Source organism: Anguilla rostrata, chromosome 7, assembly GCF_018555375.3.
Source record: "Anguilla rostrata isolate EN2019 chromosome 7, ASM1855537v3, whole genome shotgun sequence".
Taxonomy (NCBI): Eukaryota; Metazoa; Chordata; class Actinopteri; order Anguilliformes; family Anguillidae; genus Anguilla; species Anguilla rostrata.
In genome coordinates this window covers 50859988-51138962 of record NC_057939.1, presented here as the reverse complement: position 1 = coordinate 51138962, position 278975 = coordinate 50859988, and the positions used below count along the sequence as shown (strand labels likewise).

Here is a 278975-nt window from a genome sequence, read left to right as displayed (position 1 = left end):
GAGATGACTTCTAACACGATTGATTACTGAACCGCTGTAAAAAACAGACATGTTACAGACTAGAGCAGGGTAAGTAATTAAGGCCAGAAGCTGCCATGAAAACCAGAAACAGACAGCCCTCATTGCCCACTTCTGGACTAGAGCATTTTCTTAGAGGAAATACTGTATGTCTTGTAAATATACATATACATGTACATGTATGCAAGTGTTTGAGTGCTGCAACCCAGAATGTGTGTTTATTTCGCTGGTGGAGACTGTTGTTGGGAGCAGCGGTAACCTTAGAAACCCTGGCCAATTTAAACCCACCCAACCCATGATGAAATGCCTCCCACTGTGTCCTGTGCAGGCTCCCAGACATAGTAAACTTATGACATAGCCCAGGCTCTAACGAGTGATGTCAAGGGTATGACCCCAGTCTTTACTGGCTGGTGACTAAGTGCTGACCTTAAGAGACTTAAGGGGAAAAAAACCACCCAGTTTCATTTTACTGGCAGAAAACAAGTACTGAACATGCATATTTCATTAAATTTGAAACCACAAAGATAATGAGAAAATGCCTGGAGCATGAATGCTGATGTACATATACTTTTCATATTTACCAGGAGTTCCTTCCCATTGAAATCAGCAACCTGAGTCATGGAGAGCCACAAGCTCTGCTGCCTTTTTCCTCCAATTCAGACCCAAGCAGCCAGGTGAAGTGAGTTAACTGTGTAATAAGCTGCTCTAATTGATTAATTAGTGCAGAGTAACAACAAGTACCAACAGAGCCGGTGGCTTTCCAGGACCAAGGACTCATTTTTATTAAGAGGGCTAGCTCATACAGCTGGGCATTACTCATATTGGCCTCTGAATGGTCACATTATCTTCAGATTATAAAAATAAATACAGGTTTTTAAAAAAAAAATTCCTTTAAACTCAATCTTCACTTGCTCTTCTTTTAGCAATCAGTCATGGTAAAGGACCGATGAACACATAATGCGACGTTCTGTCATACTGACACAATGAACACGTTAAAGGACGAGAAGCTGGCTACAGTTCTCAGATCCACAGCATAAATGCCCCTTGTCTCCAATTGCAGGAGGGGACAGCCATGCTCCAAGCATCAATTAGCCAGTGAGGTCCGGGTTTGGGTGGTTCCTGCATTTCAACGGGGTGATGAACTTCTAATGCCTGATAACGTCTCAGCGGTCTCTGCCAAGAGAAACAGGGGTTGGGGAAAAACAGACATTATATTTGGTGTAGTGGATACTCCCCCATATCCCCCATAATCCCACAGTGCCCCTAAAAACATGCAGGTTCAGCACAATGCTGGGATCCTCCCCTGATCTTCAGACAATAGACTGTAATGTACAAGATTCACGTGTGTGTGCGTGTGTGTGTGTGCGTGTTTGTGCTGAAGAGTATTCTACATTGCAACTAACTGTAATCCCCAGTTTTAGGAAACCTTGTGATATATTTATTTTTATGGAGTATATTTTCACGAATGACGGCAACACCAGACTTCCTGTTTCCCAGCACACTACTTCTATACTTCTGACTGTTCTGTGAACCTGTGTGTGTGTGTCTTGTCCTGTAATAATCCTGTCTGCATGTTCCTTATATGCACATGGTGATGTTTTCTTTGTTGCGGATGGTTTCTATTTGTTTTAAGTGCTGTAAATGAGTTTCACGTGAAATCAGGAAGTTTTATTTTTATTTTTTTCCCAGAGCATTAGGAATGTGCGGAGAAGCTTGCGAGGTCATGAAGCAGAGGCAGATGCTCTCGGGGTGTCCAGGTTTGGGCTTTATGTAGTCCAGGATGCTCTCTTAAGTTGGTAGGGAAACGGCCAGCTGATCCGGGCTGAGTGGTCTGTTCTTCTCGTCATGAATCCTTACGTCTTCTCCCGGGTATAAGGAGAGATCATCTGTTCTGTGTGAACTGCCCAAATAAATCTAGTGGGGCCCCCTCTCTCTGCAGTTTGCTTTCTTAACAGGTCAGTGGAAAGGTCAGACAGTTCCCTGTTGCATGCTTACAAACTGTTACCCTCATTCCTGCATGAAAGCCTTCTGGTCATCCACCGTGGGTCCTGGTAAGCGTTTCCCTTGACATTTATTATAATGATTATATATTATTAACATTATTTGAGTTCTGTTATTTTCAGCTTTGGGGTATTGCTCAAATATCAATATCAATATACACACGTAAACATGACACATTTTGTTTATTGCATATGTTTTATTTGTACAAATCAATCTCAGGGACGGTCCAGATATGATTTGCTGTTAGGAAACTGGGTTAATTTTTTTTGTTCACTGTTGATCACTCAAAGCTGTATAGAGGAAGAAAAAACCTGCACAAATGAAAACAGCAACAAGATTGCAGCGGTAAGATAGGAAACAGTCATTCCGCACTCATCCACTGACTTCACACAAGAGTTTTTACACAAGGGTTCACCTGACCGGCAGCCATTTTATTTTCACACAGGAGTAAACATATTCGGTTTCCGGAACCAACGTCAACGTAATTATAATTTCGTTTTTGTTTTCTTCTTTTTTTAAAAACTATAATCTACAGGGTTATTTTATCCACTGACGTAATAGATTCACATGGCATTATTATATTTAATAAAGGCGATAAAAGTACGTGCTTCACCCATTCACTGCAGCTGCATGCCACTTCTGATATCTACAGTTAATATTCGCAAGTATTGATCCATTTGGAGTAAACAATGCCTCGCCAAATAACTCTGGGGAACTAAATTCATTCACACTTGATAAGAGCTGCTGAATCTTGGTGGGCAGACCCACATACTGGCCGTATACACCCCGTGTTTGGGGGGGGGGAGAAGCCGGATGGGGGGGGTTGTAGTCAACAGCAGCCGGCCCAGAGGGAAAAAAAAAAACACAGTACAGTTTCTTTTTTTTCTTCATGTTTAAAAATCAGGTTCACAGTTCCACGTGTGGCGAGGCCGCCCCTCCCCCTGCTCTGCGTCCCTCTCACTGCATGATGATGTCGGGCTCGATGTTGAACAGCAGGTCGTCGTTGCCGCGGCGCACCTCCAGCAGCAGGGACGTCTCCTCCAGCAGCGCCTCCTGCAGGTCGCTGGTGGTCATCAGCGCGCGGCCGTTCAGCTTCACGATGATGTCACCGTCCCTGATGCCGCCTCTGCTCGGAAAGAAAAACCCTTCAGCCGCAGTAAGGGGAACATTTAAACTCGTCTCTGCTCCAGTTCAGTTAGACTTAATAGCCGTCTGCACATGTCTACACAGAGCTCAGAATTCAGCGGTTTCCACAGACGCTGGCTCTGGTTTTCAATTCTAAATAATTCAGATGAATACTGAGAAATGAATCTGGACGGTAAAAGACTCCCTGTCATATGGCCTTTGCCTTCAATCCATTCAACATTGCTTACTGCTTATTACATGCCACACACTAAGATTTAATATTCTATTAAAATGTGTGAAGAGGGTCAATAAAATTAAACAACCCTGTATTTTGAGAGCTTTTTTCAAGGCAACGTCTGATAAATGGTGAGATAAGCCTCAGAAATAATATTTCAGTGGCGCTGCAGTCGGTTTGGAGTGCACCCACTTCTGCGCTGGGGAGTTGGCCACCACCTCGTGGACGTAGATCCCGCTGCTGACCTCGGGGAAGTCCGGGTTCTGCTGCTTCAGTTCTTCCACCAGCCTGCGTCACACAGAAGGGTGCACATCACATGATCCTTAAACAGCCATGATTCAGTCAGTCCCAGACCACTAACACCAATCCGGGGGGAATGTGATGTCATTACTCTCATTATGACATCACATTCCAGAGAAACATTCCGGGAGCCGTAGTGGTCAGATTTCTCAGTTAAGGGGAGTATGCCTGCATGCATGTTTTAGGTGAATGTTCACCTTTAACTTTTGTTCAAACACTTAAATGTTAAATGTGTACAAGCCACCAAGAATGACAACTTCTTAAGTGTACCCTTTTTAATTCTTCTATTTCAGTAAATCTCACTTACGCTGGTGTGATTGTAAGCATCCGGATTCCAATAAAGCGTTTCTTCACTGACCTCACTTCTGAAAAAACAAACAAACATGCAAAACCAGCAGTTACAAATTATGGCAATAGCTTATTTATGGCAATGAACCAGGAACTGATAAAAACAAAACAATGCTAATTCCTCTCCATATAGGGTGTTTTAAGTCAGGGCCAGCTGAGGACAGTCATATCTCTTATCCGGAGACCTACTGTTTGAATGCTAAATCTGGTAATAGAAAACACACAGAAACATATGGAATAAAACACGTGCAATAAAACAATTACATTCCTGCAATATAGATTTAAGCTTCTGTGTGGCAAAAGCCCAAACTCATAAAATCTGAACCATAATTCTTGGTTAATATCATAAATTCTGAGTAGTTAAAAAAATGACAAGACTGGCCCCTTACCTTTGGCCTGTTTGTCTAGAGATTCATTGAGGAAGCGGGTTATTCTGTCTGAGGGAATGGCAAAGGATATCCCAGCAGCCACTTTCAGGGTATTGATTCCAATCACCTCGCCATCCTAAGATAAACAAGTGTGGTTTCATTAGATTTACACCTTATTCATAACTTTCAAATCAAATAGGAAAAAATACTATAATGCTAAAGTTATCTTACCAGATTTACCAGGGGTCCTCCAGAGTTCCCATACTGCACAATAACAAAAACAAAACAGTCGTATTACAAAATGTAAACTGTTTAAAATGTTTGTGTGCCATTCAGGGTGTGGGCCTTTACATTACAGCAGATGTGGCCAACTTCATTACTGCAGCCTATGCATGTTTTTGTTTCCACCAATTAGCCTGGCTTATTTAGCTAATTTTGCTGTAGAAACTGAAGCCATATCACTAGTAGTTTTGATCACAATAAAATATATCACATAGTGGCACAGGAACAGATTCTGTGATCTTACCATGATCTTATCACAAAATTAGATACTACATTAGTACACGTAAATGATTGGGATAATTCACACTGAAAGCAGAAGCTGGGATGAAATCCAGAAATAGATGAGGCCCTTAATGCACGCCCTTGCACTACAGAACGTACACAAAGCTTTCTATGGGTCGAGACTTTAAGAGGAACGATACACGTCTTCCATTTTAAAACAGAACCGTGTCCGGTGAACACTGCGCTGCGCTGGAACAGTGGACTGCGGCCTGTCCCTTAAAGCCGCAGCAGGCGGGAAACCCTTCCTCGCGCTCTTTAGCGGCACGCGCGCGGGCACGGGCGGACGCGTCGCCGGGGCTCACGTTGATGATGGCGTCGGTCTGGACGTAGTCCATGTCCGAGTCGCGGAGGCCCAGCTCCTTGCCGTCGCGCTGCGCCGTGCTGACGATGCCCGTCGTCACGGTGTTCTGCAGGGCGAAGGGGCTGCCGATGGCAACCACGAACTCCCCGGGCCGGAGGTCGGCGGAGTGGCCCAGCAGCAGCACCTGCAGCTTTTTCTGAGGGGGGGGGGCAGCAGGGGGGTTGATACATTAGTGGACACACTGGTAGAGAGGGGGAGAACTCCGCACACAGGGCACACTATTTCAGTCATGTGACCTGCCATGGCCTCTCCCTCATAGGGGTACATTCTGCTGGCCCAGCAGAAGCACCTGAAGCTTTTTCTGGGGGGGGGGGGCAGTCAGGGGCAGCGGACAGGGGGTAGACACATCAGTGGAGATGCTGGCAGGGAGGGAGAGAACTCCTCACGCAGCACACACATTCAGTCATGTGACCTGCCACGGCCTCTCCCTCATAGGGGTGCATTCTGCTATTCTGAGTGACACATCTTGGTCTTCTTCTGACCCAGGCCTTACAGTAACAGCAGTCTGTTCTGTGTCAGCTGTAAACTCTTTTTTGGATCTCTCTCTAGACTCCCGAGAGAGTCTTTAGATGTCACAACAAAAACAAAAATATTTTTTGAAATATTGTCAACTTTTGCCCTTTACTGATTCAATGTTAAAGTACTCTTTCCACAATTGTAAGTAGGTCAGTGTGTTACAGTTGATGACCAGAACAAAAAAAAAAAAAAACATCAGCGCTGTGCATTCCAGCTTTTAGACAAAAACTGGGGCGCAGTCCAGACACAGCAGGAAACAGCAGGCAACAATTAACACAAGAGCCAAGTCTAAACACGCAGGGGGAAACAGCATCTTACAACACATCGATTCTTTATTTTACAGCAAGGAATATAAACTATATTATGTACTAAAGCCTGGGTTTTCAACAGGGGGTCTGCAGACTCCCTGGGGGTCCTTGAAGGTACTGTAGGAGGTCCCTGGCCAGGCTTGATATTTCAGAAAATATTTAAAAATAAAAAATATAACCCTTTTTAACATATTGGGGTCCCCTGGATGGACTTGAGCATGGGTGGAGGTCCCTAGATTGTTAATGGTTGAAAACCCCTGTGATGTAGGCTCTGTCACTGTGCATAAAACTAAAATCTTATGCACAGGAAACAGAGCGGATGATATCTGCCATGTTCACTTTGACTCAGTGCATTGTGGGAAGGAGGAGGTCACAGCTGCCTGCCACACGTGCCATCGGGTTCACTCTGCAGCCCACGCGCTCACCTGCGGATTGATTTTGATGGTGGCGATGTCAGACTTCTTGTCGATGTCTTTAATGGTGGCCTCGTAGACGTCCCCGTTGTGCATCTGCACTTTGAGCTGCTGTTGCCCGGAGACCGGCGTCGTGCTGGACACCACGTGGGCGTTGGTCACGATGAGGCCTGTCTCGGACATGATGAAGCCAGAGCCGCTGGACAGCTGAACGTTTCGGCCAAAGAGAGGGTGCCTAACAGCAACAACGCAATGAAGAACAAAACAAATCTCTCATTATACCCCTCTCCCAGTCAAAACAGCCAAGTACTGAATAATATGACTCATTTTTCTCTGTCACGTGATTCACTTCAACAAGCTGCCTACAAAATCCTCAAAGAGAAGTTCCAGACATAAGGATTACTGTATTTCTGAATCCAGGATTACTACTTTCAAATCAATGCCATTCTGTAGGGTAAATTCAAACTCCCAGTCTAACATGGGAATCAAGCACATAGTGATATACAGTAAATATTCCTGAATGTACAATATACCGTGTAAAAGATTAGGATTAGATCTTGTACAAAGCAGGTGTGGAAAGTCTCCAGGATGTAAACACCTACCTGAGGAAGAGTTCTATGTGCACTACCGCGGGGGCGATCTTCTCCACAACATCAGCGATGAAGTTAAACTTGTACCTGGGACTGATGGGGTTTGAAGGACCTATACTAGCAGAAAGAATTACACATGTTAATAAACTCACAACTGTTGCCGTTAGAAACTCACTGATTGTACACGTTGGACAGACTTATACAGACAGCCTGGAGAAAATGGCATCATTCCCAAAGAACATTTTTGTGGTGAAAAGTCGGTGAAATGCCAGGCAGGCTACATCCGGGGAAAAACTGAGCTATATTGGGGTTAAGCTAGTCAGTTTATGTCAAAACATCTTTCAACCTAAATTTCCACCCCTATAGATGTCTAAATTCTATCTTTTGCTCACTGTGGGTGGACCAGCATTGCAGTAATGAGTCCTATGGGACACATTGCCTAGATTAGGCTCTCAGAGACTTATAAAAGTGTTTTTATGGCCAGGATGAAAATGTTTTTCATGCTAATTTCACTCCCATTAAACATTTACAGTCGCAAGAATATTGCTGAGTTTGAGTCCACACATACCCACAATTGCTGTCCCATGTGTTTGGTAGAAAGCAGTGTCTTTAATTTTAAGCCTTTTATAAATTGTCCCAAAGTTATTTTATCTAAAAATACCCGCTTGGATAATAACTGTTTTTCCTCGCCTTCTCAGGAAATGGCAGTTGGCTACACACACCTAAAAAGGTGAATGTGCTCTTATATCCAGCCCAGGGTCACAGAGTGCACAGATCTCTGTCAAGGGCTGCACAAACCGTTGCTTGCAAAGATGGCGCCGGCACTTACCAAGTTACGGCCACAGACCCTAATATGATGGCGTAACCCCTTAAATGTGGCGATTGTTGAATTGGGCGGTGTAATAACCTTTTCACAAAGGAGCATAGTCATAATTTGGCGCAGGCCATTTAGCGAACAGGGGGCACTTAGATCATTGTTCAGGGCTGAACTCGTTACAGTGTTTTTGCCGGACGATGTGTGGGCTGACCCGCTACACGGCCCACTTTGTGTGACGGCACTTTTTTAAATTTCCGTGTGACTCAATGGTCAGTAAGCTAAACCTGCCCGCCCAAAACCATCTGGCCTTGCCGAGTCAAAACACACACTAACGGTCGCAACGTCGCACAAGCGGTCCATTCAAGGGGCTGCTTCGTTGGTCTGCGACATTAGGACACTGAGGAAATGAGCTGCTAACTACTTTAGCCTGCTCATACCATACGAACGCCACGCCTTTGTTTACATCTACAGTCCAGGAGGCACAGCCACTCTTTTGTTATCATGATGGCAACAGGCTCTGGGAATGTGGGGAAATATCTGAGGAATCTGATCTCTTGATATTACCTGAAATCCTTAGTTAACATAAACCTTCTGTGGAATGACTTTGAAGGTGAGTTTGATAGCATCACTTTGGATTCAATTTACAGATGTCCACAAACTAAATCTGCAGCAGTTTTTTTTTTTTTAAATGGCAGAACTCCCCTTAAGTTCTACAGTGAGCTTTTGCAGCCAGGAAAATGTATTATCAATCCAGAAATAGAGTAATGACACCCTTTGCATGCAGGCCCCTGCAAATTACTTTCTGTTCCAGCACGTAAAAAAATGTGCTATGATAACATACTTTTAAAAAATGTTTACATAGCAATTAACATAAATACATGTGCCCAGCGGAAATGCATTCCATGTGGTCTGTCTCAATTTAGAAACGTGCTTATCCACTTTAAGACAGCAGGAAATTTCATGTTGTTCAAGTGAAAGATTAACAGACCTTTAAATCATGGAATCGGACAGTTTTGAAACTGGCTATTTATAAAGATAAGTTGCATAAATAATTGTTGTGTGTGTTCTTCTACACTGCACAGCACAGTTTAAAATGACCCTATTTCTACATTGGAAGGTTCACCAACCAGTCACAATCTTGGCGGGAGAGATGGAAAACAAGCTGACTCCTTGTGAAAAAAGAGTGGGAAACAATAAGGATACATTTGCCAAGAGAGTAAAAAGTGGGTGTCAGACAGCCAAATTCAGAGAAAAAGTGACTTTGGAGCCATCCAGGTATCTGGGGCATACCCAGATGACCTGCCGCAAATATCCCAGTCACGTGACCGACTTTTAGCCAATACTCGGGGGACATCAAATCCTTTTCTCTTCCTGGTCACAAAAGGATGTACGCGGTTCTTTTGATTCGATGTTTCCTCTCATGTTTCCTCAAGGGCACACCGATCTCTAGGACGTTTCCCTTCCCTAACTTCCTCCCTCGCTCTCTTACACCCCACATCTCTGTTTACATCTGAAATGCTACAGGCGTATCCGCCGTTTCCCTCTCTTGCTTGCAGCTAGAGAGGAGAGTCTATCTGAGGAGCATTTCACCAAAGTGTATGGGGACCTAGTACTATCATGCCATTTTAATCATTTAAATAAAATAATAGAAGGTAAAACAAACAAACAAACAAACAACAACAACAACAACAACAAAAAGCAGGTGAATTATTGACCTCAATGTGCAAGTTCCCAAAGATTGTTAACATACTACTCTGCTAAGACTGCTGTTGCATTTGATGAGATCAGAATTACAGCAAATTATCGAAAATTGTAGCCTGCCAGGGGTTAACCGCAACACTGCAGGCCTGTGTGCGGGCCCCACACACACATACCACATCTCTGGAGTCAAGTGCTCCACATTCTGAAGGTGTTACTTCAGAGAACACGTGTTTTCGTTTTGTTAACCCCATGACTGGCGGCAAGCAGCCTACACGCTGGTCCACAAAAACACCTGCATTTAACATAGGTTACATTTCTGCACGGTCAACTGTATTAATGACTGCATTTATAAACTCACGGTGCCTATATTAATCCCACGAGTGCACTTATATTCATTAAAATGTCTTAATTTGGCACAAGTGCTGTCGGTGAGATGTCATTGGTGTTCATACACAATATTCACAGGATAGGAACTAGATATGCATCTTTCATAATGCATCATGTGATAACTAAAGGGTAAATATTTACTGACGGGTCTATTATGGGTAAAGGTCTTAAGGCTGTGAAACAGAAAGGACTTACCTGTGGTGGGTTCACACGGTCCTTTCTGCACCAGGGTGATAGCGGCCAGACCTTGCTGTAGAGCCTTCCGGCTCACCGCCTTCAGCTGGCAGACGTTGCCGTATGTGTTCCCGTCACTGCCGCAGACTTTATAACCCATCTTGCACTGGCAGAAGCCCTTCGAAAGCCGCTTGCCGGCGGGATGCTTGCACTCGAGACCGTCGCCGCACGGCAAGTCATCCTTGCGCCCGCAGGCGTCTCCCTCGCCGTTAGCGCAAACCAAGCAGCAGTTACAGCGGTCAGGGACATAGCCGCTGGGGCAGCTGGGGCTCGGGCACGTGCTCACATCGCAACGGTCCGGGCATTTGGTTCTGGGTTCGGCTCCGATGAAATCATGAACAGAAAGCAAAACAGCAGCCGCCAAAAATACCTGCATCGTGTACCCTTGATTTGCAGAAACGAATATGTATTTAAAAACCAGTTTCTAAACTTCACAAAAAATGCATGCGAGGTATATCTTTAAATATGAAGCATATTGCTTCTTCTTCGTTCGTTTTGCAGATGGAGCGACGTTACTGTACAGGGCGCTGTATGCATCACGTTTCCACAATATGAGAAAAAAAAAGTTATTGCAGAGGCAACTGTAAATTCCTACATGGGTAACAGAAAACAAAATTATTCTAAACCTTCCCCTGACGAAGAAAATAAAAAAGACACAACTGCGAACTGTTGCATTTTGGAGATAAAACAAAAAACAAAAAAGATGACCGGTATCCGTTCCAGTGCATATGATGTAGGCGAATAGTGCGAAGAACGCGAGTTGTCTTTAAAGACTGGAGGCGAACAAGAATCTGTAACGATTCAGCTTCGTCCTCTCCTCTGAGCCATCTAAAGTTCATTGGTAGATCAGAGTCTGGATCTGCCTCCTCCGTTGTCATCAGATGCTGCTGCCGAGGTAGAAAGCGCTCAACACTTTCTTCAGTGTAGGATTCAGCCCCTGTGTATGAAGTCAACTGCGGTTTGTTTATCGGAAAACGCATAGCCTACTATAATTATTTGCTGTGAGCGAGTTCCTTTTTTGTCAATATGATTGTTATATTTGAACATTTTTTTGGCATAAAAGAGCACACGAAGACAACTTTAATTTGCCGATACAAACATCTTCGTGTATGTTAAAAAAAGAACAATCATAGTTCCTTTTGCTTTCTATATGTCAAGTCAGGCAGATGTTATGGCAGCCTGTATAAACAGAAACATTCCCCCTGACTTTGGGGAAACGGTAACATCTTGAGTCGTGAAAGTGTATTTGCTTTGCCAGTGAAGTGGGGTTTCGGCCAAGTAATATGTATTTCAGTGACCAGAAAGAAATGTTTATTTGAAAGAATGTCAATCACCACCTCTACCACTCTCAGGTGGATTCATAGTAACCAAGAGTTTGTCATTTGAAAGGCTTTTTCAGGCTATGCAAAGTCTAAGCTTGATTTTAAGCGGCAGACATCCATTAGGGGAACAAGGGAATTCACAGAAAAATGTATTTGCCTAATGTAGCCCTACTTGATTTCATTATCTGCATTTTAGCCCTCAGAGACAGCCCAGATATGTCCATAGCTGCTTATCGAGGGTAACACCGATCTTCTGTTTTATTCCAAATATGTTGTCCACAAATGTATAACTTACAAACATAGGGGCCCTACAGTGAAGAATGCCATCAGGTCAATGTTACTGGGACAGTCTTAGAGTGTAAATGACGATAGCATATCTGTGTGTGCGCGTTAGCCTTACTGGGTACGGCAGTTATATGGAGGGATGATATAAAATCTGGCACACACACACCCCCCGGTTTCTGACCTAAAATCTCTTGTCAGCACCACTCAAAATACATATTCGAACGCATAATGCATTTTTTTAAGGGCATTTCGCTAATGACCTCATTTCTTTTAACACCTTAAATTGTGTCCGCTGGAAATAATTTTGTGGCATCACCGCACTGTTTCAAAATATTTATTGATTTGGACGTGTAATTCAAAAAAAAAAAAAAAAAGGAATGCTTCATTGTTGACATTGGCCTATAAGACTTTGTACTTGAATGCAGACTGGTATTACAGAGTGATGGCGCCCTCTGCTGGATACTTGGCCCTGCCAGGTATGCGCGTAAACATTTCTCTCCACAGTTAACACGTTTCACAGAGTCTTGCGTGCAGTTACGTCCGCTGATCATATCACTGTCCTACGGTATGCAGTAGGCTTGCCTCGTTTTAATTTCTAAGGTTTAAAAATGTTTCATCAGATTATAGCTCCCCCTGCTTAGGGCTCCAGTGTATTAACAAAGCCTACACAAACCATACTATTAAAACCAGATGTTGCGATACACAGGGAATGTTAAAACAAACTATGGCAGAACATTTTATTACCTTTGGACCCTGTGGCACGCCAAGCGTGACACCCCAGGAAAGGAGATGCGACAATACCGTTGTCTGTCGCATGGAGAGAGAGAGAGCACACACACAAATGAAATAAAATGACTCTGGTTCCGGGCAAAAACAATAAACTAAAACAAGCTAAAATAACAAAGACAAAAAAAAGTCAAACAGAGCAGCTGCTTTTCAGTTTTCTGCTCTGTAGGTGATCCGCCTTCCTGGTCGGGTCCAGCTCCTCCAGCATCCCAGCTGAGGATTGCTTTCTTTTTCTTTAATGCAAAAATAAAACAAAACTCTCGGTGTTAGCGCCCGGTCTCGGCCCCGAATTGTGGAGAGCAGCACACACCTTTAAGCACCTGGGCTGATTGGCTAACGCAGCCCAGGTGCGTGTGCTCTCTCCACCAGCCGGCGCAGCTGAGACCAATCCGCCTCTCCGGCGGACCGACTGCTACAGACCCATTTAAAAATGTATTGAGCTGAATAAACACTGAAGAGTTTACTGGTAAATGATGGGTTCTTTCTAAAAGCAATAATCTGAAATGAAGATTCCGTTTCTCTTCGAGATAATTTAAAAAACGTAAAATGTAAAAACATGCAGATGATTTAAGGCCTAAGCATGTACTGTTAATTACTCTCCTCTCTGTCACATTTCTCTGCATTAGTATGCTAATGCTGATTAGGGAAGCAGCCAAACAGGGCTTTTAAAATGTAAATCCAGAGCAAAATTACACATACATCTCTATTGGCACTTACTCACCATTTCCCTACAGGTAAAAACTTTACCCAGAGCAATGAGTACTAATTTGTAATATGCAAATATTTCATTAAAAAACTAAGTCCAATGAAGTCAAAGGAATGACTTAAACTGTTCTTTAAAAAAGGTTACAAAACAAAATTTCAAGATTTTCTCAGTGCTGCTGTCAATTTGTTAGTCCTTCTGAATCAACAGATCCCTCCGTGGGCAGAGAAAAACAGAAAAATGACCGTGGTCCCTTAAATGTAACATTTCTAGTGCATAGTTTTGATCACCTGCCGTCAGTAAAATGCAAACAAAACACATCTGCAGCACATCATTCGCAAATACAAAAAAATAAAAAAAATTTCACAGCAACATGTAATTTGTTTTTTCGGCTCGGTCCGGAAATGCTTGGCTTCAATTCAGCCATCTTGAAATTAAGTGATTTGATTTTTCGGCAAGTAATCACAGAATTTCACAGGAACGGCCCGCCAGCGGCGTCCGAACTGCACCTCGCCGGCAGCCCCAGGGCGGCGTACGGTGAGCGGTGCCGTTGCCGTGGCTACGGGGCGGCGGTGGCGGCGGTCTTGTAGTGGGACGTGCTGTGGAAGTTCTGGTCGGGCGACAGGTTGATCCGTCGCACGTTGAGCTCGGTGGCGAAGGCCCGGGCCTTCTGGTAGAAGAACAGGGACAGCTCCCGGTCCAGCAGGAAGTTGTGGTAGATGGTGGCCAGCCGCGTGCACAGCTTCAGCTGCGACCGCTTGTTGCCCAGGTCCATGGCGGCCGCCAGCGCCAGGTGGTAGTACCCCGCCGCGTCGTGCGGGTCCTGTGCGGAGACCGGGGAGGGAGTGAGTGACCCAACACCAGGGGTACACAACAAGGGCCGATCCGTTTCAGGACTTTGTGCCAAACTTCAGCTCGTCAGTTTTTAATTACCTCAATCATATATTGATCCGACATTGGTTTAATCACCAGCTACAGCAGCAGACTGTTAATGTATCCTAAAGATTTTACGGTGCTTAAGTGAAGGAGTGAGCCAGCGTAGTTTATAGAGCTGTCAGAAAACTAAAACTAAGGTTTTTGTTTTTAAGGTTATGGCCAGGAAGAGAGTTAATGAATTGACACGCAGTAGCACAGAAGTTAAACATCACAGTTACAGGAATGTAAAAATCAGGAGAATATTTGGTGATAGAGTGCCTGCCAGACATTCATCCACTAAAATACATTCATGTGACACTATAATTACACTAACATGACCTGGGCTGGACTGAAACTTTGGTTCACCTTAAGGTCGTAGAAGATGATGTCACCGAGCGTCTGGTAGACTCTGACGTAGTAGAGCGTCTCCTCGTCGAACTGAAGGGGGGAGGGGCAGAGGGACAAGGCCTTCAGGAAGTAGTGTTCGGCCAGCTCGTACTGGCCCAGGCAGTGGTACACTGTAGCCAGTCTGTGGAAGGCTACCCGCTCGTTCAGACGGTCTCCTGGACACCAGGACCGAACACAGAAAGCCCATTACCTTCTGGCGTATTAAAACCAATTAATACCCGCTTTCAACAGTAAATACAGCTGGCCTTCAGCTAATATGCTTGTCCTTAGATAACCACACCAGATATGTGGATGGAGAACCCCCATCAAGTTGTCATCATGCAGTAATTGTGTGAACAGTGACACCTGCTGGCCGTTTATGGAACACGTACTATTTTATTTGCGTGATCTTTGAGGGACCAACGTACAGCAATCTAGTGAGTGGTGACACCTAGTGGTTGATAATGGAATGTTATTTTTTATTTTTTATTTTTTGCTCTGATCTTTATAAGATGGATGGCAGGCAGTTGTGTTCGTACCCAAGCTGGCACTGATGTCCAGGGCAGCCTGGGCAAACTCCAGCGCCTCCCCGTACAGCTTGAGCTGCATCAGAAGCTCTGCCAGCTTGTTGGAGAGCCTCAGCTGGGACCTGGAGTTGCTGGTCTTCACAGCGATGGGGAAGGCCCGGTCCTGAGACACAGAACAGCACAGGTGAACAGTGAACTCTACCACTTAATGGCCCCTAAAAACCCTTAATGGCCCCCCAAAAACCCATCCATTCTCAAGGAGGTGTCTGCAACACATGCAGTCATCCAGACCCAACACCTGAATGTGCTTCAGGGAACCTTATTTGGCTTAAAATGGATCACTTCGGCATGCCCGCACAGGTAAGCGGTGGAAGGACTTTCCAGGAAATGCCTACTGAAGTTCTGTGTATTTGTGCATGGTCATTCGTTCATTCATGTGTGAATCATTACATAACTGTTTTATGCTGGGTGATTACAGTATGACATACCCCGGGCTCCTTGAGTCTGACCACAGGTGGAACATGTGCGGTGCTGCTGCATGCCACCTACCCTGTAGAAGGACACGGCCTTCTCCCTTTCCCTGAAGCCGTTGAAGAAGACGTCCCCTGCCACCTCCAGCAGCTCCAGGATGAAGTGGCTGTTCCCGGTGCTCAGGCCCGAATCCTGGGCTACCTGAGGACAGACAGGCCAGTACAGGGTCTCTGTGGATCTCACTCACGGGAGTGTGAGGAAACGTTCACGCTTCTCAAGCACGGTTCTCATGGCGCACACCCTTCTGCCCTCAGCTGCGATTTTCACATTGGTGCTTTTCGCACTGAATTACCTGGAGAGACCAGATCTTGGCCAAACACAGATGTATATGTAATGCAATATTAAGATTTTTAAAACCTGCTGATCCATGGGCATTTTCAGTGGAACATGTTTCTAACCCAAACATACACATCGTGACTTAAGAATTTTGCAATAGGCATTACTATACTGGAGGCAATAGGCATTCATTTCAAAGTAGTCAAGAATCCACAGGAAATTAAAATTAAACAGAAGGGTTAATGTTTCATTCTACTTGATTTGCTAGAAACACTCTAAAGGCATAAAGAAGTGATGCTTCTGAGGGGTGACCTGTATATAGAGATCCACCAGCTCGTTCTGCCTCAGGATGTGGTAGATCTTTCCGGCCTGGAGCCAGGCGTACGCCTCCTTCTCCTTCTTCCTCAGGTCGATAAAGATGCCCAAACTGCGCTTGGTGTAGTCCAGCGCCGACTTGTAGGCCCTGCGGGGAAAGAGATGTACGCTTGTCACAAAGTTCAAAGGTGAAGTGTGACTCACACGGACACACCCGTCTTTACCTGTTAATGCAGGGGTTCCTTAGAACCCACAGCAACAAGCAGTAATAATATTGCATGGCATGTCCTACATCTCTTTCAGATTGCATGCCAAATTCAAAGCTGCTTTCTCTTTCATTTACCTCTACACATCCAGGTAGCTGGACCGACAACTCAATTTGCAATCAGTTTTGGGTAGGGAATGCAAGGAACTGCACAACCAATCAGATGTACGCAGGTGATCAGGTGACCAGATGTAGAGCACCAGTTTTTCATTGGAGTTTGAACAGGACACTGGGGCTAACAGCTGCACTAATTCAAAAAGGGCCACAGGATATTTAACTACAAGAAAAGTCTCAAAGGCGGGACTAAATCGGAGAGGCTGTGAGTGACAGGGACCCGGGACTCCGCCCACCTCTCGGTTCCTAAACTCAGGTACAGCTGGCTGATGGCCTGCAGGATGTCCCCCTCCTGGCTCTTGTCTCCGGTCCTGCGCACCAGGGTGAGCTGGTGCTCGTTGTAGATGATGCACTGGGCTTCGTCAGGGCAAATCGCCTGGTAAAGTTGGCACAGCCGACGGGTAGCCCGCAGCTGGCCTGAGGGACAAACAAAACACGTTAATAACAAAACACAGGATCTGTAAAAACAACCCTAACCCTAACACACAACCCCAAAACACATCAATAACAAAACAGAGGACCTAAAACATTTTATATGAATTAATCTGTAAAAACCAACCCAAACACACAGCCTCAAGACTCATAACTAACCAAACTGAGGCTCTAAAACATCTTATATTAATTCATCTGTCAAGCAGTCATCTCCTCTTTTAAAAACCTATAACTTATTGTGCAGACTTGGACATAAAAATTCAGTGCTCCCAATGGTGAACCCAATCCAAATTCATAGGCTTTTAAAAGACGGTTTTTTTTCTTTCCAAAATGAACATTTTTTTCCAAGAGGATCCCATTCCAAGAGCCAGCATACAAAAAAAGAAATAAATACAGGGCAAGGGGGAAAAAGCGTCTACGTCTACAACAACAACCAACCGCTGCCAGCGAGAAGATCAGGTGACTTCCCTCCCAGCTGTAGGACTGCATATATGAGAATATTGTTTCAGCTGAAGATCCTGCTGAGCCAGTGTTTTCAGTGCTTTACACACAATACAGTACAGTACTGTAGAGCACGGTACGGTACGGTACAGTGCAGCACGGCCTCTCTGCTACACACACAACGGCCGCTGTGCTCGGCTGGTGGAAGTGAATGAGAGGGGGAGGACAAAGCCACTCAGAGAGAACAGTAAAGAGGATGTGAGCACAGTTTCCTTATTTTGCTATCAAGGTAACGGCAACTCAAACAGAGAGGGCAGAGGAACACGATCTCATGCTGATTTTGATGGTACAAGGATGGTGTAACAGCAAAGGCGTGGACGCAAATATCCTATACATTGCCTTTATATTGTAGACCCAAAACAGAGTCAGATATATTTTAATCACTGTTTAATTCTCAGTCATTTTACTAACCCCTATTCCAGCTCTCAACAATATTTTTTTCAAAACTCCATCCATTAAGGCAATTCAGCAAATTAAATGGAAATGAAAATTTGAATTTGCATAAAAGTCTCGCTAACCAAAGCGAAGCTACTATCTGACGGACTCACACTCGGAGTGGTTTGACTTGATGGCGATGAGCAGGGCCCACTCGTAGTAGATCTTCCCCTTCTCCGGCTGACCCTGCTGGACGCAGAACTGGCCCAGCTCCAGGAGCACGGCGATGAAGTTCACCTCGTGGCCCTCGTCCGCCAGCTCGGAGAAGAACTCCAGGGACTGGACCAGGCTGCTCTCGCCCAGGGTCCTGGCTCCGGCCTGCAGGCAGAGGAGCCCGAAGTTGGCCAGCGCGATGGCCCAGTTGTGCCGGGAGTCGAACTCGGCGCAGATGTCGATGGCCTCCTGGTAGCTGAGCGAGGCCTGCCGGACGTCGCCCGAGTGCCGCAGGGCGATGGCGCGGAGGTTGTAGACGACGCCCTCCTGCGGGGTGGTGCAGTTTTCGGGCGTGGAGGCCAGCAGGGAGTCCAGAACGCCCAGGGCCTGCCGGTGCTCCCCGTTGCAGACGTGCAGCCAGGCCAGGTAGACCAGCGCGTCGGTGGCGTCGGCTCGGCTCGCGCCGGGGCCCAGGTCAATCAGCGCATGGACGTGCTGGATGGCCTTTCCCAGCATGCCCTGCTTCTGGAACAGCTGGGACAGGCAGAGGGAGAGGGCGTGGCAGAGGACGCGGTCCTTGTCGGCGGACGCGAAGACCAGCGCGCGGCTCAGGTAGGGGGCCGTCTGGGCCGGGACGGGGACGCCCTGCTTCCCCACGCCGTACAGCCGGGGGGCGTTCTCCAGGACCAGGCCGATCCCGCCCAGGTTTTGGGCGAGGCCGGCGGAGGGCTGGAGGGTGGCCCGTCGCACCGCGCTCAGGGCCAGGTGGGGGAGGTACTTCTCCCCGTAGAGCCGCCCCAGAGCCAGGTAGCAGCGGCTGAGCGCGGGGCCGCCGGCCCCCGGGAGCCCCTCGCCGAGGATCTGCAGCCGCTCCAGGAAGGGCACGGCGTTCTGAGCGCGCTCCAGCCTCCAGTACACCCTCGACAGCAGGAAGCAGGCCCTGGCCTCGGCGGCCATGTTGTGGGCCAGGATGGCCTTCTTCAGGATGTACTTGAACACCTCCGGCTCCTTCTCCGTACTGCAGACGTAGTCTGGGATCGCCATCAGCAAGGCGGCCGCTCGCTCGGAGACGGCAAAGTACTTCTCCGTGTTCTTCTGCATGAGATAGATCACGGCCAGGTTGGTGTAGACGGAGATGAGCAGCAGGGTGTCGGTGAAGAGGTCCCGGACCACGCTCAACGTCTCCTCAAAGTACACCCGGGCCTGGGAGAACTTGGACTTCCTGGCACACATCTTGCCCAGGAGGAAGCAGATCCTGCTTTGGGCCCAGAACATCCTCTTCTTCCGGGCCGTCTCCCTGGCGACCCCCAGATAGGACACCAGCTCGTCGTCGTCGGCGTGGCCGGAGAACAGCGAGTCGCGAAACGGCAGGGCGTGGTCGTAGAGGGCGGAGAACTCTGCCCTGTAGTCACCGCAGTTGAGGAACATGAGCAGAGGCAGGAACCCATCAGAGCTAGGATTATCCCCTTCCAAGTGGACGATGAAGCACGGCGCGTCATCGCCCCCTGCTGGCTCGGGGGTATCATCGTCCAGACACGGCTCTGCCACTTCGGCTGGTAATGAGCTGGTTCCTTTCAGTTCACTCAGAATCAGGTCTATTTTGCTTCTTAGTTCTTCTTGTTTTGAAGCATTTACATTATACAGCCCATCTGTAAGGATAATCATGACAAAACTTTATGGCAGAAGAAATTGGAAATTTACATCCACAAAATATTTTTCAAAAGTATATTTTCTCGATAAATGGTGTTTTTAGAGTTTTTTTATTCATTTTTTAACAGGGGTTTTTCAACTTGACGAAAATAAGATCTTAAGCTATTTTGATGACTGAGAGACATACTTTGATTTGTTCCTCCTGGACAATCCTGAGGTTCTATAAAATCTGTAAAACATAAAATGTATTCCACTTAGCACACACCTGACTGCAATTAAACAAGGTCCACAGATGTACTCATTAACTCCTAAAACACATACACTATTTAGTATATGGTAGGTTATCCTTGTATTATGAACCTATACATGCTATACTAAACTAACAGAAGTCACAGAAACTTAAATTAATATCCAGTTATCTAGATAAATGGAAATCGACACTCGCAGACAAATAAATGAAAATTGTGTGAATTCTTCATCTCAGTTGCACAGGCACAATAGGTTTAATCATTTCCACTGATATTGAACAGTTGAATAAACAGTTTAATGAATGAATAGTTTCCTTACCTAGTTTGTAGACAGTGCCAACATCACTTTTGGATGTTTTATTCAACAAAGCGATCATCTCTGCTCTACTATGCTTGTCATTCATGTTAAATAGCAGCCTGTCCTCTTTGTCTAAAAAAGCTTCTGTCGACCTACAAACATGGGATGGACAAAAGGTACCAGAAATTCATATTTGTCTTTAACAAAAAAAGGAAATTTACATTGAGAAGTGAAGCAAGATTGATTGTACGTGTATTACTGGGTGACAGCTCTGACTGACAGCTCTGTAGTGAGTTCTTGAATGTGAATAAATGATTTATGCATTATATTAATGTAATCATAAAAATATAAAATCTTGTGATGAGCTGAAGCACAAATGTGGGAGGGACACTTACTCACAAAGCGAGTCGGTAGGTTTGACCAGACAGGTCTTCACTAGTCCTACATCTCCCGAGCTCTCGTGTTTCCCCAGAAACCACTCGAAACAGGACGCCAGCGGGCCCACGGTCTGGATGACATCACCGCAGTCGAAGCTCAGCTCGTCCGGCCCACAAGCATCGTATTCTACGGTGGCCACGCAGGACCCTACGGCTGAGGGACAGACAAGAGACAGATAATTAGTTCATTACCACCGGTGGAAAGTCCAGGGGTCACTAAGTAAAACTCCTGCCGTGTGTTTCTTGCACCCATGAACTCAGCCAGCCAATATTGGAGAGGACTTTTACTTCCTGAACCTGGATTTTCCACCTCTGTTAATTACTCAGTTAAACTTTACTGCACACCGAGAGAGAGCGAGTGTTTCAGTTTTGTTTTGGAGTTTTTTGCGTTTCGTTTTTCTGCACACTAAAGACAGAAAAAAACTGGACAACTGAAAAGCTGACCAGCAACGAGCGGCGCACTGAAAAGTGGTCGCTCTGCTTTACTTTCATTTATTTTTGTTATTTTAGTTTGTTGTTTTAGTTCATTGTTTTTGTCCGGAACACATGAGGGGGTGAAGGTGTCTGTTTACATTTTTTTGTTTGTGTGGGTATGTTCTCTCTCTCTCCATGTGGCGACCAACAGTGTTTCCCGGATCTGCCGCATCTCCCTCCCAGGGGTGTCACGCTGGCGTGCAACAATATCATTAAAAATCTGGTTTGAAAAATAATTATGCTCGACAGCTGAACAAACATTTTGCATGACACTGGTCTCTACACAAGATTACAGGATTGTCAGAAGTTCATCATCGGCTTCTCGATCTAACCCTTTTCAAAAACCTTTTGAAAACAGGTGGAAAATGTTACAGGTTGTCTTTTCTTGAACTGACCGTGTGACAAAACAGGTGCTTCCATGTCCGAGCCAGTCGAGCTAATGTGTGAGACTTATTCTGAGCAGGATTTGTTGTCGTGTGTCGAGATGAAATGAGCTGCGCTCACCAAACTGGAAAGGGAAGTCATACGCCAGCTTGCCACTTCCGACCAGGATGTTCTCGGGGCATGCTTTCAGGAACCATCTGGAGAAATACATTTTAGGAAAACATCTGAGTTTTCCACCATTACGTCACTATTCATATTAGGGGGGAGGGAGCACGTGAACACTAAAGCTTTTACTTAAGCTTTCGATGGTTGTTAAAATAACCAATGAGTGTTAGTTAGAGACAGTCCTCAAATTATAACCTTACCCTTTCAAAGCAGGAATGTCAATGGTATCAACATTGTAAACTTTACTGCATTACTGAAACGAACAAAGGATACAGTCTCTGCTATGCAAGCATGCAACACTCTCCCCCAGGGCTATGAGCCTCTTAGGCTAAATCAGAACCATCTGTCTCGTCTCAGTTCGGAGCAGGACAAACGGTTCCACTCACTGGTGGAACGGGTCGACGGGCTCCAGCGCTGGTTTGGGTTTGGTGCCTCTCGCCCCGTCCACCAGCGACAGCACGGTCCACCCCGAGCCCAGGAAAGGGGGCTCGAACATGGCGATGTCGCCCTGCTCCAGGTACAGGTCGCTGCCGGAGGTGGAGCTGTCGAACATCTGATTGGTTGTACAGCTCCCGAAAAAAGACCCTATGGATTGCGCACATATCTGCAGTGTTCAGACTCAAATACAGGTAGTGGGAAAAAAACATGTTCCAATACTGAACATTGTGGGGGTTCTTCAATTGTGCAGGGAGTATTTTCCCAGGACCCATAGAAAGAAAAGTCATTGTCAGTTGTTACTGAATGGTACTTGAGTGATCATCTTCACCACATGTAAAAACATTTATTTCCTGCAGAGAGGGGTGTCTTTAAAAATGACAATGCCTCTGTTTACAGGCCTGCATGATTTGGAAGCACTGCACTGAGACTGTCACGGCCTTCTCGGTCATTGGATCTGAAACCAGTCGAGCATTTATGGGATATTGTGGAATGAAAACAACATTTCTGTCTTCCCACAACTAAGAATAAACTGGTTGAGTCTCTTGCTGAAGAGTGTCATATTTCTCCTATACGATTACACTGGTAGACAATCTGGCCATACAGAACAAACATCGAGGCCACACACTCTAATTAAGTGACACTGCATGGGTGTTTTTGCTCACTGCCTGCATTTACCTGCTTGGTAACTTGAATTTTATGAAAAAGAAGTGAAATTCAACCGCATGAGTTACCTTCTTGCATTAAGATCCCTTTGTACATGAGGCTCAGTGTTTCTTCTTCAACTGAGACTTCTATTCCGGGATCATCCTGCTCCAGTGAGTTCAGCCAGAACTCTTGGTCCATGAGCAGATTCTCCATGCACTGTCCAAGGAAGCCTAGCATCAATTTCAACAAAAGTCAACAACCACTGCACCACAAAAATCACCCCAGAAAAATCATATGTTCCTGTCTTACAGGGCCAGGATGTGCCAGCATCAAATAATCTGCTCCATAATTTCAAAGTTATTTTGTTTTTTTTTAGAGGTAAACGTAGAACATACCCAATGTGTAATATGTGCTGAATTTCCATATCTCCTCAAATGTTTTAAATGTAACGAATATGACATCTTCTTCACTGTTGATCGAGAGTAACCGAGCAGAGAGTTCCTTAAAGACATGATAAAAAAAAAACATGTTTATTAGGTTAATAAAACCTTGATTTCACATGCAGATATTTATCAAATTACGAATAAAATATTCCATTTGAATATAATAATAAAATAATGAAAATATTACTTGAACAAAAGAGAATACTACACTAAATGTATTATTCTAAACTGGAATCCATCACAATAATGATCTTGCAGTATTCATGTTTAATACCATTGAATGGATATGTTTCAATCAAGTCTATGTCAAACATGTAATTCGTTTTCAGACTGCTCTGATCGTTGGTTATAGAGGAGTCAATAATATAGTGCAAGGTGAAAAAAGGGGCAAAACTACAGGATACAAATCCTACAAAATGTGATAACAAGGCATTTCCCTTTTAGGTTCCTGGAGTTCCTCTGGCATCATCACGGCAGTTACAAGAAAGTTCGCAGAGACCTCAGCATACAGGGTCTCCCCTCTCACGTCCAGTAAATGAAGCCAAAGCCCAAGTATCACTGAACTGAGTTTTTTTTTTTTGTGTGTGGTGATCTTGCAGACTCCACTTTTTACTTTTCAAACTCAAACCGCCCAAAATGCAGATAACGAGCCTGATTGGCCGGCACGTTTCGGGAGCCTTACGGAGAAGAGGGCTGTGACCTCGCCGCTGTCCGCCTCCAGCACTCTCAGCTTCCCCCTCAGCACTTCCTGCAGCCCCTCGTCAGGAAGTCTGTCCGGCCCCCGCACCACGGACAGCCGCATGGACAAGGCTGCGGAGGAAGTCGTGCTCGGTCAGTGCCCACCGCTGCCCCAGGAGCCCGTCTTCCCACATTGTGATTCTGGTTAATGTTTGCTTAAGGGCATGGGACCAGAGTTTCCTTTTACTTCAGCATTAGCTCTGCTCTGAGGCCTCCATGGCACTACAGCACTCTTTAAAATGAATCATTAAATGAAGATTATAATAAAAGTTTCACATTTCAGATCTGCACACAACTACTACTGAATCCAGTGCATTAACTCAACCAGTACTAGACAAGGAACTATGTACAGTGTTGTATACTATTCACAGCTTCACAATGGGATCTTCTCTTAAGTATTAAATTATAAAAATATTCTCAATAAAATATTATGTATGGACTGATATTCTGAAATCTGTCAGTTTGATATGGTCACATATGAACAAACCATGATCATCTTTTAAGTTACTGCATGTCTATAGACCACTTTAACAGTTCATAAATACAACAGATATTTTAAGACCCACTTCGCTTCAACAGCGTAACAATGTTAGACTGACCAATCGGATTAATAAGTGACTTCAGTGGAAGAGTTTAGGGTCCAAGGTTGACACTAGTTAAAAGACAATACTGTATGAAGTTTGACAAAGTTGATCTAATTCTGACAGAAATTGTGCTATTTGGACACGGAGCGTTCCCATGCCGAGCTATGCCTCAGTTATTTCCACTTCAGCTTCAAGCAGTTTTTGAAGTTCGGCACAGGAAACAATCAGATAAACATTTCCAAGGCAATCAAAATAAACTACAAACACAATTATGTACTCCTGCACCTGCACCATTTGAAATGTTTATATTCACAACACCATGGGCAGACCGAGATATCTTATGGGGGTCAAAACAAACAAATCTTTCCCCCCAATGTAGTGGCACAGTGCCCGTCACCATGACCAGGGTTTAACCACAACTTGGCTTCAACTGCCAGCCCCCGAAGTCCTGGATTCCTAACGTTATCCTCAAATCAGGTGCAGACGTGGGAGTCTGGTTTGAATTTCCTTGACATTCTAGTAACTATGCCCCACCCCCCGCCCCCGCACCCCCCTTGTGCTGAAGCTCTTTGGGTAACAAAAAAGAACTAGAATTTTCTGAAGAGTTAGCCTACCTGTTGGAAAGGAGTCTTCACAGGCAGTTGAAAGTGCCTTTACAGTACCTGCCACCTTGGGAGAATCCAAGCCTAAAAGAAAAAAGTTACACACTAGCTACATGGACAGCATCAAACAATGCTGCCAGTCACAACATTTGATACAATTGATACAAAATTGAAAATAAATATGCTAGTTGGATGCTGTTTATGTTTGTCAGTTCCTATGAGGTCTACACAAGGTTTCCAGTGTCAGAGCCCAAAGGTTAAGTAAATAATTAGCTAAATATGTCAATGCTGTACATCACGTAGCATCTGTCTTCTGAAGAGGCTATAGGCCTACCTGTCACAGAGAAAACAGGTGAAATCTGGTATTGACTTTGTCGATACACACTTAAGTTTGGTAGGAACACGGCTCAAATGTGTCGATTTCAGTTTTGTTTTGTTCTTTTCTAAATTTGATAGATCCACAGCATCGCGTCGTTATCCACTTTGTAGCCTACATTTAAATACAATTACAGTGAGTTTTCCTCTGGTTTCAACATCTACATTAATTCAACTTGCATTTACATCCACTTCTTCATATATGATTTTACACTTTAAAAAAATACAAAGTGGTCACGTTGTGGGTTTGTAATGTCTAATCATGAAATTCCAAGTAGATACATTCTCTTACCCCCTTCTCCGCTTTCACTGTTTCCACCCTTATTCATATTGTGGTCATGATGACAGGACTCTTCCGCCGACATCTCTTTCTGTGTTGATCGATAATCCCGAAAATCAGATTCAAGTCCATTCCCCACCTGGATGGTCTCAGGGTGCGCGCTGGTTGTCATCTTAACCGGGTTTAACTTTTGCTCTTTCGGGTGCTGTAAAGCAGCGTCGCTGCATCACGCGCTCTCCACATTATTCACCGAAAATGCAATAAAACGTATCACATCCGCAGCAGGAGATCCTCACTTGAGGTCAATGGCGCCCAGGGTGCGTTTTGAGAAATGCTAACACGTAACATCGTAGCCTTAATCAAACTTTAAGCAATACCGCTGACACACAAACACATGAAAGGAATACTTTCACCAGGGTGCTCTAATGACAACAGTTCCAACAGAAATCACACTCCTGCGAAACAATTTCCGTAACCGCAGGTCCCCCAGCTATAGCTGTCCTGCAGGGTTGGTAATGTGACCGTAACTTGTGGAACACGCCCTCTGAATTCTTTCGTGAAGTTTTACCCGAGTGTCTTCAAAAAGTTCATATTCACTCGCTGAACAAATACATACATATTTTTTGACGCAGTAGAATTTGGCGTGGCGCGTGATCTTCCCGTTAAAAGCCCAGTCCTGATCCAGATTTCAGATGCTGACAGAACAGAAAGGTACGGTCATTTTTAAAGCTGGTAATGGCAGCGATTAACTTGCAAAAAAAAAAAAAACACGATACGGGGCTATTAGTTAGCATAAAATCTGGAAACCGTTTGAACACTATCCACAGCCTACACCTTCAGACACGTTTTTCTATTCGCGTTGCTTAATGTGTTGAGCTGTGTGCAAGTGCACGAGGTTAATTACATCACCAAACTGGCTCTGGTATGTACAGGCTGTTTACCTAATCCCTGAATCAACAAGTTCTTTATTTGCAATTTGCAGTTTGACTTCAGGTGCACCTTTTCAAGGTCAGAACATGAATATGAACATGAACCCATTGACATTTTGTAAATTTTGGGTATTGTATGAAATGCATGTATACGTTTTTATAGAAGGAGACAAAAATATTGACATAGGACATTTGACACCAGTTAAAGGTTGAGTTATATGAAGAATACAATGCACTCCTAAAAGACACATTGTTTCGTAAAGATCTGGGCCCTGTTTCACAAAGCAGAATTACTGAGTAAGGAGGATAACTGCACTGTGCAAAACCCGGAAACCTCCCAAATCAGAAACACGGACTGAAGTAAAAAGAGCTGTTCCGGGTTTTACTCATTGCAGTTATCCGGCTAACTCTATGTAACCCAGCTGTGCAAAATACCACCCTGGACCAGTAAAGGTACTTCAGTTAAGGTTTCTTGTAAAACATTTCACACTGTTTTTCTTATTTTCAGACAACCTACTATAATCGGCGCATTCCCAAATGGGAAAGACACATAAGATGAGTGTCCTCCACTCAGAAGCTCATCACGCCTCTTAGCTGCTTGAAGAAACACAAATGAGGGACTTCCTGTGCATTTCTTTTCCGAGACGGTGAATGAAGAAGAGCAGGATCGCGTTAAACTGCCACCTAGGCTCAGCCATATCCTAGGAAGAGTGTCAGCACTTCCGTTTCCACTGCTCAAGTCAGCCCTGCAGCGCTGCTGCTCTCCTTCTCTTCACCTCCCGGCACCCTGTTCTGGGAGAGGAGGAAGAACGACGTTCCTGCCATGTCACAGGATTGCCGAGACAAGATGGCAGCATCCTTAACCTTCCAGACAGCGTTTCATCAGTGCGAAACACGGCCCAAAGATTCACTAACCGAATACTACCACACGGCTATAAACGTCCAAAACTATCACAATCGTTATGCAGAACTTAATACCGCACTTAGCTACTTTGATACAGTACACATTGCTGGCTCATATACACAAGCTTGCTGGCAAAGTCCTGGGTTTATATGAACTGGATTTTGAAACACACAGACACACACACATACAAACACTCATTCACTCACACACACTTTATTTGCAGGTGGTGAAAAGCATGTTACTACTCTCATGACATACTGTAGTATCTAAAGTAATTTCAGATTTATTTCAAATACATTTTTGTGCTTCATTGTGAAAAATGAAAACAATCCCTTGCATGTTTTCATAATTTTCAATAATGCTGCAAACTTAAAGGTTTATTCTGTCCTGACCATATAAAAAACAGGCTGAATTGGTTTTCAATGAATCACCATAAGAGGGCACATGTTCTGCAAGGCACTTTAAATACTGAATGAAATTCAAGTTAACATTCAGAAAAGATCATTACAAAACTAGCAATTAATCAAGATCATTACAAAACTAGCAATTAATCAGTGTAAATGTGCTATCATGAGGCCGAAATTGTGTAGTAATGTGAAAAATATTACTATTTGCATGATGAAATACTATTAGGATATAAACACTGGATACGTATATAATTTCATGGAACTATACATATATGGCAGATGTGGTTCTGGTCTCAACATAAAAAGATGATCACAATCACAAAAATTAAATAAAACAGTATAAATTATTATAGTTCACATTTTTTCCCCAGTTCATATATCATATTTCAAAGGTATAAACAATCCGCTGAGACCAGCCTCAAGTTTGCAACAGTTTTAATGACTGCGCCATACTCCTATCTCTGAAAGACACAACAGCGCCCCAATATGGCAGAAAATATATTGCAGCCAGTAACTAATTACAAATATGTACATACAAAATATACATTCAAGATAGAAAAATAATTTTACACTGAAGTGCCCAAAAAAAACAACTATATTACTTTCAAGCTACATGCCTTCCAATACAAATGCTTTCCATTTTTTGTTTCTTTTTTGCATTTAATGCAAACAAAACCCGCTTTGGCAGTAGAACACTGGCAGTGTCTGCTAATCACATGGCCTCCTGCGGCTTCAGTCTTGCTCTGTGGCAGTCCGGGGAACGAGAGCGAGCGAGAAGGCCCGAGAAGCCAGGCGCTCGCCTGAAATCCAGCCCCACTACCAGGAGGAGAAGAAGGGCATCTTATAGTGGAAGGTCTGGGTGAAGGTGCTGCCCAGCTGCACTACCCGGCCCTGGCTGCCCCCGTGGCTGCGCTCCACCACCACGCGGGGCATCTGCACCAGCTGAATAGGGCTCCTCCCGTCCTTCAGGGCCTGGGTGAGGTTCAAAATCTGCAGGGGAACAACCAACCAGCACAAGCTTTAGAGGGGATGACACCCAATACCCGGAGACACTCTGAAATAGGCCGCTTGAAATCCGAGCGCAGTCTTTATGCCTCAGACGCACAACAATGGCCCCTGATCTTATTTTAATAAGCATTTGAGATTTTTTTTTTTTTTTTTTGAAGCCTTAAAACTTTGAATGTAGCACGAAGCAATTTGAATCAAGGTAATGAAATTAGTCAAAAAGCATAACAAAAACCAAATTACTTTTTTTGTTGGGAGGGGTGTTGAAAATATGACTGGTATCTTCCAAAAAAAATTTGATATAAAAACTTACCTGTCCTCTCATAACAGACATCTGCTGTTCAAAGGTGCCTTTGTCAAACCCTTTATCTTCCTGGAAAGCAACAAGAGTAGTTTCAGACATTTAGATCTTACTTCACTTTAAATGTATTCTTGCAATTTGACAAGATACTACACCATACCAAATATTGTGCATTGTCCACCTTACAATTAAATATTGGATACACATTTACATCAGTCATAGAAAAGAAACAAATCCGTTGCTTAGTCAAGATCACTTTAGATTTCCATGGAAGTATTATGGCTGGAATGCACCAGTAAAATCAATTATCATACAATTAACATCAGCATATTTTCTGTGTAAGTGCTTTGTAGAACTTTGTTTTCACTACGTTCAGCATTTCACAGTGCAGAATCGATTAAACCACACCACTATAACTGCAAGACACAATGAAACAGTCTACAGCCCATTCTGTGAACATATCCAAGATTTATGAGTGTGATATTCTATTATTAACAACAAATTTGATATGTAAATTAGATACGCAATTTTGATACGGCTGTTCTTCATAATCAATGCGTGAAGAGAACAAGATTCTTATGCTTGTGATACGTCGAGGAGGTTTTGTCACAGGAAATTGTAAACCCGTGCATTCCACGGTGAATTCACAGAGAACAACTGTGGGCAGAGCAGGGAGGGAGAGCAGGACCTTGAACATCTCGTACAGGTCCTCGCACAGGTCCTGCACGAAGTTCATGTCGGCGACTCTGGGCAGCACCAGGTCCCGCGTCTCCTGAGAGAACGGCAGCTTGGCCTGAGGGAGCCACGCCCAATGAAACGGATCTGTGGGAACAGGACACGCCCACGCTTAGAGAACTCTGGAGAACAACCGAGGAAAGGAATACAATCTGTGCGTCCACCCACACGCACACACACTCTCTCTCTCACACACACACACGTGCACACACACACAGGTCAAATCCAGACAAACTGAAAAACGAATCTAAGAATATAACATAGACATACAAATATGGCTAACTGACATTATACCAATAAACCAATTTCCGTGCCTTTTTCTCTCTCATTTATAACTTTTTTGTTTCATAAATGGTTCAAAATCAGATCTATGTCAGATAAGGTGTACTCCCAGTCTAAATGTTGCCTTGGTGTACACCAAGTCAGAACGTTGCCTAGGTGTCCACCTCTCAAACACACAGAGACAGCAAGGAAGCGAAGTGCAGACTGGCTCTTACACGCTCTCCATTCGTCCGGATGCTTGAAAGGAAACGCCAGCCCGTTGTCGATGGCGGCTATTCTCACAGCCGGCTCCTCCTCCCCGCCCCATTCCACGTCCTGGAGGAGCAAACCTCCACGTTACTTTGGGCGCCGTGTCACTGAGGGATAGCCTCACGCAAGTCAGCTGGAGAATAGCTATGAATTCCACATCCCGTTTATAAGCTTTAACGCAATCAGAGACCGGAACTGAAGATACACCTGAGGGCTGATCTCCTCCTTTGATGTGCTCTTCAGGTACGGACAGTGAGCACCCACCCAGTTAGCAGCGACTGAGTCACAGCTAGTCAACAGCCGCTGCTTGTGAAAGGGTGACTAAGGAATGAGCGATTCTCACTGTAAGCACTCGTGAGCCAGCTGTGTTTTAATGAATTTTAATTAATGAGCTGGCGCATGAAGGGTCTCTCACCATGACAGCCTAAAATAATCCGTTAAAATCCTCAGAATGACATTCCCGTCTAACTTCACGCCACACCACGCCAAAACAACGTCCGCCCACTGGATTAAACGGCCATGTTCACGCACACACATTAAATACTCACCTTCCTGAAGCCTTCACATTTGTCGCATTTCTCGTTTTTGATCAACCAGTTGTCATTTCCTCTGTCTAGACACAGGTAAAAAAAAAAAAAAAAAACTATTAAAAACTAAGAAAGAATAGCCAATGCCTCTCATTGCTAAATCAGATTCATTTTTCTTAAAACAAGACACTAATATTGACGAAGATCAAAACCAACTGGAAACTAGCTACTGCGGCCAGTAATGCGTTAGAAGGTAAGTACCGGTGTTCCTGATGATGTAGTCCAGGACTGCCAGTCTCTCAAACTGAGACTGCAGCTGCTTCCTGATGTTTTCTGGCGGGGGGTCCGTCTCAAATTTCCTCAGCCAGAAGTCTGCTTCACGGTATCCTTCCACAAACAGCTGGAAAGAGCCCATCTGGAGGAAGGTAAGGAAGGTGGGACACAAAATCAATACTGTATTAAGTGCTGAACACAAGCGCTGATCCACCAGAAACCAGCACAGACGAGTGGCCCCATTACTTTCAGTTAAGGGACCCATGATCTTCACCGATAGGGTTGGAAATGTCAAAAATAATTCATTCAGGCAGAACAGAAAGACAAGGATTGCTAACAAAGAGAAAAGGGAAAAACTAAATATGTTAATCTGAGCAAACATGCACGAGAACAAAGTTTGATATCCGGCAATCGCCATGGCAGCAAAGAACAACCTTACCTTAGGGGGTAGGCCGATTCGATGGAACCTTCGGCCAACTTGGGGAACCTTTTCCAAAGCGTACTTCTTTCCCCTTGACTTGGCACGATCGATTGCAGTGTAGTGAAATGTTTCACTGACCAAGAACACCACCTGCAAGGCACAGTTTTACCTACGTTATGCGTGTACGTTGCATCTGAAGGGCCATTTGACGAGGCTTGCGTTTGTCAAATGGCCCTTCTGTTTTTAAAACAGAGTAGTTACAAGTAACACTTGTTCCTCCACAAAGGCATACCAAAAGTCAGATTTACATGTAAAAAACTTCACAGGGACTGACCCAAAACAAGGAACACTGGAGCACACTTTGCTCAGGGCAAAAGATACCATCTTAATGAACAGGGTAGGACTGACATTTTGATGTCTACGACGTCTTCCTTAGTGTCAAAAAAACACACAAAATTTACACGTCCCGGCCCACACCAGACAGCACCGTGTCCTCACCTTGGTTTTGGGCACTACGTCCAGCCCCAGTTTTTGGTCGACGAGCGAGGCGGCGGCCTCGGAGAGGTACCCCTGGTTCGGCACGAGGCAGCCCCTCCCGAAGCAGCAGGGGCAGCACACCTTGTGGAAGTACTTGGTCCATTTGGGGTTCAGGTGTCCGTACGGCTCCTCGGACTTCGGCTTGAACACGGCAATTATTTTCTAAGAGCAGATGGAAGGCGGGAGTAAAGTCACACGTTCATGTAAAAATGTCAGAAAGCTAAGCTGCTGGAAAACATATCACCCCGATTTGCTCTCGGATAGTCAAAACATAACAATCCCCAAATCAAAACGCACAGGTGTCAGGTTGATGTTGATGAGAGCTGTCATGCAAATCTTGTTTGCAGCACAGCTGTGCTGTGTCCTTGGGGAGAAAGTGATTCTGGGTAAATGGGCATGACACATTGTGTTTGGGCGGAGTGTTCTTTCCCCCCCCACAATTCAGTGGTCCTGGATGGCTGAAACTGTTATGCTAATGTTAGCACATACAAGCAGACTGCGACAAGGTAAAATGAATACCTCTGACTTATCCACCAGAGTCAAAATGGAAACCAATGCGTTGGAGTTCCAATGCGTCACTATTCACACATGGATTGTACCCACACAGGAGGAGCAGTCAGACAAGAATTCAGCCAAAAACAGTGCCCCCAGGGAGAACCTGAGGCACCTGTATTCATAAATCATCTTAGAACAAGAGGGCTGATCTAGGATAGGTAGTGCCCTGGGCCCAGGACCCCACTGGGACAATGCTGATGTAGAGTCCCACCCCCCCCTTTCCATTCCTCACCCCTTTAGGGTCCTTCACAAAGTAACTCCCGCTGGACCCCTGGGAAATCCTTTCAGGAAAGATTCCGTTCTCGATGGCCTGCTCGGCTTTCCGGACCACTTCGGCAAATTCCGGATCCTCCGGGAAATAGTTCAGCTCCGCAGTGCCGCTGCCTGCAGTCAACAACACAAAAGAAAGAAAAAAAAAAGTGCAAAAACACTACTTTACCGCACTTTGGAAGCTAGAACCCAAATGGTATCTATTTATTTAGTATATATAGATAGAGGATGCTACCTCATCATATTTATCTTGTTTATTTAGTTTATTTATCTTCTTTTCTATTGCTGCTGGCCTCTGAGAGGTGCCAAACATAATTTGGTTGCATGCCTACAATGACAAATAAAGTGTCTTTATCTTGTAGCTATCTGGTGCCATAAAAGGACCCAGAATGACTTCTTCCTCCCTTTTTAAAAAATTTAAAAACCCTGAATGGATATAGCAATGTGTCAGAGCGGCCCGCTTCACAACGGATGAAAGGGCCCATCATTGAGTGCTGTGTGGCGCTACTTGATCCAATAACAGCCGAGGAAGGAAACGGAGCACGCGGTCAGGCGTCCCTCGTTAGCGGCTAATGCACGCGCGGCCGGTGAGAATGGGAGATAATGGGCTTTATTAATCCAGAGGCCTTTCAGCATCCGCAGCACCACAAACAGGACAACAGCCAGATACTCACTCACTTCATACATGCCCCAGGCGAGCCTCCATCTCATGACAAATCGCTGGAAAACCTCCAACTGATAATAGGGCATTGGTCTCATGCTTAAGCGCTCATAAATAGCCACATTCAACACACACTCAATAAAGGTCCTCATGACAATACAAGTCTTAAATGAACAACAAGCAACATTTTTTTACAGCAAAAATGGCAGGAGCAACCGATTTGATTTTCCAAATAGACAGAGGGTAACGACCAGCAGGAGAGTATTTTGCTCTAAATGGAACTTTAACTGGTCACAGCTATTTCAGTATAGCAATATCTTGTCCAACACAAAGGGATGGCTTATTATTTATTGAGTTGGCAATGCACATCCACCCATCCATCCATGATCTACACCCACTTATTCCTGGTCAGGGTCGCGGGAGGTGCTGGAGCCTATCCCAGCATGCACTGGGCAAGAGGCAGAAACACACCGGGGACGGTTCCCCAGTCTGTCGTAGGGCACCTTCACAAAGTCCCCCAAGTACAGTTTTCCTACAAAATCCTGAGAAATTCCAGCATCAGTTTTTTTCTTTTTTTTATAGCCGACTTGCCATGGAATGACCCGTACACATAAAATAAGCCTTCGGGCTATAAAACGCCAGCACTCGGTACAAACAGGATGTTCACATCACAGCCCAAGAAGGCCCACTGCATTCTGTGCTGCCCGACTGCCCTCAGCCGCAGAGTCTGAAAACAAGAGCAGCCGAAGCACTGTTATCGTGCGTTAGAGAGATGATTCACAAGGACAAACTCCATCACTGATTGCCACAGTCATGCCACAGAATGCACTCCTTTCTTTAAAGAAGGTATTTCTGAATAAGAAACCTCAGGACTGAATTTTAGGCTATTATCCTCCAGAATCTGTCTTATTCTCCACCATGACTGCTTTAAAAGAATCCACCATTCAAATTCACTTTGACATTCTAATGATAAGGCAGTTGACATAGCCTGTAGGCCTCTTTGCAGGGGAAGTTCTAGGCATAGACGACAAGGGTGTTTGCCTGGGCCTCCATTTGTCTGGTGGGGGGTGCCAAACTAATGGGGGAAAAGAAAATAAAAATTCAAACATTGCGTCTATGAGAGTCGTCGGCATGAGTTGGTGGACGGCCCACTTCCAGGACTTGAGTTCTTGATACATGAATAAAGGTCTTAATCAGACTCGTCCTGGAGCAAGGAGACAGTCTAGGACCACACAGACATTTTAAATGTGCATTTTTGCAGGTGGTCAGGTAAATTGCGGTTTTTTAAAATAGCCACAACCCCGCACCTATCTTGTGGGAAACTTTATAAAGTTTCACAGCTGTGAGTGAACAGCTTACCAGATGGTAACAAGAACATTTGTTTCAATCCACTGTTTACTTACTCTGAATTCAGTTTTTACATTATTATTCATAAGTACAGTCGCTCGATTTCTATACAGGCAAATGGGCTCGAATTTTGAAACAAAGACAAAGCAATTTATAATGCACGGAACTAGTCAAGCGTCCCGAGATTAATGCAGCTGGTCTCACCTGAAGACGCAACATTTTCGCTGTCCGCGGATGTCAAACGTTTATTTCGTCTCGTCCGCTTTATCCTACAACCTCCGGAAGATATGGACCCAGTGCGTCGTGGTAGCAACAGGTCTAATTCCTCGGAACCATCTGTTTCTACCTCCGGGACAAGACTTTCGCTCGACTCCGAGACCCGTACCGCCCCTCCAGGGTTCACTCTCAGTGTTTCTCCCGTCCGGTCAAAAAATACAGACGGAAACTGCTCCGGTGCAAAGTCCGTCTTTTCAAAATCTGAAATGTCCACGAGCACATTCTCGGCAGAGACACATTCTGCCATACTTATCTCTTTGGTAGTTAGCGAGTTTGCTAATTTTTCTATTTCACATGGCCATGAGAGCAAGTTCCTGCGCTTTCGCAGCAACTCGTCACTTGCTTCCTCTTTCTACTGAGCCTGCGTACACAAATCTTTGTAACGTATTCTAGTTCGTTCTTCTCAGTTTTAAAGAAACAGGAGACATATTAAGATTTGAGCGGATATGACATTGGTGTCAGCTGTTAGCAGCTGAACAGGTTTCATTCCCCTGTCTGTCTGGCACATCGTCGTATCTTTTTAAAGCAAGAAATTTCGTTTTCTTTTAGTAGCACTCATGTTAGTCAGCACGCCAACACGTAATGGGGGCTAGTGTCCACAACAAACAGCCTATGTGAAATTCAATCTGCAAATTGCAGGTTTTCCTAGTCTTAGAGGGCCGTTTAAATTTGTCCCGGATATTTTTCTCCCCATATGTAATTCAAATATCTTCTATAATTAAAGTGTTTTCATAATACATTTAGTGAGAATTTTTAATATATGAAAAATTAAACTTTTATAATTCCCACTCCTTTTGAATGCATGTAAAAGCACACTATGCTAACTACTTAATAGGCTTTTATATATTTGCTTTGGGTCAGATTATTGTGTGTGTGTGTGTGTGTGTGTGTGTGTGTGATATTTTTTTTTATACATGGTCACTGAGAGTTCACTTTCATCAGGATGGACCATCACCTCTTTATTCAACAAAGCTGCTAATATTTAGCTCATTTTTTAAGGTTTATTCAGGCCCTAAACAAAAATGCTGCTTATATAATTTCATTCAAAATTGTAAGAGCGGACAAACTACAAACAAACAAGAAAAAAAAAAAAAAAAAAACAGACAGTCAGGAAACCAGCGATCAAAGGAAAAATATTTACACATCCAGTTTTAATCAGATCTACATAGTTTTAAGGCAAGTTGAAGAGAACAGTGTGCAGTAATTGTGAATACAATTAATAAAGAGTTTGGGTTGATCACATTTTTTTCTTCTTTAAGGAGATCATCAGGGTACAGCTGTTGTTCACCAAGCGAAAAGGTACAGACATGTGTACACAGCTATAAGGGTGCCACTGTAAGCATTGCAGTCTAGCGAGCATGTTGATAATAACAAAAGATTTCATAGAAAAGATTTTCGATATGCATTTTTTCCGACTTATCGGCTGCCGAGGCGCTAATCTTCTGAGCCATCTATTTAAATATAACTGTCACTGGACGTGTCAGTTGAAATGATTTGGACACGTGTCATTTTGACACCCACCTTGATTAAATCAGATGTGTGAGAACTGTTTTGCAGTAGCAGTGACCTGGAATGAGATGCAGCGACTATGCTGGGCGTAAGGAATTATTTGGGGACAGTGTGATCACAAGGAATCTGAAAGGGACAAAACTGTAGATTTGGTTGAAGATGGAGGTCAATGTAGGGGCGTGTGGACGGCAGGTACTCTGAAGCCCCGACCATCAATAAAGCGTCCAGCAAATATAAACATCCCCAAGAGCAGGTCAGCGCCTCCCCCTCAGTTCCCTCACCAGCCAATGAGCTCCCTGCTCTGGGGGGAAAGAGGGCGGAGCTACACCACCTCCGCGGGCTGCTTGCTCACGCTCTCCGCGGCGGCCTGGAGCAGCCCCGGCTCCTCCTCCTCCTCCCGCCGTTGCCGGACCGACGTGTCCTTGGCGCAGCAGCCGCAGTCCAGCAGCTCGTACAGGAAGGCCAGGGCCACCAGCGACAGCACCGCCAGGCCGAAGAGCAGGAGGATGACGAAGCAGGCGATGTTCCACCCGTCGTGGAAGGGGAACGCCTCCTGCGCCTGCAGGATCACTCCTGACAGGGGCGCTGCTCGATGGCTCCACGGCTGGCTGCTGTTCCGCCCGGCCATTGTCTTTTGGACACTTCTGAGGCTCTTCCGGGTACGTCACTGGAAGAAGAGATAGACACACTAAACCAGGGGTGCACTGCTCCGGTCCTGGAGGGCCAGGTGTGCATGCTGGATTTTGGTCCAACCGATAACCATAGTTGTAGGTTTCTGACAGCTCTACAAAACTACACTAGATCACTCCTGTACTTGAGCACAGTCATTTCTGTTAGGGCGCTGTGATTCTTAAGAATTTAAAGAAAGTGTATTGCAGGTGAACCTGTCTGACATTCATTGTATCCCAACCTCAGGATGTGGCAAAGGTTTTATAGCTAGTTCTACTGTGGTGCCTGCACATCACTGATATCTTTATGAAAGGCTTTAAACCCCTCATCATAACTCCAGAACACACAATCACCAACTGTTCCCATCAGACCACATGGTTTTTTCTTTCTGTTTGTTATGTCTGTGCAGGGGTGTAGCACAAAATTCTGGGCCCTATACATAAGCAGTCTCTGTGGGCCCCCTTGCTCTCTTGATTCATGTCTCTCACACATTATTCCAGGCTTTTCGAGGGCCCTCCCCCAATTCGGGCCCTGGGTAGTCAGTCCCACTTTCCCCTCCACTACGACGCCCCTGTGTCTGTGTTATGCAGGAAGTGTTTGTTGATGTATAAAATAGAGCATTATGTCTTTTCCACGGCTGAATAAATCCCTCTTGTTCTGTATCTGTGTAGCGTGTGTTTCTGTTCACTACTCACTTCTGTTTTCTCTCTCCCTTTATCTATGGCTGCTCAGTTTACCCTCATATTAGGGGAAAATCTATTCTGATAACACACAAATTAGTTATGGAAGGTGTACCCTTAACAAACGGAATCCCAGAAATGGCCCCTTACTATTTAAGATTTGTGTGTGCAAGCGGGCATGGGTGTGTGTTTGTGTGTGTGTGTGTGTGTGTGTGTAGGTGTGCGTACATGTGCGCGTGAATGTGTGTGTGTGCCTGTGTGTGTGTGTGAGAGAGAGTGGAATAAACAATACATTGTATGAAATTTAAAAAAGATTTTTGCGTTATAAATGATTATATTATTGTGTTATGTGCTATTAATTTATGCTCTGTCATAGACATTGCTAGCTTGTTACTGTACAACATGTTTTGGCACGTGAGGCTATGATTTTTCAATCTTTCAAGAGGAATTTGTATATGTTGTTCTAACATATTTCTGTAAATTTCTCATTAAGTTTGCTTCCATTCCTTTGGATAATTCCAGTATCACCTGAAATGTATGACATGTGATTGATGAATTATCCTGTGGTTTGTTTTTAAGCTATAACCAAAAGCAGTTTGGTTTATTGCTGACTAAAATGTTTTGAAAATCTCTGAGATATAAGCATTAGGATGCTCCTTTGGACTTATGGTGTGAAGAAAAAACAAAAACAAAGTAAAGTGGTAAATTTGGAGGACAGCTCTCCCTGTGCTCACCAGCGCTAGGCAGACCACATCTTCCAAAGCGTTATTCAGTTGGACAGACTTTCCGCTTGACTCACTAATGCAATTATATTATAAAATGGCATCCAGCATGGTCAGACGCCGTATATCACAAGAAATACGGGCAAATGATTTCAGGTCTAGAGTTTCAGCTTAGCATTGCTTCTGAAATGTGCAGTGTGCCTTGAAAAAAACTCCATGGCACACAACAAATAACGCCACAGATCCCAGTTTTTTTTTTTTTTTTTGCCAGACACAGAAATGGATCCACTTCCTATTTAATTGCTGTCATGCTCAGCAGGGTTCTCGTCAGGAACGAATTTTCATAGAGCCGATGAAACCTCTACGATATAGCTAGAATCAACAGTGGCGTATACGCAGCTCATTCAGTAGACATAATTAGTGAATTAAACTGTGCCATAAGTTAAAAACAGTTAAATAATAGCTAAATCCATGCAGACTGGACTGGCAAGTGCATATACAGAGCTCGTAGACTGCAAGCTATAAAATTTAATTAGATGTATATTTTACAGTATTCGTTGTTGCCAAATACAATGCGGACAGATCAGGCACACTGAGTTGCTGCCTCGGCTGTAGAAAGGAACATGCAATAGCAGACGTACCTGTGCGCCTGTTGGCTGGGATGCTGGAGAGAAAGCGAGATCCTCCTCTAACCCCCCTCCCTCCCGTCGCATGTGGCCCGGGCGGCGCTGGAAGCCCACGCAGTTCCGAAATAGTACAGCGCCACTATTGGCCAGGGGCCGCGCGCACAAGGGGAGCAGCCGTCGTCCCCGGTGCATTCGCTCAGGCGCGCGCTCTCCGGGACGGATTCATTCCGGACCGCGACTAACTGGCTCGTCCCGCTCCTGGGGGAGGGTCGCAGCTGCTCGGTTTCCGTGGAGATTCTGCTAGCTCGTCTGTTCCTGGGTGGGGTCCTGCCGCAAAAAAAGGAAGCATCATCCTGCAGACCTGACGTTGAGCATCACGGAGAATACCGTGTACGTGGGACTGGAGTGGGTTTTTACCAGAGCAATGAAAAGCACTTTACCACACATCCTTTACCTCCCGAGTTAAATATGGCAAAAAGGCATGTCGCAATTAGTCTTCGAAGCTGCTATATGTTCTGCAGTAATGGGCTAACAGAAGGTAGAGCACAACCCAGGGGATCCTAATACTGAATAATGAGGTGAGCAGTGCTGTGCGACATCCTGCAGACAGACAGGACGCCAGACACTGCCAGTTTGGGCAACACTGCAGACCGTCATTGACTGCGAAATCCCGACCCCCCTCCGGGCCTTGGTGCCGACTACTGCCTGGTCCCTGGAGCTTCCTCCTCCTACTCTCTCCCCCAGATTAACTGAAGATGCCAAATTTAAGTATTCACAGAAGCCTTAATTACAGTCTGCACGCATATGTATGAGCAGATAGATGGATTACAATATCACCAATCGTTATGAAAGTTAAGAAAATGTGCCTCCGGTTCTCTTCAAATTGAGACATACTGTAAATCACAGCAGTGTGGTTAATTAAAATTGTTGACCGCGCAGTTTTATAGCACGTCTGGTTTGAGCATGGCAGCACTGCACTCACAGACTGATTAGCCACAATGAAATGTGCCGGAGTAACTATAAAATATGATGGTTTTGAAAGCAATAAAATAATTGATTGTTTAAACCTTGCAAATCTGTGGACAGGCAAATATGGCTTCCAGCCATGTACTAAATACTACAATTGCACTGATTTATGTGAAGCACGCTCTTGAAATAACAAAAATAAAATAGCAACAGAAATTACTTAAATGAGTCAACTGCGGAAACAGGGTAAAACAAAAGAAGAAAAGCTATTGCAGAAAACAGAAAACCTGCTGACAGTCACACGTAATCATATGATGAGGTTAATCTTCTTTCTGTAAGGCACCCATTATGATATTTAAGATGGCAAGCCTCTCCCGTAATTATCAAAGCTTTTTAAATGCGCAAATAATTTGTGGCCACTTGAGGGAGCCAAACGCTCGCAGAATTGTTCTTATGCGTTCATCTATTATCAGTGCTTCTATAGCCATTCGCTAAAGCGTGTATCGAGTATTTATTACAAAACAAAACAAAACAAAGCAAAAAAAAAAAAAAAAAAAAGGGCAAGGACACAAGGTAGTCTGGGCACTTTATTGAAAATTTGTTGACCATTTGGATAGTACTCTGGAAAACCATATGAACCGTGCATCAATTAACATGTCTATTCAGAATTAAAGTAAAAAAATAAAAAAAAAAAAGAAATCCCAATAAAAACTAATTAGTGTTCATTGGTTAATGTCTATATATTCAGTGACATAACATAGATTATGAACATTGCCATCAAAAGCTTTTGTGTCACTGGCATAAGAAATGAATAGCATGCTTTTGTTTCCATGATTAATTTCACTATGAGAGTATTTCAGAACACACAACTGCTATTTGGGTGGGGTCCTAAAAGATAAATCTGAAGAGTGTAATTAGTGATCATGCAGTACTTCCACAGACCAGCAGAGGAAGCTATTCTCTCAGGACAAGGAGGCCCTGGGAAGGTGAAATAGCTTTACCCCAGAACCGGTGTGGACCTAGATAGTATTGCCAACAAAAAGTACTTTGGTACTTATTGCATCAGGAAAGCCTAGAAACAGAAAACATCCTTAGAAACATTAACACACATGTTTATGCATAAATATCCCTTACTGTATGAATTACATCATGGGATATTATAAGACTTGAAAAATAATGTAGCACTTGTCTTTCACCTCTTCCACATATATTGTTTGCAAATTATATTCTGAATGAAAGGTGCGATAATGATAAAAAATAAAATGATTTTTCTACTTTGCAGAGTTAAATATTTTACCACGACCGTGGAAATGGTTGCAGCTTGAAATAGACACACAAAGCCATTGAAAGGAACCACTACTTTCTCCCATTCTCCATTATTTAGAAGACTCTCCAAAGCCCGGGGTAAAAATAGCCAGGGCGTGAATCTGACATGAATTGCGCTCCGCACATTGGCTCTGTTATTCTTGTGACATCACTCTGACCCCCTCAGTATCTGTGATCACTGTGGGGCGGTGAGGTGGAGGCCTGTTTCTCCTAATGGAGTCCAGGGTCATTACGCACCCCTGCTCTGTTTACAATCCATCTGGCTCTCCGCTTTTACATGTAAGGCTGGTAAAGCGCATGCTAAGGGGTGGTGACAGGGGCTTAGGGATGGAACAGATCTCTCTCTCTCCTTTTTCTCTCTCTCTTTCCCTCTCCCCCTCTCATTTTTTTGCTGTCTGACTGTCTGTCTGTCTGTCTCTGTCTCTCTCTCTCTCGCTGTCTCTCTCTGTGTCTGTGTCTCTGTCAGCATATGCCGTCTAGAAAGTCTGTACATGGCCATGGTGATGTCATTGAAGCAGGGCAATATTGGAAAGGGCGAGAGAGTCTGACACTATCTCTGTCTCTGTCTCTGTCTCTGTCTCTGTCTCTCTCTCTCTCTCTCTCTCCCTCTCTCCCTCTCTCTCTCCCTCGGTGGCGAGCCGGGCCTGTTTCTGTCACTCGGTGTGAAGTGTGGGCAGATGGCGTCTGCGTTCGGAGAGAGAGGCCGAGGCCGTCTCAGGAGCTGAAGGGCTCTGGCATACCTGCCGGTGACAGGGACCGGGGCTGTGCCACCGACACCTGATTACGTCCAGGCTCGTGCCTGTCGGCTCAAGGAGGGGGAATTCCTCGGTGGCGGTTGCTATGCGATGGCGGGCACAGGGCCCTCCCACCGGGACAGGGCGGGCTGAGGGGGGCTGAAGGGAGGGGGGGGGGTGTTTGATGAAAGACAGCATGGTCACGGTGACAGAACATCATTCCGCTCGGGGGAACTGTTCTCTTTTTTCGTTCGGGTTCGATCACACTGGACGACGTGTGTTCAGATAATGGTCAGGAGAGCCGGTGTGTGCGCTGTCAGCCTGCAATGCGCTGTTACTTCGGCGCCGCTCTCGGGAGCTGGTGTCTGTCTGGTGATAACTATTCATGCACTCCGGCGACAACACAGAGGTGTGGGGACATGTTTTCAGGCAGACAAGAGAGGTGGATAAAAACAACGTTGTCTGCTAGCTTGTTCCTTGCTCCTTGACTACAGTCCAGCCCAATACGGCAGATCGCCATTTATAACCATAAATAAAATCTGTATAGATTAATACATTTTAAACTTATTTATAATGAAACATTTCAACGGCAATAACTTGTCCTGCTGCTATACAATTACTATGCCCAACCTCCAAGTACTTTGCTCAGTCCTGGTTCAGTGTAAATGGAGAGATAAGCAGACGCAAGTCTATGGAGAGATCCTGCACTTTTCCCATTTAAGGTCAGTGTGCATATCATTATCGGCGTCGGGAGAAGGAATCATTCCCTCTGCCGTCTGCAAAGGGTCAACTGCACGTTGCTACTGAGGGGTGACTAAGGGATGACTAAGAAAACCATGGTGGCAGAGATAGAATGTTCTGGTACTGAGATATGATATTTGCATCATCCTTCATTGCGACATGTTGGGCTGCCTAACATCGAAGAACCAACGACAGGCACGCAACAGAGAGAAGGAAATCAAAGCATTAGCACTAATGTTTTTGTAATGAGGTAATATGTTCAGCGGCACTATATGATTTATAATCCAATTTCGCCTTCGTAAAAACACACTGAAATTCTTGAGAAGCCCGGTAATGTTTAGGAAACCCCAAAAAAAGACCCTATAAATGGAGTGAAGTTATAACAAAGGACTTATCGCAATCTAGCAAAGAGAGGGTATCTTTGGAGTCCGATGTTATTGTGCCAACAAGGTAACGTGACTCAGAGCAGGTAAACTGAAGTACAAACGCCCCACCCCAAACCCCCCAATGGACTACTGTAGAGAAAAAAAAAACCCACAATCCCCTCTGGTCCCAGTGAAGGGGATGACGTCATCACATTCGCAGGGGTTCCAGTGGAGCGAGGACTGTGGCTGCTAGGGTATGCCCAAGGGTAAGGCCCACATCCCTGCTACACGCAGGTCCTGGGAGGGACTCGGCTGTTACAGAGCGCAGACAGACAGAACAAGGAGGGGCCCCCAGGGGCCCATCGCCTTGGACATCCGTTAAATCCCTGCTACGGGTGGGCTCCCTCCGTCAGGAGCAATTAGGTCCGGGGTGGGATGGGGGTGGCATCCAATAGGGCACACCCAAGTTTAAAAATAGCCGAAAAAGCAGAGAAACCTGGACATGGGCGATAGATTTGATGCCCCTGAGACCAGGAGGAGGCGGCAGGTCACAGGGCCTTGCCTGGGGAAAAGGCTTCAAATGTTACCCATCACACGTCTTCAGACACCGATCTTTCAAATCTTACCTGTCACACGTCTTCAGACACTGACTTTATCAGAATCTCCTCCTTCTCCATCGTCTCACATTCTACTCTTTCTCACATTCTATCTCTCCCAGTACTGTTTGATGATGATGATAATAATAATAATTGATTGCAATGATGCTTTATACTCCACAAATCACAATAGTAGGGAAAGGAAACAACCAATCAGCACTAAGAGAACGACAGGCTGAGTGAGTGCTTTTGTGCCTTATTCATTCATAAAATCCACAAGGTCTGCAACCAGATATCAATGGCTTATGCAAGTTATCTTTATTTGGCTCTTCAATTTTGATAAAAATGTTTATTTTTTTGCACAATCTTTTTTTTTTTTGCAAAATTCCCTAATATGACCACAATTGTTCATTGAAATACTATAATTTCTCCTTATAGTGGACACATCTGTACATGCCTATATATTTTTTTCAGAAAACAAATGGGCAAACATTAAATAAACATGCACCTTCCACTCAGTCAGTAAATTGCAGGCAGACATATTATCCATCTTTTCAGTTTTCAGCAGTGTAATATTTCGGTGAAGTTGTGCTTTTCAGGACTGGGAAACAGGACTCAAAACATTAAATTTAACTTCCTAGGTACACATTTAGTTTACATCCCATGTACATACACTCATCTCACTGTTTTAATGATCCCTATTATTGCTTTGGTAAACATTAAAAGGACAACAGCCTTTGCCTTGCGAAAGCAAAAAATGATTGGGTAATATTCTTTTGCAGCTTCTAAATACTCTTCTACTCTATAGCAGTTGCCATTTGACTCCATTTTGACTCCATTTGACTCCAAACACAGTGGCTCCAAGGCAAGCCCAGGAGCCAATTAATGAATAGATACATTTTCTTAAAACCTCCCCCTGACTAAAACGCAGCCAAACAATCATATATGCTCCAACAAACAAACAATTAAAAAAAAATAATAATAACGTCAAAACAACTGCACATATACTGCAACTAGGTCATGTAGTAGGTTCAAGTCGATTTGGCTGGTATGACTTACAGTACATTTGTGTTTTATTTTGGCCCAGCATTGGGTCTTGATCCACAGTACGGGAACATCTGCTGTAAACTTTAGTCTTTAAATGTCGCCCATTACAGGTTTTGTGACGTGCTTGTAGGTGTGAGTGAAAGGGTGTCATGTCTGAACATCACACAGCATCTCACTGAGACCTAGAGAACAGAATCAGCCATTGCATCATCAAATATTAATTCAAACATCAAAAAAATAATTATTTTCCTATACTTAGCTGTCATTATTTCTATGGCAAATGAATAGGTCAACTTAATAGGTCAACTATTTGTACATTAGTATAAAAAAACTAATTTCATTTGCATGTGTGCCAAATTGGTTTCATAGGATGGTAAAGAAGACCGACTTGCTTTCAAAATTCAGAAACAGATAGAGGCTAGTGATGTTATAATGAGTTCAATTTGTCAGCTGAAAACTAAGGGGCAGACTTTTCTCAACAATTTAATATTCAAAATCAACATGAAATAACATCTGAGGCTAAATCGTCATCCATGTTCACTAACTCTTATTACTTATTAAATCCTTTTTTAGACAAAGTCCAAAAATCTATTATAATAACAATTTAATGACAGACAGAACGTGTTGAGAGACACCTGAAAAAATGACAACACAAAGGCACACTTTACAAATAAAAATTCAAGATATTATTGTTTCAAAAGACAGAGAAACTGTAAATTTTCCATTAGCTCTGTTGTTTTTTGCTGTGTTATACCAGCATGGTTTTGGTTTGTCAATGCCGGCCTCCCACGGAATCATGTGGCCTAGTGTCCTCCAATGGGAGTGCAGGGCTTCAAATGGTCCATTTCTTATATGTCTCCAAAGTAATACATTTTGTTGTTGTTGTTGTTGTTGTTTGTGCACTCAGGTTAAAGTTGGCTGACAGCCTTTCGCATACTCAGAATGTGTTGGAGACAGTCTTGCGCCATCTTGGTGAACTGCTGCACATAAGGCTGGAGGTCTCAGTCTGAGTCTGATGTGGCGGATGCTCCCCGATTTCAGAAGCCTTGGGCGAACCCAGAGCGAAAATCGAACCGTAGTCATATATGTGACAGATCTTGTATTTTTCAGTCAGAGATTCTTTGCTCCAGTCAGAAGTCTGACTTCTCAAGCTGAACCAAGGTTGAATCTGAAGAAGGAGCATCAACAGTAAGGCACATTTATGAAACCGCTCCAGTACACTTTTGTCTGTGGCAAATTCCTAAAATGTGCCTTTTCCCTTGTGTTGTTGTCTGTTTCGCAAATAGCAATAATAAAAACACAAAAGGAAAAAGAGCTGAAGAAATCAGAATAATAAGAGAAACACAACATTACTAAATAATCTTGGATCTGGCAGTTTGAGATACTGATTCTCGCTTACAGGGCAGAGCACCACAGTGACTCACTGACTGCAGTGCCAGGTGCGGAAACTAATTTTTTAACATGGATCCTCACATACTTAAATCAACAGAACAGCACAAAACGCAATGATTTTTAACATTTGCTTTATACAAAAATACTTGTATTTTTTACTCAAAATATCTAAAAATTTACAGCATTCTTTTGGCAAGTCATGCTTCAACTCGTATTATAGTAATCAATGATCATAATAATAAACAACAACAACAATAATAACAATAATAAGAAGAGAGATAATAAGAAGAAATCTTTAGTATGTAACAGTAAAAAAGAAAGAAGAGGAAAGGGAAAGAGAGATGCTGTGATGGGGAGATGTGTGATCGAAGCAGAGGTCTTGAAGTTCCTTGGGCCCAGAGAGGTGTTGTCGCCTGGAAGAATCACAGAAAGGCGTTACCATGGTTGCAACACTCTACACCAATCAAAGCCCAGGGGGCAGGGAGCACGGGGGTCCACAGCTGGTTACCACATTGGGAGTGACACAGGCCTTTTCACTTTGTACAACACATCTAAGGCACACCTTACTTTGGCAATACACCTGAATGCACAGTCTAAATGTGAAGATGAATAAACAGAAGGGTTTTCATTTTTCGACAAGACATCTTCTGAAATAATCATGAGGTAGGTGCAACAAAAAGCTTAAGAGCAATTGTGACAGTTATTTTTTTATATGCTCGTTCCTTTAAAGCATCGGCCAGATTAGATGTCACGGCAAATAAAATATAATATTTGAATGCGTGAGGATCGATGCCTGCGAGCATCGTTTGATCAAAACAAGGCATGGAGATTCTCGGAGGGACGAGTGCTCACCAACGGTCCACAGTTCAGGTAACGAGGCTGGGATTCCTCCGGGTTGGACTTCAGGACAGATCAACTATCAAGACCATCTGTGGCCGCCATCACACATCAGATACCTGAGAAGACAGAAATAGGGCTGTCTCAAAAAAAGAAAAAAAAAGCACTCCAGCTACCGTTTAGCAATCATGTGGTCAACATCGATCATAATTTAATATCTTTTAGTTGACTCAGAAATCAGACTACCTTCATTTTTCATACATAATAGAACAATAACAGCCTACAGGATTGGGAAATAAGTGTATTTCAAAAGACAGAACAATTATCCACTCTACTTCATGTAAGAAAATATCCTCTGTTTAATAACACACTTGCCTCAAATACAGTATGTATGAAATCCCATTGAAGTGACATTGGGAGACTGCCGCTCGAGGTCCTCAGATGCTTGGTTAAAAATAGCCGTCACTTGGCAATGGGGCGATTCATTAATTAGGGGCGATTCATGGGGCAGTTCGTGAAAAATAGGGGCGAAATATGACAGGGCTTTGGTTTTGATGTTCCTCATATTAGCATACGTGCTAACATGGCTAACATGAGAAATGCACAGTTGTGAAAGAGAAAATTAACGCACAGTGTAGCAAAAGTGAACTTTACCAGACGTATTTTATATTCTCAAGAGCCATTTTTCATTCTCATTGGAGCTGGTCTGAACCCAATTCACAGCCATCGCTGTTGCCCAGTCGCACCACGATAAGACAGTTTCCATCTAGCACGTTCTTTCCTGTCATTGACCCACATGTCAGAGCCGTGCTTCTGCTACTTTCAACATGAAAGGGCCGCGCGCGGTGAGCCGCTAATCCACAGGAAAGCCGCCGGGGGTCGAACCGTGGTCCCTGCGCGCCGACGCACGGTGGAAAACTCCCGACTGCGCTTCCGCAGCGCGAGGAATCTACACGGCTTTGGAATTAACTTGGCTGGCGCTCTGCGTCCGGCATCTCAACAAGCCACTAAACCGGGGTCCGTGGCGCGAACCCCCCGCTTCCCTAATGAACGGAACCTCACCAGCATTCGAATGGTAGCCTCTCGTAATTTAAACACGGACTTCAGTTGGCTTAGTCAGGGCCATCGAGCAACGTGCCCCCAGATTAGCAGTTTGTATGCAGAGATCTCAGCTCGTTGGGACAGTGAAGCTTTATCCCTTATTGTTGTATGTTCTGTTAACATTACGAGCTTGTTAATTACATTCCAGCATTCAGGGGATGCTCTTGTCCAGAGTACCTTGCTCAAGAGTGCAATGACAGTGTCCCAGTTGGGAATTTAACCCCCCAATGCCTAACCATTGCACTACCCCACTACCATAAATAAGGTTCTCATCAAACCACTTTAAAAATGGGATGGAGTGTGGAGACATGCTGGCTATTCTTATAAAAGTGTGTAAACCTACTTTTAAAGGATTCTGCCAGACAAAATTCATTAGAACCAATTCTAAATGTCCCTTCTGTTAAATCTTTGGGTTTTGGACTGTGAAAGAGACTCAGGACAGGGTGAGACTCTGGGCCTGGTGATTAGCAAAGCTCATTAAGGCAGCATTTGGACCCCGCCCCTGCTTCGCACGAAGCCGCGAGCCTGTCTGTGAAATATCAGATTTCTGTGTTTACTGCGCGGCTCTGCAGTCTCCTAGGACTGTATTTCCTGAGCCCTCGGGCCCAGAGGATGTGCTGCCATGGCCAGTGGGTGAGGATACTGCAGGACTGTGAGGCATCATGGGTAATTGCTCCTCCATTTTGTACAGGTTTTTAACAGCTTCTGCTCATGGTGGCTGTGGATTCCATTTTTGCTAACATTCAGTGTCTTACTTCAATTTTAATTAAATAATACATAATTATCAAAATAATATACAAATAATCCAAATAAACTTTGGTAATAAGTAGTAAGTAATTTTCAGCTACAGCTATTTAACATGACTGAAAATGATGTATTAAGCACATTCATAAATCACAAGATTTAGACTGTAGTCTCTGCAACTATTGTGCATATATGATAGTACAGTACTAGTCAACTTACCACATTAGTAAAGTTGGCTATTAATTGATGGTAAAAAAAAGACATACATGTGTCTACATACATACAGAACATATTGAGTACAACATGCTGATACTTTGGCTATAGATTAAATATTTTATTTCTGTATAATAGATATATGTAACTTGTATGGATATATGGGCAAGATGATTCATGCACAAAAAAATTAAATCACTTTTGCACAAATACTGTATATGACAGACTGCATTACATTAAATTTTACAAAAAAACAAATGGAAATTTATCATAGTCGGCATGAAAAGGTCAGGGACAGTGCGCGTTCAATGCAAATCTACGTCCACATTATGACAGGAAGGTCAAGGATAAAACCTTCGAATAACTTTGCGAGGATTTTTTCATTTGAAGTCAAGATCATGGGAGCATGAAAGGGGACACGGGCTGGGGGGGGGGACAAAGCAGGCCTTGTTCGTCGCCATGGAGACCGACCGAAATGAAACGGTTCTGGAAACCGCAGCGTTCGACGCGGTAGCTTCCTCTGGCGCTGCTAAAGTGCGTTGGCGTAAGAGTTGGCACACGTGACTCCACTGTGCTTACGCTAATCCGCCATCGTGAATAATCATTTTGCCGGGCGCGAGTATCCTATCCTGAGTTTGGTGCCATTTTTAAATAATGGGATGAAGAGCTGACAAAAACCGCATGGGGGGGTGGAGAAGAGGCGAAATGAAGTGGGCCCCCCAGGGACTGTCATACCAACTGATTTTGTTGAATAAAATACCAGCCACTGAAGGGGGCTGACCACAGGAATCACGGTGACCTTTCCTGAAAGAAATGTAATTATTCGGGTGCGCTTGTGCTTCGCAGCCCTCTCCTCAGGGACCCGTGCCTCCCCCACCCCCGGGAGGATTTTCGGGAGGGAAGATAAGGCCCGGCTCCTTGTTTACCCTCAATTTTCGTTTTCCGCCTCTGCGCCCCGCTGAGAGCGGCCCACGCCCCGAGCCGCTGGCGCTGGCGGATCGCACCAATCAACACGCAGCTCCCAGAGGTCCCCCCCGCGCCCCGTCCCGTCCACCCGGGGGAGGCCCGGGAGCGTGTCTCTTCCTGCCCCCGCAGAGCCAGCCTGGCGGGACCCGGGGAAAGGCCCGAAAAAAAGCCTCCGTACCACGGCTCCGGATTAAATCTGCGCCCCACTGCACAGAACGCTGCTCCCTTCCGTTTATCTGGGATCACAAACTCCGGAAGGCTCCGGAAGGCCATGGTGCCTGACAGTTTTTTTTTTTGTTTTTTTTTTGGTGCGTTCCAGGATTTATGCAGTTAATGCTAGTCGCCGATTGGCCTGAAGAGTCCACACACCTTTGTCTCCGAGGTGCAAAACGGGTGCTGATTGGACGAAAAGCACAAACACAGTGCGTGACACGGCAGCCTCTGGAGCCGCAGTTCCAGCTCCCTGCAAACAAAAGCAGCTTGGAAAAGCCAGGCTTGTGTGTGACAAACGGCCCTGTGATGGACAGCTTCATTCAGGGCTCAGGTTAGCTAACGGGATGTACGCCTGTGTACGGTCACGCACTATGGACTGTGGGTGGTGCCGGCTTTAGGGAGTCATTCTGTGCAGTACAGTTCAGCCGCAGTTCATATCTAAGATCTCCACGCCATGATTCATAGCCTCAGAGTTAGCTTACAATTCCGTTTGATGCACTTCCTTTGATGCCCCATGTCAAATAAAACACATGACACAAAATCAGTAAAACTGCAGTGTAACAAAAAAGAAAAACTGCTGCACTTCTCACTAAATGAACCAGCCCCTGATACTGCAGCGCTGTGACAGCACTATGCTTTTATTAATTATTTTTTTGCTCAACTGTTCAACAATTCAAAGACCAATAATTCCATCAATAGTCTCTATTATTACAATATCCAACACCAGTGAGGTTTGTACCTGTAGCAGTGCAATTGGATTGTTATAATGGCATTGTGCTCCATTGTATGTTTCATGAAAGCCTGGTTTCAGTGCTATAAGCCTGGTTTCAGTGCTATAAGCCTGGTCTCAGTGCTATAAGCCTGGTCTCAGTGCTATAAGCCTGGTCTCAGTGCTATAAGCCTGGTCTCAGTGCTATAAGCCTGGTTTCAGTGCTATAAGCCTGGTTCATTGTCTGTAGTGTTAAGCTGGTTTCAGTGCTATAGCCTGGTTCAGTACATAGGCTAGTTTCAGTGCTATAAGCTGGTTCAGTACTATTGCCTGGTGTCAGTGCTAAAGCCTGGTTCAGGCTATAAGCCTGGTTTCAGTCTATGAGCCTGGTCTCAGGCTAGAGCTGGTCTCAGTGTATAAGCCTGGGTCAGTACATAAGCTGGCCATGAGAGACGGCAGATGTTGCTATCGGAGGAGACAGGCAGCAGCGACAGGAAGCTGCACCTGGCGCAGGCGCTGGCGTTACTCACAGAAATTTCAGCAGAACTGCCTGGACTTCCATCCCTGGGGACCGCCGTCGGCGGGAGGGATCCAGCGAATCTGCGGCCAGGACAAACAAGAAGAGCGGCTGATTCACCCTGTCTGGGGACAGACTGTGCCACCGCCCCCCGCCCCGCCCACGGGACAGGGTCCGGCTGTGTCCCGAAGCCTCTCCGCATGGGCCCACTCACTCAACACAAACCCCCAGGATTCGCTGGGGTCGCACACCCCCCCTCGCCCAACAGCCCCGCCCCCGGTCACACCAAAAGCCCCTCCCCCGCAGACAGTCATCACCTGACTCCCCGAACACAGAAGAACAATGTGACATTCACCTCACCTCCGCCAACAAGCCAGACCCAACCCCCCCTCGCCCCCCTCCACAACCCCTGCTGTTCATTTATTGGAAGGACACACTGCACTGCGTGTACCGCAGATGGAAAGATAAGAGAGGAATCAGTCCAAGATGCACATGGACAGCAAAATGGACGAGGAGCACATGCTTGTGTGTACGAGGTATCGATGCCCAGATCTAAAGAAATGAACAACAAAATGTACAGAGAAAGAACACTCTGGATCTGAGGTTGAGGGTGCAGCTGAACGCCTGCCAGGTAGGCCCCACACAGTGACACGTTCAGTGTTAAATAAACACGGACCACTCGGTGCAGAAATTAACGAGAGCTGTTCAAACAGCGATCGCCCCCAAACTCAAAGAAACAGGGCGAGATTAACGGTCTTTTTTGACCCTCCGCTGCCAGATAAAATGGCCGAGGGGCGGTGCACGGCGCTAATCGATGGACAGCAGGACGCTGACTGAACCCACAGTCTGCAGTACTGCATCTGGGAAAACAGGGGACTGATAGGCTAGGTTCAGTGGCAATGCTGCTGAGTACCCCTGATAAAGGTGTAAAAAACCAGGTGTCAGTCCCAAAACAGTGTGGGGTTACAGAGGCAGGGCCCACTGTGGGATGAGAGGAAGCTTAACCCTTTGAAGAGAAGTTTTTTTGTAATATTTATTTATTTTTTAATTCCAATTCACTGTTCTAGACCTCCATTGCTTTCCGTTACCAGTAGCGATTGTTACATCAGCATTAGAATGTTCAGTTAAGAGCATTCTTATCACATATTTGTGATCTCACCCCTTAAAGGGTTAAAGATTTCTCTTATAGTGTGAGAGAACTGACCGACGATGCAGCAGTAATTAACCTGAGGGACTTGGAGAGATATTCACGTGAGAATTAAGGTGGAAAGAAAAAAACTTGACCTTGACGACCATGTGAAATATTTATATATAGGGGTTAAAAATCTGGCCTGTATAATAAGCGAAAGTTAGCTACAGCATCTCCCCTGTCTGTGCTGGGGCGCATCAGCAATGCAAAGAGTGAGCTCCGATGCAGTGAGGGTGTGGGGGCGTGGCCCTGGTGGGCGTCTCGGGAGGGTGCGGTGAGTGGGGAAGAGCGGTCGCCACGGAAACGATGCAGACGGGCAGCTGCGGAGGTGGGGTTAGCGGACTAAGGAGGAGGCGTGTGCCGCAGGTGTGTGGGTGGGTGGGTGGCTGCGTGGCAGGTGGGAGTGGAGCTCAGGGAGTTTACCTGAGCGTGCAGCGAGGAGGGGTAGGTGAAAGCGGGAGGTAGAGCAGGGGACAGCTCCGCGGGGTACAGAGGAAATGGAGCCCAGACGTCAGGGCTACTGGGGTACAGAGCTGGGACTGTGAGCTCATCTGTGGAAAAAAAACAAGAGAAGGAAGCGGAGTGAGTGTGCCGAGGAAGAGAACACACACGTGCGCGCACACACACGTGCACACGCACACACACACACACACACACACACACACACACAGGCGCACACACACACACAGGCGCACACACACACACAGCGAGGACACAGGGTGACCTTCCACACAGACTGACAGAGGGAGAGAGAAAGAAGCACAGGACCAAAAACACAACGTCCCATCGTCACAAAGCGGAGTTGCTTTTGAGGACAGACAGGGCTAGCGCTAACCGATTTGCATTCAGCATGCCTCGCACCGACACGGGGCCGTCTTTTAACAGGCAGTAAGGACTCATGATCTCCCCAAAAGGCACATGAATCCAGTCATAATCATCGAAGACAAGAGCCCTTCTGTGCTTGGAGCCACCGAACGCAGAGAGGCGGCCGCAGGCCCAAAGGCTTTCCCGTCGCGGAGAGCAGAGAATTCCGCTTAATTATCACCCGAACACATAAAAGCCCACACGGAGGCGTCCAAATTAATGGCATTCCTGTTGAAGTCAAAGGTGAATGCTGTTCCACTCAGGAGCGCAACACTACCCAAGGCTTTGTGTAGTGCGTTATCTTCCATAAGGAACAGGCAAGCCCAGACACACCACAACGCTGCCAATTCAAATATTGCTTATTCCCTAAATACACCCGTGAATTACTGCCGTGAACTGTAGATTCCTGTTTTGAAGGGGCTGCAGCTTGTTTTAGCGCTGCTCAGTCTGGACGGGTTTAGACAAGGGGTCCTTAAAGCAATGGTGTGTAAAAATAAAGGTATCCACGGTCTTCGTCGTCCAGGGCTACTGAGAGCCAAGAGCTATGGTACAGAGAGCAGAGATGTCATGATACAGGGACCCGCCAAGCCAAGAGTCATGGTAGAGCAGGAAACGGAGCCAAGGGTCATGGTACAGAGGGACAAAGAGCCGAACAGAAACACAAACACAAGCCAAACACAGCCATGTAGCTCCAGAAGCCTCCAGCCCATATGCTTGAACACCGCCTTAAATATCTCATTACACCCTCTATACTAAACATCGTGTTCAGCTGGTTAAACTGTCGTCATCTGTTCGGAATGTAAATCGTTCTCATCAGATAAGTTGGTGCTGAACGGGAAAAAAATAAGGCGCTATAAGCATATCTCGGCTGGTCCGCACGATCGGTTGACCGTTACGTCATCGTTTCAGTTAATCGTTTCCTTCCATATTTCTGCTGAAGGACCCCAGGGTATTCTCCCTGACTTCATGCGATATTCGCCAGGCCAGTCATTCTGAAGGAATGCAACGCTGCCAGCCTATGCGCAGCTGTCAGTGTCAGCGTCGCAACGTTTGCTCGACGCGCAGCTAAGTATTTATCTGGAAGGTAAACGCTGCAGACAAATCCGACTGGATTTACATATCATAAATGATAAGAATACAAAGGGATTTATGGCATGAATACTGTGCTGAACTTAAGTGGAGGCTACTGCCGTAGTATAAGTGATATACAAATAAATTGCTGCGCTCAACATTTGCAAATATAAATGTGGGTGTGTGTGTGTGTGTGCACGCGCGGGAGGACATATTGTGTGCTTTATCTGTCATTTGCATGCATGTGTGTATCCTAACAGACTATAAATCGTACATTTAAATCAATTTCCTGCAGTTGCTGAACATTGAGGCAAACTGAAGTTAGTGTGTGTGTGAGAGTGTGTGTGTGTGTGTGTGTGTGAGGTTATAAATTTGTCAGCAGTTACCCACGTGGAAAACCACAGACAGGAACTCTGAATAATTCAGCCTACACTGAATCAGCCTTTGTAATCTGGAATTGGCAGTTGCATGAGGGAAACCACAGAAGCTTATGGCTGGGGGAGATCATTCGTTTTGAAAGGGCACATCAATATTTTAAGATTCTGACCCCCATTTTAGGGGGGAAAAAAAGAAGTCCAACATTTTAACTGAAACATTTTCAAAGGCATATTCCTAAATAATTTTATATATTTATATTCGCATCTATTTGGTCACAGGAGCATATCTGTACGGCCATACACTTAAGCATTTAATGGAGTAAATGCTGCTGATTGTTCTTTGCTTTGGTGGAGATCTCATTGTTATCGATTGTTCCTCCTGGAAGAGAAGGGCCCTTTCAGAAGAAAAGGGGGGTCGGGAGGGTGGAGGGGGGGAAGGGGGGTCCCACTGCAGCGACAGGCGTAACTCACATGGGTCTCTGCTGATGAACTGGGGTCCGGGGCTCTGCTGGGACGGAGGGGGGTTGGGAGTGCCCACCAGCTTGTTCTTGGCCATCTTGGTGTTGGCTTTGGCGAACTCCAGCCGCAGGGTCTGGGGAATCTCCGGGTCGAAGCGGACCCCCTGGAGAGTCCGAGGAGAGACACATGCTGAGACAAACCCCGACGGCAACGGGAGGCCATCTGTCTGCTTTCCGCGCCGCCCAACTTTCATCATTTCCAATCGTAAAACAGAGCACTTCGACTGGAGTGTCTATATGAAAACTAGCTCTTTTGCCCCCAGTCACCTGTTTTTGTCTAATTTTGGGATGTCTAGTAGTGTGTTTGTGCTGCATTGCCTCCCTGTGCACTCCTCTAAAACACGGGACGTTTTTTGTTTTTGTCACACAGCGGCCCCCCCAGGTGAAATCTCACACAATCAGAGGAGGACACTTCATGCACAGCTTGTGCAGGCAAAATGCGGGCACTCTATTGTCCAAGGGGTTTGTTGGTGCACAGTTGGAAAAGGTTGTATCAAAGGAAAATGGAGGACAGGCTGTGTGTCATTGTGTCATGAGAGTTCGATATGGTAAGGGCACCAACATGAGGTTTAAACAAATTCTCAATGTTTACTGGAACACCTACGCACCATTGGTTGGTTTACATTTGTTGACTAAGTAGTCATTCTAACTGGTGCAAAAATAACACGAACATAACTGTGCACACAATTGTGTTTAGTCAACAGCGTACTTTTGGCAGATAGAGGTTGTGTGCAGCTTATCTGCAGCAAGTAAATACTAAATTTGCTTTATTTTATTACTACTTTTATTATATTTTTATGATCTTGTTTTTTCTTCTGTTACTCTGTTTTATTGCTGAACTATGAGCAGCATTATTGTATGAAAGGCGCTGTATAAATAAACATTACATTATTATGAAACAATAGTTGAACACCTATATTTGTTATGACAGACCATGACAGTTATAATATCTCCACAGAAAATAGACTTCTATCCCATAGAAAATAATTGTAATGTGGTTCACTCATCCAGATGAGGTTTTAGTAAACTTGATGACCCAGTTTTCTATACTAATAGCGCTAGTCCTTGGTTTCTAAATGAATTCTATGTTCTGTGTTTTCTGCAAACATGTTTTCCACTTAGTGTTGGTGCCTTATGAATTCTTTATTTTCAAATAATTCTTCAGAGACAGTCTCCAGTCATTTTCAGGATGGCTGCCGAAAACGTGACCACCATTTGAACAATTTCCATAACGATTTCTACGATTTTAACGAAAGTCACGTTGAACACGTTGAACAATGCATTTTGTTTATCCTCAGTTGGTGAGGAAATGATATCACAAAAACAGGAAAAAGTGGATGTCAAAACCATTTTCTTTCATTTAAAAAAAAAAAAATTCTGGAAGAGTTTATGAAACATGATGAAACTTAATTCTGAATGGAAGGAAGTATAATGAGTTTAGCATGAACCACGAAGTGGAACAAAAGGGTCCGAAAGTCATCCTGTGTCCTGTTATGACATCATCGACTGTGGTTTCGTGTCCTGCTATGACATCACCGACTGTGGTTTAGACAGCTGCAGCTTTGTCACAGTTTTCCTTCGGCTTTCGGGGGGCTTTCCAGGTACACAGGGCGGAGGGTGCAGTGAGGTGACTGTCCGGCGGGAGGTCTTCCTCACGAACTCTGGGTCTAATCGTACACGGTGGCCCCAAACAGCTCGGAGCACAAGAACTGGCTGAAAGAGTCCCACTCAGCCCCGTGAATTCTCCAGATTCTTACAGAAATAGTGTGGCTGGATCAAGGAATTCTGGCGCAAGTCAGCTAAATTTATGCGATCGATGTGAAAGCCAGCAACACTTTTCACTTCGATACATTTTCACATTCGGTTAGGCTCGAGGTTCTCTTCATCTGGAACAAAGGAAACGTCTGTTTGCTGATCTGAAAATCAACACAGACGCCACCGGCTACTCGACCCTCTATCAACCCCCAAAAAGAGTGCCTTTATTGTCTTCAGAAATGCAAAGAGCGGGAAATCGTGAAGAACCATCGCTGCTTTTCAACCTGAACGCAAAGGTGTCCCTGTGGAACGTTGCCTGCCGTGCTAACAGCTGAAGCACAAGTTCCCCTGAAGCTAACATGGATACAGGGGGACGGGGAACACCTGTGCAGTCACGCGTTTAAACTACCTCCGCAAAACGACAACAACGGGTCTCACCGATTTCAGACCCTCCTCATCTCTCCATTTGCGATGAAGAGGAAGAAAGAAGAAAGGGAAGTATAAGGTGACGAAGAAGAAGATGAGCATAAAGATGAGGTAGAAGAAAAAGAAGAGGAAGAGGATGATGAAGAAAATGAATTGGTGGAAAAATAAGATGAAGAAGAAACGGTCTTACACTTTCATTACAAGACTGGTATATTATACTGCATGTGTCTGCAATGTGTTGGCAAATGCAGGTGAGAAATGAAAGTTAGAAATGAAATGAAAGTTAATGTTGGCAATAATTTATTGTGTTAATATTAAACTTGTCCAGTCCTCTAAAGAGCAGCATTTGCTTTCTACACACATCCTAGCATTGGCAATGGAACTCAAAAGTAAGATTAAATGCCTTTCTCCTAACAGCTGAGACAAAATATTCCACATAAATTTCAGATTCTCAGACTTTCACCTCTGGAACATTCTCTGCTCTCAGCTGTGGTCCCAGGGAGGATAGCCACACAGAAAAAAGCACCATTTTCAATTTGCAGCTCCAATAAGTGTTTTATTTGAGACATTTCCTTCTAAGCAAACCAAAGAAAGTAGAATGTCAAGCCTTTCAACTATTTTCTATATTACTCATTTGGACCCTGCGAGAAATGACTACCAAAGCTAGGAGCAGTGAATCCTTGCCTTTCACACACAGAAATGTAATAAAGTGTATAAAAAGCTGATACTGACTTTATCACAAAAATAATGTAGGAAAGACACTAAATCAAATTTTAGAGAGAAAAGCAGAAAGAATAACATTTATACTTTATCCATTTTATTAAATATGAGATCATACCTGCTTCTCAAGGTTTTCATGGCTTCAGCTCTACAAAATGCATTACATATATATCCTTAACATCAACACAACTGAAAATTGTAATAAGAAGGGGTGGGAAATTGATTGTGCAGAGAGAGAGACGATGGTAGAAGCAGAAGTATTACAATTTAGCGAGCGATACGGTAACAAAACCATGCTCAAATCTCCCATACATGCACCAGGACGTGCTTGAGTTTGAATTAACTGAGATTAAAGAAGATCCCAGATTACTAGTCTTTGATTTCTGCCTTAAGAATGCTTCTTGTAGTCTCAGCCTTTCTGATATAACTGACCTTGTGAGCTCCGGAGAGACAGCGGGCCTTGCCTATCATGTGAGAATTTCAAGTCAGTAGGTTTTCCCAGAAACCCCTGCTTGTCCATCACAAGCAACTCTTTCAATTAGGGGCACCTCAAATCCAGTGGATGAATTTTATTATTTTATTTATTTAAGAAGCGTGAAGACAGTTCATCTGTTGTCTTTTTCAGTTCTTTCCACGTTATTCAGACAGGAAGAAAAACGGGGAGGGTAACAGATAGAGATGGGATCACAGCAAAGAGAGTGGCATGGCTGGGATTCGAACCCCTGGCCACATGGGGGGGGGGTGGGGGGTCCCCAAAGTCTCCCCAACATCCTGTTTATTTGATGTATACTGCGCAATTCTAATTAAAAAGGAAACTGCATTTCATAAAGGCTCATCTATAATAGGACCTTCCTGGACACCAACCCCTAGACAAATCCCAACCAGCCTTGTGAATGGCCCCTTTAACAAACCCAATAGGAGGTGCTTATGCATAACTGGCTTTTATAGTGCCTCCATAGTGTGAAGGGACAAGAATATATGATTACAGGTCTTAACCAAACAGGGAAGAAAATGTATTCTTCCCATTCAATTTATAGTTTCTCTATGTGCTTAGGAAAAGTGTGTGGAAACACCAGACACTGCAGTATCAAGTTTGCTTCACAGGAAACACATTATGGACCACATAATGTATTACAAATAATAAAACCCTTCATGGAGAATCCAACAATGTCAAAGGAGAAATCCCTCCAGTACAGTATGCTGAGAATAGCATTCTGTCTGTCCTATGCTACATGCTGTGAGTGATATGGAACAGAGTACAGATTTAGCCCTGATGACAAACAGAGCATTTAGCGAGCACGCTGTCGAGAGTGTCCTGCGAGGGAAGGTGGGCAGGTGAGAATGGGGCTTTGCGATTAGGAGTCTGCGGGTTCAATTCTCGAACGGGGCACAGCGCTGTGCTCTCCCAGTGAGGCATTTAAAACCTGAACTGCTTCAGTGAATATCAGGGCTGTATGAACAGGGGCTGTATGTGTACACAGTGAGGGCTGTGTGAGGTGCTCTTGTTAAGACCTGCTGAAATGCGATGCATTGTCATTGCTGAATGTGTGACGGCCCCTCCCTGGGCACACGGACGCGTGTGAGAGCGGGACAGCTGGGGAGGTGGAGAGGCACCGGCGGGGGGACAGCTGGGGCCCCCGGTACTTACATTCAGAGCGTTCTTCGCCGCTTCCGCCTCTGACCGGCTGTCGAAGCTGACGAAGCCGACCGGCTGGAGGAGGCACGGGAGGAAAAAAGAGAGGAGACGGAGAATTAGGGCTCCCGAAATGCACAGGGGCTTTTGCTGGCCGTGAGGCCCGAGGCCGAACCCTCAGATCATAAGAGCTAGAGGAGACGGCGCAGACTTCAGCTAGCGCTGCCTTATATGAGCCGAAACACCTCTCGTACCGGGCGAACGGGGGAGTGGGGAGTGTGTGACGGGCAGGTGGGCGGGGTTAGTGGGCGGGGGAACACGCTTCCTGAGTGTTGCGGGGAAGATTTCGACAGGCTGGAAGCCCTCCGGGAGAGAGGAGGCGCGGTCGCCGTGGGAACGGGATGGACCGCTGCCCGCCGTCGCCCCAAATAAAGGCAGCGCGCGGGAGGAGAGCTCTCCCGGGAAAGCACCCGGCAGCGGAAAATGCTGCCCTGCCTGGACGGCAGGCAGTACGCTTTCTGAGGGATTCCGAAACAGCGAGGCTGACCCGGACCCCCAAGCAGCGGCCTCCTCTCCTCCAGACACCGCGGCCCGGGTTCTGGGGCGGGCGGGGGGGGGGGCTTCTGAGTGAACTGGGAGTCTCAAGCAGGCAACCAAAAAAAATAAGTAAATAAATAAATAAATAAATAAATAAATAAATAAAAGGAGAGAGAGAGACAAAAAGAAAAAGGGAAAAAGCAGGACGCGCGCCAGGAGTATAAATAGAAGGCTGGCAATCCGCTGCTATATATGGAGATGGCTGCGCTGCTGCCCCAGAGGAGCCGGGATCGATTGTTTATCATCGTTCCCTCGCTGTGCATTAGTCAAGATTAATGCCCCGGACCGGGCCGATATCATCGGAATGCGGCGATGTTGTGGGAGTGTGGAAGTCAAACGACTGACTCCAGAATCCCCCCCCCGCCCCACTCCACCCCCCCGCCCCGCCCGACGTTCTTTTTACTTTTCTTTTTTTTTTTATGCCACCGGTCGTAAATCACGGTGGACTCTGCTCGTCCCCAACAAGCTCTAAATCACAACGTCTGAGTGAAGATGCTCTCTCTCTCTCTCTCTCTTTCTCACTCTCTCTTTCCCTCCCTCTGCCCCCCCCCCCCCACTCTTCTTTCATTTTTACCGAGTTGCGTTTTTAATCACATCTTTACTGGAAGATTTTCAGCAGGAATTCTTCCAGATCTCTGTGAGACAAAGTCTGCGGAACCACCTCTAGCTTTCAAGCAAATCTCATTACCCCTGACTAACCCCATTCAAGCGCTGAAGGGGGACTTCACTTCTTAATCCCCTCTGACAGCCCCTGTTAATTTGAAAGTATAAATTTCCTCTTAGTGCAAAAAAAAAAAAAAAAACCTCAAACCTACGGCTGCTACACATCTTCGACAGAGATATAGATCTCTTCCACTTCATCAATACCTTTCTATTAAAATTCATTTGTTATAAAACTGACACATTTCCCAGGGAAAAACGCAACCAATAAAATTACTCAGCGAAAATGTCTGCCAGAGGCCATTTTAATACCAATGATAGATTTAACGACTTCCCACGTGGTACGTGTGTGATGCATTTAAAATGCGATGATCACAAAATCACAGTTTGGTCTGGCTACATGCCTCATAATCGCTATGTGGGCGATTTTACGTACAGTGGGGCTTTTATGGGGAGTGCAGAACACAGCTTGTGGCTGCTCTAATTGGTTGCCCACGGACACACTCCACACCAAGGTTCACACCCATTGGACGCAGGTGCTGAGCTTGTACTGGGGAGCTCCTGACATTCTAACAGGAAGTACCCCCCACAGAGCTGAATGTGAACACTGCTTTAACGCTGCCAAAATAACAGCCAGAACACGCTGCAAATTATGTGGAGCGTGTGCACGGTTGATTTTGAAGTGGTCCGTATTGCTATAATCAAACATTGCTTCAGCAAAAACAGGCACCATATTCAGGGCAGTGGTCCAGAGGCAACACAGATTGAAATTGAGGGCCAAACACAAGCTCGGTTGCCACTCCGGTATCCATTAGGATGCCTTGGTATGAGTTTGAATGTAGCTTAACGGCTAATATTAGATAGACTGGCAGCCAAGCCTGCATTCAGGCCACGATTTCAACCCAAGAGTTGCCACCAGTAAATTCTAAACAAAAACAACAAAAAACCTGTGATTAACATGAAGCAAATGGCACCAGGTGTCTTAGTGACATAAGCTGGATCCCTCTCTTGAGAGCAGTGGTCAAGGAGAACACATATATACCATACATGCAATTACTTATAAGGTACAGTTAGGCTACAGCATATCCAAAACCACACTTTATCACCTCTCCCTGAGCTGTGTTTCCACGGAGATCTCCGTGACAACTCGTATTACTTTCCAACACCCTTCCAGGAGATGTCGAGCACCCCCCCCCCCCTTTTTTTTTTGCACTACTGTGCAGTCCGAATAACAACAGCCCATTTTGCGCAGCTATTCTTCCTCCCCACACGCATAGATATTTATTTTCTTTAATCCTACGGAACAACCCGCGCAACTTCCCCCCGTCAGGTAGCATGAAAAGCCGGGATGTCAAAGACAACAAAGGCTGCCTGACAGCAGAAAGAGGTGCGAAGGAAAGCGACACACTGCTAATCCCCCTGAAACGGTGTGTGGGGCCCCCTTAAGGTTTGGGGTGGCAGGCCACGCCCTCATTTAACATGGCGCAGTGTTACCAAACACCACACCGTGCTTACCTGTTTGGAGGTGAGCTTTATTAGAGAGCCTTCATAACCCTGAAAAAAAAGCAAAACAATTATCACAGTTAAGAGGTGCTATATTAAAACCAATATTCATAAATATTGTAATAAATATCTTACTGAATAAAGAAAAGAAATGCAAAGGATGGTAATATTTCAGTTCCTGTAACCTGTTTTGTTGGGGTTTCTTTAACTCATTACAAGGATTCGGTTATTTACTGCATTGATTTTTAATGCATTTATTTGACCAAACAGGTACTCATCCAAAAAATAAACTAACTACTACATGATTTTTTTTTTTTTTTTTAGACATTCAGTATTTGAAGTAATGTGAGATGGACTATTTTCCAGATGAGGCATGATTGTACATGAAATGAGATCTCTGGAGTTCAGCCACTTGAGACAAAGTGGAGTGTTTGTTCTCCAAATCAGACCTTCTTGAGACCAACACAGACAGAGAAGTAACCGAACCATCAACAGCCATTCCTGTAAAAACACTCAAACGTAAACCGAACGGGAACTCGGTGAGTGCCGATTACCGCAACGCATCCACAGGCTAATTAACGAATGAGAAACTTACACCACAAAATACGGCGGTGGGTCGAACAAAGGGAACACAGCAGCGAAGGGTTCTAACGGTCAAGGGTTCTGGTGCCACAGCTCAAATACCCTTTGCATGACTTGATGACCCTTGATTCACTCCCTCTTGGGAGTGGTGTCGTATTCCTTCTAGAGAATTCCAGACACTGGTAGACCCTGTACTACACTGTACGCAGGCTTGTAATGGTCACGCATTGGTGGCTCAATGCCTTATTAAGTGGCTGTGTATTCGGTGTTTATGTTATTCGCTCGCCACCTGTACATGTCAATTATGAACAATGTTTTTTTTGTTTTTTTTTTAACGGGCTTTTCAGCTTTATTGGACAGGATAGTTTAGAGAGACAGGAAGAACGGGGAAGAAAGAGGGAGACACATGCGACAAGGGTCGCGCGGTCAAACTCGAACCGTCGACATCACGGCTCATAATGAGCATGCGGACAGTGCTCTACAGACTGTGCCGCAAGACACTGCATTACCAACAATGTTTTGAGTGAAAGTTTCTAAGATATTATGCTAAGCCAGGACATACGCAGCTTACCTTAAATGGTCTGAACAAGAGATAAAGCTCCCGGGGTTTGATATCGAGTGGCAAACCACTGACGAACAGAGTCCGAACCTAAAGGGAGGGAGAGGCAAGAAGGTTAATGAAGTTTCTTAAGCGGCCTCTGATTATAGAGGTCTCCAGAGAAACAATTTAATATCTCTGCCAAGTTCAGCGATAATTACGTTTGTTCCATATGAAATACAGAATATAGAGACAGCACAGAATAATAGTGTTGAATATATATAGACATAAATATACAGGGACAAGTGTGTTAAATATGGACATATAGGAAAAGTTTTGTTAAACCAGCTAAATCCCAATAAACTTTGAGTCAAACACATTTAGGCTATGCAATGCAATAAAGGTCTAAGTAAGTTCTATTTTAATTGGGATTTTATTGAGATACATCTGTGTTGGTGATGTGTCTTGACTGGTGTGATGTGTGTTGGTAAGAGCACCGTTTTTCAGGTTTCACGCACCAGACAGGAAGTTCTCCCCTTTCATTATTTACAAATAATACCTATAACATTACGAATCCTCAGTAGGGGAGAAGGCCATGGCATTTAACCAGAAAGCTGAGGGTTCTGACGTAAGAAGGTTTTGTGAATGTAGGTGCTCTTTGGAAAAACCATAGGAGGCAAACCTGAGGCAACAGATGCAGACAAAAATTCCCAGGCGCTCTCCACGTTAAAGTCTTTAACTTAGCGCTAGTTCATGCTGAATGTTAAAAACACTGACATCATCATCAGGGAGCCTTCGGGCAGAAACATGTTGGTGTTTTTTTAATGTGCAGCATGAGCTAGGCCTAAATTAAAGGCTTTTTAATATATGAAGAATTTCCTGAGCATTTCTGTCCATATCGGTTCTAATAACATCTTTCTCTCGCAGAGCAAGAGCCAGAGTTTTCATCGGTGAGCAGGCTTACAGCTGGCGCAGAGCAGATTCACAAATATTTACGTCATGTGGGCGGACATGTGTTCATTATCAGAGAAATATAGGCTACCCATTTGTATAGCAGCGCAAACATTCGACAGATCTTTGTTTATTCTCATTTTGTTTTAGCAAACATCTCTAGTTGCGGTGAGGTTTTCTTGCCTTGACCATGTGGTCTCTTCTGTGCATCTCCACAGAAAAAGTTGCGAGTAAACACAGGAAATTAGCAAAGGTGATCACGCTGTGCACGTCTTTTAAGTTTTTTTACACAAAGTTCACGGCAAACTGAAGGCCAGCAGGACTGACCAACGTGTGAACTGTACTGGTGCTAACAAGGGGTTGAGATGACACAGATGCACAAAGAGGCCATTCAGCCCCAATCATACTGGAGCTGAAAAGCCATCCATAACCTTCTCACCCCGAGTCTTATCTTATCACCCCGGACAGACAGATAGAGACCGCAGCCGCCTCTCGCAAACAGAGCGAGGGGGGGGGGGGGGGTGAACAAAGCTCTGGTCTCTTTCACACACACATTTTTGGGAGCGGGACAGCCCTTGTGAACAAAAGGCCTTCTGAATCACGCTGGGCACAGCCAGAGCACACTCATTACCTGCCCGTGAGAAGGAGAAAAAAAACGAAAGAAAAAAGAACAGGCTTTTGTCTGTCGTCCTTTTGTTTTAGGATTCAAACTGGCGCAGACTGCTCACCTGATTGGGTCACCTGTTAATTAGCGATACCACTGTATTCACAAAAGACAGACTTTTTTTATGAATGAGTCAAAACAAAGCCATACTGTGATTAATGCATTGCACTTGCACAACAATTGGATGGTCTGATACAACCGTACGTACCTGGAAACCTAACATAACCTTACATCACTCAACTAGTGTAATCGGTCCAACCAAGAGATCATTTGTGTGTAGTGGGACATTGTGAATATGGGGTGTGTGTGTGTGTGTGAGGATTGAGTGATCTACTATGCTAATTTCAAGTGCTGATGTAATTATGCCATGCATATTAGTATAGCCACAAGCTTTAAATACAGTAGTTCCCGTAACTATCAACTCACCAAAATGTGAATTAAAGATATTGACGTTACCATAGAAAATGTTTATTTTTGGCCTGCATACTCCAGTGTGCAGATATAACAAGATATAACAACATGTCTTTCACATTAGACTTTAAAATTCTAAAAAAGCCATTTAAATGATATGTATTAAAAGGTCAAAATATTTTATAAAAATAATTTTAAGGAAGGGTTCTTGAAACTACTGATGTCAGAGCGGTCTTAAACTTTAAACTGCCATTCGTTTCATCTGACCTTTCAAACACGCAGGGTAAGTCTGATGCGTAACTGCTCCTCAGCACTGCGAAATGACTTTTAGTGCGCATGAATCATTTACCTTATAAGGAGCTGTGTTCTTGCTCGCTGACAGAGTGAGCGCTCGGAACAAAAACAGGAGGCCCACCACCAGCCAGCCCCAGACTTCTAGGAGCACAGTGCGGTTACCTGGCAACAGTTTGGGAAAACTCACTGCCCTGAGCTAGGAAACATCAGATCCTATTAAGGAGAACGACTCTGTGTGCCCCTTCGGTTGCACATAGTTTTAATTGTCTATATGTGTGATGCCATTGCAAGCGAATGTGGCTATTACCTTGTTAGCAACCTCCCTCCCTCCCTCTCGCTGTGGTACAGCGCACTCCCCGTTTTCAAAGGCAACTGTATAAATTATCTGGTGCATCGGTGAGTTTGATAGAGATATATATATTTATACATAGATCAATGCAACGCAAGTCATAGTCATAGAACAGTGGGGACAACCGGTCTCTCAGAGTAGAATTGTTTACATACAGGTATAGCACCACCTCACTGTAGAGGACTGAGAGTGACAAAATGCACAATACTAAAGGAAAACCCAGTCAGTGGCACTCAGTGGAGGGTTATACTCAGAGGGCCCCACACACACCAGGCATGTTCGCACAGCGAGTTTCGCTCTCACAGGCTGCAATCATTCACTCATTCGAGCCACAGCCGTCAAGTCCTTCCCACCCCCCACCCCCCCATCAAAAAAGCAGCGCCGGGGCTGACTGAGGCAGCTCGGGGAGAAGGGAGAGATTCAGTGGAGGAGGCAGGGCAGGGAGACAGAGACCTGTCACTCGGTGCCTGTCCCCGGATAGAGGGAGGGGGGAGTGAGTGGTGGGGGGGGGGGGTCACGGACGGGGTCCCGATTCTCCACTGCAGAGGAAACGTGGGCCTCATTCGGTGAGGAACATCGGTCTGTCAGCCAGCAGCCCCCCCCCGGACCGTCCGTCATCAGTCAGGCCCCCGAGCAGCACAAGCGTAGCCCTGAGTCTTTCACTGACAGAGACGCACAGACACGCGCACCTCCCCAGCACAATGGGAGGAGGCCAAGCATGGCTGACCAGGGCGCGGCCGAGACAACCGCTTCTCCTAACGTCAGACTTTCAAAAGCACCAGGAGCTAGCAGCTCAACGGCAGGGCGTTAGTTTGTTTGGTATAAACCTCGCATCTGTTCTACGTGCGCCCTACTTTTACGCCCGTTCTTTATCGCGTGTTTATTGTCCCCTCCCTGCTAATCTTTTCACAAGCTCCAGAGCGCCCAGGGGTGGTGAGAGGAATAGCTTCCCCTGGGCAACGGATCGGATTCAAACGGCAGACGACGGAATTCGAATTTAAGGGGATTTTTAAGTTAATTACAGGGGTCGGGTCAAGCTAAAGGTCAGTCTCAAGTTTGGGGTCAGGTCCGGGGTTGAGAGTCAAGAGTGAGGGATTATGGGAGGGGTCCAGCCTTAGCAGAATTCATGCATCACTAAGAAAGCAGGGCAGATGTTTACCACAGATTTCTCTCACAGTCAGTATTTTCATGTGAGCGAATGATTTAGACTGGCAATTATTAGCCCAAAAGGCTTTCTGTCAATGATCACCGCGCCGAGGACGGCTATTGAAAACATGCGGTATGAAAACAAATGACCTCAGAGCAAATAAGGATCAATTTTAGGTTAGTGCTCCGGCTCCCCCACCAAGATAAACAGAAACTCATTAATGTCCTCAGGGCGGTTTTGTTTTTTTTTCTTCTCCTGCCTAAAAGATGTCTCAACTCCACGCTGTCGAGAAGCCTCGCCATTTGAAAAAAGGCTATTAAAAAAAAAAGTTGCTAGTGCTCTTTCTCCACTGAAAGCACGCGTACACAAACAAAGACTACAGGCTCACAAAGTTTGCAGTCCGTCGCTGGAAGAAACCGGAGCGGTTTCGTCCGCTTCAAAACACCATAAATAAATCCCTGACTGCACAACAAGGAGGCCGTTAACACAGGATATGGCCCCGGCTTGTCTTTCTTCTTTCCTCGCGACTTTCTTATCTCTCTCTCTCCGCTGGCCTCCCACTGTTACTGATTGCCAGCTGAGAGGGCCCAGAGTGTGACAGGGTGTGCTGGAATAAGTGACAGATTTGGGGGCCGATCATGCTCACTACCCCCCCCACCCCGGATTAGGCCACAGGCTGGACTCTATCTCCCTCACCGAAGCTTTTCACACTCCTGTCTGGCCATGTCCCTCCGCCATATTGCTTTTCACACACGTACTCCTACATGTCAAATTGGCATCAAAGTCACTCTAACAGGCTTTTTAAAATTTTTCTTTTTTGGCTCCCAAAATAGTTCACTGTTTGCGCTCGCCGTCACTTCACACCCGGGTTAAGCAGCTCCTACTCACTGCGGTATCTAACATTCTTGTTTTAAAAGGAGCCATGCCTGTGCCTTCACTGAGCGTGTATGGCACCGCAGCGCTGGGCCAAGATGCAATGCCGTGCAAAGATCTGTAATGAAATGATGACCGTCGTGCACTGCGGGCCCACGGGGGGATGCACAAAGCAGTAGGAGGGATGCGTGAGGGAGCAGTTCACACCCCGCCACCAGAAAACGGTTGTAGACAATGGCATCAATTTGCAGCTTGAGATTGGGCCAACGATACGGCTGTGGGGAGGTTACGTTAACCTGAAAATTGTCACGTTCAGCTTTTTCTGTGATGAATAGAAACTCAGGAAAGAGCATTTGATAGTAAGAGCATATCCACAGAGCTGTTTGTGTTTATATTGTGTTTATTACATTTTTGTTCTCTTTGGTATGACTGTGTTTATCTGTCAAAGCACCTTGAGCTACATACTCTGTATGAAAGATGCTATATAAATAAAGTTATTATTATTATTATTATTATTATAGGTAGAGCTGAATGGGAAGGAGAGAGAGAGAGGAGAGAGATAGAGGCCTTGGTTGGTTAAAGGTGGTGAGATTCACTAGTATCATGCATGTATTCAAAAAAGCAGAAAGGATTAGAGCCAACAATCAAATGAGCCTGATTAACCTAACATGTTCTACAGCCCTGCATACATCAAATACAGAGTTACAGTTTATCCACACACAATGTGAGATTCAAGGCTAAAAATGATATGATGGGAGATGGATAGAATACATTTGTTTTGACAACAAGATCATAAATGTTAGCAATGCCAAGTCCAGGGGAGACTAATTGACAAAGAGGATATCTTTTCATAAGCTGATCATTCTCTCCGTGGCTCAATTATTATTTCTTTTTTTAGCACTAATTATGTACACTTTTATAGACGTCAATATTCAACAGCTCTTGTTGAGCCTTGCCGTTTTTCCGAAAGGCCCCTTGTCTTAAAGCCAACAAATGTCCGAGATAAGATGACAATTCCCCCAGCAGTTTTATAAATAAACTCAACCATGGAGGGGGTTGAGGGGAGAGGGGTGGGTGGGTGGGTTGGGGGGGGGGGGGGTAGGGTGCTCAATCATGGTCACATCATGACTGCAACTACATTTCCTCCACTTCCTGCCTGGGCTGCCATTCTAAGAAAAACCCCCCTCTCATTGGCCGACTGTCATTCCTAGTTAATGTATCTGCATACCCCAGCCATGGTGTGGTGGACAAACAGCAACTGCAGCTATACCCCTAGTGGTTGCATTCAAATCCGTCTTCATCTTCTTGTCTTCGGCTAACTAACCCTTTTCAAAAACACCATTTAAAAGGTCAACATGGCCATGTGACTTTCTGTTGGAAGGGACAGATGCCAAAATAGGCCTACCATTCACAATACGATTCACCCTGCCACACAAAGCTAAAGCAATACTTGTGTAACACGCTCTTTTAACTGTAAAATCTCAACACTGTCTAGTAATTTCTCCATCTCGATTGTTTCCATGCGTTTTAATTAAATTTTGACTGTAGTCGAGAGACACAGCTTGCTGTAAGGACAGGCTAAAAGGCTTCGGATGTTGTCCCCAGTCTGTGTGTGTGTATGTGCGTTTGCATGTGTTCAGTTTCTCTTCAGATCAGTTCAAAATATTCTGCCTGCATGAACACGCGACAGTTTGAGATGAGTGCATTTTTGAGTATCTCAGAGAATATTTAATCCAGCCGCAAAACATCCTAAAACCAAGCAAATGAGAGTTGTTGCAAATGCCTAAGATAAATATCTGAAAGATCCAAGGCACAAGTTTTCAGCTTTCACTCCAAAAACTTGGGAATCTTTACTCAGCCTGGTTATCCCAAGCCTCATTGCCACAACCATTAACTTCACATGTGTAACTAAGATAGTGCAGTCGGGGTAATCCCTCACCTCAGCCGTCAGTAAATATTGGACCTGCAAGACAACAGCCAGATAAAAGCATCTGTCTGCTTTCCCCCTCCCTGCAGTGCATTCAGACTGAACCAGGAATGCTTAAACACTGTTGACTGATTTAATCTCTGCTTCCATGAAGACCACCTAACCCTAACCCCCCAGCGCCCCACCCCCCCCCCCCCCCACAAAACCACCATCCGCAGTTGCAGTTTTAATCACAAACTGCAATGTCATATAACTTAGAATTCCTAACTGTAGAATGGCGAATCATAAACATATTTATGCCACACTCATAATAATATAGTGCAGATGGTAGGTAAGCATATTGATACAAATGTCTTTTCACAAAATGAAGCCATTGTTTAAATAAATGCTATGACTGTCTGTCTGCATATCTCGCACGTTAGCAACAGCAGCAACAACAATATTAGCTAAACATCTCAGAGTAGTCAGATGTTTGACGGTTTGGCCTACGTCAAAAAAAAAATGCCTCGACATAAATCCAACATAAATAAGTGAAATGTTATCTGATGTGCATTCCTCCCTCCCCTGCAGTACATCACTTGGCTTCCAGGAACGAATAAAGAGACCATTTATTATCACAAAGTTTGATACTGCTGCGCCAAACTAGAAGACTTCAAGTGAATGACACAGCCTCTAACGAATTTATTTATCAGAGGAAATTAGACACCCAGTTGTGCAATTTAACCAGCAGAATTTGGCAAGAAAACAAACTGGCGTCATATTGACACTCTAATTTAAGTCCTGATGAATGCAGATTTATTACCTGTTGAAAGCATCAATACCATTCTGAAATAAGAAAAAAAATGCGATAATATATGACTTTCAGCGCCCCCACACAACCGTGGCTTTGTTTATAGAAACAGATTCTCTTTGCGAGGGCGACACTTGAACTACAGATGCTCCCTGTTTGCTCGCTTTCGGCCAATAGAATGCTTCGTCCTTGGAATTCTCGTTCCTCACTGCCAAAACGCGATGCTTATAACCTAGAACGGAGGTTAAACATACAAACTATTTTATTAAAATAAATAAATGAATGAATGAATAAATAAAATGCTGCAATCAGTTACTTAACTGAAATCGATGGACGTTTTACCACTATTAACTCTCAGGCCTGTGATCTTAATTGGTTCAGCAGGAGTTTGTGTCTATTTATAATGATGAAAGAAGTTAACATCACTCAAAACGGAATAACTGATCGATGTGATTGTTTAAAAATACATATTTTTACTAGACAAATGAAGAACTCAAAAGTAGCCTTTGGGGCAAACTGACCATTACTTTAAAATAAATAAATAAACAAATAAAAACAAACTCGAGTACTCTGACAAATCGATGGGGTAATTCATATAACATTCGTACGGTACTCTCAGATCAGCCGTTTAACTCGCTTGAATCATCCTTAAATGGGAAAGCTACGGATTGCGAATACTGCGCGTGCAAATCTGTTGATCCCGAAGTTGACTTTTGTATGCGAGGGTTAATAATTATAGCATTTAGAAAGCAAATCTGAAGAAGACGAATCAGCATCACTAAAATACAGTTGCACAAAATACAAGTATGGTGAAAAGTTACCTTCTCGAAGCAGGTTAGGGGACAGACAAGTCCACTGTAGCGCACTTAGAAATGGAAAACTGCCGAGCCCTTTTAATTAACAAGTTATTTAATCACATATTTACTCTGCATGAAGCTAGATGTTAGCTTGAGTACCTAAACTCGTTAAGTGATTCAGATTGACACATACATACCTCTTCTTCGTGGTTGGTGTAGTCATTTGATTCGTTCTCTTTTTCAGGTTTACTGTTATTCATTTTAATAAAGTGTTCGCTTTTAGCGTCGCCCTTATCTGTACAGCTTTTTATATATCCAGCTGTTCTGAGAGTCGATAGCAACCAGGAAGCTGGTGATCCAAGCACAGCGCACTGTTAGTTTCCTCAGTTTGTCAACATTAATTAACTGGCATTTACAAGACAGCGAAGATTAAATCAAACGTAAAGTGCACAACAACTGCCTCCGATCCACCCTGTTATTTTGTTTAAGTTTCATGCAATATTATTCCCGAGGTCGAGCACGGACTGCTTTTCCAGGCTCTTCCAACTGCTCCACTTTGAGTGTCGAGGAAAGAACTGTTATCATTTCTCATTAGCTGCTACATTCACGTCAGCCGGACCCTGAAGAACTAAGCTCTCCCGTCCCTCTTATTGGGGGGCTGGATATGGGGCGGGGGTCGGAGGAACCACTGCGCTTCAGTCGTTTCAGTGTTATTTTAAGGCGCATAACATTGCCAGTGCGACTGATAAAATAACTTGCAAATTGAGGGGGACGTCGGGGGCGTCTTCTGAAGTCTGAAGCGGCGTTTTAGGCACATTTCAGCAGGCAACAGACTACACGCAATGGGTCCAGCATTAACTTAATTACAGGGATAGACAGATTTACCCATGTGGACGAATGTTTATTGTCTGTATGTTTTTCTCCCAATACTGCTCCTATTACTGCTACTACTACTACCACTACTACTACTACTACTAATAATAATAACAACAATGATTACAACTACAACAACAACATTATTATTATTATTATTAACCTCAGTTTTGCTGATACACAAAATAAACGCAATTTATATACGTTTTGTGGTTTCTAGATAACCAATTTTTCAAGAATTAAATTTCGCAGTAAGCCTAAAGCCAGTTTTCTCCTTTAAGGACTGTGGTAGGTAACCTTAGTTCCTGTCCTGGCAGGTAGCTGTCATATCACTCTTGTTTTTCCGGAAAGAAATTCTGTACTTGAAGCACAGTGCTCCTATACATTTGTCTTGAACTCAAATTCTTCACCTCAAATTCAATCTGTCAACAGCGAGCTCAAACTCTTATCCTGGTTTCCTGGTTACTTAATTTCAGTCATTGACTGGCTAAAGAATTCAAGCACCTTAAGTGCTTAATTGAATGTATGAATCAATTAATTAATTAATTCTAATTAAGTGTAGATATCTAAATACAAAAAAAAAAAAAAAAAACATGTAGCCAATGCGGACACTGCAGCCTGCAGATTGACACCCCTAGGCTAGACTCCCGAAGGGGAAGTTCCAGTTTGTGAGACTAGTATACTTTAATCTGATTGGTTATAGCAAGTTTAAACCAGCATTAGGTTAAACGTGCATGGTTGAGCTGGCTTGAATGGCCATCTCCGTTCGGAGCCCTACGTACATAAGATCACATTTCACCAAAAGAAGAATCTGATTTCATGGTCTATTTACAAAGCACATCCCAGGAAACGGAGTGGCCCGGTCTTGCATCAGAACATCCAGCTGGTCAGGATGATTCTACAGGTTTTGGGCCTGAAAAGTGCAACAACCTGTAGGCTAACATTTATCTCATTCTCTGGCAATGGCAATATAAACAGACACGAATTGAAATAGAGGATTCTGTCTCTTTTTGAATATATGCTGCTGTTATGCTAAAAAAACCTTTTGCAAGAGTGAAGTTTGGTGAACTATCCGGATTTGGTTTGTTTCCCAAAGAAACAGCTGTAAGTGTCCAGCTGTATAAATTGATTGCACAGGGAAAGAAAATGTTATCTGTGCAAGGCACTTTTGAATAAGAGCTTGTACTAAATGCTGAAATGTAAAGCACTGTATTGCGTTATTGTCTTCTGTGACACAACCTCAATAAGGGCCTTACTGTATGGTTTTTCCATTTGTCCATTTCATTTTCCTGTTTTTAATAAAGACCACACAGAAGCCATATAGCTGTATATAAATGTTTTTAAACATAACTTCTCTCAAAAAAGATTAAGTTTGAGACAATAAAAGGCAAATGGGTTGTACTGCAACTGATGACTGTGGTTTAAGTCATTGGATTAGATATTTTTATGCTGACAGTCATTGTGACTCAGCTGCTGTTGAAATACAGTTCTTCGCAGGAAATTACATCGTGCAATCCATTTCAAAAGTCTGCATCTGCGCTACTGTAAGACAAAACTGTTCTCATGTTGAAATGCGAACATGCAGTGGCATTTCCCTTCATATTTAGGATTAAATCCAAACCACCCCAAAGATTGTGAGTGAGCCTCAGGCAGAGGGTTTTTAAAAAAAACATTATTTATTTATTTTTATGTAAGCAGGGCTCGTTGGGCCCCTTCCGCATTTTTCTTGATTTATTTTATTTATTTATTTATTTTTTTTAACCACGAATTCAGGTTTAATCACATGATCACCTCTGCCCTATCACGTCTGACCAATGAAGCAATGCAGAGCACACAGAGCAGCGACAGACACTCAGGCATCATCAGTCATGAATGATCAACATGGTGGTCAGGCTCCCAGAGAGTTTAAACCACATTCAAAACTAAAGCTCTTTATTTTTTTTTAAATAACAACTTTATATAACCAATATGTAAGCAAAACTGTAAAAAAGCAAAACATTTACAGAGTGATATACATACAGTATTTGACATTTGGTATTACAAACAAATTTTATTGTGTAGAATACCAGGGGAAATTCTTCAGCAGCTCCGCTCAAATTATTGTATTTCGTTTATTCATGGTTCCTGTTCGTCATCCATTTTGGAATTGAGCTGTGCAGAACTACTGTATTTTAAATGCAGCAAGCTACAGCTCCACAATGCTTAACTGCTCCTCGGGAGAATTCATATCTATGAAAATGATAATGTTGTAAAAGAATAACTTTAATTAAAATTTGATATTTCTTGCTCTGTATTCCTTATGTGTCTGATATTTATCTGTTGGTGCTAATTAATCTGGAAAACACAGTTCTACATCAATATATGGGATAAATACAACCGATATTTGCAAATATGATTTTTTAAAATGATTATTAATGATGATATTGTTTTTATTATTTAGAATTAAGTAATGCATTGAAGAAGACATGTATATATCGAAGAGTAACCAGTTACACAAAATACATATTAAATAAATAGGAAATTTTCTGAAAGCAAATAAGAAATAAGGCATTTCATGGCTACATGTGACAGCATGCAGCATTAAGTGTGACTGTAGGAACTTTGGCCACTGTCAGTTATATATTTGAGAACATGTTTTTATCTCAACACACTGTAATCCCTCAGCTGATCCACAAACTTGCATAAACAAAAATGTGAGAAAGGGGTCCTATCTGTACTTTGAACATGAAAGTGCAAAAACGAACTTTGTTTTCATAAAACATCTTGTGTCAGACTTGAATTTAAAACTTCCTGCATCATGACAAAAACACGTGAATGAACTGTTGGCATGTCGCCCAGAATTCCATTTCAAAGTGCAGAAGAATTGTCCCCTGTCAATCATAATAGGATTACAAGACAACCAATCTTAATGACAAGCCCTTGACTCTCTATACTCACAGTCATATTTGTCAAAGAACCTCTTAATCTTAACTGATTCACATTATATTTTTTTATCTTAATTTTCGTTTTCTTGTAAATCACTCCCAAATGTTTATTTTTCGGGGGGAGGTAAGACTGCCACTTGAGATGCTGCACTGTACTGTATTGCAATTTTGCAAATACTCTCTCAGTCATGTTGTGAAGATGACTCCATTGAAAAGAAAATGCGAAGATTTGCTGGTTCATCAGAGTCAGTAAAGCTCATAAAGGCGTAAGTGTGCTGTCTTTTGTCCCACTAAGGACTGACAGTCTTTTTTTCCCGATTTTTCCCCCCTTTCACTTCAGCTTATGTCTGTGTCACCGGAACAGCTGGAGACGTGGCGGGATTCATCAATATTTAATGGAGCGTTTGCAGGGAGGAAGCCGGCATGGAGCGCGCTCAGTAGGGCCTCTGCTGAGCACGGCTTTGTCCCAGCTAGCAGGGGTGGAAGAGTCACACCAAACACTCAAGGAGAGAGAAAGAGAGAGAGAGAGAGAGAGAGAGAGAGAGGCTGAGGGGTGGCTGGGGGGTAGTTTACTATTGTGGACCGGGGTGAGGCGAATAATAATTTTTGCAGAGGGCATATGCTTCAGCGTATATTGGCGTCTACATGTGCATGTGCCTAACCTACATGAATCCATCGAAAGCACCATGCTACTTCAGTACCAAGCACTGTCTGTAGTAGGCAGTATATGAACGTATCTGCTTTCAGAATTAAAAAATTATTTGTAAGCCCTTCAACTATGACATGTAGCCATTGAAAAATGGTGATTCTAATGGAAAATCATCTTCTATGCCAAGGCTGAGGGGGACCAAATAGCATTGTAACTGTTTACAATCAACGCTGTTAATTGGGAACCGTGGAGTTTCGTCCTGCGGGTTGCAGTTTACCCGCTTCCTTGCTTCCAGTACCCTTTTAAGCTGGCAGAGTCCTGGTTGCATGGCAACGCAGCACAATACCCAGTCGGCTATATATAGCGGCGGGCCACATGCCGCCCATTCCTGGCACCGCGGGTACCAGCGTGGCTGAGCCGTGCCACTTCCTCACGCGCACGTTACGGCCTCACCTGGTCCTCGCGGCGGGCTGGAGCACAGCTGTCCCGCCAAATTCATCGAGGCTTATCAGATGAGTGACCTCACGGCGCATCTGCCACGGCACTCAGTTCGAACACATGGGGTCTCTTCCCCCCAACCCCCCAAACCCCCCCCCCCCACTTAATTTGCGATGCCCAATTTGCGTGCGACCATGTCCGTCACCGCCACCTCCTCTGTCGACTCGGACACTATCCCTCCCGCGTCGCGTTGAGGCTTGTTTTCACTCCGCGGTCCACCGGTCGAGCATGTGGGGACGTCGAGCTGGAGGAGGAGGGCAAGTCCTCGGTAATTTGTGCAGGGAGACTTCGGGCGTCTGACTCACAAGATCGAAGGAATTTCTACTCTTTTTCCATGGTTCATTGTTACAGTTTATTCACAGACATACAGCCATTTACATATTAAAAGAAGGACAAAAAAAAGGAAGAATGTTCTTAGTACATTGAATGTAGAGTCTCGTAAGAAACAAATAGGCTACTCAGGTTTCGCGAGGGCGAGCTGGGGCAGTAGCGATATGACATCACCGAACGTGACTGACTCAGAGCATAACTTTGCGCTGAAGCGATCTCTTTATGTCAGTTTTCACAATCTCCTCTCACCAGGTTTCCGTATTGCTCCCGGCTTAATGCTGATCTCTTCTCCGTGGGAGCTGGGTGGAGAGGCTGAGACAGGCATCTGAGCTCGGTTCACAGAATTTCATTACCTCTCAAACCCCTCCCGAACCCCTGCAATATGGCTAAAATGGCACTGGGTTCGCCGTGCACAGGCCCTCATATGGAGATAAAAATGGAGTCAGCCTGTTTGGCGCTCTTGTGTGATCCCTAAGCCCTTATCAGAGCCACTCTTCCAGGAGCTGTCTCAGGAAAGGGGCGGAGCTGAATGGAGATGTCACAGCTGCTCTTGACAGCAACAGAAACCGAGCTACACTCTCTGCTCCACAAAAAACTGAACCTTTTGTCAAAGAGCCGTGTTGGACACTGCATTTATGATAATAGCATAAAAAAGACAATTTTTCCCCCATAATGTAGTATACAAGTACCAGAGACCAGAATACAGTAGTGAAACAAGTAAGTACAGTAGTCAAAAAATCATATATGTATGATCCCACAGGTTATGTATATATACAGTTGCTCACTGAATCACGTGTTAGCATTTTTATTGGACTATACACTGACATTGAGCATCATATATTCGACTATGCAAAAATTACATATTGTACAGGCATATGGAATTTATTATATAGAGCATACACACACACACACACACACACACACACACACACACAGTGTTTCCGTATTGCCTGTGACATTTCCCCTGCACGCCAATGTTGTGTTTCTCCCACTCTGTATCTGTTCACAGTGTTTCTGGTTGACATTTTATTGGACTTCTCTCCCCCAGGATAATGCGATGTTCCCCGGTCATCCACACAAATATTTGCAAAATGTAAACACAACTTCAGAGCCACCTGTGGCAGTTTTACAGTCAACGCACTGGCCCACCGAGCGATTTTGTGTGAGTGTGTCTTTCATGGCTCAAGGCCAAACCATTCCATTCCTCTCGATGCAATACTCCACATTCCCCCCATGTCCCACAGATTGGTACAGAATGTTACTTCTTTGATATGCCTCGGCGATTGCTGATCGTCAACACGGAAAATCCGCTGGCCTGCTGACCATTTCTGGAAGCCCCCCCCCCTTCCAGCTCCCCTTACCCCACGGCTGCACTAGCGCAGTTACAATATCTGGCAGAAAAGACGATTGGTGGGCCCTCTCTCGTGATTACGTTGGGTGCATTTCTGAACAATGAGGTAGAACGTGAGTTTACCCTTTGAGGAAAGACAGGGCCGTCTCGGTAGATGTGTTTTAAAATACTGATGCGAGGACAAGACCGAAGCAATCAGGACAATAAAGTAACTTAAATAAATATGACCTGTCCGAGTTTTCAAAACATCTGTCAGGAAACCTGTAACTCTAACTCTTAAACTGTAATTTGTAAGAAGATAAAATCTAAGGGCCAGTATTAGACCCCATTCCCCCAAACCTCTGTGTTATGAAATTAAATGCTGGTTCAGCAGGGAGAGAAAGGGTTAAAGAGAGAAGGGAACCAACCTAACTTTTTTTTTTTTTACTGTGAGTTCCAAACTGTTGACATGTGTTTCTATATAATGGGGTGTAATTCCCACTTGGAATGCTTTTCAGAACTCTTTACAAGTCAGAAAGGCAACAAGGAAGGTAGGTGAATGAACTGAAGAAAAGAAGATGATCGTGTTATGTATTTCCTTAAAACAAATGATCAGGTTTTCTCTGTCTACATCAAAGACCTCATCATGTTTGTTGTAGGGCATCTTTCACCATTACCAGGTTTTTGGTTTAGCTGTTTAAACTGCTCTGACACACAATCTACAACAGGGAGACTTAGCACCTTCTCAATGGTAAAAAAAGACAAAGGAGTTAGCATAGAAAACAGGGAACCACCCCCATATCTTCAAAGATGAGATTTTTTAGCATGAGCTGTGTCGCACTGATGACCGATGCCTCTTTCATCTGTAGAATTCGTAAGAAACTCTCTTGTGTACAGCTCTTCTTGAGCTATTGTTTTGTGGGCCTTCCCCGTGGGACCAGTAGACAGCTGGTGGTTTCATTTTGGAGGCTGTACAGGGACGGTTTACATGATTGGAGATGCCGACAGCTGGTTTGCAGACTGATCAATGCATACACAAATAGAGTAGCAAGACTGCAACATATATCATACTATACTTTTCCTACTATGTTTCTATCGTGTATTTTGTAAAATATGTGTGTGTGTATATACACACAAATATATTCGTATATTTTACATATGACAAACATCTAGCCGATATATAAAAGGAAAAAAGATGACACTTCAGATTTGAGAAGAAAAAGGCTATTGTACAGCCGATGATATCTTTCATCAATCCCTTGTATAACATGAATGAATGTTCATTGGCCCTATCAGTCACATGACCTGAGAAGGCTCCAGTCCAGCAGGGTTCTGCTCCAGCACTGGACACTGAACACCTGATCCCACTAATCTGTCTCAGCTGGGACAATTTGAAGCAATCGTCCCAGCTGAAAGGGCTTACAGTAGCTATTCAGTGAGAACTGGTAAATATGCTGGACTTCAGCCCTGCAAAACCAGCATGGAGAAAATAAATACGGCCTAAGTGTAATGGGCAAATCGAAATAGAATAGAATAGAACAAGAATAGAACAAGAGTAAGGTTCTTTCTGATATGAACTGGTAGAATGGATAGTATAAACAACAGAATTGTTAGCTGCTGAAAAAGCCAGCCAACTTTCTTTTCAATCAAAAAAAAAAGAAAAAAAAGATATATGTTTGGTTAATTTTTACGGTCCACTGCACAACGGTCAATCGGGGGACGCGTGTGTTCCTAAAGACCTTTACTTTGACCTCACGCAGCGACGAAATAAAATATTCCGGCTGAAATGCAGTAGGTGCCACGGTATCCTATAGGTCAGATTTCATAAAGGAATCGGGGGGCAGGACTAGACGAAAGGTCACCTGCCAGATTGGGTTTATTTTGTCAGAGATACCCGGTGGCCTTTGAAATGTGACGTGCGGTCATTTGGCTTGGGAAGCAGGAGATATGGCAGCGCAGCAGAGGACAGACAAGCCATATGCTTCTGAGACATACGGGTTCACGCAGCATTGTTTTTTTCCTACAAAGAACAGTAAAGATTGTATTACATTTTATTTGCCATCTTTTCCAGAATACACATCAATTCATGTCAAAAGGCCCAAACGCTTCTCTCTCTTTTTGCAGGTTCTTGGGACCGTCTCCATAGTTGTCCTGGCTGGTGTGTAGCTTCAGTGAGGTCAAGTGGTGGTTTTCTAGTCGTGTTAAATGCACACACTATGAGTTGCTTTGATTAAAAGTGCCAGCTAGGTGCCTAAAATGTGATTGTGAATTGCATTTGCCATCTTTCTCATGATCAACATCCAAATATGAAGCTCTTGGTTATAGACCACCAAATTAACCATGGGACATTCTAAAGAAAAGGGAATGTAATAAAAACAAGATGTGCATGTATTATATTAACATCTGTTTGACCTGTCAATATTAGTCTTGCAAACTTAATACACTGTGCCCTGTTTTTCAGGACAACCCAGTACATTTCACTCCATGTACTGTTATTTTTGATGACGCAATTCTATTATGCTTTTTATTCACCAATAAATTTAAGCTTATTGTAGAGCAAGACTGAGAGCATATCTTTCCAGTGCGATCATGTTTTTCAAAGGGTTGAATACATGCGTATGTAGAGGACCTGAGAAGCATCATGTTTTAGTGCAAATATAAGTATCCAAATGCATTGGCGAATTGCACGACTAAAAAGAACAGGCCTGTTTTTTTCTTCTTAATAGGCTGCTCCATTGGGCATCCGTCCTGTAAGTCACCTTTACCGATGATTCGGTTTTATACCAAAATACGTTTTTAAAAAAGCAGAGATCAAATCACTGGTCCCTCCTCCTAGCCACCACTAAAATAATTAGCCCGTCGTCTTGTTTCCTGGCTCCCAGCCTCCTTCGGGGACTTTGTTGTTATGCATCTAAATGGATATCTGCTGTTCCCAAGCAGCAGCTGAGCCGTAATAATGGACATGTGTGAATTTGGTGCTCCTAAAACCCCATGTTGAGTGCTTTGCCTCATCTGTTCACATTTTTCTATGGTGTAACCATATTTTGTTAACAGTGAAGGGGTACAAATACATCGAAAACATTACCTCAAACAAACATTTAACTCCGCAGCCTAGTCTTTCTGATTTAGAAATTACACAAGGTCTTCCCCCTCTGGGCCTTAATTTCCTTTTGAGATTTTAATCTGTGCATAACTTCCTAGTCAGGATGATTATCTACAGTAGCAATTACATCTCACCAAAAAAAAAACAAAACAAAAAAACCAAAACAAAAACACGCACACGAGAGAAATGACTCTTTCGCTTAACAAAGAGCGCTGCACTCAGTGCACTTCGGGAGGAAGCTTTGTGAAAAAGCTGACTTTCGATGGGCTCCTTATTTAAATTGGCCAGGCAGAAGCTCTCGCTGACTGTGATATCAGGTGCACCCCTTGGCTTGTTGTCATGGTCCTTCAGGCAACAAAGACACACACACACACACACACCAATGGAAAGACCCCTGCTGAGACGGCAGCGGACGCAGGACAGGGTCCCTGAAGTGGGGGGGCACACAATACTCCCTCCCCCCCCCACGCCTGGCACAGGGCAGGGCAGCTGGAACAGCAGAGGGGGGTCTGCATACCCGTGTGTCCTCAATAGAAGCATCGAGGGGAGTCGGTGTGGGGGGGCTTCAGCCCCTAGGTCTCTGCACCCCGCCCCCCAACTCCCCCCGCCCCCCCAAGTCCCGGCCCCGCCGTGATCCAGGAAGCAGTCGCGGCGTGGGTCACCCCGGAGGGGACGTGTCATGTGTGGCCGCCCGCCGGGCTGGCTCTATAACAGACTCACACACACAGGCCTTCCCTTGGGCTTTTGGGATGAGCTTTGTCTACTGTACAGCCCTGTCTGCTGGCTGTGCTTTCACTGATTGGCTGATGATGATGTCACTGTGTTACATACAGCAGATGTGAACCGGCGACCTGAATTTGTAGTGCACATAAACTAGTAATAATTTGGCCACTTCTGTAATGAAATTTAAAAAACACAAATTGGGTACCTCCTCATTTATGGAAAACAGAAAAGGCCAATGGATAAGTTTAAAATTTATGAGACCAGCCACGAAGTAGGACACTGAATCATCAAAGTGCTTTTTTGGAAGAGTATTTCACTTTGCTCAGTTTTCCCACACATTTGTTGGCACAGAACACAGAAATAAAAAGGAATTTTAAAAAAGGGAAAGAAATAAAAGATTATTTCAATCAGACCTTATGGATTGCACTGTATTTTCACTTTTTAACAACCTGATCATTAAAAAAAGACATGAAACCAAGTGTAAAACATCAGGCTGTTAGATCCTAATATTAAACTCAAGTTTAATCGGCAAGGAGAAATCAATACTTAATCGACCATGGAAGGACCCTTGGAAGTCTCATTAATGCTCAAACGTAACACTGCTCAATACCACCACAGTGTGGAGTACACATAAACTACAGAAAATCTCTGGGAAAAAAATGGATTTTCAGTGTTTAAGAGCATCAATTATATTTTGTATTACCAGTGTTTTCACAATGTCCAAAAAGATAAAACACCAAGTCTACCTTAATGACTATACTTTACCATGCATCATTGATTTTGTATAAAACTGCAAATAAATAAAAAAATAAAAAAAACAACCAATTATTTTAGCCTTTTATTGACTATTTTAACAACCGACATAATTACAGCAAAGCATTTTTGCACAATGATAAATTAACATTCGCCACAGATGAGCAGACTTATGGTTTAAAAATTAATGACAGACATTTTTTTACAGGAACCGTTCTGAAGCCGGGCCAAACTTGTTCCTCTCCATCCAGCTGGCAGAGTGCTTTTTGCTTACGTGGTCTGAGTGTTTCAGGTTAAGTTTATAGAAATTAATCAGTCGAATGCAGTCAGTTTTTGGCAGGTGTGGAGCTTCCTTTGATAGTCTTCTTTAGATGATGGTAATTGGGCAGAATCTTCATTAGGAAATCTAGCTGGAGTGTCTGTGGCTGCAAAGGGACACAGATTGTGGACACAGACGGTGCACCAAGTGCGTGCGTTAGTCAAGCACAAGCCTATCGAAGGCAGAACAGAGCAAAATGGTATCTGCCTGCAAGCCAGCCAATCAATGCTAATGTAACAAACAGATCCACTATGACAGTCAGCATGCCAGGCCAATCAGAATGCATCAATGCTTTATTCCAATCACCAAAATCTATGGGAAAATAGTTCATGCAAATGAACACAAAAGGCAACTCCTTTAGCCTCTCCCACTTTTACTTGTAAAAATGCAAAAGCAGCTTCGTAAAAAAATGTCATGGAAGTGGACCGCTCATGCTGTGAAATTGAGATGTGTGTGTGTGTGTACATCTCGTGCAGTGCTGCCGCCCTGCTGGTTGGACAGCGAACGTGCATCCGTTTCCGCATACCTGCGGCCTCTCCGTCTGGACCCGGCGCATGCACCCCGAACCGTAGATGACCGTGTTCTCGGGGATGACCTCACACGTGTTCACCTGGCAACAGGCTCCGATGATGCAGCCGCTGGTGAGAATGACGTTGCGGCCTAGGTCAGCTGTGGGCAGAAGGGTTGTTAAAATTATGGAGATACTGATTCAAGAAAACAAATTCCAGTGGGAGAGCGATTCATTATTTCATTGGCTCATACAAGATGTAGGGCGTTGCTTTTCTGGCACATCAAATAGGGAAAAAGATTTTCAAGCATGTGATCGGAAAACTTTTATAAATCAATAGTGGATCTTACCTTTGGATTCAATGACGTTGTTATCCCCAATTTTCAAGGCCTGGGACACTAGTAATATTTAGTCAAGGGATCTGTTCTGTCCATTTCAGCTAAGTCCAATTGTAATAAATATTAGCAGCAGAAAATTCGGATAATACATACCCCCAGTTACATTAATTGATAGGGCAGTCTCAAACCATAGGCGACGAAAATAATGATTTCAGACAAAAACAATCAAGAAGCAATCAAGAAGTCTCCGTCAATGTTACACAACATAAGGATACCGCACCCAACTTCAAAAACATTATTGGTTCCGATTGTCATGGTCTTGGGCTCTACTCCTTCTGTGTCAGGTAGGATGTTTTCAGGGTGACTGAAGAAAGATTAAAACATGATCAAACAAGACGCACACATTGCAGTTTATCTATACAAACTTATGTCACGGTGGCTTTCCTTCGTGTTACCTGTTGAAGATAAGGGCCTGCTCCTCGATGAGGTTGCCCTCTCCGATCACAATGGGCCCCGCCTCGGCTATAATCCGAGCCTTCGGATGGACCACTGTTCGTGGACCTACCGGACGTACATAAACGATAACAATGCAAGAAAGAAAATGTAACCAGTACTGCAACAGGTTTGTACTTCCATCCAGTAACTTACGAACACAATTTCATAACATTCAACACTAACATTATTTAATCTAGCTAGCTCGCAAACATTGGGCCCCATTCTGTTTACAAATAGATACTCAGCTGCGAACGAGCAAACAAAAAAAAGTATGTTAACCCGGCTACCAATTGTTAGACTAATTCCACCTATTCATTTAAATTCAAATGAAGAGTCAAAGCCTCACCTATGGTAACGTCTCCCCGTATTTCACTTTCAACACACACCACTGCTCCGGCTGCAATTTTTGCACTAATTGGAAGTAAAGACAAATGATCAAAATTACAAATGTATTACATGATGAGAATGACCTGCCAAGCCCTCCTTCTGTACACTAGCTACAGAGTCTGTGTGGCTTACCAGCAACCAGTGTACATTATTAATGTGAAGACTAGACACCTAACTCACTCTGTGTCATTTCCAAAATAGTCTGTGAACTGGGTAACTGTAATTTAGACACTACAGCAATTATATTAGACAAAGAGATAACGGGATGAGAAACTTAGCAGACACATCTGCAAAACTATCTAATGGTAGTTTCTCCCACATTTTACGTTACTTGTTACAGTTAGCCAACAAGCTACCTAGCTAATATTGCTAATCCAGTTGGTGTCTGGCGCTGTCATCTTACTTGCTTACACTAGCTATACAACTGCATACGTAAACATTCACTCGCCCCGCGTAGTTTTGAAATGATAATGAACAGGAAAAATCAATTGTCGCTCACACTTTACCTTTTTTGAGACATTTGTTTAGTACCGACATCTGCCATCTTGAAAACAATCCATCGATCGATGATTGATTAAAATCCTTTCCATTGTTTTGTAAATACAGCGATATTCGATTTCACATGTCTGGAGAAAAACCTATAAACTTTGTTGTGCTGCCACCTACTGTATGGTATAACCATTGCGTACCTTTTTCATGGCAACCTATGTTGTTGACAGCAAATGTTGGGTTGGTTACACATAGACCTAATGTGATTAAATACTAACACGAAACAATGAAAACATATGAACCCTTTGATTGTTATTTTTATTCCACTCTTTACAATGTATCTTCATACTGATAAAACATTCAATATGGTTATGAGATTATTATACAAACTTGAATAATAAATAAATAAACAAACAAATAAAAAAAAAAAAATGATAGCAGCTTTGTCCTCACAAACCTTTTCCAAATACATATTTATTTATTTACTTTAATTTCATGGTGAAGTTAAACCCAGTGTAAACGGACAGTCTTCCTCACTTTCTCTGAGGTTCTCAGTAATAATTATGTAAAAATATTTATAGCAAATACCCCATCATCCACAACCAAGATAGTTTTAGAAACCCTTATTCAGTGGAGTTTTAGCCTCTCTGTCTCTCTCACTCACACACGCACAGGCGCGCACGCACGCACGCACACTACTGTGGAGGGCTTCGTGTCATCCACACGTTCATCACTTTCAGTGTTTGTAGACACTATTATATGTTTTGGAATCTTTCTACCGATGTGACGTTACTGTACCTGTAAGTCTGGCAGGCTACGTGGCTATTGGAACCCAATGAAGGGAGACGAGGTTGGTCCGTGTCTCTAAATCACGCTAATTGATGGTTCTGCATTTAGCCTGAATGAGTGAGACAAATATTAGAGCGCAATTACTCCGACTTGGTGACAACAGCTGTCAGCTTGTAACGCAGGTTATCATTCTGACGCAATCCGCGCCGAGCATCTATCACAATCAAGTCATGCTGTGTTTTCTTTGCAACATCTGCCTCCGTGTTTCAGAATATTATCTAGTTACGGCAGCCTCTCACTAACTCAGTGGGGTCATATTTTGCTACACAGAAAGCAACGCGGGAGAGCACGGAGGAGTGCATTATTACCGGGATGAAAATTCTGAACATTGCCTGTGAACAAAGAGGAGGACAGTGAAGATTCTGAGGAATTGCTTTGAAAAAGAAAATTTCCTCGCTGAATGAGCCTGTCCTTGAGTGCAGATTTATTATGGAAGAGAAATGAATTACCTTCAGGGGAAAAAAATGTAAATGCTGCTCTATGGCTGGTCTGAGGGTGTGTTCAATCTAAATCAAGTACTTGGACACCTCAGTAAAATTAATGATGAAGGCGGTATGTAAGATGTAATATCTCCTGTTTTAGGCCTTTATTTACACTGAAATTCCTGTGCAGTGTAGTGACTTCTCTGTATTCAGAGTGGTCATAATTCAAGACTGCCTCTTGATCTCTATGTTGGAAAGATCATAAATCTTACACAGTTATGTTTTTGCTCATTTCCTCCCACTGTCCAAACAGTCCCGTCTGCTTCCTGAAGTGACTCATTCACACACTGAATTTCTTTTGAGTTCAGAGAGACAATATGATCTGAAAAAAATAAACTTTGTACTCTTTTCCTTATTTCTGGTGAGGCTGCAGTGAGAAAATCAAACATGAATCTCAGGGACCAAAGCCTTTTGACCGATGCCTACTTTGTATATGAATGTATAAATCCAGTGTAACCTGGGACACAGAATTATGATCTTATTATTAGCAGCTGATGTTTTATGTTCATGTTAATGCTTTTCGCGACTTGTGAAAAGTAGGTTTGAGAAAAATATTGGCTACTGCCGTTTAATCAACATAACATTTCGTACTGTTTCTGTGCTATGGAAACGACCAAATCCCTTATGGAAGACGAGGAGACTCAAAGCACATGCAAACACCAATAGCATTTTCAGTGTGATGATCACTTTAAGTAGCACTACTGGCTTGGAGTGAAAATGGCTCAGAACAGCAGCGAGTTGTACCGTTTTCCTGTGTGAGGCAGAGATTAGCAACAGACAGCTGTGTTCAGACCTGTCTGCAGTTTCCCCCATTCTGCACTGGCTCAAGCCCTGTTTCTCCCTTCCCCTAGCCAGCCAAGACAAATACTGAGTCCAGTAATTGCACACCGTGTTTTGTTCTATTGTATGGGAATGGCAGGACATTGGCTGGGCATTCCGGCTGAGCATGGTCCTGGCTTTCAAAATGGCAACCTGAACGTAAAACGCACACATATCCTCTGGCTCCAGTGATTTGTGCCTTTGAAATGAACCCACGTGGTGTGCTTCTCCTACTCTGTAGTCCACACTCACACACACCATTGAAATCCTGAGTGTTTCTCATGTAATTGCTGCTCAGCCTCTATTGTTTCAAACTAACCAGTTTTGATCTTTATGGATAGCTCCCGTCCTCTGATCAATAGGGCCAGTGAATGGATATTACTGGTTCCAATGCTTTATGCATTGCTTTAGAAGATTTATGTGGCATTGCAAAACACAAAGGCAGGCTGCACTGAAGACACACAGATGCATGTTTATAAGAAGATGGAGTCTCAAGGTTTAAATTCTTTCAGATCCTCGCCTTTTAAAAGGTGTATAAAAATATCTGTTTTTTTTGTGTGCAAATCTCTGTATGGTCCATGAACCTTATGACACTTGCTTAATGGTACCATTTAAATGGGTTGGCCTTATCTGGCACCAACAGCGGTGCTTGCAAAGACTGCACTCTTCCTTATTTTCCTTCTAGAAAACGCAGAACAGTGGTGACCTACATATTAAACATTAAACAAACTAAAAAGCAGTTTTCGTGAAACATTCACATTTTTGAATACAGAAATCTCTGAACTATCTTCCACAAAGTAGATTTTTTTTAGACAAGTTATGAATAGCCTCTAATGGCGAACAACTTCATAGTGAATTATTAATGGTCGCAGTTTGTTTTCCAGAATTTTATCTTGCTTTAAAATCCTGCATGCCTCAAACAGACAGCGCTGACTTTTAGACTGTAAAATTATAATATATAAGAAGCTGTCAGCCTACAGAACATCTAGGGAGAGGGGAGGATAATCAGCTGCATGGCTATGAGTTACAAAACATAGAGAAAAAAACATGATTTTGAAGAGTAATATCATGAAATTGATAGTGTTTCTTCTAACATTGTGGCTAAAAATCATGACCAGGTCTTTTCTGATGGTTCCTGCGGTTGGCTTGATGCCAACGGCTTAGTCTTTAAACCCAAATGGATCCTGTCAATACCTGCACTCTTAAGTCAGTGATTGATAGCATCCAGCCCTTCCCACATCGATAACACGGGGACTCTCTCCCTTGTCCCAACCTGGGGGTAAAGCCTTACCCAAAGTACAAGACAAGATTAGCAGACACCCAGCCACCCACGAGTGGGATGAAATTCCGACCTCTCAAAAGAAAACAAAGCATTCTGTCACCCGTGTTAAATATAGCCGCTGATTAGATAGTGGTTGTTCCTGGTCTAAGAGTATGCTCATAATATGGCATGCAGCTTCCCTTCCCTGAAAGCGTTTGGCCCAGCGAGGCTATTTAAGAGATTGCCTCTTCTCTTTTTTGGCTGCAGGGCAGGGGGGTGGGGGGGTGGGGGTGGGTGAGGGGTGGGGGGCGAGCAGTTACCACGGAGATACATAATCAGAGAAAGTAGCCGAGGGATCTCTTTTTAGTTTATGGGACAGAGGCGCGAGATGTCACCAGCCAAGCGCGATCCTCCGCGGACTTTCCTCAGCTTCTCCCAGCTCCTGCTGAACAGCGGCAGCTTGGGCCCGCCGCTCCCCCGGCCCAAGGTCAGCTACCTGGAGGTGGAGATCCTGGACCAGAGGACCGGAACGCCCGTCTCCATAATAGACAAGGTACAGCGAAACCGCTTCGGCTGAAATACCACTTGTTACGGCAAGGCAAGTGAGGGCAACTTCTTCCACTGTGTATCTTTTTATATCTGTATATTTTTACATATATATATATAATTATAATTTCTTTTGAGCCTGCAGCAATAACGCACTTAGTTGGATCCACTGTATTTGCTTGAGATGGAAATGCGGCAGTGAGCACCAAAGAAAGAAACTGCTTTGTCTGCTGATGGAACAACCCTTGCCAAAAACAGCCGCGCTCTCTCTCATTCTCGCTGTCTCTCTCTGTCTCTCTGTCTCTCTCTCTCTCTGCCTGCTCTTGCCTCTGCATCCAGCCAGGCAGTGCTGGTGCCAGTCTAGAACAGAACAGTTCTGTACATAATGTACAGCAGGCACACTGTGAGCTGCTCAAAGTCTTTTATTGCAGTGGACGTGGCTGCAGAAATATCACCAGGTTTAGCTTCCCAAAAAAAAGAAAAAAAAACTGCGTGATGAAGTGCAGATCTATTTTTCTTAGGGATTATTTCTATAGGCAAGTGTCACTGTCATTAACTCACATTAGCAGCCCTCTGAACTGGATCAAACTGGTTTTCCATGGTCGCCATGTCTGTTGTCGCACGGTTTCCTCACTAATGATTCTCTGCTTTGCGTGATTTTTCCGCTGCCTCATATTTCATACTGTGCCATTGTGTTTCACAGATTCGGCTTCTGAATATGTCCTTTAATACCCTATGACAGGTGGGTGTGAGGAGCTCACACTACCTCCATGCCCAAATTTTGCTGCAGATCTTTTACGTCATTATCACCATCTTTGCCTAAAATAAGTCACAAACTGTTTTTTTTTCGTAGGCAACAGGTCAGGGTCACACTTCAGAGAGGATTTGTGAGCCCCGTTTTGGCTGTTCTCTTTAAGCTATAATGAGGCTATGAGGAAGCCCTTAGCATGCTCCGCTCCGCCTCCCTGCTCCGTGGGATAAGGCTGCTATTGATAGCTAATTACAGGGACTTGAGAAGGCCTACTGAGATCTGTGAAGGAAAGCGGCTTTTCAGACGGCTGGTTAATGATCTGATTGGTCCCAGTGTGTCGGGGCATCCTGGAGCCGAGAGCCCTTTTATGGGACGGGGGAGAGCTCTTGACCCTATCGATCTGAGCAGGGGTGTCCAACCGAAAAGGGCCGGTGTGGGTGCAGGTGTTTGTTTTATCCCAGCACTACAACACCTGATTTAACTATTTGACTGATCTTAAATCAAAACCTTTATGTAGAACCAGGTGGTCTTAGTGCTGGGCTAAAATAAAAAATTGGACCCACACCGGCCCTTTTTGGGTAAGATTGGACACCCCTGAGTTTGAGCTCAGTGTAACAGTGACAGCAGTGACATTTATTATATTTAATCTCAAAGCTACAGCGAATGCGATTGGAATCTAAACAGATGCTTCCGTCAGCGAATGTGATTTTCCACAGTGAATGAGTAGTGCTGTGGATTAGGTTAAGGTCCCTCCCTAAGGTAGTTGTGACCTGGAGTGGGATGACATCATTATGAGGGGTCTGAATGTGTGCTATTGGCTGGCTGTTCTTTGTACTTAAATGAGACCCCCTGTTTTTGGGGTGTGTCACATAATTTGTCCCACCCTGCCCTGGCGTGACACTGATCATACCACTGCTGGTTCATCCAGGGGTTAAAACATAAATGCTAAGCTGGCTCCTTAATTAGCCGGTAATTCTCCTTGGTAACGTGGCAGGCATAGCAATGGCACCAAAGCTGACACTTTGCATACTCATGATGTCTTTGTTCTTGAACCTTGGTTGGGATCGTAAGCTGCAGATGCTAGGCACCTTTGATTTCCTCATAGCTAAAAAAAATGAAAAGATAATAACCATCCACGTTTGGGGAGAAAATTTGCGAGAGACCAGGAGCATCAGTAAAGAGGGAAGCTTGCCACAGTGAAATCAGAACTGCCCATAATAAACGCTCATTGTTATCCATGATAAAGCCCCATATGTATTTTAAATTGATTATTATTTTTAGTACCACTTCCTATCAATGTTTATATATTAACTCTGTAAGTAATTTCAGGGTGTAGAAAAGCTAAACAACACAGTGATAAAACAAAATGCTATAATTTTATCATTCCAAGGCCTTGAATCACTGTAAAATCAAACAAACTACTGAAAATAAAACGATTTAATTAAGTGGTAGGACGTTGCCTCTCAAGATGCCTGCATGATAAATGCACTGCATGCATTCCATGGGGGTTTAATGGTGTGCACCATGTGTTCAGAAAGCTGCAGTCCCCAAAACAATATAGCTGTCAGAGTGAAACTGTCAGATTTTGACAAATACTGACAATGTGCATCACATACAGATACAAGTGCAGATTCTTTTAACTTTGGGGGATGCTTCTTGCCTCTTGAAATGAACATAAATGGTAGGAAAGACGGGTATAGAAATTCAGATCAGCGTCAAGGTGAATCTTAAGTTCTACAAATTTCAGATTTATATTCAGACCAAGAAAGTTTTTTTTTTTTTTTTTTTTTAACAAGACATCATCGAATGACGCTTTGAGCTAGCGTCCCGTGGCCTTAGTACCACTGCTTCAGAACTGTGCTTTCCAAAGGGCTGTTTGATGGAAAAAAAAAAAAAAGCGTAATAAGAGCACTTTGCTTTTCATATTGGGGCCAACGCTGTGGTTTGATCTTCACACACATACCTTTCAGACTTCAGTTGCAGTGCTGTACAGCTTTTTATACACATTCAGAGCTCAGGATTAGAGGCAAAATTAACTTTGAGTCTTTTATCAACGTGAATTATTTAGCATGCCAACAAAAGGAAATGCTTCAGTTTGGATGAATGATTGAAAATGTTCCATCATCACATTTTTGATGAATAAATAATGAGTGGTACTATGCAGAGTGCATTTTTAAGCTTTAAAGTTTATGAATGAGACGTTAGGTGATATGGAGAGATCTATTTGAATGATTGACATTGGCAAAGAAGTTTAGCATCTCGATATTTTGTGCATTCAGCAGACATTATTTCCTCACTTTCATGAAATATAAGTATGAATAAAAAAGAAATTGTACTCTTTACTCTGAATTTTAGTCCAAAGAATATTACAGTACTGAAATATCCATACTCGCTACAGTATATCATGCAATGTGATGCTGATTCGTTGCACACGTTTGTCTGGTGTAATTTGTACATGTGCTAGGTGTGTTCTGTGTGTACCAGTATTACAAGAGCTTGCGCTGATATTTTAAGAATTCATATCTGAGGACTGCCTTGAAAATGGTCTCTTTTATAAAGTATTTACTCAGATCTGTGACTAATCTGCAGGTTGTTTCTCTACTTTTTCAAATCTGACTTACTTCGCAGTATGCTCCCAAAAATGAAAATCCTAGCTTAGCTTGGAATGCAATCAATTTCATCTTTCTGAAATAGCTGATAAAAAATTTTTATTTTATGAGCAAGAGAAAGAATTTTATGAGCAAGAGTAAGAGAATGCCACTGGCAGATTGGAGCATTCTGGAGTGTGGCTCTGCTATGCAGTTATTTTTGCTTCACTAACGGTTTCTGTGCTAGACAGAATGGACAGGAATGCACTGTCATCTCCGAATTAGTCAAGGCCAAGATTCCACATGGCTAAAATGCCATTAAGCAAAGCAGCACGAGAGGGGGGAGGAGATAAATAAATAAATCCAGCCACTGCTGCATAATAATGATTTATTATCCGGCTCTGCGGAGTCAAACCAATGTGCCACCAGGTTTATTTTGGACCCTTATTACATTTTTGTTGACAAAACCTCAGCAGAAAAGAAAGGCAGCGGCAGAATGAAATGCAGACTTGCCGTGCGGGTTTTCGAGAAAAGCTTTCATCCCTCTTTATAGCCTGAATTCTCTTCGGCGTGCATGCACAACATTACTCCGCTGGGGAAGAATTTTATTTAGTCTTTCCTCCTGAGGATTTTAAATGAGAGAGTTCTTTCCCCCTCCCCAACAGGATTCATCCGTTGAGTTTTCCACGCCTTGCATGAGCTATGCGTGATGGTGTAAAGCTATTTTTGCTGCTTGTATATTTTATAAGTTAAGCAAAGTGGTGCCGGTCTCTTTAATGACGCACTGCTGTTCTCGCTGTCATCGTGTGCTTTGTTCTCAGCCAATCCCGTACCGAGCTGTATGTGTAAAGACTGTTCGACAAACAACCGCGACATGAAGGCTAGCTCTTCCTTGGTAGGACGTACAGCCTTAGAGCTCCCATTGCTTTGTTGTGAGATGGAACTCAAGCGTATATTAGGAAAAAAGAACTGACAAACAACAGTGTCACAGCAGTTGAGCAGAAGATGCAAACTCCTGTATAGAAAGTACGAGAGAAAAAGGCAGATAGCTTCGAAACTTTGAGTCCCCCCCCCCCTCCCACATTCAGCTCCACTAGGTTTCTAGGTTTGACTGGCGCCTAGAGCCACTCCAAAGGGCATTGGTCTAGCTCCAAAGGGGAGTGGCCTCGCCCTAAACAGGCGCAGTTTTGTGTAAACCTAACCCTGACCATAACCCTCCTCTTTGGACGTAGGCCACACCCCTTTGGAGCTAGGACCCTCCCATTTGGAGCAGCTCCAGGCCGCAGAAACACGCGCTTGGGCTTCTTTGGTTCTGAGAAGCGTTACACGGCAGTCACGAGATGATACAGATCCGGAGTATACTTTGGGATTTAGATATCTTCTACTGGACTGAATAATTTAAATCAGTGGTGGAGGAGGGCCAAAGGTCCCTCTTCTCCTGGGGGCAGGGTTTGCTCAACCCGGGTTCCCCGTGTGAAGTATCTTCCACAGTATGCGCCCATGCACAGCTCACTCCACAAAAGGAGGGAAAAACAATATCTTGCGGGCGGCTCGCGGTCTCCATAGCTGACTGAGCCTTCAACCTGTTCTCTCGCTCTACACTTTCTGCTTTTCAGCTTTAGCTCCCCACGCGGATCCGCAGGTTCAAATAATCACTGCGCTATATTACAGGCAAATGTTTTACTTATGCTTTTTAGAAATCAGTCTGTCAGTCTCACAGTCTCATTGTCATTATAGCTGAAGAAACCGGGTTGTCTTGCCCTGCCCGTGTGGGGTGCTCATTATTACTGAGTTGTGTTATTCAATCTAATGACTCCAGCTAAGACAGCAAAGTCGCGCTCCAAATAGCTCTGAACAGCAGAAAATGAAGAATCCAATGCGTCAGATCAAGTTTTGGTTATTACAGATCACGCCTTAGTGAACTTTGGAATAACAGCCTTTTCTTTCCTTTTCTATCGAGATGAGCTGATTTTTACTTTTAGTTGTGGATGTTAAGTCCTGTTTGAATGTTTATCCTAGAATACAGTTTTGTCTGCGGAATTGTAAATTCGCCAGTGCAAATGCTACTGCTTTGCATTGATGTATATTTTATATGGCTACAGGCAACATGATCCAACGCATCTTCCCTAAATTCTGTAAGCTCGGAGCAAGCAAGAGCTCTGTCTGCTCTCTTTCACTGGCTCTCCGTAATGCATACCTGTGTGTGTGTGCATGTTAAATGAAAGGAAAACATGAAAGAAATGGTACAAAAATATTCTTTCATTACACTGAAATAACAAATCTATTCAATAGACGATAGCAACACAAGTGGGAGGAGAAGGACGTTTTCTCAAGGATCAAAAGTTTTATTGTTTGCCTCTTAGCCCACGGGGTTTGTTCACCAGAACTGCCGCCTGCCTGTCCGTAGATGGCACTGTTTAATAAATGAAAGCAGAGACAAGGCCGGCTTTTCCTGAGAGCAGTATCAGCACAGAAGAACCAGGGTGCTTTGTGCGAAGCCTTGTGTTGTGCCTGAGATGGATCTCTGTCCTGGTCATATGCCACCTTAAAGAGCATTCTGAGCGCGCTCAAAGGCCAGGTTGATAAATAAGTCGCAAAACACGCTTGAAATCCTCGCCATTCTGGAAATAGCAACGGCGCTGATCTAATAAATGAGGAAAATCTTCTCATCTACGTGCGTTTGGATTTCCTGAGACCTGTCTGTCTTTGACCGTGCACGGCCGTTGGTTTTCTCAGGCTCCTGACGGAACACTATGCCAGGCTGAATTGCTGCTGTATGCTGTATGTACACCAGCAGCCATACCATACTTCATTTCTCCACCAAGCATTGTTGTGACAATTTCTCTGCAAAAAGCGCTGAGCAAAATAAATTGATTTGAATTGAATTGAATTGAATTGAATTGAATTGAATTGAATTGAATTGAATTGAATTGAATTGAATTGAATTGAATTGAATTGAATTGAATTGAATTGAATTGAATTGTGATGTTCTCCTGTCTGACGGCTGAAGTTAAGCAGTGCTGGGGCATCGTTCGTACCTGGATGGGAGATACTGGAGATCAGAGAAAGCAAGGTTTCTAGTGGAAGTGGTGTTGGCAGGCTTTGAGTGGGTTGTCTTCCCTCTGGACCAAGTAGAAAATTTAGTCCCATGACCAAATTTTTAACCAAGTCTGGACATTGAAATCCATTCCATGTCTACCGTTCCTAATATTTGTTGGTCAATTTTTTTAATATAGCGTTTTCAGTGTGAATGATCATGAAGGATCTGCAGAGAGAACATATTGTCATTCAATTAACACAGCGGGAGAGGTAGCCTACGCATTCACAACCTGCTCAGAACCAGTTTGGCACAAAATATCGACGCGCGTCGTGAATACAGCGCAGTTCTGGAAATCGCTATGCTACCGGCTCCGCGCTGGCCTGCACCTCGTTCTGTAAGCAAAAGAAAATGCCGCTATCTTGCGCATTCGCGAGAATAGTCCACAAACCGTTTATTAACTTATTTATTTTTTTCCGGCACCTCCCCCCGTCTTCTCTTGAGCACCTCAAACAGGTGCGGTCCCCCAGGCGCAGGCCTGCTCCCCCCTGGTGCCTGATGGCTTTTTGAATGCGGACTGAACGAGGGCGGCTATACGGGGGAAAATGGCTGGGCCAGTACAGAATGATCTGACTCCAGATTATTGCCGTCCTTCCAAGGGGGAAAGGCGCTCTGTAAACAGCGGAGAACACAATGCAGTTCAAATCACTCCCAGGAGCGAAATAATTGCTCTGATCCGTGACCCGAGAAGCTTTGAGGCGTCTCGCGTTGAATCCTAAATGTTTCTCTCCGAAGCTCGTGTTTAGGAAAGAATCCACCCCCCCCCCCCCAGTTGGGCACTGGAGTGGGATCAGAGCAATAGGATCAGGGCACTAGAGGGAAGGAAGAAAGAGAGGAAGTAAACATCCTCCATAAATTCCACCCGGCTCACTTCAGGGGGCGAAAGAGCGAGCTCTTTATTTGCATGGAGACTGATCAAACTGCACCGCTGGGATTCAGCGCGCACTGAAAAGCAAAGTCGTTCGAAAAAAAAAAAGAAAAATGAAAACATGAAAACAAACGTGCAGGTGCATGGGATATAATAACGCCGGAGCAGACGCGGTTCCTGCGGCCGGTATCGCGCGGAAGCGTGCGGTGTCTTCAGTGTGCGGACCCCTACGTGCTCATCACGGAATCAGAAAGCGGCTGGAGACGGGAGGGGCCTACGTCTCGCTGGCACCCCGCCGGGTGCGGACTAACAAATTTTAAAACGGAAGGGTCCTCGTCAGACGAACAGAAACACAAAGACGTAGCCAAAGGGTTTCGCGCGCGGCCCGTCCATCGGAGTACAGAGCAGCGTCCCCCCAGCCTTTCGGTAAACGGCGTTGACGCAGCGACGCTGCCGTGACGGTCGCCTTGCTAACGGTGTTTTGTGATGAAGGGTTCGGCTGCCGGGAGGGAGGGAGGGAGCGAGCTCGGCGTAATCGCGCCGCCGTCGTCCTCAGGTGCGGCGCCGCGGGGCGACTGCCGCCGGAGTCGCGGGAAGGCGGGAGCCTTTGGCGTCACACCCGTCAGAAATGACACCTCCGGCCAATTGGGCAGCTTGCGGACGGCTCAGCCTTTTGACTCCGCAGTCACTGGTATTGATTGAACGACGTGACCTCTGGCTCTGCGGTCTAAGCTGCTTGGCAGCGACAGCTCATTATTACGTCCAAGGGTTCGAAAGAACCATCTGTCTGGAGGCAAGAGATCAGAGAATACCTACCGTGTCCAGTCCTCCTCTTTCACCCCAGGAGTAAGCCCAACTTTCCCTCCAAAACAGACGGTGGACAGTAGACCTATCAGATTAAACTCATATCGTGTTTTTAAAAAAATATGTATTTCTGACTGTAGCTAAAAATAAGGAACGTGGAGGGGGAGCTTGTAAGGGAAAAGGGTTTTGATCATGAGAGAAAATATCAAAAGGACGATTCCTTTGGAAGAGTTTCTAGGCGGCGTTGGTGCTCAATAGAGATCTGTGAGTCAGCCGAATGACAGGCTTCGATTCCGCCGTTTGACAGCTGGGAGAGGAGCTGAGGAGAAGCAGCCTAAAGCGGGAGCAGAGCTGGAATGAAATTAGGACAAGCTTGACAGTCATAAATCACTTCCACCTTATTTCACAGGAATAATTGAAGGTCGCCACTTAATCATGCTTTGTTTCGTTCCGCAGGTGCATCCTTCGTCAACAGTGCTTGACTTGAAAAATCGCTTCCATAAAGCATGTAAGTATTGTCTTTCGACGAACGTGCCACCCACCCAGCCCCCCCATCCACACACACACACACACACACGCGCGCAATCACCCACCCACCCATAAATAGTTCCTATTGCAGCATCAGAAGGAATAAGCTATCAGCCTCTAAACGTTACAGAGCACAAAAGAGGTAATTGGTCAGAGGGATTCCTTCTTGGCGTGTCTGCGAAACGATGTGCCACACTTTAAAAGGGCTTTAAGCTCACAGGAAGTGCACTGTGCAGTACACGTCAGAAAAGGACGTTGGTGTACTGTAATTTGGTCATTTTGTTTTTACGGGGAGGAGAGTTTCAAAACAATGCATCAGCTGTTTTTTTTGTTCCTGTTAAGGCTCAATTTAGCAAAATGCCTACCCACACAATTTCCACAGGAAAAAGGTGGCAACTTAGTCACACACTGAGGGTTTCATCTCTACGCAGAAATAAAGAAAATTTCCACTGTTTTGTGGAAAACACTTCGACTGAAAAACTCTCCTTCATCGCATTCACAACGTATTGGTTCAGGATGAAGATTCAATGTGTGATCTTCACAATCCATTTTAGGTACAGGTAACTGAAGTTATTTATTTTAGATTTTAGTGAATTCCTCTATTTGAATTTGAACTGAGCGTCATAACACTGCAAAGATTATCCACACATTTCCATCAATGTTCTGTGGTTCACATCCACTACATGAATTTTTATTAGCACAAGATGCGAACATGAAAGACGTTTGAGGTGTGACGATCTCATCATCCACCAGGGGACAGTAAAACACTATACAGAAATCACTAGCCAGGACAGGATTTTCAGGTCTTAGAGATTGATAATCGGACCATAAAACTTTCACTTTTTTAAAAAATCTCACCTAAATTTGTTAAGTTTAATCATAGAGAGAGAGAGCAAAGTTTAATCATAGACAGAGAGATAGAGATAGAGCAGTGTTAATTGTTAATCAGTCAATTTCTTTGTTGAATGCCACATTACGGATATCAGCGAGGACTGGGTAGGGGAACAAATTGAGGCTTTGGATGTTGAAGTCGCCTGGGCATATTTAGAACATCAGCGATGGCGTACGTGTGCTAGTTACCACAAACCGCTATTTTAACCCGTGCCAATGTGTGCTCGGAGTGACCGCTCAAAGGATGATTCCATTGAATAATAAATAAGTGTTTGGCATGGCGAATATCAGTCAGTTATAGGAGTCTCTTTCCCCAAAACAAAGTGTGAGAAGACGTTGAGCCTCGAAGGAAAAGCCTTGGGGCTGTGGAGGACTTGCGGCACAAATGATGTCACTACCCGCAATCGTAGATTGAGTGCCAACAATACTATTTTTTCCAAGATAAGAGGATAGCAAAAGTCGACGTCAAATGTTTCTATGGAGACTCAAAGCTTGTGTAGCCTCTGATACAGGCTAATTTCCCAGGGGACTGTCCACGAAGTTAGAGTAAGAGTCCCGGACTGATGAGACTACAGTCTCCTGTTTGTACCGCGGTCTAATTGTCTCCCTGACTGTATCGCTGAGCGAGGAGTACGGCTCTAAAGGCAGTTCTCCGTCTCTGATACTGTATTGTGCGTACCCGCGCTATTAGCATGCTGCTGCTGGGTGCGAGGGCCTCGCGGTGATTCACAGAGATTATTTAAATGCGACGACGACTGTCGAGGCACGGCTTAGAGGAGGGAGCCGCGGACGCCGAAACGGCGGCGGCCGTGTCTCCCGCTAAAACGAAGCTAATGAAACACGTTGGCGCACCGGAGACGTCCGCCGTCCCGCGAACCGCGGAATAAAACAGCCTTGAAGCTCAATCACGGGCGAGATAAACACCAGAGGCCACCGCCGGCAGACTTCTGAAGGCTAACGGAAATAAGAACCCGTTCGAAATGCGTTCCAGGAAGTGGCGAGAGGCTCCTTTGTGTTGACGGGAAAGTCATTTTCACCGGGGTTTAGCGGCTGCTAGCCTCGTGTTTGCGCGTCCTTTCACTCCGCTGTGCAGCTTAGCATGGCCACAAAACGCAGAATAATGAGATCCCGGCTAGGCCTCGGTGAAGAGCCGTGTTGTTGTTGTTGACGTAGAGAAACAGCGGGGGGGACCGCTTAATCCGGGTTGAACATGCAAAGCCCACCATTGACTAGCTGTCTAGGAGGCCATTCTCTCTCCTGGAAATCCCAGGTTTTAGACACCGACCGCTGCGTCATCGCCCTTTGGAAATGTCACTGAGTGGATGCTTCCCAAGGTGAATTACACTTGATAACCTACAAGGCCTGCTGGCCTTCAATGAACCCTGAAATAGGCAGTTCTCACTCCGGAGCCCGGGTAAGGTATTCTTGTTTTTATTAATGTATTTATTTTGGACACCCTGCTAAAACAGTCATTAATCACTGTCAAGGTACTGCACAAGCAAGCTCCAGCACAAGAGTTTCATGGGCAATAATATGGGTCGTGTATTCCAGTGGCCATCTGTGTGTGTGTGTGTATGTAATATAATAGCGTCCGTATACAGAATATACACACACACCATGGTTACAGACTGTGGTCAGCTGGCTAGATAGAGATGTATTGGGTTTGCTGCCGGTGAGAGAGGAACGGGGCACAGTGGCACACGTTTAGTTGTTTTGGCTCTGCACATTGGATTTAAAATAAAACAATGAAAATGAGGTTAATGTGCAGAGACTCAGGTTTAATTTGAGGGTATTTACAGCCATATTGGGTGATCTGGGTAGGAATTACAGCCCTTTTTGTACATAAACCCCCAACCGCCCAATTTAGGGGTGCAATAGTAATCACACAATTGGCTACTCAGCTGTTTCTTGGCCACCTGTGTGTCTGTGCATCATCTGGAGTTGATTCTAGGTGTGGAATTTGCATTTGGAGTTTGTTGCTGTTGTCTCTCTACACGAGGACCAAGTAAGTGCCAATGCCAGTTAAGCAGGCTATAATGAGGCTGAAAAATAAATCGATCAGAGACATCGCCAAAACAACTAATGGTGAGCTCAGCAATAGCAATCGATCTGGTAGACCATGAAAGACCACTGTAGTGGATGACTGAAGAATACTTTCACTTTGTGAAGAAAAAACCCTTTTTTATGCCGTCAGATAGATCAAGAACACTCTCCAGGATGAGATGAGAGAAGACTAGTCGAGTGTTAACCTGTACCAAAGCAATGGAAAGAGGAAAGTGTGGAGGAAGAAAGGAACTGATCATGACCTGAAGCCCACCCCCCCCCCCCATTGTGGAGGTCATGTTATGGCTTGGGCTATGTTATCGCCTCCTCCAGCACGGCGACTGTGCGGCTCGGCTGGTGAACTGAAGAGTGGAAAGGAAGTGGTCGGCGATCATTGGAACGAGGAGATCATTGTCCTAATTTTATGGTTTTATGACTTTTTAAAATATAAAAGCAAACAGCAACAACAAAAACAAAAACATTATGAGGTACTATGTCTGTCTCAGGGACAGGCAAACATGTTGCAGTGTGGAGCCAAGCAATATAAATATTCTGGTAATGGCATAATCATGGACCCTCTTATCAAAGGGCAAAATAAACAAAATTAACTGATAGTTTACAAGAATTAAAGTGGGAGCTATAATTCCTATCGATTTGGCTCAGTAGAGCTTCGCTGATTACAAATAGTTAGACTCCACAACTGATCAATTGAAAATAACATTTGTAATTATTCACAGCATGTGCGCGGAGATACTTCAGCAATGCATAGGGAAACCCAAAACGGTCAAACTAATTAACTATGAATTAAACTGCGTTCAGTGTAGATGCCATAGGACATTTTTCCACTGCTCATGATATTGATTTTTGTACTGCTTATCTCTATGATTCCAATTTATTGGAAATAGCTCTGTTTCTAAGTATACCAGTTAAACCCAGGTAAAATTATATTTATTTTCCTCTGTGTTGTTGGTAGAAGAGATTATAAGGCCTGTCACATGGCAATGTAACACCCCTGGGAAGGAGATGCGGCAGTGCCGGGGAACACCGTTGTCTGTCGCATGGAGAGATACACCCACACAAACATGAAATAAAATAAACGGACATCTTCACCCTCCCCCCTCACGGGTTCCCGGCAAAAACAATAAACTAAAACAACAAGCTAAAATAACAAAGACAAAATGAAGTAGAACGGTGCGACCACTTTCCCGTGCGCCGCCCGTAGCTGACCCGCCGTCCCGGCCAGGTCCAGCTCCTCCAGCATCCCAGCTGAGGATTGCTCTCTTTTTCTTTCGTGCTCAAACAAAAACAAAAACAAAACGAAACTCATAACTGCACTCTCGGCGTTAGCTCCCGGTCTCGGCCCCGAACTGTGGAGAGCAGCACACCTTTAAGCACCTGGGCTGATTAGCTAACGCAGCCCAGGTGCGTGTGCTCTCTCCACCAGCCAGCATAGCCGAGACCAATTCGCCTCTCAGGCAGACCGACTGCTACAAGGTCATATAATTTTATTTATAAATTACAGCTTGATTTTTGTGTTATTTAGTAAACTTAGCAGCAAGGTACTGCTTTTTCAAAATCTGAAAATAGCAGTAAATGTTTGTATGTTTTATTGTCTTTTAGAAATATAATCCAATTTACAATATGTGCCTGTCTTAAGTGAATTAAATAATTCTAAACATTATGATTGCATGAATTTATAACATTCTCTGTGTTTTTAATCCGAAAATCCAGAGTGAAACCAAACAATGCCAGCTCAGTCAAAACTAAAATAGAATTAATTTTAGTTAAACTGTCCATTAGGGGAACAGTTCCGGATTTTTCTTCAGTACAGAGAGAGGGAGGCCTGTTATGAGCTGCGATTGCTATTTTGTCATGCCTGCAGACACACACACACAAAAAAAAAAAACGACTTGGTAAAATTCAATTGTTCCATTTAATGAATTCTCTTCATAAACTCCCTAAAATTAAAGCTTTATATTCACTTATTAATAACCATCCATTTTACAACTCAGTCGGTCTTTATTAAATTATCTGAACAAGGCTACGGAACATGCTGCACATTAATCATTCAGATGACTCAGACGTTGTTTCCCACCAAACCTGTCTTTTTCGCAAGTCGCGATGTGTTTATAATGTGGATGTGTGACCGTAGAACACGCACGTCAACAGGATATCAGAGGTCCTGTAGCTAATGGAAAGGAGGGACGCGGTTGTGTTTTATGTTCTGTTTGGTTTTATTTTGGTGTCGCGCAGGTCCTGGTTGGTGTCCGTCGCGCACGGGACTCAAGACTGACCCCAGTAAGTAAACACAGACAGCGGAAATGGGTGGCAGCAGTGTAGTGTAATGGATAAGGAGCTGGTCTCATAATCTAAAGGTCACAGGTTCGATTCCCAGGTAGGACACTGCCTTTGAGCCAGGTACTTAACCTGCATTGCTTCAGTATATATCCAGCTCTCTAACTGGATGGAATGTAAATGCTATGTAAAGCTTGTGCAAGTTGCTCTGGATAAGAGCGTCTGCTAAATGCCTGTAATATAATGTCATGGAAATGACTCAAGGCCTAAGAGTGGCTCAGGGCTGTAGCTGAGTCGATGAGCAAAGCCACACCAGCTCTCCTGCGATCAGGAACACACTTCCGTATGTCATCAACCAGAAGGAAACAGCTGAAGTGTTTCCTCCCGAGTGATAACATGTCATAACACAGCCTTTTTTTTTTGTTGAGGAAAAAAAAAAACCTGGAGATTTTTACTGCGGCTTAAAGTGTCTGTTTTGTGCAGTGAAATAACACAGCCACCTGCATGTGACAGACAATAAAGTTTATATGCAGAGAAGCAATAAAAGCGTTGTCTCATGGGAAATTGCTTAAAGGTTCCGCGGAACGATAAAATCTATTTAAAAAAAATTTAAAATCAAAACCGCGAGAGCAGACAAAGAACTCTTCAGAAAACCCATGAGTGTTTCCGTGAAAAGGCTACGCAGTCCATTTCAAAACGACGACTGACAAATGATGAACTGTTTCCTGTTCTGCTGTGAGCACACACAAGCAGCTTTATGCATCTTTGGGAAGTCACCTGTATGGGCTGTTCCTTCATAGCTAGCTATAATTGGAGAGCAAAGATTCCTGCGCATTTACAGAATTTGGTCTTCTTTTCTTCTCTGAACTATTGCTCATTGTCATTTTTTCCCCCACATTCTCATTAATCGGTAGCCATTCTAAAACTCAGACGGCCATACTGAGCAAATTCCGAAAAGGTTCTGAAAACATCCCGATGGCTGATTCATTTTTCAATCAGAACTGGCCTTAAGGTTTTCAGATTTGGATCCATGCTGGGCCCTGTGGTAGCTGTGCTATCTGCTGATATATACTATGTATAGCATGCCTTTTATTCTGTTATGGAATTGTGCAGTCTGAGAATGACATTTATGTTCCGTAACATAAACAAGCGCGTATGAAACATATGTAATTTCACAGTATGCCACGATTTATACATGCTGTGATTTCACGCTTCAGGCAAGTCTTAAATTATTTTGGGATGGATGAAGAAATGCATTTTCTAATCATCTTCTCTGCCACTGCTGTGTTTGTGAGAAATCGTGCTGCTTTCACCGTGGACAGGCTGACTCAGTACACTGTCAGTTGTATAATCTAGTTTATTATCAGATAAGAGTAGGATGCCCACTTCTCAGAGTTAGTTTCTGCATGTGGTTAAATATCTGGCGTGAGAATTGTCATTTTTGTCAGTTTTCATTTTGAAAGGAAAACTGCTAAATGTTCAGCCCATCATTAAAAAAAAAAAGAAAAACAGGTTTTCAGGTTGCATACGACTTGACATAATGACAGGACGGTGCGCATTTAGTGAATTGAAAATGAACTAACCTCTTCCTGGAAATCTTCCAACCTCCTAGAAAATACAGAAAATATGATCCGTGACCGGTATGTGATTGTATGGTGGGAGGACCAATGATGAGCCACCAAGACAGAATTCAGGAATAATTTCACATCTTTTGAAAGTATGTTTTACACATCAATTATGCCTTCTGCGAAATGTCAGACCCAAGTCTTCAAAAGGCTGAAATGGGTTCTCTTTATGCAGGCCAACGGTAAAGATATCCCGGCGCGGAGCAGAGCAGAGCATGCTGGGAAGTTTTTTTAAAATTTCCATTCAGGCGTTTTCCTCAGGAACACTCAGACAGAGAGGGTCGCGCGGGGTCAAGTGTTTGATAGCGTTCGTCGGCGATGCCGCCGCCGGCTGCCTCCGTCTCAGTGCCTGGGCCGGCGACTCTGTCATTTCCATCCCCGTAAACAGCGCCTCGTCGTCCGCCTGTCTCCTGTCAATCACTCCGGCTCCTCGTTGCCCCTCATTAAAACCCCCCCCCCCCCTTCCCGCCTGTATGGCGAGGGCGGCGAAAAACCGGCCCCTCTCTGGAGAAAGGTGGACGCAGCGCCTCGAAACCTCGCCGCGCTAACGCGGGTATGGGAGATTCAGCCGGCGGGCCGGGGGGCATTTATAATGCGGCTATCGCAGATGTTTCACCCGTTCCCCCCAGCTGTCCCCCCTGTCTGACAATCAGGCCTGTTGATGAACAGAATCTTCCTGGATCTGTGCCCTGCAGGGAAAAGAGTTCAGACGGGAGGGATGTGCGTCTCGATCGTATTCATAGCGTCTGTGATATGAGTCAGTTTCGCCTGTGAGGGTTGCGTTTAGGATTAATGAGGGTTGTATTTAAGATTATTGGCTGCCCCTACTAAGATGGCAAGGTCAAATGTGAGAAGTCAGTTACACAATTTTTTATCAGCTAGGCTCATTTTGTGTGAGCTGGGTCCAGTTTTACCAGTGCAGTATCGATCTTGAAATGAAAGATGCTTTGTTGAAAAAAGAAAACAGCATTAGCATTTTGGACTGTTATTTATGTTATTTATTTATTTACACGGTGTGTATAAGAAGAACCACCGGTACCATAAAACAAGGGAGTGTTAATGTAAAGAAGTAACAAAATGAAATGGAAATCGAATTTGAAAAACATGTCAGGAAACATTTTAACTTTAGATTGATTATATCCCATTAGGCAGATCAGGAACTGTGCTAGGGCCCCGCCTTCTCGCCCAGAGCCCTAACTTCTTACCTTTGGTAGCAGAAGAACCAGAAGCTGGCAATGTTTTGATGGGGCCCCAAACAGTATAGGGATGGTTCTGTCATGATGTGGATAACAGTCACAAAAATATGCCAAGTACTGGGTTAAACTGGAAAAGTTTTAAGTTCTGTTTTGTTCAAATAAGGACAAAACTTTGCTGCACACTCCAGACTGCGAAAACAGGTTTGACATTATCATATAATGTGTGGATATTATATAAGCAAAAACCTGAGTTTTATACAGCAAAAAGACCGTTTTCTTTTCCTAGAAAAGTAAAACTAATATTGTTAAAATAATGGCTGGGCTTTATCAGAGTACTCAATCTGAATGTATTATAAATGAAAGCCATTTGAAACTGGATGAGTGCTTCTCTTGCAGAATGCAATATGCCAGCCCATTCTTTTGCCCTGGGGTTTGACCTTTTGAAAGAGAGGAAAAATCCATCCATTTCGATGCTACATCTATTTGCTACTTCAGTAGATGGCCACAAGCTGGCTGATGCATCTCTGTCCACATTCACACTGTTTGCCAGGCACTTTAGCCTCGTTTAGCACTCCTATAAATAAAATTGATTTTTGACATAAATGTTGCATTGACTGTCATTTCCCGATCTTGCCTCGGCTTACCACAGGGACGGCGTAAGTGCGCAAGGTCTGTTCTTATTCGCTGTCTCTCCTGCCCGACAACTGAAGGTCTCTTTGCGTAGTATCAGAGGAGTGCTGTAGGCTGGCTCTGGGTTTCCTTCACGTTTCGCCGCGTGCGAGAGAGAGGAGGATGCTGGGAGCCTGACAGCAGACAGATGGTGTCATTGTCCTTGACCTCGCAGATGGGCCGTTCCTGCCAGACACCTGCGTCATGGAGACCATCGCCACCTCGTCCCTGGTCTCCGTCTACCCCACGGACCTGGGTCGGCAGGTCGGGTGGACGGCGGTAAGTGCGTCGGTCGCTTGAGCGGGTCTGCTCGGGAGCCTGCCTAATCGATCTCGCTCACACGGAGGATTTAAGAGACCGCCCTCAATAACTTCCCATATCAGCAGAGATGGGACTCCCCAGCCCTCTCACCACGGTACATTGGTCTAATCCCATAGTCCTGCACGACATTTGTAATGACACTGCTTAGAGCTGTGAGCCCATTACTCTTCCCTCTCATGACTACAAAACCAGACAGGTGTTGAAGCTGGAGGGCATTTCATCATAATCTATGTCACTGAGGCGCCTCCTTCCTTTCCTTTTGCCTTTCGCAGGTGTTCCTGAGCCAGTATTTCGGACCTCTGCTGATATACCTGGTGTTTTATTTACGCTTGTCAAACGTGTACGCCGACGCCATAAAAAGCCGGCGGCCGCTAGTAGTGCAGTAAGTATCAGCAAATTGGCTTCATGTCTGATCTTACATTCATCTTCCAGGAAGTAGTAAAGAGCAAAATGTCTGATCCTGCACTTACATTTTAATCTGAAAGCCCCATTGTGAGGATTTGTTGAAAGATTACTTTTCTCCACCCCCCTTACATTTCTGCAAATTGCGTTAAAGCCCGGCACCTCGGGATTTTTGGAATTTGAAAGCATTTTGTTTCCCGTCACGGAGTGCGAACTCAGTGTCTGTAGGACCGGCTGTTTTAACCCGGCAGACTGGCGCATTATTCGATGCACCGCCGTGTTTTTTCCCCTTGGCCGTTAAAACGCCCGCTTTACTGGCCGCACAGGGGCCCACAAGGCTGTCAAGACCGAGCTCATCGTGGCGTTCGCCGCGCTCCGAGTCGACCGCTCACGTCTAACATCAGTGTGTTTTTTGTGGTGAACGTGTGTGTGTGTGTTTGTGCTTCTCTTCCTTTCAAAAGCTTGGCCTGTTTCTGCCACTCTCTGCACTACATCAAACATCTTCTGGAGACTCTGTTTGTTCACAAGCTGTGCGATGGATGCACCCCGCTACGAAACCTGCTGAAGGTACCGTGGGAAGAGTTCAGTTTGCATGCAGAACGGCCCGCTGTCTGTGTAGCACGTGTTCTGTTTGGCCAGGAGATGCTAAATCCATTCATTCTGACTGACAAGTCGTATTGACTATATGCTAGGAGGGTACTAGTATATACAAAATTTTTGACTTGTCCAAAATCAAAAAAGAACCAATGTCCCAACCTTTCTTTAACCTGCTGAACACAGCCGTGAACTTGCCGCGACCCTCAGACTTATCGTTTTCATAACCCTAACCCTAAGTTGAGCCCTAAAACGTAATTGAAGCCATAGGAACTTTTGAAATCATGTGATTACTCATTTAAAATTGTGGAAAAACTAAGTCAAGACTGTGAATTCCATAGTACAAATGCTAAAAAATATATTTGAGGCCTTAAAAAAAAAAGTTTTCCCTGAAAAAATATGTATATATTCTATATCTTGATATGGTCATAGGTACCTATACTAGTATATACAAAATTTTTGACTTGTCCAAAATCAAAAAAGAACCAATGTCCCAACCTTTCTTTAACCTGCTGAACACAGCCGTGAACTTGCCGCGACCCTCAGACTTATCGTTTTCATAACCTAACCCTAAGTTGAGCCCTAAAACGTAATTGAAGCCATAAAACTTTGAAATCATGTGATTACTCATTTAAAATTGTGGAAAAACTAAGTCAAGACTGTGAATTCCATAGTACAAATGCTAAAAAATATATTTGAAGCCTTAAAAAAAAAGTTTTCCCTGAAAAAATATGTATATATTCTATATCTTGATATGGTCATAGGTACCTATACTAGTATATACAAAATTTTTGACTTGTCCAAAATCAAAAAAGAACCAATGTCCCAACCTTTCTTTAACCTGCTGAACACAGCCGTGAACTTGCCGCGACCCTCAGACTTATCGTTTTCATAACCCTAACCCTAAGTTGAGCCCTAAAACGTAATTGAAGCCATAGGAACTTTTGAAATCATGTGATTACTCATTTAAAATTGTGGAAAAACTAAGTCAAGACTGTGAATTCCATAGTACAAATGCAAAAAAATATATTTGAGGCCTTAAAAAAAAAAGTTTTCCCTGAAAAAATATGTATGTATTCCATATCTTAATATGGTCATAGGTACCTATACTAGTATATACAAAATTTTTGACTTGTCCAAAATCAAAAAAGAACCAATGTCCCAACCTTTCTTTAACCTGCTGAACACAGCCGTGAACTTGCCGCGACCCTCAGACTTATCGTTTTCATAACCCTAACCCTAAGTTGAGCCCTAAAACGTAATTGAAGCCATAGGAAACTTTGAAATCATGTGATTACTCATTTAAAATTGTGGAAAAACTAAGTCAAGACTGTGATTCCATAGTACAAATGCTAAAAAATATATTTGAGGCCTTAAAAAAAAAAGTTTTCCCTGAAAAAATATGTATATATTCCATATCTTGATATGGTCATAGGTACCTATACTAGTATATACAAATTTTTGACTTGTCCAAAATCAAAAAAGAACCAATGTCCCAACCTTTCTTTAACCTGCTGAACACAGCCGTGAACTTGCCGCGACCCTCAGACTTATCGTTTTCATAACCCTAACCCTAAGTTGAGCCCTAAAACGTAATTGAAGCCATAGGAACTTTTGAAATCATGTGATTACTCATTTAAAATTGTGGAAAAACTAAGTCAAGACTGTGAATTCCATAGTACAAATGCTAAAAAATATATTTGAGGCCTTAAAAAAAAAAGTTTTCCCTGAAAAAATATGTATATATTCTATATCTTGATATGGTCATAGGTACCTATACTAGTATATACAAAATTTTTGACTTGTCCAAAATCAAAAAAGAACCAATGTCCAACCTTTCTTTAACCTGCTGAACACAGCCGTGAACTTGCCGCGACCCTCAGACTTATCGTTTTCATAACCCTAACCCTAAGTTGAGCCCTAAAACGTAATTGAAGCCATACGGAACTTTGAAATCATGTGATTACTCATTTAAAATTGTGGAAAAACTAAGTCAAGACTGTGAATTCCATAGTACAAATGCTAAAAAATATTTGAGGCCTTAAAAAAAAATTGTTCCCTGAAAAAAATATGTATATATTCCATATCTTGATTATGGTCATAGGTACCTATACTAGTATATACAAAATTTTTGGACTTGTCCAAAATCAAAAAGAACCAATGTCCCAACCTTTCTTTAACCTGCTGAACACAGCCGTGAACTTGCCGCGACCCTCAGACTTATCGTTTTCATAACCCTAACCCTAAGTTGAGCCCTAAAACGTAATTGAAGCCATAGGAACTTTTGAAATCATGTGATTACTCATTTAAAATTGTGGAAAAACTAAGTCAAGACTGTGAATTCATAGTACAAATGCTAAAAAATATATTTGAGGCCTTAAAAAAAAAGTTTTCCCTGAAAAATATGTATATATTCCATATCTTGTATGGTCATAGGTACCTATACTAGTATATACAAAATTTTGACTTGTCCAAAATCAAAAAAGAACCAATGTCCCAACCTTTCTTTAACCTGCTGAACACAGCCGTGAACTTGCCGCGACCCTCAGACTTATCGTTTTCATAACCCTAACCCTAAGTTGAGCCCTAAAACGTAATTGAAGCCATAGGAACTTTGAAATCATGTGATTACTCATTTAAAATTGTGGAAAAACTAAGTCAAGACTGTGAAATTTCCCTAGTACAAATGCTAAAAATATATTTGAGGCCTTAAAAAAAAAAAGTTTTCCCTGAAAAAATATGTATATATTCCATATCTTGATATGGTCATAGGTACCTATACTAGTATATACAATATTTGTGACTTGTCCAAAATCAAAAAAGAACGAATGTCCTAACCTTTCTTTAACCTGCTGAACACAGCCGTGAACTTGCCGCGACCCTCAGACTTATCGTTTTCATAACCCTAACCCTAAGTTGAGCCCTAAAACGTAATTGAAGCCATAGGAACTTTGAAATCATGTGATTACTCATTTAAAATTGTGGAAAAACTAAGTCAAGACTGTGAATTCCATAGTACAAATGCTAAAAAATATATTTGAGGCCTTAAAAAAAAAAGTTTTCCCTGAAAAAATATGTATATATTCCATATCTTATATGGTCATAGGTACCTATACTAGTATATACAAAATTTTTGACTTGTCCAAAATCAAAAAAGAACCAATGTCCCAACCTTTCTTTAACCTGCTGAACACAGCCGTGAACTTGCCCGACCCTCAGACTTATCGTTTTCATAACCCTAACCCTAAGTTGAGCCCTAAAACGTAATTGAAGCCATAGGAACTTTGAAATCATGTGATTACTCATTTAAAATTGTGGAAAAACTAAGTCAAGACTGTGAATTCCATAGTACAAATGCTAAAAATATATTTGAGGCATTAAAAAAAAAGTTTTCCCTGAAAAAATGTATATATTCCATATCTTGTATGGTCATAGGTACTATACTAGTATATACAAAATTTTTGACTTGTCCAAATCAAAAAAGAACCAATGTCCCAACCTTTCTTTAACCTGCTGAACACAGCCGTGAACTTGCCGCGACCCTCAGACTTATCGTTTTCATAACCCTAACCCTAAGTTGAGCCCTAAAACGTAATTGAAGCCATAGGAACTTTTGAAATCATGTGATTACTCATTTAAAATTGTGGAAAAACTAAGTCAAGACTGTGAATTCCATAGTACAAATGCTAAAAAATATATTTGAGGCCTTAAAAAAAAAAGTTTTCCCTGAAAAAATATGTATATATTCCATATCTTGATATGGTCATAGGTACCTATACTAGTATATACAAAATTTTTGACTTGTCCAAAATCAAAAAAGAACCAATGTCCCAACCTTTCTTTAACCTGCTGAACACAGCCGTGAACTTGCCGCGACCCTCAGACTTATCGTTTTCATAACCCTAACCCTAAGTTGAGCCCTAAAACGTAATTGAAGCCATAGGAACTTTTGAAATCATGTGATTACTCATTTAAAATTGTGGAAAAACTAAGTCAAGACTGTGAATTCCATAGTACAAATGCTAAAAAATATATTTGAGGCATTAAAAAAAAAAGTTTTCCCTGAAAAAATATGTATATATTCCATATCTTGATATGGTCATAGGTACCTATACTAGTATATACAAAATTTTTGACTTGTCCAAAATCAAAAAAGAACCAATGTCCCAACCTTTCTTTAACCTGCTGAACACAGCCGTGAACTTGCCGCGACCCTCAGACTTATCGTTTTCATAACCCTAACCCTAAGTTGAGCCCTAAAACGTAATTGAAGCCATGGGAACTTTTGAAATCATGTGATTACTCATTTAAAATTGTGGAAAAACTAAGTCAAGACTGTGAATTCCATAGTACAAATGCTAAAAAATATATTTGAGGCCTTAAAAAAAAAAGTTTTCCCTGAAAAAATATGTATATATTCTATATCTTGATATGGTCATAGGTACCTATACTAGTATATACAAAATTTTTGACTTGTCCAAAATCAAAAAAGAACCAATGTCCCAACCTTTCTTTAACCTGCTGAACACAGCCGTGAACTTGCCGCGACCCTCAGACTTATCGTTTTCATAACCCTAACCCTAAGTTGAGCCCTAAAACGTAATTGAAGCCATAGGAACTTTTGAAATCATGTGATTACTCATTTAAAATTGTGGAAAAACTAAGTCAAGACTGTGTATTACATAGTACAAATGCTAAAAAATATATTTGAGGCATTAAAAAAAAAAAGTTTTCCCTGAAAAAATATGTATATATTCCATATCTTAATATGGTCATAGGTACCTATACTAGTATATACAAAATTTTTGACTTGTCCAAAATCAAAAAAGAACCAATGTCCCAACCTTTCTTTAACCTGCTGAACACAGCCGTGAACTTGCCGCGACCCTCAGACTTATCGTTTTCATAACCCTAACCCTAAGTTGAGCCCTAAAACGTAATTGAAGCCATGGGAACTTTTGAAATCATGTGATTACTCATTTAAAATTGTGGAAAAACTAAGTCAAGACTGTGTATTACATAGTACAAATGCTAAAAAATATATTTGAGGCATTAAAAAAAAAAAGTTTTCCCTGAAAAAATATGTATATATTCCATATCTTAATATGGTCATAGGTACCTATACTAGTATATACAAAATTTTTGACTTGTCCAAAATCAAAAAAGAACCAATGTCCCAACCTTCTTTACCTGCTGACACAGCCGTGAACTTCCGCACCCTCAACTTATCGTTTTCAAACCCTAACCTAGTTGACCCTAAACGTAATTGAAGCCATGGAACTTTTGAAATATGTGATTATCATTTAAATTGTGGAAAAACTAATCAAGACTGTGTATACATGTCAATGCTAAAAATATATTTGAGCTTAAAAAAAAAAGTTTTCCCTGAAAAAATATGTATATATTCCATATCTTATAGGTCTAGTACCTATACTAGTATATACAAATTTTGACTTTCCAATAAAAAAGACCAGTCCAACCTTTCTTTAACCTGCTGAACACAGCCGTGAACTTGCCGCGACCCTCAGACTTACGTTTTCATAACCCTAACCCTAAGTTGAGCCCTAAAACGTAATTGAAGCCATAGGAACTTTTGAATCATGTGATTACTCATTTAAATTGTGGAAAAACTAAGTCAAGACTGTGTATTCATAGTACAAATGCTAAAAAATATTTGAGGCTAAAAAAAAAAGTTTTCCCTGAAAAAATGTATATATTCCATATCTTATATGGTCATAGGTACCTATACTAGTATATACAAAATTTTTGACTTGTCCAAAATCAAAAAAGAACCAATGTCCCAACTTCTTTAACTTGCTGAACACAGCCGTGAACTTGCCGCGACCCTCAGACTTCGTTTTCATAACCCTAACCTAAGTTGAGCCCTAAAACGTAATTGAGCCATGGGAACTTTTGAAATCATGTGATTACTCATTTAAAATTGTGGAAAAACTAAGTCAAGACTGTGTATTACATAGTACAAATGCTAAAAAATATATTTGAGGCATTAAAAAAAAAAAGTTTTCCTGAAAAAATATGTATATATTCCATATCTTATTGGTCATAGTACCTATACTAGTATATACAAAATTTTTGACTTGTCCAAAATCAAAAAAGAACCAATGTCCCAACCTTTCTTTAACCTGCTGAACACAGCCGTGAACTTGCCGCGACCCTCAGACTTATCGTTTTCATAACCCTAACCCTAAGTTGAGCCCTAAAACGTAATTGAAGCCATGGGAACTTTTGAAATCATGTGATTACTCATTTAAAATTGTGGAAAAACTAAGTCAAGACTGTGTATTACATAGTACAAATGCTAAAAAATATATTTGAGGCCTTAAAAAAAAAAGTTTTCCCTGAAAAAATATGTATATATTCCATATCTTGTTATGGTCATAGGTACCTATACTAGTATATACAAAATTTTTGACTTGTCCAAAATCAAAAAAGAACCAATGTCCCAACCTTTCTTTAACTGCTGATACAAGCCGTGAACTTGCCGACCCTCAGACTATCGTTTGCATACCTAACCCTAAGTTTGAGCCTAAAACGGTAATTGAAGCAGATGACGGAACATAAATTTGAATAAGCAAATCTGATTACTTCATTGTAAAATTGAGAAAACATAAGTCATTAACTTGTTTGACCCCATAGTATCCATAGGTACCTGCTAAGTAAAAATTTGATTGTTAAAAAAAAACAATGTCATTTCCCTGAAATACCCCAACTATGTCATATCTCTTGCCACGTATCTGAACAATAATGGATCAGAATTGAGGAAAAACTAACAACATTTCATTGTATGCTGACAAAATTTTTTGAGCTTGTTCCAAACATATTTGAACGAAAACGACAAATACTCCAAAATAAACAAAACCAATTCTTTACTGCTGAACACAGCCGTGACTTGCCGCGCTCAGTTCGTGTAAACCTAAACCCTAAGTGAGCCTAAAACAATTGAAGCCATGGGAACTTTGAAATCATGTGATTTCTCATTTAAATTGGAAAAACTAGTCAAAGTTTACATGGAATTACATAGTGCAAAGAGTGACTAATAACATTAATTTGAGCCAACAAAAAAAAGTTATCGAAAAAAATTATAAGTCATACTGTGAGTCATAACCATATACAAGTAAATAGCTGAATTGAGCCACTTATTCAAGCGCAGAATCAGCACTTTTACCTGTGAGCCTCTAAAACGTGTGAAGAGGATACTTTTCAGTCTCTTTTTTCTGTGAAGAGAGTAGGCGCTATACAAGTACTGACAGCTACAAACCACATGAGGCACTTTAGCAACAGCCAATAACTTGTTTCAGTATCTTGAAACAAGACAATAGTATAATACGAATACTTATTAGCCACAAGAACCAATGTCCCAACCTTTCTTTAATCAGTTCCAATCCCTGTACTTCATTTCCTGTCTCTGTATGAAAAGCAGCAGGTTGCCAGTCCGCCACTAGCTTTGCAGGGAAGAAAAGGTTCAGGCTGCTTATGAGCAAGATGGACGGACACACCAGGAGGCACTTTGCATAAGCCAAAATCTGATTCTTCATTTGTGAAACGAAGACGCACGTAATGGCATCTGTCTGACAGAGCAACCCAACAAGTATTCTCACCTTTTGCTAATGTCAAAAGGGCACATTTGCATTTTAAAGCAACATGGGAAATATCAAATTCATCCATATTAAGTACCCAGCCACACTGATGCATATCTCTGTGCCTGTACGAACATATGCCGAAGAATGAAGGAAAAAAAAATCCAGTGTTCAATTTGCTTCGCAAACTTGATTTGGCTGGGGATTATAACATATTGGAACCGAAAGAAGCGACAAATACTCCAAAATATAAACATAAAATCCAGGCAATGCTCACTACAACATGATTGGATGTTCAGTGAAAACAAATGAAACAAGACAAGGAATGTGCTAAATGGATGTAGTAAAGGACAAATCACTGTCATTGATATTTATACCACAGGAAAGGGTTTACTGGGCAGAAAGAGTGACATTCTTAACTTTTGACCAATCCAGCCGCCACAAAATAGGTATATGGAAAAAAATCTTAAAGTCAGGAGTCATAAATCCAATATAAACAAGAGACAATAGGGGCTGAAATTCAGAGCACTTAATTCAAGCAGCATGAATGCAGGCCACACCTTTTAACCTTGAAGGGATCCTACTGTAAATACAGTGATGAGACTATACTTTTCACCTTTTTTTCCTGTTGCCTAGGTGGTAGGCGCTAAAGTACTGACAGCTAGCCAAACGCTCGACATGCGCATACGATTTGCACGCACAGCAAATTAACCTTGTGCAGTGGACTGAAAACCTAAAAGAAGTATAATACTGAATAACTATAATTAGCCCACAGTAGGCTTGGCCAGTGCTAGATGTTGTCAAGTTATGAGTGATTGTGTGAACATGTATATGTCAGTACCGTCTCATAGAAAGTAGCTGAAGACAAAGATGGCAACTCTTACCTTTAAACTAATCTTTACACTCAACTTTTTCCCTTTTTTTTTGCTTGATTAGCAAGCAACTGCCTGAATGGTCAGTTTTCCATTGGTAGGTAATTGTTTGTTTTTTTTTCTCTACTTGTGTCACATGGGAACAATCCCACATCAGAGATTAATTTAATAAAATCTGTGTAATAACTAGAAAATAACCCTCTTTGATAGGTGAATCATCCCAATGACCGCACAAGCTTTTAGCTTGAAGCGCATTAATCCGTGTGAATAAAATCATCAGCATTTAAATTGAAGAATCCATGCAAATGAAGTGATCTTTGGTGCAAGCGTTGTAATGTAATGGTTTGGGGATCTGAGTTTGTAACTCAGATGCTGGGGGTTCAGATCGCAGCTGGCATGCTGCGACTGGACCCTTGAGCAAGATATTTAACCTGAAGTGCTTCAGTAAATATCCAGCTGTATAAATGGATTGCGTGTAAAATCGGGATCTGTGTAAATAGCTCTGCAGTGCAATCTTTACATCCTCAACGTGGCTTGGTTTGCAGTCGGGAGAAGAAAGTCGTTTAATTAATCTGTGGATAGGGAGAGACACTGCAGTTTTCTATTGCAAAGAAAAATAATATTCAAGATGCAGTTATGAGTTAAAACAAGAATTAGTTATTTTGATTGCCATGGATTATTTAGCCAATTCTTGGGTTCCTACTTAATCAAACAACACACACCTCACTCCATAATTATTGGTACTTGTAATTAATATGAACAAAACATTCTAGCTAAAATGAACTTTAAAAAATTAAATATTTTCTATGCACACATTTAAAAATTGTATAATCTAAAAAATTGTGCGTGCGTGTGTGTGTGTGTGCGTGCGTGTGTGCGCATAAGTGTGCGTGAACATTTTTGTGTTGGTAAATGGCAGGCTGAATTGCCTGTTCTCATTATTGTGTATTCTTATGGAGTGTGTGTGTGTCTTATGTTGTATTCTTGTGAGTGTGTGTGTGTCTGTTCAGAATACATAATATATATTCCCACACTTTTAAAGGTCAAGCAGTTTTGCATGTCACATTCATTTTGTATGATGCAGCAAACTAGATAAATAAGTACAGAGGGACCTTTTTCTGCTGTACTGAAAAATAAATGTAAAAAAAAACTACTTATCAGCAAGGGTGCAGAATGCTGATATTGGTGGCTTCGTTTGGCAACAGACCAGAGGTGACAGAAATAAAAATAAAAAAAGGTTTAAAATTGCCTTTGCTGTGTATGGAATCCAGGATCCAGATGAAACAATAATTCAGCGCTTTAAGCCTCAAGGACAAAAGCACAAGGCCCCCTCTCCTTCATTTAGAACAACTGGACCTGGGAGGGACGGAGTGTGTTCATTATCAGACCTGTATCGCTCAATCAGAAATAAGCTCCTGGGTCTAATTCTGTGCTCAGTCGCAGCTTACGGGCGAGCGTACTGTAAGCTAGCTACGCTCAGATGCATATTAATCTCCTTTCATTTGCCAGGCAAAAGAGAAAAACGGTTGAAATGAAGAAAAGAAATGATGTGGCTGCTGTCTTTTTTGCAGGGTTGCGCCTTCTACTGGGGATTTACTGCCTGGCTGGGATATTATGTCAACCACCCCCTCTACACCCCCCCATGTGAGTACTCCCCCCCCCCCCCCCTCCGGCCTCCTGATGAATGTTGGGGTGCGGCCCCACCCGCCCCCTCTCGGCGGAAGAGCATACGTTCTTTCTCGCGTCGTCACGGCGACAGTGGGCGGTGGCCACGCCCCCACACCTGCTGCCGTCCCGCGAGCCGGGCGGCCTCATCAAAGTGAAAAATGAGGTGGAATCTGTGGGGGGGGGGATGAGCGCGGCTGAGATGGGACCTGTCAGCAGAGCCGGAAGGCGGAGCGCAAGAGGCCCCCCGTAAAAAAGCCACCTTTTTAAAATGTGTGGAATCAGTGGGCATTCTGACAGGTTTCATCAGCGATCCGTCCATCCGGGACCCCACCTGGCGGCGAAAAAACGAGGGCCAGAGCGGCCGGCTGTCTCCTCAAACAGATTGGGACACGCCGGGACGGCGGGGGGGGGGAGGGCAGTGCGGGAAGGGGGGTGCAGAGCAGGAAGTGGAGGGGAGCTGGGCGAGTTCTGAGCACTCCTTCGGTGGCTGTCGCTCTTCTCAATCACGCCCTCAGCTTTGTTCAGATGCCTGTTACCGAGGCGATTCGTACTTCAGCGCGACGCATTCTAGCTCGTAATTCCCCGCGCGTTTGTCACCGACATCGCCAGAAATATTCTACCGTTCGCGCATGATGAAGAGGTGCGGACAGGGCTGAATATTTATCAATGGTTCTGCTGCGAGGACTGTGAATTGTAGCATCCAGTGTAAACTAATGATGGCAGATTTATCTCTCCTCATCGCTCCTGGTCTTCTGTAGGGCTTTTTCAAACTTTAATTCTGTTGCTTCCATATATAATGTGCAACGGCAGTTGTGTCCTCAGATTTACAGTTCGGAAAAATGACACGGGGTTTCTGCATAAACAGTTTCTTAAGAAGCGCGGTTCCGATGTCGAGATGTCCCAGATTTTCTGTAATGTTTCACTTCAAACAAGTCTCAGATTAACTGAGCAACTTGCTTGAAAAAAGGACGAATAAATTTCGTTCCTTATTTCTTAATTCATGGGACTCTTCTGAGAAAGAAGTTCCATAAAATCACAGTGTGTTCAAGTGATTGTCCTATTTAACATACTGTGCACCAAAGAGAATCTTTTCTTGCTACAAATACATTCTGTTATTTCTGTATTGGACCTGTACTACTGTAATCTACCTGGTGTACAGACCATTTTAATGAGTGTATATGGGTTGCTTCCTCTCAGTACTGACTTCTGTCATCTTGGACATTTCCCTGAAAAAGGGCCTGGTTGTTCCTTTTACATTTTTAGGCATTTAGTAGACAGCCTCATCCAGCTTTCATAAACCACACCTCTTACATAAATCATTAATAGCATGATCCTAATTACTAAGTGCATATGAAGGGAAAAGAACACCAGACTTGTATACTGAACAAAACTTACAATTGCTTACAAAAACTTAAAAAAGAAAAGTTAAATGCATACTTGCATAAGAAGTCTGTTAAGATCACAGACCTCTGGTGCTGACATGATTTTTATGTTCTTTTTATTTTTATATCCAGGCCTAATGCTTTAGTCCCTGCGATCCACATACATACCAATCTGTTACATTTGAGCCCTATTTATAACTGGCTCAGAAAATAAAATTTTTTGTACCAGTGGAACAAAATGTTCTGGTGGTGCAACAGCATGCAATATCTGTTTGCTTTCATATAATTCATCATAACCACCAGTGTGACTGCAAACTTGCCGGAGTTCAAAGCTGTTAAAAGCTAACGTGGAATAAAACGAGTACAGTAATCACAGTACCCTTCCTGGCACGAGAGGAATCTTTTCAGTGAGAAGCAATCGCTTGAACAGGTTTGTATATTTAACATAAAATAATGAGAAAATTCCCAGAGCGCTCATGTAATGTTAACGCGGGTTAGTTACAGTCTGTTTTTTTTAGGAATGGTTGCTAACACAGTGTTTCTTTTTTTTTTGTTTTGTTTTGTTTTAGACTACGCAAACAAACAGATTATTCCATCGCTTGTCTGGTTTTTGGTAAGTTGGCACCAATGTCCCCATTGTCATCATGATACGCCCATTCACCGCCATCTTTATTACCATATATTTTATACCGGGGTGGCCAATCTTACCCGAAAAGGGCCAGTGTGGGCACAGGTTTTTGTTTTAGCCCAGAACTAATAGATCTGATTCAACCAATTAACTAATCACGGTCTTCAATCAAGACCTTGATAAATAGAATCAAGTGTGCTAGTGCTAGGCTAAGACAAAAACCGGCACCCACACCGGCTAAGATGGATAAGATGGACACCCGTTTCATACTGTTAATATTTGTGAACACAGACAGTAATAATCTGTCGCCATTTAAGTGTAACTTCCTTTTTCTGCGCAGAACAATGTGATAGAGATACCTTTTCTAAATGCATCTCTTTCACTGACTGAAAATCTAACAGCTGCTTGATCCATGAACTATTCTAGTATCTATTTTTAAAAGCCTTTCCTTACTTGACGTTTATATTTTTCTTTTGTGAAGGCTGAGGTTGGCAGGAAAGGTCACTTGAACTTTCTCAAAATCTTTACAATTTCAAAAACATCCTCATAAATTCTGCTTTTTTCCAAGATACAAAAAGAAAAATTAGATGGTGTTGGATGGGTTGAAATGTCTGAAAAATAATCTCAAGCCAACACAGGCCGAGATAAAGATTTTGGGAACGTACATCAGTAAAGTAGGCATGATTCTGCAAAAAGAGATATCACACTCATCCTCTGGCAAAGCTACTTAATAACAGTGCTTTTCCATCAATGTTAAAATAATTCATCTTTTACATTTCTCATTAAAAATATGAATATTTTCTGAAATGTTCTGAAAAGACAATTATCTTTTGTGCAAGTCAAGTAAGCGCACAAAAGGGAATTTGGAAGAACTAATTGAAGTGCAACTGGTAAGGTGACTTAAGCATTTTAAATTATTAAAACGTGGATAATCACTCGCCATGCCCGCAGATCACGTTATGGAGCTAAACTGGTAAGGAACACCCGCGTCCTTCAATAAAGAGAAACAGCATGGCTTCTTCATGACTTCATCGCTGCCGAAAGGCGAGAAAAGAAGTCCCCGCGACAGACTTTTTCACCAAGGCAACCGGTTCCCTGCAGGAGATTCTAAATGAACACAAATCAAAGAAAATGGCCGACAACAAGGCAAACTTTAAAACCGGCGTCAACACTCCACTTGAAACAGGCCGACAGGGCCAAATGGCCAGGAGACTTTTAAACTCTTCTCTTCTCATTATAAAGTTGGCACAGTGTAAACTTCAGTCATCGTAGTCATTTCTCTGTTTGTGCCGTTCACCAAGAGCCTGTAATTAGAATGGGGGAAGTATCAAATTAGAACATTCTACTGGAGCTCAGAGATTACTGTGGGCTACATGGTATAATACATACATACATAAATACATACAGAATGATATTCATTAATATAATATATATATAATGTAATATAAGAATATAATAATTGCCTCGGTTATAATAGTTCTAGTGCTCAAAGTGTATGAGCGAAAAACACGTGAAATGATTTTACATTGCAGGAAGTCTTAGGAAGTAATAGCATATGTCCTTCTATCTGTTGTGCTATTTGCAGGTAATGTCAAATCTTCAATATATACCAGCAATGGACAAATATAGGTCTGATATTTTTAATAACTGCAGATTCTCACAAAGTATTTTGTAGCACGCTCCAGCACGTTTCAGTACATCGTCTGTACAGCAGAGAAGGCAGAATTGGAGTCGAAGCACATAAGGCAGACATTAGAATAGTTTTATCATCTGAATCTTACAGTTGCCATAGACACCTGCAACCAGAGCCTTACTGTTACCGGGTAGATTATAAATAACACGAGACTAGCAAAATGCTAATCTAAAATTTAAAGCATTAGTGGAAACACATTTTATTATTTTTAGTCTTACATGGTCAACTGATGATGGACACTGAAATTAATTTGTGACAAATATATATTTATAACAAAATCATTCATAAATGTTGAAAATTAAACATGCCATTGTTTTAATACATGCCATTGCGTGGTATGAAAAATTTTAGGAAACAAAAATCTAAATGAAAAATTTAGATCTATAAAAATTCTTAATGATATATTGTTGTAAATGTACTGGCTACAATACTAAACAAACGGTATTTCAAACTGAATTGTGTACATCCATATGTGTACATCTATCCAATGATATTCATCTGATGCATTGCCTGCAAATGTCTTGTTTTTTTAACAGTTTTGTGAAGCTGGAAATTTCTATGTCAACATTGCGTTAGCCCGGCACAATCAGAGGGGTAAGTTATAACAGGTGCAGTTATACTATCACTAAGATGGACACTGAATGCTGTTTTGTTGGAAACTTCAAATTTACATACAAGATTGCTTTATATGCCCATTTCTTGTAATATTTTTCAAAAATAATTGATTAATTAAATAGCCCTAATATTTAACATATATGTTAACTGTGTACATGGTAAATGTACCAGTGTCATATCAACTCTTAATAAAGCTAATAAGTCCAAGAGGGTCCAGTGAGTCCAAATGCAGTGTCTCAGAATAAATTGTTCTGATCATTTACTGATAAACTGACATTAGTGTTAGTAATTCAGAGTTGACTTAACATTTAACATTTTAATGTGAACAGTCATTTAGCCACTTGGCACAATGGTGGTCGTACTGCATGTTGTGATTGTACTTCGATGTGTTTAAGACCATACAGTAGGTCAAAGTCTTTGTTCCGACACAAATATCCTTTAAGCTTTTCAAATGTTCATGGTTATGAAATGACTTGCTTGCTGTGTGTTGAGACACGCTTCTTCATGTGATCCACTGGCCATAGTACATGTGGGTGTTGGGATTGAAGTCGAGACAATCCAGCCTTCGAGATCTCACTTCTGCACGGTACAGGTGCACTGGGAGATGCTCGTCCGCTGCAGAACCAACATGCTGTGAAGAGGCAGCCTCTCCAGCCACAGGTTATAACGTAGTTGTGATGTGTCAGCACTCCATGCCTTTCCTCGGGGAGGAAGGCATTCCATTCCTCTTGCTGGGGTCGCGACCCTTAAAATGCAGCAGATTGAGTCTCAGCCTTGGCAGATCATAACTGTAGATAAGACGTTGTCCTACGCTTGGAGTCTTGGGACTGACTCATGACGCGGCTGCGGCTTTGGCTGGTGGCCGCATGCAGTATTGGCAGCCTCAAAGGCAGTGCCTTGTGCACCCAGATATTTTCTGAAGACCAATTTAGGATAATCATGAAGAATTAGTGAGACACTAGGAAAAAGTCAACTGCTAGGAGAATTAGCTGTTAAGTAATAAAAAACTGATTATTTTAAGTTTCTTGTTTGTTTTATTATCAAAAAAGGTCAATTTCTTGGGTGAATGACAAAGCTGTTTACATTACAATGAATAGATTAAACTAGTCTCATGTTTGTATATAAAAACACCAAACCCAGTATGCTTTGCAGTAGGCACATATTAGCATAGTACTTACAGCTAATTATTTATGTCTGATGACTTGAAACTGTAGTCATGGGTAACTTTGCCCAATTTTTAGAATGGAGGCGAATGCATCACAGGCAGTACAGCTTCATCAGTCACCAGTTATATTTAACGCATGAAGGTATTGCTGTTGAGGAAAAAGAAAATAAATCTGAGAGCTTTAGATTAGCCTTCTGGTATGTTTGGATAGCTGAACAGCACTGCATACTGGATTTTTTTTTTCTTAAATTGGTTTAAAAAACTGAAAAACAGCCTGTACACCACAGAGAAATTCTGCAAAGGAATGTTGTTTGAAGTTAGGTATTCAAGTGTATCTGCGCTGGTAAAAGATCATTTTGAAACCTTTAAACTGGTGGCGGGTGGGCAGCCGCCAATTTAGCGGATGTGAACTGTGAAGTTCGGGGTGTTACGGAACACCTTTCTTAATTTTGTCAAAAGATTTCACTGGGGGCTTTTGAGACACCAATGAAATTGTGCCCTGTCAGAGCAGCATTTGCATATTCATGAGTGATGAATATTCATACCGGCGCTTCATTGGACACTTTGAAATGAGCATGTCACCCATGAAAAGAGGACCTCTTGCAGCCCCGGTATCTTTGCCTGTGAAAGGGCGTATGGCATACATGTGGGAAAAAGATAAAACTCGCTCCATTTAAGTGAAACAAAAATGTTAAAACGGATTTAACGCTTACGTTTAACAACGGGTCAGTTGTTCCATGATGATACACGCTGCTATGTGCACGTGCTAGATAGAGTCATGCGAATTCCAGTTAGGGGCTACAGATTTGGCCAAGCCCAAATGGATGTTTCAGAGCTCAGTCTAAATTTTTTGTATTCCTGAGAGCAACACTGATATCCTCCGCCGTTGTACGTCGCTCTGGATAAGAGCATCTGCCTAGTGATTGTAATTTAATGAAACTCGCCATTGGGTACTCTTAAGATACTCTTAAGATTCAGGCCTAATGGAGGATTCAGAAAAGCCGCACTTTAGTGGTCAATTATTCCTTGTTTCAGCCACTCAAGAGAGCAGCACGATGTTGTCTCACAGAACAGCCGGCTCTTTTAAAACATGCTCTGTATTGATAAGTGGCGATGTGGCTTTTTGGGAGACTGGTCCCCAAACCGTGCCCGTACCGACCGGGTTAAATGTGCTTTAAACGTGTTTTTCCCCCATTCCTGAGCCGATGAAATATTCATGTTATTTAATAAACACACATCCACTGCTGCTCGTCACGCCCATCCCTCGGTAACGCTGCCGCAAATTTGCCATCGCCCCCGTGGGGGCCGTTCCTTCGCACCCGGCCCCGGCAAGGTCAAGATGTGATCCTGGCCGTCGGGCGAATCGCTACGCCGAGAATGTGCCTCGGCGGGACGTGTCACCTCCAGAGTCTCAGCCATTTATCACTTTTAAAACCCCGGGACTTTCGGGGTCACGAAACATAGACGTTTTAAAAACATTTCTGACTCCTCTGGGGCCGCGTCGCGAACGTCGAACGATTTTCACAAAATGAGTCGAGGGTGAACGTTAAAGCAAGTGTGCCTCAAAGTCCTAAAAATAGAGTTCCGTTCCGAGAGCTCTGCTACTCAAATTCTCATTTGCATGTCCTTATTTTCACATTTCAAATGACAAATACATAAAATAAATAAATAAATCTGAGATTTTAAATTAAGATCAATTTGCACCTTTCAAATTGAGTAGTTCTCTGGTTGTTTTTTTTAGAGAATGTTTTCATCAATTCTCCACGTCTCCGCTTTCGCCAAAAATCTTCAGTACTCTTGACTGTACCTTCAGAGCTCATTAAACAGGTGTAATGACTTTCATTTCTTCCCATCACCTTATATATATATATATATATATATGGCTATCCGGAGTGCTTTAATGAAATTGTCTCTTAACACAAAGCGTGAAGATCTCCACATTCCGTACCACTTAATCCAGGTGGCTGTAAATGAATACTAGACAGATATGTGTGTGTGATGTGCCTGGATCTGGACTTTCGTCCCAGAAGGAGACCCATTGTTCCCTTATTTAATTATCTTGTCTTTTTTTTCTAATTAAATCTGAAGGTTTGCACCCTGGGCCCACCTGTAACCCCTTCTCCTGGCTCTTTAAGCTGGTTCACTGTCCGCAGTACACCTACGAGGTAAGGCCTGTGCTTGCAAAGCCTTATTTGTGCAGTGCTAATCACAAAAATCATTTGTCAAAAGTTTTGTCAAAAGGAAAACATACTTCCATGTCTCAACACAAAGGACATGTATCTTGGAGAGTCAGAAATGCCTCAACAAATGATTATGTCATTAGGATAAATAGATAAATTAAATAAATAGCTTGCACCTCAGTTATTCCAATTTGGCTGCGAACCAAAATTTTTATAATTTCAACTATTAACATAGCGTCTGTTTTATCGTTATAATCGATGATTACATTAACAGTGACTAAGAGGGTGTCTCTATCTCCAGAATAAACTAGCTACAGGCTTGTTTAAATACTTGCCGCTTTGATCATCTACAGCTTCCTGTCATAAGCAGTCACGAAGTATAACAGTTTGCAACAGCAACAGCTTTGAAATCTGCACTGTAAAACTGAAGCATGTATTATGAAAGTGATATGATGCTTGTCGTGAGTCGCAGTACGCTGTAATGGCCTATCACGGCAGGTCTTATGTCTTGATTATGGCTGTGTATATGAGTTACACACAGGCTTTATGGGGTGTAGTTCAAATAAAGTGCTATCCATGTTCCTAACAACCTCTTGATAGAAGAATATTACTGCAGTTGTGATTTCTGGCACAAAACTTTAATGTGAGCGCAAGGACGATTACATGAGGCACATTAGAAAAAATATTGTGAATTCCATTTTTAAGGACCTAATTATAAATTTGTGAATACCCCTTATTTGGGTCTAATTGCTCATAAATGTTGTAAGATAAGATTTGAATCAGTGATTGTGTGTCTGTTTCTGTTTCTCTGATGTTCAGATTGGAGCCTGGATAAGTTTTGCCATCATGACTCAAACCGTCCCTGGTAAGTTGCACCGAGCATGTCGACAATTTTCTCTGTCTGCTTTAGAAAAGCGATAAACGTGTCTTTTCTGTGCTCGAAGGTCTGCAGGATGCTAGCTAAAAAAGTTTTTTGAACAAAAACCCCTGCTGCTTCCCTGTTCATTAGTGGCGGTCTTCGCGGCGCTGGTGTCGACCCAGATGCTGCTGAGGGCGAGGAAGAGGCGCCATAAGTACCTGAGGCGGAGGAACGGAGGGGGCGGGGCCTACCGGAGAGCCGCCGTCATCCCTTTCGTACTGTAGGAAGCGGCGGGGGGGCCGGAGCACCGCCCGCGGGATTGGGAAATAATGCCGCCCTGGCAACAGAGGCCAGGCAAGAGACGCGCCGCTACGGTAACCGAATCCTAATGATGCTCTTTAATGGAGAAGAAAGGCAGGGGGGTGGTGGGGTGGGGGGGAGAAGCGTGGTGTGAGGCCTGGGTTCGATGCCCGGAGCTACCCTGGCAGGGGGGGCAGCCGAGGAGGAGGAGGAGGAGGAGGGGGGGTTGGGGGCGGTGTTCCAGTCTTCAGCTCTGAAGAGGTGGAGGAAACGGGGTCAAACCAGAGAGGTGAACTTTCAGCACCAGCGGGCGAGAGAGAGAGAGGGAGAATGTTTTTCTCACCGATCGCTGTGAGGAAGAAGTCAAGATAACTGTTTTCATTTTGGGTTTCAGTTAAGCTGGACGTGACATTTGTTCACCTGTTTTCCTCTTTTTATGACACTGAGGCCGCAGAATGGCACTATTGTAATACTGCAGCCCTGGCTTTCACTAGGAAAATGTACTTTGTTACCTGTCTGTTTTAAAATGAATGTCCAAACCAACTTATACACAATGCATACATGCTTGTACACATATTATTATTATTATTATTATTATTATTATGCAGAAATATGTGTGTACAGACATTTATTTATGGAAGACTTTCTGTACATAGAGAAAAGTGTTTTAACTGTGACCACTTAGCGCAACTCAAGTGCAGCTGCATCAGCTTCAGATTGTTGGAGTTGCTGTCTTTAAACAGCCCAGGTGAATCAGAACACAAACAGAGGACAGGATTTTCAAAATTAAACTCAAATTCCTATTACAGCGTGTGCAAATGTTTAATCATCTGTTGTGGCATGAAGCAATATTCAGTACAAATATGATTCATAATTCCTCCTCGCAAACAAGTTTGTAAAGCAGAAATATTGGACGGCATATCAATTACACTGGAATCACAAAATAATCCATAATATTTAAGCTGCATACACAAAATGAAGCACTGTTTGCATCTGAGAAAGTGCCTAGTGCAAGACATTGCTTACCAAGCAAATGAGTTCTGTGTGAGGTTTAGTGGCTCCTTCTAGAAGGAGGTAAATCCAATGTAAACATAAAATCCACGTATGGTTACTACTTTTCTCTTTCCTCCCTGACAGAAACACAGAACACATTTAACATGATATTTATAACTGAAAATGCGCAAAGCTAATGGCAAAAAAACCATTTTTATTTGTGCATAAAGCCCTGAGTAAAGCGTAATTTTTTGGACGAAAAACCTTTTCCAGACAGGAAGAGTAAATATCCTCACCTCTTCCTGTGTTGCAGCGCGTACAGTATTGTCGAGTAAAAGTTGTCAAAGTTTCAAATTTGAGTTGTGATCGGTTGACATTTTTAACTTCCGACATAAATCCTTCTGCCAGAGATGTATGCTGTTTGTCCCAATTTGAACCACAGACATTAGTGTTGTTCGAGAGAGAGGAGAGGATGGAAACGAGCATAACTGAACACAAAGCTGACATAGGTGTAGTGATAGCCTTAAGCTCTACGTTCACACATCTTCTCTTGAGCTTCTTCCTAAGAGTATGCTTCTCTATCCTATTCAATCAATCTTTTAATGAGTTTTCTAAAGTCAATTAGTCTGCATATTTGAAAGAAAGGGCTACAAAGAATAAAATCTCACTAAACATATTAACGCATTTTAATGTTCTTTAAATGGAAGTGCTATTTTGGGCTGTTTTGGTCAAATCTCTGTCAGCATCAAAGTAAAAGGGTTTCTGTGGTTCTACAAATTTGGCATACTTTATCTTTAGTCTCTTTTTTTAAAAAAAGGTTGCATGCTTAAAACTCTTAATTCAGTTGATAAATATAACAACATATTAAAATTTCAGGCAAAGACTGATAAAAAGATCTTATTAAAATCAATTTTTTTCATAACTTCAAGGTAGATAATTAATGTAAAAATAATTATAATAATAACAAAAAATATTACTTCCAAAAAAATAATCTCTAACTGGCCCCTGTGCTGGCCCAGCCTATAAAGCTGTTCTTTAGTAGCAGAGGAGGACGTGTGTCCTTCTCCAGCCTTAAACCTTCTCCGTGAGACTCAGGTCCTTCAGGGGCTTCATGGGCACCTCGTCGGCCAGCACGTCCACCGGATTCACCTTTCCCTTGGAGTCTTCCTCATCGTGCTGGTGTCTGGCGAAACTGACGAAGACCTGCAAACGCAGGGAGGAACTATTATCGCAAACACACACCAGATGTGGGGGGTGCACTGAACTTTATTCGCAAAAAAATAAAAAATAAAAAGGCGGTCCACATACTAATCGTAATATTCCTCTGTCCAAATGTTAGGAGTTCAAGTCAATATTAAGGAGGAAACCCATGAGAGCAAATTTCATTTCTTAACCCTGGTTTTATTTATTTATTTATTTATTTGTTTATTAAATGTCCTTCAACGGTCAAATTATTTTTCTCGCAATTTCTGAAGTTCTATGAACTTTTGAACCCCCTGTAAACTTCCGCTCATATTTAAAATATTTCTCTCAATTTTGAATACCCAAAGGACATTTGTAAGCCCGTCCCTTCAGTCTAATATCCTTCCTTCAATTTGGAAGCATATCCACTGAAATAGGTATAGCCAATCACAGCTTCTCGTCACCATGCAGTTCATCATCTGTGCAGAAACTCTCCCTGGGGACTCAACGACTTCTGCATCTAGAGCAGGTAGACTGTAGTTACCCGTCTGACCAGAGAGGTCACTGTTGTGCAGTGGCATAGCGGGGCTGCCCAATCCCGTTCCTGGAGGCCTACCCTCCTGTACGGATTTCACTCCGATGCTAACAAAGCACACCTCATCCAACACCTCATTCAACAAAGCACATCTCATTCAGAGATCTTGTTGGGCTGCTAATGAGTAGAACCAGGTGTGCCAATTTAGGGTTGATAATGAAAACCTACAGGATGGTAGAACGGAGTTGGGAAGCTGTGGTGTAGAGGGAAACCTACCAGCTAAATTCCGTTTTTGACAGCCAGGAAACAAGTAAACTGCTCCCTCTCTGTGATGAACATTGAGGCCAATTCTGTATATATATATATATATATGCGAGGAAGGATTGGTGAACCGTGAACAGTGCTGCGTTTCAGTGACCGTCCCGCTGGCCAGTGTGATTTACAATAAACTTTTACTTTCTTCAGTAAAGTGTTTGTTGTCTTGGTGAGTTCCTGCATCATTCTGACTTTGACTCCACGGAAAGAAGCTGGGTCAAATGTGACTTATGTGATTAAAACCATTATATATCACTAATGCGGAAGGAGTTCAAAGAGCCAGATCATTTATTTTCTTTTTTATTTTTCATAAGTGCGTAGGTTTATGTTTCAGTGCCAATTTTTGCTTGTTTCAGTCAGCTCAAAAAAAGAAGAAAAGAAATTTGAGATAAAATATAATTTTCTGGGCTGTAATTCTATTTTTATTTTTTTTAGATGAACATCAGGGAGAATAATAACTGCCTCAGCGGCTTAACATACTCTTTATTCGCCTTCCTCCCACACAGGCACCGTTGTCTTTAGACCCATGCTCAGAAAAAAAAGTACTCTAAATGAATGCTGGAGATTACGTTTTTTTTTTCTTTTTCATGTGTGTTACTTCGTTTTAGAAGAAAGGAAATGGTTCTGCCAATTGGCAGACCCATCCAGGTTTCAGGTAATAATTTTTTTTCACCGCGTTAATAAAAAAAAAAAAAAAAACCCAACAAAAAAAAACAAAGGAAAAGAAACATCAGAGACAGAGCAATACACTCTGAAAGGACCCAGGTGTCAGATCCATCTCGCGACTTCACAGAGGAATAAAAACAGCACTGTTCGGAACTGCGTGCGAATTTCGCACTGTTACAACCTGGGCCGGCTGCATCAAACAGTCCTGCATGAAAGTATTCACACTTTCCTTCACGACTGAAAATATTCTCAGTTATTGTGTCTGAATAATACGGGGTATTCATATGGTCCTTTAAAATTATACATGAGGTTCTATTGTCTTCAAGTTCATACAAGCTCTTTTAATTAAAAGATGGGGTGACATAGCTCAGGAGGTAAGACGGATTGTCTGGCAGTCGGAGGGTTGCCGGTTCAAACCCCGCCCTGGGCGTGTCGAAGTGTCCTTGAGCAAGACACCTTACCCCTAACCCCTAACTGCTCTGGCGAATGAGAGGCATCAATTGTAACGTGATTTGGATAAAAGCGCTATATAAATGCAGTCCATTTACCATTTACCAAAAGAAAGCCAGTGTATGAGAAAGCCAGATTATTCCGAACACAAGATAACAATTATTGTAGTCTGTCAATCATACAATATATTACAGCATTTATATAGAAAGCACCTTTACTTGGTAATTATCCAAATCCAATGCTGAATGCGAATTCTTCAGATTATCAAATCTTGTACGTGTTTTATATGTTTTTTTATTTAAAGTTGTGATTATCTATAGTGAATTACTGTATATGCATGTGATAAAATAGATCTAGAGTACACCTCAACCAGAAGGAAGCATATACACTACATGGCAAAAGGTATGTGGACACCTGACATTCAACATCTCATCCAAAGTTATAGGTATTAATATGGAGTTGGTCCACTCTTTTCTGCTGTAACAACCTCCACTCTTCTGGGAAGGATTTATACTAGATGTTGGAGCATTGCTGCAAAGATTTGCCTCTATTCAGCCAGAAGAGCATTAGTGAGGTCGGGCACTGATTGGGCGATTAGGCCTGCCTCGCAGTTGGCTTTCCAATGAATCCCAAAGGTGTTGGATGTGGTTCAGGTCAGGGCTCTGTGTAGGCCAGTCAAGTTCCTCCACACCGTTTTCGACAAAACCATTTCTATATGGACCTCGCTTTGTGCCCGGGGGCATTGCCATGCTGGAGTGTAAATGTAAGTAGGAAATATAGTGGGACTAAATATAGTGGGAGCATAGAAACCTGTCAGATACCTACAGTCAAAAACTAGAGCAGAATTACAGTGGAAACTCAGTATTTCTCAAAAGCAAATCAAGTTTCAACCTTTCATCAATTCAGCGCAAACACATTTTTATTTGCAGATTATGTTTTGAGGTGTTCAGCAAGAGGACACAGTGCATAAATAATTCACTTAGTTCATCCTTTAAGCAGGTTTTCTGTCAGTTAGAAATGGGAAGCATGTTTTACTACGGAACAGAGGATCCCACCGCCATGTAATGATGTGAAAAGTTCTTGGGTTGGTGGTTTTCAAAAGAGTGCGCAGTTTCGTGGATGGGTGACCTTTCTGGCTTCTGTAAGAGGAACACTGAGCAGTAGACTCCTTCACTCTCTGGGTAATTGTAAGCTGTGTGGCTCCAGAGGTCAGGGGTCTGTGGAGCTCGGCATGCTGACGATTATGTGCGCGGTGAAAGAGATTTCCGGAAATGTCTATGCACTGTGTAGTCTGCTTCTAGGCACTCTGAGAACCCTTCAGATTTGTACTGTATATCCAACCAGAAACTGTTAGCATTGTACGCTCAACAAGTTTCATGGAAGAGGGTATTGTGTATGTCGGTATATAACGTTCAGAGACCTTAGCATGTGAGCATCCATTATCAAATTTGACAATAGTGAGGTTATTTCACTTGGCTGGGGACCTTGGTCTTTAGCTAAGTGGGCTGATCATACCCTCATCATGGTATGGCTAGCCATGGTTCTATACTCACTAGAGACCTACCCTTGTTACATATGTACACACACTGCTTATTTACAAGATGTAGATCATCGTATAGACGTGGGGTGAAGATCGTGAGATTTCTTTTGTGAGACAGAGTGATTATCGGTACCTGATCCAGAGTGGTCTGAGACACAGAGTAATCCTCAATGGCCAATCTCTCCTGGTGGGTTGTGAACTGGCTGAAGATGCTGGCGAGGGCGCCCTCAGTGGCCGGCAGCTGGTACTGCAGGGTGTTGTGGTGCTTCTCCTTCAGCACACACCCCGGGAACATCTCCGTCATGAAGGTTTCCACGGGAACCAGGGCTGGAGGGGACCCGCCCACTCTCACGATCACCGTGTACCCCTCCCCAAACCTGTCAACACAGAAATGAGGTACTACATCAGGGAGATATGCCCATGACGGGTGCACTATTGGGCACGGCAGCAATGATATCAAATAACAATTATAAATTGTCATCTGTCAAAGTCAATTACATTGCACGGACACTTTGGTAATTGTTGAAATGTGAACCTCATGTAATATTAATAGACAATTAGTCTTGTTATTTATTTATTTAATAATTTTTTTTAAATAACAGCCAAACATGTTATTACTGAGTAGCTCAAATGTAGGTAACATGAAACAACAGCAGTATTCTTAATTCTTAAAATATTATATCTACACTAATAGGCCATATCTTTGTGACACATAACAAAGAAGCCCTGCCTGTTAATTTTACAATGCATCATTTCAACTTAGCAGGAGAGATGTAACAGGCCTGGGCTGGTTTCACATGTGTAATTACAAATACCGCTCGCTGTTATTCACTACTACCAATGTAAGAGTTACTCAGTAATAACCTCTTGTTACCAAATTAGGTACAATTTAACTACACGGGCAGAGCTGCAACTTAATGTAAAGTGCTACTGACTGATGTTCAAAACCCCTCTACCAGCCCAGAGCTGATAAGGGCATCCTGTGCTTCTTGCATACAGCGCACTTGTTCATTCAGTGCAGATGCTCAAAAACACTTAATTCTTATTCCCTAATTAGCATAAGCCATCAACCCCCAACTGATATGTTAAGTAAATTTGGGGGAGGAAGGCATGCCTGTGTTCTTCTGGAGATTACTGCGGGTCTGGTTGCAGAAGGTATAGCAGATTGTCAGGCAGTGTGTGACATGATTAAAAAGTATTTAGCTCTGGTGAGATACAAAGCAGCAACATCAATTATCATTAGGAGAACCACCAGTCAAACATGTCCTTTGTTTATGGTCATATCAATAACAAGAGCAAAAAAAGTCGTAAAGTACTTAGACTTACATGCTTAATTACTGCATTTTGAAAAACCAGGCAACCAAGAGCACGCACGCAGGCAACAGTTTATTTGCATATTATTACCATAATATTTAAAATGCATGTTTTTTGTACCTCACACTTGTGGTACATGAGCTATGAAACTCAAAGAGGGAATATACTGGTACTGTGTTCATTATTCAACATAAACATATAAACAAACAATATTTCCCCAAGCCTGCTTATGCAAAAGAAAATATCCATTTTAAATATAAAAACTTTGGTGTAGGCAAGATAATAACAGACTTGCATTTGAAGAATATTGTTCATTGCAAATATGTATTTCAGTGAACTACATAAAATACTGTTTCATGTTTCATTCATACTGTATTGAGATTACTATTACAATATTGAAACTGATTGTTTTTATTACTCTGGTGATAATGACAGTATCTTTCAATAATATGACGTCCATTATTTTATCTAATGAGTTTACATATTTGAATTGGTTCTGAAAATAACAAGAAGTTGTTTGCACAAAGGACATAACAATTAAACAATGCAACCTGACACACTGACTACAATCAATTAATGTCACTGCAATCTTCTTTAACCAACACCAGAGTTTTCATTCCTAATTCAGACTGGCATGTTCAAAGTATTTCCATTTAAAAAAAAAAAAACTTTCACTTACCAAATAAACCAGTACTCACAAAGAAAGACACACACACGCACCCACCCCCACCCAAAGTTCACACAAACCACCCAGAATCTTACTTTCAGTGCTCAAGACTTCCTCAAGGCTAAAATGTTCTTTAATTTAAGCATGCGGAAATTCGATTTTAACCGAACTGATGTGAACTCAGCCCAGCGTACGGAGAAACAAGACACCATTTTGTGGTTAGCGGCGCCCTCACCATAACGCATTGTTTTATGCTAAATGAAACAAGCGCTTAATGTTTATATTTTACGCGCATTGCGGCCGATAAGTGCCACGCGTCAGGATGGACGGGGACCGTAGAGGTAATTAAATGTGCGGTAAATCCTGCGCCCCCTCGGCTGCGCAGAGGCCACGGGAGCTTCGAGGGGGCCCTCCTCTGCGAAAGGTTAGAAATCTCTGGGGCCCGGATAATCCTCATTACTGCCCTTGCCTTTTACTCTCGGCCACCACGGCGACTATTCTTATCTCGCCCTTCCCGTGGCCAGCTAGCGGTAATTACGGCCACTAAAGTGTCAGCCGGAGCAGTTTTGCGCGAAAGCATGAAAGAACGACGCACGCCGTGGCGATCCGCTCCCCTGCGCAATTTAATGCCTGACTAAAGCGCTTCCGTCCATCCCCGTGTGTGTTGAGGAGTAGATTTCAGTAGAGATGGCCTCAGTGAAACTGAATTGTACAGTACCCCAGAGGCCGGAGCAAAATCTGTTTTAGTGTCATCGTTAAAAAATATAAAATAAAATAAAAATAAAAAAATAAAAAAAAGTTTTATGGCCAGATCTGTGGTAGTGTGGATACATATGTTAAATGCATATGCATGAGTAGCAGAACTGACCCTTCAAGTCAAAGCAGCAATACTGGAAGCTGAGGTGAATATTCAAGAACTAAATAAATGAATATTTATCTTCTGACATGTGCACCAGCAGTGCCATCCAAAAACAAAAAAACTTTGAAAGTACAGTATTTACAGTACAGAATGGAGATAGAGAGAGAGAGAGAGGAGCACAGTCAACTGCAGGTGGTAGCAAAAATAAACTATAAATATGTTTTTAATTGAAAAAAATGTTGTTAAAGGAAGTAGGGTGCTTGAACTTGCAATGCTATGAATGTGATTTTAATGTCTTCTGCTTGAACCTCATGGTTGCTTTCTCAGCTGAATTAAAGGCAATGCAAGAAGTATTATATTTGACTCTATCAAAGCATTAATAATCTAAAATAATTTAATTTGAAATCATTTACAGATCATAACTTTCATTGGATACTTTTTTATGTTCTTAATACGGTATGTAATGACATTACTTGTGTACTTTTCAACACTTAACTTGTAAATACAGAACATAAAAAACCTTCAACAATGTAATATAATGTTCTGACTATGTACTGAAATTATATGTACGCAAATAGGAGCAGTCATTTCAGTACTGAAGAAATGCAATTCATGTAAAAAAAAAAATAGCCAAGTACAAGGTTTCAGTTGAGCTTCGGTCGCTGCAATTACACGTTCCTGAATCAGCCCTTTGACAACTCGTATTTGTACGAAACGCAGCGGAAGGTGCAGGCAGCCTTGACTGAGGCACTGCACATCCCACCATTTTAAAGTTCACTCATTAGGCACAATTCAGGGAAGAAACGGTGACACCTCGTTATCTGGGAGAACAGAAGATGGCGGGGACGTTTTTTTTCTTTTTTGGCACAGGCAAAGGCTGCGCTTACGCACGGTTCAGCAGAAAAGTCCCGTCGTCGGCGGGGATGAGAATTTCAGACGGCTTCTGGGGCGTACGCGTGTAATCACACACCCTTGTCCGACCGAGAACACGACTCCGATCAATTAGCCGCCATCTTTGGGACGCCATGAATAAACGCAGCCGAGCTCACGCCACGGCTGAAGAGAATGAAAGCAGATTGCACTTCAGGTGTCTGCAACCGGGCAATTACGCCATTTCACGGGGCTATGTTCTTAAAGCACTTTTTTTTAAAAGCCGCAAGTTGTGGAAAACGAGGGAGAATTCTGCCTCTTACTTACGGGGCCACGCTCTTGCGAGCACTTTCGGAAGGCCCCACGTGCAATTTAAAAACAAACAGACAAAGCCGAGCTTTGACAAAGAAGTGACACGCGAGGACCTGCAGGTATGGACCTTTCAGGCTAGACTGGGAAACGTTCAAACAGAACCACCTGTTTGTCTCCGAGAGAGGGTGGGGGACAGAGGGGATGGAGGCGGGGGGGTGGGGGGGGGGTAAGAGTACATGCCAGTGTTGAATCCTTTTCAGGCTAGCCCTCAGTCATGGTTGCCCTTCTTAGATCAGACAAGAGGAGGGCTTCCAGATCACACAGATTCTTATTGCCACTTGGTATCCAACTCACACAGATTCAGACCATAGGAAATTGATTGGTCAGATGATGTCCATATAAGTTTACTGACTCTTCATAGTGGGGTTGTGCATCTGCCCACTTCTCAGTTCCAAGGGACCGATGCTAATTGGAGCATCTATGGCACTGCATGGGTACTCATTTTGGGCCATATGAACATGTTGCATCGTTTAAACTTGATGGGATTGTCAAAGGAAACTGAACTTTCTATTCCATTTTTGAATGTTAATAGGTTACCACAGCTGCAGTGCTGTAAGCATCTGTGATGTGCAAGTAGGCAGCATGATTTATTAAAGTTTTCCACGCTCACTTACAGCGTGTGATTCAAAGTTAAAACGCGCTCATAAAGCGATCTTTTGCATTGCGTTAGATTAATGCGCTATGACATTTTACTGTCTTCATTTCATCTCTTAAACAGAGAATTCTGGGCTCAGGCAAGTGTCTTCACTTTACAAACCGCCATCTCCTTACACTTGAATGATGTCATTCAGCATAATCCAATATATTTCCTGACAGACTTATGGGAGTTTGAGCTTTATCGCCCACCTCTTCATTTTAGTTTACTTAACACCTGGGAGCCGGCCGCTTCAGCCTCGCGTTGTAAAATGCGATTTATCGTGACGCCCTTCTGCCGAGTTCAATAAATAAACTAGATAACTGAGTCAGAACTTAGTGAAAAGGAACGTCTGTCCTCTTATTGAAAAACAAGAAGGATCCTAATAATCAAAAACTTTTATGTGCCACGTTCAATTTTCCAGCTTTATTAAGATGTCCCCGCGCGCTCGAAGCTACTCGGTTCTCGTTATGCAGACTGATCTATGGCTCTCTAATGAAGATCATGAGCATCACCGCACAAAGACAGCCGACTGCTGTTCTGCAGATGACAGCACAAACACAGCACTGGCGTGCGAGACTGAGAACTAAAAGGAGGAACAAAGAATGAATACAAGGATGTAAAAAAAAAGTGAAAATCTGACTACTGACTATGCATAGACAATGGGTTTATTTTGCTTGGATTAGACCTGGCATTTTCAACCTTTTCTGGTCCAAGGGGCCCCCACCCAGGCTCAAAGGCATCCAGGGGATCCCCCATCATGAGTCAAAAAGGGGTAAAATGTTTTATATCTAGAAATCTTCTCCAAATCTATGTATAGTCTGGCCAGGGACCCCCTACAGTATCTCCACGGACCCCCTAATGAAAACCCAGGGATTAGACAAGCACCTAATGTGTCAGAGTCGACCTGTGGCCACTCTGTGAGATTACGGTTGGTCTGAGTGAAAGAGAAGGAGACCGATTTCGCACAGCTGCATTATGGGTCAGAACCTTGCCGCGCCCCTTTTCCGTACCGCCCGCGTGCTCCAAAGCCGTCCGCGGATTTGCCGTGTCATTTCCCGGACCTTGAGCCGCGACGCCAAGCTCGGCAAACACTCCCTTGTCTTTCCTGTGTGTCATCAGAACCCTCATTTGCATAATTGAGGATTTGAATCAAATCCTTGTTTCTCGGCAAATATGGACAGACTGAATTTAAATAATTCAAGGTAATTACGGTGAACGGCGCAGTGCGCTGGTCAGAATCCCAGTGCCGCCATCGGCTTTATGAACTCGGTTAAGGGAGGGAAGGAAAGAAGCATGGCTGCTTCATTTCCACTGCATTTTTATTGATTAAAAATACTCGTAATTCACGATATATTAAATGCAAACGCGCTAAATTATGAATTATTATCAGTGACATTAGTAAAGTGAGGGTGCTTCAGTGGTATGCTTCTGTGACCGATGTTTATTCATTTTGTGAAGAGGCCTTTAATTTCACATTTTGATGCATCTCCTGGTCCGGCATCAAACCCTGACCATGCCTCGTCCTGACAGGTGGGAGCAGAATAGGCCGTAGCATCGTCCCGCTAGGAACAATTTTGATTCAGTTCAGTCATTGGGATCATCCTCGTTTCTGGTCAACTGTCTCCCTGCAGCCTGACTGCACCAGCCGTGTACAAAGTACACTCCTCTGGAGAAATGCCTGCACAGCTTAGCTGGTGCCCCATACCTTGAAAATAAGCAGTAGGCAAGTGTGACATCGAGCCTTCTAATTTTGGAGAAAAAAAAATATAATAGTGGATATTACGAAAACAAAATGTTACAAAGAAAAATGAGGCCTCTGGCTGAGAGTCACTGGTACTCTGAAGGGTTAATAGCAAAGTATTCCTAGCATGTACACCGTACAGTACAGTACCTCCCATTAATTATTCATGGAGGATGTCGCTCTCAAAGACGAAGTGTAATTGACACATGAAATAAGCGGATTTATCAAACGGCTGTAAGGGACAGGTTAACGCATCGCGTCTGTCACGTCTTTGATTTAATAGCCCGGCGATTACGTGACATCGGAGCCCCCCGATGTGAAACAACCTTCACGTCTTTGTTCCGCCTCGTCACATTCGAACGTCAGCCCGCCCACGTCTTCGGAGGCGCACCTGGGAGGAGGTTGTTCATTGGAACGCGAGCGCGTTGGTCTCGTGGCGCTCGATTAGATCCTAAATAACGCGTGCTGTTCACACAGCGCCCCTTTAATAAGTCGGCCCTCAGTGAAGGGATGGTCAGCACTCTAGAGTAGTGTTAGGTTATGTGGCTACGTGTTCTCCAAAATGTCATATGCATTTTGCTAGCAGAAATTACTGGTCATGTAAGATAGACAGAAGAAAGACTTAATTTATGAGCACTCAGGAGCACTCATTTACACAGTTAAAGTGACAACTAGTAGGTGAACCAAGACGCCGTGTGCGCTGCTGCTGCTGGTATTACTACTACTAATAATATTGGATTATGAAATATAATCCCGTAACAGATATAAGTACCGTGAGCCTTAAAATTAGAAAACATAAGAAAACAAAAAACGAATTGGTTTGAGGGTGAGAGAAAGAGAAAGACAGAAGAGAGAAAGAGAGATAGACTGGGGAGAGAGAGAGAGAGAGAGAGATGAGCCTTCATGTCTTGAAATGGCTGTCAAGTAGGTTTTCCAGGGCAGAGATGATGTTCTCTACTCGTGAGAGATGTAACCAGGACACAGAAAATGGGAACGAGATCCTGGAAAGTGTCAGCCACGGTGGTAAAATGAAGATTCATTTTAGATATGGCTACTTTTTCAAGCTCTTGCACAAATGAGGAGAGATTAGATGTGATACCCAGACTAGGAAATGTAGAAAAATGTCCCTCCCCCCCCCCCTTCTATGTAGCTGAACCAGCCTCCCGTCTTTGTAAGGAATTTGGCATGCGTCTTTTATATCCCTCAGAAAGGCGACACCACGCACATGGGCCTCCACATGGCTTCGTACGAGTCGTGGGCTTAAAGTCACGTCAGCTGCCTTATCTCCTGCTCCATCACCATTCCCAGCAGCCCATCAGAAGGACGTATTACACTGGTGATGATGGATTTACAATGGATCATGGGCTGATTCAGTCGTGTTTCTGAGTTGGTGCTAGGTGGGTGGTTTACAAATCTTTTTTTTTTTTTTTTTCACTTTCAGCGTCTCTGCTCGGCATTCTGGGAAATGCAAATGCGTCTGAACACCTTTCAGCGAGTTTGTAAGCTGCCACAATTCCCGCCAGAAAAGTGTTACTCAGTGAGCTCGCTCTCCACTCGCGCTGTCACTGTGTCTAACCTGCCATAATACCAGACACAAGACAAACTCCTGGGGAAACAAAGTGGCAAGACTGCTTGCTTTTAATTTATTACATTTTCTACAAGTAAAAAAAAAAATGTTTTGCGATTTGTAAACAAGAGGTTTTATTGATGGTGAAATGACACATAGTGCTGGCTGTAAATGCTTTCTCTGTCATTCTGTGAGCTGAGAAATGGAAAAGATTTCACAGTAAACCCTGATGGTTTATTATGCCATAGACTGCTGGCAAAACAAGCTAATTTCTGCCATTTTCAACAGATGTTGCCTGGAGATACATTCTGATCCAATATTCATTTTTGGGTTCCCTTAAATATCTTAATTTCATGGGAGGAAACATAAGCTCATAACTGGAAAACTCACAAGACCTCCTTCACATTTAAATTATTATTATTATTATTATTATTATTATTATTATACTGCATTAACATTATATTTCGTATTTATCTGTTTTGTATTCATATATAATCAGCTGCTTCATCTAATTCACATTCAGTAAAGGGTCTTCAGAAAACCTCTCATTGTCAGTCATATTGTCCTGTATCCACACTGACGAGGAACATGACAGATCATGCAAAAAAAAAAAAAATGATTTAGGCTATTATTTTCATATTTTGTCTTTCACTGCAGTCAAAAAAAATTGCTGTACAAAATACATTGTGAGTTTGATTGCTGACATCAACCCGTCAACTTTTGGAGACGAACCTGAATTGGGCTGCGCGAATGCATTATGTACACCAGCTCAACAGTTCGCCTGTCACTCAGCTCCGTACTTCCTCTGCTTCCCACTCCATTAATACTGTTCGGCTTCCCGGATCCTCCTTGACTGCTATAGGCTGAGTAACTTATCCCGGGGGGAAAAAAAGGAGGAAGCCATTTGTGAAAGGCCTCTGCTAAGCTGATTAGCGGAAGAGAACAGGAAGCACTTTCTTTCCAGAAATTGAATAGGACAGTCAAAGAGCCCCACGCCTTTCATTTCATGTCTGATGCCCTGAGATTATTCCATTTAAACAGTTTTGAGGCTCAGGAATAAAATAAAATAGAATCGACAGAGAGTTTCCATAAACACCTACTGTTCAATTTCCATTGCTTTTTTTTATTAAAACTGTGTTTATCTTTCATTTTTTTTCTTCTGGATTTTGTATACTTTTCTTCTGAAATATTTCCCATCCTGTCCTTTTTTTCCTGCAGCTTTATTGTATAACTTTTATGTATGCTAGAGCTTGTGTGTAAATACTCCAGGCTGACAATGACTGACAGATTGCGAGTTGGATTGAATTTCAGTCAGGCACTTAAACACCCTACTCTACTTTATCATCTTGATGCAACTAGCATGGCCTTCCTCACAGACACTGAGAGCATTGCCAGTCACTAATTTCCCATGACTGTGTTGAAAATAATGGCAATTCAGGCAATGGGTTATAGCAAGGCGGAAATTTTGTTTTGATGAAATAATTTGTTTTTTGTTTTTTTTACTGTGTTGTTTGCGGCATTGCCAGAAGCTATTTCCTGAATAGTGTTTTTAGGAACGATCTTAGAATATGCAACAGAAGCATGAGAGGTGGGAAAAACACTAAGCAGCTTTAAGTGGAAAGCTTGTTATAGCTTTGGACTGAAACCGCAATACACAGTATATTTCATACTCATACAACTGTAATTAAGAAATGGTAATCAAATATCAATACATGTTTATAAGTGTCTTACTGTATTTAACATCACATTTCATGGCTAATTTTTTTTTTTCAAATAATCTTTTTTTTGGCTGAAGCATGAGAACATGCTAGTGTATTATTGGTGTACAAATCCCATGAAGGAGATATAGAAAAAAAGTGATTTTGTACAATTTCATTGTTAATGAATGCAGCCAAACCAAATGAAGAACACAATAAACATAATAATCCTTTGTGTTCAGCCCTTCTTCTCTCCACATGTGCAAAAACTCTCTAATGCTTCTCAATTGCTGAAGGCAAAAGAATGATTTAACAAGCAATCCAAGCAGACAGAAACCGTGCATGCAACGGATTACTCTACTGTACATGAATTTCATCAGACCTAACTCTGACAGGCTGCTGGAAATGGGATTTAATTACTGAGAAAAATTGCCTATGAAAGGAAGTTTATCTGAGGACAAGGTTTCAGGTCCCCTGGTGAATTGTCTGTAATTTAAATGAGGAATTACAAATGTAACATAATTTCCTAATCATACTTGACTGAGGACCTGTGGAGGAGCAGTCAGCCCTTTGCATCAGGGATATAAACCCATAAAATCGTGGAGAAGGTAACAGATGGTGTTTTTCTCAACCGGGTGGGGGCGGTGGGGGTGGGGGGGGGGGTGGGGGGGGTTGGTGATGGTGCTGCTGTTGGATACTTCTGCACACACATGGCAATGAAATATAAGAACTAATTACATTAATCAATTATCAAATGCTTTGAGAGTTTTTACGTCTGAGCGTGACCAATGCCTGGGGTCAAATGCTTTAAATTCACACACCATATGTGATATTTCATGTCTAACTTTATTTTTAATTAGCGGTGAAACTGGTGACTTGTACTGCACTTTAAGCATGCTTTTCTAGTTTCAAATGAACAATCTTTTCTTTCCTATCTCGGAGAGTAGTTGCTTTGCTACCGTAAATAACTAGATATCCTTCCATGTGCTTTTTTAGTTTGAATATTAACATATTAACAACTTGTTTTTGTTGCTTACTTTTCCCCGATGTGCCTGACGCATGCTAGATTTGTCATCATAGACGTTTACACCCAACACAGCCAAAAACAGAACATATCCACATAAACAAGTAAATAAATAAATAAATAAATACATAAATAAATATCCCGATGCCAAATAAGGACAAACACAAAAAAGGAACACATTTGATGTAGCGTAAGCTGGACCACAGCTGGATCTTACCTGCTCTTCAGATGCTGAATGCTGCCCAGGCACTTGAACTGCCCGTTGACCATGATGGCCATCCGCGTGCACAAGGCCTCGCACTCCTCCATGCTGCGGAGAAGGAGGGAAAAAAAAGACGAGAGGTTTCACCAGACGTTGAAACACAGCAGGGCGGTCTCAGGGCTGGAGTCGTTACTACTCCCCGGAAGGTTCTTTACTGCTGCCTAGGGGGGCGCAAAACAAAATGTTGTACTGCTTGTTGCCAATTCTGTAATTCTGTGCCAAACAGCCGCCCATCCCCCCCGCATCTCGGCTCCATGTTCACTTCTGTTATTGCTGCAATGCATTGTGGGCCTGTTCCCATTTGACAGGGATGTAGTAGGAAATCCTGGTGAAAAAAAAGGACCCTACATTCGTTCCATGAAGCAAGACAGGATTGCAAGACAGGATCACGAACAGGTGCAGCTGAAATGCGTGGGGTGGATGAAGGAGTGTGGTGACACCTGCCAGCAAATTCCGTGAGGCAGTGTAGAACCAATCTCCAGGGATTGCATGTGGCCAGAATTACCCAGGTTGTGGGGACTTTTTCACACTACACAGAAAAGAGTGCAGGCTGTAACTGGCTATAATTAACGCATAAATTGGTACTGATATTCATTTAAAAAAGGTGCAATAACCTCATGAAGCAAGTTTTGTGCATTGTCCATCAATCAGTGGACTGGATTCAATCAATTTGTCCTTAATTGTTTCTGTTTGTCTTTACAAACATGGGCTGGGATTTAATCGACATTTGCCTTTAACATTGACTTACAAAAATATGAATGTTTTTTCCTTTTAAAAACATATCTTAGTGAGTTCAGTAGTCATTAAAACAAACTTGCCAAGCTGCAGTCTATGACCCCATGATTTTGGGCTGTGGACTACAGGGCTATGCAGATTCAATGCAGAGTAGGACAACGATGAATAAAGACGAGCAGACATACTTAATGTTACTCAAGTAATGCATAGCAGTCTCTGGAAACATACTAATATCACCTCTAACTCAGATAACCCACAAAAATAAAGAAAACAATGACAATGATTTCACCACTGACAAATTAGGGCTGGATTTAATCAGTGCCTGCTCCCATACAGCTGTAATTAGATATTCACAGCATATGGCAATATTAATTAGAAGAATGTTTGTTTGAACTTTGAGTAAACCCATCAATCTCTCTAAAAATCTGCATTCATGAAAACACAGGTGGGAATTTGCTAGATTGATTTGCTACACAGAGTACTGCATATCTCCTGAAAGACTGTATGTGCTCTTCTTCTGAGGTTAGTGAGGGTTCACTAAAATGAATCCTGTGAAGAGTAGGTTGTTTTGGAATGTTTTTTTTTTCTTCTAATGCTGTGCTGCTGTGCAAATCTGGTAAAATGAGGCTAACCAGGCAAAGGGTAATGATCCTCAGGTGCAATTTGTGTGGGTGAAGCACTTTGTTATGGAGCAAAAAAAGGAAGTGACAATAAGACAAACAGCCATCATCCACCACTAAAAAAACCATCACTGCGTATTTCTTTAGTCATTAGTCCAGACTCATGAGAACTATTATACTACTGAAGGGGCTGGATGTCACCGACACTGATATGCATACGAAGAGCGTTTAAAATCTCCCCCAAAAAAAACTGCCCTTCAGTCCTGTCAACCTAAGAGAGAGGTGCAACGGGGCAATTAGAAAACGGTGCTAGTAACTCAGAGAGTGCAGGTTCAATTCCCGGGAGAGGCACAGCCATTTTTCCCCGTGAGCAGAGTACTTGAGCTGAATTGCTTTTGTAAATATCCAGCTGCACAAATGGATCGCATGCAAAAGGAAGCAGGGGTGGAAGGAGTCCCTCTAGATGAAAACACCTGCCAAATTCCTAAAAAAGGTGGATGAGTAATCACACTACTGAGAACAGCCAAGTAGACATCTGTTATGTGACTGTCATACCCAAAAAAAACCCCCTACATTTCTTCTGTGGGAGCACCTGTAAGCTTTTCTGTGGTGTAATTTTGCACAGACTCGGTTCTACATTTGACAAGTTGACCTCTTCATACCTTTTGATATTATAAAGCAGCGATCTTCATTCTAGCTGCCGGCGGGCCGCAGGGTCTGCTGGTTTTTGTTTCCGCCTTAAAATCAGCAGCCAATTCAGACTCAAGAATCCAGGTGTGGTGAGTTCACTGTGTAATCAACTGCCTTAATTGGTCAATTAAGTGCCGAGTAACCACAGAAACCAGCAGCCCCTGTGGCCCGCCAGGACCAGGAAGAAAGATCAGTGTTCTAAACTACGCAGGTACCACACACTGTATTTCATTTTAGTTCATCGTGTGGTTCATTGGTTGACACAGCGGTGCAGTGAAAAGTACTGTCGCCTCACAGCAGGAAGATGGAAACCCAGCTGAGGACCTTCCTGTGTGGAGTTTCAGGTCTCCCCGTGTTTATGTGGATTTCTGTCGGGTACTCCGGTTTCCTCCCACAGTCCAAAGACATGCAGGTTAGGCAAACTGAAGACCCTGAATTGTCCATCGGTATGAGTATGAGTGGGTGTGCCCTGTGATGGACTGGCGACCTGTCTTGGGGGTATTCCTACCTCTTGCCCAAAGCATGCTGGGATAGCCCCCACCAGCTCTGACCAGGACTAAGCAGTTTAAGAAACTGCATGGATGGATGTTGTTCAGCATTGTAGTTGAAGGGAATTGTGAAGTACTCTGATAATGAGACACTTGACTTCATGAAGTCTGTTTAAAATGGGAACTGTCCTTAAATCTAATTTACAACAGCAATTATAAATATCAATCTTCTTTTAACATAACTTAATTAAAAGGTAATAGGATTATTTTAAACAACAAGAAAAAAAAAGTAAATGTATGACGATCAGTTCATAATTAAACAAAGGTATTCTGCTCAATTATACTCAATTATACCACTGATTACCTGTCAGCTTACTGCAAATGTATACCATCCAGGCTAAACTTGAGTAAGTAACACAAAACACAGGGAATGAGATAAATGCTAAAATGCTTTGAAGATAATATTCAACCTGGAAAAAGGGAGTGACGTCAGTCACACGCTGCTTTAAAGAGAGGAATAGAAGCCCACCTGTGAGACGTTAGTATGACGGACCGCCCCTCCTTGAGCACGCTCAGTATGCAGTCCCAGAGGAACCGGCGAGCTTTGGGGTCCATCCCAGTTGTGGGCTCGTCCTGCAGGGAAAACCTTTCATCAACTCTGCTGAGCATAGCTGGATATATACTGTAATGCTTCAGTCGGTTATTCAGAGGGGAACATTTACATTGTCTGACAGGGTCCACAAATTGGACCTGTGCAAACGATTAAAAAACCAACATTCTAGTTAAAAACAAAGCATCTGCCAATCCTACAGTAGATGAATAATTTAGAGCGGTAAAACTGGACCAGTGAGCCTACAAATTAATGAAAACATGTACATATTCTCAGTTGTCATTAGCAGCCAGACTAAACAGTCAGTAACTTAAAAGCACTCCATAATTCTTTCATGCTAATGCTTAACAAAAGCAAGGCAGCCTATTAATTTTGTAAATATTGTTTGGTCAGGGTGAGAGTTAGCCTTTATCACATTTTAATTTCACTCTAAATCTGCTAAATCTGCAACCCACTTTACAGTTAAACTGTAAACCACCTAAATAGTGTGGCCTTTAAACCTCATTTCTGGTGGCTGAAATTCTGCACTAGTTTTACAGAAAAATGAAGAGGCGTAAACAACTTTATGCTGTAGGTCTATGCATTTACTACATCTCAGCAAGTTTATGAACAAATACCTAAATACCTATGATGCTGCAGGTTGTGACCTTAAACTTGGCATTAGCTCTTTGTTGGCTAATCCTGTACTTATGTAAGTTGCTCTGGATAAAAGAGGGTCTGGATACTGCGATAGGAAAAAGGTGAATGAACAGGACCAGTAAGACTGGCAAGTGAATTGTGTGGGTTCTTACCAAGAAGACCACCGGAGGACAGCCTATCAGGGCCATGGCGGTGGAGAGCTTGCGCTTGTTTCCGCCGCTGTACGTGCCGGCTGACTTGTTGGCGTACTTCACCAAACCCAGCTTCTGAATGCCCCACTCCGCCACCTGGGAAGAAAAAGCCCCCCCCCTCGGCTTCACACGGGCGAAAGGCCTGGCACATGACCCTTCGCTCCTCAACGAGTCTAGACATCGTCGCTGTCCGGCGAGAAGCCACAATGCGAAACCCTCGAGGTGCTTCTTTTTGTGGCCGTGATGACGGACGGAGAGCCTTCACTGAGCAGGGAGAAGAACAACCAAAGGGCCTACTCTGCTGCTGGATTGTATCAGATGCTAACTCACACACTGAGACAGAGGCTATAAGGCTGGAAGCCATAGGTTCTCCTCCTTTGATCTTACTGCTCCAGAAGGAAGGTGAAGGAAACAGACAGCCCAGCTGGCTGGATACACCGAATGACATAAACAGACCTCAGAGAGGCAGCCGCTCACCAAGGTAACTCTTAATGAGCCTCGAGAAAAAAAAACCCATCACCACAGCAGTTTTTTTTAAGAAATTTTTTTTTTCTTTGTCGGTTTTACCTTGGATTTCTGAAAATAATTTGCCCGCAGTAATGTTTGGCCAGCGAGGGAGCAGGGTCAGAGCTTCCAGGAATTGAGGCCTACCTGACCCGTTAAGCGCTTTGGAAGGACAGAAATTTATTTCACCTTAAAACTGTGAGAAGCCTGCAGTGTGCAGCGCTGTTCCGTTTAACATTGTAAATTAAACGTCTCAACCGTTTACCTACACAGTGGCTTAATGGCACTATTGTATTCCTGGAAATGAAGTAACAATGTTTCCATGGATTTTAAAAGTATCAATGAAACAAGTTCATTAATCCTGAAGCAGTCACAATACTGTATGGTAAATGTTGTTTTTTTTGTATAATTCTTCTCAATTTCTGGCTTTGCTTCACATAGAAACATAAATCATGAAGGAATGTAAATTCCTGTTCTTTGGAGTGTTTTCAATCGATTTGATCGCCTTTGATTCTCACAGCTGGGCCCTGTCTCACTTACATCATCAAAATAATCCAGGATAATTTGACAATATGATGATCTTTTTAGTCTAAATTAAGGCCAAACATGAAAGAGAGAATTTAAATTTATAAAATCCCTATACAACTGGATACAGTGCAGGTTGATGACTAACTACAAGGGAACTCATTGCAAGTATTTGCATTGTTTCTGGCAGAGGGTCAAACACGTTTGATGGGCTAAATGTAAAGGCAGTAGACCTGTATCTGTAACGTAACGTGCCCCCGGGCTGTTCCAGGTGGATAGCATCAGCATCCTGGGACTTTCTCAGAAACACCTGCAGTTTAAATCTTGACTCACCATCTTCACTTCTTTCTCGGGCACCCCTCGAAGGCGGGCGTACAGTTCGAGGTGCTCCCGCCCCGTCAGCAGGTCGTCGATGGCGTCGAACTGGGGACAGTACCCCATGTTCTGATGGACGTCCCTCATTTGCGTACGAATGCTGTCCGCGACATTGAAGATGCGCAAATTAGGGTGGATGTTACAGCTAAAGTGCATTAAACCACAACATTGCATGTATAATATGCTTAATTGTTAAAGTTACAGCTATGCAGAAGATAGGCACAGGCAACTACAGTAACAACAATGCCAGCACGATGAAAACAGCTGCTGGTTTATAAGTACCCAGCTTTGTGTAGTTTTTTTATTATAGTCACTGATATTTCACATAAAGAAAGGAACAAGACTGCATATTATAATAGATGAGGTATGAGGATACAAAACCCCCAGGATACAGACCTTATTCCGTGTGTGTGTGTGTGTGTGTGTGTGTGTGTGTGTGTGTGTGTGTGTGCGCAAGTGCCTGTGTACATGCGTGCATGTGTGTGTTTGTGCGCGCGCATGTGTGTGTGGGGTCAGGCTGCACATGAGAGATTTAGTTCAGTCAATGTAGGGTAATGGCTCACGTGAGAGGGAATCTGGTGTGCTTAATTAAGATGAGTGTGCTCTCCTGTTACCAGACTGAGCCACTCACCTGTATCCGTTTAGGAACGCCTCCCCACCGGAGACTGCAATGTCCCCGGTAAGCATCTTGAAGGTTGTGGTTTTTCCAGCTCCATTTATTCCCAGCAGACCAAAACACTGTTGAAAAAAGTTACACACTTACTGTATATAGACAGTACAGGCAAAACACAAAATTCACACAAGTGGGTCAAATAGACAAGATTTTTCTAGTCACTGACATAATGGGTTTATAGTGTATGAAACTTTTCCCCACCTCTCCACTGACAGTATTGCTAGACACTTTATATTTAATTTCTATTTTTCTTTCATCTTTATTTGAACCAAGGGAAACCTCGCAAAGCCCCATACATTCTACGCACAGTCTTAGTCTTTCGTAATAATGTTCATAATTGGTAGTGTGATCTCTCAGAGTGCTTGAAGCTATCATTTTAGCTCCTTATGAGTCTCCTCTCCTCACAAACGAAAAAAAAAAAAACCTGCAAAAGAACTAAAAGTTAAAAGCATGTCATTCAGCATTTTAAGTGAAGGGAATCCATCTGGAGGGAGGGGGTTGGTCTCTTCCACTTCAATCTTTCATAAATACAACAGAAAGGTTATGTACATATATATATATTAAAAATAAGAATTCCAAGCCATTTTCTCTGAGTCTTTAACAGTTCTTATCTTGTCCACCCATCTCAAGCCACTTCCTCTTCCTCCATCTTGCCCTTAGGGGGCAGAGGATTTCTGGTTTTTTGCTTTTTCTCTGAAGACAAAGCAGTGGGCTCTGCAGGTTCTGGGGGTCCCCAGCTGTGTAGCCCGCCAGCCTCATTACACCACGGCCCCCACCTGCAACCCCCCCGCAGTCACCCCCCCCCCCCCACCCCGTCTGCTCTCAAAGATTCAATGCCCCCGGCTTCAGACGTCTCACAGACCAAACACATGCCCTCTGGACCCCCTCCCCTCTCTCAGGCAATCTCTCTTTGCTTTCCTTCATCTTTCCCCCTCTTTAATATCTGCTTTTCCTCAGGCTGTTTTCCTGCTAGCTTGAAACAGATGTGTATCATGTCTTTTCTTCCTCTTCTCTATAATTCTTTTTCTTCTTCTTCTTCTTCAAATGACTCTAATTCTTATTATTATTCTTCATCAAATTCTTGTTCTTCAAATTGCTCTTTCTCTTCTTCAAAAATACTGACTTTCAAACATACTTCTGGTTGTTCCAAACCTGTCACCCCTTCTGTCTTTTTGCTTTCCCCTCAAAACACTAGATCATGCAGGACATGCACAAATTAATTATTAATTTCCGCAAAACAGACCCCTGAACCACATGTGGTCTGAATTCATGGTTGCAGATGTTCAAAATCAGAACCTGGATAGTCTTTGATGTCCTTGTGTCCTTGTTTAGCAGTCATACGCAATGTCTGCAACTGTATAGTCTCCTTATGCTCAAACCACATGGTCTCATGGAGTAAGGCTATCCTCACTTATTGCAGTTTCTCACTAACAGTCCCCCATGGTCCAATACTTGGCCCCTCCATGATTTCCCAAATCAGCCACTCAGATTATTACTTTTGCCTAGTTCCACAGTTTCCCCTTCAACAATCCTCTTGTCAATCCATCATTCGTGCTTGTAGCCCTGCTTATATACTATACCTCTCTGCTCAGTAAGTTCTGTTCGTCAGTATTCATTTGATAATGATTCTGTATTGAAGTGGTTTGGACTTGCAAATGGATCAGCTGTCAACTAGTATTATTATTATGAAATGTCAACTCAATATCTGTCCGATCATGTTTTATTCTGGTTCCGGTAGCCTAGAATACCAGGATGTACTCTACACTGAGCTCCCAGTGCCCAATCACTTAGACCTTGAATGAAGTCTGATACAGGGCAGTGTTGCTTTCACTCAATTTATGGTTCACTTCAGCTCTCTGGCTCTTGAAGCCCACGGGGATTCCACCTACACATTAAACGAATTTTCTCACTGGTGGTGGAATTGAACCGAAACACCGTCATTCATATCTAGCTTTGGAGGAGAAAAAAAACATCACCCTTTCAGCACAACGGTGGATGGAAACATTCTATACGCTGAGGGTACTTGTCAGTGTTAGACTGAGAACACCATGCCACTCCAACTAAGCAATGGGAATTTTAAGCTCTGTTGAACTTTGAGATATGCATTAAAAATGCTCAGACCCATTATGCCATGAAAGTAGCAACTTGGAAATGTCTTGTATCTGTTTAGCTTATTTTCAATTTTTTGTAAGTGATGATTAAATAAAACATTGTATGCAAGAAGCAGCACTATGTATTGTACATCGTAACTGTGTGAATTGTTTATGAAAAGACACGAATAAGCAAAACTGTTTAGAATACATATTTAAATACAAAGACATAAGCTAGATCAATATATTCACTTAGATTAAGCCTTCCTGGATTTTCATGATAGCATTCACCAAATAACATATCACAAAATAAACAAACTGTAAGATGCGCACTCCACAAGCGAGAAAAATGACAAATTGAAGAAGCATTATTATTAAACTTGTGCACCAATACATGATAATATTTTTGCCATTAAATCAGATTCAGTACTTTTCCTCATGGAAAACAATGAGAAGCAGCAGGAACACAATAAATATTTGATTAATTTTCTCTCATTGATCCATTCTTGTTTGTTTATTTATTTAAGATGCTGTTTGTGTTAATGTTCCCTCAAAGGCTGATGAATCTGAGCCAGGAGCTTTAGCGGGGTCGCTAAATAATTCATGAAACATGGCGAGGGGCGAATAGTATGACATTATTCCACTGACATTTATATCACGTTGGGGTTAAGAGGACCGAGAAAAACACAAAGATGAGGCCAGCGATAACACTGCTCATGGAGATATAAATCAAACGTCTCTATTTGCATAAAAAAAGATTCATACATAAGAATAATAATTTTTAAAAAATGGAATAAAAATGTATCCATTGCCAGTGTCACCAACAATCAGCAACTACATTTATCAACATTTAAATATGCAAAAATGATATCTAGCTGGAAAAGACATTGCCAATCTACGTTCTGTCAGGGCAAATGCAGACCCAACCCCAATACAATGGTGGATTCAAGGGAGGGAAATTCAAGGCTGAAATAAGCTCACTAACCACAAGCAAAATGCATAGGTAAGCTATAAGCTGTACACCCATTGGATAGTAATTTGGGTGAATGAAGAAAAGCTGTGAGAACTCAGGAGAGGATTTCCTGATTGAATTCTGCTTGATATTTATCATCCTTCATTCTTCAGCCGGGGCTGAGGTGTCTGTGCGTCTCATTCTTTGAATTACCACCAACTGAGAAATATTTTTATACCATGAATGTAATGACAGGGTGGCTGTGTGTGTGTGTGTGTGTGTGTGAGATTCTTATAAAAAACAACCATAAAAAACTTCTGACAGACAGAACTGGCAATAGATTCCAGTTTGGCTGTTGATTTGCAGAGTTTCCATCCATCCAACATTGCTGAAACTACTGTGCGTGTATGTGCGTGTATGTGCCTGTATGTGCGTGTGTGTGTGTGTAACTGCTACCCTGCAAACAAACACACACACACACACACACAAACACACAGTTAACAGATTAACATGAACGCAAACAGGTGCAAATTGATGGACGTAAACATCATCGTCACTGCATTCACACCAGCATAAAGCTATAGTTCTACTGCGCTTGCTCATCAGACGACTTCAGCGAAAAGCATAGACTGAATAAAATATAAATGCCCCGCCGCCTTAATTAAACATAAAGACGCACGGCTAGGAGCGTTGAATAATAGACGAGGGGGTCCCGGCGCCCCCCCCCCCCGTTAGCCCGGGCCGCTCCGACTCACCTCCGCAGCCGGGATTCCCACGCAGACTCCATCCACGGCTGGCTTCTTCTTCCCGCGGTACACCTGCACACAGCAAGCACAACGAGAGCCGGCATCATCCATCAGCACACGCGAACGGGACGGGAGCCATTTTGCATGCGTAACGTCTGAAATATGCATCGGCGGGGCCTGTGCCGCGCAAGCTCCTGTTTTTTTTCCTCTCCTGCCTCCTAGCACACCGCGTATTTATTGCTGTGGCGCGTGTTATTTCGCTCATGCTATTTATGTTGTGTTCTGTCGTTCGTTTTGTTACGCTGTGCAGCGCTTTGAGTGTGGAAAAAGCACTTCACAAATGCTTGTCATTGGGGTGGAACCCTTTACTGTATGCACATAAAACTGTACCCACAGCCAGAAATTCATAATTAATTTGTACTTCTCATTTGCTTGGAAAAGGTACCTATTAGTACCCAATCAAGACTTTGTTGTACATCCTGGATATTCGTCCCCTGAAGAACAAAAAAAATGTACCTCCATCGTACCCTTATTTCTGAGAGTGTACAGGTTTTTTTAATTGTGCCTAACCTATCGTTTTGGCCACATTTTTTAGCAACAGTGGTAGCAGCAAAGAAAGAAGCCCAGGACTCTGGCTTTAAAAAAAGCCAGCGTCTATTTCCTCCATTTCCTCCCCTCTAGTCAAATGCTTACGGATGCGCGGTGTCGGTTTGCATCTGTATTCCCGGCGAGGACGGACGCGCCAGTGCCCCGAAGGCTGCCGCGCGATATGGATTTTGTGACACCGCGGCAAAAAAACTTAAGACGGAGGGGAAATTTAAATACGGCTTCCTGTTTTCCGGACGTGCGCGCGGAGGTGCGCGCCGACATGCAAAACCGCCGCGGCTCACCCTCGCTGAGTGACGGGAGAGGGGAACTGGAGAGACGACTCGGTATTCCGCCGCACTTCAGCCTCCTGCTGAGAGTTTGTTTAATGTAACAGATAAGAACGCGGCTTGGATTTCGCCGCCGGTCCGACACGACTATCTCCTCGTCGTGGACAAAAAAACCGCCATTTCAAACCACTTTCGTTGCTTAGAGGCCCTTGTGAAAAAATTGCTGGCGCGCGTTGCATTTCGACGCTCTCACAACAAAGTCTCCCCACCCCCCCTCCCCTCCCCCGCTTTTTTAAAGAGCCGTCCTCTCTAAATATGAACAGCATGAAGAGGTAAGTAAACAAATCACCCTCCGAGGAGCTGCCTCTCGCGTCTGACTTTTTCAAGGCGATTTAAGGGAGCGCAATCAGGGCTGAGCTTCGAGTGCCATTCCAGGAACGAGCAAGGCGCTAAAAAAAAAAGCAATAAAAACCCAGCAATATGAAATGCATCACTCCGCTCGACGAGAAGATGCAGAACTACTTGAAATTGGGTATTTAAATCACGCCACGCTCATCTAACTGAAGGAAATGAACGTATCTAGTTAATTGCAAACATAGCACAAGCCATGTTCTTTCCGGAAATATTTTTCCGGAAAGAACAAAGAACAAAAAAAAAATAAATAAATAGAACAAAATCTTAAAAACTTAAATTATAGCACAGGAATTACACTCCTTCAGACAAATTTTTAGCATTGGACTGGGAATGAAAAGACATAGATGACACTGTCGTTCATCTATTCCTGAAGAACACTTCTCCCGCTGGAGCGTCACGCCATTACGAAAATGGATCTGTGTCCGGTGTTCGGGTTTCACAGCACAGATGTGGAAAGGGCGAACGAGGCGTGTTGCCGCTGCTCGTCTCTGACGCGTGAAGAAGCGCGTCTTACTGCTGCGTGAGCACGACACCGGCGTCCAAATTCATGTTGCCTTGCATGCCCCCCCCCCCGCCCTGGACACAATAGAGCAGATTAGCGTGCCATTTGGGGGGTCAGCACACCAACCACCCCCCCCCCCCCCCCCGCCGCGATCAAGCGCAAAAATGGGTCGTCGTCGTCAACATTCTCGCCTTTTCTGAAAGGCAATTAAAAAGACAGTTCCTTCACGACCCGAGCGCGTTTAACAGCTGTCGAGCCAAGGGGTGGCGGTTAATTGAACGAGACGGCTGAGAAAAACGCGGCGAAGGCTCGGGAGTCGACTCGCGGACCGCGTGGAGCTGGGAGATCACGGTGCGGGGGACACATCTGCATTCAGAGAGCCAGATCTGAGCTGAACTGAGGGGGAACTCTGTCAAACAGGAAGCGAAGCCTCTCGTTTAGAAAGCCTCAAAATGCCCGATAGACTACGACGCGACCATACTCCTGATTTCTCTTTATTCACAGAGGAATATTTGCAATATGGATGACACATATTGTATGCACTACACAAGGATAAAAAAAACTACAAAAAATGTTCTTTATGTTTTAATTATCTTCAGTAGAATTAGATCTATTAAACAAACAACGAATACCTTTTTTGAAAATTATTAAGGCGGCTATTATTCCCGGTCTGTTGTGATAGGCTTGTTGATCTACCAATCATTCGCATTTGTGTATAGGGGTCCACTGGGTGCGGTTAGAGCAGAGGTGAGTCTGCCTGAGGAGGGTGTTGCAGGAAAACTCAATCTTTCCGACTGACAATTACCTCTGCTGACTGTGACGCTGCAGAAAATGAAATAATGTACACTTCATAAAAACACGCGGAGCGCCTGAGATCCGACAACAATCCCTCCGACGATGAAGAATAAACAACGTGGGATTGCACCGCTCGCCCACCGTGTACACGAGTAAATAAAAATGAAAGACACTACCTGCCTTTTTCTTCCGTGGTTTGTCTCGGCAAAAGTGCAGTGTTATTGATGCCCCTCTCGCCAAGCCCATAGCAACACATAACGGAAGAGCGAAACGGGGAAAAGTTGAGCGAAGTTAGTGCAGATGTACGTGACGGTGGTTATGACGGTTTCCTGCTGTCAGCCACCCCGGGGCACGACATCTGCTCTCTGCTGGTTGTTAATCTCTGGGGATGATTAGCATCCCTCACATGCTGCTAGCTTAGCTTCAGCCCTGCTGAAGGCCTGCTAATCGCACTGAGGCGTTTGCATGGAACATCTATGGCAGGGATCTCAAACTCCAGTCCTGGAAGACTGCAGTGTGTTGGGGTCTTTGCTCAGAACATCTACTGTAGAGATCTCAAACCAGTCCTGGAAGACTGCAGTGCGTTGGGGTCTTTGCTCGACTTACTGTAGAGATCTAACTTCTGACGATGTGTCGATCATGGCACAGATTCTGCCATCAGAGATCAAACTTTAGTCCTGGTGGGCTGCAATGTGCTAGACATCTCCTGCAGGGACCTCAAACTCCAGTCCTGGAGGACTGCAATGTCTGACTGGATCTGAGGCATTCTGCTCGACACTTAACCCTTTAAGGAGTGAGATCACAAATATGTGATTAGAATCTTCCTAACTGAGAATTCTAATGCTGATGTCACAATTGCTGCTGGTAATTGAAAGCAACTGAATTCCAGAACACTGACTTAGAATAGAACCCCTTCAAAAAAACCTACTCTTCAAAGGGTTAAAGGCCTGATTTAGGTCATTGGTTGGGGTCAGCAGGGGTCCCCACCCCTAACCCTGGAGGCCCACAACGTATGCCGGTTTCCATTGATACAGTTAGGTACGGCAGTCAGGTAACTCGCCTCACCTTGTTTCTTTGATCAGTGCTAGCGTTTGAGGCCTAGCAGCTGGAGTCCAGGGGGCAGAACATATAAAAAAACATCTTTCTCTGCTCAATAAAATGCATGGGTCACACTGGCAGCAAGCCTGCGTCACATACAAAGGGATTTTTGCTTTTTTTTCTCTAGTGTGTCATCAGTTCCACTGCCAAGTTTGCATATAATAATCCAACAGCGTCTGTTTCTTCTGTTTCTGTCTGATTCCGAGACTAAAGAGCTGAATAGATTTCCGTGACTGGTGGCTGCCTTTTGAGTGGAGATCAGAGCATTTCGCACATCCTTTTTATAAAAACAATGCTTGTATATGTCTAGTAAGATGATGGTGAAAGACGTTATGCCATTGATAAAAACGAATTACCTTGTGTACGTTGTGTAACAATGCTTAATGACAAGTAATCACTGCTGTAGAACGTGGTAGTTATTAGTGCTACATGGACATTAAATTATTTGTGATAAACAATGCAATAAGTCTAATATCAACAATAACATAGTCACAGAAACCACCCAGAAAATTGACTACAGCTTTTCTGATGTACAAACATATATACACCATGATGTTATTTCCCTGAGAGCATTCTGTTAACTAGATGACAGGAAAATGAGTGTGTGTGTGTGTTTGTGTGCATGTACCTTTGTCAGGTCGCAGATTCTCAGGAGGTCATGTTGTGCTCCTCCCTGCTGCACGCGGACACGCTCACGAGCCACATCTTCATCTTCCTCATCCTTCGACTGCGAAACCCCGCTCACGGATCTGGAAGAGGACAGGGATTACAAATCACGGGAAAGCTTGGAAAACATTCAAAATGAAAAAAGAGCCCATCATAGTTCAAAAAACCCTAAACTCTCAGCATTTATTCTTGGCTGACTGCCTCTAGTTTCGCCGAATTTAACAAGACAACCTAAAAGCCATTTGCCACTTAAAGCACTACATCCTCTATCTGCCTCTTACACCTAGTATGGCACTTAATCTCATGTTGTTGGGCTATATTTACTGACTACTAATATAAACTGTGACATTGCTAACATCGTCTCTGCTCTCTCCCGATCCTTCGTGAGCACTTTGGACCATTTGTCTGGATAAGTGCTTCTGTGAAACACCTAAGCGCAAATTTAAACCACTGGGTACATTCGGAACGAAACCGTGCATGCTAACTACGGCACACAGTTAAATGTCCAGTGTTAATTTAACACTAAAACTGTTATTTAAAATCTTTACAGATAGCATTTGGTCCCACTCTTGAATGCGGGACCAAATATCATTTGTTATGAGTTGAATTAGTGCGGTTAGAGTTGGATTGACATTGTACATCTTACAGGGCAAGCACGACAATCTTAAAGACTGCCTTTAAACTGTAGACGAACTGAGAATATCGTTAGAATACAAAGTAGATGAATCTTTCAGTCGTGGATCCAGCTGAGAGACGTGAGGAGGCTCTTGCCTGGGTTTGAAGAAGAACTTGTACTGAATGAGCAGTGTTAATGAGAACATCACAGCGCCCTGAATGGACATGGCGCAGAGGTTCTTCCCCACCATGTCCCAGCCGAGGGGATCCTTGAAGCGGTCCTCACCTATGGGCAATAAATCAGTCTTCATTCAGAATTATTCAAAATTATTAATAATTCTTAGGCTTGAATTCATAAGTCGAACAGCTTTCCACTGTCACAAAAAATAACAATATACTAGAATGGCCTTATATTGCTTTTCTATATGTGGAAATACATATATTTTTAAAGGGAACCAAAACCATTACAGTAGAGTTTAAGTAAATAACCAAAATAGATGAACATCTTTTTTTTAATAAGGGACCTGAATGATGAAAATAAGTGTAAAGTGTTATGTTGTAGACGGATATGTGCTGTAAATTTCACATTAAAATAGAAATGCATCATCAATAGGGTGTACCCTATTTCTCTGTCTACTTTGACAGTGAATTAAGCCAAAAGATGAAACTGCTACCCTGTCCATAGACAGAAAAAGCTGGTGTCATATGAAAAAAAGATTTTAGCAATCTAAAAATAATATACCCTTCTCTGAGCATTGAAACCCATATTCTTCTCGGATTAAATAGCCTTCTTGCTCACAGTCAGGAAAAAAAAAAAGCTAAAGCCATTTCTATTCTCATTCTCTGGTAAATAGGCCCCTTCCAGATCAGCTTTTTAAGCTGTGATTGCTTCTTAGAAATGGAAAGATTTCCTGAAATGACACTTTCCTACTGCATAATATTGCTACACATTTGCTTCCATTTTTATCTACTTATCCATATCTTGTTGTCAGTACTGAGTAATACTGAGTATGGATGGAAATATCAGGAGGAAGTGAGAATTAGTTTTGCGTGTTCAGTCATATGGGCAGGTATGCACGGTCACAACGACAGCTCAGATGAAACTCACCAAAGCCGCTGAACAGTGTGGCCATGGCTTGATTTTTGGCCATATCAATGAGCCCTCTTCCCAGACAGAAATGGGGGAAGATCAACAAAACCTGCTTCACGATGTCGTTGATGCGGGTGACCTTCTGCAAAGCAAAGGGAACACCGCTGTTGCTGCACGAAGATGCTAGGTATAGCGTTAGCGGTAGCATATCTTGCTTAATGCTAAAACCCTCTCAATCCCTACCTCAACTCAGGAGCGTGCCCTACTGCAGCGTTTCCCAACCTTTTTCCTTCCGCGGCACACTTTCCAAAATTACAGAATCTCGTGGCACACCACTCTCAAAAGCATAAAAAATAAACACCCTGCAGCCCCCCTCCACACTACTGTGCCAACAGTAGGCCTAAATGTTCTTTTGGGGTTTTAATTAAGCGATACGCATTTTAATGACATTTATTTAGGCTTTTGTGAATGGGATTTGTTCATTTAAGTTTTTTTTTAATTAATTTGAACATTAAAAATTTTTTTAAGGATTTTTCACACGGCACGCCTGACCTCGCCTGACGGCACTCCAGAGTGCCGGGGCACACCGGTTGGGAAACGCTGCCCTACTGTTATGCAAATTTCCCAGCAGCCCCAGATAAGCCATGGAATGAGCAAAACACTGATTATATTCCCCATGTTGCTCTGATACAAGCCTGATAATTAAAAAAAAGACACATCTCTTCATCACCGCTGCCGTTGCGTGACAGAGCGAGGTTAAAATTGTTATTTACTATCTAAATAACAATGCTTCTTTTCTGACCGATAACGTTAAGTCCAGGCCGTCTAACCTCTTTCATTAAAACGATCGGGTGCAGAGACTCGTTTCTGTGAACAAAAAAAAACCCTCAGAAGAAATGTATCTTCCTGCCCCCAGCCAACCCCCCCCCACCCCCACCCCCCTTGTTTAAGCTCAATTAATTACCAGGTTAGCGTGGCTGTCTAAGTGTTCTGCGGGCTGTGGCTATGATCACGGAACATTCCGGAAACTATTTCTACCCCGTAGCTGCAAATGACTGATGCTGTGTTCTAGAACACACCCACCGTAATTAATTAAATGAAGTGGAAATTTTAAAAAAAGAATCTTGTGTCTCTGAGCGATGTGGTGTTTTTTCAAAGTTACTTTCATTGTAAAGAATACTGTCACTTATTCTGCCGAAAAAAGGTCATGTATTATGCAAATGCTTCAGTTTCTGGACGGTGTTCAAAAGACTTCCTGAACAACTTCAGAAGCCATAAATCTGTGGGTTCTTCCGTTATGGTTTTGGGTCAAGAGTTAAATGCATTGTTTCAACTCCCCTCCATACCCAGTGTTTTTCAGTTTCTAGTATAGAATGAATCTCACAAAATGACAATTTAAACTTCCAAGTGGGCGTCAAAAGGTACAAGAGAAGAAAAACTTGCAGATAACTCTTGGTAATGTATGAGAACTCTGAATGAAAGAAAACCATACCAACACTACACTCAGTGTTAATTTAACTCTAACAGTTTATATGAGGGATCCAGGGTATTCTACCATAGAAAAATGTACTATTTATCAGACCTGATTCATAAGACCTGATGGAATCTTTTTTTTTTTTAGAAGAGAATAGATTAGATGTCAGATCAGATATATCAATTCAAACAGTATTTTTCTGAGCTTCTCTTTCAAAGTGATATAAGATCCCCTATCTATATACTACAGATACACTACATGCCAAATAAGGGCATTAATATGGAGTTAGTCCACCCTTTGCTGCTCTAACAACGTCCACTCTTCTGGAAGGCTTTATACGAGATGTTGGAGCATTGCTGCAGGGATTTGCTTCCATTCAGCCAGAAGAGCATTAGTGAGGTCGGGCACTGATTGGGCGATTAGGCCTGGCTCGCAGTTGGCTTTCCAATTGATCCTAAAGGTGCTGGATGGGGTTGAGGTCAGGGCTCTGCGCAGGCCAGTCAAGTTCTTCCACACCGTTCCTGACAAAACCATTTCTGTATGGACCTCGCTGGGTGCCCGTGGGCATTGTCATACTGAAACGGAAAATGGTCTTCCCCAAACTACTTGGGAAGTACAGAATCATCTAGAATGAGTCTGTATGCTGTAGCATTAAGGTTTTCCTTCACTGAAACTAAGGGGCCGAGTCAAAATCAAAATAAAAAACAATAAAAAACAACCCAAGACCAAACGGTGTCCAGATACTTTTGCTCATATAATGTATATTGCAATTTAATTGGATTTATGGCATACAAGCCAATACACTGTATGTATAATCCTATTAATTGTATCCATAAATACAGTGTACCCAGTTGTGTGATATATATATGTTATATTTGCCATTTTCTGCTCAGTACAGAGAACACAGGGAGAAAGCCAGCGGACAGCAGCCAGTGGAACGTGTTGCAATAAAGCAAGCATCTTGCATAATGTGCATTTTCATCACGAACTGACTTTTCTGTTAAAATAATTCTTCCAAATGACCGACACAACCAAACAAAAGAGCTTCTAAGACTTAATGCGAAGCCTCTGACAGACCGTCACACACGAACCGACAGTATTTACAATGCCTTTCACTGTTATACCGTAATTATATATGACTCACACCGCTGTGAATAAATAATAAATGCGTGAATAGAAAATCTTTGAAAATATTTTTTGAAGGGAAAGTTTTTTTTTTTTTTTTAGACCGGAGTGCATCAATAAAATGAAGAATTCATCAGCGCAAGTGTGCGAACATGTGAGCTGTGCCTGAGGTGAAAATCAGTGCTGATGAAATCTTCAGTACAGTATGTTCCTGTGTCTCTTGCACAGATATTACAGGACTGGCAGAGCAAGCGTTGCTAAGCAAAGCTTCACCTTATGTTTCTGCAGTCCCTAAATGTATAAGGGGGATTATAGGGAACCTTAAAATAATAATAATAATAATAATCTTCATCATAATAATAATACTAGTAGTAGTTGTCCTCATAGCAGTAGTGGTGGTGGTAGTAGTAGGACTTTTAATGATACATTTACCAAGTACTGTCACCACTTATGACTTATTTTTTAAAACTCAAGACTGTTAAACTCAGATGTATGATATTATAATCAACTGAAAGTAAATTCAAGCAGTTCTAGTTTCCGTTACGGTACATAACGATAATGCATATGATGGATGCACACCTGCAGTTCTCTGTGCGGATATAAATCTCCTTCCATAGAAGAGGCACCGTCAATGATAAATGGTACATTAACTGCCGGCTAGTGTAAAGGAGTGTCCTGAGATTTGAATATGGTCACGTGACGGGCCGGACGGGCGGCTCTCTCTCTTTTTAATCCGCCCCCTCTCCCTCTCTATCGACGGAATACAAACTAGCCGCCGGTGGCCTCTGACCTCATCGTCGAAAAGCTCCATGACGAAGGTGGCCACGCTGCCGTTTATGCCGATGAAGAGGTTGATGCAGGTCAGCACCACATAGGCCGTGCTGGGCACGCTGAATATGAAGGAGGCCGGGTACATCATCGGGGTGATTGACCAGCTGGAAAAAAGCAGACAGGAAGAAAAAAGAAGAAGAAGAAAAAAAAAAGAATTAATATACAGAGATGTTTGGACCCAGCCTGTCACAATAGGTGTCTTCTTCTATTAAGTCCTATCACAAAACCAAAAAGTTCAAATCTCAACCACTTATAAAAAAATCTACTAAGGTAGGATTAAAAGCGCCCTTTAAATCGTAACAAATAACTGTAGGGCTTATATACAGAATTCTCATCAAGTAAGCACATGTACGCATTCACACATGCATGCACGCACACATGCATTGCTGGAAAATTCTTATTTTTTAAATATAAAATATACCACTCTATGTGTATTTTTAAATATTATCAGTAATTGTCTGCATGTACAGGAACTGTAAGGTTGGCACTCACCCATAAAGCACTAAGAGAAGGATCAACGCCGGTAAGTTAGGTGGGGAGACGTAGGCTTTTTGTTGGAAACACAGGAAGATGACTATCACTATCACACACGGGACAATGTAGTTGCACTGGAACAAAGCACAAAAACACACACAGACACACGTTTCACTTCACGTTTCACAATGGAGACCTTGCACTGTTATGGTTTCTGTTCATGCATCTGCGTGCATCTGATAAGCCTGAAAAGTTCACTCACAGGGCACAAAAAATATGTTACTTTACAATAATACATGAAATCGCCAAATGGATCACAGAGATATATTAATGGATATTTAATTAGATAGCTAATGTAATTTCTTTGAATTTCCCATTCATCACACATGCTTTTTACACAAGTTCATTTCTGGAGATGGTGGCTCTCTGTCAGTGCAAGCACAAAAAAAATCACGCATTAATTAGCTGATGATAATTTAAGATAATTTACTTGTCAGAGCTGTATGGGTTACACACTGATTGATTCACAATGTCCTATTATTAAATGTAATCAGTTTAACATGTTTTGGAAATATCGCTTTCGAAAATTCAAAGAGTTTAAATAAAGGAGGAAACAACAGCGACACAGGGGACCGCAGGAGAATGACAGAAAATTATGAACAAAAAGTGTAAGGTTTCTCTGAAGAAATACCTTTAGCTCCAATCAAAACATAACCAAAGACATGTTTCTCACACTTGAGCAAAAAAATACCGTGAAACCAGTAAGTGGCCTTGCAATAAGAGATGATTATCAGGCTTCATCTCGATAGTCGTTCCTTGTCTCCTCATTTTTTCATTACCTAAAAGGCTACCTCTACCCTCCTCCTAGTCCTAACTTCTCCTAGTCCATTGCAGGAAATGTCAGAAGGAGACAAACAGAAGAGTAAAGCGGTACAGGGAGAGGAGAGACCGCTGGGACGGAGTCTCTGTGTTTACCGGCATGTCTGTGTGCCGCAGCGACTGCACATTCGACGGGTTTGAATTCCACAATGGCCGCTACGCTATGCAGTGCATTTCCCTGCTCTGAAAGGAGAGGTTTATTTGAGGAGGGAGGTGACATTTGAGCTCCTACCATGTCCCAGGCGAAGTTGGCGACCCAGTAGACTGCCGGGTTTACACCGCTGACGAACTGCAGGTGCTTGGCTTTGCTGACCCTCTCCTGGATCAGGAAGAGCACGAAACTGGCGGGTATGAAGGACATGGCGAATATCACGCAGATCGACACCACGACGTCCGTGGAGGTGGTGGCCCTGTCAGAGGAAACGACATTGAAAGCGGCGTTAAAGCCGAACCACTATTGGCACTGGATCCTGTCAGAGGGAGAAAAAAAACTAAACTAAAACTAAAACAGACATCCCATCGCGTATTTGTTTGTTCGTTTGTTCATTTGTTTGTTCGTTTATTCCTCTGTTTGTTTGTTCATTTGTTCAATCGTTGCTAGTTTGATGCCTGAGGTGAGATTTGGCAGGATACCTTATTTACAACACAGTTTGAAAGCCACCTCAGGACAGTAGGGGGAGTTACTCTGAACGAATCCTGCATGAGATTTTTCTCATCAAGTCAGGGTCATCAGTCATTTATATCATTCAGGCAATCAATCCCCGTAGATTTGTTATAATTTTCCAAGGGACACTTTTAAAAGGTGAGATCAATAAGAGGCCAGAACCACTGAGCAAGGGGGGGAAATGTCAACACAAGTTTAATCAATATGAAATTATTCAGCATATGTAATGCTCCAAATTCAATACTAATGGACATTAAGCCAAGTTTCGAAGGGGTTTATTATGGTATGGGTCCCAAGGGTACTTACAGTACAGAGGAACAGAGATGCATGGTCAGGCTAAGAACGAAAATGAGCCTGATCATGGGTTAAATTGAATGCCGAATAATACTCCAATCATATATCTGCTTCATATGTTAACTGAGGAATATCTCTCTCTCTCTGTCTCTCTCTCTCTCTCACACTCACACACACACACACACACACACACACTCACTTTCTCACATACACACACATGCACACACACACATTAGTAGTTTCAGCAATGGTGGACGGATTCAAACTTTTAAACTGTAGATCAACAGCCAAACTGGAATCTATTGTCAGTTCTGTCAGTTCTGAAATTATTTATGGTCTGTTTTGAGAAAAAAAACAAAAAACACTTTTTTCTCTCGTGTCCAACACAGCTGAGTTCCGGAAGATTTCCAAAGAACATAGATACATCTGAAAGCTCACAGTAAGGGATTCTGGGATACCGCAACACAACACTGCTTATTGATTTGATCTTTTCAGTGTTGTCATTGATACTTCACTGGATTCAGCTCATTGTACTACAGTACATAACAAGCACAATCCTCTTCTTGCAATTGTCTTTTTTTTTGGCTGTATCTAAGCTCGAAAATCAAGAATAGCGGAACATTGCTTTTCTCATAAATCTGCGAAACGGTTTCCCTGGGCAGAAGCTATATTTTAGAGAAACAACCGAGGGGACCCCTGAGATAATGCTCTTCACCATTATATCCTGGAGAGGCTCCACACAGTGTCAATGTCTGGAGAGGTCCTGTCACACAGGATTTACTGCAAGTATTTAGACAGCTGTAAATGTGATTTTTAGCCTGACGGCTCTTCCTAATTCGTTCGGTTCGTGGAGGGAACTCGCGAGCAGAGGCCAAAAATCAGCTCCACCGTTTCCCGCAAAAAGCATTTAATCGTTCAATTTGTTTATCTTTTATGTCTGAAAATCAGCTCGAATGTCAGACGATCCAAGGTGATCTTAAACAAGTTGCCAGGAAAAGTCCTTGATTAAGTGCTGAGGGCCCTTAATCAGCCGCAAATAAATGGGCTCGGCGCTCCTGTGGTTCAGATACCCCTCTACCCTGTTCTCCTTTACCTGCCGAGTAATTAACATATTTTAAAAAAAGATGCCAATGTGGGCATGGAGGTACGTTTATCAGCGCAAGCTGGAAGCAATTAGGACACATAAATATTAAATCACTTACGCAGTGTGCGGCTCCAGATTCCAACAGACTTATTTAAACTACCTCGCCAGCGTGAACGCATATTTGAGGCGACTAAATTACCAATAGATCACCCCGAACACGGGAAATCAGAGAATCTCTGGAGGTGAGGCAGATCCCCGCCAGCTCGGTAATAAGAACCACGGCGAACAATAAACACACAAAAAAATGCATAATGCATGCGTTAATTCAGAGTGCTTCACCTGGTGGGCAGGAGAAGCGCACCTCTATTACGTTCTCCATGTTGTTTTTCGTTAAGGCAAGACTGGGTAGGTCACAAGTGGTCAATTAAATAAGGCTGTCCCTGTTTTTTAAAAATATTTTTTTTAAAATGGCCGCCCCCATTTTCTGTCACCCTGGAGAGTCTCGGCCAGACTGGGCAGGTTTAAGTAGCATGTCAGTTTCCCACACCCAGGGTACCTGAGGAACAGATTAAGGAAATCGAAAGCCACGCTTCATTTAAGAACAGCGAGGCACGACGGAAAAGCGTTTATGAAATCCTCTGAAGGCGATGGCAGCGTTTACACACTGGACTCAGCCTGACAGCTGTATCATAGCTGCAAGTCAATGTTACTTACTCTCTCTCTCTCTCATTCTCCTCTCTCTCTCTCCCCCTCTCTCTCACTCGACTCTCTCTCCCTCATTCCCTCTCTCTCTCTCCCTGTCTCTCACTCTCCACTCTCTCTCCCCTCCCTCTTGCTCTCCCTCTCTCCTCCTCTCTCTCACTCTCCACTCTCTCTCCCCCTCCCTCTTGGTCTCCCTCTTTCCCCCTGTCTCTTGCTCTCCTCGCTCTCCCCCCTCTCCCTCTCTCTCTCTCCTCTCCTCCCAGTTCTATTCTCCTGTAAAAATGCCAGACTCAGAGGTGAAGCAGGTGGGCATATCCCCTGTGGATCTCCACCGTGGGCAGCCCAGGCATGTTAAAACCACACACACACGTCCAGTGATGATGACAGCCATAAGATAAGATGAAAATATACGAGATTCAGAGACAAACCAACCGAGACACTCCGTTTTTTCTTCTTTTCTTTTTCTTCTTCTTTTTAACAGCTGACATTAATTTTGCGAGGCAGAAGTATTGCGAGTTAATCCTTAGATCATGGTTAATAAATCGTCCGGAGCCTGCAGGACGGGGGGGGGGGGGGAGGGAAAGGGCTTAGTCTGAATATATGGAACGAGCAGTGCATTAATTATCCTCAGGATGGCCTGCTTTGCCTTCCCTCTGAATCCAGCGCTGTCATTCTCCCTAAATCACTACATAAATACCTTACTTATGCAGGACTCGCTCGCACTGCAATCTGCTTCAAATGGCGCATCCCAAGCAGGGATATCGGGCTGTAATGCATCGAGACTATGAAATGAGTCTCGGCTTTCATGCTTTGGGGCCTGATGATGGTTCAATCGCTAAAAAATAAATGAACGGATTATAAAGTAGCCGGTTAGAAAATAAAGATAAAGGACGGAGATATATATAGGACTAATCCTTATCTTGCACAGGCCTGAACTCAAAATCTGTCCTTCATTTGGACTCACTGCCAAATGCAAGAATTTTATTCAGTGAAAAAACAAATAAATGATTGAATATCAAATATTGATCCTCAGATTTCTTAAGACAGTGAGGCACATGCATTCTTCCCCGTCTCAGCCAATCAACACAAACCCTCCCGATGGGGCCAATGTTGTTTCCGAAGCGAAAGAGCGCGAGTGTTGGGTGCTTTTCGCAGGTCTGTTAGCGAGCGTCGGCAGCCAACTCTCCACCCCCCACCCCAACCCCTCCCCCCTACCCCCCCACCCTCCTTTCCGGCGTCATTTCCCTCCTCCCCGGCGCGAGGGGGTTCACTCACAGAGCGGCGAACGACAGCTGCTCCTTGGTGAGATTGAGGGGGTGGTTGGCGGTGGAGATTCCGTACTCTCTCAGCCTGTGCCCGGCGGGCAGGTTGCCCCGCAGGATGGCGTTGCTCGCCACGCCGATGAAAGACACCATCGCGTGCCACCCCATGTTGTAGAACCACACCTGGAGGCAAAAGCAGTGCAGAGCAGCATCGGACTTCTGCTTGTTTTTTTTTTTTGTTTACGCCTCGAGAATGGGGAAAGTGAACACTCGAAAATTCTCATGGGCGGAAGACGAGAATTTTCCAGAATGAACAACCCCCACGCTGTCACAGCAGCGCTCATTAGAATCAGAACTAATTTCGGCATTTGTTCCAAACATTTGCACTGGCGCTGTGCAGAATTACCCCCCAAAGATATTTGTGTTTGTCTTAAAAATTATGAACATAAACAACTACAAAATGGAACTGCACCATTAAAACCCCACTGTTTCAATTTGTTTAGGTGTAATTTCTTTTGCAAACTCAAATGTATTCATTTTAGAGTCTGATTTTAGCATTGTTTTTAAATTAACCCTGGAATACCCTCCACCAATAAGCAATACATTAACAGAACCAACGAAAGAAAGAAAAAAGACAAAGAAAGAAAGAAAGAAAGAAAGAAACTACAATCCAGAGTAAATCAATCATGATTCATAATCAAGCTGTGCATGTCAAAGTAACTGCTCATATGTCACAGAGACAACATTTTGAAATCAGAGGCACCGTGATCCTAGAGCTGAGAAAACTGTGTGCAGAAAACTCTAAACGTATTTCAGTTGTCACAGGCAGAACATGTGATGAATCGGCCATCGATTATAAAACCAATATTCTATTACTCAGCCTAGTACTGAAGGGCAAGTTATTAACTAAAGACGAATACATCAATGGGGTTGCACACGTCTAAAAACACATCTAGACTTGCAACGTTCACACAAAAAGGCGAGCATTGAACCACTCCAAAAAAAATGAGTAAACATCTACGATTCTCTCACCTGTAAGCCAGTGGTTTTTTAAAACATATCATGCAGGCTACATGCTGCTTTAACAAAGCTAGGGATGACTGCAGGAAGAGCGTGTCTCTCCCTTTCTGTAAATTAGCTGCAAATTTAAAACAGCTTAATAACATGACAGTTACCAAATGTGCAATGAAACTAAAGCGTTGTGGTGACAACCATTGTTTGGGTTGTGCTTTAATTCACAGCATATTCATCGCTCTTCCCACTTCTTCCTTGCTGGCCTTCACAAACACTTGCCATGTTTTGAAAAGCTGAGGAGGAGTTATCCGTCATTAGACTTATGGCTGAACCGCAAGCCCCAATTTAAAACAGGCAGGTGCCCACACCGCCCCTTCTGGTCAAACCCAGACACTGCATGACATTATTTGTAACTAAAAAATTCTGGGGTCTGTGAGGCTTTTTGGTTGTTTTCCCAGCATGCAGTAGGAAGAAGGGAGAGACAGACCTGTTAACAGGTGGGAGATCAATAAGCAGAAAGGAGGCAAATCAACAAGCCAGCTGAGCAGGTGCAAAGCCCGTGTAAGTCATTAGCGACAAAGCAAATCCTTTTTCCGGAACTTTCCTGGGGTACTGAGGTGAATCCGAACAGCGCACGGGGCGTATAATTGTTTCATACCTTGACATTATCCCTCGTTCCAAGCTCTTTCATTAACGTCTCTGCATTCTGCCAAATCTGATCGGTTTCGCCATCCTGGAAGGAGAGAAGAAAGAAAGAAAGAAAGAAAGAAAGAAAAAAAGAAAAAAAACTGCCTTTTAATTGGTCACACTCAAGAAAAACCCTTGAAAAATATCTCTCAGCTATCTCTTGGTTGCTAATCATCTGTTTTCTTTTTATTTCAGAGATGTGTTCCCTGTTATCTTTGCCCCCACAGTACCCCCAACACATTTATTTGTTCTCAGGAATGACTCGTTAAGGTGTGAATATAGGCAGCAGTATCGCTGAACGCTGTGGAAGGCTTGGCCGCCTCGGACCAGATTAATAGATCTGAGCAGAATCCACAAGGTGCAATTAAGACGGATTTGTTTTATTATTTATTAATTTTTTTTTTTTTTAGCTGGGGTGCTTTGGAGTTCCACAGGAAATGGATCTCTGACCAGTGTCACTTCCTGTGTCATCGAAAACATGTAGTTTCCTAACACCCCGTTATGATGGGCATGTTGGAATGGATATGATGGAACGTCATATGAAAATTCTGACGCATTGTACAGTAGGTCAGGAAGAACGACCGAGAAGGAGGCCTCTGTGTACAGTAAACCATGGGGCAGGGGCAGGGTGAAATATTATCAGTGGACTAAAACCACTACACTCTACCTGGTGTATTAAACCAAGCAATTTAAAAAATGTTTGTACTCCAAAAAAAAAAAGAAAAAAATACAGGTTAGTTGCTTTCTTCATCGATTTATTTAATTTAATTTAGTATAGAGATAGATTTTTAGGAACTATGCTTTTGCACAATACGCTGTATAGGCAGTGCATGCTTCTTTGTGTATGTGAGCAGCTTGGTTTTATGTTGAGAATGACGCAAGTATCTCCAATGAACAGCGCTGGAGAGCGGGCTGCTTGACACTGACATAAAATACACATCTGTTAAATAATGGCGTCGTAGTCATCTTTATTATTCTCAATATTTGTTAGGAAAGCTCAGCAATCAACCCATGTCCATTATTGCCACCAGGTGCATTTAAAAAAAAAAGTAATTTTCAATTGGTTCAGTTTCACAATTTCAAACAGGTGTGCCGTGTGTTGGGTGTTTGTGTCAACTGTTCTATTTAAGGCAGGGGGGGAAAAAACGAAGCCGATTTAGCATGGCACTGAAGCTGTGTCCCTGGCAGGCGGTTCTACTTCAGGATTAACAGTAGAACTGGGTTTGTTTCTAAGCGAAATATGCTGTTTTTTTTTTTTTTTTTTTTTAAATAACGAGAGCGGTTACACAAGCTCATCCATTCCCCAGAGTATACCATCCCTGTAAAGACAATGGCGCTCCCTCAGATGACCAGTGAAAGGGCAAGCTGGAAAAGCTCAGAGGGCCTGAATAACAGTGAGGCCTCGTGTTCAGACTTCACAGCTCGTCAAAATGAGGATTTACATTAAACAACAAACACCGCCGGTCCGCGCCACAAATCTGACAAACCACACACACACAGTAGGCAAGGAAGGCTTGCCGTTTCAATTTTTGCAATTAAATTCACTCTGTTCAGTCTCACTGCAGCCGGAGTTTCTGAACAGCGAGAAAAAGGAAGATTTAAAGAAACGTTAAGACTTTTTTCGGATCTCACACGGAACTCTTTCATCATTATTCTCAGCTACCACTGAACTTATGGTGTGATTAAACGATAGGGAAAATACAGTAAAAAAAAAAAAGTGACTTGTTCCTGTTAGCTACAATAAAATTAAGCATTATTAATTTAAAGCGCAGCAGGATTGGTTTGATGCATATTTTAGCATATGGAATTGGTACCACTATTAAATATAAAGTCCACGATGAAATTGTTGCTTTTCCCTGAAATAGAAGACATTGTATTACCAATGCCATATTTAAGTTCAAACCGTAGTGTTATTTCGACGCAGAAATGTCATTTTTCTGTGTAGGAGTCCTAGCTCTGAACAGTGAAAACCGCTAACTAACTGGGATAATTGATACAAAGTTCCATCTGACACTCAGATGCAGCCTGCAGTTTAACAGATATACTGTACTGTAAGCGAAGAGATGCCACTTGTTTTTTTATTTTTCATTAATAAATTTAGTTTAATTAAAAAAAAAAAATTGTATTATTGTTATTTTTTGTAGTCATCAAGTTACATCTAGTTTCCATGGACACCCAAAACATGGGGTTTGAGCTGTATTTAAAAAAATTCCATTCCAAGACTCTCTGAACATTCCGTGCTCTCCCTATAGTACATACAGCTGCTTTTTTTCCCCCCCATAAGTGTCCCCCATTCAGATGTCAAGGCCTGTCATGGTGGCCAATCACGGCCATTTCAGGTCATCAGGCGTCTGTTCAGCGGCATACCTGGGTGGAATTGAAGAGGCTTTTCAGCTCCCGTAGAAAGTCGGAAATTTCAGTTTCGTTCATTTTGACTTGCGAGTTCACTCCTCCGACAGAAATTCCCCCGAACCTGAGAGCGTGTGAGAAAGCAGTTCAGCTCTGCGTGAGCTCTTCAGTGAATCAATATTTCTTTTTTTTTAAATTAACATGTCGGAAAACAGTGGAACAGCACCTTATGTGTATATATATATATATATAGATAGATAGATAGATAGAGAGAGAGACAGAGATAATTACTGTATATACAATACAAGAAGCAAGAATGATAGTACAAATAAAACAAGCTGCAATGATAATGTAATGTCTTTACTAATAGCGTACATAGCACTTGTGAAATTTGGACATTTGGAGATCTAGTAAGTACCTGATTTTGCCTGACCGCTCGTAGGTCTTCAATAGAAAGTCAGTCATGTTCCTGCCAGTCAGATTGTGGAGGGTATCTGTTGTGTTCTGTATTCTCTGTAGAAAAGATAAAATACACATTAGATAAGCACAAACAAGTTACCCAGTGACTCATACTGCCATTGAAGGGAACAGATATGCAATGGACAGTCATACTGACACCGAGTTAGATACTAATGCACACATTAAAATCTAATTTCCTCCAGGCTTAGGACTTTACCACAGTGTTTCATTATTCATAAGCTAATACAGCAATTTAGAAATTCTCTTTCTTGGTTCAAAGAGCGGCAAAAACAGGCTCATCGTTCCAGCACCTCACACTATCCGATCCTTATGCAGTGGATCGTGGAAAGGAATGCTATTATGAATGGAGACGTGGAAATAATGATACACTTTGAGAAAACAAATCCCTTTACTTGTGTAAGTTTTCCCTAAAGCAAGTGACGCTCAGGACTCAGCCAATAGCCTCTACAATCAGCATCTGACATTTACTAGAACACATCAGATTAATATCTCGTCTCTTGGTGTAATTGTCTGTTTCAATTCTGAATCTCCAGGCAGATCAAAAAGATTCCAAAACGTGTTCAAACAATAAATTTTTAATGTATTTATTTATTTGGTATTTTAAAGATGTCGGTGCAGGCAGTACAATGATGGGTCAGATTTTCCCACAGAATGAGGAGGTACAAGGTGTGATTACACCCTCCAACACCGACTCTTTCTACATTCCCCTTATGTGCATTACTTTGTTGATACAGTGCATGCTCTGCAATCACAACTCTCGCAGACCGCTGTCAGATTTTAACTGCAAGTCATCAAATCAAATCAAGATCAAATCAGTTTTATTTGTATTGTGCTTTTTCAGAAAACTGTCACAAAGACGCTCGACAGAGTAGCAGAAAACAGAGCAAAAATAGCAAAATCCTGGCCTGAACCCCCAAAAAGCAAGCGCATGAGGTAAAAAAAAAAAAAAAAACACTCCCAGTGGGGAGAAAAACCCTCAAATACGGACGAAAAAAAACTCCCTGATGGGAAGAAATCTCAAAAGTGTACGTAAGCTTGAGTGTACACTATTACACACCCACGTGTCAGGTGACTTACAATGTTATAGTATTCCTGGCACCGGTCTATTTTCGCACTTAGGCCTGCATTCAGATGCACTGCTTGTTCAGGTCTCTTAAATCAGCTAAAACAACACTATGCCGAGTGTTATAGTTATTCCAAAACCCCCAAATGGCCACTCCACTCACCCCACTAAAGTGATACTTTTTTCATGAGAAAGATGAAAAACCAATCTCAGAGCAAAGTGGCTTACACCTCTTGAAAATACGAATCTTTGCTGGCGTATTTCTAGCGCTATGCTTCTTACGCCCTTTATGTCAATATTTTTATGCTGCCTCCTGAATGGGCGTGTAAAGGTATGTGTAGTGGCAAGATTTGAATAAAAATGGGTCCTACAGTGTCAGAGCCTTTTATTTAGTGATGTTTGTATCACTGTTCGTACATATTCAGTCATCTAATTTGGACATACAGCCATGTTGGTGAAGGCCAGATAATAAAGCAACTTCCCAATCTGGCCCAAACTGCGAACACATTAAGACGATTAAAATTAATTTCCACTAGTCTAATGAAAAGTGTTTACTAGAGACCATTCTTAACTGCCAGGACTACTGAAATAACGGAACATAAATTCCACCTTGTTTAAGCATATTTGCAAACATGTCTGTTTGTCTTTACCTTCATGGCATACACATTCACATCAAGACCATGCCAATTAATTTCATTTCTAGGCAGAATAATCTATATCAGGGCTGCCCAACTCTGTTCCTAGATATCTACTATCCTGTTGGTTTTCACCCCAAACCCTAACACAGAACACCAACCATCAACAAGCTAGAGACCTCCTTGAGCTAATAGTTAGGAGAATCAGGTGTACCAAATTAGGGTAGAAATGAAAACCTAGAGGACAGCAGATCTCCAGGAACAGGGTTGGGCAACCCTGAGCTACAGTATATGATCGTTTGTGTCCAAATACATTAAGGGAAATACGCTTACCGCACGGTGCTAATTAATGTTGTTTTCTCAACTTTGACTAGTCTGAAGGTTATTCTATAAATAGAAATCCCCCCACAAGTGTGGCTTTGACAAGCAACGTGGTGCTGACACGCCTTCTGGGAGAGAGCAAGCACCGCGGATGCATCTGCAATCTGTTTGTGATTTATGGTGCTCAAGCATCCCTGATGGATCATTGCCTCTTCCTATGCATGATTAGTTTGTGTTCTAAAATACCAAGTCTGTATGTGTTTAATTATTGGCTCCTTTCCATTTTTCCCCCCCCTCGTTTAATTGCACGCAGTTATGATGGTGTAAAATTTCAAAGCGTGCAAACGACAAATAGTGTGACTTTCTCAAAGCTATCGTTGTTTTCACAGCACTAGAAGTTATGCTAATTTTTTATTGGCAATACACAGCAATGAAAAATGCCGCAGAATGTAACTACTGGTGGGTTGTGTCAGAATGTGATAGATTTAAGCTTATTATTCTGTAGGCATACCTTGCTTTTATCTAATTTGGAGAGTGTATTCATTTTTGAAAAGAAAGGAGGGCTTTGTTTTTTCGGCCCAGTGACTCCCACTTTACCTTCTAATTTCAAAGGTTTCCGACGGCGTTTGCTCTCATAATGTAACGTGCTAATGCGTCTCACGCAGAAAGAGACATGGTTTATTTGGCTAGGTAAAAAGTGTAATTCACCTTTAGCGTCGGCAATATGTTTTTCTGCCCTGCTCACGGACAGCATACTGCAAAAAAATTACCATCATGACCCCGGCTCAAGCCAAGGGAAGGATTCATTATATTCATCCCTGGGTGAGACATATTGGTATGCAGAATGCTTTCATGCGGCATTTATTCCATGTAATTACTTCAGGGCAGAGGGCAACAGAGTAAAAGTGCTCTGAAATCCTTGATTTACCGTGAAGCTGAAAGGGTTTGACCTAAGTTTCATCCCACAAACACACACACACACACACACACACACACATGTACGCATGCACGTATGCATGCACACACACATACACACACGCACACACACAAACTTGTATACATGCAAGCGCGCATGCACACCCACCCACCCACACACACACACACACACACACACACACACATATGCAAGAAAGCATGCGCGCACACACACACACACACACACACACTTTTCCACACATATGCACACACGCACATGCAAATGCTACACTCATACACATCTGTAACACAAAAATGCATTAAAAATGATACATTTGGTTTGATTTGCATGCATGTATCATATACGCATCCCTGCTTAAAACACTTGTTGAATGGTAAATGGGCTGCATTTATATAGTGCTTTTATCCAAAGCACTTTACAATTGATGCCTCTCATTCACCCATTCACACTCACACTCACACTCACACACCAACGGTGAAAGGCTGCCATGCAAGGTACCAATCAGCTTGTTGGGAGCAATTAGGGGTTAGGTGTCTTGCTCAGGGACACTTTGACACGCCCAGGACGGGGGATCGAACCGGCAACCCTCCGACTGCCAGACAAACGCTCTTACCTCCTGAGCTATGTGGCCCCCCAGTTGAAGCTGTAAGCTGGAGTACTATGCAAATATAGAAATATTAAATGACTGCAGCCCACATAAACCCTGCAAAGGCTCTGAAGCTAATTTAATATTCTGTTCGTCCGGTATTCATCTAAAAAAAAAACATTTGGGCTGTTGATATTTAATGATATTTATAATATTTTTATTATATTTAAACACTCGTAATATACTAGTAATATGTTTTGCTACATTATTATCAAATTCACAATATGTTTCCCACTAACTCTCATCATTATTTTCCCCTTATAAAACATTTATCGATGCAGGCCGTCCAATGCCTTGTCAACGAGAACTTTTTGCATCTCAAAAATAATGTTAAACAGATAAATATAATTATTTGAAAAGTATATTTTATTACCCAGTTTTTGCAGTGGCATAGCTATAAAACTTATGGTTTATGGTGTGTATATATATCGCAAACAAATTTATTGCCTTATCAGTGGCTTTTACTGTCATATCCATTATCACATAAATGTGTGTGTACATATTATGCAGTTTATATATATATATATATATATATACACACACACACACACACACACACACACACACACACATTTTATGTGATAATGGATATGGAGCCGAAAGCCATTGATAAGGCAAAGAGTAAAATAAATTTGTTTGCAGGTTTCCCATTAATATATTATTGGTAAGAGTATTCCCGGCAGATGCATTTTTATTAATACTGCAGGAAATTTATGAGGGCACTGTACGCTGGAATGTTTGACGCTTGTTAAAGAGCAGAGAATATCAGCAGATACCATGTACTTGCTCGCATATAAAACAGGCCATCTAATTTAACCACAAGAAAACTGTTACCATACTTAATGCTACAGTTAACTGTCCAGTATTAATTCAACTCAACTCAGGACCAGAGCAGGACCAATTGTTATTTGTTCGAGTTCAACGCCGTTGGAGTTGAATTAATACTGAACATTTTACTGTGTACTTAATTAATAGTACAGCATTGGTAGAATACTGAATCAAGACAATTTTTTTCTTCTGTCAACCAAATAGCCCTGAAATACACTTAATGAAGCTACGTTGCAGCAATTCAGCCTTCCCACAAAGCAACCAAATTCCATCGAGTCAAGTACATATTTAAAGATGTTTTTATATGTTGCGGGAGGACGTGGAGATGTTGAATTCTCGTGATTTTGGTTGAAAAAGGTTTTCCTTTGGAAGAAAGTATAAAGTTCATATTAAGCATTAAAGTATACATCTGACCTATTTACAACAGCTGGTGGAATGTTGTGGTTTTGGGAGTAGTGAACGGAAAAAAGTATAAACACATTACTGGGAAATATTTTTAAAAAATCCTTGCTTAAACCCGAACATTTGCCAAAAACTCACACGTCATTAATGTAATGATGTAAAAGGTTGTAATTAGCATTTTTTTTGCAACTTGAACTTCCCTTGCTCCCACGGGTCCATGAAGTCCAGCATTTTGTTTATAACATTGCTTGCTGGCTGGTAAAAAAATTAATCTGACTTTAGCAATTTGCAATGAAGCTCAGGCAAATTAAATCACTTAAAAATTAATGATGGATTATCATCTTTCCACAGTGTTAGTTAGTTTCACTCTTTAAATATTTTCTTGAATTATAGTACTGTGAATACTACTGAAAAGAAAATAAGAGGAGGATGAAGCCACTGACATGAACACTCCTTTGTGGATAATTGTGCAAATTGTTCACACATATTAAATATTAAACGCCTAATTTGGATGATGGCTAATGATTTCTCATCTCAACAGTTTTGGAACTTATTTTAGTGATTGAATCTAACCTTTGAGTTGCAAGTCAAATTTAAGGACAAATGCTATGTCTCAGCCTGTATAATTAATTTCTAGTGTATACTTGTCAAAACAAACATGAGACAGTTCACATCTGGTCCTTTCTCACAATACCAGAGTACACATCACTCAATGTCCACAATCGGTTCAGTAAGCAGTTATCAATATTTTCAAGGCTTGCCACAGCATCCTTACTTTTACCACATGAATTTCTCTCACTTCTCCTTCTCAATATTTCATTCTTTCCTTCCTTTTATTCCTTCATTCCTTCCTTCCTTCAGTCCAGCCGAAAAACAACAGCGGGACGACCACCTTCTCCTGACACCTGACAAGGCCTTAAATCCAATTTCTGTTCAGCGTCAATCAACAATTAATCAGCTAATTTTGGAACCCAGGTGCGGAAGGAAAAGCGGTAGAACAAGACTTCAGATTTAGCGGCGCGTCAACATGCGTGTAGAGGGAAGTGAAGGCAATCAGACACAAGCAGCACAAATGAAGTTGACACAGTTGGCCTTCATACTTGTTGGCTGGTTCGTCAAGGTGACAGTCACAGCGTTTAGAGACTTGGACAAACTTTCCTTTTCGAGTGTCGAGGGCACAGTGGTGTCAAAACACAACGTCAAGCTTGATTGTGAGGAAATTAGTTATGAACTCGTCCCCAGCTGCTCAGGTTGTTGCACCGGATTAGAAACACAGGGCTAATTTCACCGCGGTCAAACATGTATTTTTTTAATTAAAAAAAGAAATAATCTAAATAATTCTCATCACCACTGAAATACATAGCATAGAACAGGCCATTTCACACTTGAACTGATTGTGGGGTAGAAGCCAATAAAGGTCAGCTCAACAGTCCAAGAGTAGAAGTGTGTCATTTCTTGTTAGTATCTGTTGCTGGCAGGAGTCCCTGCTGCCTTCATGAGTTCTGACAGCATAATCTCTCATATTTATGTTATAATAGGGTCAAGCACGCAGATGGAATTCATCCAACTCGATTTCCCTATACCGAATATGTCAGCGCATTCTTATCAACCCTCTGTATAAGAACATTGGTGCTTTTGCTTTTTTTTTTGCATAGATATGGAAGCTAATGGTAATGTTCACAGAAGAAAGTAAAACACATAGTTGAACTGTTGGAAAAGTTTGGTTGAGCAAGTCCAACCCACGACATTGGATCATTCAAAGGTCACGCCCTTATTTCCTGATCATTGATTATTACTTAATAATATATTATGTAATATAAATTTGCATTTCATTAGTCTTCGCTCATGTTCACTATTATTGATTCTACTGTTAAATAAAAATGTAGACCACACAGAGAAAAGGTAAAAATAAGAAAAGATAAACAAAACAAACTGGCAAGCAGTAAGTAACCAGAGACCTCCGGAGCAACACAACACCTTCCCATAATTCATCTGCAGCTGCTGTCCTGTCACTGACACTATGACACGTGAGAATAAGCAACTGAAAAACGCATCAGGCAGTCAGTTTCTTCGAAAATGAGGCAAGGATAACACCACCTTACACCACCGAGGGTTCTCAGCTCCACTTCCTAAATCCCGAGAAAGCGTAACGGTGAAAAATAGTAACGGGTGTCAGTTCCTTGGCACTCTCCACAGCGTTCACGCATTCAAATATTTCATTTTAAAATTTAATCCGAGGGATTTTCACGACAACTTCTTTTCCCCTCAAATCAAACTAATGGCCTTTTAAGGAAATGAATGATAAAAGAGGTTTCGGGATGATTTTGTCAACAAGAAAAAGGAGATATTTCTACCTGAAAATGCAAAAAAAAAAAAAAAATTATTCAGTTTGACTTAGAAATACAGAACGTGTCCCCAACAAATATAGCTACTTTAGGTAGTGATGCATTAACTATAAGTGTATTGTATAAGTACAATATATGACTTTTATTACAGTTTCTAATCCGTTATGTTTGTTGGGGCAGGAGGTACAAGGGGGTAAAGGGGTTAAATGTGTGTGTGTGTATGTGGTTGTGTGGGTCGGTGGGTGTTTTGGCGGGGGGGGGGGGGTATTTTTGTTATCTTTCATTTTAAAGACAGCAAACAGCCTCAAATGTTATGGGTTGTGTCCTTCTGACAAAACACCTACAGCACTGTTCCATACAAGGCTTCCCATCAAATATACTTTCATTTGATTAGCATATTATACAGTTAAGTGATATTGTAATTTAATCACCAGAAAACAGAACCCCGAGACAAAAGCTCATGATTTCTTATGTCATAATCACACTTATGCATCTGAAGCCACAGTGCGTACATTGCTGCTGTAAGCAATGCATTCTGCACACACCACGCTGCGTGGCAGCCTTCTACCTTGAACGGTGACAGAAAACAATCAGTTCTAATAGAGAAAGCAATGGCTCATCTGCGCTTTCATATAAATAATAAAAAGCAATTCAGCTATGAAGGTTAAATATTAAAAGATAATTGAATCGGTCAATATTAAAGATTTGATAATAGGGGTAATGATCCTTGTAGTTTCCATGGAAACAATGTTTTGTCTCATCTCTGAAGCTCTGAGTTCTCATTACACCCTTTTTATTTATTTATTTATTTATTTTTCTTTCTTTCTTTTTTCCCCTCTACATTCTGAAGGGCATATTGCTAGAAATCGCAGGCTACCGGGTAAAAGAATCTTCTCCAGCAATGGCACGCAGTGTCATGCTTTATTCAATACTGGCCCTTTCGAGTTCAAGGAAATAGTCATAGAAAGCGGTCACCGATGGCTCGCCTTACATCAATTTTAAGGCCTGCTGGAAAGACTATTTTATACATGTAGGCTATCACCTGCTCATCACTTGACAAATGGATGCCGCGCTGTGTGTCTATGAGACAAGGCACTCTCGAAATGCTGGGCTCACAGCAATCCCATTTTATTTTCGCTCTACACCACCGTCTCACCTGCTCACCTCAACAGTCCTGAAAATTTATACTCTACTGTGGCGCTCCAGAATTCACTTCAGGCTAATACGTACTGCACAATCCTGGAAGGAAATATAATATTCATAATGATAACAAATGACTGTTGGCATCATTTTCAAACTGCAAAGCAAATTTTATATGCTTACATGAATATGCAATTTTCTCCAAAAACTCTGTTTCTGTGTTATTAATTGCTTGGCATGCTGTAGTATTCTCAGGACTGTTGTCGTGTAATGGCTTTGAGGTAGATAAAAAGCGTAGCATAGGAAGCCTTGACACAACAATGTTTCTTTCACACGGCAATGACAACAAAATCATATGTATCGCCAGATTAATAATCAGATAAGGGCTATCTGCCATCACAGAAAAAAAATGGCTTCGGTGCAGTTCAGCATTCCATCTAATGGCTGGATATTTATATTTCTAACATCGCATGCATTTGTTTCGCACATTATTAAGTGACTGGATATGTAATCCTTTTTTTGTGACCTAATACTATGAATAAGAACAGTTGTACTGTAGGTTACTAGTCCTCTGAGAAAATGCACGAGGAGATTTTAAATAGCACTACATCATTCACCAGAACAGCGCAAATGATCAATGCCGGGGGAAAAAAGGGGGACTGTAAAGTGAAAAACGGTAAAGAGAAAAAAAAAGGAAGCTTTTCACGTACAGGCACTGAAAATAATGTCCAGATGAAGGCCGTACGAGAGGATGGATCACGTACTTGTTCGCACGTTCTTGAATATCAGCGCAGATAAGGCATTTTGACAATGCCATTGAAGAGGACGATTGTGTCTCAGCAGAGGCATAGCAGAGGTCACTTTCTTTTTTGTCACGTCCCCTTGACAACCGCCCTCTTTGATTCCACCCCCTTCCCTCCCTCCACCTTAATGGCCAATGCTTGTCACTAGACGGAGCACGGCGAAAAGCTTTTACGCGCCACAGGAGCCGACATAAACTGTACGGACGCATAGCTTAAGCGCCAGACGCTTTCCTTGACGAAGACAGCCAGGCTATCGCCCGCCATCCCGCAGAAATGAAACCCGCCATTATTCAGGTCCGAATGACTCATTCATTCGATTGCCGCTAATTCATTTGATTATCTCTCCCTTTTCCATTGGCCTCAGCTTCCTGCATTACAGTCCCGCTTCCTGTTTCAGTGTAGAGTCCCGGTCATCGTCCGGCTTCAAGCGGCTTCACAAGACCCCCCGCAGCTGCCACACGAACGCCAGAGCACGCGCACAGCTCGTGTGCTTGGCTACGCTGATGTCTGGTCAGATAAACAGCAAGCCCGTAATTCCCTTTCTCATTACCGCATAACACACTATTTTACAAGCAGCAGGAATGTCTGTCTTTGCATCATTCATAAATTTGTAAATGGGAAACCAGAGCAGGATCCGTGCTTGTTACTCGAGCTTTTGAGTTTAGTGATATGTCCCCAATTAACAACCTCAAATGAATATCCAAAAGCCTTAGGAAAGAAAGTTTTTTCATAATGAGAGATAGAGTTTGATGTGAACTTGAGGGGGGGGGGGGATAAATTCTCTCACTTCACAGAAATGGAGTCTTAGATTTGTCAGCCTGCTTTACAGTTAGCACTCACAAACTGGGACAGCCCTGTATCCACTCATAAAACTTCTGACTCATTACTCTTCTTTCTTAAACTTTTTAAAACTTCACAAGCTGTGGCTTGCTCTGACAAGTTATTAAAGTCATTATGTTTTGAAATACATGAGCTTCTCAAAACAAATGCACTCGAGCAGTAAATCAATCAAATGATAAATGATACAACAGCCATACAGATCCTTCTCCTAATTTGATACCAGTTAATTTAATGTACTATTGAACTATGTGAGGCACATCACTGAAAAAAAAATGTTTGCCTAGGCAGGTAAATGTTTTAATTTGGGTTTAACCTATTTTGATTATGGTATACCTGGGTCCAGAAGTATCAGATCTCAAAGAGAAAGTATTCCAATATTCCTATAATGAGGCAAACTGGCCACTCTCTCCACTGTCACCAAAAACCAGCTCTTCAGCTGGCCCAGGATTTACCCATCACCTATGCGATGGTCCAGGTGAACATCTGACCCTTTTTTCTTTTGTCAAAGGGATGAAATCATCTGATTGCACAACCTCAAGCCATGTTACAACAGCAGGAAATGGATAATAATTAACTGTAAGACACCACTTTGTTCATAGTTGATAGTAATAGTTGAGCAACATATCCTAATGTATAATTCCAGTCAGTGTATGCATTATGAATTCCTTCTCCATGTCATTTGAATTGAACTTTTGCACATTGGCTAAACCACCATTCTCATTGCGGATTTAAAAGTGCTTCAGCACCCTGCAGAGAGGGGTCTCCGAATGAGGACCATTCACTTTAAATTAGCCCGTAAGAACTCAATTTCCCAAGAGACCGCGTGGCTTCAGAGCTGCTTCAAAGCAGTAACTGCTGACGTCCAAAAATATTGTAATACAAAGAAGTTGCCTGGGGAAAGCGTGCTCAGTTTGTTCTTGGCTGATTGATTGATTGATTTACTGATTGACAGTGAACTGGGGGTTGGAGGTACAGGAAATGATTATTTTTCTAAGAGTGGCAGGAAATAACACAGGAAATTATGTTTTTGATGTAGTGGCCCATTTGATGTGTGATCAAGTGGTTTGTAAAAAAAAGACTTAACTATTGATTCCTATGAAAAAAGAAATCTCTCAATGTTCACAATTATACCAATTAAAAAGAAAACAATACAGGTCACATTCTAAACCATATTAGGACATGGAACTACGTAATCTCATTGCATGCCTCTTTACATGAATCTAGATTAATGTAGCAGGGCCTTATGAAAAAGGATGACAAGATGATAACACAGCACTGGACAGAACCATAGAGCAGCAGTAAAGCAAACATTAATCATAACCACGCAAATAAACATACATCACATTATATTATTTCATACGCAGGATGCCAAATCCATTAGTTGTTTATCTTTTTTAAGCAGACAAAATAATGCAATAACAACCAAGAAGAGACAAAAACTGAAATCACTATTTTCTGTCTGTTCAAGGAATGAACATATTTTATCTGAGATGGCTTAATTTTTAGAGGTGATAATGATATTGAAATGATAAAGTATAGAAAAAAGGCATAGCCTACCAGTTTATTAACCATAAAAAGCAATATATAAGACACGGAAAGTGCAACTTCCTTTCCATTAGATACCTCACAGTCACCACAGCTGTCAAAATTCTCACATATCAGAAGCCGGAAGTTGGAAACAAATCCATTTAACACCTCACAAATCCATAGAATACCCCACAAACAAACCCCACTGGGACTTGTGCGCTGTCTTGAGCTAACTCTCTCTGGTGTAACCACAGTGCAAAGACATGCAAGACCATCTTCCCTCTTCAGAAAAAAAAAAACATGCACAAATATGAAACAGCATCTGCCGACTGCAATGGACAGAAAATGAATATATAAAGAAAGATCTTGCAGGCAGGCAGCCGTGTTAAAACTATTGTTTGGCTCGCTTGTGGGTTGGGGATTTGATCCTCCAGAACTGTGGATGGAGGTTTCTGTCAAAACAAGGCACGAGGTAAGGGAGATAAGGAGAATTGGACACTGGGCCAAGACCTCCTTTGTCTGTCATTAATACTTCTTTTAGATCTAGAGACGCCATTGCGGTCCACTATGGAGACTATCGCATAGCAGAAAGGCTGGTCTTACACTCCTAACAGACTAAATCGAGAAACCAGGAGACACATAACCATATCGATGGATATCATGTGCCATCACTTGCTGATGAATAAAATATTACTTTCACTCTGACACTGCAGAGTATTGAATGTATTTTTATCAGATCATGTGAAAATGCGAAAAAGGCCAAGCCACATAACCAACTCGTATATCCATTAGACCTCAAGCTAACAAAATGAACAATATGCCAAAGTGATGTAACCCAGCCTTTCAAAGCCACTTTCATAGGTCATGTTTTATTACACTTTGCCTCTTCTTCTACATTACATCCAGTGGAATTGAAAAAAAAAATCATTGTAAAAAAAGGATTGTAGAGGAGGAAATGAAAATGCTTTAACGGATTAGGCTGGAGCCCTGTGAACTCATCAGGCAATATGCCATATTTAAAGGGAACTCAAGAATGACAGGGAAAAGTGTCCATGTGAACTCAATATACTTCTGAAATATGCAGTGCCTGCTTTTAATCCATGATTTTTTCTGCCTGTGGCTCAGAATGTGGTCAGGAAGCTCAGTGGAGGGTATGGTTAAGGCGAGATCACTTCCTGTTATGTGACAGGGACAGACTAGCCCTAGGAAGCTAGCTGGGTTAACTAACCACCTTTTTTTTACCTGTTACTTATGTTGTCTTTGTTCTTCAATACAATGCACCAGACAAGTTGTTTTAAGATTTCGCCAGGTTTGTTTGAACTTTCATGCATGGATGCTGTATTAGCCATTACCTTGTGCCGCAGTGAATAATAGCTGTATAATATTATATTCCATGCCTCTTAAGCATCATAATAGACAAGCAATATTCATTGTGGCGCTACAACTGAATCTTTATGGCAAGTTTTGGTTTAGAAGTTGGGGTGCCAATTGCGCATAGCAGAGTTAAAGTGTAATACATTGTGGCACACTGCTTTCACATCCCTTTACAAGCCAGGGCCTGGAGCTGACTCACTGTTTGTCCTTATGCTTTTCAATTAAGTTTTGCAAAAAGATTTCTTTCATTTAGCCTGGTGAATAGGGACAGCAGTGGAATTTATTGGTTAGGGAAGTGGGCTTGAAACTCAAAGGTTGTTAGTTTCAGCCTGGTACTTAACCTGAATTGATTCAGTAAAAAAAATATACAGCTGCATATTATTGATTGTATGTAAAAAAATTAATCTGTGTAATCCCCTCTATATGAGAGCATTCATGTTTCCACTCAACCCTCAAAGGTGTTGTTTGTTGTTTTATTTCATTTTTGAAGGGGGGGGAGGGCTGTTAAAGTTAATTGCGAGTCAAAGTTAAGGATGAATGTCATTCGTAAATGGGCCAAGGGCAGGCCCTTGCTGCACTAACTCACCTGCGGAGGGGGCAAGCCCCCGGCACCTGGAAGGCAGTCAGGGAGCATGATGGTCCTGCTGGGGGTGCTGCATTGGCAGGAAGGAGAGGGATTGGCCATTGTCCAGTTTCCATTGACGAAGATGTCAGAGATGGAAGGATGAACAGTGGGAGTAGTCCAATCTGATCCATTTGCAGCACATGGCAGTTTCCTGCAAAATAAATTATAAATACATCAAAAGTGATATTATATTTGAAATAGCTTCAACATTTTATTTGATACTTTGAGATAATTAACAGCATTGTGTTCTACATGAATATATTAAGACAGCTGTAGCATTTGAAACTGCCTTTGAAACTGGTGCTGCTATGACAAGGAAGTTTTAAAAATAGCAAAGGAATTAGATTAAAAGTTCTGAATTTGTTTCTCAGCACTGACAATGTGTCAAATAAGTGAAAAACTGAATACAAATAGCACCTATTAATTTATGGCAATAGATCATACTTACGGTATGGGATTATTTTCCATGCACCGTGTTCCAAATCCTGGGTTATTCACTAGGGAGTCTGCCACACGAGCCACTTCTATGTTATCAGGGGCATCATTGCTGTAATGAGATACGGCCTTATTAGAAACAAACGCCATTAACTTACAAAGCCTAATCATGCGCTTAATCCAATTCAGTAGCCTAATCTTTTAATTGCAGTCTATCTCTGCCCAACAAACATCCAAGCAACATACCAGACTGGCCAAATGTTAGGAAGATTTAGCTTCTCCTATACTGTTCCCAGGCCACAGAAAGTAGATTAAAGAGGGAACCTATGTACTCCAGAAAAACATTATTTAGATGCTGAGGGTTCAAATTAAAGTTTTGTGTACAGATAAATGTGGACAATTAACTAGTACAATGGTGAATATATCAAATTGCTAAGATTCAGCATGCTTCTTAATGTTTTATAGCCTATAGTTCACACGTGAACTTCTTTAGGAAAAAAGGTCACTCTAATCTGTGTTATTTGTAGGTACATGGAGATTGCCAATTCTTAGGCACAAGCTAAATGTTAACAAACTGGCTTGCATTAACTTTTTTAAACTATACTGGTGCTTGTCAGATGGTCTTATCCAGAGCAACTTACAATGCAAACAATACCATCCCAGACGGCAAGTGTCTCTAGGCCAAAGTCGGTACATATTCCATATATATATATATATATATATATATATATATATATATATATATATATATATATATAATATAGTTTGATAATATAACCTAATAAGTAGTGAAACAATAACCAGAGCACAGTGCGCTCCAATGAAGTAGTCAGTGAAATGTCTAGGATTCATATGTAGGTCAAAAACTATTCGCTGATGTGTCCTGTATGGATGAGTTCACAGAAATAAATTGAGTTTGTTGGCCTCAGTCTGCTCTTTCCTTCACACCAATTACTTGTGATTAATTTATCACCCAATCGTTGTCCTCTCCGGGTCATTACCACCCAAAAATCTCGGCTTTTCTTCTCAAAACAAGGACCTGTAAATTAATTCAATGCGGCGAGGGCACTCTGTTTAATGGGATGAGGGGATCGATCCTGACTCCGGCCACCGCTGGGTGCTGGGAATAATTTCTCATTTATGGCATCAATTCAGAGGCTCTTTCATAAAGGTCAGACTGTAATTTCCCCCGAGATTAGCGGGAGCTATCTTTCGCCAACTTTAAGCAGCTGATTGTAAGCACTGATGATGTTCGATACAGCTATCTGTTTTGCGGCTGAGGGCAGTTTATCTCTCTTCGGAGCATCGAACCGGCTTGTCACCGGTTTTTCGGCTCTCTGTCAAGGAAGGACGTTTACAGAGCGATGGTACCTGCGGCAACATCCTGTGGGATATTTGAAAACTTTTTAACTTTTAAACACACAATGCATGCAACGGGCATCATAAATTTTAATAACAAAAGTTCCTCTCACAAGAAATGGAAACTAGTTTAACTGCACGGTGGTTTCTCCTTGCAAATACAATCCTGTATTTTTATTTTATTTTTCTGGTTTTGTTATGCCTTTCCCCCATTTTCTCAAATTTGGAATTCCTTATACGTTTCTATATACTGTACATGCTGAAAATTAAGAAAAAAAAAAAAAACTACCAGAAACACACACCAAACAATTCATTAAGAAGGAGCACTTGAGCCCTGAAATGTAGGGGCTATAAAATGTATGCTATAATTTCTACATGGTGAAACAAAAGCGAATAAAAACACTCTTAAATAAAAGCTGAGAATGTGCACATTTAACCATACAAATCTAAAATTATGGAGCACAGAGCCAAATCAAGAAAAAATATTTCTGTCCCAAACATCATGGAGCTCACTGGGGCACACTGACAGTGCTTATTGCCGCAGCCTCTGCTATTGATCTGGGAGGGCGTCCTCTGCTCCAAAGCTTGTGATGTCAGCCATTGCTTCTTATCGCACCGCAGTTCACAAGCAGAGCTCCCACAGGCATGAATCAGCGGCAGACGCATCTAGTGCGGCTCTACGGGCAGACTTCCGGGCGCCTGATCGACCAATCAGGTTTACTCCTGAGTGATGAGAGGCTGTCATCCTGGCTGACTCGAGATACTCCATCATCGAGTGACATTAAATCCAATTGTACCCGTTTCCTGAAAGACCACCCACACAGTAGAATGTCTGGTGTTAATGCAACTCTAACAGAGTACATATGAGTCAAACAGGGACCATACTGTGTGTACTCTCTAAGAGTTGATTTAACACTGAACATTTTATTGTTCTGCAGCCCCATATAATCTTGGCAACTGTTTAACTGCGATAGATTGGCGACCTGTCCAGGGATTATTCCTGCCTCTTGCCCAATGCACACTGGGTTAGGCTCCAGGACCCCCTGCGACCCTGACCAGGATAAGTGGGTATAGATAAATGGATGGATGGATGGATGGATGGATAGATGGCAAGAGTTTAATAACATAAATAACAAATAACGACTGTGTCCTGTTGCATATTAAGCTCACCCCTTTGATAAGAAGGGTACAAAGTTGTTGTATGCCTAATGTGTCAGTAATAATATTTTTATAGATAATTATTGTGCAACTAGCTCAAATGTACTGAAATGAAATCACATCTCTAGCTGATATCTTCCACAAAACGCCAATATTTAAATTCCACAATTAATGGTATTTTCATTGTACATAACAATCGGAGGTCTCCACATGACATTTCAATATTTGTTCATTTTATAGTGTAAAGGCTAAAAAAAAAAAAAAGTTTCATCACTCTGATATGTGGAAGTAGTTGCTAAAAAAAAGAAGCTGAGGAAGTTACTCTGCTAACATGTCAGATCGTACACGGAACTGAAAACCCCTTGAAAAGATCAGATCAGCCGATATGCGCTAGAACAGCAGTGACACAACTGAGCTGAACAGAGACGTTATGCAGCAGTAGTTTACAGGGCGTGAAGCCACTGATGAATATTTAATTCTCAGTATTCCTGTTGTGCGCAACATCACAGACGTCCGGATTGGTGATTACGCTCGAGGGATTTGTCACTTCCATGGAGAGAGACCGATGGGGGCCCTCAATCTGACTGGTATTGTGCACGGTCCCCAAACTTTGATTAGCACATTCATGCAAGTATTTAATATGTTTTTTGTTTTTTTTTGTTTTGTTTTTGTTCATTGATCATGGAACTGTTGATTGTGTGCTAATGGTGGCCAACACATTAACAAGTGCATGGGGAATATGCAGGATACTGATGAATGACTGAGACAAAATTTAAAAAAAAAGTTTAACATTAAAGTCTTGTTCACGCTTTGTCAGCGCATTCTAGTTTTCAGCACAGCCAATTTCCCAATCAGTCAATTTATTCATTGGATTGAAATCCATCCATGATTCTGCCTTGAAAAGTGTTTAAATCCGAGTCTACAATTGAATAGGTAAAGGGAATAAAACCCTCTTTTTAAAGAAACAGTGCATGTCACATAATATTAGCTGAGATCTGATGCAACTGATAAGCGAGTTGTTGAAGCGCATACATACACACTCAAGCCTTGGAGTGCAGTTCATTGTAAGTGGTTTCTATATACAAGAGATCAATAAACAGACCCTTGCACTTTCATTATCAGCACACACAATACAGTACAGGACATTCCCTGTGCCAAGTCTGGGAAGCTCTATCACAGCGTTTCATTGAGAGTGAGGTGTACATACAGGTCAAGCTATCAAGCTATAGCTAAATATCAAAATTTGATCCGATGACTGATACTGTTTTAGTGGGATAACTCAATAACCATCACTTCTACAAAAATGTCCTCAAAAAGTACTTCACACATATACTCCAAGTGCAATGTACATTTTTAAAGCCTCTGTTATGAAAATATAAGCAGATTCTCAGGACATTTGACACGTGGACACGTGGAGAGTACTCTCATTGCCCTGTGTTAAGTGAAGTGAGAGACGTTGATGACTTCCATTACCCTGACTGTACTCGCAAGTGCCAAAAGGAACATTTATGCATGTTAGGGCTGCAGAAAGAACAGGCTGCTGTTTCCTATCACTCAACGAAATACAAAATGCGTATGCGAAAAAGTGTTCTTCTGTACCATCGTATACTTTTTTTCAGGAAGTGATGTTTCATAGCCACGGATGCTTACCTGAAGAATGTGTTTTGCGGCGTTCCGTACATCCAAGGCTGCAGCTCCAAACTGGGGTACTCCGCAAACGGTGGCATGATCAGGGAGAAGATGAGGGACAGGCACACAAAAACCGCAGGCAACACCACCTGGAGGACGAGAAAGAAAGAGAAAAACAAATTGTTTCCTAATTTATGCTGCAAGTAAACTCACTCATTAGGACCTTGGAGAAAAGTTTAGGCTTGAGGAAATTCCTATTCATTTAACTGCAGTGAAGTTACAAAGAACAGAGAACTACGGCTTCTTCATCATCAACTGTAGAACAGTAAATCTTCCCCATAGCACCTCATAAACTGTGAGCATCCCTGGGTAGAGGATTTTACTAACACACAATTACGGCATAGGGTAATGCAAATGCAGGTCTGTCAAGATTTACAGCTTCTGGTTCAAAACAAGCCATAAGTAGTGTACGCGCATCATCAAAACATTTGCGACTTACAGTGACTGCCATCAATCACCATAGGTCTCCAATTCTGCAAAAATAACCTTTCTCAAAGGGAGAATACGCTGAAATGCACAGATTCTTTCAGCCAACACAGGATGCCAGAGCAAATTGTAGCTACATGAATAGCAGTGTTCAGGTGAAAGAAGACATTTTTCTTGGAGCCCGCGCCACGCATTGTTCGCGGGATCAAACGGCCACGTCGCGGCGCGGCAGCCAGCGCGCACGGTTTTTGGAGGGAAAAAAAAAAACATGGGCCGCCTTCAGGGAGGGAGAGACGCCCTTTGAAATCCGGCGGTATTACAACGGAATGATGAATCGTGTAAGTGGCACCTGGACCCCCTGCTGAGAAAGCGGCGCCTTCAATCCAAAAAAAGTCCCGGCGCACAATAGCCGGCGGGCGCCAAAGCTCATTTCCTCTGGGCACGCGCAGCGACTACAATCGCCGAGCCGCGCCGTTTTTCGGAAGTAGACATCCTTTGGCAGTCCCGAGTTCTCCTCATAAATCAGCGCTTCTGCGTTTGGACAGCATAATCTGCTTTGTATTCCCCGTAGCTCCCCCTGAAGAGATTACTTTACCGCAATCATATCTGCTGACAATGGGAGCTGTTTACAAGATGCTAAAGCTTTCTGTCAGCCCATCAGCGGCTCGAATGTGGAGGAAGAGAGACAGGAAAGCTTGGGTACAGTACGTAAACGCACACAATCCTTCTTCCCCAGGCTAGCACAATATCAAGGAATGTGCGGAATTAACTTTAAGTTTCTGAGATACTGATTGCAGTGCACTAACAAAGAAACGGTGCCACTGATTTATACAGTGTAAATACTATGGCCGATAAAGATGATGTAGGTTGTGGGTAGAAATGCGGGGCGGAAGTGTAGTACAGTGGGTAAAGAACTGGGCTTGTAACTGAATGATCATAGGTTCGATTCCTGGGTAGGCCACTGCCGTTGTACCCTGGAGCAAGGTACTTAACCTTCATTGCTTCAGTATATATCCAACTGTAAAAAATGGATACAATGTAAAAAATGCAATATAAATGTTGTGTAAGTCACTCTGGATAAGAGCGTCTGCTAAATGCCTGTAATGTAATGTAATATGCAATGACGCAATCGCGTAAAATGTATTTTTGCCGCAACACTTTACAAACAATTGCAGTGTCACTCGCGGGTATTCTCTGTATGGTACTGCAAAATATGTGAAATGTGACCTGTAATTATGCGAGTGAAATTCATGTACATTACACTTCCCCCGAGAAAGCTGTCAGAATAATTGCGCACCTTATCATGTGAAATTGATGAAGAACAAAAGCAAAAAAATATATAATTATGAAAACATGTAGTTAGCCAAGTTGCCGCAAGCCTTAGATTATATCACCTTGAATGGGGAAATATCAGGTGTACTGAGCAAAAAGATTCATGTAGGCTGCTGCTGGGCTGATTCCCCCCCCTGCCCCCCCTCCCCCCTTCCCCCACCCTCCATCTCTTGCAGGTGAAAGAAATAGGGAAGAAGCAGACTTCCGGAGATACTTGTTTCATAAAGAAAGCATGTTTACATTAACATTATCTGAAATATTTAATAACCAGATACTGGACGCACTATGAGGAATGCATTTCAGCACAGTTAGCCTTCTTTGCAGTCTGATTAAAGGCAATAGGACTTAAGTGCATTAGTTGCCACTTATTGCCAGTAATAAATGAGGAGGCTAATGGCCAACAGTAAGACCACGGTCGCCTTAAATGTGTGCAGAAAACCCTCCAGTTTGCACCAACTGTCTCCTTGGCAACCAGGGGCTGCTTAAGATAAGATAAGACATTCAGTGCCGTTGTGGACCTGGTGATCGATTGTAAACCTGCAGCAAGCACATAGATTTTGGGAGGCTTCCTCTGGAAAATGAAGAACATTACGGTTATAAGAAGCTTTTAGATGTGATCAGGCTCTCGTGATGACCAATCTAACAAACCGCCTTAGCGCTGATGCACTGATTATGAGATGCATGAATAGATTTCACATTTCTATCTTAGTAACTAGATGAACAGCAGTAAAATATACGCAGAGGAGAATGTACACATTTCATATTCTTTCAGCACAGTAAACTCTTCAGTGTTATACCAACTATCATAGTGTACATTCTACTCTGATACTCAGAGTGGCCTACTTTTGATCCTTCTGTGCCGACTATAAAATGTTCTAGTTCAATTAACACTTAAAATTTTACTAGGCGTTCAAACAAGTTGTTTAATAGTGGTCTGACTCACCTCTAGGTCTATCACACCTCATTGGCCATAAATGGAAAATTACATGGCAGTGGAAATAATTGGGCCTCGGGAATAATTTGGTAATCAGACTAGCTGTTATGTTTATTTACTGCATGGAGCTATTTCATGGGCCATATTTGATAATCAAAATATCCGTGGTCATGCTCGACACCCCAACCCCTGACAGAAATACATTAAAAAAAAGAAAAAAAAGTGATTTTGAGGCAAAGAGTAATCAGGCAAAGAGTAATCAACATAATAAGAATTATGTCTCGTAATGTCCTAGAAAATCCACAAAAATGCTGAAGAAAAAATCTGAAGGAAGAAAAAACTGCAAACTGTGACAGTCGAGTGAGCTACCTGATTAGTGTACAAGTTAGCCGAAAGGTTGAAATTCCTTAGAAATCTTTGGTTAACATCAGCCACCTAGATTTAAATTGAAAGGTTTTTTCCTTATGATACAATGACAGCAGCAACCATTCTGTAGGTTGGCAACTTCATCATTATAAAATAGGCTTGCGATCAGTGCACTACCTGTGCTATAAGTCCAGTACCTGTGCTATATGTGCGGTACCTGTGCTAAAAGTCCAGTACCTGTGCTATATGTGCGGTACCTGTGCTATAAGTGCAGTACCTGTGCTATATGTGCAGTACCTGTGCTATATGTGCAGTACCTGTGCTGTAAGTCCAGTACCTGTGCCATAAGTGCAGTACCAGTTTGATCAGTGCCGTACCTGTGCGATCAGTCCCTTGCGGCTCCGGCGAGCATGGTGGAATCGTTTGATGAAGAGCGCCAGGAACTGCCTCCGGATCAGCTTCCATCCAGTGATCACTCTGGAGCCCTTCCCGTTGTTGCTCCTGACCCTCTCCGACACTGAAACACACAGGTACTGGTCAGGGCTCCAGCTGAGCTGCTGCAGTGTTTGTTTCTGAAGTAAGGTTGATTGGAAACAGACCTGGGTCAAATATGTATTTGTTTTGGATTCAAATACTTTTTCTACGCTTTACTGATCTTCTCTGGTGTATTGGAACCAATGAAATACTCTCGAACAGTGCAAACCCCTGGTCATATTGGCAGGCTCAGTTACACTAGGCAAGATTAATATAGCACAGAAAAGTATTTGAATCCAAAACAAATACATATTTGACCCAGTTCTGATTGTAAATAATAATAAATAAAAAATAAATAAAAAAACATTTTAACTGGATGTATGGACACTCTTGCTGCGATTCCCTGACTCATGGCATCATTAAGCCTCCCACTCTGTGTGTACCGCAAACGATCTCCGAATCTATCTGCACATTCAACGCTAGCCGCTAGCATTGCAGAAAGGCTCAATGTAAAGAAGACATCAATACAGAGAACGCCTATGTAAGCCGTATTTGTCTGCCTGTTTGATGAACTAGAGAATAACACACTGGGGACAGTATGCCACAAGCACTTAAAAGCAGCTTTGCTGGGCGAAATGAAAAATGGGCCAGTAACGGCAACATGCTGATGTTTTGGCAGAAAATGGTGTTTTTTTGGCAGAACACCGACCAGCAGTTAATACCGGCAAGTTACCAGCTTTTCAGACAACATGAAAGGGTCTAATAAAGTGCTTGGGGCAGGGTTCCTCACCTCTGGACATTGAGACTCACAGGTTTTTTATTTTTTATTTTTTGTATGCTGGTTTTTTTCCTTTCACTATAAAATCAGCAAAATATTTAGACCAGGTGAGGTGACCCGTGTATTTACCTGCTTTGACATGTCACTTCAGTGGTGAGTAATAACATAATGTAAATGAAAGATTGGTATTGGACTAAAGGAAATAAGCATGCCATGGCTAGGCGTACCATGAGACCACATTAAACAACCAATAGGAAGATCAATAGCGGCAGGAAACAGCAATTCGACAGTGGACATCAGAGGTCGACAGACTATGATTGAAAACACTCACCTTCAACTCGATTCGCAAATTTTCCCTTCAGCTCTAATCAAATGTCAGCAGTGAAAAGACAAGACAAAAAAAACAGAATGATTTGTTACCCAAGAATGGATAGAAGATGCGATAGTAGACTGAGAAAGCCAATGAGACAACAGGAAGCAGCCTCAATGCATGGTGACAGAAGACTTCCTGTTTTCATGCAGTCAATTTGTAAAGAGATAACAATGAATAATCCATACCACTTTTGGAAATTAAGTTCTCAGAACTCGAACCGGCATTGGCTATACTACGACGTTTGGATTCTCTTGAACTTCTCTTCCAGTCTCTTACTAATGTATCCTTTTTATCTGAAAAGAAAAAAAAGAGACAGATTACATTATCCATCACAGTGTGGTTGTTTATCAATGATTAGGCAATACAGTAAAGCAACATGGATTCTGCATGAGAACAAAACTTACTATTTAAAATGTATAATTTAAAATCATAGATATGTGGCGAGATGTGTAACACTGTTTGTAGGGCAGCTGACTCTCAAGCCATCTATGAGACCCCCACACAACAGAAGTTCCACCCCCCCTCCTCCATGGCATTTTCAGAGCTGTGATCCTGTCTCAACTTGAATTGAGTATTTTTAACTGTAACAGTGTGTTTGGTCCCTACTGGCATTACCTGGCATTTCCACATCTACACCTGTGTCTTCTGCCACTTTCAGGAAGATCTGTTGAATTAAAAAGTTGATTTTCATATATAATGCAAAAAATATTAATCGCAGTGCATTAATTTAAGTGTACATCCACAGATTATTGACATTTTCTTGAGCATTTTACAACAGATTGCATAATTTATTTTGTTAAAAACTTTTGTAAAACGTATTGAAAGTACTGTACATTTATCTTTACTAATACCCATCAAAATTAAGGCACAAATTATAACACAGTAACTGAAAATAACAAAATGTGTAAATGCTCTGAATCTTAATTTAATCTGCATAATTTCTCTCTTCAGAAATACTTTGCCATAGCTCAATGTCAAACACCCCTTATGGTGCTTCAAATACAAATTTATTTCGAGTTCACTTATCTAATTTCTGATGTTGGCGTCTTTCCGAGAAACTTTAAGCTTGCCCCGGGGAACATCCGCAGAAAAACTGTACGATTTAATCAGCTCGACAACTTTCATCTGGTCCCCCCCGCACGACTCGCGCGTCTACCCTGGTGGCAAATGTCTGACGAACTCGAGTTTTGGGAAGCAAAAACGGGGGCCATCTGTTACCTCCTCCAGAGTGGTGTCTGAAATCCCGTAGCTCGCTATGCCCAGGCTCGCCATCTCTGAGTCCAGCTGCTGGAAGAGACGGGCGAACGTGCCATCGCGAGCCCCGCCGTACGGCAGGATGTAGGTGATCTCCTGACCGATGCTCTCGAGGAACACCGCCTCCGGCACGTGTCTCCACAGTAGAAGGCTGACTGCTTTAATGCCTGATAGGGGACCGACGAGGATGTTTTAATTTAGGAACCAGGAACAAGGGACAGGAGACGATGAAAAAAAAAACAACAAAAAAAAACATAACATACAATATGATGACTCTGGCTAGGTTACTTGGATACTTATAATAACCTGCATATTTCAGTTTTAAATTGCAGGGGGGTTGGGGGGGGGGGGTGTACCACTGTGCTATTGCCTGAACTGATGTGAAATCCTTTATTTCCCTTCTCTTTGGTAAAGGCTGAAGTATTTCAGTGAGTAACAAAAAAAAAATCTGATGTGAGTGTACAGCGGTGTAATACTTTCTCCGGTCCTCACAGTGCAGTGTGTGTTACCTGTAAGGTCTTCGTCACTCTCAATCGGGCTTCCAATGCCTTCATCCGGGCTGTAACTTCGAGTGGAGCCACAGTTGTGATTCTGCTGTGGGAGAGGTCGGGACACAGCTCACTGATTGTTCATGCACAGCTCGTCACCATTTTCCTTTGTTTTTGATTTCAGTGCAATCAAACTGCCAACGCTTCCCCTTGGCAACCGATAACTGAATGGCAGTGAAAGATGAGAACCTATCGATCCACACTACTGAGGTTGATTAACCCCTTAAACCTAAGCTGATCATTGCTGCCAACTGCAGCACAGCACATTCCGTATTGGAAAAAAATTTGATGCTTCACCTACTAGTCCCAGCTGATAACTGACATTTGAAGACCTGCGTAAGGCAGCATGCACATCATTGCCTCTGTCTTGCGTCTTGGGTTTGTGGAAAGATGGAAGTCCTCCTCAAAAGCTATTGCTGTTACCAGTATGAAATACACTAACTAAAATGAAGCCCAAGAGTTTTATGGTAATCACTAGTTGATTTTTATTTCTTAGGATTTGAGAGAGGCAACTCAAGAAGGGACAGAGTAAGTGTTTCTTTAAGCTCCAATTAATTTATTTTCATTAAGTACTGTAAATCATTATTAACTATAAAATTAAATTATGAGATCAAAATTACAAGTGATTTATTCAAAATACATTTGGAAAGGTTTGATATAAAACTACACCCTATTAACAAATCCAATCACTTGAAGATCTCAACACAGTTTAAATTGTGGGAACTGAAGTTTTGAACAGGGTCTTCCACTCAAATATCATTAAATGCTGTGTAAAATTTAAGGTCGCTGCATTTCGGTGACTCACAAATCATCAGAAGAAGTTATATATTTAAAAATGAAAAGTAAATGATTCTTTCTCAACAGAATATGGGGGAATATGTACTATTTTAAATCAAACTGCTCAACTCAATCAAATAAATCTACCAAATCGGTGCTGACACTACTAACTGAAGTTTGTAGAAGTGTTATAGAAATATATGAATGCATCCAATACTGTACATGGACAACTAGATTCCCAACTAGCCTTTAAATGAATGGATAATTGCTGCAGTCCTGCTGGCATCCCTGCTCTGTAATCATTTGCTTTCATTGATCACAGTTAACCGAGCAAAGCTTTGCAAGCAGTTGCAGCGTACACAATCAGGTATTAGCTTCATGCTGAAAAAAGCACGCTGTCCCAATTTGCATGCTGGGAAATGAAGTCATATCAGAATGCTGCTGTGCATATGTGTATATCAGCTGAAGAAAGAGTCTTGGAAATCTGTACTTTTAATAAACATATTCAGGTTTTTTTTCCAGCGCATTCATATGTTCCAGTGTATTAAACACCTGGCACCTGCGATTCTCTGGAACCAGGCATTATTTTGTGGTGCCAACCGTCAAATCTCATCGAAACAACACGAGAGCAGGTGTACCTTTGTGATGCCCTCGCGCTGCGTGGACATCTTCTCGGTTCCCGCGTTGACCAGGGTGAGGTAGTACCCGCTCCCGAAACACTTCTTCAGGAAGAGGGAGGAGCCCCCGCAGCACATCTTCCCGTGGGAGATAATGGCGATTCGGTCTCCCAGGATGTCGGCCTCGTCCATGTGATGAGTGGACAGGATGATGGTGCGACCTGCAGGGTGGAAAAACAGACAGCGGTGGATGGAGGTGGATGGATATCCATCCTCAGCATTCAGCAGCGCACTGGTGCGCTGTGGGATTGTAACAGTCGTGTCTGGAAGGAAGAGAAGGCAGTTAAGTGTTCTGGAAGTTTGTCAAAACAGAAGATACAGTGTAAATGTCAACTTTTCAGATTGTTTCTGGAAGAGCATAAATTATAGAATACATATGCAAAGATGCAAGAGATCTGCCTTATTATATAATGTCCATTATAAAATATTAAATAATAAAGACCATGAAGCAATGGTTCTGTAGGTTTTTCATAAATAAAAACTAATATTGCTACTGATATTACTACAATAGTAATAATAATAATAACAACAGCAACAACAACAACAGCAATAATAATAAAACTGTTCATAAACATATCATAAACAAATTATATTTTAAGCAAAAATGTTTCCCAACAAAAATTTCTCTTTTGAATTGTCACCATCTGTAACTTCTAACACCAAAGTAAAAATATCTTCCACCCAACTTCATTTTTTATGACAACTCTGTTTGACTCCGTTTGTGAGGTTCGCACAGTGTGATCTCTTGCTCTTTCTCTTTCCCCACAGAGTGAAGCAGCAGAAAAATGCTGGTAAGCATTTTTATTGATCTTAACAGTCCCGCAAAACTCAGAAAAAGCTGTGCTCAAACGGTAACTCTCAACCTGACAGGACTGCCATTGAACTGAATTTCCAACGAACACAATAAAGTTTCTTCTCCCCCCTCCCCTCCCCTCAAGGTGACTGCATTTTAATTATCTAATTATGACTCATAGGTTTTACCACCTTGAGGTTTCCCTCAATGCAATGCAATGCTTTCCAGATTCACTGCAGCAACAGCTACTGTACCTATTGGGAATGCACCCCTGCAATGCAAGCAGGAACTGCAAGGCAAAAGCTAATGCAAAAGAAGAAGAAGTAGAAGAAGAGGAGTAGGAAGAAGAAGCAAAAGAAGAAGAAGAAAAATAATTCATCCCTTTCTCAGCACCTACTCCACCCAGCTTGGATGGATGGATGTCTACCACACATCTTTTGCCTGAATTGCTGACCAGAGGGACTTCGGTTTTTTAGTTGGAAGTGGTGCTATTATTCTGAAAAGGGCAGCAAGCTTTGCTGAGACCCGTGGTTTTCTCCGAGAGATAGTTAGTTCCTCATCCCCTCAGGTCACATTATCGGCCAAACGTGGACACACACACACAGGTCATTAAGTGTTTGTGTGACGCCATTTTCTGCTCTTCAGCTTGGAGTGCTCAACCTTCTCTCTCATAACCCTTTAACCCTCTTCCCCAGCTCAATGTCCTGCTACACTGCTATTGTGGAAATATACTTTTCACCGATCAGAATATGGTGTATAAAAACCTGAATCTGCCCACAGTCCAATGGAGAAAAAGGATTTTTTTTCCCTTTAAAGGTGCTGGGGTCTCAATAACAGTGAATTCATTATTTAAACCAGGGCAAAGTAACAATTCTCCCTGAATTGATTTTGTCAATATACTGTGCACAATGAACTAGAAATGGTCATTCTTTCCAGATGGCTATTATCCAGCACGATAAAAGGAACTGTCTGAAAATTTCCCGTGCAAAACTGATGTGTTCAGTAACAGTTAGCCTACTTTACATTGCAGCTGTGCCAAACAGAAACAGCTTCATTTCTTTGTTACAATTTTCCCTCAGCATACACCCACATCCTGTTGAACATGTATACCTTATACAGTGCTGTGAAAAACCATTTGAAACCATTCAGTGTGACAAATATACAATAACAGAGGGAATCGGGTAAATACTTTTTCACAGCGCTGTATCTTACATTTTATGCATCTACACATGAAGATTAAATGGTAAATGGACTGCATAATTTAGGGGTTAGGTGTCTTGCTCAGGGACACTCCGACACGCCCAGGGCGGGGGATCGAACCGGCAACCCTCCGACTGCCAGACAAACGCTCATATCTCCTGAGCTACGTCACCTCCTAAGCTATGCAGGTTGATACACTAAATTTGAATATGTTGACATACACTGTATATTCCCTCAACTTTTAATTTGATTGTTACGGAGAAAACCGCCTCGGATGAAGCAGCTTTATGAATAATGAAACAAAAGAATGGCGAGGAGAGAGCAGAGAGATACGGTTGAATGATTGGGGATGATGTTACGAATGTGAAGATTAATCACAGCACTTGTTGTTTTTCCCCACTCTAAAGGTCAGGACAGCTGGGGCCCTGAATTAATTTTCCACCTCTCATTAGATTTTTTTTTATTTTTTAAAAACAGTCAATGTTGCTTGCCTTGTGCTGACTGTGGAGGTCTCCAGACAACATTTCATTTAAGACACTTGAATGTTCAAAGCTAAAAGAGAAAGAAACCTCATTTGTGATGACTTGTGTAAATTTTGTGATAACTGTGGTGTTAAATCATTCAACTGCACATGGAAGTACTTCATATTCTCCTGAAGAGGTCCAGCCTAGTTACAGTCATTATGTCTATTGGTGTGACGTTCATAGTCGAAAGAATAATGCCCTTGAGCATCTGTCTAAAAATCTGGAATACATATTTATTACTTTCAAAGCCTTTGATGTCAAAAGTGCATTTAAAATGGAGGAGCTTCCCTTCATCATTTTTTAAATTAAAACTTGGTTAGTCAAGTTACCGAGCCATTTGATAGCTCCACATGCCAGATGTAGGAAGCCTTAACTGAACCAAAAATTGTTGTTTAATATGCTGTCAGTTATATCCAAAAGTGTTCAGTAATAATTTAATTCTAACAGAGTGTATTGGAGTTCAGGATCAATTCAGGATCACAGTTAACAGTGTGCCTTCAAAACCAGTGTGATAGTGTGCATACTGCTATTAAGCCATATAAATGTTTAGAAGCAGGAATTTGGTTTTCTTTTGTAGCTACCTGGCCCAGATCTTGATGAGATTAACCATGTCCCTATCGGCACTGCTAAGCTCAGATTCAGGAAGTTCCTTTTAATTGCCTTGTTTGACAAGGATGACATGGGTAAGTCTGGTAATTGCTGATAAGGGGGTGTTTGTTGGGAGGGGATTTCGGGGGCAGACGGATATATCGGCAGAGCAGTACTGATGAGAGGCTCATTATTACTGAGGGCCTGAGGCCTACAGTGCTAGGCACAGGTTATACCCTGTCCCCAGACCCCCTGCTGTTCACGCGCCTTTTGCACATGTAAAATTGAATAATAGCTGAACAGTAATTACCCCTCTAAAGAGGATATGGGGAAACTCAACCTCAGGGCAAAGGTGCTGTGGGGAGAGGGAGAGAGTGTGTGGTCCAAACACTGAGGAATACAATATTTTGGGACCCCCGAAAAAGCACGTACACAAAATGGCCCGGGATTTGATTTGCAGGGTATAGTACAAGCCCTGGGTGATTTACAGCAGTCCTGGTCAAGTGTCCAGATAAGAGGGCAAGGGGTGGTGAGAGACAAGGTTAGCTGGAATTGTGCTACAGTTTATTTCCTTTTCCTGTTTATTGTCGTCGTCAGGAATTTTTACTTTTGCACAGGCATTCTTACATAACCGCACAGCTTCATGTGTGCCGGTTTGTTTGTTTGTATGTCTCCTTTCATCTCAACTTTTTTCTAAATTTAAACAGTGCTTTTCACCCAATCACCTTATCTCCTTTTCCAGCCTCCCACCTCCCCTGGCCATTTACCTTTATGACAGCCATAAACAGAGTAACCAGGCATCCAATTCGAGCTGCAATTATCAGGCTCAACTTAGGACTTTCATGTTTATGATTTTTTTTTCACTGACTAACAGCAATTAAAGCTGAAATAATGGGTTATGATAATGCCTAGGTTGCTCTCTTTGCTGGCCCTTAGCAATCAACCAGCACATAATAATTTGAGATTCATTTTTTTTTAAAGGTGCACATCCCTTTGTATACTTTCACTTTAAAATCAACTCTGTAATTATTTTTGTGGTATGCTTCTATAAAGAAAAGATTTATTGTGCAAACAGCTCATTGAAAGACACCCTGTGGTTGGCCTTTTCGGTCAAACAAATTTCTATGATCAACAGGAAAGAAGGAAATGGTATAAAAAAAAATTTTTTTTTTTAAAAGAACGGTCCACTGTTCATTATGATGGTCCACACAAGATTCACACGTGTATTTCATCTGCTAGTCTCAAACTCACCCTTATTTCCATTCATTATAAACCCTTAGTTGTCATGTGCAACTGGCCATTTTAAAACTCAAATGGTTTAAAATTTATGTTGAACCACAAGTAATAAACAAAACTAGCTACAGAAGCTCTCTTATACCTGCACTAAGGAAACAATTGAGCACACCTGACTAATCAGAAACACCTGTGAAACCATTTTGTCCAAAACATTATGGTGCCGTGAAATGGTGGAGACTGTATAAAGAAGGTTATAATTTCTACAAGGCGAAAACAAAATGTACAAAAATACCCTTTAATAATCTGCACTCTAACCACATGCGAATTGTTTGGTTAAAAATCTAAAATTGTGGAGTACAGACCCAAGTCAAGAAAAAAAAAAAAGAGTCTTTGTGGCAAAAACACCACGGAGCTCACTGCACAATGAAAAGACTTAATGAGCTGCCCACTTCAATGGCGGTCACAATAACATTCAGCGACTTACAAGCTGAGACGCGCATTACTAGTGTGGATATAGGGCCACATGATCAAACATTAAACTGAAGCCCGAACCCAGAGACAAGGCACTTAATATTTAAATACAAAGCAATTGGCAAATTGAGATTAAATGTCATCTTATGAATATTACCCATATGGACAACTTCGGAAAAGAAACTGCGGCGATGAATAGCGTTGATCACAGATCACAAACACATCTAATTGTAAACTTCAAAATGACAAGCAACTGAAAGGCTGAAAAGGAGTTCATGTGGTGAATGTATTTATTTATTTTTTTTAATGAAAAGTGAAGAGATATGCTATTATTTCTGACATCTAAACCACAGGCATTTTGCTCTGAACAGATACATTACAAAGGTTCCCTGTGGCATTCCTGGGTTGTTACACTGTGCCACACTTTACATTAATGAAAAGCTGTCTTTAAACAGAACAAATAATAATAATAATAATAATAATATGAAAGAGTCCGAAAATTGGTAGATGATTTATTATGAAGAGGTATAATATGTTTCTCAATAAAGTGAAATTAATATATTCCCCAATAAAAGTGAATAAATAAATAAATAAATAAGCAGATCACCCAAAAAGCAATGACCTACAGTGTATAGCAGGTTTGCCCACTGAAAATGATATAGTGCATGGGTGCTTCGTTTTTTTTTTTCTTTTTGTAGTTTGCTCACGTTTGTCCTTCCTTCTGCTACTGCAGAGTTATTTGTAAAAAGCCTGTCTGCCATTGCTGACATGCCATACCTTGTTTGTATTTTAACAAGAGTTCCCATATTCCTCTTCTAGCATAGGGGTCCACACCAGCAGTAGGCTCATCCAGGATGACTATTTTTGACCCTCCGACAAAAGCTATGGCCACTGAAAGTTTTCTCTGCATCCCACCTGTCAAAGCAAAACAAAAAATGTTTTTTTTAATTATAATAATCAAATGAGAACAGTGTGACAAGGCATCATTCATGTCAAGCTACACAGTGCCTCTGAAATGAAATTTAAAAACACACAAAAAAAGAAATTGCAAACAAAAGCTCTGCTCTGCAGGTGCAGGTGTTTGAAAGCTAACAAATCGCTGACATTTTGTCTTCCGGTCCATGACCTAAACGTTTGATGTGGCAAAAGTTACTTGTGTTACTTCATGAATTACATAAGTTTCTATTTTCATGGCACTGAAGTGTGGTCAGAACAGAAAATAGCTCTGGTACATAATGTACTCAACAATCAGTTCTATTAACCAATGGGGCTTGTCATTCTCTCTTAGTGTCAATATTCGCAGTGTGGCATCATGGCCTCTGTGCAGATTACATAAACACTCATGTTCTCTCTACACCATACATTAATCACAAATTTGTTCCAGCCAACATGTGACTTTTTGCCGATTAGTAAAGAATAATGATGAGTTCTACTGATTATCAACTTTGGGCCATACAACAATATACAGTATAAAAGGTTTTTCCATCTCCTGCAGTATATGACTGAAAATGAGAATATTGAACACATTTTTGCGGTCCCGCGTGATTGCACACGCAGAAGTCTGAAAGAGCATGCGCACTTTATTCTGCTAATTCGGTGTAAATGTCAGAGTAGATGAGCCATATCACAACTGAACCATAAAAAGTCAAATTTCTCGGATTGGGATCGTTTGGATCCAATCAATTCGACCGACGCCACTTTATCAGACACACAAGTGATTACACACACAGCAGGTGCTAGTTGTTGAATAAAGGTTAACTCTTGAGAAGGGACTGTTATCATCGGGTGAAATAAAGGCTTCATTAAGAGCCCAGAGGATAGGGGCTAAAACATTCATGGTACGTACCAGACAGGTTTTTGGCTTGTTCTTTGCGTTTGTGTGGCAAACCAACATCTTTAATCATTTGGTCCATCTCACTCTTCACTTCTTTTGAGCTCCTTCCTTTCAAACGCGCATAAAAATAAATATGTTCTTCCACTGTCAGCCTTCGGGGGAAAAAAAAAACAATATCATGTACAATGCAAAATTCACAAACGTTCCTCACGGCAACCAAATGCTGTGTGGAGGTGGGTGACCTATCATACTTATTTTAAATGAAAAAACTGAGAAGACTTTGTGTATACAAGCAAAGTACTGCTGTGCAGCCAGCCAACGCAGATGAAAGCAACTATCTAAAACTGTTGCTTCTGCTGCTATTCTTTTACTATTATTTTATTTCCATTATCCAAGTCATATAATTAATTTAGCAAGGTAAACAAAAACTTGAATTCTTGAATGGCTATTGCGGTCCTTGTTGATGTGTAGTCTTTTCCTAAAGTCATTCATTCAAACTAGATACACCTGTGGCAAGACTTCACAAGCACATCTTACTTGAACAGAGTACATACTGTTCTTATCAGAGACTATAAAAACACTGTTAGTGTTGACTTAACACTATTAGGGTTTATTTAAGGGCAGGCTTACATTACATGAGTTGCAGGCTCCCTATTGTTTTTTTTTTTTCCGATAACATCAGAAAAGCCTAGTGCACCATGGGAAAGGTAAGCACTGGTTCAAATAATAATAAGAATGATCGATTGTTTACATAGATCATAACCTTTCATATATTAGTCCACACCAAATCATATATGGCACCTCTGAGTTTCAGATATTGTTTGACAACTCCAATCATCAGGAAAATGCATTCTAAAGTTTATATATATAAACAGACTGTCAATATTTAACCATTTTTTAATGACTGATGACATTTGCCAAATCATTCCTGTGAAATTGCTAACGTCCTCAGGGGACCTTTCTATGCTCATGTGCTCTCTCGATGACTAAATATGGATGGATAAAGGATCAAATACTTTCTCTTTCTCATTATGTAATATAATACGACCTTTACAAGTGATCATTCATTTTTAGGGACAGAATAGACAAAGCACAGTTGTGAAAAAGAGAGAAATTCAATTCCCTTTTTATATTAAAGAAAATCAGCAAAAGAAACGCATCTTGTTGTGTATGACATTAAATGATATGCATTGCTGATTTATATTTTATATTTATATATACTGACTAAAAAAATGAAATTGGTTTCAATTTACATTCTTAATAAAATCAAGGCGGAGTTATAGCCTGTGTGATAAAGTTAGGCTTCTAATATTATAATCTCCTTTCTAATATCTATAACATATTTTCCAACGGTACAATATATAACCTTGCTGTGTCACTGATGTATTCAAAATTCTTACAATATTAAGATTCAAGAGTCAAAAGACATTGTTCAATTGAAATTATTATCTTGAACTAACAGTCTCACTTTGACATAAAACCATATTACAATGCAAATGCATGAAGGTAAATGGAATTTGTATGTACTCATTGAATAAAACGTTGTGTTGGGGACACATCCCCAAGTGCTTCCTGATGGAGTCCATGTCCGTGCGGATGTCTTTTCCGTCTATGAAAGCAGTTCCTGACGTTGGCGCGAAAAGTCCTGTCAGAATAGACCTGAAAGAATAAAAAAATAATAATAATTTATATATATATATATATAGGCATTCAAACTTAAAACGAAAAAAAAACTGTGATCCTCTGTGGCCACACTCAATAGCTTTGTGTTCTTTGTATTCTCAGCAGGTAATGAAACCATGACACACCCAAATTTGTATATTTTTACAAGACCCTCAGCATGACTTTAATTGGCCAAAGACATCCCTCCCCATGCCTGTGGGGGGAGCAGAGAAGACAGACAGAGAGAGAGAGAGAGCTACTCAATCACAAGTGACACTTCCTGGACTATGAGCGTTTGCCAGATCAAGTTATATTGTCTGTTTCTCAAAGGCAATAATCAAACTAGATACCCGACTATATAAAGCACACAATAAACCAGGAAAAAAAAGCATTTTCCCTCCAAATTCGGCCCTGCTCTGCTCTGTTCTTTCAACGACTCAAAGCTTGATTTATCCCATTTGGCTCTCATTCAGCACTCTGGACTAAAACAGCACTTGTGCGCCTGATTTCCTCCAGACCCGAACAGTCCCCCCCCCCCACATATCCCATAATCCCACCCAAACTCTTCACTCCCCTCTGCTCTGTGGGTCACTTGAGTTCGCTGTCAACACTACGGTCTAGTTAAGACTGTGACACTGCACCTATTAGAAATGGAACAGACTTTTTCTGGATCTATTAAACAACGCGCCACCTTCATTCCATGACCACAACTTCAGAGCTCATTTTAACATCTGCACACCAATACATGCGTGACATGTGGGGACTAATATATGTTGCTACCTAGCCATATAATCATGTCAATGGACAAAACCACTCTTAGACAGCGTTACTCTGTATAGAACACAAACCATTTATAAATGCCTACCAGCTAGAAAATGAAGTGATATCTCACTGCAGTACCGAGGGCAGAAGTAACGGGTAAGGACAGAAATAGCCACGATCACCCAACAGGATGCATCTCCAACGGCCCACTCAAACGGTCCACTAAAAAGATAAAGATGTAACTTACATTGTGGTCGTTTTCCCCGCTCCGTTATGTCCGAGGAAAGAGGTTATCTGATCCTCGTAAAAGTCCATGCTCAGGCCATCCACCGCCACCTTCTTTCCAGTCTTATAGATCTTCACAAGGTTCCTGATGGACACCCCTGCTTTCATGTTTGGTGGTGCTGGTTCCATGTAATCTGAATGAATACAGGGCAGGAATTACAAGTTTTGAGTGCGAAAAAGAATTTGCATTGACATGCTTTCTGTGTACTGGTCCAGTACAATGAGGAATGTTGGTAGAACCATTATATCACACTGCAAATCTGATTAATACATGGTTTGCTAAGACTTACTCAAATAAGAATTTCCCAAGACTGTCGAGAAGCCCTTATTAGGATTCTTAATAACTTTTTGAGTAATTTTATGAAACACATCTTTAATAGAGCTATGTTTTCTCTTCCCTTTCCAGCAGTGTAGTATGTACTGTAACATAGAGGTCACGGGTTTGATTTCCAGGTAGGACACTGCCGTTGCACCCTTGAGCAAGGTACTTAACCTGCCTTGCTTCAGTATATACCCAGCAGCATCAATGGATGCAATGTAAATGTGAAATGTAGTGTAGGCCGCTCTGGATTTACAATAGTATAGTATAGCAGTTTATTATTATTCCAGCATCAGATTCTCTCTGCAGACTGTTTTCAAGGGTAAAACCACTCAGCTTGTCATTGTTTTTGCGCTGATTACAGTAAACCCAATATTCATACCTCTCAAAGGTATGTCGCATGTTTGTAATTGGTGTCTTTCCTCTAGGACTCAGCCACCATGTTGTTTTCCCCCCATCGTGCCGCAATAATGAAACTAACTAGCAAGTATGACCCGTTAATTAACCCAAGTTATGAAAGTTATGTTTCCTAAGCAGCGGAAATAACCTACATAAATGGAGCCAATAAATCAAACTTACACGTTGGCCGCTGGAAATAATTAAAAATAGTACTTACCATTCAGTTCCCCCGAGACTTTCAGCAAATCTGGGCCAGCGTCTAGGGTTACAGACGTCCCACACCAATAGGATGCAGAGAAAGGGAAATACCAAGGTTTGGGTATCCCAAACTGCCCTGTGAGGGAACATAAGGATCATCTGATACAGGCGTGTTCTCATAAAGGATATGGCACTGGCATGAGGTTTAATCTCACAAGATATTGTGTATATTTGTGCATAAGCTCTACTGTGAACCCAGATAAGTACACAACCACACGCAAGCACACACACACACACACACACACACATCCCTGCACAGAGACCCTCCCCCAACACACACACACACACACACACACACACACATATCCGTACACAGACTCCCCCACATGCACACCTGCACACACACCACCCTACACACATACCCACACACACATACACATGAATAACATCATTGTGGTATTTGGGGTTACGTTTATTCAGAAGAACGGCACACTGAGAAAAGATGTGTTTATTGCAGTCCTACCTGAATCTACAATACACTCAGACTTATGAAATCCGACAGTTAGTTTAAGGCAAGTACCTGGGAATACATTCTCGATGTACCAGGTGATCAGCCAGTAAATGAGAGAGTCAACGAGCATCATGATGATGGAAACCAAAAAGGAGTAGCGCTCCCCTTCTTCCGGACTCGACGCGATGTTGCTCCACTGAATGCCAATGCCTTGCTCCTCATAGCGTGAAAAGTTCTCACAGCCATAGCCAAAGGCCACACAGGACAGGAGGCTCTACAGCAACAAAAAAAAGAAATATATGGGTCGGAAGCATTAACCAGAACAAAGGCCGTATGACTGTGCGTGTGTATGTGTGTATGTGTGTGTGCGTGTTTATTTTTCCCATGCTTTTTGGGTCTAATGCAACATCACTGCTTGTGCTACAGACTTTCAAACCAAAATCGTCAACAACAAAAAAAAAAAAACTCCTTAAAAACAACTTTCCTTACTTGAGTACTAGCAAATTAATTTTTTAAGTGTCCAGTTCTGCTACAATGATACTCACATCTAGCATTACTCACTTCAGATTTATGCTCCACTTAGCTGCTTGCAAATGACAGGTTGTCATTGGGCATCAAACCTTGTCCGGGCTGACGCACCAAATTACAGGCTTTCAGACATTCTACTCAGAATGAATAATTATTTATTTTAAATCAACATTGTTTAATCAGTCCGTCATTAGCTCTTTTTAACTTTGTGGAAAAAACAAGCAAGTCAGTGTGCTCTTTCCTCCTGTTAGCTCACCAAAATCATCCAAATGTACCTCCCTTGATATTAGTCATTGATCACTCCAACCGGAACAGCACATCATCTGATTAGGGGTGTTGGTCTGATCTAGTTATTTTAATAGTTCCCTTTCAGATTTATGGGTTGCTGAAGTACTGAAACCACACCTTTCTCATCCACAAAATAAAAAAGGCAACTTTTCCAGGTGTATTTACTGAAAAAAGGAACCCCATAAACATAAACTATTTAAAAGTTGATAGCATAGTTTATTTATTCATTTTACCAAATTTTTTTTTTCAGTGAAATAGTGTTTTTTTGAAGGTGAGCAGCAATGACACACAGGCTACACAAAGGCCTCAGGATCTTGCCAGACGAGCTCACGGCCTCTCATTGTCCGTCCATCAAAGCGAGGATTCCCACAAGGACCGTTGAGCCGTGCCAAACACCCTACGGTCAACTGCCAACTGTTCCTCGTCCAACCACGACGCCAGAATCAGCAGGCTCGGCCCCGCCCTCTGGCCATGCCATCGCCCCTGAGTGACAGGCGGGCCGACGGAGCCGTATGGGGGCTGCCCTGACTTTCAGGAAAGGACGCGACTGGATTTAAACCAAACTGCCTGGGATGAGGTGTCCGAAAAATCAAGAGCATGGCAAGCGATGTAGAAGCACACACATAACCTTGATTTTAGCTTTCCTGGATATATCAATGAGACTAGGAACAAAAAAAACATTGGTTTGTAGGGGGGATGGGGAACAGATTACTTAATTAATGGGCATACATGCAGTTCAACAGTAAAAACCCTTTGTTACTGCAAAATAACTCATAATTGTGACACTGTCAAATGTAAATCTGGATAATATCTAAGACTGCTATAAAGAATGGACACTTGGTACAATCAGAGAGTGTAAATCCATAAAATAAAAACAATGCATAAACATTGCTAAAATACTTGTAGTGGAGATGATAAACTAGTTGCTATTTTGGTTGGAGACATATTGCTCATGCAGATGAGAAGAGTGTCCCATCCATCTGAAAGTTGTGTGATATAATCTGAATGTCAAGGGCAAGGTGTCCTGCAAACACATTCAGTGTGTACTGGAAAAGTTTACATATAATTTGCATGTGAATACCCTTTATTTAACTTGAGTGAACAGTGAAGCCTATATCAGATTCCATGTGGTTTCTAAGAGTGTCCTTTTGTGTGGAATTTCACATTTATTTAAGAACAGTTGGAAGTTGATTGGGAAAAGCAATGCATACACGAAAACAGTGAGCATCATTTCCAGAAGCCAAACCAAATATATTTTTACATACAAGGAAATGACCTCACCTGGACTCGCTACTCATGCACATGTAGGTGTTCAATGCTATGAAATGAATACGTGTACAACGGAAGAAACTTTAAAGGCTGCGTGGAAATTAGCGACGAGCAAATGCACAGAATACAGCCGCTTCGCCTCCCTCTCTTAGAAGATTGCCCTGGATCGTACCTGCTCTCTCCCTGCTGTGCGCTCGCGGGGACGTTTCCCTAGGAAACGCTGGGGCGGTTCTGTTTGGTTCTTTTCGGAGAGGCCGGCTGGACGAGACTCACCACCAAGATCTTGACTCGGAAGGCCATGACATCGCGCCAGGCGAAGGCCAGCACGTGGGGGAGGTAGAGCACGAAGTAGATCAGCCCGCCGCAGGCCGCGGCCAGGTTGGCCTTGGAGAAGAAGACGCTGATCATGAAGCACTGCATGATGGTGGCGATGCAGAAGACCAGCAGGAAAACAAAGATCACGGAGGGGTCGCTGTAGCGCAGGACTTTCCCGTACTGCGTGTGAGGAAGATGCCAGAGACGTTACGGCAAAATACCACACCACACCGTCAACATTTACAACACAAACCTTTAGCCAATGAGCGATCAATGAGCGATTAAAGATTGCATCTGCCAGCAGCGGATTGGTTTAATCAGGAATGTGCGTTGATTGGCCCCAGGGTCACGCCATCCGTAAAGCAAATTTGCAGTCAGCGCTGATATTTATTATTTTCACCGGATCAGGCAGCAGGGAGGAAATGTTCTGGAAGCGAGCCAGCTAGTCTCTGCCGTTGCCCTTTTGATAACGCTCACGGATCACGGCATTGCGCTGCAAATGTGCCGTGTCTTCTGTGTACGTACGCACACCGCTTTCTTCACAGAATGACCTCTGTATTTCTTACTGTGCATTTATGACCAGAAAAGTGAATTCGGTTCCAATTCAGCGGCAGGGCCGGGGGGGGGGGGTCAATTCAGTCAATTAATGAATTAGATTCTGCAGCTGAATGCACCCAACACTCTAGGCAAATGCTGAGTATGCGCCTTCAGATAATTTGGTGCCCAACGTATGGCTGAGCATGTCCAGTTCCCCCCCTAATTTGGAATTCCCAACTGCCTGCAACCTAGGCTGCGTTCACGCGCGAACCCCGCCGCCAATTCCGGAGAGTGTTAGACAACCACAGTTGGTTTTGCCAGCTGCTTCTTTTCACACCACGGGCTACACTTAAGCTCGCACAGAGCGGAGTCAGAGGAAGACCTTTCATATGCGGCTTTAACATGCAGTCCATCGACCAATGGGGGTGGGTAGATAGCAATGAAACGATGACCCATAACCGACTGAACCCTTCCATACCTTGGGTGATGCAATCGCCAATTGTTCGACACCCTATGGAGCTACAGGCCACAGTCCTAAACCGCGGGGCTCGTCCATGCACCACAGGGTCAGGCCCTAACTGAACAAGCAATCCAGCAGCTCCAGGTTTGCCTATTATGACGTACTATATACAAGCAGAGGAAAAGTCCTCCACCGTGAGGTCCCTGCCGTGCGAGGCCAGGGGTCTGGAGGGCAGAATCACCTTGAGGATGAGGGTCAGGAGGAGGGCACTGACGCTCAGAGGAAGCGCACTGCTGACCAGCCAGCTGAGCCAGTAGGTGCCGTGGTTCAGACCCATCATCCGCACGGTCTCCTTCAGACGGGCCTCCTTCTCCTGCACGATGCCCTTCACGATCATGGCCACGGAGTAGATCCAGGCCAGGGTCATGTACAGGGGCATGGAGCGCGACAGGGAGCGGAGGAACCTGAGGCGGAGACGGGGGCAGGAGCCAGCGACGCAGCCAACAGATCAACACAATCACTCACAAATAAAAAAAAAACCATCATTTCGCCGGCGCTTGATTTTTTTCTTCAGTAGTAGCCCCCATGCCACACAGTAAAATGTCCAGTGTTAATTCAACACTAACAGAGTACATCCGTCCATCCATACACTTATACAGTGCTCCTGGGCAGGGTTTCGAGGGGGTGCATGCATTGGGAGAGAGGCAGGAATACACCCTGAACAGGTCGGCACTCTATCCGCAGGACACGCTCACCATTCTAACAGCATACGTATGAGTCCAATTGGAACCTTATGCGCTCTGTTAGTTGATTTAACACTGAATGCTTTACTGTGTAGAAGTCATTAAAATGTGTCTTGTAATCATCTGTCTTTTGGCACACTCAAAATAAGCTGTGATTCAATAAAAATGATTGCACATTGTGGCTGTTTTTTGATTACATGCATACACAATTGGTAATAATAGAACTAAAATATCATTAGTTTGATTAAAAAAAAAAAAAAAACCCAGAATTTATTTACAAGATCAACATAACTGCTGCATGTTTCCTTTATTCAACAGAAGATGAATAAATACTATGACCAAACAGGTAGCTTATCATAAAAAAAATAATGTTATGCTTCGATCAAAAATGGCAGAATATTGACACTGATTTGATTTGAGATTGTTGGATTATTTTCTTGATACCATGCTTATAAAATGTTTCACTTGAGTATATAGTGCTAAACAGGGAAGTGTTTACTAGACAAATTAACACATTTACGAAATGAATGAATGAATGAATGAATGAATAAATAAATAAATAAATAAATGCTTGTTAATAAATGAATAAATAAAACATTTATATAGAAATCGAGGGTAAATTGAATACAGGCCATGCTATCCCCCCTAAAATGTAATATTTATTCTAAAATGTTTTTTTCCTATTTCATCAAGGTAACTGGATATTATGTATAAAGCAGCCCTTAACTGAAGTTATGATAATTGTAAATGTTTTCACTTATATGCACAATTGACTTGCTAATCTCAATAATTCTACATTTATTATTTACCATTTATCAGAGCACTTCAGCAGCTGTTTAAAAATGGATTTTGCACACATAGTAAAAGAATTAAGTTATTTTTTTCAAAATGATAACGCTCATATTATACTCATGTCTATAATGAAATATGATGAGGAGCATGAACTCAGAGCTATTTTTAATATGAAAACTGGAATTTCAATGGAAAGGGAAAATCATCTGAAGAAAATGTTTCAGATAACACACAAAACGTAAAGCTTGGTGCCACTGTCATTTAGTACGGACCTAACTTAGCACGTGCATATGCAAAATTAGCAGGTTCTGCCAATACCTGACACCTGCCCTTGCCTCAACCTCAGACATATACTGTATATATACACAGTGCAGTCAGCACTGATATTCAGACATGCATATTCATATTCAGCATCTAAAGGATACAGGTATTTATCCGTTTTTTATCCAATTTTCAAGTGATTTAAATAATGATTGAGACATTTGCACAATTTGTTATCAATTCCCAACAATTGTGATTGTGATTTTTCAATTTTTTGTATTTGGTAATGATTGTGATTTTTGAAAGAAAGGTCATCAAACCACCGAGCACCAGTTTCTCTGCTAAACAACATATCAACAAAAATGATTTGTTCTGTCCCAGAATGTTAGTGTAGTAGTACAGTTCTGAATGAGCTCCAGTTTCGTGAAGCCAATTTATTTCTCGTACTCTATATACCCTTTATGAATAAGTTAGAAACAGTCCATGGCATATTTGATCAAGTTTCACTGGTACACTGGCAGTAAAACACTAGAAAGATTATTCTGGCTGACTCCTCTATTTAAGCCAATAAAAAATGTTTAAAATTGAACATGTGACTGAGGTGCCAAGTGGTGTGAAGAGCAGTAGACTTTCCCAGCCGCGTTGACCGCTCAGCACTGACCTTGACCATGACACTTATGATCGCGCAGGGGACCACGAGCAGGGCGAAGTTTTCGATGAAGCGAGCCAGCCAGAGGGGGCCATTCCCCACGCCCACCGCCCTCAGGACCTCCTTTAGCCGGAGCTCCTTCTCCAGGACCAGGCCCTTCATGGTCATGCAGACCGTGAACATGAACGCCAGCACCAGGAACATGGGGAGCATGCCCCCGATGCCTCGGATGAAGCTGGCACCGGAGGCAAGCGAAGAGGTCAGTAAACAAACCGGCTCGCGCGCCGTCGGCCGGCCGGCCGGCCAAGACCCTGTCAGGGATGGGCTCGCCGCCAGAGGAAAAGCAGCACATCGCGCGTCGATAATCTTTATTTCATTTCATGCACTGGTGTGTGTGTGTGTGTGTGTGTGTGTGTGCAGTACATGGATGGCGAGTCAGTTTTAAATGGATGTTGAGAAGGAAAAAAAAATTGTGGATCAGAAAAGGGATTCCTTTGAAAAATGAATAATCAGAGGGCTGGTGTGAGATCTACATTTTTATCAAGTTAACAATACTCTTGTGTGGTAATTTTTCCAAGTGAACAAGGGAACATTGTGTCATTTTCTATAATTTCCATAACAGTGCCTTTTATGTCTGGGTATGCTTAAAGAATGAGAATTAATAGACAAACTATGGTTGGGTAATATCCCATAGTTTCATGGATACATGACTTCTTAAAACAATGTTACCTCTTCATTTGCTTTATTATCTCCATATATTCGAGCCCATGAAATCACAGGGAATTTGTAACTGGCTCTCAACAAACCTACTTTTCAAACAAGGACAGTCTCACCGAAACCACCTCAATCCAAGGACCCAGCATGTATGTATGCCACTCAAAACACAAAAGACATTTCTCCACAACTTTGCTCTCTGCCACAGTAATAGCAATGTTTGAACTGACATGTTATAAACACAAAAAACACTATAACACAGAATATAAAATTTCAGTTCTATAACAGTCCTTTCAGACCTTTTTTTTCCACACATCAAAAAATTCTTTGTGAACACTGTCTCAGCCAAGGTGAGCTGCTCACGCAAACACAGATATTGGCAACAGAGCACTTGTTGGACATACTAAGGCTACCTATTGTGTGTGCAAAAGGCCAGGGCTGATTGCTGCTGACAAAGGATTAGCACCTCTGCCTGTATGCCTCCCTGACGGGTCACCGCGGAGAGGCAGCGTGGCATTTGCATCGCCCCGCAGACGAGGAGACGCCGAACAGATTGGGATTACAGTGGCAGCTTGTCGATCGAGGGTCAGAATATAGCTCTCTCTCTGTGACAGGGCTGTACGTTTCTGGCTTCGGCACACACTGAAACTCCACTCAGCGCGCGGTCGGGGTGGAAATGGGATCGCGTCTCGCGGCGTCTAACGGCCAGCAGACGGGTCAGGTCAGCAGACATTTTGTAACCTCGAGGGTTTCTCTTTTGGCTGGGAGACCAGCAGGACGGCGATATATTGATACAGCGGGGGGGCTATATATATAGCCTATACAACACAGGCAGCAACAACTCTTACCAGCCACATTGCTATCAACACACACCAGTTGACGTTTTGTCATTTCTCGGGACACTGGAAGTCATAACATGTCTGACACAGGCAACCTTGCCACTGAGCAAAAATGTCGACATTTCTATTGATATGATTTAAATTATTTCACCACTCAATGCTAAAATGGTTAACTTGGCATTCATGCCATAACCTAAAGGTTATATTGTGCAACAGCTAACTGGTGATGGGCTATATATTCTTCAAAAATGAAGTCACCAGTAATACAAAACCCAACAGGCTATAAATATTACAAACTTGTTTTCCACTTGTCTCTCTCTGCATAAATGAGGTGTTTTCGGGGGAATTAAATGTACTGGTTTTATGATATACTTGAGTATAATATTACACAATAGAATACAACTTTTTTTAAAATTTTAATCTTCGTTCTCAAGCAGACATAATATGAAAAGCATAATGCTGCAGCATCGTTTGTGTATTTGGAAAGTAATTTAAAATATGACATAAAAAGCTGTTTAGAGGGTTAGCATCAGACTGCGAGGTTACGTGAAATATGAGCACTAGTTCCTTTTTTTTTTACTTTATGCCAATATTGTCGGACATGAGGCTTTTTTTCAGTAATGGTTATGTCTGTAAAGCACAATTGCCATACCACACAGACAGACAGACAATATTAACAGTCTGCTTGTGTCTTGTTCAGCTTCATTTCATCCTTTGTGTCTTACCTGTGGGTAGTTCTTCTACTGTGAGGCAGAACCCCCTGCACTAGGTTTTTTTTATTTCTTAGTCTGCTCGGCTTGAATACTCTACTATTCCAAAGCCCTTCACCATCGCCGGCTCTACCGCTTCTGTCATTTTTAGGCTTTTAGGCTTTTGGGCTTTTTTCCGTCGGGAGAACGTCCCTCCACGCCACTTTATTTCCTGAGTGGTCACAGACCAGAGTTAAGCTTCCTTTCTCTCTCTCTTTCCCTCTCTTTCCCTCTTTGTGCACGAGAGAGAGAGAGAGATAGAGAGTGAAAGAGAGAGAGAGCTAGACAGAGAGAGAGAGAGGGTAGAGAGATAGAGAGCGAGAGAAGAGAGAGAACAAGACGGATACAGAGAGAGAAGAGAGAGAGAGAGATAGAGAGACATGGTTCTGTTGCTTTCCACCAGGGTAATGCCTGTGAGGTTGAACGCTAGTTATTTATTCATCCCTGGTGAGTGTATGCATCCATCCCCCGGAGCTGCAAAGCAAAATGCTCAGCGCTAATCCACCTCTAAGGGAGTTTACACAAGTCCAGTAGGGATCACACGTGGTCTGTCGGAATGAAACGTAAAACGCAAGAGTTGATTTAATGCCGATTTAATACAGCGCAGGAGCAGGGACTGCAGGAGGACGAAGTTCTTTATTCCGACCACTCCTTACATGAGTGGCTTCCACTCTGGCAATCTGTGGGGCTCTGCTTCACAAAACGCGACCCAGGATTGAGAGCCCTGCTTTTTTTTTTTTCTTCGCTGTGCTCTTTTCTACTTTGCGGAGGCTTTTCGGCGCGGCCTCACAGATTGCACGGGACACGGGCGCGCTCGAATCGCGGCTCGCAGATGGCTCCCTGGCTCGCTCCGCGGACGTCTGCTGGAATTTAACGTTTCCAACCTCCGCCATGTCAATTACCGGCGACATCATCGCCTTGAAATGTAATTTCACAACCGCGCCACGCGCTGCATTTTTCATAATTACGATGACCTTTTCGTAATTGCACTTGCAGTGGTGTTTCTCCTGCTCGCTGTTTTCTGGGTAAAATGATTCCCCTACACAATGAAACAGTTCAGCTCTAATTCAGCTCTAAAAGAGTCACGATGAGATAAAGTGAGTATTTGCGTAAAGCTTCCTCATTTGGCTGTGTACTGTGGTGAAAAGCGCCACAGTATTTTGAACACTATGCCAATTTGTTTGAGCTGGTGTGATTCCTGTCTTATCAATTATGCACTTTGAGGCCATCACACGACTTCTAAATTAAGATGTTAGGGTGATGATGATAATCATGATTATGATACATATTTGTAGTATTAGTAGTAATGGCAGTAGTAGTAGTATTTTCTTTAAAATCATAGCTTTACCTCATATGTGTGTGTGTGTGTGTGTGTGCCTGTGAGTAAGTGTGTAGGTGCACAAAACACCTTTTTACACTCCCAATGTTTACAGCACCGGGGTACTGAGACCTGTGTACCAGAATTTTTTTTAACGTGGGGCAGCAGTGCTCTGGCTGCAGTTTAAATAGGAACGGGTCTCATCAGGAGTCCACCATAAGAGCACGGAGTCCGGTCAGCAAAGAGGATACCTTCTGCGGCCCACACTGATGGAATGGCCGACGGACACCCACCGGCTAATCTAGTTTGGCTCCTTTGATTGCAAATGCCAGAGTGTCTGCTGGCTACGGCTGATTCTTAATCTGCAGGATCAGCCACGGGAGCAATCTGCAGCTGTTAACCATGAAATACAGATTGTGGGGGGCCGGGGGGTGGGGGGGGGGGGGGGAGCAAAGAAAAAGAAAGAGAAGAAGTGAGCGAGAGGTGGAAGGAGGCTCGCTGCCAGCAGTCTCGCCCGCACGCGGACCTGAGAGGTCAGCCGTCGGGGTGTCCCTGAGCTGATTTAGCCATATTGGAGGGAGACTTCCCATTACGTCTGAAGGGAGCAGAATCCTTTCCCGAAGATAACCTATCAAATACCCCTGTCTGCACAATCAAATGCGCCCGGCAGGCGCTGAGGGATCCATTACTAATGTCTGCTTTATTGTTCCGAAAGTGGGGAATTCTGGGTTCGAGGTAAAAAAAAACCCACCAGGGTTTCGGTAGAGCAGAACCTTTGTAGGAAAACATCTGAAGGAAAACTAGAAAGCAACTGTCATTTTCAGTGAGGGGGGAAAGGGAGAAAAACCCAAACGTGTATTGCAGGTGTGGGGATCTACAATGGTAGTCTCAGGACTCCAAAAAAATGGACAATGTATTCTCTACCGACTTTGCTACTCTTCAATGAGTCACAGTCTTGTACTGATATAGCTCCTGATAAATTAATAGGCACACGATTGGGAATTCTACATTGAGGTGAAAAATGAAAAGAAATAGGAAAAGGTATTTTTAAAAATGCATTGTATATGGAATCTCAGGTTCTTATTTGAGCAATACAATATAAGGATTCGGTTTAGGTACCATTCCACTGCCTCCATACAAAAACATGTGCTGCTTTCCTCCCTCACAACAAAGTGCACATTTTTAAATTGTTAATGAGCCAGGACTTAGCAACATTTAAAATCCCCCCGGTTCTTAAATTACATTTTAAATTCAGATGAGGTCATTTTCCAACCTGACAAATGTGCACAACTGTTTACAAACTGAACATCTGAATGCACAATGCTCTGCTTTCTCCCGGCTGCTTTTAGCACAAAACTCTTGATCAAAAATAATTACTAGAAAGGCCCTCCGCATCACGCCTCTGTGCATCTCCACGATCCGCTCTTCCGGTTCCACTTTCAATTATTTATGAATGAAATAACCGTTTTCAAGTGTTAATAATTTACCGCGATGCCCAAATGGCTACGAAAAGGGAACCGAGCAAATGGCGAAAGGATCAGGGGTTTTGTAGTTTTTATGGCTCTCGTTCATCTTCTGCGATTATTAATCTGTTGCTCTCAGACGGAGGAAACCATTTGCAATGCACATTTGGCGTGAGTGCCTCAGCTGTAGAAATCTCTATGCATTTCCGCCTAATACTGCAGCTTATTTCATGTAAGCCCGCTAAAATTGGAAGGAAATATAATCCAATACTCGACTGAATTTGGAACCTGGAACCCAGAATTGCAGAAGGGAGCGGTTTGAGTTTTCATATCTGCATGTCATTTTCAGCTTTGTGGTCTAAGTATCATTTTTTGACTAATTATGTTCATTTGACCTCTATTGTTTAAAGGAGGTAGGACCTTTTTTGTTCACTGCACCAAAAATAAATAAAAATAAAAATAAATAAATAAAGAACGAAATGAAGAATAAATAAATAAATAAATAAGAAATGTAATGACCACCGAAAATAATTCGAGGAAGTAAGCGCCTGGAGGAAGAAAAAAAAACATCCACAGCTTTTTTTGAGTGGCAGCTTCAAAAAAGTATATTTACTCTTGTTTTCGTCACACCCAGAAACAAATATTTAAAATGCCCACTCACCCGTCATCCACGTAGCAGGGGTAGGGCATCTGCTGCACGAACACACCGAGTGGCTGGGACTTGGCCGTGTGCGTCCGTATGATGCCGTGGTCGATCATGTCCTTCAGGTAGGCGAACCCTCCCCACACGTAGCGCATGTCGTTGTAAGAGTGGTCCCGGGCGCCTGGGGCCCACGACCTGGACCACACAAAAAATCGCAGCGGGAAGATGATCAAAGAAGCACGCAGTCTGTGGAGCACATTCATTCGGGCCCTCTCCCTTTGAGTGGGAAACCTGTGTTTGATTTTGTTGCGTAACAGGACATCCCTATGGTCATCCTTGTGAACGATACTAGCTCGCACTAGTAACAAAGGTGTTTTTTTGTATGTCAAAAGAGATGAAGATGCTTCTATGAGCCAATACCAATGCAATGCAATGTTCAGACCATAGAGTTTGTAAGAATATTATGATTATATTTTTAGTAATAATAATATTATATAATTTGTTATCTTTATAGAAATCACACGCACCAGATCATTGTAAAATCTATTTCAGATTGCTATCCACAGGATAGCAGAATAGAGCAAAATCTTGACATTTTCGCGGTGCACTGTGTCCATGCTCTATGTCTCTGTGCTCACCTGTCTTTCACTTTATTTGTTCTCTCGACTTCATCGATGTCCATCCTGATTTTATATTTTACCAAAGGTGGGGGGTGACTGGCTTGCGGGGCGATGTCTTCAAAAACAATTCCGGCCCAGAACTTCTCCTCTTTCAGCAGCAGTTGGGACTCCTCAACCAGGATCGCTTCTGTGGGGGCAGCTTCAAACTTATCAAGGTCGAGGCACTGTAACACATAAAGAAAACCAGTGAAACCATTTGAGAGCACAGTCACTCAGTTTGGACATGATGCTACCAATAGCACGAGAGGGAAAAGTATCAGCAAATAACAGCATTATGCAGCACTGAAGCATAATGGTAAATAAACAATATGTGGAGTATGGAAATCATAATCACGATAACACTGCTTAGTGAGACGACACATTATTTAATATGAATAACAGTCAACTGCCAATGGCGCCTGTTTAATTCAGCAGTTGTCAGCCAGAACTCGACAGTTATTTCACTTGTGATACAGCCACCTGTTTACAGTATTTGTCAGCTGGTCCATCTTACAAAGCACAGCGCGTGGATCTATCAATGGACCTCTTTTAAAAACAGAAAAAATCGCGGCTGTGAGCGCAAGTCCTTCTCCACCCACTTTGCCTACTCGCTGCGTTCGGTTTTTTCGAGCATTGTAGAGCGTAATGGTCTCACACAGAGACTTATTTGTATGTGCACTCGCACAGTAGTGCCTGCATAGCCACTGTGTAATTACTCAGGTATGAGGCCACTTCTCACCATGCAAATTATTAGGTGACTCTCTGTTATTGAGCATTCATACTGTATCAAATGCATTAAACTGCTAACATGCTAACTGTACACTGAGCTTCCCGCTGTAACTGCAGCACACCTTATGTTCCCTCAAAACTACTGTCCTTAAAACAGAAAATCAGTCCCATCTTTTCTTTTCATAATCGTTTGTAAGTATTTTGCTCTCTGGAGCTGCAAAACTCTGGAGGGAAAAGATTAAATTCAGAAAGCATTCTATGTTTATACAGGGCTAGATAAGGTGCTGATGCCTAATCTGTGGTGTCAAAAGAGGTTTTGTAAGGTTTGGTGTGCTCAAAATACGCAGATTGTTAGTTTTAGCCATGCGGCGCATTCACTGAGATAAAAAAAGTAATGTCTTGTTTGTCTAATGGAGGAGAACTCTACAATTGATTTTTACTAATTTCTCTAGTAAAAAATCCTCTACTAACGTGCCATCTTCATTTCAATACCAAAATAAATAAACAATCTTTCCAGCAGTCCACAGATCTTGAAGCTGAACTGGGCTTGAGCCCCTCATTAGTTCTTTGGGGAGGATATTTTCTTACCTCACCTCCTTGATAAATCCCACCTATTCGCTGGTTTATTTTATTCCCTACAAGTGGCTTTATAACAGCGTGGTAATTTAGAATGCATCAGCCGAAGCCTGGATTGCCCACAGATCTCATTTATAGGTATTGAACCCTGAGCGTATCGATGCCAAGCCTCATCTTGCATGTTAAAGAGGGCTTCTGAAGGGAGCTGATCCTCTAGGCCCAGAGAGGCAGTCTGCCAGCTTGTGAATCTTCCTTCGTCGGTGTTGCACGCTGTCAAATCAACTCTGATAGAGTGCATTTCACACTAATAGAGTGCACTTTATCTCTTGTGGAGATTTACAAGCAATTTTAGTGCTTAACACTGAACAGTTTACTGTTTTTTTTTTTTTACTGGCTCTCAAAAATCATAACAGAGAGGTGAAAAAGGGTTATTTTTTGGAAGGCATGACACAATCATAAAACGTCCAAACCTTGAACATACTACCAATGGAGAGTGGGAGGTACAGAAGGCCTATTTTCTGGTCTGTGTCTTTTAGGTTAGTTAAAGAGCCAAGTTAAGTTCAAACTTAATATCCTAGCAACCTGTTTATGAGAACACACTAAATGAGATATAGAAGGTTTGGCCAGGATTTGTTCATCATGTTTGTAATTTTTTATGTCACCCATCTGTATCACGGCGCCATGGTTTCTATGGCCAATGTAATCCGTGTCATCATCAACCTGTGATACTCATAACTGAAGCATCTTTAATTAAGTACAGATCTATAAAATAAATAAGGGGCATTTTTACGGGCATTCCCTACCCTTAATGTTTGCAACATCTGGTATTACATTACCCATCATCCACTGGGTACTGAATCTTTATTTCCATCTCACTGTGAAGGCCAGGGGTGCTTGGGAATGTTTCCTCCCTCCCAACCACCCCCCCCCCAACCCCAATTCCCGGAAAAAAAATCCAAATGCAGGTTCTGCTTGTAATCACACCCTGTTTGCATTCATATACGCCAGTGACTAGCCAGAGAGAAGAGAATAAGGGCACAGAAATACTGAGAAGGAAATCAATGATGGGCACATAATTAGGAGTGAAAAATTGCAATCCATTCTCCGATATTAGGCTGTGTACCATTATACATTCCAATATTTCATCCGCAATGTGAAATGGAATTGGACATGGTAGCTTCATGGCTGTGGAGGAAATGCCCATGATGCAGCAGACTGATATCCGTGTAATGAGATTAACATAGGACAGCATTTTATAGGAAACTTTTTTTTTTTTTCTCACTGAAGTGTCTGCATACACATATTAAAACACCAGCTGCTAGGTGTGAATCTGGGACGGTATTCATAAAGTGTATTGATTCCCCTGTCCCATACCTTAACCTCCTACTCCATTCACTCCTTCTCAGTGATGCATTATAACTATGTACCCAGGAGTCACCTCTGTGAGAATTAATGGTTGTATCGCAGATTGTGGAAATACCAACAGTCATTTATAAACCCTATATAAAATGTAAGAAATATTCAACCCACTCGGTGTGTGTGTCTGTGTGCGTGTGTAGGTGTGTGTGTGTGTATATGTGCGTGTGTGTGTGTGCATGTGTGTGTGTGTGCGTGCGTGCGCGCGTGCGTGTGTGTGTGTATGATTACAGGAGCTCTTTTTGGAGTCACCTTTTTGACAAAATTGCATGCTGGGTAATATGCATTTATAGCATCCAATGAGGCCCTTTGGGCTTGGCTGTTTCTGTGACCCTCTAGTCGACTATAAAATCACCCAGAGGTACAAGGAAATATGAATGCAGCACATGGATTACGTTCATTGAGCCAACCATTTTTTTTTTTTAAACACTGTGCCAGGGATAATTCCTGGAAGATCTTTGACAAAACATAACAGGTCCCATGTAACATGTTAATATCTAATTAGAGTATCTAAATATCAGACTCCATGTAACCAAATTCCACCATCTGTCTTGTAAACCAAAAAAAATTCCAAGGAATGGAAAATAATTATTAATCATTTATCAAATCCCACAATAAGAAAGCAAAATAAAATTATTTACACAGGCACAACTGGCACAATACGATGACGTGTTCGGAAGGATATTCCACCATCACTTTTTAAAAATAATAAGTGAAGGGGAAGGTGACATACCCCTATGAATTGGGCGAGCATCTCCAGGGCTTTGCTGGTGCTGTTGAAGACGTCTCTCCAGTCGTTGGCAGGCATTCCGGGGGGGCGGTCCTCCGGAGGCCCGTTGTACAGGAAGTTGGCGAGGCTCTCGGCCGTCCACCCCGTCCGGCCCAACTGCAGATTCAGGGCGGTGGCGAACGCGGGGTTCTTCAACAAGGCCTGCGTTAAAAAGGCAAAGATGCAAGTGCGGTTAGAGCAATCGCGCTATTCCTCCAGCAATGGGGTGGGGGTTGGAGGCACCAAACATTCTTTGGCTTGTCTCCCTAGCGCTGCGTTCACAACATTTTTTTTTCCTTCTCCTTTTCAGTGCTGACACGTTTTCCCCCGCTTTCCCCCACATAGCCCTACCAATTAAAGGCTTCAAGCTAGATGGCACTGTTGTACTTCAGCCCTGTGGATGATAGCCAACCCCCACCTCCACCGGCTCTATCGCATTCCATCACTGTGAGCGTCTCTCCTCCTTTATCTGCCACTATGCATCTCTCTCTCTCGCTCTCTCTCTCATTCTCTCTCTATGCCTCTGTGTCTCTCTTCCTCCTTTCCCTCCTTTATTTTCTTCAGGGACAAGAGCAATGGCTGCACGTGCACGTGGTCCCAAAGTCGGAAAGTGCACGTAAACAAGGACGTCCATTCTGTTTGGCATGCAAAGGGTTAACGGAACGATATGTTAATCTAAATGCAAATGTGCTTTCTGCTACAGCCCTCTATGTGAGTCATTCAGAAGTGAATGGAAGCTAGTCCTATTGAGAAAATTCAGATAAAAAAAACATGAATACTTTTCATGCACCCATTTCACAACTGCTATTAATAAACAGGTGCATACTCTACTGTGTTTACCTAATGCAGTTACAACCACCTCAGAACATTTTCTTTGACTCTGTTCACTATAATATTTATGTAGAGTGGTTGTGCTAGCATACAACCACTCTACATTATGTTTCATCACCTATCTTTAAAATATCGCAGAGGCATACAATGGCAATGTTAATAACTGCTCTTAACTACTCTTAATTACCAAGATGCCATGACATAAATACAGTGTGTATGGGTTACACTCTGCATTATCAGGGTCTTGTATCTGGTGTAAATGTACAAGTACTAAGCAAGTTTTATGTGGATTCTACTGCATTGTTACAAGGGTTGCCAGATTTAGAAACATTGGTGGAGAGCTATCTATAGGTAAATTATTTCTATTGATTACTGTGACCTGTACAAATAATTTGAAAACTGGACATACTGGTCAAAAATGGGCATCCAGCAAACCTAACTGCAATGCTAAAACCCAGCAAATTTAAAATATGCGCATGTATCACATAGCATGATATTCAGGTGCGAGTATGATGCAAACAATAGCAACAGTGTGTATAAACAAGGAATGCAATTTTTATTGAGCTAGTATTAAAAATGCATTGCTCTGGGAGGTGTATTCATTGAAATTTATACCAAAAAATCAGCCAAGGAAAAACTGAAATATTTACTACTGGTGAGCTTTACTATATCATATCAGCACCGCGGCGGCAAGTTTCTTATACTTCCAAAGAGGCGAGAAGCTGGCTTCTTTTCTCTGAACCTCGCCTGTAAAGGGATCTACACAGGCTGCTGGGCCGCCATCCAGCAGGGCGAAGGACCGGACGTCTGAAAAACCGATTTTGAAGAGCCGTAAACACGGAAAAGGAGCAATACCGGGAGGGGCGAAGCGTAATTAGCGTCGGGTAACGGGAGCAACGCGGAGGCTATTGAATATCAGACGACCTTTAATCCGTTAAGACTCCTCTACCTGCAACGGGGCTGAAACAACAGCCTGCTGATGGAAAATGGAGGGCAATTGGAAAAGCGAGAACGAGAAGACGAGACAGCGCGTCGTCTCATTGGCTCCAAATCAATCAACGTTCGGCCTTAACTTCGACGAGCGAACAAATACGCAAAATTCCCATTTTTCCAGTCTAGTCATCGAAAAGATCACATCACAAAACTTAAAAAAAAAAAAAAAAAAAGAACGCATCCTTTCAAACTGAGTCAAAGTAAAGGATAGATGCTGATTTAATGCAGGCGTTAAATTAAATTGCCTATTTGTGCATCAATCTCTCCATAATTGCGTGGTGAATATACAGTGCGTGTGCTAAACCATCATGGACAGAAGCATAGTGGTATTTTGAATGCAAATGATCAAAATATGTCTCCCTCAGTAGAGTCAATGAAGCATTGCAATAACATCATTTCAATGAATGCAGCTGTAACAGAGAAAATCCTTTTTTCAAATTGATACGAATAACATAACTTGATTTAGCAATCATGATTTTCAAAGCATGGAGGTTCTGTTTACCGGCCTTATATAATATAGCACTTAATCATTTTGACACCTCTTCGCAGAAACGCTAATTACTTAACAAGAGCTTTTTTATGATGAGACCAGTAAGACGCTTCGGTCCAGTAAGCCAATCTAATACTCGTATACATTCAAGGGGTTATGTGATAATAACACTGTTCGGAGGGGTAGTGTGAGTCCTCTGGTAAGGATGAGTGGGATGCAGAATGAGATCAGGCTGCTGTCAATTAACTTTCGTCTGCACAGTGAAATATTCCACACCACACGCTGAGAATCAGGTCGCTGTTTGTTTTTGTGAGTTGCTATTATTACCGAATGAGAAACTGCGAAATGTGAGAACTGTCTTTGTCCTGTGAACAGTGCTTTTGAGTTCAAATACAAAGGCCCAATCCCTGTTACGAAAAAAAAAGAAATTCCAGCAATTCCAGATTCATTCAACATCGTTAACCAAATTACATGATAAAATTAACATGGATATACACGCACGGTTCAAATTCTCCAGTAAAACCGTGCATCAATGGTAGCGACCTGAAATTAATATTCAACGGACGTCCGGGAGCGCGGAAAGGCGCCGGGAATGTTTACCCGAACATCGCCGGAATGTCAGCCGCTTCTTGTGTGCACTTCTGCATTAACCGAATTCTGCATTTTAACAAAAGAGACCAAATCATTTGGGTGTTCCGTTTATAATGCAAGAGACGCCTGTGGGTTTCACTGACAGGAACGGGGCTCGGGATATAACGAATAAATAAAACGGGCCCGACGCGCGTACGCAAAGGTTAGGGCTAGGCTAATGAATGCTCAGGATGTGCGAGGCTCGGTCCTCCAGATGCCAATAAGCTCATTGGAGGTGACACTGGAACAATGTCATCCTGGAGGGGAGGCGGTCGCGCCATAAAAGGTGTGTGCTCACACGGTTCAGGCTAATCCCCTCCTGTCTGTCTGTCTGGGTGAAAATTATCCCGCACTTTGCGGTAATTACTTTTCCATTCTGCTTCTGCTTATGCGGAGGGAGAGAGAGAGAGAGAGAGAGAGCAACAGTCTGAAAATAAACACATTTTTCAAAAGAATGTTTGCTGATTAGCACATATAAGGAGGGGTGGGGGTTGGGGGGTTATTCGGCATGAGGGGGGCTTCGGGGGACGGGGGTATTTGTGGGGGGGGCGGTATTGTCTGTCAAATAGGACTAGGAATATGATTTCCTCAAATAAATATGCATATGTCTACAATGAGTGTGTGTGCATGTACAGTGTGTGTGCGTGTGTGTGTATGTGGTATGAAAAAGTATGACAGTAAATTGTGCCAACATTATATACACATGTGGATAATTCATGTAGTGGCCTGACCTTGATTGTCTTATTGAAATATATCTAATTTTCCCCATAAATCTTCCCCCATTTTCACCTGTCTGTGATGGTTTCCGATGAAAATTAAAATAAAATAGAGAGCTTTCCTGGATTTTATGAGATATGATATTTGACCCGCCCAGAAGTGCTTCATGCATATATTCAATATACATGCAGTGTATGTACTACGGTTCTTTCTAAACTCATATCGAACTTAACAGAGTTCTCTGACTTCTTGATTAATTTTAACAAAAATGTGATTCACATTTAGTGAAGGTAGCCTTGCAATTACCTTTCATTACTCTGCGAAATTAACTTTCTGAAACCTCTTTTTTTATTTTCAGTCTGACGTTAAACCATTGTTTAGATAGTGGCTTAGGCTTGGATTCAATCAACATTTGTCATTTACATTGACTGACAATTAAATTCACTTTTCCCTCTTCACAAACACAGTTTGGCATGTACATTTTGATGATTGCTGAGCTGTCCAAACAGTGTTTATTAAATAATATTTCCACCCATTCCTGTTAAGAACATTTGTGGCCCATTTATCTTCTATGGACAGACTGATATCCTAGGATCTTTGATTGCAGTAACTTCACAATGCACCAAGAGAGAGCATGAAGCCTGATTTTTTCCCCCCCATCAAAACATAGTTTGTTAAGTTTGTTTTTGCAGTGACTGAACTTGTTAAACAACGTGAGGAGGAAAGTAAGCAGGAAAAATTAAGCAGATCTCAGTGAGGGCTTAGTAACCCCAATATCTGTTTTGAGGTGTCAATTTCTTACTGAAATAAGTCAGTTTCACATGAAAATGAAAGCAGTTCTCACCTCTCATGCATTTCTCTTTCCCTCCATCTGGAGCTACAACCAACTCTAGTACAATTCCTGCCATTTAGCTCTTCTACACCAATCAAATAAGCACTAATATACACCAACAGTACATAAACAGTACATAGTAAACATCAACAACAGCAGAATAACAAAGTGGTGTTATTAATGCTTATTGAGGTATTAATAACTGATTTATAACTCTTTCCAAGATAAACATTGCATCCCTGCATGCACACCCACATACAGAAGCATTTGTCAGCAAGCAAGTGCTTTTGAATACTAGTCAATGTTCTATTTGTGAAGGAAACATAAAAAGAGGACATGGAAAATTAAGTTATGGAAAGTCTGTTTTACCAGTAACTATGCTTGCTATCACTATAGGGTTAGGGGTCACTACAGTGAATTCATTAAAATCAATTAATAAAAATTAGGAGATCAGGTTTTACCCGCAGTGAATTGATCTGTGCTCCGTCCTGCATGAAATCCCAAATTTTGTGCCCCTGCGTTTCCCAGGCTCCAGCGAGTTCTTTCAACATTGCTATTGCGTTGAAGGTCTTGTTTGCCTGTTCAGAAAAAAAGTAAAAAATAATTAATAATAAAATCAAAGGAGACAATGGAGTCATTAAGAGTAATTAAGATAAAAAATTAATTTCATAATAATAAGTGTGGGAAAAGCATTCTATTTCTAATGTGCACTCTGGTTCAGTTATGTACTTTTTGTCCAAAGACATTTTTTATCTAATCATGTATTGGTAGCACGTTTGCATATTTAAAAGATCGTGCATTCACATAATTAAATACATTCATAAATGATTAAGCGGCAATGTTGTCTGAGAATTACTTTCATAAATATCAGCCCAGAAGATATAAACATGCCAGCAGACTGTCAGTGGAATAGCGCCTCACTGCTGTCAACAGTAATATAAAACAAAACCCAAACTCTGATGCTTTAGCACAAAAGATCACGGGGAAACCGACAGCCAAAGTAAAGCTATTACCCAGCTGATGTGGTAGCTGTAGCTCCATCAAAAAAGAATGGTGCATTACCCACAATCCTTTAACTTTAGCTTACAGCCATCTGCAAGTGCTCACTGGTAGTGTTTTAGTTAGAATACCTCATTTACTGAGGTTTTATTGAGCATGTTGCCAATTTATGATAATCATATTTTTGTCACTCTGAATCCACCTATAAAGCATTTGTACCAGTACAAATATAACATGAACAACTGCAACTGATTCTGGCGAGGAAAGAACAAGATGTCTTCGGATGATTGGCTGGGGCAAAGATTAAAAAGGGAAAATTTACTGAGCCTTCACACTTGAAGGCTTTTTTTCCCGTCGAGAGACTACCGCCTTTGGCCAGTCCACTGTTTCCCAGACACACTTCTTCTCTTCAAACTTTCTAAAGTAAACTTTTTTTTTTTTTACGGGTTCAGAGGCATGGCCGCTGGACAATGAAACAATATGGAGGTACTTTACCTCTTTCACAATGAGTCTGGTGGCAACTGTGTCGGGAGTGTAGAGGACCTTCCCTTGCAGCAGCGGTCGAAATGTGCTCCACGCGTAACGTAGTCCAGGCGTATTCTCCAGGGTGTCGACAAGCGTCTGACAAAAATCACCTGACAGGAAGGAATTTAAATAACAGGTTTTTAGAGGCAATCGAGCTGTGAGCCAAACCCCAATCAAATCCATGGTAAGTAAATGTGTCCTGTGCTGGCAGTTGATAAGCAATACAGATTGGTCATTTGCATTTGAGCAACTATCCTATGGAACATAAAATACTACCTTGTCAGTTGCTCCCTTTGGTACATTTACAATTAATCAAATTAATTCAACCACACATTACCCTTCAGGAATACTTGATATTATGCTAGCACCAAACAAAGAAATAGAAAATAATTATTTACAAATAAACTAATGAGTTCAGCAGTAGAGCTTTGAAACAAGTTTAATTTAAAATAACATTTTACTCATCTTGTTGTAGGCAAGGAATAATTATTTTGAATCACAGGTCACTTTCGCAAGCACAATTTAAACAAAAAAATTCAATTAAAAAATTAGTAATTTAATAAGTAATTTAACACCATCACATTAGGTTCTCACACTGCATTTCCACAGATGGGAAGTAGGTGTGTACACAAAATATTGCAATTTTATTTTCATTAGTACAAGGATAATATTTACACTAAAGCAATTCATGAGATTTTAGCAAATGACAGCATACTCAATATTAAAATATTGACAGAATTCTCCTTGTTGTGCAAAAATTGCTAGACTTCACACAGACAATATTACAGTAAATATTATTTACGGGGGCTGAGACAGCAAAGAAAAAAAAAGCTTTGCCCTAATCATAAGCTGAACCCTTTGCTAAAATGCTAAAATACAAAACCACTCATGAGTGCCTGTGGTCTGCAATGGTTCCATTTAATGCTCTCCACTTATTTATATACAGTCCTTTGCTTAATAGACTAGGAAGAATCCCAGGGTATGAACGTATTTATGGGATCATAAAATGCTGCATTCATTTGGGTGTTAATGAGCAATCTGAAAGTCCAATACAATGCCAAGGATATCTGACACAGATGTATACCGCAAATAATATGTAGCAGTGTATAAAAATGGTATTCATAATACTAAGTAGAATTATTTAAATATGTCCTTTTAACCCCCAACTAATGCTGTGGTATTTCCACAAATATGAATGAGTACCCAGGAGATGTTGCCTTTTGATTAAATAGTTCTCATGGACGCTTGCTCTGTGACAGGTTACAAATCTGTGCCCAATTTTACGATCTCCTTATACACTGATCCCAACTAGAACATCATCCATTAACTCAGAGATTTAAAATATTGGAAATAATTATTTTACAGTTCTCCCCTTAGAACTTACTGATACCCCTGATACCGTCCTGATTTAAGAATTCACACTTGTGGAGGTGCCCCCTTCCTCCCCCAAAAAATAAAATAACCATTTTTCATACATGTTAGGTTGATCATCATACTGCAGTCTGTGATCTACAATCTTTGGTCAAAGTAAATAAATCAATTTTATAACTTATCCAGTTGTCTAATATTCATAGATCTTGCCCATTCAGCATGTTAGTTGCATAGTTTTATGGTAATTAGACACATATGCATAATCAATAAGATATACTATTAATTGCATTTAAATTAGAGGTATTTAAAATGGCAATATCTCAGAAGGTCAATGCTGTCAAAAATGTTAAATTATGCCATGTGCCTTCAGGGTAAGGTAGTAAAGCCTGTCTGAGTTTATGCAAAGATAAAGAAACCATGAAAATATGCAACAGAGAGTGTGGATCGAGAGGGCTTTTCCCCCCAACAGGAAACGCCAGCATCCGCAAAGATCGGCGCTATTGTTGTCCAATAATTCAATCTATTAATGAGGTGCTGAATCCACAAGTGCTGTTGAGAAGACAAGGGAAAGCAATCAGCAGCGTGCACGCAGTAAGTGAAAAATAAACAGTGTGTTTAACCACCAGGCCACCCCGTTAAAGCGATCCCTCAACTGGTTCAGCGTTTAATCCATTTCGGCTTGCCTTTTAAGGGGCTCCCATTTGACGCGTCGTCAGGAAACAGACGAGTGTTGTGTTTACAACCTTTCTGAAAGCGGAAACAGGCCGTTCAGGCCCCAACCCTGCTTGCCTAATTCACATCTCATCTCATGCATTAAAAACACAAAAAAACGGCAGTACTCAAACAGTAAAAACATTTTAAAAAACGGATTACGGTCACTGCAGCATTAATACAGAAAAAACGCACCGATAAAATTGTTTCATTTTACACCTGAGATGACTACAAAATCAATAAAAAATACAAACATTTTATATCACAGTCTAATTACGACTCTTGAGTCTTGTGTTAAGTAACAGAAGGGTGTCTCAGTCCACAATAAGCACTGGAAAGCTATTCCATGCAGAACACGGAGCATGTTAGCTCTAAATGAATACAAAATAACCTTATTGTATAAGAGCAAAAAATGATTTTATTTAATTTCCACATTCTATTGGTAAACCTTAGCATCAAACAGATTTCACAGACCACTTTATTATTAATGTTCTTGAGAAAAAATGCTAACCAAAGGACTGATTCAACATGTGTCCTTAACTGACAGAAAATTAGATGCAATTTTTTAGTAATCACCAAAATGTATGTCAAAAATAGGCCACGTTTATTATGTGTGTTTGTGTCTATGTCTGTCTGTGAGTGCATGCGTTTGTGTGTGTGTGTGTCTATGTGTCTGTGTGTATGCGTGTGTGTGAGTAACTCAGTATATCTGCAAACTGAAAATATTGGCAGTTAAGGATAGAGGTTGATGCAACAAGGTGTAAGCACTTCTGGATTCCCTCAGTCTTAATTCCAGTTAAGGCTTGGAAGCCATCTTTCTCCCTGCTGGAACTCGCCCAGGAGCTTCCAAATACGCATCCACAGTTTAGAGACTGGAGGCAGAATTCTCTGGACCATTCATAGAAAGTGCCGCCAAAATACATAATCAGTAATGACGACACACCGCATGAGGCACCCTGACAAATGATTAAGCAATTGCATCATGCAGTCATCAGACCGACTCTCATTACTTTAATATACGCAGAGAATGTTTTCCTGAGAACAAATCGCGGGCAACGGTTTGCAGGCTCGTCCCTGTACACCACCTGAGACCAGAGTGAGAGCACTTTAGCATTTGTTCCTGATGCATAATGCATCCTAATGCATAAATTGCCCCGTTTCAGACATTTTGCATTCATTATACTATTGCAGTGTCATGGCCACATCCTTTCACTCATTTTTCTGTGAAAATATCGCAGGAAAATTGCAGACTGCAATGCGCAGCCATACAAGCGAAGCAGAAACTAAAAACACGACAGCGATTTGTCTGACATCCCTGTATCTGCTGAAAGTACCTCTGTAGAAAGTAATCGACCATAACCTTTACCACAATGCTATTCAATAACCTGTCTGCATCAACGAGTTCCCTCAAGAACTATTAATTTCCGAAGGAGGGTCATGCGAACAGACGCGTCGCTCTATTTATACGCATTTCGAAAAACATTAACGGCACATCAACAAAAAGGCGACTGTTGAATGTTGTACTTAGTTCAAATGGATTGTCCTACAGTAAATTATATTTGAGTGGAGGAGGCCTACGTCCCTATATTTTAATATAATATATGCAGTCTCCTGAAAGCCCAGCATGGGGTGTGAAGAGCTACTAATGGTTCTCAGGATTAGTCACCATCCTTGACTCCTGAACATCCTGCCATCATCTGTAAAATTTAAATTAGCCCACATCAAGGCCGAGCTCTTCTGCTTCTTTTCTAATACAGTTTGTTCAATCGAGCACACAATACATTTGCCTGGTGAAGACCAACAGGTGAGTTCTTATTTAGTGTGTCCTTGAGAGGGGTTCAATGTACAGTATGTAGGGCAAATGCCGGACACACACACACACACATACTCTATGTGTCATGTTTGAGCTGTATTTTTTAAAAAGCGGTATTATAAGATAAACCATTTAGTTCTTAAGTCAGGTTGTACCAGAAGGCAGTTTGCACCGTCTGTGTTGATTTTCTTTGCTTTGAATTATTAACACGATCTCCATGTCAGCTAGCTTAGAAAATTGTTTTGGCCATATGAGAGAGTCATGCATTATATATTGTAGCTTAATTGGAACTGAAGACAAAAAAGACATGCCTTTCCTAGAGAAAGTAACTGAAGAAGTTAAGGAATTTAAATCATTTTCCACCGGCAGCATTTGGGGTTATGTTTACTTATAGTCTGCAATTATCATATAAATTAGGCTCAGATATTAAAGTACTCATCCAAAAAAACCCACATCGCAAAGCCCACTAAAATATGAGTCTGTCTCACTCAGGGCCACCCTGGGATAGACAGGCAGGGGAGTATGGGTGAGGGGGGCGGGTCACCTGAGATTTTGGGTCCCACCACCCCAGGCCACCCCATTCCGGCACAATTTTTTGCAATCAGCAGCCTTGGGGTCACCTTAAGTTCCACCCCCACCACCAACCCCAACAAACAGGTATGCTTCACAGAATACACATTCAACCCAGGGAGCAGAGAACTTTCAGCCTGTATCAAACCCCTCCCGCCAAGTCAAACCCCCCCCACCTTTTCAAGCTGGAGACCGGCGGCGAGAAACCACACACTGGGTGAAAATGTAAGCATGGGGGAAGTGGGAGTTCTGAGTGCGAAAACACGATTACAGACGCTACGCTAGTCCCAGGTTAAAACTGCATGTGTAACAAGGTGCGCTAGAGTCACAAAATCTCTGCTGAGGAGAGAGATTCTCTCTGCAAAATCTAAATGTCAAGAGCCAAGAGAGGTGCCACGATCGCCTTGGCATTTGGGCAAAATTAAATGTAGAACAGTTTGAAGGAACAGCAACATTTAAGAACTACTTGTGGTATTAGTAGAGTTGTAGTAGTGGAGTTGGCATAATTTTTGAATTCATTGCCGTGTTTTGATTGGAACACTGACATTTGCAGTTACAATAACACTTTTACTGACTGGTCAGAAGGCTATATGGCAGGCTATGTATATTCATTGAAAATGAAAAATTGAAACATAATTCCAGTAATTAAAAAATACTTGATTTCCAGATCCACCTTGTCATTTGGTTTCAAATTGGAGATTTGTACTTGTACTTGGAAAACTACATTGTCTTTGTTTTCTTAGCCAGTTGGCCTTATTCAATGTGTTATATTGATATTACCCAGATATAATTAGTCTAAAAGAAAAGGCACGATTTAAGGCTGTGCTTTTTATGTCCTGAAATAATTTTAGACCTATTTATAATTTAGTTTAATCAGAGACTGTGCAGAGAAATATCTGTGGGTTTACGGCTGAGAACACTTTTCCCCTAATTTAATTTTTTTTTTTTTAAACGTTTTCCCTGAAAAAATATGTATATATTCCATATCTGTTTATGGTCATAGGTACCTATACTAGTATATACAAAATTTTTGACTTGTCCAAAATCAAAAAAGAACCAATGTCCTAACCTTTCTTTAACCTGCTGAACACAGCCGTGAACTTGCCGCGACCCTCAGACTTATCGTTTTCATAACCCTAACCCTAAGTTGAGCCCTAAAACGTAATTGAAGCCATAGGAACTTTTGAAATCATGTGATTACTCATTTAAAATTGTGGAAAAACTAAGTCAAGACTGTGTATTACATAGTACAAATGCTAAAAAATATATTTGAGGCATTAAAAAAAAAATGTATATATTCCATATCTTGATATGGTCATAGGTACCTATACTAGTATATACAAAATTTTTGACTTGTCCAAAATCAAAAAAGAACCAATGTCCCAACCTTTCTTTAACCTGCTGAACACAGCCGTGAACTTGCCGCGACCCTCAGACTTATCGTTTTCATAACCCTAACCCTAAGTTGAGCCCTAAAACGTAATTGAAGCCATAGGAACTTTTGAATCATTGATTACTCATTTAAAATTGTGGAAAAACTAAGTCAAGACTGTGTATTACATAGTACAAATGCTAAAAAATATATTTGAGGCATTAAAAAAAAATGTTTTCCCTGAAAAAATATGTATATATGCCATATCTTGATATGGTCATAGGTACCTATACTAGTATATACAAAATTTTTGACTTGTCCAAAATCAAAAAAGAACCAATGTCCCAACCTTTCTTTAACCTGCTGAACACAGCCGTGAACTTGCCGCGACCCTCAGACTTATCGTTTTCATAACCCTAACCCTAAGTTGAGCCCTAAAACGTAATTGAAGCCATAGGAACTTTTGAAATCATGTGATTACTCATTTAAAATTGTGGAAAAACTAAGTCAAGACTGTGTATTACATAGTACAAATGCTAAAAATATATTTGAGGCATTAAAAAAAAATGTTTTCCCTGAAAAAATATGTATATATTCCATATCTTGATATGGTCATAGGTACCTATACTAGTATATACAAAATTTTTGACTTGTCCAAAATCAAAAAGAACCATGTCCCAACCTTTCTTTAACCTGCTGAACACAGCCGTGAACTTGCCGCGACCCTCAGACTTATCGTTTTCATAACCCTAACCCTAAGTTGAGCCCTAAAACGTAATTGAAGCCATAGGAACTTTTGAAATCATGTGATTACTCATTTAAAATTGTGGAAAAACTAAGTCAAGACTGTGTATTACATAGTACAAATGCTAAAAAATTATTTGAGGCATTAAAAAAAAAAGTTTTCCGAAAATATTATATATATCCATATCTTGATATGGTCATAGGTACCATACTAGTTATACAAATTTTGACTTGTCCAAAATCAAAAAAGAACCAATGTCCAACCTTTCTTTAACCTGCTGAACACAGCCGTGAACTTGCGCGACCCTCAGACTTTCGTTTTCATAACCCTAACCCTAATTGAGCCTAAAAAGTAATTGAACATAGGAACTTTTCGAATCATGTGATTACTCATTAAATTGTGGAAAAACTAAGTCAAGACTTGTAATTACATAGTACAAATGCAAAAAATATATTTGAGGCTTAAAAAAAAATGTTTCCCTGAAAAATATGTATATATCCATATCTTATATGGTCTAGACCTATACTATATATACAAAATTTTTGACTTGTCCAAAATCAAAAAAGACCAATGTCCAACTTTCTTTAACCTGCTGAACACAGCCTTGAACTTGCGCGACCTCAGACTTATCGTTTTCATAACCTAACCCTAAGTGAGCCCTAAAAAGTAATTGAAGCCATAGAACTTTTGAAATCATGTGATTACCATTTAAAATTGTGGAAAAACTAAGTCAAGACTGTGTATTACATAGTACAAATGCTAAAAAATATATTTGAGGCATTAAAAAAAAAAATGTTTTCCCTGAAAAAATATGTATATATTCCATATCTTGATATGGTCATAGTACCTATACTAGTATATACAAAATTTTGACTTGTCCAAAATCAAAAAAGAACCAATGTCCCAACCTTTCTTTAACCTGCTGAACACAGCCGTGAACTTGCCGCGACCCTCAGACTTATCGTTTTCATAACCCTAACCCTAAGTTGAGCCCTAAAACGTAATTGAAGCCATAGGAACTTTTGAAATCATGTGATTACTCATTTAAAATTGTGGAAAAACTAAGTCAAGACTGTGTATTACATAGTACAAATGCTAAAAAATATTTGAGGCATTAAAAAAAAAATGTTTTCCCTGAAAAAATATGTATATATTCCATATCTTGATATGGTCATAGGTACCTATACTAGTATATACAAAATTTTGACTTGTCCAAAATCAAAAAAGAACCAATGTCCCAACCTTTCTTTAACCTGCTGAACACAGCCGTGAACTTGCCGCGACCCTCAGACTTATCGTTTTCATAACCCTAACCCTAAGTTGAGCCCTAAAACGTAATTGAAGCCATAGGAACTTTGAAATCATGTGATTACTCATTTAAAATTGTGGAAAAACTAAGTCAAGACTGTGTATTACATAGTACAAATGCTAAAAAATATATTTGAGGCATTAAAAAAAAAATGTTTTCCCTGAAAAAATATGTATATATTCCATATCTTGATATGGTCATAGGTACCTATACTAGTATATACAAAATTTTTGACTTGTCCAAAATCAAAAAAGAACCAATGTCCCAACCTTTCTTTAACCTGCTGAACACAGCCGTGAACTTGCCGCGACCCTCAGACTTATCGTTTTCATAACCCTAACCCTAAGTTGAGCCCTAAAACGTAATTGAAGCCATAGGAACTTTTGAAATCATGTGATTACTCATTTAAAATTGTGGAAAAACTAAGTCAAGACTGTGTATTACATAGTACAAATGCTAAAAAATATATTTGAGGCATTAAAAAAAAAATGTTTTCCCTGAAAAAATATGTATATATTCCATATCTTGATATGGTCATAGGTACCTATACTAGTATATACAAAATTTTTGACTTGTCCAAAATCAAAAAAGAACCAATGTCCCAACCTTTCTTTAACCTGCTGAACACAGCCGTGAACTTGCCGCGACCCTCAGACTTATCGTTTTCATAACCCTAACCCTAAGTTGAGCCCTAAAACGTAATTGAAGCCATAGGAACTTTTGAAATCATGTGATTACTCATTTAAAATTGTGGAAAAACTAAGTCAAGACTGTGTATTACATAGTACAAATGCTAAAAAATATATTTGAGGCATTAAAAAAAAAATGTTTTCCCTGAAAAAATATGTATATATTCCATATCTTGATATGGTCATAGGTACCTATACTAGTATATACAAAATTTTTGACTTGTCCAAATCAAAAAAGAACCAATGTCCCAACCTTTCTTTAACCTGCTGAACACAGCCGTGAACTTGCCGCGACCCTCAGACTTATCGTTTTCATAACCCTAACCCTAAGTTGAGCCCTAAAACGTAATTGAAGCCATAGGAACTTTTGAAATCATGTGATTACTCATTTAAAATTGTGGAAAAACTAAGTCAAGACTGTGTATTACATAGTACAAATGCTAAAAATATATTTGAGGCATTAAAAAAAAAATGTTTTCCCTGAAAAAATATGTATATATTCCATATCTTGATATGGTCATAGGTACCTATACTAGTATATACAAAATTTTTGACTTGTCCAAAATCAAAAAAGAACCAATGTCCCAACCTTTCTTTAACCTGCTGAACACAGCCGTGAACTTGCCGCGACCCTCAGACTTATCGTTTTCATAACCCTAACCCTAAGTTGAGCCCTAAAACGTAATTGAAGCCATAGGAACTTTTGAAATCATGTGATTACTCATTTAAAATTGTGGAAAAACTAAGTCAAGACTGTGTATTACATAGTACAAATGCTAAAAAATATATTTGAGGCATTAAAAAAAAATGTTTTCCCTGAAAAAATAGTATATTCCATATCTTGATATGGTCATAGGTACCTATACTAGTATATACAAAATTTTTGACTTGTCCAAAATCAAAAAAGAACCAATGTCCCAACCTTTCTTTAACCTGCTGAACACAGCCGTGAACTTGCCGCGACCCTCAGACTTATCGTTTTCATAACCCTAACCCTAAGTTGAGCCCTAAAACGTAATTGAAGCCATAGGAACTTTTGAAATCATGTGATTACTCATTTAAAATTGTGGAAAAACTAAGTCAAGACTGTGTATTACATAGTACAAATGCTAAAAAATATATTGAGGCATTAAAAAAAAAATGTTTTCCCTGAAAAAATAGTATATATTCCATATCTTGATATGGTCATAGGTACCTATACTAGTATATACAAAATTTTGACTTGTCCAAAATCAAAAAAGAAACCAATGTCCCAACCTTTCTTTAACCTGCTGAACACAGCCGTGAACTTGCCGCGACCCTCAGACTTATCGTTTTCATAACCCTAACCCTAAGTTGAGCCCTAAAACGTAATTGAAGCCATAGGAACTTTTGAAATCATGTGATTACTCATTTAAAATTGTGGAAAACTAAGTCAAGACTGTGTATTACATAGTACAAATGCTAAAAATATATTTGAGGCATTAAAAAAAAAATGTTTTCCCTGAAAAAATAGTATATATTCCATATCTTGATATGGTCATAGGTACCTATACTAGTATATACAAAATTTTGACTTGTCCAAAATCAAAAAGAACCAATGTCCAACCTTCTTTAACCTGCTGAACACAGCCGTGAACTTGCCGCGACCTCAGACTTATCGTTTTCATAACCTAACCCTAAGTTGAGCCCTAAAACGTAATTGAAGCCATAGAACTTTGAAATCATGTGATTACTCATTTAAAATTGTGGAAAACTAAGTCAAGACTGTGTATTACATAGTACAAATGCTAAAAATATATTTGAGGCATTAAAAAAAAAATGTTTTCCTGAAAAATATGATATATTCCATATCTTGATATGGTCATAGGTACCTATACTAGTATATACAAAATTTTTGACTTGTCCAAATCAAAAAAGAACCAATGTCCCAACCTTTCTTTAACCTGCTGAACACAGCCGTGAACTTGCCGCGACCCTCAGACTTATCGTTTTCATAACCCTAACCCTAAGTTGAGCCCTAAAACGTAATTGAAGCCATAGGAACTTTGAAATCATGTGATTACTCATTTAAATGTGGAAAAACTAAGTCAAGACTGTGATTACATAGTACAAATGCTAAAAAATATATTTGAGGCATTAAAAAAAAAAAGTTTTCCCTGAAAAAATATTATATATTCCATATCTTGATATGGTCATAGGTACCTATACTAGTATATACAAATTTTGACTTGTCCAAAATCAAAAAGAACCAATGTCCCAACCTTTCTTTAACTGCTGAACACAGCCGTGAACTTGCCGCGACCCTCAGACTTATCGTTTTCATAACCCTAACCCTAAGTTGAGCCCTAAAACGTAATTGAAGCCATAGAACTTTTGAAATCATGTGATTACTCATTTAAAATTGTGGAAAAACTAAGTCAAGACTGTGATTACATAGTACAAATGCTAAAATATATTTGAGGCATTAAAAAAAAAATGTTTTCCCTGAAAAATATGTATATATTCCATATCTTGATATGGTCATAGGTACCTATACTAGTATATACAAAATTTTTGACTTGTCCAAAATCAAAAAGAACCAATGTCCCAACCTTTCTTTAACTGCTGAACACAGCCGTGAACTTGCCGCGACCCTCAGACTATCGTTTCATAACCCTAACCCTAAGTTGAGCCCTAAAACGTAATTGAAGCCATAGGAACTTTTGAAATCATGTGATTACTCATTTAAAATTGTGGAAAAACTAAGTCAAGACTGTGATTACATAGTACAAATGCTAAAAAAATATTTGAGGCATTAAAAAAAAATGTTTTCCCTGAAAAATATGTATATATTCCATATCTTGATATGGTCATAGGTACTATACTAGTATATACAAAATTTGACTTGCCAAAATCAAAAGAACCAATGTCCCAACCTTTCTTTAACTCGAACACAGCCGTGAACTTGCCGCGACCCTCAGACTTATCGTTTTCATAACCCTAACCCTAAGTTGAGCCCTAAAACGTAATTGAAGCCATAGGAACTTTTGAAATCATGTGATTACTCATTTAAAATTGTGGAAAAACTAAGTCAAGACTGTGTATTACATAGTACAAATGCTAAAAAATATATTTGAGGCATTAAAAAAAAAATGTTTTCCCTGAAAAAATATGTATATATTCCATATCTTGATATGGTCATAGGTACCTATACTAGTATATACAAAATTTTTGACTTGTCCAAAATCAAAAAAGAACCAATGTCCCAACCTTTCTTTAACCTGCTGAACACAGCCGTGAACTTGCCGCGACCCTCAGACTTATCGTTTTCATAACCCTAACCCTAAGTTGAGCCCTAAAAGTAATTGAAGCCATAGGAACTTTTGAAATCATGTGATTACTCATTTAAAATTGTGGAAAAACTAAGTCAAGACTGTGTATTACATAGTACAAATGCTAAAAAATATATTTGAGGCATTAAAAAAAAATGTTTTCCCTGAAAAAATATGTATATATTCCATATCTTGATATGGTCATAGGTACCTATACTAGTATATACAAAATTTTTGACTTGTCCAAAATCAAAAAAGAACCAATGTCCCAACCTTTCTTTAACCTGCTGAACACAGCCGTGAACTTGCCGCGACCCTCAGACTTATCGTTTTCATAACCCTAACCCTAAGTTGAGCCCTAAAACGTAATTGAAGCCATAGGAACTTTTGAAATCATGTGATTACTCATTTAAAATTGTGGAAAAACTAAGTCAAGACTGTGTATTACATAGTACAAATGCTAAAAAATATATTGAGGCATTAAAAAAAAATGTTTTCCCTGAAAAAATATGTATATATTCCATATCTTGATATGGTCATAGGTACCTATACTAGTATATACAAAATTTTTGACTTGTCCAAAATCAAAAAAGAACCAATGTCCCAACCTTTCTTTAACCTGCTGAACACAGCCGTGAACTTGCCGCGACCCTCAGACTTATCGTTTTCATAACCCTAACCCTAAGTTGAGCCCTAAAACGTAATTGAAGCCATAGGAACTTTTGAAATCATGTGATTACTCATTTAAAATTGTGGAAAAACTAAGTCAAGACTGTGTATTACATAGTACAAATGCTAAAAAATATATTTGAGGCATTAAAAAAAAATGTTTTCCCTGAAAAAATATGTATATATTCCATATCTTGATATGGTCATAGGTACCTATACTAGTATATACAAAATTTTTGACTTGTCCAAAATCAAAAAAGAACCAATGTCCCAACCTTTCTTTAACCTGCTGAACACAGCCGTGAACTTGCCGCGACCCTCAGACTTATCGTTTTCATAACCCTAACCCTAAGTTGAGCCCTAAAAACGTAATTGAAGCCATAGGAACTTTTGAAATCATGTGATTACTCATTTAAAATTGTGGAAAAACTAAGTCAAGACTGTGTATTACATAGTACAAATGCTAAAAAATATATTTGAGGCATTAAAAAAAAAATGTTTTCCCTGAAAAAATATGTATATATTCCATATCTTGATATGGTCATAGGTACCTATACTAGTATATACAAAATTTTTGACTTGTCCAAAATCAAAAAAGAACCAATGTCCCAACCTTTCTTTAACCTGCTGAACACAGCCGTGAACTTGCCGCGACCCTCAGACTTATCGTTTTCATAACCCTAACCCTAAGTTGAGCCCTAAAACGTAATTGAAGCCATAGGAACTTTTGAAATCATGTGATTACTCATTTAAAATTGTGGAAAAACTAAGTCAAGACTGTGTATTACATAGTACAAATGCTAAAAAATATATTTGAGGCATTAAAAAAAAAAGTTTTCCCTGAAAAAATATGTATATATTCCATATCTTGATATGGTCATAGGTACCTATACTAGTATATACAAAATTTTTGACTTGTCCAAAATCAAAAAAGAACCAATGTCCCAACCTTTCTTTAACCTGCTGAACACAGCCGTGAACTTGCCGCGACCCTCAGACTTATCGTTTTCATAACCCTAACCCTAAGTTGAGCCCTAAAAAGTAATTGAAGCCATAGGAACTTTTGAAATCATGTGATTACTCATTTAAAATTGTGGAAAAACTAAGTCAAGACTGTGTATTACATAGTACAAATGCTAAAAAATATATTTGAGGCATTAAAAAAAAAATGTTTTCCCTGAAAAAATATGTATATATTCCATATCTTGATATGGTCATAGGTACCTATACTAGTATATACAAAATTTTTGACTTGTCCAAAATCAAAAAAGAACCAATGTCCCAACCTTTCTTTAACCTGCTGAACACAGCCGTGAACTTGCCGCGACCCTCAGACTTATCGTTTTCATAACCCTAACCCTAAGTTGAGCCCTAAAACGTAATTGAAGCCATAGGAACTTTTGAAATCATGTGATTACTCATTTAAAATTGTGGAAAAACTAAGTCAAGACTGTGTATTACATATACAAATGCTAAAAAATATATTTGAGGCCTTAAAAAAAAATGTTTTCCCTGAAAAAATATGTATATATTCCATATCTTGATATGGTCATAGGTACCTATACTAGTATATACAAAATTTTTGACTTGTCCAAAATCAAAAAAGAACCAATGTCCCAACCTTTCTTTAACCTGCTGAACACAGCCGTGAACTTGCCGCGACCCTCAGACTTATCGTTTTCATAACCCTAACCCTAAGTTGAGCCCTAAAACGTAATTGAAGCCATAGGAACTTTTGAAATCATGTGATTACTCATTTAAAATTGTGGAAAAACTAAGTCAAGACTGTGTATTACATAGTACAAATGCTAAAAAATATATTTGAGGCATTAAAAAAAAAATGTTTTCCCTGAAAAAATATGTATATATTCCATATCTTGATATGGTCATAGGTACCTATACTAGTATATACAAATTTTTGACTTGTCCAAAATCAAAAAGAACCAATGTCCCAACCTTTCTTTAACCTGCTGAACACAGCCGTGAACTTGCCGCGACCCTCAGACTTATCGTTTTCATAACCCTAACCCTAAGTTGAGCCCTAAAACGTAATTGAAGCCATAGGAACTTTTGAAATCATGTGATTACTCATTTAAAATTGTGGAAAAACTAAGTCAAGACTGTGTATTACATAGTACAAATGCTAAAAAATATATTTGAGGCATTAAAAAAAAAATGTATATATTCCATATCTTGATATGGTCATAGGTACCTATACTAGTATATACAAAATTTTTGACTTGTCCAAAATCAAAAAGAACCAATGTCCCAACCTTTCTTTAACCTGCTGAACACAGCCGTGAACTTGCCGCGACCTCAGACTTATCGTTTTCATAACCCTAACCCTAAGTTGAGCCCTAAAACGTAATTGAAGCCATAGGAACTTTTGAAATCATGTGATTACTCATTTAAAATTGTGGAAAAACTAAGTCAAGACTGTGTATTACATAGTACAAATGCTAAAAAATATATTTGAGGCATTAAAAAAAAAATGTTTTCCCTGAAAAAATATGTATATATTCCATATCTTGATATGGTCATAGGTACCTATACTAGTATATACAAATTTTTGACTTGTCCAAAATCAAAAAAGAACCAATGTCCCAACCTTTCTTTAACCTGCTGAACACAGCCGTGAACTTGCCGCGACCTCAGACTTATCGTTTTCATAACCCTAACCCTAAGTTGAGCCCTAAACGTAATTGAAGCCATAGGAACTTTGAAATCATGTGATTACTCATTTAAAATTGTGGAAAAACTAAGTCAAGACTGTGATTACATAGTACAAATGCTAAAAAATATATTTGAGGCCTTAAAAAAAAAAAGTTTTCCCTGAAAAAATATGTATATATTCCATATCTTGATATGGTCATAGGTACCTATCCTAGTATATACAAAATTTTTGACTTGTCCAAAATCAAAAAAGAACCAATGTCCTAACCTTTCTTTAACCTGCTGAACACAGCAATGAACTTGCTGCGAGCCTCAGACTTATCGTTTTCATAACCCTAACCCTAAGTTGAGCCCTAAAACGTAATTGAAGCCATATAAACTTTTGAAATCATTTGATTACTCAATTAAAATTGTGGATAAACTAAGTCAAGACTGTGTATTACATAGTACAAATGCTAAAAAACATATTTGAGGCATTAAAAAAAAAATGTTTTCCCTGAAAAAATATGTATATATTCCATATCTTGATATGGTCAAGGTACCTATACTAGTATATACAAAATTTTTCATTTGTCCAAAATCAAAAAAGAACCAATGTCCCAACCTTTCTTTAACCTGCTGAACACAGCCGTAAACTTGCCGCGACCCTCAGACTTATCGTTTTCATAACCCTAACCCTAAGTTGAGCCCTAAAACGTAATTGAAGCCATTGGAAGTTTTGAAATCATGTGATTACTCATTTAAAATTGTGGAAAAACTAAGTCAAGACTGTGTATTACATAGTACAAATGCTAAAAAATATATTTGAGGCCTTAAAAAAAAAAATGTTTTCCCTAAAAAATATGTATATATTCCATATCTTGTTATGGTCATAGATACCTATACTAGTATATACAAAATTTTTGACTTGTCCAAAATCAAAAAAGAACCAATGTCCTAACCTTTCTTTAACCGGATGAACACAGCCGTAAACTTGCCGCGACCCTCAGACTTATTGTTTTCATAACCCTAACCCTAAGTTGAGCCCTAAAACGTAATTGAAGCCATAGGAACTTTTGAAATCATGTGATTACTCATTTAAAATTGTGGAAAAACTAAGTCAAGACTGTGAATTCCATAGTACAAATGCAAAAAAATATATTTGAGGCCTTAAAAAAAAAAAGTTTTCCCTAAAAAAATATGTATATATTCCATATCTTGATATGGTCATAGGTACCTATACTAGTATATACAAAATTTTTGACTTGTCCAAAATCAAAAAAGAACCAATGCCCCAACCTTTCTTTAACCTGCTGAACACAGCCGTAAACTTGCCGCGACCCTCAGACTTATCGTTTTCATAACCCTAACCCTAAGTTGAGCCCTAAAACGTAATTGAAGCCATAGGAACTTTTGAAAACATGTGATTACTCTTTTAAAATTGTGGAAAAACTAAGTCAAGACTTTGAATTCCATAGTACAAATGCTAAAAAATATATCTGAGGCCTTAATGGACTGCTTTGTCAGACACCTAATATAGAAGAGATGAAGGAAAACATTATGGCAATAAAAAAAAAAACTCGAAGCATTAAAGAAATTCATTAATTACCAATTCATTAACTAAATAATTATCTGTGTATTTGCTAAGGACAAGTTCAATTAAAAACTGATAAAACATCAAATCATTACCCACTGCATCATACACGTGTTTATAGCCTCAGCTAATCTTTAATTCCAGACCCTTATTGGACATTGATAGTTTATCTAAAAACAGGAATATTGCCATATTACTTAAGGAAATAATGCTTTACTAAACTATGAACAAAATTACCAGTATTAGAGTTATATGAGCAAAAATATAGTTTTTGTAGAGTTTTTTTGGGGAAGTTTTGAGAAAACCAGTGAATGAATTTTACTCAAACATCACCTTCTTTGTCATGTTTGAGGGATTCCCAGACCTTTACCCCATTCGACCCCCAAATCGCAGAAAAACCGTGCAAAATGCCCTTAAGCTTCGAGCCAAATCTGACTGTTGCCACGCTTATGTATTATTAATTGGCAGAACAACAGCAAAATCTGTCTTTAACGGTACACAAAGGGGGGGGGGGGGGGGGACGGAGGCGTATCTGTCCCAAAGGACCCTGTATGGTTCTGTACATTATACTCAGTATTCATTAATCATCTGAACTGTGTTCTGCCTTTTCTCCTCCTCCTCCAGGTGTAGTTCTAAACATCATTCTCTCCTTATGCAAGCTCCTGAGTGCAGCCGACCGATGTCCCCTGACAAGCTAATGAATGCTCATCACCAGGACCCTTACTTCGTATTATTAAGGACCTGACAGGGGTGGAATCCATCAAGTGTCTTCCGGAAAAAATAACACACCAACACACGCACACACACACACACACAAACACACACACGCAAATGCATGCACACACACCTTTCAGATTCCAGACGCATGCTGGACTGCTCTGGCTAAGAATTAATGCACACTACTTCATTAAACCCAGATTCATGTTATCATTCAAAAATGATAAAATTCTTCACTCCGAAGTACTCACAAACACAGGACTGTTACTCATTCACCAATAAGTGTCTGACTGGTCTTCCTGATGCTCTTTTATCAAAGCTCCAGTATTGTGCATCTGCATACATTTACTGTAGGGGCGTCGGCTTATGAATATATAACTATTATACATAATTCATTCAGAACACAAAAAAACTGTGTGAGGAAAGGACTTAGTTGAGAAGTTGCGCTGCCATTTATCCTGCAAAAAAATGTCTGGGAGAAAAACGTGTGCTAAAGCAGGGCACTATTTAACAATGCTCTCAGTCTCTACATGATGTAGTCATGACGTCAAACACGAGTGGAAGCGTGTTTGCAATGGTTATATTTTCACCGTATTTTCAAGTGTTCTTCTGAGTATAATCGAGATCCAATTCAGTCACATTTTCCGAAGATAGAACTATTTTCCGAAGATAGAACTCACAGGGAGAAAGTTGATGGTGGATTGTTTTACTAGATTACAGTGTCAACAGGGAGTAGCGAATGGGATATAACTCTATTCTGTGAGAGAGGTGCTTATTAAAAACCTTTTACAGACTCTCAAAGAGCAGGCAATTAGTTGTGCAGGGTACCATGGCTTTTAATTAGACTTTTCCTTTAAAAAAAAAAGTACACATGAGTAATGCTGTTCTGAGATAACCTTCCAGACAAACAACCTGCTTTAAAAATACAAGTGCTGTAAGCCCATGTTATTGTCATATTGTCTGTTTAATTAGCTAAATCCATTTATACTTTGAATTCACATTTAGAGTGGCTATGGTTAAGGTCATACAATCTAATAATAAAAAATAAAAAATAATCAGAAGTTCATTTTAGGATGGAACGTGAATGCTATTTGATCCCTTCATTATTATAAAATAAAGGAAACAGCTTTCAACAGAAGGCTCATTATATTACAAATAATTACAAGTTGTTAGATGTTCCTTTGGTTACATGCTGTAAATTATTTCAATTTACTATGTGCCACCCAAGCACACACTGTAGCTCTCATGTCAACTTTCAGGGGAACAACAAACAAGAAATTTGAATTGGGAGTTTTTTGGGGGAACACTAACAGTACCAAGTAATTCACCATAATAATATTTGGGGGATGGGGGGTGACAATTTAATGTTTTCCTAAATTTGGTCCCGCTGTCCCCTACAAGGAATGTCCATGTAGTCACAGTAACATATTACCAGTACATATAGCAGCTATCAAGCTATTAAAGGCATATGTACAGTATTCAACCTAGGTGACATCATACGCTCGAGCTAAGTGAACTGACGATTTAGCTACCTTACAAGTAATGTGGCAGTTAAACACCAACTTGCTTGTGTGATAGTGGAGCTGTCATGGGTGACACAAAGAACCGGGCAGATCTCTGTTGTTAACACTTCTGGCTTTTTCAGAGAATGACAAAACAGAGATACTGTAAGATAGCTGGGATATCAACTTCCTGGTAGAAAACAGAGAGGAGTTCCACCAATCGGCACAGGCTCTGACCAGGCTAATGTGACATCATACAGCCGGTTTCAAGCTCCACCTCTAATTGCCATTAGCATTGTTTTCCACCATTAAGCTGATGGCCTAGGGATTTCTTATCCCAGTTTTGCAATCCCTTGTGGTATTACGCTTTCAGACCTGTCTGGCTGGTTTTCTGTATGATGAACAATGAAGGACAGCTGTGTCAGGTACTCAGGTGGGTCTCTCCCGCGCTGTTAGAGGCTAAGGCTAGCAGGAGCACCTCATTAGACACCTGTGAGGCCTCGCCCGGTACTCCCAAAGGAAGCCGCGCACTGTACACTGCGCTATGGGAAAGCAGTCGACTAAACCGTGCGCTACTCCATTAGCGGGGAGCCAAAAAAAAAAAAAAACCCACTCCATATCCGAGTGCGTTTCTGGGTAATGCATTCATGGCTGCCTTCTCTCCATGGTGAGCGACGGCCCCACCCATGTCCAGACCGTACCGTCAAGCGACTCCCAAAGACTTCATAAAACAAATGATGCATCCATCACGATCCCAGCAGCCCTCTATCACTGCCCCTGGGCAATAATTTAGCATTATAGCTAATTTGTTTTGCTATCTGTCAAGCTAAAAAAAAAAACAAAAAAAAAAAAAACATATTCTATGACGAACTGGGGACACGGCAGCAGTAGCATTAGCGGCCCGGCGAGCTAAACGTGTCGCGTCGGAGATAGATGTCCTTGCGGCTTCAGTGGTTTCTCGTGGTGAAAGGCTCCTCTCACCGGGAGCAGAAGCTCGGCCCTGCGGCTGAGACGTCGCCGGGTCTCATCTAGCTCGCCCAGTCGGCTATGACCGCGGAATTCCACCGCGGCGGGATTTAATTAGATCCATCCCGTCAGGGCTGCCGTGGCGTTCGCTTGACGAGGACCGCTCTCGGGTCCAAGCAGCGATCCCGATGAGATGTGCCAAAGGCTATTAGGGGTTATCTGTCCTCCGATCGGCTCGGGCCTTCCCCCCTAATGTGACTTGCGAGGGTGATGGGGAGGGGGGGTTAGAGTCAGCAGCTCGTTTGGCTCTGGTGCTTCTCAAAGCGCAGACTGGACAGCGCTAATTCAACAGAACGGGCGATTTCAAATTAGGGAGAACATTTTCTGGAATGACCGAAGAAGGCACAGGAGCACTGGAGATTTTTTTTTTTTTGGGGTCTGGGGGGTTGGTGGTTCAGTCAGGGATAACTTAAATTGGAAGGACATTGACATTGATTGTGAGAAGCCTGATATGATCGCATGGCGCTATCTGTGATATTGAACGGTTTCTGGGGGAACAAAGAGGCAGTTAATGGTGTTTATCAGTGTCTATTCAGAACAAAATCATGTGTTCTTCAAATGAGAAAAATCATTCTGGTCTTGAAAATCCCTGAGTTTTCTTCTTCGTATTCAGCTTTTTTTTTTTTTTTAAGCTTCCATTTAGACAGGCCAAATGAGGGCAGAATTAAGCACATTAAGACGTGACTGCTAGTGCTCAGATGCAAGGAGTTGACTAGAACAGTCCAGGTCTCATTTGAAAAAGAGAGGACAAAAAAATAAAAAAATTGCTTGAGCATTAAAACCCTGTTCAAACCACAATATGGCACAATATGGTGCACAGTATATACAGTATATATATATATATATATATTACCTATATATATATACAGGTAATATGTAGTCACACTGATATTCAAGATTTTTTAAGGCATTTTATGGCTAGCACTGCTGTTGCAGACATGTCACCATCCCGGCACATTAAAGCTGAGTGACCCTATTTTCAAGACAAAACTGAACTTCCAATGTATTGCGCATCGCCTTCAGATACTTACTGGAGCTATTGTTATTGGGGTTTGTCTGCGTCTCGTTTTTTGTGAAGTTTGCCATGAATCCCGAAGTGGATATGTTTCTGGAGTTCGTAGAGTTAATGTTTGGCTCTTTGCCGCACAGCAGTAAGTTTATGCTGCCAATCATATCTGATCTGAAATCCAGCGAATTGGCTGCATTAAGCAGCATCGAATTCTGCAGCTTGGAAATCTGTAGAAAGAACCAGAAAAAGGAAATTTTAGTGTCACTTTAGTTGCTTGTAAAGATTATTTTTAGTAGCCATTAGGGGACCAAATTAAAATTACTTTTAGTTTTTTTAACATATCAAATAATAGCATATAACATAAAATATTACTAAATATTTGTCATAGAGTTAGTTATGTTACATTGCTTATTGCTTATTTATTTACTTTATTTTGTGTCAAAGCAATTACGCCTTTCGTTCCAAATTACATTCACTATAATTTATGATCACTGTTCTCAGAAACAGGCTCTGTGAATCAATCTATGCCATTCCATTGGTGAGAAATGTATCAATTACTACATAATTCACTTGCTAAAAACAAATCTAACAAACATACATAACATATGTTTGAATATTTCCCATTTTTTTACTATTAAATAGTTTATTAATTCTGACATTTATATATATTTTTTATAGTGGTTACAGTTATGTTGGTTGTATGGACATATATACTGAAACATATTGCGGCTCCTTCTTCATATATTTTTAACTGTTGCATTTCAAATATCGGAGAAGAGTCACACAAACCTCCTGAAGCACTGGCAACACATCTGCAGTTGTTTTTCTAACCAATCCAAAGGTTTCAGCTGGATTCAAATTCGTAGCTTGGGCAAACTGGATGAAAGAAAAGTTTGTTAATTTGGTCTACATTCTTATACTGCACCCAGCGTAGCATAGAGTCCAAAAAGTATTGTGCAAAATATCAAATTCTCAGGAATAGCAGAGACAGCCTAATTTTTTCATTTACTCAGAAACATAGCAAATTTATCATTTGGGGTTCAACGTTAGCAGCTGAGTTATGAAGTTGAGTCGTGTTGCAATGGAAAACAAATAAATTGTCTCTTCCCAAAATGTACTAGACCCTGAAGCACACGACATAGAATGGAATGTGTTAACTTTTGTTTGTATTTGCTTTAATACTGGGGGCGACGTAGCTCAGGAGGTAAGAGCGGTTGTCTGGCAGTCGGGGGGTTGCCGGTTTGATCGCCTGCCCTGGGCGTGTCGAAGTGTCTCTGAGCAAGACACCTAACCCCTAAATTGCTCCTTTCACCGTTGGTGTGTGAATGGGTGAATGAGAGGCATCAATTGTAAAGCGCTTTGGATAAAAGCGCTATATAAATGCAGTCCATAAAACTATTTAATTTACTTTCCTCAACTACACCTCAACCTTGCCCACATAATCACGCTCAAGCTTCACGGATGTACTGAAGACTCTGCCGACAATGATACGGCCAACAGCACAGCGCACATTATTTTAAAATAATGCAGGAGTTCCTCCTGCGTAAAAAGGAAACGACCCTTTATAAACCCTGAGAGGCAACTTTGGCAAAAAGCAGACTCCTTTTAAGTCTTGAGAGCATTAATATTAGTCTAGCCTTACACAAGGCACTGACACATACAGAGCATGAAAGGATGCCATGAATAAACAAAAAAAAGGTCCTGTCACCTAGTCTGAAGGGAGGAAGGAAGAAGATACTTTGAAAAGTTCACCTCTTCACTTCTCTATGCCATTATTCTTCTTTTCTTTCATAATAATGTGAGTAAGAAATGAAGCCGTGTGCTTTTATCCCCTTTTCCCATTTCTGTGGCAGACAATTTATGTAAATTTGCCAGTAATGAAAAAATGCTCGAAATATCCACTTTGTAGTTATAACACAAATGAATATGATATGATATCATAAGTAACTCACACACGCACGCACGCACGCACGCAACACATACACACACGCACACACGCACACACACACATACACAGTTTTAAGCAGCAGTACTAGACTGTATCAGTACAATGGCAGTGTTATAACAGCTCTGTAGGGTAAGTCATTTGTATGGACGTGTTGTTATGTTAACTACTCACAGTTGAGGCTAGCTTTTGTGAATCCACGTTTTGTCGGAAAACGTTCCCGGTTTCTGTAATCTCTTTCGGTGTGAGGGAGCAGCTGATTTTCTCAAAGGTCTCTTGGTCAGCTGTTGAGTTAAACTCCAGCACTGTCCCATTGCAAAGGATGTCCTTCAGGTTATCATCCATTGAAAGACCCATTACCTTCACACACAAAAAAAAAACAGTTCAAATGAAAAGTGTTAGAGATGACAGAGGACACTGTTCCTTACAGTGTTGTGATTGGGAGTAAGTGTTTTAAATGTTGGATTACAAATGAGTGTTATTTTCTCAACAAGTAATACCAGAAACCCTATCAATCAATCATAAATTTACCCATGGGGATGCAAACACAACTCACATGTGTTTAATATTAATTAATTATGTTATTTATCATTATTGTTATTGTTATTATTATCATCATTATTTGGGTAATGCAATAACTTTCTACATTGAAGATGTAATGAATGTAATGAATGCCTAAAATTGAATTATCTTCATTTTTTGGGTAATACGAGACTATTTTTTGAAGGATATGGGCCAAATTTAAAGGGACAAATGTTACATAACACATGGACAGTCTGAACAGAGTCACACAGTGACTGTAATGTAAAACCCCCTTTTTTTTTTTACATAGCTGGCAAACAGGATTTGCGATTTTGGAAATTGATATCATACAGATATCAAACAGATGTCATACTGCATTATGCACTGCTGTTATGTCCATTTTTTTCACATGATGGTGAAACTACGTTTTTTTAATGAGATCCTGACCCAAGGTGTGTGTATCATCAAAAAGCACTTATGGGCTTTTCACACACATACAATGATGAAAATATATGCAAGATCAAAACACAGCTCTCGTTCAACTCTGCTTGATTCATGATCGTGTGGAATGCATACTGTCCTGGTGTCCTTCATGAATAAACATGATTATGCAGGGCTAGGCAGAGACCGCATGTAGAACACATGATATTGCTTTGCGTTATATTTGTATTGGAATTATGGATAAAAGGTTGACTCACCTTACTGGGCCTTATTTGTGCTGACATTATGCTTTCCGCGTCTGATGCTGAAATTGAAAGATTCTCCTTCAAATATCTGGTGAAAGTCTCATTGTCTTTCAAAACCCTTCTCAGAGGGACAGGACGGCCTTGAATAAAGAATGAAAAGAATAAAGAACAAATGAATGAAAGAATGAATTGCCCTGAGACAACAGGTCTTTGGAGTAATTTGTTTGAAATATGCCCTATCCAGATTCTACAAAATCTTTAAAAAAATAATTGTAGATATTGAATTGTAGATGAGTGCATAACCAGATGCCAAAGCAAGCAACTCAATCATATTTATGCTTGGATAATACATACACAACAAAGGTTTCGCTGGCTAACATTTCCTGGGATTATCAATATATCCATTTTTATCCAAATAAAATTAAATGCTATACTGGAAAGCCCATTTTGCAGTTCATGTGTGATTGAGATGTATCTTCAACTTTGTCAAGTCATTTATTGATATGACTTATGTCAAATATCCTTTCACTTAATATAGCATTAAGTAATAGGATATTTTTGAAGGTTGTCCAAAAAAATCACGAAGGAAACAAGTGTATGTACAGGTTCGGCAATTTAAAACAACCTGCTGAAACAACAAATGAATAACTGCTGTCATCATATTATTTATTATCCTTATGAATATCCTTTGCATAAAGACCTTTATGAGGTAGTATTTCTCATTAATTATTCTTTAGCTCTGATACTTTGAAGGATTTAATTTTGCAAACTACAAGCACAATGACCTCAGAATGCAAATTCTCAGGAAGTGCTGTCAGCTTTCACAATGGTGGGATTCCATTGCCTATTTGTAAATTAGGTTGCTTATGAAAAGCTGAATATCATCATACTAAATGAGCTTACTGCAGAACAACAAACTGTGAAGATAAACAATCTGCCACTCCGTAATGCAAATGACACCATAAATAATCAGGTGCTTTGGTTTTCAGAGTATCACAATGAAATGACAGACATTCACCATGTACTCAACCTCACAGTGTTGAAGCTGAAGGAGATGTCATTGTCTGGTAAGCAATAGGCCGTTTTATACATTGAATATTTGGCCAATATACCATACGTTTATAAGCCAAACAATCATCATTCAGTGAGGGATAATTGCATTAATGTGTGTTTGTGTATGAGAGAGAGAGAGAGAGAGAGAGATGTATACCATTTCCTGGGTTGGTATTCTGCAAAAGCAAAGTCAATTGGTTGATATCATTGGAAAGCTGCCGAAATTTGGAAAGGACGGTCTTGTTTGATATCGTTGACTGCAGTTCAATCAGCATTCCAGCAAGTCTAAATGTAAAAACAGGACAAACAGAGGAACCATAATCAGAGTGCGATACAACAGGGAAACAAACAGGTGACAGTATGATCGAGAATATCACGCACAGTTACATTAGATACATCAAGAAATGGCAGAAGTTTCTGTAAAGCTTAGTACTGTAATTATCTGAATTATCTATGAACTGCAAATAAGCAACAATTTCTGTATTAAATGGCAGGGGAAAAAAGTTAGGTTCGGTTTTTCAAAGAAAGGTCATGAGCAGGGATATAGCCGGACGGTATCTGCCAATCACTTTTAGGTTTGTTCTATTTGTTGTTACCAACATACACTGTGATTGGTGGAGAGCTGCTGTCTAGTTTTTCAGAAAACAATGATTATGCCTAATGTCCAATTTTATTATCTCAAATCAAGAACCAAATGGAGTTGGACCATAGAGGCTGACTGACAGGCTCTCGGCACTTGCTTCATTAAGAGGATTTGGTTTAATATTACTAGCTTAGGTCTCTACTGGAAAACCTTCCCAGAGAGTAAGAAACTCCAGGCCGGGTTTATGCCGATTCTGGCCCAGCAGTGCTGATTGCAGGCTGGAGTCAGCCTAGATAGAGTTCCTAACTATCTGGGTTGAGTTAGGGAGAGGTAAGTAGTTGCAACAATATGCACAAGAAGAGTGAAATGTTAATATAATACAATCTTCAAATGTATAAAAAGGAGAGGAAAACGGATGGTGACTATTTCTAAAAGGATATGTGGGAAATTGATGTTTTTAGTGCTCTTACATGGATGAATTGAAATTGTTGACTTGTCCTGGTGTCTCTCCTGGAGTTGGATAGTTTACACAAGGGTTGTCAATATTGCACATCATGCTTTGTAACCATGGCAATACACCAGCTGATGGCATGGCCTTATTAGGATAATGACCTGTGGGAAAAATAAAATAAAAATAAATAAAATAGTAATAAAAATAATGAGCTCAAGAATTATTTGGCTCATTTCAGCTACTAAATGTGCTGTATATTTACTATTCTGATAACACTTTCCAGAATATAAACTGTGTCAGCATGGTAGATTTACACTGAAACTCTCGCTACCACAAAGCTAACTTCTGTAGAGAACAGATCTTGAGTATACACTTATCTGAAGACAAAGCAGAACAGCTCTGGTAAAACATAGAGGCATTTGAGAAAACTGAAGCTTTAGAAAATTGTCCTTACATTGTCCCTTGTAAAAAGGTTGATTTGTTGAACGAACCCAGACCAGAATGAAGAACAGGAAAAGAGGCCATATCAACTCAATAACCAGTCGGACCTGCAAAATAAATACAGCTGTCTTTAATGATAGCGGGGGGAACAAAACAGAATTATGTCATCATCACATCAAGCAGATGCTTTTAACCAGAGTGACACTGCTCACATTTCACATACAATCTATTCATAGGATTGCACATATACTGAAGCAATTGAGGTTAAGTATTTCGCTCAAGGATACAATTGGGAACGAAACCCACGACCATTGTGATAGAAATTGAGTTCCCTAACCATTATAGTACACGGAGATACAGAAAGAGCACATATTATCCCCGCTAGTTAATGTGCAGTCTGTCATGAGTCACCGCTGCCCATGGTGCGTCCAATTACTGCCACAGTCGACAGAGGAAAAATGTAAAAAAAAAAAAAAAAGATTAAATGTTCAGGAGCTCATTTTTTAGACTATAAACTTGTCATTGTAATACCTGGATTGAGGCCAAAAAGATTAGGTTCACTGTTCCACTTGAATAAAATAATAATTTCATATAGATTTTTAGTAAGTGCTTGAGAAGAATGCATGCTTACCACGGCCGGACTCAGGCTGCAAAATAAGTAAAGATTTGACAACCAGCTGTCTTGCAGCAAGTAGGGCGTGTTATTTGACATGCGAAGGAAGTCAGGTGCAAACCTAGCATATGCTCTTCGCTTGTAGCCCCAGAACATGCGGAAGTAAAGCGTATAAAGATTTTTTTTTTTTTTTTTTGGCCAGAATAAAAGTTTTTATTCACAGAACTTTATGTGTACACATATGGTCACTTCGTAATTAATGGTCACTTTGTGCATTAATCAGATACCTTAAAACAAAGAGCCACAATATAATTGCTAGTTTTTTTTTCCCCCCTCTGAAATTATTTTTTCTTTATAGGCCAATACGATAAGCAAACACAAAAACAAAGAAATAAATAAATGTTTTGTTGACCGCTGCTTGAACAGAAGTAGATGAAGTGCCTCTCAAATGCCAGGTTTGAAAGACGGTGGTGTCCCTGGCTGATCTCGCCCGTATCACTGGAGATGGTCAATCTAAGATGGAGGATGAAAGCCTCGGGGCCGTCCCTCTGCGTGACCTTGAGCAGGGCGACGGCCGGTTTATTAAAGCTGGCCGCCTCCCCGCCCGCCTCTTCTCGGTCGCCCCGGGGCCATCGTAGCCCGCCGCTCGGGTCACCGAGTCACTTTCATTTAGCCGAAAATCGGGCCGGCTCGGGCGCTGGAGCGACGCTCCTCTCCCTTTAATGGGGTCCCTTCACTGCTCGGGTCCCTAACTGTATCGAAAGTCCCCGACGTTTATTTGAAATTACCCCAGGGAGCGACTGGATGCAAGACGTAGGGGAGACGCCGCGCTTCAGATAGGCCTCTGTGCTCTTTTTAAATAGAGCTGATTTGGGGAAGTGTTCTCCTGCTCATTTTGTTTTCACCCTTCAGTGAATGCCATTCTGTGTCTCTGTTCCACTCAGGAAAAACAACAGGTTCTGCTTGCCTTGGTAAATGAGAGGTTTTCTTTCTTTCTCTCTCCCTCTGTCTCTCTCTCTCTCTCTCTCTCTCTCTCTCACACACACACAGTTTTTCCCTCTCTCTCTCTATTGCATACTCACATAATCTCTCTCTTGCTCTCTCTCTCTCTCTCTCTCACACACACACATAAAGCTCTTCCCTCTCTCTCACTCTCACACACACAATCTCTCTTTCTCTCTCTCACACACACACATACATACAGCTCTTCCCTCTCTCTCTCTCACACATCTTGCACATATTTTGGTCAGTCTGGCTACCATCTTCACTGCTGCTAGGACAATGTAGCTTCCGCTACCTGTCATCCTGTCTCTCTCCCTCATCCAAGGCTGAAGTCAGAATCGGGAAACCTGACAGCGGTGCCTTAACAACCAGCCATAACAGCAATCTACCTAGCAACACATTCCTAGCAACCCATATTACCCCCTTTTTCCCTAGCAGACTTGCAGATGGACTGCAATAACATGTTTGTGCATAATGCTATGCACATACGTAACTCCACACCTGTTTAATTCCCCCACCGCAGTTTGTATATCAGTTATGGGTTCAATTCCATATGCCAAAATGTATTCATATCTATATACAGTCAGTATATATTGCTTGCACTGTAAGGAATATGATAGTGAATCAATTCAAACAGAAAGCCTGCAGAGACCATGAAATGAAATATATACCAAGTTTTGTAATATCGCGGTAATGCATTTTATTTCAATTTTAATTCCAAGTTTTAGATTTCCATAAGGAATCTCAAAGAATTTTGAAGAAATAAGATATTCTATTTAGTGCTTAGATTCCACGGACAGTATGTCATGTTCTTCAACATACCACATTCTGTAGACTTTAGAAGAACTAACAATACATGACCTAAAAAAAAATGTCTTTTAAAAATATGTTATTTTGCTTAATTTTTCTGCAGCAAAAGAAAGTAATTAACGCTCCTGTAAACACAGGTTATCATCCGAACGGTTTTAAATATTATATTTAAATATATTTAGAAAAACTCCGGGGGGAAAGTTCATATAATTTCAACAGTTCAACAGTTCAGTTTGTGGAAAAACAAATGTAGACATATTTCCGTTGGCAATACTCCATAGGACATCTCTAGGATATCTTCTCCTCCTTTCTTGCAACAGCTTGCGGTGGTTAACCCGTTCCAAAATACAACTCAAAAGATGTATAAGTAGTTTTTTTCCATAGAATTTCTATTCAAATAAATAAATAAATAGAAAAAGTTTCGTGAACACTTCTCTCTCAGGTCAGTTCCTTGGCTTTTCTTCAATTGAGAGGCTCACTGAGGAACGCGGTTGATCTCGAAGGCGCCCAGTGGGAGACTGTTCTGAACCAATCTCCAGCAGAGGTCTGTAGACCTCCTGTAGTCACGCCAAGGCTGGGATTCAATCAAAAATCTTGGCTCACCCAGGATGAATGAGAAGGGATAAATTGGTACTGCGGATGCAAACGATGTTTATTTCCTTTTTTTAATTTTTTTTTTTTTACAAATGATTTATTTTTAAATCACAGGGCACCGTCACCTTATTTCCACATTAATTATTCCAGTCTGTCACCCTGCGTCTGGTGACATCACACACAATGAAAGCAACCTAGATCATTAGCTGGTGCAATATGCCAGTGCGTGAGAGGTGATTATTAATAATGAGAGCTAGGTGAAGAGGTAACGAGTGAAACCATGGGAATTGTGTTCTGATATGTGCTAATGAAAACACTAATGAACCTGGGGTTATATGCAAATTGGACGATGACCACATATCCAGATTTCATCATACAAGGCAAAAGGATTTTTTAATTTATATATATATTTTTTTTTCTGCAGAAAGGCTGAGATTTGAAATAGTCAGTTATATACTTTTACTGTATTAGACGCCGTTGGCAATACACTGACTGTGCGTCCGAGGCTTCCACAGTTTGTTTACGGATTCGGGCCATATTGACCTGTGTGAAATAAGAGTCCTGCCAGATGCACAGGTCATCCGCTCAGACTATAGTCATCTGTTCTATACAGAGTTTTCTGTTCTTCCTGTGCGCTCACGTTACAGATGGCCTAGATTGAAGTGTAATCGATACAGGCACTCATTTACTCCAACTGCAATCAAATTAATTAACAGATCTTGGAGACCTTTGAGTAACTTGTACACTTTTTTTTTGAAAAAAACTCTCTGCAGAGATTATTCTTTATCTGTGTATTTCTGCTGCCTGTATGTTCTGTATTGTTGTTTTCTGCCGATTCTACCATGGGGATTGTCATTAAAGAACTGAACTGAACTGAATACTGCTGTTACCATAAATCACATGGCCATTCGCCTGGTTACGAGCCACCCTCCCTTAAATGTGTAAGGAGACGGTTCATCCGGCGATGAATCCCAACCCCTGAGTACTTAATTCCAACAGGGGTCTGGATTTGTGGAGCAGATGTGATGTGTGTAGCTATTGGAACAGGGGGTGGAGACAGTTTGGACAGCGGCCTTGTCTTCCGAATAGGATTTCTCCTGTATCCTTAAGCCTGCCCGGGTTTCGTTCATGTTTAAATCCAGCCATGTAAGAAAACATTTGAAAGTAATAAATCTTTGGAAATTGAAGGTGACATTCCCTCGCAAACACATGTCAAGGAGAAAGGACTCTTCCAAGGCAGTGGAATTAAAGCTGCTTCACTGGTGTTAACCTGCTCCAGGTCAGCTGACCTTTCTGTCTCCTTCGCAAACAACATAGAACCCCCCCCCCCCTTCCAAACTCCGCCTAGAACACAGCCTCAGAATATATTTATTCTGTAACCTTTATTGCCAACATTACAGATCGCTCCTGATTTCGGGAGTTTGAGAGAGATAGAGAGGGAGGGAGGGTGTACCTTTTGTCTCTTTCTTAGAAGGAAGTTCTTCCACAGGAGAAGCCGAAGCTGTCCCAGGAAATCCATTACAATTTACCTTGTGATGTTCCGCCAGTACATAAATCCTAGAGGAAATACATGCATGTTATTATTATTATTATTATTATTATTATTATTATTATTGGAGCAAACTATCAGTAAAAAGTAATCACTGACAACTCATTCTTTCTTTCTACTTGGTAGGAAATGCGGCTCATATATTCACATATATTTCACATTCACAAGCAGACTTTCACAATATTTCACAAGTTTAATTCAGTTCACATAAACACATCAAACTCTGTGGCGCAGTAAAACATTAAAGTCTTTTATTCTGTTGTATAAACAAAGTATGCTGTTATTAGCTCGTCACAGTTGCACATTTTACCACATCGCATATCATTTTTAATACTTATGTCAATAAGTCTGTACGTACTGGATATGCAATAAAATGGGCTTAATTACATTTTTTTTTTTGACATTGAGTAAATACATTACTGTTTCTTCAGGTAAACCCATATACATCTGTCCTAGTTCTCAATGCTTTGATTCTTTCTTTTTATTATTTAGCACAGTGACATTAAAGTTTTATGGCTTAAACTGAAAAAGATGCGACCGCTTTCCCAGGTCATTTAAAATAGCCAGAGCCAAAAAATACCGAAGACTTTGTTGGCGTGAGTCATGGGGGAAGTGTCTTCACCAGTACTAGATCAGTCCTGAGCAGATTTTCCCTAACATCCGAACAAGAGTACACAAGGATAATTACTGGATTACGCCTTTATATCATATGCTGTAAGTGCTTGAGTAAGTGTACTTTATGGATGTCCTACAGTATTCAAGTAGTATTATTTTCTATTTAAATTTTTTTTAATTTTTTTTTTTTTTTAAGTTTTTTTTTTTGGGGGGGGGGGAGATGAGATTGGAAAAGATTAAATAATGTTAAGTAGGTGTGAACAAACAGTAACTGTGCTGCCAAGTATTTGTTTCCTCTAACTGAACCCACGGTGTATAACAGGATATGCCTGGGTTCATCCACCAATCCCCACGGCCCTTCTCCGCAGCACTGCATGAGTATAAGAAAACCCCCAATGGCAAATAATAATGAGTCCTCGCTGATATAAGTGCCCATAATGCATCTGTCACCGGGGAACGGCTTGCATAAGTTGTTACTATACAGCATCATCAAAGACACAGAGCTGGCACCTGGTTGAGACGTGTCAGTATAGGTATCATGGCAATAACAATGTTGTATCCATTCAGGCTAACAAAACACTTGCCTTCACCTCAGGTGCCACAGAAATGTTATAAGCAGCTGACTAAGCTTGCAGCAAATTGTCTTGTATTATATTCAATATAGCTAGGTCAATTTAGTACATTTACACATTGACACAAATAAAACACCACCTTCCAGAATGGCGTACTATTTTAACCGATGGGAATTTACTACAGTGTTTAGTATTGAAAGTACGAAAGTTGAATTTCACAGTTACCCACTAGCAGTTTGGTCAAGACACCGGGGATCATCTCACTCATTGTACCACGGACCATAGGATCTGGGCTTCAATACCACAGTGTCCCCATCATTTGATTGGTTACTTCACCCCTACTTGGCCATCCCACAAAACTCATTTGAACTCCTCCATGTACTCACATGCTAAGCCACTGGGAACCAACCCTCTTCCTGGAGATCAACCGTCCTCTAGGTTATAATTTCAACCCTAATTAGCCACACCTGACTACTAATTATCAGCACAAGGTCTCTAGCTGTTTAATGAGGTGTGCTTTGTTAGTGAAAACCTACAGGATGGTAGATCCCCAGAAACAGGGTTTGGGTACTACTGTGCTAAGCACAACCCTACTTATCACCCAGTATTCAACATCTATTGAAATACAGTATATACCTCTGACCTGAACTTGCAAATTCAGGTTTGGAAAGCAGTTGTTCATTTCTCATAAAAGAAATCCTCAAATACTGTGCTGCTTGTCAACATTTTAAGAGGTGTTACAATGTGACCACTTTCTCAAACATAAAAGAAAAGTAAATACCAAGGTATGGAGGACTGGGCACCAACTTACTTTACATACTAATGAAGCATCGTATCCACACATATGCTCATGCTTCTCAAGAGAAGCTTTCATGTGCAGCTCTTTGAAGCACTGCTTAGTTAAAACAAATCGCATACAAGCCTGCTTTTGAAAACATCACTTACATGGATCAAAAGAGCATGTAAATAATCAAAGTGCACCCTGGGAAACGTTGGATGGCATGTTGGAGGACCCAGGTGGACTCTACGGAACTACAGAAACACAGCTCTCTCAAGACCCTCCTTTGTGCCTAATTTCTCCTTTTGGCCACTCATACAGTTCTGCAAAATTTTGTATTATAACAATAAAAAGTGTTGTCATGTTTCTTTGAACCCATAGCACATATATATATATTCCCAAATTTCATTGACGATTGTGCACTTGTAACAATTTGCATGACGGTATTCGATGCCAATATTATTACATTTTTGTACAATGATGTGTTGCAGAGAAAGTTGGGGGCAAAAGCTGGCTTGATGACCTAGATGCTTTGCTTCAGCATTCCCATTAACAATTAATACAACCACACTGATTTGATGCAGGGCCTGATAACAAATTAATGTCGTTGACAGGATTGAATGTTGGGCTGAGTCATTCCTTCCTTCAACTCCAGACATTTTCATAACAAAACACACACAGATATAATGCATGCAAATCCATTCTCTGCCCCTGTGCCACAACCAATGCCACTGGCAATTATAAAGTAGGAAAAGGTTAATGAATCTTAACACATTCCATCATCTCTATGACTTACAGACTTTAAATATGTGCTGGGGTTTGTTTGCTGATAAAATAACACCCACATTTTTGTGTCTAGTTATGATTTTTTTCCCCACCTCCAATTAATGTGGAAAGTATTCACACGTGAACAGTACAAACACTGTGAGAATATTCTAACTGGTCATCTCCCTGTCTAGGTTGACTGTGAACCTAAACTGAATTAGAAGCCAAAGAAAAGTGGTTGTATGGGGCTGCCTGGTGACCCATCCTGTAAAGTCACCATTCACCTTGGGAAGGGTGGCCTGGGGTTTCCGCATCACAGCATGTACTAGTGCCACCCCTGATTGAGCCGATCTGCCTGTTGAGAGGCTCATGAAGTGTCTTCCTCCTACTTCTGAGTACGCCCTGAGCACGGCCAAATACTGCTGGATGTTTCAAATTGAGAATAATGGGACAAAGCGTCTAAAAAGAAATATAGTTGAGGTATTGATTTGTACTGTGGACATAATTTTAAAACTCATTGCGGGGGTGGGGGGGGGGGCGGGTAATAAAGGCAAGATACATTCAGTAATAAGATGGGATATTCAGCACTCTGTAAGGAAGGTGACACTGTAGTATTTTCCTTTCTAAAAATAAGCCACCATCCAGCAGTGAGAAAATATATGGAACATACAGAGAGATTTCACATTACTGTTTCTCTTTTTTGTTAAATGTGAAGCACCTCATGGACCTGGCTTGTAACCCACTCACTCACTCAGTCACTCACTCACACACTCGCTCATCCACTTATTCACTCACCCACTCACTCACTCACGCACGTTTAGCAGACTGAAGATTATCAACAAGGAGGAGCTCTTAGCAGGCAAAGTACCGATTGGTGCTTCGCATAAATGACCCGGTGTGTTCTTGTTTTACTTAAAGGATAGTGGACAAATGCATGTTAGTTGACATAAACTCAGAGAGACCTGACCAACTGCATGTTAAATATATCTGGATGGGCACTTAATTAAAATTGTAATTAAATGAGGACACAGCTGTGTTTATCTGATGATCTCATGAAAAAAAGGTAGTATTTGTAATTAACTTTAAAAAATGACTTTGGCCAGAATAATTATTTTACACATGGAACCCAACTGATAAATTCTGATTTCATACATTTCACGCGTTAATGCAATATTGCACTGTTAAAGTTTAAAGAGAGAAAGTGAGAAAACATCTATTTTTACTTCATTGGCTGGACTAGTCTGACGCTTTAAATAAAACAAAACTTTTCCCAGGAGAATCTGAATTGGAGAGTGCCATTCCGCTGGTCTGGATTCTGCAGCTCCAGCACCAGATAAGCAGCTGGTGACTTACTTTGGATGAGTTGAAAACATTCAAAACTCATTTTCAACACAAGTAATGATTACTCTGCTCTGCTGCCCCTAGAAATCTATATGACCAATACACTGCAAACCCAGCAACCACTTTTTTAAAAATGTTGCCAATGAGTTCTTCACTCAATGAACCACCACTTACTCTTGCCTAATTTAGCTCTTTGCAATCGCCCTACATTTCCCCACTGTCTCTGACTTGAATGGTGGTAAGAAGACCTTTCGTTTGAGGCGGGGAACACACACGCTCAGTGCTTTTGTGTCTGTCTTGTAATTGTCTCTCATTACTTTTAATATTTCATCAAGCATTGTGCAGAGCAGTGCACTGGAAAAATCTCAGGATGGAAGTCAAATATAAAATATGCAAAATTCAATTTCCTTTTCATATGTCATATTTCACTCTAACATGAGGACACACACACACATGCGTGCACGCACGCGCACACACACACACACGCGTGCCCACACACACATGTTTTAATCAAATTGAAATGTAATATGAAAATGGAATTTTGTCCCTCAAACTCACTGAACTGTAGCATAGCCTGTCTTGATGTAGAGCTATCAGACAGTACAGAGGTGGTGATGAGGGCTGAATCTGTTTCTGGTTTTCATGCCAACTTCTGCCTTAATTACTTAATAATAAACATTTACGGCACCTTATATTTTTGCTACATTTCCTGACATGCCCAGAAGTGGCATCCAAGCACCGTTCCTGTGTCCCTATATGAAGCGTTTTACTGTGATCTAATCTACGAGTGAAGCAGTGTTGGTGTATATAGCCAAATAGCTCATTTTAGCCAGGGTAATTGGTGGAAACAAAAATCTGCACACACACCAGCCCTCCAGGACCAGAGTTGCCTAACCCTGATACAGTATTTAAAATCATTTAAAGTGTCTGTTCATGATACAATTGTTAGACCAGCCATGGAACTGCTTCTAAAACTTCAAATTTCAATATGAATATGTGGAATCTGTGAACTTAGCAGGCTCTCATAAGGTAATTTTTCAAGATTTGATAGTGTTAAGGTATTTATTTTGATGATGTGTCATTCAGTCTGACTCACTGCAGCACTATTTGATAAACCGTAAAATTATGTTACACAACATTTTCAAACAGATATCAAAGTCCTGTGCCATATATATGTATAGAGGGCAAAATGAGAGTTAAGGTAGGATTGAACGAACAGAGTCAAAAACAGGAAAACCACTGAGCTACAACAAATTAGAAGGCAAGAACTGGAGTCTAAAAGAATAAGCCAGTTGTCAAACACAAAATTCCAAGCGTGAAATTCAAAGAGCTAGCCTCCGCTGGAAAATGGCAAATGGCGGCTTTTTCAAATCCGAAACAGAAACACCAATCTGACGACAAACTGGAAGAACAAAACACGCACGCAGCAGGAATAAATGTAAACACAAAACTTACGACAGAGGTCGTACTGTGTGTGCATATTCCATACAAAGGTTCTTTGTGCTGCCGAATCACACTTCTTTCTGTCTCTGGATTGCCAGTGAAAAAATTTCTGACAGATAGCAGCGGACAAAGATGAACTGATACAGAAACACAATAGCATGATAAGTGACTTGCGAAGACAGCATGCCCTACACACGAGTATACGAACATACAAGCATATACACAGCCACTGGCATTGGGAACATCAACTTATCTTTGTTTTGTTTGCATATTCCGGGAGTACTGAATTCTATGGCGTGGGTAAATCATTTAAAAGCACAGATTCTGACAGTGCTTCCAGGTCAAGGTCCAGCGTCATTTCAGTGACTTATTTCCTTGCATACTCTCTCAAATTCATCTGTCATTCACTGTTTGAAAAACATTTATTTTAACCAGCTATAAGTTAATACCGAAGGCCTGTTTTGGTATTTCCCTGTAAATATTTTTTGTGCAGTTTATTTTCAAACAATTGCCTATGCTAGTTGAAATGGAAAATCCAAATTTTGTTTTGATCAAGCGATATTACGTTTCTCAGTTTTCCTGTCAGTCAGAATATCACTTTTCATGTCAATAACTGAAAAACACAAGGTAAACAATCTAGGCAAAATTGTGTAAAATGTAAAACATTGCAGTTTTTCTGTTTTCTGAAATTCATGTACATGTACTGACTGTGTCTTTTAGTTAAGCAGAAAAACAATTTCTGCTTAACAACATTTGACTAATATCCTTGTAAACTTTTTGCCACTATTTTAAATCCTATAAATGCTGTGATATGGCACCATCCTGACAGTTGTATCCCCAGTCCTCCACCCCAACCCCCCCCAACCAGGAAGTGCCCTCTTCCACAGATTAGCTTGAGCCCTATCGCAAACAAAAAACAAACGGTAAGGCAAAGCAATATCCCTCAACAAAACAGGCCAAACCAGGGAAGGTTTCCATTAACGTACCTGTGAGTGCTGTGTGTGCGGGGTGTGGTGGGGTGGGGTGGGGTATCTTCAGCTGGTCCTCATAGTTCCTCACCAAAACTGACGCATCAGATGAGAGTGACTTGCGCTCAGACTCTCCCCTCAACCTCTCCTCCGACGCGTTCGCCCTCGCTCGCTGCTGTAAAGTATGCAAATGATCCCTGCGGAGACTGCCATGGAGACAGGGCCCCAGGTAATAAACTCAGGTAACACGCAGGTGGTGTAAGTTACACAAGCAGGTAACTGGCGCATGACCGGGAACACGTGAACCGAGTGTCATAATCGCCTCTCTTATCGCACTCCAATCTGATCCAACAGAATTTCTTTTTTTAAAGTTGTGCAATGAGCTGTTTATGAAGATAGCAATACTGTTGTGACCTATACATAAAAATAATTTTTTTAAGAAAGAGAAAATTGTTAATCACATTTGAACATCTGGAGGTTCTGAGGTTTCGTGTTTCATAACAACTCTGTAATGACTTACATAAACACTAAAAGAAATGTTTTGCTATGCACTGAAGTCTGTTATTTGAGAGAAAGATGCATAATTTATACATACAATACATGCCCAGAAGTAAGTGGACACACTGACATCGAACATGTCATCCAAAATGATGGGCATTAAAATGGAGCAGGTCTACACTTTGCTGCTATAACAACCTCCAATCTTCTGGGAAGACTTTATACTAGATGTTTGAGCATTGCTGCAGGTATTTGCTTCCATTCAGACAGAAGTGCATTAGTGAGGTCGGGCACTGATTGGGTGATTAGGCCTGGCTTGTAGTTGGCTTTTCAGTTGATCCCAAAGTTGAATCGGGTTGAGGTCTGGGCTCTGTGCAGCCCAGTCAGGTTCTTCCAAATCGTTCTCGACAATACCGTTTCTATATGGACCTGACTGCGTGCCTGGGGACATTGTCACGCTGAAACATGAAATGGCCTTCCCCAAACTGTTGGAGTATCGCAGAATCATCTAGAATGTGATTGCACGCATTGAGATTTGCCTTCGCTGGAACTAAGCGGCCTAGCCCAAACCATAAACAACAGCCCCAGACCAAAGGGTGTCCAGATACTTTTGGGTCATATAGTGTCGTTCATGGGAGACAGCTACAAATAAACATTGTGACATTTTTTATGTGCAACACTTAAAGAACCCTAGATAAACTTTAATTCCAACAACTTTCCTTGGCAATAAGGAAATGCTATGCTCCTAAAAATGCCAAAGTCCAACCTATTCACAAGCTACGTAAATGTCTTTTTTTATCACTTGTCCCAAACCACTTCAGGAACAGGCTCATCATTACCACATGTGGTCTCGCAACTTGGCGTGCCCTGCACGGCAAAGAGCTTCTGTCAAAAGTCTATAAAAATCGGTGCATTATTAATTAATAATGACAGTCCCATCGGTAGCTTCATAGCCTGTTTTATATTTTGGTAACTGAAAAGAATATCTGCCGTTCCAGCTGGCCTAAAGGCGTTCTGGACTGTCTGTCAGATTTATATTTCTCTCTGCCACATTCTTGCTTATGGGTCTTCTCTGAAAGATTTTCCCTCCTGTTCCTGTGCTTTACACAGCCTAGCAATGTGAAAGGAGCACTATCTGCATTTATTCCCAAGCTTACTGAAGGAATGGAGTGCAATAATAGTGTTTTTATTATTATTATTATTGGTCAAGTGATAATGAATTTTATTTATTTATTTTAAATTCTATCTGTGGACAGGGAAATTTCGAGTGATTATTAACAATCCCAACTTCAGTGATTGGTATTGCCAATACTAGTTATTTATTTATTTATTTATTTATTTATTTAATTATTTGGTGTTAATGACCCACATGCATACACTTAGGTCAAATTTCTTAAACAGCAGTGGGACCTAAAGTATGGTATGCACATGTTGACTGAAGATCATCCTGAACAGCCTAAAATTAGCCATAAATGCACTCGTGGTAAGACTACCATGCAAATGAAGCACATTGAAAAGTGCTACTGTGAAAGAGGATTAACAGTGTGAACAATGTGTTCTGCTATTTAATTTAAATTATTATAAATAAAGTGGCCCCTGTTAAATGTGTATGAGCTAACTGAATAGATTCTATGAAATGGCAGGCAATCATAAAATAAATGAGATAACGTTTGAACAAATCGCACAGAAGTAGGTCTGTTTCTATGAGGGTTATGTGATAACAAAATTGCGTGTAAATAAATGAAGCACGTCCATAACTGGAAAAAAAGCATTAGAAATTGTTTTATGAATTTATAGATGAAATATTCTTTTGGGGGCAATTTTTACATAATACTGTAAACCTTTTTGGATAATTTTAGGCTCCTGCTGAATGTGGACAAATATCGATATGGAACAGCAATTAAAATTATGTGAACAAAGAACACAATAACACAAATTAGAATATGGAAACCATTAAAACATTTATTTCACCAGTACAGTCTTGCTATCCTTTAAATGAGAACCAAACAGCTTGTGTTTTAATGAATAGAGAGTCCACAAAGAATCCTTACAGAACAAAACCAAAAAGCAATCTTGCTCTGAAAATGTTGGTCTCGGGTGTCACTACAAGGCGCAATGCAATTAGCAGTCTTCTCTAACTGATTGTTGATGTCTTAATTTTAATTCAAAAACCTTGAAACAAATGGAAGGGTATGTTGGAATCTGTCATATGTTTTTTTTTTTTTTAAATATGGATTCCAGATAATTAGGCTAGTCTGGCTGAAGGAAAATCACACATGGTGTAATTACAGTAACTGTGCAGTCTAGACACTAAGGGGGAGGAGGCTGCCCTACTTCTCAAAGGAGTCATATTCCTTTAACGTCTGCCTCTGATGGAAGGGACTTTTTAAAAAGAATGTTATGCTTTTTAAAAATTAGCCTATGCAAGTGGAGCCTTTGCGTCCTGATCCGAGAGCTGGATTGTGGCTGCCCGTCGGAACTCTCGTACTGTGTGTAGCAACTCAGAACAAAGCTCTGAAACACAGAAACAGAAGCGCTGCACGTACGGACCTGTCTGTCCAAACGAGTGGCTGGATTTCGGCACAGATGGGGGCAGGGCAACGAAGCACCAGGGAACCTTGCTCTGGAAGTCAGACTTTGTTGCTTCCCTCCTCATTTCTGCTCTCCTGGTGTCGATGGAGGGGAGAGCGTGCACAGAGGTGCTTGTTAGCTGGCTCGTAAAGAAGAGGAGAAGACAGGTGATGGGCACACGACAGGATATAAATTGGTGTACAGCAGTCTTTTGTAATTCCCCAGATTTCATCTCTTGTAATATCTTCTTTTAGTAAAAAAAAAAAATAAAAAAAAATAAAAAAAGAGAGAGAGACAGAAACTCAAAGAAAACAAACAAAGGTTCAGCGTAGATCCTGTGTTTTTATTTTATTGCTTGGTTGCTACAACAACATTGTTAGGGTTCGGTCTAGCGTTAGCTTCTAATATAGAAGGCCTTGTGTTTTCTGTAACAGTGTTTTGCAGATGCGGTAGCCATTTAGCTGAAAAAAAATCATCTCTCAATAGCCACTCTAGCTTCACACATTGCAAGGTCATTGACTGTGATTAATTGGTGATTAATTAAACAAAGGAAAGACCAATCATAATGTGCTAGGTGCAATCTAACAAATTATCGCATTAACAGAATGGACTAGGGCTGTGAAATTCTATCAATGCAAGAAGCAATAGAATCTAAAAGCCATTACTTTAACAACCCATGCAGAAATATCCACTTGGTGCATTGTTATCATTGTTATGGTGATACTGGTGTTGGCTATTAAATATGATTAACCCTTATGGGTTATCTTCAGAGTTATCTAGGTGGGATCAAGAGTTTCCTTGTATTACAGGTCACCAGTCAATAAATTAATGAGAGCAATTCAAACAAATACAGAAAGTGACTGCCGATATGTTTAATTTGTTTAATTAGTAAAGTCAAACCTATTAGAATGAGACAAGACCATTCAAATTCAATTAAAATGTAATTCAATATTACATATTATGTTAATGAAAAAAATGTTATAAATATTTAATTATATAATTTTATTTTATAAAAAGCAGTCATGATCATCAGAGTTAGGGAAGTGCCTAAAGTTTTTAACCCTTAATGAATTTTTTCAATTTTATGTTTATTTGATGGGGATAGATACTTCAAAGATGGCCTTCTGTTCAGTTAAACTAAGGTATAATTGTTATTCGATGCCAACAAACATGCAAAGTGCAACGGTCCAAACGGCAGGCACGGTCCTGTCAGGACAGCACACTGGCTAATTTCTTTGGACGCCCACCACGGGCCTGTCATCGGATCCTGGCTCGTTTCACGTCAGTAATGTCTGATCCGGCTATTCCAGCACCGAAGCTCTAGGGGCTTGTTAACGGTCTCCTTTGCAAATCTGGGTCGTCGTCTTACCGCGAGGGTCTTCCCTCTTTCAGCTGCGCGTTACGGTTCCCGCCAGCTTTCCCCCCTCCTCCCGCCACCAGATGGTATCAATCCCGGTTTTTGGCTACGGCTCTATTGACGACTTGGACCGCCGCAAACGGGGGAGGGTTAATGCTCTTACGCGATCCGCTGCCAGTCAGTTCGGGCATCTGTCATTCCTGGCACTCCCTCTCCGCTCCGGTGATCCGCCCACACGACGGATTTAACTCCGCGTGTGCATGACCGATTGTCTTCAAGTGGGTAAACGAACGGTCCTTGCATGTGCCATTGGTCAAATCGAGGTTCGGTAGCTATCCATCATATTCTACCTGGCCCCACGGAATGCCACACAGGCTCATTTGAGTAACAGTTTGCTGCCTGAGGTGCCTCCAGAGTACAATGACAGATTTATATGTACTAATGCAGAAACATGAATATGTGACTTGTTTTTTTTATTGTAAAACATGAGCATGTCTGGGGATAGCTTTATGAGTTCTTGTACTACTCAGTCACAGTGACAATAAATGAATATCTTTTGTCTCTCTGGGAGTTTAATACACCAAATTTTATTAGACAATGGATCTAACTTTATGTTATGACTCCCATTTCTTTTTAATTACTCTGCAAGAAATGGTTTTGCGATATGCAATATATTTAAATATTTTCAGAGAGTTTCTTGTCCCTACAACAAAGCCCATTACATTCACACTCAAAATATTATTTTTTTCACTGGAAGCGAATAAGAATAATTTTATTTCTTCATATTTCTGAGGCTAATTTTGTGAAATGAATGATAGTTTTAAGGACTGGATCTCAGATGTTGAGCACTGTATGTGACATAATTGCTCTTTGTGTGTGTGCGTGAGTGTGTGTATGTTTGTGTACATGTACAGATTTATCCCTCGCTTAACTGTCCTTTATTACTCCTTAGAATCCTTTATTAATACAAAAGCTAAAAGTATAATCTGTCACAAGTGAACATCTGTCGGCTAGGCCATGGGTCTCACATCCGCAAGGCTCAATGCCCAAAGTGAGAGAGCAAACGCCGGACCAGAGGTCCAGATGTTGGTCTCGTTGCAAAAACAGAAGCAGCGGGCCTTCGCAAAGGGACCGGCCAATGAAAAAGCAGCGGCCAGCCGTCCTATCCGTCACCGGGATCCCTCGGCACCAGCTCACGGCCGGAGGACACCACCCTGCCGAGCGCACAGCTGTTCGACACGGGACCAGGGGGATGCCACTGCACTGTACCACACCATCTGGGCTCTCGTCCGTGACTTCAGATCGCCCAACGAAATTAATGCCCAGTGAAACATTTTAATAACTGAAAAAATGTAAGATGAAAACTGTGATTAGCAAAGACATGTCTATCTACTCTATATCTGAACAGTGTTTATTCTTGGTCTTTTGTAGATAGTAGTTTCAAATAAATGTTTATATGTATGAGAGTATTGCATTTTGAATGACGCACGAATAGCTATGACCGGGCAATTCTGTGTGTTTAGGTGACAGTCACATTGACAGATATATGATTCTTATCGATTTATTTCCACATATGATGGTGGCCCTACTTATAACAACCAGCTAAATAGAATGTTTGCTATCATTAATGTTAGCTAGTTGCTCTGCTAAAAACAACAACATTTAATTTGTGTGCTTCTACTTTTTGCAGCATTCCGTTAAAAAAGGAAAGGCTCTGGGCTGGTCTCAGTGAATGTGTGCGGGTATAATCTCCATAAGAAAATTATGATTAATTAAACTACATTATCTGCCTTTCACTAGGGCTACCTGTCAGTTTTGTTTAGAACACTTTTTAAGTTGAGTTTGCAAAGCGTTGAATCAAGACGCGTAATAGCTACTGTAATACGCTTCATTTCATACACAATGCATTTTCCTGTCTCTCTGCAAGCTCATTATTTCCCCTACAAAGCAAAGCAAATGAACGCAGATACCTCACAAGACAAAAACAAACACACACACACACACACCTGATGTAAAAACGGCCTAATTTAAGGTAGGTACATTTACCAGTTTTGTCAAAATCTCCCGTGCGTGAATCCCTTTAAAACAACAGCCCTATTATGACTGCTATAGAAAGCAATCGAGGCCTGGCCCACAGGGGACCCTAACATACACGGGCATAATAGACTGCAATTGGGTGACAAGCACAGGGTAGATTGTATATTCCGGCACTCTACGGCATTGGGGGGGGGGGTGTGGGTGACAAGCACAGGGTAGATTGTATATTCCGGCACTCTACGGCATTGGGGGGAGGGGGGGGGGGTGATGAATTGGCGGTGACAGCAGGTCTTCCACAGAAACAGACAGGGGGAATAAGACGTGACAGTTTCCGATTTCGCCGATGTCACTCACCGGAGTGTGGACTTTCCAAATGAGTCCACGTTCCACAAGGGGTGAGCAGTCTGACACCGGCACTTCACTCTTAAGTGACCCCAGTCCTGCAGTGTGCGAGGAACAAGAAGGGACTTGATGAACTCAGAGGGCTGAGTTTCAAATCGCTAATCCATACCTTTTGTTCGCATTAAATGATCGAATCAGATAATGAAATCTCTCACTCTTGTTTGCTATGACTATAGAGAAAACCAAATGGGTTGTTTACTTTTTTCTCTTTTTTCCTCCCTGTTTCTTTAATATGTCCACAATGGGTCAATATCCAATTATGTCTCAAATACTGATTTAGAGGGGGAGAAGGCAATATTAATTTTCTAAGGAATATCTTTTCAATCTGAATCCAAGGCGAGAAAAATCATGACAGTTGGATGTCTCATAGAGTTACAAAGATTGCACATCTGGTACAATGGTCATCCTTAAATCGATGCATATGATATTAATGTACAATTAAGAAGACTGTTCTGTGCACCCTAAAAGTAGACTTCTTTTAATCCCGATAAAGCAATATAGATAACAATAATGGCAAATAAACACAGTAAAATGTATTTATAATGAGGATTGCTTGCCTCTTCATGGTCAAACATACCACTGGAAAAATTGTGAAAAAGAAGAATTCCTTAAGTTAGAGTTCCACTGCCACGTACTCTTCCTTTTACCAAAAAGTGATAATAGTACATTTCAGTGATTTTGTTAATATTGCTTTTATACAGTTAGCAAAGGAAAAGAACATGTAGGCCTACACAATACCAGACTGCACAAAGTTACAGATGGGAAAGCAAAACCAGTATTTTATGTAAGTTTTTTTTTTTTTTTTAACCAATTATATGATGCTATATATTCTGATATAATAAAACAGAAGACAGACTAACACTTCGTAGAAGAGACGTGAAAAATGAAAATAGGGCTCAGAGATATGAACTCATGATTGAACAGGCATGAAAGTGGAAGGACCGTGCTCAAATACATCTTAATACACCACTGTATCTATATTTATATATTTGCCTCATGAAATATTGACAGATTATCATTTTATGTTCTAAACGTCTGTATTCATAACGTTTATTTCTTTCAAATAATGCACTCTAAAGACACGCTTGGAACCAGAGTAATACTGTAATATTTTAGTTAATGTAAATACAGTCACTCAACTCACAGTGTTACAGTCCAATTAGATTTGTGACAAAATGTCAAGATTTATAACAGGTGTAAGCAAAAGCCATCTGTTCAAATGTTAATATATTATGTAGGATATATTACGTAGGAGCAATTTTTTCTTTTGTCTGTTTTGCGTTTGTCTTTTTAGAGACTTTATGCATGTGCAGAGAAAGCATAACTGGAACCATTGTAGGGTTATCAGATGTTTTATTCCTTGATTTTCACGCTGTAAACTGTACTGTAAACTATCACCTAGTTGGTATTTTAAGCTTTAATGACCCTTTCGGAGAGGTGTCAATGGTATTCATTAACAAGAGAGAAAAATACATGAAATATTCTAGACATTACATATTCTGTGCTACAGTAATAGATAATGATGTAGAACTTTAACTATTGAGTTTATGTGGTTCTCTGTG

The 278975-nt window shown here is 41.7% G+C and overlaps 8 protein-coding genes and 1 long non-coding RNA gene across 19 annotated transcripts; 1 reads left to right on the top strand and 8 right to left on the bottom strand.

Moving 5' to 3' along the window:
• Positions 1 to 2195: 2195 nt before the first annotated feature.
• Positions 2196 to 11175, bottom strand: htra3b (HtrA serine peptidase 3b). The gene is made up of 9 exons (XM_064344949.1): positions 10248 to 11175; positions 7160 to 7259; positions 6570 to 6792; positions 5262 to 5456; positions 4627 to 4659; positions 4417 to 4531; positions 3987 to 4044; positions 3572 to 3667; positions 2196 to 3145 (listed from the first exon to the last, which is right to left on the bottom strand). Exons 1-9 carry the CDS (start codon positions 10660 to 10662, stop codon positions 2977 to 2979), a joined length of 1404 nt encoding a protein of 467 aa, XP_064201019.1. The 5' UTR covers positions 10663 to 11175; the 3' UTR covers positions 2196 to 2976.
• A 1038-nt stretch (positions 11176 to 12213) lies between these two features.
• Positions 12214 to 26889, bottom strand: LOC135259955 (SH3 domain and tetratricopeptide repeat-containing protein 1). 3 transcript variants are annotated; one of them, XR_010331436.1, is made up of 18 exons: positions 26007 to 26889; positions 25352 to 25423; positions 24098 to 24225; positions 23368 to 23473; positions 23059 to 23202; positions 22276 to 22474; positions 21845 to 21921; positions 20825 to 21020; positions 20451 to 20581; positions 20071 to 20112; positions 18194 to 19882; positions 16949 to 17129; positions 16331 to 16481; positions 15761 to 15883; positions 15224 to 15374; positions 14664 to 14860; positions 12638 to 14205; positions 12214 to 12488 (listed from the first exon to the last, which is right to left on the bottom strand). XR_010331436.1 is itself a non-coding variant. In XM_064344946.1 (17 exons), exons 1-17 carry the CDS (start codon positions 26164 to 26166, stop codon positions 13942 to 13944), a joined length of 4011 nt encoding a protein of 1336 aa, XP_064201016.1. In that variant the 5' UTR covers positions 26167 to 26889; the 3' UTR covers positions 12214 to 13941. The 3 variants fall into 3 exon arrangements, 2 of the variants coding, with proteins under 2 accessions (XP_064201016.1, XP_064201017.1); XM_064344946.1 differs by having other exon boundaries at positions 12214 to 14205; XM_064344947.1 differs by lacking the exons at positions 24098 to 24225; positions 25352 to 25423; positions 26007 to 26889 and having other exon boundaries at positions 12214 to 14205; positions 23059 to 23188.
• A 1763-nt stretch (positions 26890 to 28652) lies between these two features.
• LOC135259956 (phosphatidylinositol 4-kinase type 2-beta-like) lies at positions 28653 to 36062 on the bottom strand. Its single transcript, XM_064344948.1, has 10 exons — positions 35602 to 36062; positions 33352 to 33503; positions 32526 to 32726; positions 32046 to 32177; positions 31595 to 31748; positions 31355 to 31419; positions 30773 to 30872; positions 30229 to 30362; positions 29553 to 29612; positions 28653 to 29224 (listed from the first exon to the last, which is right to left on the bottom strand). The coding sequence occupies exons 1-10, from the start codon at positions 35918 to 35920 to the stop codon at positions 29051 to 29053; spliced, it is 1491 nt and encodes a 496-aa protein (XP_064201018.1). The 5' UTR covers positions 35921 to 36062; the 3' UTR covers positions 28653 to 29050.
• Positions 36063 to 36805: 743 nt separating this feature from the next.
• On the bottom strand, positions 36806 to 40545 carry LOC135259954 (small integral membrane protein 18-like). The gene is made up of 2 exons (XM_064344945.1): positions 39895 to 40545; positions 36806 to 37849 (listed from the first exon to the last, which is right to left on the bottom strand). Exon 2 carries the CDS (start codon positions 37808 to 37810, stop codon positions 37505 to 37507), a length of 306 nt encoding a protein of 101 aa, XP_064201015.1. The 5' UTR covers positions 37811 to 37849; positions 39895 to 40545; the 3' UTR covers positions 36806 to 37504.
• A 5696-nt stretch (positions 40546 to 46241) lies between these two features.
• On the bottom strand, positions 46242 to 74277 carry LOC135259952 (RNA-binding protein with multiple splicing-like). Of its 3 annotated transcripts, XM_064344943.1 has the most exons (10): positions 74153 to 74277; positions 73180 to 73331; positions 64813 to 64890; positions 63672 to 63710; positions 60915 to 60977; positions 56319 to 56469; positions 53959 to 54086; positions 52360 to 52429; positions 47899 to 48002; positions 46242 to 47459 (listed from the first exon to the last, which is right to left on the bottom strand). In XM_064344943.1, exons 2-8 carry the CDS (start codon positions 73240 to 73242, stop codon positions 52367 to 52369), a joined length of 585 nt encoding a protein of 194 aa, XP_064201013.1. In that variant the 5' UTR covers positions 73243 to 73331; positions 74153 to 74277; the 3' UTR covers positions 46242 to 47459; positions 47899 to 48002; positions 52360 to 52366. The 3 variants fall into 3 exon arrangements, with proteins under 3 accessions (XP_064201013.1, XP_064201012.1, XP_064201014.1); XM_064344942.1 differs by lacking the exon at positions 74153 to 74277 and having other exon boundaries at positions 73180 to 73702; XM_064344944.1 differs by lacking the exons at positions 53959 to 54086; positions 74153 to 74277 and having other exon boundaries at positions 73180 to 73743.
• On the bottom strand, positions 72053 to 73173 carry LOC135259953 (uncharacterized). Its single transcript, XR_010331435.1, has 2 exons — positions 72507 to 73173; positions 72053 to 72417 (listed from the first exon to the last, which is right to left on the bottom strand). It is a non-coding gene; the product is annotated as an uncharacterized LOC135259953 (long non-coding RNA).
• Positions 74278 to 84237: 9960 nt separating the features above from the next.
• LOC135259951 (dynactin subunit 6-like) lies at positions 84238 to 86868 on the bottom strand. The gene is made up of 7 exons (XM_064344941.1): positions 86719 to 86868; positions 86172 to 86236; positions 85786 to 85891; positions 85606 to 85694; positions 85343 to 85390; positions 85011 to 85153; positions 84238 to 84590 (listed from the first exon to the last, which is right to left on the bottom strand). Exons 1-7 carry the CDS (start codon positions 86754 to 86756, stop codon positions 84492 to 84494), a joined length of 588 nt encoding a protein of 195 aa, XP_064201011.1. The 5' UTR covers positions 86757 to 86868; the 3' UTR covers positions 84238 to 84491.
• Positions 86869 to 90410: 3542 nt separating this feature from the next.
• Positions 90411 to 130089, top strand: LOC135259950 (trans-2,3-enoyl-CoA reductase-like). 3 transcript variants are annotated; one of them, XM_064344938.1, is made up of 12 exons: positions 90411 to 90665; positions 99223 to 99274; positions 104482 to 104526; positions 108189 to 108292; positions 108607 to 108716; positions 109198 to 109303; positions 119372 to 119444; positions 121420 to 121463; positions 123708 to 123765; positions 127040 to 127116; positions 127951 to 127996; positions 128141 to 129096. In XM_064344938.1, exons 1-12 carry the CDS (start codon positions 90483 to 90485, stop codon positions 128272 to 128274), a joined length of 1032 nt encoding a protein of 343 aa, XP_064201008.1. In that variant the 5' UTR covers positions 90411 to 90482; the 3' UTR covers positions 128275 to 129096. The 3 variants fall into 3 exon arrangements, with proteins under 3 accessions (XP_064201008.1, XP_064201009.1, XP_064201010.1); XM_064344939.1 differs by lacking the exon at positions 104482 to 104526; XM_064344940.1 differs by lacking the exons at positions 121420 to 121463; positions 123708 to 123765 and having other exon boundaries at positions 128141 to 130089.
• Positions 129094 to 270742, bottom strand: LOC135259949 (phospholipid-transporting ATPase ABCA1-like). Of its 5 annotated transcripts, none has more exons than XM_064344933.1 (50): positions 270567 to 270742; positions 263971 to 264074; positions 259512 to 259605; positions 259077 to 259218; positions 258181 to 258308; positions 256983 to 257110; positions 255937 to 256122; positions 254607 to 254693; positions 253840 to 254044; positions 232746 to 232885; positions 231713 to 231829; positions 226723 to 226920; positions 223248 to 223453; positions 222628 to 222804; positions 216896 to 217118; positions 213400 to 213621; positions 211111 to 211315; positions 210550 to 210666; positions 209577 to 209748; positions 208433 to 208564; positions 206918 to 207057; positions 205849 to 205986; positions 200221 to 200420; positions 198767 to 198851; positions 198222 to 198424; positions 197619 to 197667; positions 197189 to 197296; positions 196962 to 196994; positions 195756 to 195895; positions 192282 to 192409; positions 188128 to 188226; positions 187641 to 187830; positions 174132 to 174226; positions 173732 to 173837; positions 171336 to 171410; positions 169677 to 169846; positions 165890 to 166067; positions 164797 to 164912; positions 164264 to 164408; positions 160893 to 161016; positions 159941 to 160070; positions 159132 to 159252; positions 154829 to 154891; positions 150990 to 151096; positions 150317 to 150458; positions 148916 to 149050; positions 148044 to 148147; positions 144937 to 145029; positions 134105 to 134348; positions 129094 to 130486 (listed from the first exon to the last, which is right to left on the bottom strand). In XM_064344933.1, exons 2-50 carry the CDS (start codon positions 264034 to 264036, stop codon positions 130355 to 130357), a joined length of 6738 nt encoding a protein of 2245 aa, XP_064201003.1. In that variant the 5' UTR covers positions 264037 to 264074; positions 270567 to 270742; the 3' UTR covers positions 129094 to 130354. The 5 variants fall into 5 exon arrangements, with proteins under 5 accessions (XP_064201003.1, XP_064201006.1, XP_064201005.1 ...); XM_064344936.1 differs by having other exon boundaries at positions 198767 to 198848; XM_064344935.1 differs by lacking the exon at positions 216896 to 217118 and adding an exon at positions 214680 to 214902.
• Positions 270743 to 278975: the final 8233 nt, after the last annotated feature.

Excerpts from the sequence above, each read along its gene's own strand:
- htra3b (XM_064344949.1), bottom strand. The coding sequence starts at position 10,662 with ATGCAGGTATTTTTGGCGGCTGCTGTTTTGCTTTCTGTTCATGATTTC. Across the intron at positions 6,793-7,159 it reads CACATAGAACTCTTCCTCAG|GCACCCTCTCTTTGGCCGAA; the intron begins GTAGGTGTTTAC and ends TGTTGCTGTTAG. Across the intron at positions 4,045-4,416 it reads TCTAGACAAACAGGCCAAAG|AAGTGAGGTCAGTGAAGAAA; the intron begins GTAAGGGGCCAG and ends TTGTTTTTTCAG.
- LOC135259955 (XM_064344946.1), bottom strand. The coding sequence starts at position 26,166 with ATGACAACCAGCGCGCACCCTGAGACCATCCAGGTGGGGAATGGACTT. Across the intron at positions 24,226-25,351 it reads TGAAGACTCCTTTCCAACAG|CCTTGTCCATGCGGCTGTCC; the intron begins GTAGGCTAACTC and ends CTTCCTCCGCAG. Across the intron at positions 21,021-21,844 it reads TGACTTCCCTTTCCAGTTTG|CCGTAGGGTCCTGCGTGGCC; the intron begins GTGAGCGCAGCT and ends TCTGTCCCTCAG.
- LOC135259956 (XM_064344948.1), bottom strand. The coding sequence starts at position 35,920 with ATGGCAGAATGTGTCTCTGCCGAGAATGTGCTCGTGGACATTTCAGAT. Across the intron at positions 31,420-31,594 it reads CTACATCATCAGGAACACCG|ACAGAGGAAATGACAACTGG; the intron begins GTACTTACCTTC and ends ACCTGTGTCTAG. Across the intron at positions 30,363-30,772 it reads TCCGGACGAATGGAGAGCGT|ATCCGTTTCATTGGGCGTGG; the intron begins GTAAGAGCCAGT and ends CTGTTCCCACAG.
- LOC135259954 (XM_064344945.1), bottom strand. The coding sequence starts at position 37,810 with ATGGCCGGGCGGAACAGCAGCCAGCCGTGGAGCCATCGAGCAGCGCCC.
- LOC135259952 (XM_064344943.1), bottom strand. The coding sequence starts at position 73,242 with ATGAATAACAGTAAACCTGAAAAAGAGAACGAATCAAATGACTACACC. Across the intron at positions 63,711-64,812 it reads TCTTGTTCAGACCATTTAAG|GGTTATGAAGGCTCTCTAAT; the intron begins GTAAGCTGCGTA and ends CTTTTTTTTCAG. Across the intron at positions 60,978-63,671 it reads TAAAGCTCACCTCCAAACAG|CCGGTCGGCTTCGTCAGCTT; the intron begins GTAAGCACGGTG and ends TGCCTCCTCCAG.
- LOC135259951 (XM_064344941.1), bottom strand. The coding sequence starts at position 86,756 with ATGGCAGATGTCGGTACTAAACAAATGTCTCAAAAAAG. Across the intron at positions 86,237-86,718 it reads AAACAAATGTCTCAAAAAAG|TGCAAAAATTGCAGCCGGAG; the intron begins GTAAAGTGTGAG and ends ACTTCCAATTAG. Across the intron at positions 84,591-85,010 it reads TCCAGACGGAGAGGCCGCAG|CCACAGACACTCCAGCTAGA; the intron begins GTATGCGGAAAC and ends GTCCCTTTGCAG.
- LOC135259950 (XM_064344938.1), top strand. The coding sequence starts at position 90,483 with ATGGGACAGAGGCGCGAGATGTCACCAGCCAAGCGCGATCCTCCGCGG. Across the intron at positions 90,666-99,222 it reads CCGTCTCCATAATAGACAAG|GTGCATCCTTCGTCAACAGT; the intron begins GTACAGCGAAAC and ends TTCGTTCCGCAG. Across the intron at positions 123,766-127,039 it reads AGCCCGGCACAATCAGAGGG|GTTTGCACCCTGGGCCCACC; the intron begins GTAAGTTATAAC and ends TTAAATCTGAAG.
- LOC135259949 (XM_064344933.1), bottom strand. The coding sequence starts at position 264,036 with ATGGATTTCCTGGGACAGCTTCGGCTTCTCCTGTGGAAGAACTTCCTT. Across the intron at positions 232,886-253,839 it reads CCCCAATAACAATAGCTCCA|GTGATTTTTGTCAGACGCTT; the intron begins GTAAGTATCTGA and ends CCTTCCTGTCAG. Across the intron at positions 160,071-160,892 it reads CACACTGTTCAGCGGCTTTG|GTGAGGACCGCTTCAAGGAT; the intron begins GTGAGTTTCATC and ends TATTGCCCATAG.